At 48.1% G+C, this 230,198-nt stretch overlaps 11 protein-coding genes, 1 long non-coding RNA gene and 1 pseudogene across 26 annotated transcripts; 10 read left to right on the top strand and 3 right to left on the bottom strand.

Annotated features, from left to right (window-relative positions):
* Positions 1-16,136: 16,136 nt before the first annotated feature.
* Positions 16,137-30,272, bottom strand: Pym1 (PYM homolog 1, exon junction complex associated factor). 4 transcript variants are annotated; one of them, XM_041677628.1, is made up of 4 exons: positions 30,044-30,272; positions 27,409-27,465; positions 17,431-17,524; positions 16,137-17,055 (listed from the first exon to the last, which is right to left on the bottom strand). In XM_041677628.1, exons 1-4 carry the CDS (start codon positions 30,078-30,080, stop codon positions 16,578-16,580), a joined length of 666 nt encoding a protein of 221 aa, XP_041533562.1. In that variant the 5' UTR covers positions 30,081-30,272; the 3' UTR covers positions 16,137-16,577. The 4 variants fall into 4 exon arrangements, with proteins under 4 accessions (XP_041533562.1, XP_041533568.1, XP_041533569.1 ...); XM_041677634.1 differs by lacking the exon at positions 30,044-30,272 and adding an exon at positions 29,444-29,486; XM_041677635.1 differs by lacking the exon at positions 27,409-27,465 and having other exon boundaries at positions 30,044-30,269.
* Positions 30,273-33,883: 3,611 nt separating this feature from the next.
* On the top strand, positions 33,884-62,893 carry Dgka (diacylglycerol kinase alpha). 2 transcript variants are annotated; one of them, XM_041666088.1, is made up of 24 exons: positions 33,884-34,235; positions 43,686-43,819; positions 44,722-44,863; positions 45,194-45,267; positions 45,552-45,684; positions 45,911-45,988; positions 46,876-46,925; positions 47,388-47,462; positions 47,711-47,945; positions 49,338-49,426; positions 49,537-49,656; positions 49,883-49,981; positions 50,299-50,373; positions 50,617-50,690; positions 50,918-50,989; positions 52,559-52,644; positions 52,739-52,828; positions 59,101-59,258; positions 59,519-59,583; positions 60,135-60,225; positions 61,742-61,940; positions 62,036-62,156; positions 62,331-62,391; positions 62,593-62,893. In XM_041666088.1, the coding sequence occupies exons 3-24, from the start codon at positions 44,800-44,802 to the stop codon at positions 62,674-62,676; spliced, it is 2,193 nt and encodes a 730-aa protein (XP_041522022.1). In that variant the 5' UTR covers positions 33,884-34,235; positions 43,686-43,819; positions 44,722-44,799; the 3' UTR covers positions 62,677-62,893. The 2 variants fall into 2 exon arrangements, with proteins under 2 accessions (XP_041522022.1, XP_041522026.1); XM_041666092.1 differs by having other exon boundaries at positions 33,885-34,235; positions 50,299-50,367.
* Positions 62,894-63,097: 204 nt separating this feature from the next.
* Positions 63,098-75,246, bottom strand: Pmel (premelanosome protein). Of its 3 annotated transcripts, none has more exons than XM_041676935.1 (11): positions 75,177-75,246; positions 68,699-68,809; positions 68,383-68,529; positions 67,211-67,345; positions 66,893-67,054; positions 65,991-66,656; positions 64,886-65,002; positions 64,604-64,688; positions 64,302-64,507; positions 64,120-64,228; positions 63,098-63,239 (listed from the first exon to the last, which is right to left on the bottom strand). In XM_041676935.1, exons 1-11 carry the CDS (start codon positions 75,244-75,246, stop codon positions 63,098-63,100), a joined length of 1,950 nt encoding a protein of 649 aa, XP_041532869.1. The 3 variants fall into 3 exon arrangements, with proteins under 3 accessions (XP_041532869.1, XP_041532878.1, XP_041532887.1); XM_041676944.1 differs by having other exon boundaries at positions 64,120-64,207; XM_041676953.1 differs by lacking the exons at positions 68,383-68,529; positions 68,699-68,809 and having other exon boundaries at positions 64,120-64,207.
* Positions 75,247-76,312: 1,066 nt separating this feature from the next.
* Cdk2 (cyclin dependent kinase 2) lies at positions 76,313-82,989 on the top strand. Of its 2 annotated transcripts, XM_041676890.1 has the most exons (8): positions 76,313-76,626; positions 77,326-77,403; positions 77,482-77,602; positions 78,811-78,981; positions 79,718-79,819; positions 80,911-81,054; positions 81,355-81,558; positions 81,771-82,989. In XM_041676890.1, the coding sequence occupies exons 1-8, from the start codon at positions 76,511-76,513 to the stop codon at positions 81,873-81,875; spliced, it is 1,041 nt and encodes a 346-aa protein (XP_041532824.1). In that variant the 5' UTR covers positions 76,313-76,510; the 3' UTR covers positions 81,876-82,989. The 2 variants fall into 2 exon arrangements, with proteins under 2 accessions (XP_041532824.1, XP_041532833.1); XM_041676899.1 differs by lacking the exon at positions 80,911-81,054 and having other exon boundaries at positions 76,315-76,626.
* A 1,647-nt stretch (positions 82,990-84,636) lies between these two features.
* Positions 84,637-107,287, top strand: Rab5b (RAB5B, member RAS oncogene family). 2 transcript variants are annotated; one of them, XM_041668738.1, is made up of 6 exons: positions 84,637-84,755; positions 97,214-97,472; positions 101,289-101,440; positions 101,744-101,866; positions 103,024-103,117; positions 104,980-107,287. In XM_041668738.1, the coding sequence occupies exons 2-6, from the start codon at positions 97,310-97,312 to the stop codon at positions 105,093-105,095; spliced, it is 648 nt and encodes a 215-aa protein (XP_041524672.1). In that variant the 5' UTR covers positions 84,637-84,755; positions 97,214-97,309; the 3' UTR covers positions 105,096-107,287. The 2 variants fall into 2 exon arrangements, with proteins under 2 accessions (XP_041524672.1, XP_041524680.1); XM_041668746.1 differs by lacking the exon at positions 84,637-84,755 and adding an exon at positions 84,771-84,912.
* On the bottom strand, positions 93,283-93,576 carry LOC121459230 (annotated as a pseudogene).
* Positions 107,288-109,807: 2,520 nt separating the features above from the next.
* Positions 109,808-113,537, top strand: Suox (sulfite oxidase). 2 transcript variants are annotated; one of them, XM_041669519.1, is made up of 4 exons: positions 109,808-109,871; positions 111,080-111,142; positions 111,397-111,574; positions 111,722-113,537. In XM_041669519.1, exons 1-4 carry the CDS (start codon positions 109,831-109,833, stop codon positions 113,129-113,131), a joined length of 1,692 nt encoding a protein of 563 aa, XP_041525453.1. In that variant the 5' UTR covers positions 109,808-109,830; the 3' UTR covers positions 113,132-113,537. The 2 variants fall into 2 exon arrangements, with proteins under 2 accessions (XP_041525453.1, XP_041525458.1); XM_041669524.1 differs by lacking the exon at positions 109,808-109,871 and adding an exon at positions 109,910-109,929.
* A 386-nt stretch (positions 113,538-113,923) lies between these two features.
* Ikzf4 (IKAROS family zinc finger 4) lies at positions 113,924-148,135 on the top strand. Of its 4 annotated transcripts, none has more exons than XM_041671128.1 (8): positions 113,924-114,226; positions 129,451-129,502; positions 136,451-136,551; positions 138,025-138,285; positions 139,456-139,623; positions 143,563-143,712; positions 144,505-144,636; positions 145,549-148,135. In XM_041671128.1, exons 4-8 carry the CDS (start codon positions 138,045-138,047, stop codon positions 146,310-146,312), a joined length of 1,455 nt encoding a protein of 484 aa, XP_041527062.1. In that variant the 5' UTR covers positions 113,924-114,226; positions 129,451-129,502; positions 136,451-136,551; positions 138,025-138,044; the 3' UTR covers positions 146,313-148,135. The 4 variants fall into 4 exon arrangements, with proteins under 4 accessions (XP_041527062.1, XP_041527058.1, XP_041527067.1 ...); XM_041671124.1 differs by having other exon boundaries at positions 136,447-136,551; XM_041671117.1 differs by lacking the exons at positions 113,924-114,226; positions 129,451-129,502 and adding exons at positions 133,273-133,434; positions 135,184-135,277 and having other exon boundaries at positions 136,447-136,551.
* A 5,716-nt stretch (positions 148,136-153,851) lies between these two features.
* Rps26 (ribosomal protein S26) lies at positions 153,852-156,015 on the top strand. Its single transcript, XM_041671144.1, has 4 exons — positions 153,852-153,924; positions 154,169-154,346; positions 155,276-155,406; positions 155,921-156,015. Exons 1-4 carry the CDS (start codon positions 153,922-153,924, stop codon positions 155,954-155,956), a joined length of 348 nt encoding a protein of 115 aa, XP_041527078.1. The 5' UTR covers positions 153,852-153,921; the 3' UTR covers positions 155,957-156,015.
* A 31,853-nt stretch (positions 156,016-187,868) lies between these two features.
* Erbb3 (erb-b2 receptor tyrosine kinase 3) lies at positions 187,869-211,096 on the top strand. 2 transcript variants are annotated; one of them, XM_041668057.1, is made up of 29 exons: positions 187,869-188,026; positions 188,681-188,941; positions 192,097-192,248; positions 192,919-193,105; positions 193,761-193,886; positions 194,510-194,575; positions 194,724-194,842; positions 194,940-195,081; positions 197,206-197,319; positions 197,394-197,514; positions 199,202-199,275; positions 199,646-199,736; positions 200,053-200,258; positions 200,451-200,583; positions 201,247-201,337; positions 201,540-201,694; positions 202,279-202,332; positions 204,322-204,457; positions 205,113-205,232; positions 205,739-205,837; positions 206,037-206,222; positions 206,369-206,524; positions 206,771-206,846; positions 207,027-207,173; positions 207,281-207,378; positions 207,453-207,641; positions 207,770-207,841; positions 208,035-208,335; positions 208,494-211,096. In XM_041668057.1, the coding sequence occupies exons 2-29, from the start codon at positions 188,866-188,868 to the stop codon at positions 209,018-209,020; spliced, it is 4,014 nt and encodes a 1,337-aa protein (XP_041523991.1). In that variant the 5' UTR covers positions 187,869-188,026; positions 188,681-188,865; the 3' UTR covers positions 209,021-211,096. The 2 variants fall into 2 exon arrangements, with proteins under 2 accessions (XP_041523991.1, XP_041523983.1); XM_041668049.1 differs by lacking the exon at positions 187,869-188,026 and having other exon boundaries at positions 188,484-188,941.
* Positions 211,097-212,455: 1,359 nt separating this feature from the next.
* Positions 212,456-221,180, top strand: Pa2g4 (proliferation-associated 2G4). The gene is made up of 13 exons (XM_041676450.1): positions 212,456-212,706; positions 214,692-214,820; positions 215,051-215,156; positions 215,245-215,314; positions 215,516-215,608; positions 217,717-217,780; positions 217,960-218,038; positions 218,476-218,554; positions 218,636-218,769; positions 219,308-219,402; positions 219,503-219,630; positions 219,725-219,778; positions 219,897-221,180. The coding sequence occupies exons 1-13, from the start codon at positions 212,619-212,621 to the stop codon at positions 219,960-219,962; spliced, it is 1,185 nt and encodes a 394-aa protein (XP_041532384.1). The 5' UTR covers positions 212,456-212,618; the 3' UTR covers positions 219,963-221,180.
* A 3,136-nt stretch (positions 221,181-224,316) lies between these two features.
* Positions 224,317-225,368, top strand: LOC121462782. The gene is made up of 4 exons (XR_005976369.1): positions 224,317-224,399; positions 224,514-224,538; positions 224,818-224,840; positions 225,050-225,368. It is a non-coding gene; the product is annotated as an uncharacterized LOC121462782 (long non-coding RNA).
* Positions 225,369-225,392: 24 nt separating this feature from the next.
* Zc3h10 (zinc finger CCCH-type containing 10) lies at positions 225,393-229,825 on the top strand. Of its 2 annotated transcripts, none has more exons than XM_041674672.1 (3): positions 225,393-225,821; positions 226,597-226,660; positions 227,893-229,825. In XM_041674672.1, exon 3 carries the CDS (start codon positions 227,945-227,947, stop codon positions 229,250-229,252), a length of 1,308 nt encoding a protein of 435 aa, XP_041530606.1. In that variant the 5' UTR covers positions 225,393-225,821; positions 226,597-226,660; positions 227,893-227,944; the 3' UTR covers positions 229,253-229,825. The 2 variants fall into 2 exon arrangements, with proteins under 2 accessions (XP_041530606.1, XP_041530597.1); XM_041674663.1 differs by having other exon boundaries at positions 225,393-226,308.
* The last annotated feature ends 373 nt before the right edge of the window (positions 229,826-230,198 follow it).

Here is a 230,198-nt window from a genome sequence, read left to right as displayed (position 1 = left end):
GTAACTTATAACCATCTGTAATTCCAGTTCCAGGGGATTCAACTCCCTCTTCTGGTACCCGAATACACCACACCAGGCAGCCAAGCGGTGCTCAGACATACATGTAGGCAAAACACTCATACACATAAAATTAAAATATAAATGTGGGATATTCCTTTACACTGTGTGAATATATGTCACTGTGACAAGTTTAATAAAGAAGCTGATTGGTCGATAGCTAGGCAGGATTTCCAGGGCAGAGAGAATGCTGGGAAGAAGGGCCGAGGTCAGAGGAGTTGCCATTGTGGCACAGAGAGCAAATAGGAGGTTCGAGATGAGAGAGAGGTAATGCCACGTGACAGAATGTGGATAAATAGAAATGGGTTCATCTAAGTTATAAGAGCTAGTTAGTAATAAGCTTGAGCTATCAACCAAGCCTTTATAATGAATAAGCCCCTGTGTAGTTATTTGGGACAGATTGCCAGGACACAAAGAAACTCTGCCTACATATAAATGTTTTAATTTTAAAAAGGAGAGAGGTGGGGCTTGCTGTGTGGCTTAGGCTGGCCCTAGACTTCAGGGCTCAAATGATCTGCTGTCATTTCCAGAACTGAGGCTACCGGAACTGTCATCCTAGCTTTTTGTTTTGTTTACCTAGATATTAATTTTTTTTACTTGAAATTACATTGTTGTGTGTGTGTGTGTGTGTGTGTGTGTGTGTGTGTGCAGGAAAGTGGGTGGAGGTCAGAGGACAGCATTCAGGAGTCCATTCTCTCGTTCCACTGTGGATTCCGAGGGTGTAACTCAGGCTTCTGCCTCACACCCGACATCTCAGCAGTGCTGGTGAGTGTGTTACAGGAGGAAATGGAGTGCCTGAGAAGGAGGTGTGAGCGAGGGAAGCTCGAGCAAGGCCGTGGAGAACCTAACTGTCCCGTTATCAAATTCTGGCTCTCTAATGGGCTCTTCCACACACCACATGAACTCTTGAGTTTTGTTCCTGCCCTTTGGTTTTTTTGTTTTTTTGAGATGAGGTCTCATTGTGTAGTCCTGGATGGCCTGGAACTCTGGGACTACACGTTTGTACCACCATCCCTGGCCAACACTGCATCCTGAGTCTCCCGTTAGAGACGCAAGCCCTCATATCCTGGTGACATGTGGGGACACTCAGCCCCGTAACAGTGAGGCAGAGCAAGCACGGCCATCATTCTGGGTGCACAGGGGTGGGGGAAAGGTCGAATTCTTGTTCTTGGTAGTTCCTCATTTCTGAGCCATTCCTTTTCTCTGGGACGTCACAGGGGAACCCTCGTTCACCAGAATAGGGGTGGGGAATCCTCCTGACTAATTGTTGCTCATGACCCAGCACCCAGATGGGTAAGAATTGGGTGACTAAGTCCCAGTTGTGACAGAAAGGGCACACAGAGAGCCTCAGGTGGTCTCATCAGGCTCGGTACACCCAGGAAATGATGGCACATGGGGACCAGCTATAACCCCCTGGGGACTCCACATCCCTCTTCTCTCTCTTTCTGGTCCTCACCAAGTTACTCACTGTGGCTTTGGACGGCCTAAGAGGTACAACCACATTCCAGAAACCAAAGAGCCAGGCACGATTAGAACAGCAGTGGAAGCTGCCAACCGTTTTCCTTCTTTAAGTCTCAGTGTGTTACATCATCACCTCTTTACCGCAAAGGAGTACATCTCTAATGAGCTGTGCGGGCAGCACAGCGAGGAAACATCAGTGTCACAGCCTCTGGTGACATCTGCACATCGCTCCAGTTTCTGGAGAGTTCACGTAAACAAACACAAACCCTGGAACCAGGAGCTGTAGGCAGGGTCTGTGTGCAAGGGCAAGATGACTAATCCTGCTACCTCTTGGTGTCATGACCACCCCTCCCAAGAGCCCCCACTGCTGAGCCAGACTGACCCTGCTTTTGTCTTCCTCTGAATCTGTCATTTTTCACTGGGGGAGTTTCGGGAATGTGTGTGAAGGGTTATGACTTGTGGTAAGCCTGTTCTAAAAAGGGAAGCTGGTTTTGAGAAGGAACTCCATCGACTTGTTCATTCTCTTCCTGTAAACTGGTGCCTCTCGATATATCCACAGACTACGGTGGAAGATGGCTTTGTTTTGTTTTCTTAGTATAGATTTTTTTTTAACTAAACAGTATTAGAGGGCAATAAGAAGACTTCTAGGAGTATTTTCTATTGACCAAAGGTCATGGGCTATGGGCAAAAGGCAAAAGTATGGTCTCTAAGCCCATGAGAAAAGTTTCTCAGCCATTACCAACCCCTGCTGACAGCCACTTACCCTGTAGAGTTGCCAGGGGTTGGTTGGGCATCTTAGTAGATAAGGGCGAGCCCAGATAGGGTAGGGACACAGCTCAACAGCAGCCCATCTGCTTAACAGGAGTGGGGCCCGGGGTTCAAGCCCAGCGCTGCAGACATAAATGGCAAATCTCGTTCTGAAACGGAAAATTGTAGGGCTGGAAAAAAAGTGTATATGGGACTGGCAAGATGGCTTAGTAAGGAAAGGCGCTGGCCACCGCGCCTGACAACCAGAGTTGTATCCCAGGGCCCACGTGGTGAAAGGAGACCTATCGGTGTCCTCCGCTCTGCAGTGCAGGCTGCCTAGATAGATAGATTTGTGTGTGTTTTTATTTTGTTTTCGAGACAGGGTTTCTCTGTAGCTTTGGTGCCTGTCCTGGAACTAGCTCTTGTAGACCAGGCTGGCCTCGAACTCACAGAGATCTGCTTGCCTCTGCCTCCCGAGTGCTGGGATTAAAGGCGTGTGCCACCACCGCCCAGCCCAGCTAGATAATAGATCTTTAAAACCTGTTTGGAACAAGTTAAAACTGTCTAGACTCCAACCTTGAAGTGTGGAAAGTTGAGAGGGGGCTAGCCTATGGTCTATTTTCCTTCAGAGCCCTGAGGGAGTTAGGTTTTAAAAGGAATCTTCCAGGGCTAGGGAGGTTAAGTTTGCCAGACTGTTACCGTGGAAACCTGTATTTATTTGAGCATCCCTCCCCACTCCCAGCCCCTACAGAACACACTCCTTTAATTAGTCATAAGTTTCTCGAAACCATATGGAAGGTGATGACCAGGACTGCATACAGCTGGAATGGGTTAGTGTCCAAGGGAGTGGGAGGGGCTTCGGAGGGATGATTCAGGGGCTGGGCAGGCACATTCTATTCCCATGATGCCCCAGACTTCAACACTGCCAAATCCTGTATCTTCACTTCTTCTCAAAGCACGAAGAATCGAGATGTGCTCCCCTTCACCTACTCATAGACGCCTCCCTTGCTGGCGAACTGCTGGGAGCCAGGAGGTCCGAGGAGATACCGGCAGCTCCAGAACAGGGAGGAAGAGAGAGAAATAAGGACGCTCAGGGCTCTGTCGCTTTCTGGGACGGCAGGGAACTGATAGTACAACAGTATTCTGCTCCTTCTGGGAACCGTGGCCATTTCTTTCACAAAATGCTGATTAGCATTGATTTTATGTGGAAAGGCACTTTGGCCTTTCGTCCATTCTCTCTGTGACCCCAGGAAACAGTTCTGTCCTGACGTTGGAAAATGTTTGGCTCCCTTCTGTTGACCAAGGTTCACTAGGGAGCTGGCTAAGGAAAGAGTCCCGCTCGGGCCTTCCTCCTTTTCACAGAGAACTGTGGGGTTGGAGAGGACGGCCCAGTGTCTTCCAGGTCAGCAGCTACAGAGTCTGCGGCTGCGGGGCTCAGAGCGGTCTAGAAGCGGAGGCATACCCGGTCTTCTTTACCTCGGAGAGGTAAAAGCCTCCTTCACCTCGCTTTTGTCCTTAATTTACTTAAAGGGGGAGGGCAGTCACCAGTGGGCTGCCGTTGCTGCATTTTGATTCATTAATTTGGCATCCGGAGCAAGGTTGATATTCTCCCCACAGAAAAGGAAAAGAGAACTTAGAAGTACCACAAAGCCGGGCTTGGTGGTCCGCGCCCGTGATCTCAGCACTTGTGATTAGAAATTCGAAGTACCTCTCAGTTAACACAGTGAGCTAGTGACCCTGTCTTAGAAAAACAGAAAATGGAGTAGAGGGGTCAGTGGTTAAGAGGGTTCCCTTCCCAGCATCCACGCGGAAGCTCACCAGCGTCTGGAATTCCAGGTCCAGGGCATCTGATGCCCTCTTACGACCTCCACCTGCAGCAGGCATGCAAGTGGTGTATAGACATACAAGCTGGCAAAACACCCATACACTTAAAAAAAAATTGAGGGGGCTGGAGAGATGGCTCAGTGGTTAAGAGCACTGACTGCTCTTCCAGAGGTCCTGAGTTCAATTCCCAGCAACCACATGGTGGCTCACAACCATCTGTAATGAGATCTGGTGCCCTCTTCTGGCATGTGGGCATACACGGAGTCAGAATGTTGTATACATAATAAATAAATAAAATCTAAAAAAAAAAAAAAATTGAGCCAGGAGTGGTGGCGCACGCCTTTGATTCCAGCACTAGGGAGGCAGAGGCAGGTGGATCTCTGTGAGTTCGAGGCCAGCCTGGTCTATGTGGTGAGTTTCCGGACAGCCAGGGCTACACAGTAAGGCCCTGTCCAACTTGCGTTTAGAATCACACAACTTTGGCAAAATGAACACACACAGCCCCAGAGTTGGGGGGACTACCAGAGTTGGGGAGATGGCTACCAGGGTTGGGCAGATGGCTACCAGGTTGGGGACACGGCTACCAGGAGAGTACTTGCCTCGTGAGCACAAGGGCCCATGAACCCATGGGAAAACACAGGTGCAGGAGGCTGCAGTGATGGTTCACAGGTTAAATCAGTGGTCCTCCTTCACTAGGCGGGGGTGGCCTTTAATCCTAGGACTCCAAGGCAGAGGCAGAGGGATCTCTCTGAGCTTGAGGTCAGCCTGGTCTACAGAGTGAGTTCCAGGACAGGGCTACAGAGAACCTGTTTCGGGAAGAGTGGATAGTGCCTGATGGAGAAGGACCCCAAGGGTCTCAGGGTTTCTGCTGCTGCTGCGAAGCACCGAGAGCAAAACGCAAGGTAGGGATGAAAAGGCGCATCGGCTCCACTTCTACATTGCTGCTTATCACCAAGGAATGTCAAGACAGGAACTCAAGGAGGGCAGGAACCTGGAGGCAGGAGCTGAGGCAGAGGCCATGGACAGGTGCTGCATACTGGCTTGCTTCCGCAGGGGCGATGGTGGCGCACGCCTTTAATCCCAGCACTAGGAAGGCAGAGGCAGACCGATCTTTGTGAGTTTGAAGCCAGCCTGGTCTACAAGAGCTAGCTCCAGGACACGTTCCAAAGCTACAGAGAAACCCTGTCTTGAAAAAGAAAAAACAAGCAAACAAACATACTGGCTTGCTTCCCCTGGCTTGCTCAGCCTGCCTTCTTATCGAACCCAGGACCACCAGCCCAGGGATGGAACCATAGTGGGCTGAGCCCTTCCTTACCTCGCATTGCTCACTCATTGATAAAATACCTTGCAGCTGGGTCTCATGCAGGCGTTTTCTCAGTTGAGGCTCCTTCCTCTCTGATGACTCTAGCTTGTGTCAGGTTGACATTAAACCAGACAGCACAGCAAGTCTCAGGGCAGTCTGAGTTTCATAGTGAGTTCAAAGCCAGCTTGAGATGCATAGCAAGACCATAACACACATACACACACGCGCATGCACGCACACACACACATTGCACACTGCTTTGGAGAAGACTTAGTGTGTAAAATACTTGCAAAATAAGCATGGGGACTAGAGTTTGGGTACCCACACTTATAAATGCCGAGTGGGCATAGTGACCCATCTGTAGCCCCGTTGCTTGAAAGGCAGAGCAGAGCATCTCTGGAGTAAGGAGACTAGCTAGACCAGCCAATTGGTGGACATTCTGGGCTCAATGAGAGATCTCACTTCCACATATAAGGTGGAAAGTGATCAAGGAAGACAGGATACATCAAGACCTCCCATAAATGTGCACATGTGAATACACACTTGCACATACCTGTACACATGCAAAAATCCACTGTGGCGTATGTATGTATTTGTGCATGCGTTAAAATGGAGGCGTCACAGAGCTGTCTGCCTATTTTCTTTTTTAAAAGATTTATTGTACTTGATGTGTATAAGTGTTTGTGTGCCCGGTGCCCACAGAGGTCTGAAAAGGGTTTCAGATTCCCTGAAACTGAGGTAAGGATGGTCATTAACCACTCTATGGGTCCTGGGAATTGAACCTGGGTTCTCTGAAAGTGCTCAGAGAGATGGCTCAGTGATTAAGAACACTGACTGCTCTTCCAGAGGACCTGGGTTCATTTCCCAGCACCCACATGGCAGTTCACAACTGTCTGCAACTCTAGTTTCGGGGGATTTGAAACCCTTACACCAATGTCCATAAAATTAAAAAAATTATTTTATTTTATTTTTTAATATTTATTTATTCTGTCTGTGTGTATGCTTGCAGGCCAGAAGAGGGTACCAGACCTCATTACAGATGGCTGTGAGCCACCATGTGGTTGCTGGGAATTGAACTCAGGACCTTTGGAAGAGCAGGCAATGCTCTTAACCTCTGAGCCATCTCTCCAGCCCAATAAATTATTTTTTTAAAAAAGAGTATAAGTGCTCTTAACTACTGACCTCTCTCACTAACCCCCTATCTACTTTCAAAACAAAAGTCATGGATCATCAGGTAAGGTGTACACTGAGAGAGAAAAATCCAGAGAGCTTTGTTTCTTTTTTTTTTAATTTATTATGTATACAATATTCTGTCTGTGTGCATGTCTGCAGGCCGGAAGAGGGCACCAGACCTCTTTACAGATGGCTGTGAGCCACCATGTGGTTGCCAGAAATTGAACTCAGGACCTTTGGAAGAGCAGGCAATGCTCTTAACCACTGAGCCATCTCTCCAGCCCCTCCAGAGAGCTTTGTAAAGTAAACATCGGAATGGGTGGAGAACATTCATTCACTTGATCACTAGAACAAAACATGGCCATGGTGGTCAATAAGACTGAGAAGAACTGATCTGCAAGGGCCTTAACCTCTTGCTATGAGGCTGACAATGGAGGCCAGTGGCAAAAAGAAAGCCAAGCAGAAGGGACTGGTCAAGCCTGGGGGCATGGGCCGAGGCAGCAGGATATCAAACTCAGCGTCAGCTTGGGCTACGGAGTGAGGTTTTATCCAAGATGCTGAGAGATGGCCCCATGGGTAGAAGTGCTTGCCATGCAATCCTGAGGAGCAGCATCCTGATTCCCAGAATCTATGTAGCAAGTTTATAATCCCAGTGCTCCTATGTGTGGTGGTGTAAATGAGAATGGCCCCATAAGCTCAAATAGTTGAATGCTTGGTTTCTAGTGGGTGGAACTGTTTGGGAAGGACTAGGAGGTGTGTCCTTGTTGGAGGGGGTGTATCACTAGGGGTGGACTTGGAGGTTTCAGAAGCCAACATTGTTACCAATTAGATCTCTTCCCCCCACCACCACCATAGTTGTGTCTCAAGACATAAGTATTCAGCTACTGCTCCAGCACCATACCTGCCTATTCCCATGCTTCCAGCCATAATGGCCATGGACTCTAGCTCTCTGGAATCATGAGACCCCAAATTAAATGCTTTCTCTTAAGTTGCCTTGTCTTGGCATTTGTGATGACAGCAGAAAAGTAAGTAAGATACACGAGAAGAGGAGAAGTGGGAAAAGTGGGCCAGAATCCCTGGACTTCCACCCCTCAGGTAGCTCAAGTTGGCTTTTGACTCACGGTGTAGCTAAAGGTGTCCTGGAACTCCAAATCCTTTCTGTGTCAGTTCCCCAAGTGCTGGTACTACAGGCGTGTGACATCAAGCCCAATATTTTTGTTGTTGTTTTTTGGTTCTGGTTATAGTGCCTTGAGACAAGGCTTCACTATGAATGGCCTGGAATTCACTGTAGAAATCAATCTTCCAACCTGGGCCACGTGGATCACTGGGGTTGCAGACATACCCCATCACTCCCAATTCGAACCTTTCAAATTCATGCCTATATGAACAGTTCACAAAGAGTCCACAAAATATCTTTCAATCATTTTATGTGTATGAGTGTTTTATCTGCATGTATGTCTGTGCACCACATGTATGCCTAGTGCCCAAGAATGTGGTGAGCCTGCATGTGAGTACTGGGACTCAAACCTGAATCCTCTGTAGGAATAGCAAACGCTCTTAACCACTGACCCCAATTCTCCAGCCCAAATATATATATATATATATATATATATATATATATCATTTAATTTTTTTGAAGTAAATCTTTTTTCTTCGAGATAGGGTTTCTCTGTGTAACAGCCCTAGCTGTCCTGGAACTAGCTCTTGTAGACCAGGCTGGCCTTGAACTCACAGAGATCTACCTGCCTCTGCCTCCCAAGTGCTGGGATTAAAGGTTTGTTCCAGCACTGCCCGGCTAAATTCATTTTTATTTATGTGCATGGTGTGATGGTGTAAGAAGCTCTGGAGCTGGATTTACAGACAGGTGTGAGCTGCCATGTGGGTGCTGGGAATGGAACCTGGGTCCTCTGGAAGAGCAGACAGTGCTCTTAACCCTCTTAACCGCTGAGCCACCTCTCCAGCCCACATTGGTTTATTTTTATTGTGTATGTCATGGTGCCCGTGTGGAGGTCAGAAAAGGTGCAGCAATTGTTTCTCTCCTTCCACCAAGTGGGTTAATTTTGAAGGGAGAAGAGAGATGTAGCTACCATCTCCTCAGGTTCTTGGGAGACTAAATAGGGAAGACTGTCCAGCACATAAGGCTATTTATAATCAAAGCATGCAAGGAGATCAAGAGTTTAAGGTCATCCTCAGTGATACAGGGAGTTTTCTTATGGTAGCCTGTACTACATGAGAACTGAAAGAGGGGGCTATGGAGGTCTGTCAGCGGTCTCTATAGAGGAGAGAACAAACCTATTTGCTGCTTTGGAAATAGGCGGGGCAAAACGAAAAGAAAAGAAGAAGAAAAAGAAGAAAAGAAAGGAAGGAACAAGGGGGGGGGAGAGCAAGCAGGTGACGATAATTTCCAAACAATTGGCCTCTCAGTGCCACCTAGTGGACAGAAAAGACAGTGGCGTCTTGATCCCAAATGACCAGTCCTAAAAGAGCCCACTTCCAAATTCCTAGAGCCTTTGCTGGCTACACATAAGGGGAGACCGTAAGGAAGGAAAAGGGTCATGGAGCAGCACAGCCATGGGAACAGAAAAGAGAGCCAAGAGCTAACAACCTTTTTCATCAGCCACCACTGGGAACCGAGTGTGCAGGACCAGAGAAAATGAATTAACTCTTACCGTGTGACGGTACGATAAACTCAGGAGAAGTCACAAAGCAGTACCTAAAAGGGCAGCTCCATGCAAGGCAACATGAAAAACCTCTCGGGATTGAAATACTGGCTGTAATTTTCTCAATAGATTTTGTGGGGAAGTGAAGTTCCTCCTTTACACTATTCTTGCTTATTAACTTGACGCGTCTGGGAAGAGGGAACCTCAAGTGAGGAATTGCCTGCTTCAGATTAGTCTGTGGGCATGTCCGTGGCTAATTTCCTGAGGCTAATTGGAGGAGGCTAGGCCAGTGATTCTCAAGTTCTCAACCTGTGGTTCAAGACCCCCTAGGGGGACAAGTAACTCTTTCACGGGGGTCTCTTAAGACCATGGGGCCCGGTGGTGGTGGTTCATGTCTTTAATCCTAGCAGAGGCAGAGGGATCTCTGTGAGTTTGAGGCCAGTCTAGTCTACAAGAGCTAGTTCCAGGACAGGCTCCAAAGCTACAGAGAAACCCTGTATCTGAAAAAAAACAAAACAAAACACCATGGGAAAACACAGATTCAATTACATTACACACATTACAATTCATAACAGTAGCAAAATTACAGTAATGAAGTAGCAACAAAAATACTTTTATGAGCCAGGTGGTGGTGGCGCATGCCTTTAATCCCAGCACTCAGAAGGCAGAGGCAGGCGGATATCTGTGAGTTCGAGGCCAGCTTGGTCTAAAAGAGCTAGTTCCAGGGCAGGCTCCAAAAGCTACAGAGAAACCCTGTCTCAAAAAACCAAAAAAATTAATAATAATAATTTTATGATTGGTTGGGGGTCACCATGGCATGAGGAAATGTATTAAATTGTCGCAGCACTAGGAAGGTTCAGAATCACTGTCCTAGGTAGGGCTGGGTTGTATCAGAAAGCTAGCTGAGTTGAAAAGCAGGAACGAGTCAGGAAGCCACGTTCCTATCCCGGCATTGTGTTGTTGTTAGGGCTGCTTCTTGCTTGGTTGGCTGGTTGGCTCGCTGATTGGGTTTTGTTGTTGTTGTTGCTTTGAGACTGGGTCTCCTGGATGGTCTAAAATTTGTGTAGAATTTACTGTTGTAATAAGAGCAGCGGGCCGCTTCCTGCCACCCGGCTAGCTTATGCCCCGAAATAATTACATGGAAACTGTATTCTTTTAAACACTGCCTGGTTCCAGCCTCTTATTGGCTAACTCTTACATATTGACTTAACCCATTTCTAATAATCTGTGTAGCCCACGAGCTGGCTTACCAGGAATGATCTTAACCTGCGTCTGCCTGGAGTAGGAGAGTCATGGCGACTCCTTGACTCAGCATCTTTCTCCCAGCATTCTGTTCTTTTACTCCGCCTACCTAATTTTATGTCCTATTAAAGGGCCAAGGCAGTCTCTTTATTTAACCAATGAAACAACAGATAGAAAGATGACCCTCCTCCATCAATTTACTACACAAACAAAGCTGAATTTGAACTCAAAAACCATTCTTTCTCTGCCTCCCAAGTGCTGTGATAAAAGCGTGACCACCAAGCCCGGCTCCTCTATGGCCTTGAATTCCTCCCTTGGTTTCCCTCAATAGGCTATGGACTCTCTTCCCGCAGTGGGTTTGGGTCAGAAAGATCGAAGTGCTTTTCCACAGTCTGACTGAGTCTGAAATTCAGATCCGTGTTAGAACAGCAGATAAAAGCCTGTGTTCAGTTATGGTTACGTGTGCCTGGAGCCTGGAGCACCTCCACAAGGGCAGCGAAGGCACGAAGGGGCAGCTGGGCTGAAGCTTGCAATGAGCTGGGAGGAGACTGGGCAGCCGCTGGGAAATGTAAGCAAAGATAAGTCAGTTTAATAGACTTTACTCCTCGGGTGGGTTTCTGTTGTTATTTGTGTGGTTGGTGAGTCTCCTGGCCTCACACTCACCATCTGGCCAGCAATGACTTGAACTGCTGATGCCCTTGGAGTCATCTCCCAGGTGCTGGGGTACAGGCATAGCCCACCAAACCTAGCTAACAGGCTTTGTTGGTGGTGGAGTTCTCTCAGCCTTATTTTCCCATCTCTGCTGACAAGAATGTCTCTCCTTCCTCTGGGAAGGAGGTACCTTCACCTTGTGCCTTACCTTGGCTTTCAGGAAGAAAGGGGAAAGCACAGAGCACCAGTATTGTATTTTTTCTTTAACTTAAAATAACCAATATGCTCACCGGGCGGTGGTGGCGCACGCCTTTCATCCCAGCACTCGGGAGGCAGAGGTAGGCCCATAATCCTAACACTAGCAGATGCTGATGTAGGAAGATGCCCATAATCCTAATACTAGGGGATGCTGATGTAGAAAGATGCTTGAGGCCGTTTAGGTAATATAGTAAGACCCAATCTGGGGGACTTGGCATAATGGCTCAAGCCTTTAATCCCAGCATTAGGAGGCAGAGGCAGGCAGATTTCTGAGTTCTAGGCCAACTTGGTCTACAGAGTGAGTTCCTGGACAGCCAGGGCTACTCAGAGAGGCCTCGTCTCAAACAAGAAATAAAAACATTATGATTATATTAGTAAGTAGGTGAATAATCATGAAGCAGTGTCTTTGCCAAAGAAGTCCTGAAGAGCCAGGTGGTGGCACATGCCTTTAATCCCAGCACTCAGGAGGCAGAGGATCTCTGTGAGTTCGAGGCCAGCCTGGTGTACATAGAGCTAGTTCCAGGACAGGCTCCAAAGCAACGCAGAGAAACCGTCTCGAAAAAAACAAACAAAAAAGACCTGAAGAACTTCCTTGTCCCTTTTCCACCCTGGGAGGACACTGTGAGAAGGAACATTTTATGAATGGAGAAACAGGCCTTTCACAGACACCAAAACTCCAGAGCGCCGTCCTGGGGTTCCTAGACTCCCTAACTATTAGGGGTAAATCTCAGGCATCCAGAAAGTACCCAGTCTGTGGGGCACTAGTTGCTACATCAGCCCAAATAGACTAAAACAGCCATTGTTCTCCCACAGAAACTACTTCTGAGTCACTGAGACCAAAACACCTGGCAGCAACAACTTAAGCAAGGAAAGATTTATTGTGGGTTCATAGTTTCCGTGGACTGTGGTGGGGAAGGCACAGGAATGGGGGCGTGTGGTAGAGGCTGGCTGCTCACATCATAGCAGGCCAAGGAGCTGAAAGCACCGTCGGGGAGAACAGGCATCGCCTTCAGACACCCGTCGCCAGTCCCTTCTCCAGTTAGCTCTACCTCTCAGAGGCTACGGCCTCCCACACAGCTCCAGTAGTTGGGGTAGAAGGCATTCAAAACAAGAGCCTATCTTGAGAAAACCGTAACACAAGCACACCAGCATTAATTCTCTCAGCCATTCCTCGTGCGGGGGTTTGAATGAAACACCCCCATAGCCTCGTATACTCCATGCTTGGTCCCCAGTTGGTGGAACTGCTTCTGGAGGAGGTGTGTCGCTGGGGTTGGGTTTTGAGGTTTCAAAAGTGTGCATCATTCCCAGTTAGCTCTCTCCTGTGCCACCTGCTCCCAACTACTGCTTTGGCGCCATGCCTGCCAGCCTGCTACCATGCTCCCTACCATGGTGGTCATGGACTCTCTAACCAACATGCTGAGACCGTAAGCCCTAACTCTTGTATAAGTTGCCTCACTCATGCAGTCTCATCACAGAAACTGAAAAGTCCAAGTTGGGGCTGGAGAGATGGCTCAGTGGTCAAGAGCACTGACTGCTCTTCCAGAGGTCCTGAGTTCAATTCTCACAACCATCTATGAGATCTGGTGCCCTCTTCTGGTGTGCACGCATACATGCGGGGAGAATACCGTATACATGATAAATAAACCGTTAAAAAAGTAACTGAAACACATAGCAACAATGCTGCTACCTTTATTTTATTTTTTTTCCTTTGAGACAGGATCTTGCAACATAGCCCTGGCTGGCCTGAAACTCATAAAGATCTGTCTGCCTGAGTCCTGAGTTAAAGGCATGCACACCACCCCTGGCTTCTGTCTGGCTTTAGTAAAGGGTTTTTATCAGGCCTGGATAAAGGACTCAGAGGGTAAGAGGACAACGATCTTGCAGAGGTTGGTCCTGAATTCAGTTCCCAGCACCCACCTCAGGCATGACCACCTGCAACTCTGTCTCCAAGACCTCCTACACCCTCTTCTGGAATTCCCCAGGGACAAGTACTCAGATGTCACTCACCTATACAGACACACAAGTATAAAAATAAATCCTTAAAAATGATTCACTTTAATTTTGAGACAGCGTCTATGGTAGCTGAGGATGTCTTTTATTTTTTAATTTTTAAATCTTATAGTAGGCGGTTGAAGAGAAGGCTCCGGGTTAAGAGCTCTGGCTGCTCTTCCAGAGATCCTGAGATCAATTCCCGGAAACCATGTTGGCTCACAACTATCTGTAATGAGATCTGGTGCTCTCTTCTGGCCTACAGGCATACATGCAGACTGAATGCTACATACATAATAAATAAATAAATCATTTAAAAAAGGGTGTGTCCTAGAGTTTCTATTACTGTGATGAAACACCATGATCAAAGCAAGTTGGAGAGGACGGGGTTTGTTTGTTTGGCTCACACTTCCACATCACTGTTCATCACTGAAGGAAGTCAGGACAGGAACTCAAACAGGGCAGGAACCTGGAGGCAGGAGCTGATGCAGAGGCCACGGAGGGGAGCTGCTTACTGGCTTGCTCCTTGTGGCTTGCTTAGCCTGCTTTATTTTATTTTGGTTTTTCAAGACAAGGTTTCTCTCTGTAGCCCTGCCCATCCTGGAATTCACTCTGTAGATAGGGTGGCCTCGAACTCGGAGATCTGCCTGCCTCTGCCTCACAAGTGCTGAGATTAAAGCAGCGCCACCCTCACCTGGCTCTCAACCTTTCTTAAAGAAACCAGGACCAGCCCAGGGAAAGTACCACCCATTAAGAAAATGCCCAAAGGCCCAATTTTATGGAGGCATTTTCTTGAGATTCTGCCCCCTCAGATGAAGTCAGCTTGTGTCAAGGTGACGTAAAACTACCCACACGGGGTCAAGCAGATCACTACCCCCCCCCCCCCCCCCGGAATCCAGCAAAGTAGGTGTGTCTCCTTAGAAACAACCTTTACTCTTTTAGATTTCGCTGGCACTAGCAGTGAGGACTCAGGCGTCACCGGGAATGTCTTTAACTTCTGGTCCTGCTGCTGCTGCCGCCGGCATGCCAAGGCTGCAGGCTTGTGCCATCCTGTCTTATGTTGTTCTGGGAATTACGTCCAGGGCTTCATCTGCACTAAGTAAGCACTCGGCCGTCTAACTTCACCCCTGCCCTACCCTTCAGGAACTTAACCATGCATGATGTGTATGTTTGTCATACATGTACAATATCAGAAACTATGTAAACTATTCCTGGGTTTCTATGAAAGGGAACCCGGGCTTTTGGTCTCTTTTTGGTTCCAGTCAAGTATTTATTATCACCTGTGTTCTTTTCTATGCCTGGTTCAGAGCCTTATTTCATTGGATATTTGAGAATTGAACTGCTAGGTTCTGTAGTCTGTACCTGTAATCCCAGCACTGAGGAAGTAGCTGCAGGAGGATCACAGCCTCATCTGCACAGTGAATTCCAGTTCCAAGTTGGCATAGGTTGCACAGAGATTCTGTCTCAAACTAGCCAGCTAGTTTAGCAGCGGGTCTGAGGGGTGGCTGGAAACTAAACAAACACAATAGAGAGAGCACTGAGAGCTACACCTACAGGTAGGGAAGAGGAGCAGGAGGCTGAGGTCACCCCCCGGGGGGCTGGTCTAAGGAGGCTGAGGTCACCCGGGGGGGGGGGGGGGTCTAAGGAGGCTGAGGTCACCCCGGGGGGGGGGGGGGGTCTAAGGAGGCTGAGGTCACCCCCCGGGGGGGGGGGTCTAAGGAGGCAGGAACAGACGGGTCCCTGGGGCTTACTAGCCATCCAGCCGAGTAGTCAGTGGGCCCTAGTCTCAAAAAACAGGGTGCATGGCTCCTCCACATTTGTGGGCACACAGACACACACATGTGCATACACACCCAAGAGATGGGTGGCTTAATGTTTAGGATGAGGGGAACGGCAAGGGAGGGATTCCCAAAGATCTAGAAGCCAAGAAAAGATTGGAGAGGATTTAATAGGGTTGGTTTCTGTGGCTCCTGAATTCCCGAGAGCTAGGCATGGTTGAGGCCGCTCCCTTTCCTCCCCGCTAGTCTACAACCAAAGGCGCAGCACAGTGAAACACACACGCAACGGCAGATCTCCTGGATGTGTCTACACACATCATGACTCTGCCCCCAGTGTCATCGTAGGCAGCATCCAAGGTAAAATTTCAAGAGCTACTCTGGGCATTCGAAGTAAATCAAAATTATCTTCAGACGCAGCGAGAAAGGTACAACAGACTCCTTGCTACATGGCACAACACATACATTCATGTCAAGTTAATTTTGTTCTAAATTTCACAGATAACAGCACTATCTTCCATTTACTGAGGTCTAATTTTGTCATACATTACTCTTTGTTGAGATAGTCTTACCCTGCAGCGCACGCTGGTCTTGAAATGCTAGCAACCCTGCCTCTGCCTCCGGAGTACTATTACAGGTGCTCACTACCATGGCCAGCTGCACTCAGGGAGGAGGGACATAGACCAACGGTAGAGCTACCATGTGCAAGGCCCTGGATTCAATCCCTAGCACCATTAAAAAAGTTAAGCCTGAAGCTGGGCAGTGGTGGCACACGCCTTTAATCCTAGTACTTGGGAGGCAAAGGCAGGCAGATCTCTGAGTTCAAGGCCAGCCTGGTCTACAGAGGGAGTGCCAGGACAGTCAGCACTGTTACAGAAGAAACCTCTTGAAAAAACGAAAACAGAACCAAATGTAAACTTAATTTAAGTGTCTTCTTTCAGCAAACTGACAAGAGTTGAGAACAGAGCCATACCTGACCACATGCTGTCTACTTGAATTTATTCTTACTTTCTTAAAAAAAAAAAATAAAAAAAAAAGAGGAGGTGGTTTCGGGATGGCCAGGGGAATAACTCATAAACACTGTGAACAGGAACAAAGACTCTAAGACTTGGGGTACTCCTGTACCTCAACCTCAGATCTCTAACAAACTCCCACCCCCCCGGTTTTCTTTTCAACAAGACACCCAGATCAGCAGCAGAAGTACCTAGGGTCATCACTGAGAATTTGAACACTGGGAACGGGTGGGGGGAAAAGTCCAAAATTTGGAGCTGAGAAGGGGAAGGAACGAAGGAGAGCCTACGGCTCTGGAGGACGGAGTTGGCCACAGGTGGAAGTGAGCCAGTATGGGGGTGCCCCTCCTGACTGCTGCGGCCCACACTCCCTGGACCCCAGAGCACCCCATGGTTTATTCCGCAGTCACTCCCTGCTCTCGAAGCCTCACAGGCCCAGCTCCAAGTCCTCCAGCTCCTCCTCCAAAGCCCTCCTCCGGGCCAGCTTCTCCAGCTGCTCTCTGCTGGGCTGGCTGACCTGGCCGGCCTGGATGCGCTGCTGCAACTCCTCCACCTGCCGCAGCTTCTTCCGCAGGTTCTTCATCTTCTTGGCTTTCTCTGTGGTGGAGGCAGAGTCGGAGGCATCGGAGGCAGCTGGAGGGGCGTCCTGGGAGCCTTGGAGGACACTGGGCGTTTGGGCTGTGTCTCCCAGAGATACCTTTTCAAGAGTCCGGCTCAAGGCCTCTCCCTCCTTCTGCTGTTGCCTCCTTTTCTCCTTTCGCTTCAGGTTGCGTTTGGCTGTTTTGGAGAGGCCTACTTCGCCACCTTCAGGTCTGGATGGGGTGACGGGTGTCGTGGCCTCGGGGCTCAGGCCTGGAGGAAGTTCTGGTTTACTCTTGAAAAACTTCACGTACTTATTTTCGTAGCTGCAGGAAAGGAGAACTAAAGCTTTAAGGATGCCGTCGAGCTCCTCCCCTGGGCTTCCACCTCACTGCCTTCCCATTACACCCCATTTCCTTTGCCCTTCAGGTTCCCTGATCTTTAGGAAAGTTCTAGAACTCAAAGCTCTGGCTCTCAGATCGCTGTCTGGAGGTTCTGAAGAATAGGGGCCAAAGGAATAAGCCTAGTTGGGGAACCCTCACTCACCCCTTAATCCTAGCTCCTTCGTCTCCTTTCTGAGACCATTTCCCTCCTTCCATTTCCTTGGGGCTCAGGCAAGTCATCCCTGAACTCGAAGGCACGCTATGCTATACTTGTGCAGGGACCCCACTAAACACCCCTTGTTAAGCCTAACCACGCACACTGGGACCTCCTCTTGGGGCACGTATCCTTCTTTGACCCTCCGCTGCTTGCGCCAAGTCCCGTCGGGTCTCTGTGTTGAGGCAATGTACTTGCCTGAAATGACAGAAATTAAGTTGAAGTTAGTCTCTCTTATTTTCAAACATTTCCCAAGATTAGACAAGTGTTTATAAATGTGCACAGCCCCTCTCCCCAGCACCCGTCTACCCACCTAACGCAAGACAAGGGCTCACTAGTAGACCAAGTGGGCCTTGAACGTGAATTCTCCCACCTCCACCTCCTGAGTGCTAAGATTATAGGTAAGTAATGCCACTCGGCTAAGGCATCATTTCTCACGTCAACTTTTGATCTTCTGTCACTCACTAACACACTATCCTTGCCTTCAAGGAGCTGCGGCCTCTTTTTTAAATAATGCATGTAAGACAGAGCAGGTAGAGATGGCATTCTCCAAAGGTCCAAGGCAAAGGAAACATCAAAAGCAGTAAACGAACCAGATTATAAAGGGGCCGAAACAAGAAGTCCGTGGAGAAGAGTGGGGAAGATGAGACAAACTTCAGAACACAGACTTTGAAAAACAAACTGGTAGGAAACCACATCGTGAAGGCATTAGAACACGTGGATGGAAAGGACATTTGCTCATGCACTTTTTCCTTTTTATTATGTATGTGTACGTGTCTCTAGGTGAGTGTGTGCCTCTCTCTGTAGAGACTAGGAGGGTGTTGGATTATCTGGAGCTAGAGTTACAGGTGGTTGTGAGCTTCCTGGTGTGAATCTGAGAACTGAACTCAGATTCTTTGGAAAAGCAGCAAATGCTCTTAACCACTGAACCATCTCTCTAGCCCCGCACATTTAAACTAGCCAAAAGCTGAAAGCAATCTAAAGGCCCACAACATATGACCTTGGTTCATATATACAATGGAACACCATGCCGTTGGTAAAATAATACAGTTAGATATGAATTAATAAATATTCAGTAGTGGTACTAAAAGTGTTCATAATTTACTAACTGGAAAAGCATAATTTACTAAGTGGAAATGTTGCTTTTCAAAGAATTCGGTAGCTGCCTCTTAAGCAAGTGCTGTCCTAATCAGCAGCTGCAGCCATGTAGCTACCAGCGGCTGGTCAGCTGCAACCAGGCGGGAGTTCTCTTCCCCAGGCACCGGCTCTACCGGCTCTAGCTCAGCTGCTAAAGGCATCTTCATCTAGATCTCTACTCTCTACCAACTCAGGATTCAAAGGGTGAGGTGAAATTCTGCAGGCTCAGAGAAGCTGAATAGCAAGTAGCTAACCTCCTCTCCCACAAAACAGGCTTCCTTCTGCTCAGCCCCCACTTCAGAATCCTAGCTACACAGGGTTCCCTCTCTACCATTTCCTGCCAGCTAGCTGCTGACTCAGCCTGACCCAGGTTAATCTTATTTAATCAAACAAATGTAACATGTCTTTGCATCATTAAACAAATATTCCACGGCATAAACGAACGTTACACATCTTCAAGTAATATTCTACAATATGGAAGTTGGGGTTCACACCATAACTCCAGCACACATTAGGCTGAAGAAGGGAAAAGTTCAAGGTCAGCCCCAGCAACACAGCCAGTCTGAGGACAGCCCAGGATAGAAGAGATTATCTCAAAAACAAAAGCCAAGTGTAGGCTATGTGGAAGTTCTCAGAGTTAGTTTAGAGACCCATTGATACTCTTATTTTGTTACAGCATGCATTTCTTTCTTTATGCAACAGTAAGAAATCATATTTATTCAGAAAAATCTTATTTTTATTTTCTGTAATTGTGTATGTGGGCACACAAGTACAGGTGACTGTGGAAGCCAAAAGATGTCCGATCCCTGGGAGCTGAAGTTACAGGCAGTTAATGGTGAGCCACTAGATGTGGGTGCTAGGAACCAGCCCAGGTCCTCTGGAAGATCAATATGGCACCTGTTGAGACAAGCCATATCCCCAGCTCCTAGAAAAATACTAGGAAGTTGTCAGTCAGCTCACTGTGGAAGACAAAAGCTCTTCAAATGTTTAATTTTTACTTCAAGGTTTGAATTGTATGGAGCTGGAGAGATGGCTCAGTGGTTAAGAGCACTGGCTGCTCTTCCAGAGGACCTTGGTTCAAATCCCAGCACCCACATGGCAGCTCACAACTGCCATGAGCTTCCTGAGCGCTAGGAGTAAATGCATGTGGCACCAGCAGCTGGCAGAACAAGAGGTTTATTCTTTCCTTTTCAGGAAAATGACCATCAGACCTCTTGACTTCCATAATCTTTTTTTGGTTTGGTTTTTCGAGATAGGGTTTCTCTGTAGCTTTGGAACTCGCTCTGTAGACCAGGCTGGCCTCGAAATCACAGAGATCCGCCTGCATCACCACCGCACCCGGCTGACTTCCATAATCTTCAAGAGGTCCTGTCAAGGACCAGGGTGTCCACGGCTAGAGAGCCATCTCGCCTGCAGCTCACAGGGCTCCTCCTTATTTAGAGTGTGGCAGAGGCACGCCACTCCCGTCCCTTCCCTCTCAGCCACTGAACAGTTATGCACCGAAGACCAGGGTTTAATAAAACAGGTCACGTTCATCATGTAACCCGTGACCAGGCCCCCTTAAGTGAGGTATGTACAACAATGAAGATACTCTGGATACACACATATGATGGGGGAGAGTCTTCTGTTTTGTGTTAATTTCATTGGTTAAATAAAGAGACTGCCTTGGCCCTTTAATAGGACATAAAATTAGGTAGGCGGAGTAAACAGAACAGAATGCTGGGAGAAAGAAGCTGAGTCAAGGAGTCGCCATGATTCTCCTACCGGACACAGACGCAGGTTAAGATCTTCCCTGGTAAGACACCTCGTGGTGTTACAGGGATATTAGAAATGGGTTAGATAGATATGTAAGAGCTAGCCAATAAGAGGTTGGAACTAATGGGCCAGGCAGTGTTTAAAAGAATACAGTTTCCATGTAATTATTTCGGGTATAAAGCTAGCCATGCGGGCGGCTGGGTGGCGGGACACAGCCCCGCTGCTCCTATTTCAACACACATATAATATACATCTATTTATAAATTGTATACATACAAAATTTGCATATATTTATCCATACATGTATTTTTATTTTATATATAGATATATATTCATATATATTCATATATATATGTGTGTATATATATATATATATTAGCATGAAAGGGGGTTGGGGATCCCCCAAGGGTCTTGGATACTTAAGAACCACTGAGGTATTGTTTGGTCCCATTTTTGTTGAGACAAAGGTCCACACTGCCTGTGTTTAGGGACAAAGAAAAATGTAAAAGGGCCGAGTGGTGGTGGTGCATGCCTTTAATCCCAGCACTCGGGAGGGAGGCAGAGGTAGGCGGATCTCTGTGAGTTTGAGGCCAGCCTGGACTACAGAGTTAGCACCAGGACAGTCAAAGCTACACATAGAAATCCTGTCTTGAAAAACAGTAAAAAAAAAAAAATGTGAAGAACACACAGCAGCTGTGATGCTTGTTGTGGGAAGAGGAGTAACTGGTAGGAGAGATGGAAGAGATCATTAATTTATTAATTTCTCTCTATTTTTTAAGGCAGGGTTTCTCTGTATAGCCCTGGCTGTCCTGAGACCTGCTCTATAGTCCAGACTGGCCTCACAAAAGTCCACTGGCCTCTGCCTCCAGGGCCCACCACCACTAAACACTATCACTCTAATGAAAGTGAGCAGGGGCTCATCGCTCAGAGTGCTTGGTCGGCATCCTAACACCACATGAACTGTAACACCACATGGCTGTAACTAGAACTTCTATCTTTATTCGTGGATGTGTATGGGTGCCAGGGTGTGCTAGGGTTCCAGGCAGTTGTCAGATGCCCCACTTTGATTCCTCTCTCTCGAGCCCCTGCAATCCCAGAACTTAAAAAAAAAATGCACAAAAAGCTAATGAGTAATATTGTTTTAATAAAAAGTTATTACTGTGGGGTTCATCTGCACACACACAGACGTAACACAGTGCCCAGGCAGAAATCAAGAGGACAATATTCAGGAGTCAGTTCCTTCTTCCCACCTTTACATTGCAGGGATTAAACTGAGTCTCTCAGGTTTGTATATGCACTTTACCTACTGAGGCATCTCATGAGCCCAAGAATTATTCCTATTTAGAAAAAAATCAAGTACTGTATAAAAAATATATAGACACAAATAGATAGGTATATAGATAAATATTTGAGGCGGGGGCTTGTGTATCCCAGGCTGGCCTCAAACTTACATTAGCAACCCAGTCTATGCAGAGTTGGTGCATGTTACAAATGAGCTACCCCCAGCCCCATAAAAAGCTCTAAGGTCAGTGGGCGAAGGCACTGGGGACCTACATTTGAGCCTCAGGACCAACATGGTGAAAGAAGACCAACTCTGGCGTCCACACTTGCACCGTGGTACATATGCACACACATACACTAAATACATGGACTCAAAGTAATTCAAATAAATTTTTAGAGGGCTGGAGAGACGGCTCAGCAATTAAAAGCATTTGCTGCTATTTTAAGGGCCCAGGTTCAATTCTTAGCACCCACACAGAAGCTCGTATTCATATGTAACTCCAGCTCCATCAGGGATCCAATGTTTCTGTCTGCCATAGATCCCTGCACTCAAACACACATACCCACAGGAAGACACACACATACACACACATAATAGTGAGACCCTATCTGGAAAAGCAAAAATAAAAACAAAAAATAAAATTCAAGAGAGTCAAATCTGGGGACTCCTACATAGATTACATGTTCGTGCTCTTTTGTAAATTGTGGAGTTCTTCCTTGTCTGTTTGTTCAAAATGGGCAAGAGCTGGGAGAAGAGATGGCTCAGGGGTGAAGAAGCATAGTATCCCCAGGACCCACACGGTGACTGACGACGACAAGAACTGACTTTCTTGTGCATCATGGCACGAACACACAAACACACACTCCACTCACTAAGTAAAAATGTATTAATTTTTTGGTTTTTCTCCCTTCTCTTGAGACAGAGTTTATCTATGTAACAGTCCTGATTGTCCTGGAACTTGCTCTGTAGACCAGGTGGGTCTCCAACTCAGGGATCCACCTGCCTCTGCCTCCAAAATGCTGGGAGGAGTGCGCCACCACCACTCAGCAAACATGCAGTGAAGAATTTTAAAGAGGAAAATGGTTAAGATGTGACGTGACAGACAGAGGTGAGAGAGGAAAGCAAATAAAGACAAGGTAAAGGAAGGGTGTGAGAATTAGGGTACAGAAGAGTTCCTTGTTTGTTTTTTTCCGGGGCAGGGCCTTGCATAAATTAGGCAAGCACTCTACCACTAAGCCATGCTCATCAGTAAAACAGTTCTCCTGTAAGTCAGCTGATATCAGAGATAACAAGAGCCAAGTTGGAATCAAAACGGCAGCAATAGAGAGCGAGGCTGCTCTTCCAGAGGACCTAGAGGTAGAGGCAGAAGACTTCAGGGACACAGCAATTTACACAGGTAGCCTGGGCTACCTAGAAGCCACTCTCAAAAAACAACAAATTTAAAAAGTAAATGAAAAGTCAAAAATGGGTTTGAAAGAGAAGTTCACTGTGAAACAAAAATCAGAAACACGAATGTAGACAAGGGAAGGAGTGGGGAGCTAGCTCAGAGGTTAAGAGTACTTGTTCTTGCAGAGGACGCAGGTCTGATTCCTCACAACCATCTGTGACTCTGGTTCCAGATCTGTGACACCCTCTTTTGACCTCCACTGGTACCAGGTGCATGCACAGACATGACATACATGCAAACAAACGTTCACATACATAAAACAGACAGATCTGGGGAGGATGGGATGTAGACAGCAACCTCAGTCTGGCTGCGGTGACGAATGTGCTGGTGCAGTGGAGGATGTGCAGACTTGGGATGCAGTCCAGGACCTTACTATCGGACGCACGGCATGCAGACCTTACGATCGGGCCATAGCATGCAGACCTTACAATCGGGCCATAGCATGCAGACCTTACGATCGGGCCATAGCATGCAGATCTAACTATCAGGCGCATGGCATGCAGACCTTACTATCGGGTCACGGCATGCAGACCTTACTACCAGGTCACAGCATTCAGACCTTACTATCGGGCCATAGCATGCAGACCTTACGATTGGGCGCATGGCATGTGTCTAATCTGGACACTCTTTTTATACTTTCTCTCTTTTTACAGTTATTTATTTATGTATTTATTGGGAGAGGACTTGCACACTCTATTTATGAAGGTCAGAGAACATCTTGCAGGTGTCAGGGCTCTCCTTCTACATGGACTCAGGGACAAACAGGTGGTCAGGCCAACAGCAAGCAGCTTTTCCCACTCAGCATTCTCACTGGCACTAGAGTTTTCTTTTGTAGAAATTATACCCAGCATTATCATAGGTTTATATGTAAAGAAGAAAAGAGTATACAGGATAAGTGTGGTGGTGGCATATGCCTGTAACTCCACTGTTTGGAGACTGAGGGAAGAGAAGTGGATGGTAGAAAACCTGGGGCCAGTGTGGGGCACATGGTGAGCACAGGGTCAGTGCTCTCTTTATCGATAGCAAGTCGCCTTGTTTTTTATTTATTTTTTAAAACGGCCTCACTATGTAGTCTTGAGTGGCCTGAATCAAAGTTTAACCTTATAAAGTGTCTTTCATGTACTTGGCTTTAGTTGTGACCTACTAGACGAGGTTAGATTGCGTTAGACTCTCCACTCTAGCAGCTTGTCAACATCCAAAATTTTCAGGATGTGGGTATTTCAGCTTTAGATTTTTGGATTAAGGATGTTGAACCTGTGTGCCAAGTTCAGTGGTACTTGCTCTTCCTTTTTTCCTCCCTCCTTCCCTCCCTCCCTCCGTCCTTCCTCTTCCTTCCTTCCTTCTCTTTCTGTTTTTTATTTTTGTTTGTTTGTTTTGTTTTTTTCAAGACAAGAGCTTTTCTTTGTATCCCTGGTTGTCCTAGAACTCATTCTGTGGACCAGGCTAACCTCAAACTCAGAAATTCGCCTCCTAAGTGCTGGGATCAAAGGCATGCCCCACACCTGGGTATTGCAGTGCTGGGACAGCTTGGACTGTGTCTCCGTAGGTGAGGGTAGTACTGTAATGTCTGGTTTTTGCTCTGTCCCTGCGTCTCTATGATATTGCTTATCTAGTTGAATTCGCTCTTTTCTCAAAATTGTTTTCTTTGCATCAGTGGCTTTAATTCTCCCAGTTTTCAGCATTGAAATGTGATACTGTAATTGGTTTGTTTGTGTTTTCTTTTATCATCTCCTTGCTACAAGCAGGCAAGAATTCGCTTGCTTTAATTGTTATGCATCTCTAGCTCCTGTTCATAGTGACTGGCACAACCTAAGTGCTCAATAAACATTTAAAATCCATGCGTGCATAAATGTTATTAGCATGTCTTTCTAATAGATACATTATGAAAATTAATAGTATACATGTGAATACCACATTAAATCCTCTGTCATATTTTTGGTTATGTCTTCTCCAGTATAAATCTTGACTGGATCCTATTGATATATTCAAACTGAATCTATCATTTTTTTCTTTCTTTCTTTCTTTTTTTTTTTTTTTTGATTTTTTGAGACAGGGTTTCTCCGTAGCTTTTGGTTCCTGTCCTGGAACTAGCTCTTGTAGACCAGGCTGGCCTCGAATTCACAGAGATCCGCCTGCCTCTGCCTCCCGAGTGCTGGGATTAAAGGCATGCGCCACTACCGCGCGGCTTATCATTTTTTTCACTTTTATGAATTTTTTCTCTCAATACTATGTGAACCGTTTCAAGTCAAGTCTTCTCATGTCGCGGTAGCTGTTTACACTTTTCCTGCTCTTAGTTTATAACTCATCTGCTCCTTTGTACCTGTGGGTTTTGCCCATTTCAACTCAATCAGCCCTGGACTGAAAATAAACTGTAAGATGTGTGCCTACAGTCCTGGTTACTGGGGAGAATGAGAAGTTCTGGCAGCATAGCAAGAACCTCCTCCCCAGTTGTGTGTGTGTGTGTGTGTGTGTGTGTGTGTAGGTACCTACAACCTACAAAGTTCAGAAGAGGGTGTTGGATCCTGGAGCTGGAGTTGCTGGTATTTGGAAGCGGCCTGACCTGTGTGCTGGGAACTGAGCTTGGGTTCTCTGCAAGAGTGGTGTGTGCTTTTAACCATGACATAGCTCCCCAGCGCCTTTATTTTTGAAGATAGCATCTTGCTGTGCTCAGACTGGCCCCAGGTTTCCTGCCACCCACTTCTCTTGCCTCAGTCTTGGGTTATAGGCATATGCCACCACACTTAGTTTTCTACCTCTTAAAAGAAAAAAACCAAACATACTAAATCCATATGAAATATGTAAATTTTTTCATGTCATTATTCTCTAATGATACCGTATAAAAGTTATTCATGTCCTGTTTACATTGCATTAGGTATTTATTACAAGTAGGCAAAGACCCTGTCTCAAAAAACCAAAACCAAACTATTCTTTGTAGCATCTTTTTAACTGTTCTAAGAATCTACCACTGTTCTGAGAAAGGAAGTCTATACCATTTCACTTCACACAACAAATAAAGTCCAGTCAAGTCTTAGAAGAAAAGACTGTTCCTGAGTTAGTTAAGACAGGGTATCCATAACAGGAATAACAATGGAACGATCAGAAGAGCTGACATGAAATGTGACAGTGTATCTAAACATTGAGACACTCAGCATTAGAAAACAGAGCAGCTCTGGAGAGAGGCTGCTGCTAGGATAATAACTACAATTGAGCAGAAAATTAAGCAGTGAGCAACTAAAAAGAGCAGGTGAAACCTGATTTTTAACAGTGGCAACCCATGCTAAGCACAGTGGAGAACGCCTTTAATCCCAGCACTTAGGAGGCAGAGTCAGGCAGATCTCTGTGAGTTCCAGGATACCCAGGACTGTTTTACACACACACACACACACCTGTCTCAAAAAAAAAAAAAACAAGCCGGGCAGTGGTGGCACACCCTTTAATCCCAGCACTCGGGAGGCAGAGGCAGCCTGGTCTACGAGAGCTAGTTCCAGGACAGACAGGCAGCAAAGCTACAGAGAAACAGTGTTCACAAGGCTACAGCATGAGGACTGCCATAGATCCGAGGCAAACTGGACTTGCTACACAGTGAAACCTTGATGGAAGGCAGGAGAGAGAGTAGGAAGGAGAAAACAACAAATACCTGGCTGTGACTCAGAGAGAAACAGAAATGACAGACTTTAATTTTTCAATGAAATAGAAAGTGAAGGTTTTTGCCACAGAAGGAAGAATTAAAGACATAGTGACAGGGGTTTGGAAAAAAGTTGGTGAAATAGCCATGGGAGAATTTAGAAAGTAAGAGTTGGCAAAAGCTGTGATATTGACAGAAGTTAACACTTCACTAACTCTTAAATTTTTTCTTTTCTAGCAATGTGTTACAGTCTAAAATCAGAAACCGAGAACAGAGGTGATGGATCTCACTGAGATAAAAACAGTCAAGCACAGTAGTGAACTGAATGCCTGTAACGCAGGCATAGGTGGGAACAAAAAGAATAGGAGTTCAAGGCCAGCCTACACCGCAAGACTTTGCCTCAAAAAGCCAAAAATAAACAACAACAACAAAAATGATAAAAGAGGGGGCTAGGGATATGGCTCAGAGGGTAAAGCGTTTGCCACACTACATAAGGACCAGAATCCAGACCACCAGCATCCACATACATGCTGTGGGCTGGTGGCAGGCCTATAATCCCAGCACTTGGGAGATAGAGACGGGATCCCTATTGCAAACTGGCTCACTGGACTAGCTGAATCACCAGACTCTGGGTTACACTGAAAGATCCTGCCTGAGATAGGAAGACACCTGGCATCAACAGCTGGCCTCCACACGCATGTGGACCTGAACCCACACACGCACGTGCTCACAGGCAGCTATACACATTCACACACACATGGAACCAGAAAACCTGCCTCTGTGGACTTGAGACAGTCAAATGGTGACTGGTAAGGGAGCTAAGGTGAGGGGAATACCTGCAAGGAAAGTAGTGTCACAGATGAGGTCCAGGAAGGAGTGATCCTGAGGTGTAGCTGAAAATACAAAGGGATGTCAATGATCTCGTGCTCAGGAACTAGGGGTTCAGAGTATTCCCAAGGCGCTAGAGACAGAATAACAACATCAAAAATAAAAACAAAAGGGCTAGAGAGATGGCTTAGGGATTAAAAGTGGCTCATGGAGATGAACTGAGGACCTGGGTTTGAGTCCCAGCACCAATACGGTGGCTTACAGCTCTAACTCCAGTTCCAGGAGATGTGATACTTCTGATTTCTATGGGCACCAAACACACAAATGGTGCACAGACATACACACAGACAAAACACTCACACACATAAAATAAATCTAAAAACAAAACATAATTTATGGGAACACTGTGGCTTTCTGGGAATTTTATAGGAACCACTATAATCACAGGCAATACATTACACAGGGGTCACAGTAACAGTAGGAGGTAGGAAGAAAAGCAAAAGAGCAGCGTAGTCTCCACAGTCACAGAAGACAGACAACACCTCTGATGGCAGGGCAGAGGACAGGCAGGCTATGTGGATCAAAGGAATAATAGGGTACACACCCAAAGCTGCAAGCTGCCCGTCATTCCCACAATTTAGGAAGCAGAGGCAGGCGGATCTCTATGCCTTCAAGGCCAGCCAGGGCCACATAGTAAGACCATGTGTGTGTGGGGGTGATTTCTATTAAGGTTGGGCATGGTGGTACATGCCTCTGATCCCAGCACCTGAGAGGCTGAGGCAGGTGGATCTCTCTGCATTCAAGATAAGTTTGGTCTGCATAGGGAGTTCTAAGCCCATCAGGGATACAGAGTGAGATTCTGCCTTAAAACAAACAAACCAAAACCCAGTTGCTAGTTAAAGACCTACTGAGGAGAGAACATAGAGAAATGCTGCTATCACTCTTTGAAATGCAAGAATAGGGAACGGGAGCAGGAAACCAACTTGTCAGTAAGTACTATAATGTAGGAAGCCTACCTATAAGAAACATGGAAAGCAAACCAAGAGGCATACATGACACAGTTTAAACACGCCATGCATACACTGCACACTTAAAGGATCACTTCTATGAAACACTAGAGTCACTGACTACACACGAGGACTACAGTGAGGGACACAAAAATACTAACCAGGCGCGTGCACTGAGTTTTACATAAGTCTCTCATCTAACTATCTGATCATCTCCAGGTCAACACTGCTATTGTGCACTGTTCTAAAGACAAAGCAGTTAGAATAAGACAAAAAAAAGTAAGAGGAAAACTAATTCTAATTCTCAGTTTCACACACAAACACAGACTTCAACATTTCAGACCGCTGGGCTGAAAATTCTACTCAAGCTATAAGCAATAACGGGGGTCCTATTAACTGTCAAAGAGGTTGAGAGAAAGGCCTGTAGATGCTTTCCTGTTTGTTTTCTCTCACTTTAGATGGAAAACTCCACCAATGAGGAAAGCCAGGTTGAAAGTTAAATTCCTCTTCCCTTCGCACCTCTGGACTTCTGACCCCCCCCCCCCCAACAAATGAAGATGAGGCAGAGTGAGGAAAGCGGTATGTAGCAAGGAGCGCTTCAGCTAGCTGAGACACAGCTTGGAGAAACAGAATGGAAACGGGAGGGTGGAGAGCGGGTCTAACAGTAAGAAACGGGGGAGGGGGTGAGAGGGCAGGAATTGGAGGGAACCGACAGTGTGGGAGCCCGGAAGGCTGGAGAACCCTGGAAAGGGATGGGACTCCTACAGCTACAAACAGCTGAGGCTCCTAAGGGTCCCGGTGCAGGGGACATTGAAGGACCCCCAGGGTTTGGGAGACCGGAAACGGAGACCTCCCCCCACAAAACACGAGACCAGAAGGGGGCGCAGGTGATAACCCACAGGGATGAATGGGGAAGGCGGTCCGGGGGCGGGGCAAAGGAGGGGCCCCGGGATGGGCGTGGCACAAACCCCTCTCCAAGTCTGAACCCCTAACCCAAGAGTCCCGGGAGAAGCGGCTCCGCGATTCCCGCACTCACCGCCGGTCTCGTCAGTTACATAGGGAGTCGCCATCTTGAGAACCCGAACCACTTCCGGCGTGAGCGGGCTGGGGTCCCGCCCCCTCCCCACCGGAAGTGGAGTCCTCATCCATAGCAAGCCACCATTTTAATCTTAAAGAGAAAGTGCACCATTTCGTCGACCCGGGTAGAGGAAAAGGGAGGGTAGAAGCAACTCACAGCAGTTTATAAAGTCGTGGACTCTTTTACGACCACCGATACCATTATTTAACATCTGAAGCATATAAGACAGTCCTCTGGGCTCCAAGAGAAGTTCCGACATAAACCCTCTACTCCTACCGCGTGCCCAAGGCGCCCGGGCGCTGGTAAAACAAGAAAGGAATGCGCGAGGCCCCTGGCCTGCACCAAACACCAGGGCGACTGTTGACACGGGGCAGAGAAGTTCCGGGGTTGCAAGGGACGCACGAATGTGACTGGGAACGAATGTAAAAACCCCAGACAACACTTAAGGAGGAGGGCAGGGCGACCTGGCACGGCGACTTATCTCGGTAGCCCGGCTGAACTCTGGACAGAGACCTGGGAAAGGGGCGCGCAAAGAGGGGGGCACTGCGGGTCGGTCACCTGTCCCCGGAGCCTCAGGGGTGCCGGCGGTCTCCATGACGGAGTGGGGCAGGCAGCCCTCGTCAGTTCTGCTCCCCCCCCGAGATTCAGCGGCGAAGACTCGGCCGCCCAGCAGCGGATCCTCCCGGGTCGGGTCAGAGGCCACAGGGTGAAGGCATTTGGGCGGACCCAGCCAGTATTCTAATTAGCCGCGCCCAAGTGTCCGGATTAGCTTTGGCGACCGCGAGCCGGGCCACTCTTCCCACTCTAGGGACACGTGTTGCCACTCCCTTTGTTAGGCTGCGCCCCGTCGGGTGCCTCGTTCTTCAAACGAACCCCGAGTGTCGTGTCCACGTCCCCCGTGCCCCACAACTCCCCACTCCCGCCTTCAACAACTTAGTTCCTTTGGGGCTAAATCCTGTTAAACTTGTTTGCCCTGCAGCCCGGAAGGTGTAGGGCTCCTCTCCTCAGGTGTCCGATTCTAACCTAACCAACTTAGCTTTTTCCTTAACTCTTTCACCTTCCTCTATTGCCCTCCTCTGGCTTCGGTGAATGTACGACAGGGCCTCTCGAATTGAGAAGCGGAAAATAGAAAAAAAAAAGAAAAGAAAGAAAGGAAGCCAGACGCCTTTAATGCCAGCACTCCGGAGGTAGAGACAGGCGGATCTCTGTGAATTCGAGGTCAGCCTGGTCTACAGAGCGAGTTTCAGGACAGCCAGGGCTGAAATTAGAAATCCTACCTAAAAAAAAAAAAATCAAAAACAGGTTGACAAGGACCTTAATTAAATTCAGCCTTAGAAGGTTTTGCAAGTCTATACATTGTCTTCTTTACAATTCTCCGAGCTCTGGTTTCTCTCTCTGGGGTCCAACACAAGTCTCAAAGTCACTTTTAAACTATTTCCATGTACTCCATGTTATTTCAAATATTCTAATAATTTTTTTTTTTTTTTTTTTTTTTTTTTTTGCTGCGGGAGAATGTTGAGACAGGATTTCTCTGTGTAGCCCTGCTGTCCTGGAACTCGCTCTGTAGATCAGGCTGACCTTAAACTCACAGAGACCCTCTGCCTCCTGAGTGCCAGGATTAAGAACTGGCGCCACCACCGCCTGGCAATACTTCTCATCCCTCACTTTGTGAGTGTGTGGTGTGCGCAGGGGTGCTGGGCATGCAGCCTGGAGTCTAGCTAGCATGCGCTGGACAACCATTCTGGCGAGGGAACGACACCCCAGCTACCAACCCACACCTCTTCTTCAGCCCTGCCCATCTAGGACCCTTTCCTCAATGGGGAAAAGGGCGTGCGAATACGGAATGGTGCCTCTAAAACTTAGTGGGGTGTATGACTCTTGACTGAACTATTTCAAAAGTGGTTTCTACACGTTTTAGTGGACCTGCTCAAGGAGGGGAAACCCGAATGTGACCTGTTTACTCTCTAACCCTGGACACTCCCCATCACTGTACCCCTCAAACATCCTGCCCCCATCTCTGAAGGTTGGCAGGAAGTGAAACTCAATTGTCTGTTTAGCCGACTAGCCTTGGACCCAGCCCTGGGCCCCGGATGTGTACCCCCACCCAGAGAAGGAAGAAGAGGCTGGGAAAACAGGCTTGTTTTTTCCTTTCCCTTTGTTCTTTGTGGTCTCTTTCTTTCTGACTTTTATGATGTGGTTGATTAAAGACCTGAGCACCTGGAACTGTAGGCATTAGACATCTCCGTGGCGCTGTTCTGTGCCCACTCTCCAACCTCCAGCAAGAGCTGACTTGGGCTATGATGAAGCAAAGACCCTAAAGGTACAGGATGGTTGGAGTAAGGCTGATAGCCTCTGACTCTGCATTAGAGAAGCCATATTCCAACGGGTGTTTTTAAATATAGGAGTATTTTTATGTAAGGACTGACTGGGAGAGTAGTCTGGGACATTGTACCTTTTAAGCAGACTTTGTTTAGAGTGACCAAGAGTTGGAGAGTTTCACATATGTCTATCTGCTTGGTTCAATCTATGTTTTGTTTTGTTTTGTTTCCGAGACAGGGTTTCACTGTAGCTTTGGAACCTGCCCTGGCACTAGCTCTTGTAGACCAGGCTGGCCTCGCGCTCACAGGGATCCACTTGCCTCTGCCTCCCGAATGCTGGGATTAAAGGCGTGAGCCACCACCACCTGGCCAGTCTATGTTTTTGCTTATCCTACGGAACTAAGAATGAAAGTGTTTGTTGACGCCAAGAGGGGTGGCGTACCCCAGTAAACTTGAGAGGCTGATGCAGGATGGCAAATTCAAGGCTAGCCTAGGCTACATACACACTGAAATCTTGTCTCAGAGAAAAAAATAAAATAAAAGTTTATTGACTGTGAATGAGGGGACTGTAAAACACGGAAGATGAAGCTTTACCAACAGTGGAGAATTGGGGCATTGGTGGCACAGTCGGGAGACAGAGGCAGGGGGATCTCTGTGAGTTCAAGGCCAGCCTGGCCTACAGAGTGAGTTCCAGGACAGTCAGGGCTACACAGTGAAACCCTGTTTCAGAAAAGAACAAAACCAAACAATGAAGAATGTTAAAATGGAAGGATGTGGCATGGGGGTGAAGAGCACTGGGAGAGCATGTTCCAGACACTGAAGTTCATCTGCGGCGTGATGGTGACGATGATGGTTGAGGACAGAGAAAAGGAAAAGTAGACAATGAAGAATTAGGATGCAAAACAAAGCAAAACAAACAACAACAACAAAAAAGATCCGGAACAGAGACAGATCATTCTCCAACGCCTGATCTGAAGACCTGGCACAGAGACAGATCTGGTCTGGAGCTACAGTTAAAATTAATAATAGTCACAATAACACAAACCCCATTTACTCTAGAGAGAAGTTGCTTCAACAAGCTTGTCTCCAAATATTTGAGAGCTGCTTAGTTCTCTGTTTCCACTAGAGGGCCTAATGTATTCTTTTTTTTTCCCCTCTGACCCTCACTGGACCCAAATATTTATATATATGAGGTGTTGGTGTGTACACATGGTTCCAACTAGCAGAGTCTCCTCCCACAACTCTCTACTCCCAGATACAAGGAGGTAGTTCCAAGAACCCAAGGCTGTTGACTTCAGAGAAGGGTAGGAGGGAGTTAGTCAGGATGCCTGGGTCCCCAGTTGCTACCGGTAAATCCCTAGGCCTTGGTCTCTTCTCCCTTACTCTCCCAGCCTCACACCATCCAAGCTGCCCCAAGAATCCTGACAACTCCAGAGTACGGGTAGGAACTGAAAGGCTTCAGAGCCTTCCGTGCCATCTGCCAAGGCCAGAGAGTAATGTAAGTAGAGTAAGGCTTGGGTATGGAGAAAAGGTGAACACAGACAACCAATGTGCTCTAGACATCCAAACGCCCACCCTAGTCTTAAGGGAAGGATATGGATTTTGATAGAAAGAAGTGTGCATAGACAAGTCTGGAAAGGTGCTGAGGAACCTGGAGGAGAAACGGGTAATTGTCTCAGACAGAGTCAAACAATGTGGAGCTATGTAGAGAGGCAGATGTACCTAGGCCTTAAGTCATGAAGTGTGTAGCTCTGGCCTTTCCCCTCAGGGTTCTCCTGAGTGTAGAGTCACTGAGTTGGGCAGGTGCGTCCAGGATGACGTTGTGGACACTGGAGGGCGGACCAATTGCTGACCAGTTGCTGGGTAGCTCCAGTCAGCACCCTGACCCCTACCCTTGGCCGCCCAGGGGAGGGATAATGGGAGAGACTGTGAGTAATTAGAAAAAAAAAAAGAAGTAGAGCTGCCCCACGCGTGGGAAGACAGAAGCGTAGGAGTGGAGAAAGTGGCACAGACCTGAGAGCCCTGAGATACTCTGGAGCCCAGGAGAAGGTCGTGTGGGAAAGCTGGCAACAGCGGGTGGTCTAGGGAGCGGCCGGAGGGCAGGCTAGGTGGGGGGCGGGCAGTGTGTCGTCAGGAGCTGGGCGGCCCCGCGGCGGCCGGGCCGCGTCTGCCTAGCCCGTCCCCTCCAGCCAAGCTCGGGCTCCTTCGCCCCAGCTCCGACGGTGAGCTCTCCCGGGGCAAGGTAGAGCCCCGCGAGCCCCGCCCCACTCCGCACACTTTCGCACCCGGGCAGAAGGGCCGCGGAAGGGGCCGCTCCGCCGGCTGGGTGAGGGCTGCGGCGTCCGGAGGAGGAAGCGTTGACAGCTGGAATCGGCTGCTGCAAGGGTTTGCGCTAGTTCGCGGGAACTGCCGGAGGGCTGCACAAGACCCGGGTAAGCGGCGTTTCCCCCAGACCTTACCCCCCCATCCCGCTTGGTTACTCCGAGAGCTGGGGAAGCTCAACTCCTGGGTACTCGGAAGAAAGGTCCCTTATGAAAGCCACGGTGCCGCCACACGGGTGAAGAAGGGTTCTTCTGTGGCCTCCCATCCTTTCCACACCTGTCGCGGGGAAGTTTCTGAGAAGACTGGGTGGGAATCCTTCTTTTCAGCTTTAAATACGATAAATGAACCTAATTATCGAGGAAGAAAAACAAATATCATTGGCCATCTCTCCACCTTCAGAAAACACAAGCCCTCATCCCCCGGCTATGCCAACATCGTAACTTCCTCCTGTACTAGTAGCTACGACACCCTCCGCACAGGAACATAACGTGCCCCCCCCCCAATCCAGGCTAACAATCATCCCTGATGTTTGTGGTTGATTTAATGAATTCTGATGCTTCAGCAACAACAAAAATTCCCCTTGGCTAGCACAGGGGATAGGGAGGAGAGAATGGACCGTCAACCCTGTGCAACAGGGGGCACCATCCCTGATATGGTTAAGTCCAGCTCATCAGGCCTGGCGCTGAAACTGGGAGTGCCTGCGTGCTTGCTCTGTGAAGTGTCTTGTTGGGACATCCTGAAAGTCCTAGAGACACCTCTAGTTCTCGACTAATGGTGAACTTGGAAGGGAGCAATGAGGTGAAAAGGAAACTTTAAATGTCAGTGCCGGGTGGTGGAAACCTTAGCTCTTTGATCATAACTGCAATTTTAGTATTTGATGTTTAAAGTTAGATCGAGAGAATGAGAGGCACCGAGACTTGGGGGTACTGTCTTTCTGAACCCAGGATGTTATAGGATTCCTTCTCTCCCTCCAAGTCGATTTCTTCCGGTCTCACCCTAGGTTGGTAGAGGTAGTCGGGAAACCAGGGGAGGGAAGGGACCGGTGAGTCACAAACAGCTGAGGGTAGGGCTACGGTAGGGACCCCACCCTTCCAGCCTTGCGGTGTCTGGACTAGCCCAGGTTGTAGCCTCAGGGTCGTGTTGGAACTGAAAGACAACTTTGGACTTGTTCCGGGTCTTTAAGGCCCCAGGATCCAACACTTTGCTCCCTCCGCTTCAGGTCCAGAAGCAAACTGAATAGATTCCCCTAGAAGACCACATGTCCAATGTTCCAACCCACAGATGTCCCTGACGCAAACGTTTCTAGCCACCTCCTCATTTCTCAGAGGCAAATTCATGATCTTGATGCTACTACATGTCTGTACCTGACATAGGTATTTCTACTTTGGGTGGAAGGTACATAACTGGGCTTCACTACCCATGGAAATCACTAGAATTTGTGAGTTCTTGGCTTAAAAGTATAATTTTTCCTAACATCCAATGTATTTCTTTTTTCACTTTTTTTGGGGGGGGGGGTAGGTGGAGGACAGGGTCTCAACAAAATTTCCCGCGCTAGCCTTGAACTTACTCTGTAGTCCGAGTAGGGCTTTTAGCTTTTCATCCCGTCTCAGTCTCGTGAGTAGCTAGAACTGCCTATCCCACCCCGCCTCACCAGACATAAACTTAGTTTCTGCGTATTACTTTATATAATATGAGCTGATGTTTATGGAGTTCTTATTCTGTATCATGCAGTTTGCTATGTACACTCGCTTATATAAACTTACTTAAAATCCACTCTGTGATTAGGTACTTATTCATTGATGACATTGAGCTAGTGTATATAGCTCAGTAGAAGTCTTACCTGCCTTGCTTTGAGATTGTTTTGTTTTTGTTTTTCGAGACAGGGTTTCTCTGTAACTTTGGAGCCTGTCCTGGAACTCGCTCTGTAGATCAGGCTGGCCTCGAACTCACAGAGATCCGCCTGCCTCTGCCTCCCAAGTGCTGGGATTAAAGGCGTGCACCACCACCGCCTGACTCCTGCTTGAGATCTTAAGGCCCTGGGTTCGATCCCAGCTTTAAAAACACTCACGTGGTTCAGTGAATCAAACGACTCACCAGAGAGTTTGGATTCTAACCTGATTCATTCTTGAGCAGGGTGTGGTGGCAGACGCCTGGAATCCCAGCGCTCCAGAGGCTGTGATAACTGCTGTATAGTAAACCCTGGCTCAGAATCAAACAATAAAATAAAATAGGTATTAAGACCTGGGGAGCCAAGGAAAGGACTAGAGAGAAGGGTCGCGGCCTCTCCCCTTCTCATTGTCCCTAGTTTGCTCTCCCTATCCTTTCTCCCCCGTCAGTTCCATCTCCCATATTCCATCCTCAGCAGTAATCAGAGATGCTAATTAAGCTATTAGCTCTAATGATCATAAAACTCATATTCCTTAGCTCTGTTGGCAGCAGAGGATGGATTATAGTCCTTGATGAAAGCCAGAAGGGCAAAGTCCTTTCCTGGGATGGGTGTCACCGTCCTAAAAGATGCTTTTTCAAGTGTTCTCAGGAATCCTTGGAACACGGACGTTGTGCTGCACAGGTCATGGGACAAAGGTTTCAGAGGAGACCTGACCCTCAGAAAGGAAACGCCTGAGCTATTCTCATAGTCCCCAAGGGCTTCTCCGTGTCCAGACCAATGTTCCCTAAATCAGTGGACAGAGGTCACAGAGGTCAGAGTGTTTTGTTTCAGAGTTGAGGTCTCCTGTAGGCCTCTCTGGCCTGGAAATTCTGATCTTTCTGTCTCCACCACTTCCCAAATGCTGGAACTACGGGCATCGTCGTGACGTATCATCATGCCTGGTTTATGTTGTGTGGGGGATTGAATTTGTGCATGCTGAGCTCATATTCTAGCAGCTGAGCTACCCCTCCAGCAGGACCAGAGTGTCCAATGGAATACCTCAATGAGTGTCTTTTAGCCCCAGTCCCAAATTCCACAACTATTTATTTAGTACCTACTATCTACCCTCCAAATTATCTCAAACTTCTCCAGCTGCCAAGTGGACATTCTGTGGTATCCTATTTATCTAAAGTTGGATTATGGTCCCCCCCTCCCCCGCCAAAAAAATGACTACTCGGGTTTACACAACCAATATTGAAAGCCGAGTCCATGCTGAGTCCTGTTTTAGGTACTGAGGACAGGGTAGGAAAGAAGACTTACAAGTCCCTGCTTTTGTGAAACCAACATTTTGGTGGATGATAAACACTTAAAGAGGGAGCCACGGCCGAGATAGAACAAGAACATGAAGAGACTAAGGCAGGAGGGTTGGATGAGTTTCAGGCTGGCTTGGGCTAGCGAGACTGTCTCAGAAACTAAACTGGATTGAACATCTGAGAAGTTCTCATGAGCTGGTGTTTTAGGGTAATGGCTCTGCCAGGAGTAGGGAAAAGAATTCTAATCAGGCAGGAGAGTGGATATCATGGTGATAATGAGGCAAACGCTGGGGTCCCGTAGATCCAGAAAGCAGTGTGTGACAGGGAGAGCGGAGCAGAGTGAAGACTTACTGTGCTGTTGGGAGCGAGAGCCTCACTTGGCTTCTTCCAGTGGGCCTAGGTGATCCCAGCCCATGGCTTCTTTGAGCTTCAGGTGTATCTTCCTTCTCTCTTCCGTTTCTAAGTTCTCTTTTATAAAGTTTTGTTTATTTTTAGTGTGTGTGTACATGTGTGTGTGTTTGTGTGCCTGCCTGCCAGTGTGGTATCAGTGTATAGGTCAGAAAACAACTTTGTGGAGTTTCTTCATTTTTCTTTTACTTTTTTTGTTTTTCCAAAACAGGGTTTCTCTGTAGCTTTGAAGCCTGTCCTGAAACTCACTCTGTAGACCAGGCTGGCCTCGATCTCATAGAGATCCGCCTGCCTCTGCCTCCTGAGTGCTGGGATTAAAGGCTTGTGCCACCACCACCTGGCTCTTGTTTTACTTTTTTTTTTAAGATTTATTTATTTATGCATACATACAGTATCCTGCCTGTAGGCCAGAAGAGGGCACTGGATCTCATAATAGGTGGTTGTGAGCCACCATGTGGTTGCTGGGAACTGAACTCAGGACTCTGGAAGAGCAGTCAGTGCTCTTAACTGCTGAGCCATCTCTCCAGCTGTTGACTTTTTTATGGGTTTTGGGGATGCAGCTCAGGCCTCCAGACTTGTACAATGAGCTCCTTTATCTGCTGGACTTTCTCAGTTGCCCCTCTTGGTTCCTTGGGGCTTTTGTTTTTGTTTTTGAGACAAGGTATAATTGGACTTTTTTTGTTTGTTTGTTTGTTTTTGTTTTTGTTTTTTCAAGACAGGGTTTCTCTGTGGCTTTGGAGCCTGTCCTGGAACTTGCTCTGTAGACCAGGCTGGCCTCGATCTCATAGAGATCCGCCTGCCTCTGCCTTCCGAGTGCTGGGATTAAAGGCATGCGCCACCATTGCCCGGCTGGACTTTTTTGTTTGTTTGTTTTTTGTTTTTCGAGACAGGGTTTCTCTGTGGTTTTGGAGCCTGTCCTGGAACTAGCTCTTGTAGACCAGGCTGGTCTCGAACTCACAGAGATCCGCCTGCCTCTGCCTCCCGGGTGCTGGGATTAAAGGTGTGCACCACCGCCGCCTGGCTTAGACTTTTTTTTATCAGGAATCTCGGCTCCCTGATAATGACATAGAGATTTATTAATTATGAAAGCTCAGCTGATAGTTTAGGCTTGTTTCTAACTAGCTCTTATAAATTAATTCATTTCTATTAATTTACATGCTGCTATATGACTCTCGGCTTTTACCTGTCTTCCTGCATGCCTTGCTGCCTCTCTGCCTAGCTGTTGATGACTCCTTCTTCCCAGTGGTCCCTCTGCCCTGCAAATCTTACCTAGCTATTGGCCATTTGCTTTTTATTAAACCAATCACAGTGATGCATCTTCATACAGTGTAAAGGAATAGTCCACAACCTTTCCCCCTTTGTGTCTAAATAAAAAGCAAAGGTTTTAACTATAATAAAAATATACAATAAGAACAATTATCAAGTAAGAATAACAGTTACAATGTCCAGTCCATTTGTATTTGACATATTTGGAGAAAATGCTCTGTTATTTATTCTATCCTGATGAATCCAAAGCTCTATACTTAATTTACTTTCTATCATAACCAAGGAAAACTGTAACTGTCTAGTCTTGAACTCCATCGAGGACCCCAGAAGGATATCATATTACCTGAATAATAGGTAATAATAATAACCGGAAGTGCAGAGCAAACAACTTCCAAAACTGTAGACATGACAGAGACAGCCGCTGCCTGGACAGTCACCCAAGGTTCCTCTGATAGACATGTTTGAAGACCACCTATCTATCTACAATATATGTTTGACCTTAAAAATATAGTTAACATGACTCTGTTTGATTGTTATAGGTGACTAACTACTAGTATGAATTTCTTTATTATCCTAAATGATTTGTATTAATAGCTTTCAAGGACTAGAAATTTACATTATATTGCTAAATGAGCTGCATAGGTATAGTACCTTAAACAAGAGTAGAAACATGGGGCTGAAGAGATGGCTCAGCGGTTAAGAGCACTGACTGCTCTTCCAGAGGACCTGGGTTCGATTCCCAGCACCCACATGGCAGCTCTCAATTGTCTGTGACTCCAGTTCCACGGACATATATGAAGGCAAAAACACAAATGTGTATAAAATAAATAAATTAAAAAAAGAGTAGAAACATATGTATAGTATATTTTAGCAAAAATAACCTTAAATTTGTATCAATATACAAAAATACCTTAAACATGAGTAGAAACATTTATACAGTATAGCAAAAATAATCTTAAATTCATATCAACATACAAAATTCCATACCAATGTAAAATATTTGAGATTAGTGGTTGTTCATCCAAAAAAAAAATCCACCCTCTTATCTCATCATTTCTATATTATATTCCCCCTTTTTCTCTTCAGAAAAAGATCCTTGAATCAAATCTCCTCTGTTCAGCTTTTTTTTTTCTGACCATGACCAATACTTAACCCCCTAAAGAATGGTAAATATCCATAACCCACTGAATGACCAAAAACCATCCACCCCATCTCTTGGGAATGTGAGTGTTGTGTTCTCTAGACTGCTTCCTGTTTTCTGGGGGCACTGGTATCTTTTAGGGGACCCTGAGAAAATTGGGATAATGGTCAAGTCCTGGGAGAGCTGCTGTTGTCTAGTCTCAGTGTTGTGGGAAAATGAAGTTTATATAAAGTTTGACTGGCATAGTAGTCAGTGAGGTTGTACCACCTGGGCCACCCACTTTCCTGGGTGTCTGGTCCCCTTGCTCTGAAACATACAAACTTTCAAAGGGAACATACATATCTGGTGCATTAACAGATAAGTGTGGAGTGTGTGTTGTACACAAGCCAGCCAAAGATGATATTTGTCTTATGTTCAAACAGGTAAAATATACATCACCCGTCTTGTAGTTGTTTTAGATTTAGTTCTTTATGTCAGCAGCCAGGGTTTTCAGGGAGTCTTTCCTGATCAACTCTGATCTCCATCAACCTGGAATGAATCCGCAGCCTTTCATGTCCTTTGGAAGCAAAAGCATGACCTCTTCCCCAAGGTAACATACTTTTTACTTCCATTTTGAAGTTAAGACATTTTAAAAATATACAGGTTGGTTTAATTTAGTAGGTTATTTTTTTAAGATTTATTTATTTATTATGTCCACAGTGTTCTGTCTGTCTATATGCTTGCATGCTAGAAGAGGGCACCAGATCTCATTACAGATGGCTGTGAGCCACCATGTGGGTACTGGAAATTGAACTCAGGACCTCTGGAAGAGCAGTCAGTGCTCTTAACCTCTGAGCCATCTCTCCAGCCCTAATTTAGTAGTTTTTATATTACAATGTCTCTTAGCAGCTATTGTTTGCTCATCAACAATCAAAACATTTAAAGACAACATAGTAACAATCAATCAGGATCCAGACTCCCTGTGTATTTCCTGTCTCTATATGACTTATCCTTTTTGTTTGTTTGTTTGTTTGTTTTCGAGACAGGGTTTCTCTGTGGCTTTGGAGCCTGTCCTGGAACTAGCTCTGTAGACCAGGCTGGTCTCAAACTCACAGAGATCTGCCTGCCTCTGCCTCCCGAGTTATGGGATTAAAGGCATGCGCCACCATCGCCCGGCATGACTTATCCTTTTTATGTTATTTTATTTTCTCTTTAAGGACTTTGTCTTATGATTTACAAGACTGTTTTTTCTATGACCATCTATACCCATTCTTTTCTTTTTAAGCCTACAAATATTTTTAAAATATTTATTTATTATGTATACAATATTCTCAGTATTCTGTCTGTGTGTATGTCTACAGGCCAGAAGAGGGCACCAGATTTCGTTACAGATGGTTGTGAACCACCATGTAGTTGCTGGGAATTGAGCTCAGGACCTTTGGAAGAGCAGGCAATGCTCTTAACCGCTGAGCCATCTATCTCTCCAGCCCCTGAACCTGCTTTTCTGTGTACTGTATACTGTTATCTTTTCTGTCTGCATGAGCTAAATCTTAAACTGCTGTGGGCTTAGTTCATGGCACTGGCAGCTCAAACCTGCGAGTAGTGGCTGAGAGATGTCTTTGTACTGCAGCCTGCATGAGAGACTGCAGGACTAGGAAGCCACGTTTGTGTATTTGGAACCTTTTTTTAAGCTTTCTCAGGGCTTGTGTGGGAAATATGTGCCCCACGTTGGGTGCCATTTTCATGAGACCTGTCAGCTCCTCTGTAATGACAAGGAGACTTATTATTAATTATGAAAACTTGGCCGGGGGGCTGGAGAGATGTCTCAGAGGTTAAGAGCACTGACTACTCTTCCAAAGGTCCTGGCTTCAATTCCCAGCAACCACATGGTGGCTCACAACCATCTATGATGAGGTCTGGTGCCCTCTTCTGGCATGTGAACATACGTGGAAGGAATGTTGTATACATAAGAAATAAATCTTTAAAAAAAAAAGAAAAGAAAAAAGAAAACTTGGCCGGTAGCTTAGGTTTGTTTCTAATTAGCACTAATAACTGAAATAAGCCCATTTCTATCAATTTATGTGCTGCTATGTGACTCACTATGTAGCTCTGTCTTAAAGTGTATGTCCTGAGCAGGCTATTCTCACATTCAGAGATCCACCTGTCCCTTTCCCTGCCCATGCTAGGATTAAAGGCATAGGTCACCAAGATTGATGGATGTTTTTTAACTTATGTGTATATATTTGAGCATTCACTATGTGTGTGCAATGCCTATGGAGGCCAGAAGAGGGGCATCAAGTCCCTTAAAGGTAGAACTAATATTAGGCGATTGTAGGCCAACTGTTGTGTGTGTGTGCTGGAAATCAAGTCAAGTTCTCTGAAAGTGAAGCACGTAGGTTTTTGCTGTTGTGGTTGTTTGGTTGGTTGGTTTGAGACAGGATCTCTAAGTAGCCCCGGCTGTCCAGGAATTCACTATAGACTAGGTTGGCCTTGAACTTACAGAGATCCTCCTGTTTCTGCTCCAGAATGCTTCAATTAAAGACGCGTGCCACCATTTGAAGCTTAGTTGGAATTTTTGACACACGGTCTCACTACGTAGCCCAGACCATCTTCAAGCTGGCCATCCTCCTGCTTCAGCCTCCCCAGGCTTTAGGGATTACAAGCATGAACCACTACACCTGTCTGACACTGGAGTTTTTTTATTTTGTCTTTTGTTTCTCAAGACAGGGTTTCTTCGTGTAACAGCCCTGACTGTCCTGGAACTTGCTCTGTAGACTAGGCTGGCCTTGAACTCATAGAGCTCCAACTGCCTCTGCCTCCCAAGTGCTGGGATTAAAGGCGTGTGCCACCCCCCATGCAACACATTTTTTTAAAATGCTTTTTGTTTGTCATTTATAGTTTTTGTTTTGCTTGAGACAGGAGAGATGGCTCAGTGGTTAAGAGCATTGACTGCTCTTCCAGAGGTCCTGAGTTCAATTCCCAGCAACCATATGGTGGCTCACAACACTGGTAATAAGATCTGGTGCCAACTTCTGTCTGCAGGGACACATGCAGGCAGACCATTGTATACATAATAAATAAATAATTTTTTTTTTGTTTTTTTGGAGACAGGGTTTCTCTGTGGTTTGGAGCCTGTCCTGGAACTAGCACTTGTAGACCAGGCTGGTCTTGAACTCACAGAGATCTGCCTGCCTCTGCCTCCCGAGTGCTGGGATTAAAGGCGTGCGCCACCACCGCCCGGCTTAAATAAATTTTTTAAAAAATGTTTTCGCTGGGCAGTGGTGGCAAACACCTTTAGTCCGAACACTCGGAGGCAGAGGCAGGAGGATCTCTGTGAGTTAGAGGCCAATCCTGGTCTACAAGAGTTATTTCTAGGATAGGCTCCAAATCTACAGAGAAACCCTGTCTTGGGAAAAAAAAATGTTTTCATTTAAAATTTTAGCTGTATTAATACAGTATAGTTGCCATTTCTTGTAAGCTTCACTTATGCCTGTCATTATTTGTGCTATTTTTTGTGCTATTTTTAATATATTATTTTAGTTAACTTCTCACCTGTGAACCATAGATGCTGTTCTCTCTGTTACAGGTGTAATGATTTCAAGCCACAGGCCCGTCACAGCAAAGTGTGGAACCCAGTTAGACCTGACGCCTCAACGGCCCTGAACGACTTACTTCTGTAAAATATGTAATTACTGTTGTTGCTGATATTAAATAGTTAAGGTGAGTGTAGCTCGATTGTAAAACATTTGCCTCGGAGACTCAGGGCCCTGGATACAATAGCTTATCAGGACCAGTGACTCAGACAGGCCTATTGTTGAACCAGTTTGATGCAGCCTTGGTTATACAGCCAATTCTAAGACAGCCAGGGCCACATAGTACCGAGACCCTAGCAGACAAACAAAATAAAATCGTCTAGAAATGTCACCCTCTACTACTTAGTCCTTCAGCAGGAGTTAGGACTACGTGATCCCCGCTTGTATCCTGGGATCTGTACCAAAAGGTGCCAGTTCCATAAAAGCTGGTAACCCAGCAGGGTGGGGGATCTGGCGTCATAGCGGAACTTGCAGCTCCGCGTTCGGCACCCAGGAAACCCAGGAAGTCTCCTGTCCAACCTTCCCCAGTCCCACGAGCCAAGTTCCCTCCAGTCCCTAGTAGAGCCCCACGGGATGTGAACAGAGCTAAATCTCTTCCCCGCTAGTTCTGAGCCTCTTGTCAGATGCGCTGGAGTTCGTTGTGGGGCGGGGCGGGGCGGGGGTGTGTGGGGCTCGGGGAGTGGTAGCTGGAGGGAGAGCAAGATGGGGTCCTGCCACATGAGGTGCCCTAAGGTGAGACTCTCAGGAGGGTGGGAGGAGATGGGCAGAGGCCACAGAGCCTGAAGTGAGGGCAAGGGACTGAAAAAGGCCAGGCGCAGTGTGTGTGTGTGTGTGTGTGTGTGTGTGTTTTGAATCAAACAGATGGGAGAAGTCTGAGTGGAAGAAGGACCCAGAAATGTCAGAGATGAGTCAGAGAAAGGAAGACAGAGAACAGTCCTTGTCGGGGAGAGTTAGAGACAGGCACAGGGAAAGCCGGCACAAGATATAGACAGGTAGCCACTTTCCATGACCGCTCCCGTCTTCCCCTAGGTTTGCCCTCTGAAAAACAAACGCAAGAAGCTGTACTACCGGGCTCTGTTTGTGCTATACCTTAAGAAGAGACAAAGGATGGCCAAAGAGAAGGGGCTAATCAGCCCAGAAGACTTTGCTCAGCTGCAGCAATACATGGAATGTGAGTCTTTCTCCCCGCCCCTCAGTTCTGGAGGCTTCCTTCTCGGTACCCTCCACCCGAGTCCCAGCCACCAGGAGCTGATCTCCTTTTCACACAGCCCATGCTAAGGCCTCAGCTCTCTCCCCACGTTTCCCCTACCCGACTGCTTGCTCCAGGCCTCAGCGGAGAAAACAAGGGCATTGCTGTGGAGAAGCTGAACGGCTCTTCCCTTCTTGCAGTCTCTCCTCTCATCCAAACCTTTGTTCCTGTAGATGGCCAAGTGGAACTCTGGCGGAAGGCCAGGAGAACCAAGCTATGCTCTTAATCTTGTCTTGCTCTCTTCTTACGCAGACTCCACCAAAAAGGTCAGTGATGTTCTGAAGCTCTTTGAGGATGGTGACATGAACAGATTTTGCCAAGAAGATGTGAGTGTCATGGGGCGCCCTCTCCTTGATTCCCAACTTGCGGGGAATTTTCGTGGACCCACTTCTTGCTTTCCCACCTCCAAATACTCCATTGTTGAGTGTTACTGGAGCTGTTGCTTTAGAACAAGGTGAGGGATCCTAGTAACCCAGGAGATGGCCCAAGTAACCATTCTTCCGCCTCTGGTGCCTGGCAGCAGGGCCTCTATTGTATGGCTCCCCATTCCTCAGTCCTCAGCTTCTCTGTCCTGCAGACTTCCCAGTGTAATGCTCAACTCTTATCATAGGTCATTGGCTACGTGGGATTTGAGAATTTCCTGAAACTCTATCTGGAAGTGGATGAAGTCCCCCATCACCTCTGCTGGTCTCTGTTTTGGTCCTTTCACGCTAGTCAAAGCTTAGAAATGACTAAGTCAAGAGGTACATTTAAGCAGGTGGAGCTGGGCTGGGCCTCTGGAAAAACAGCCAAAGTAGTTTGCATTTGGGGATGAGGACTGAAGCAGTCGCTTATTGTGGGCAGGTCAAGAGAGAAGGCACTAGGAGCTAGTGTAAAGAAAGATAAAGGGGAGAGCTGAGGTAAGCGCAAGAGAAAGACCCAAAGTAGAAGGGGCCTGACCTTGGCTCTGCATGTGTTTTCATTTTATAGGCAATGTGATCTGCCTCAGTGATGTCTCCTGCTACTTCTCCCTCCTGGAGGGCGGCCGGCCAGAAGACAAGCTAGAATGTGAGTCTGCCTGCCGTTCTGAGCAGGGGAAGGGAAGTATTCCCCAGACCCCCTTTCCTCATTCTGTTGGAATTTCTAAAGGCTGACAAGGGTGCGCCAGAGAGCGGGCCTATTTCCTCCGTCCTCCTTGACTGCCTACACATGCTACCGCGTGTCACACCAGGTCCCACGCCTTAGACATCCCCATGTAGGTGGCCTTGGATGCTCATGGTGCACAGAAGTGTGTGCTGTCTTTATTATATTTACCAGGGCTGGCATTCGTTGCTGTTTTCCCTACCTTTTTGTTTTATATGTATATGACAGGGTCTCACAATGTGTAAGTCGTCCTGGTCTCAAACTCTCTATCTTCCTGCCTCAGCTTCCTGAGTCCTGGTGTGTATCTGGGCTTCCAGCTGCCCTTCCTGCTCATCTGTTCTATCAAACCTATTCTTTTTTTTTTCTTCTTCCCCAAGGCAGGGTTTCTCTGTAGCTTTGGAGCCTGTCCTGGAATTTACGCTATAGACCAGGCTGGCCTTGAACTCACAGAGATCCCCTTGTCTTTGCCTCCTGAGTACTGGGGTTAAAGGTGTGCACCATCACTGCCGGCCTCAATCCTCTTCTTGACTTCCGTATCTCTTTATTTTCCTCTGGTTTCTGAATACTTGGGGTTTTTGTTTTGTTTTGGTTTTTGTTGTGGGTTTGTTTGTCTGTTTGTTTTGTTTTGTTTTGTTTTTGAGACAGGGTCTCACTATGTATCCCAAGCTGGCCTGGAGCTCACTAAGTAGATCAGGGTTGAACTCATAGACATCTTCCAAGTGCTGGGATTACAAGCCCTTTCAAGCCTGGCCTTGGAGTGAATTCTTTAGATCTTTCTCACAAACTGACTGGGTTCCTCCAAAACTTCACAGTCACCTTCAAGCTGTACGACTCGGATAGAAACGGGATCCTGGACAGCTCGGTGAGTTGTGAGAACCCGTGTGCTGAGCAAGAGACTCTGTCCATCTGCCTGTGCTCTCCCACCTGGACTTTCCCAGGGTCTCCAGAAGCAGAGCAAAGGTGGGGGGGGGGGGGTGAAGCTCAGTGGTGTGGTGCTTGCCTAGCATGCACATGGCCTTAAATTCATCTCCAACACTACCCTCTCACCGCCACCACCACCACCAACAAACCCCCCCAAAAAGAGGAGACAATGGTGTCTAGAGGATTCTTAGTCTACTAGGACCAAATATGAAGAGGTTCCTGAGAGCTTGAACTCTGAAAGAGAAGGCTGGAGATGGGAAGCGGCCACATGTTTACTGACTTGTCAGAGGGTACCTGAGAACAAGGGGTGCATCTGGAAGGGGCATCCAGGAGCCCTGGTTTCTAGACTTGAGGAGTGGTGACAGGAGGTGACTAGCTCTGGCTTTTACCCTCTTTGCCCCAGGAAGTAGAAAGAATTATCCACCAGATGATTCGAGTGGCCGAATATCTAGACTGGGATGTGTCCGAGCTGAGGCCGGTAAGACAGTTTGTCCCTTGCCTTTTTATGCCCTTTACCCACGATCCTGCATCTGCCTTATCCCATCTCTAATGGGCACTTGGGTCCCTCTGATAGGATGACTGTGCTGCGTGTCCTGAGAGACACCTGAGAGAGCGGGGAGGTGTCTGGGGCCACTCTCAGCAAGGGCTTCCTCAGGGTGTCCTGAGAGACAGCGGGGAGGTGTCTGGGGCCGCTCTCGGCAAGGGCGTCCTCTCTTCTCCATTCAGATCCTCCAGGAGATGATGAAAGAGATCGACTATGATGGCAGTGGCTCTGTCTCCCTAGCTGAGTGGGTCCGGGCTGGCGCCACCACTGTACCACTGCTTGTGCTTCTGGGGGTAGATATGACGCTGAGGGATGATGGGGTACACATGTGGAGACCCAAGAGATTCCCCAGACCAGTCTACTGCAACCTATGCGAGCTGAGCATTGGCCTTGGCAAACAGGGCCTGAGCTGTAACCGTGAGTGATGATACCCGGGGTGTGGGAAGAGGGAAGCCCGGCAATTAGTGGGGACATGATGTTATGAACTCAGAGAAACAAGGATTAGAACTGTAGGCTCCGACACTCCCTCTATATGATCCTGCAAAAGCAACGTAACCTTTATTATTAATTATTATTTGTGTGTTGTGCTCGGATTCAAACCGAAGTCTGTACGTCTTTTTCTCTTTTTTCAAATAATCTTTATAATTTTTTTAAAAAAATTATAAGTAAAAAGACAGGCTCTTGCGCTGTAGCTCAGGTTGGCCTGGAACTCACAGAGACCCTCCCGCCTCTTCCTCCTGAGTGCTGGCACGAAAGTGCCAGACACCATATCTAGCTTGCCTCAGCTTCCTGAATGTTGGCATTAAAGGGGTGAGTCAGCATGCCCAGTTTCATGTATTTTCTTTAAGCTTTAGTTTCTTTGACTAGAAAGAGGAAGTAATTGTAAACAGTAGATATGTTCATACAACTAGCCTTTGTAACACATGGTAACACATGGTTACAGCACTCCTCAGCTGTAGGGAGGGGGATCAGGAGTTCAGGGCTAGCCCCAGTTACAGAGGAAGTTTAAGGTCGGCCTTCTGTACAGCCTGGACTACATAAGACCCTGTCATCTCAAAACAAGCAAACAGGGGTTGGGAAGATAATTCAGTGGGCGAAAGCACTTGTTGCCAGACCTGCTGTCCTGAGCTCAATCCCGAGAACCTGTGAAATGAGAAAATGGACTAGAAAGTTGTCTTATGACCTCTGCATGTACACTGTGGTACATGCTACCCACACACACACACACAAATAAATTCAATTAATTAATTAAAGGGAGACATTGCATCAAAGATTCAATTATTTTATTGATACAAGGTTTCGCTGTGTAGCTTTGGCTGACCAGAACTTGCTCTGTCAGTTCCAGCCAGCCATGGGGACAGTGTAGGGACCGATAGGAGGTGGCATAGTTCCAGCCAGCCATGGGGACAGTGTAGGGACCGATAGGAGGTGGCATAGTTCCAGCCAGCCATGGGGACAGTGTAGGGACCGATAGGAGGTGGCATAGTTCCAGCCAGCCATGGGGACAGTGTAGGGACCGATAGGAGGTGGCATAGTTCCAGCCAGCCATGGGGACAGTGTAGGGACCGATAGGAGGTGGCATAGTTCCAGCCAGCCATGGGGACAGTGTAGGGACCGATAGGAGGTGGCATCATTTGCCTTTTTAGGAGACTGAGACAAGGCTTGCCCTTGCAAACTTTAATTCTCTACCACAACCTGGCAGCAAGGGTTGCAGGTCTTGCTCCAGCGAGTGATTCTTCTTCACTCCCAAGAAAGAAGAAGAGGGGGAAAGGCCACAATTAAAGCTCTGCCCTTCTTCCCTCTCCCCAGTCTGTAAGTACACTGTTCATGACCACTGTGCCATGAAGGCCCAGCCTTGTGAAGTCAGCACCTATGCCAAGTCTCGGAAAGACATTGGTGTGAGTGACCCCACGCCCAGTTCGTTCCCACGCTGCCAACCCCTGGTCCCTGTCCTCATTCCCTCCCACACAAGACCCCTCCCAGACAAGGCCCTGCCTTCTCCCCCAAGGTCCAGTCACATGTGTGGGTTCGAGGAGGCTGTGATTCTGGACGATGTGACCGCTGCCAGAAAAAGATCCGCATCTACCACAGCCTCACAGGACTGCATTGTGTGTGGTGCCACCTGGAGGTCAGTGCAGGAGCTGTCTTCGCCCCGCCCCACCCCGCCCCACCCCGCCCGCCCCTCCCCGCCCTCCCCGCCCCGCCCCGCCCCGCCCGAGGCTGAGACCAGAGCACCCCACCTCTGTAACTACCACAGTCATTCTTGCTCCCAAGGGCTCTCTTTCCTGTCCAGACTCTCAGGTTGAGAACTGATAAAGCCTCCTGCATGATTTGTTCCCGTTTTGTGCTCCTAGATCCATGACGACTGTCTGCAGGCTGTGGGGACCGAGTGTGACTGTGGGCCGCTCCGTGATCATATCCTGCCTCCGTCTTCCATTTATCCCAGAGTTCTGGTGAGACCGTCCACAGCAGCTGGGAAGGGACAGCCTATCCCTGCTTTTCCGTGAACACACCTCTCCATAGATGTGGGGTTTTGTTATTGTTTCTCACTATGTAACCCTGGCCTGCCTGAAACTTGCTGTGTAGGCCAAACTAACCTTGAACTCAGATCTGCCTACCACTGCCTCCCAAGGGATGGGATTATAGGATAGGTGTGAGCCGCCTTACCCAGCCAGAGGGACATTGAGAACAGAGAGCCAGGACCTTCAGTGTTCCAGTGACACCCATGCTTTTGATTCCTGCATAACCTACCTTTTCTTTCCCTTCCCAGGCATCTGTACCAGATCGCAAGCTGAAGACCGCAGATGACGCAAGCCTGTCTACCATTGATGCTCTTCGGGTACAGGGATGAGGGGCTTGGGCCTAAAGGTCATGCCAGCTTTTGACTGGAGCCTTCTTGGGAGGAATAGAAACAGCAGCAGGGTATAGTTGCTGTCTAAATGGTTCACCTTGGTGGCGGAGGAGAGGGGAGACGAAACAGGAGAGGGGAAAAGCGGCTTAGGAAATGCCAGTCATGCCTCTGAAGGCCCCACCTTTAGCTTTGACAAAATCATGCTTTCTTTATCCTTATTTTCTGTGCCCACTGCAGATTGACCCTGTTCCTAACACCCATCCGCTTCTAGTCTTTGTCAATCTTAAGAGTGGAGGGAAGCAGGGGCAGAGGTGAGCAGACGTTCACCGTTCTTCCTAGTAGGGCAGGGAGCGCCGGAGTGTGGAAGGAGGAGGAAATGTGTGTGGAGGGGTCCTTTGGGGGCGCCGTGGAAACAGCACAGAGTGGGGAGGGAGGAGGGAATGTGTGTGGAGGGGTCCTTTGGGGGCGCCATGGAAACAGCACAGAGTGTCAGTGCTGTCAGCCCAGGCCACATTGCCTGTCTTCTCCTTTCACACAGGGTGCTTTGGAAGTTCCAGTATATGCTAAACCCTCGGCAGGTGTACAACCTGAAAAATGGTCCAGAGCAAGGGTGGGTATAGACAAGGGGCTGTGTCACAGGGCTTGAGGGGGGGGGGTGTGTGTGTGGAGAGAGAGAGAGAGAGAAAGTGTGTCTGTTAGAGGAGGCCCAAGAGCCAAGAGCTCGGATTCCCAAATGTTGTCTTCCCTTCAAGTCACTATGATCCCATTACTTCTGATTTTCTGACTCTTGGTTCTGCTCTCAAAGGACAGAGAGAATCCTCTCTAACCACTGAAGGATAGCAAGAACTTGTTCATTCTCCTTTCTCCACCCTTATTAAAATCTCAAATCTTTTTTTTTTTCCTCAATTTTTCCCGGTGGTAGGCTTCCAGGAGCCTATGGTCACCCTTGCTCTTTGTATTTTGTTTGTTTGTTTATTGTTTTAGCATGGGTTCTGGAGATCAAAACTCAGATCTTTGTGCTTGATGAGAAGAAATTTTACCTGGCCATCTGCCCAGCTCTTTACAGTTTCATTTAATTTATTATTATTATTATTATTATTATTATTATTATTATTATTATATCATCATCAATGTGTGTATATGCCACATGAATAGAGGTCACAGGACAACTTTTGAGAATCGAGTAGTGAGGCTTGAAGTCGGGTTGTTGAGCTTGCTCGACGAGCCTTTTTATGTACTTTAAAAATGGCGTGTGTGCCCACAGGTGTGCATGTGGGGGGGGGGGGGGGGTAGGAAGGAAGGGGAGTTGTTGGGGGGCGGGTGTTTGGGTGGATCAAGGCCGTGGAACAGTTTGAGGTGTCACCTTTAGGAATGCCGTCCTTCTTTTGAGACAAGGCTGGACTGGTTGACCAGCCCAGAGACCCTCTGGCTTGCTTCCCAGGTGGCACTGTAGTGACAACACACACCACCATGCCTGGCCTTTTTATGTTGGTTCTGGGGATCCAATTCAGGTCCTGGGGCTTGGAAAGTCAGTGCTTCCCCAGCTCAGTTAGCCTGTCGGCCCCAAGCTGAAGTCTTTTGGCAAGGGGGTAATTGTAACTGCTTCCTTTTGGGCCACTAACCAGCTCCCAAATCATGACATGGAGAACTTGTTATTAGCAATGAACGCTCGGTCTTATCTAACGCTTGTCCCACTAGCTCTCACAACTTAAATTAACCTGTTTCTCTTCATCTACATTTGGCCTTGAGGCTTTCTATCTTTCTTTCATTCTATACGTCCAACTTTCACAGCTTGCTCTGTGTCTGGTGGCTGACTTGGCCCTGGGTGTCTCCCTCCCTTTCTCCCTCATTCTCTCTTTTTTCTTATTGCTCAAGCCTAAATCCCTCCTACTTCTCTCCGCCTACCAGCCCCGCCTATCCCTCTACTGCCTAGCTTTTGACTGTTCAGCTTTTCAGTAGACCAATCAGGCGCCTTAGGCAGGCAAGGTGAAACAGCAACACATCTTTACATAATAAAACAAATGCAGCATAAACAAAAGCAACACACCTTTACACAGTTAGTCTGTTCCACAATGGGAAACAGGGTCTTAGGCATGAGAGATAAGAAGTGACCTATCTGCTCAGGACCTGGTAGGTTCCAGTTTTCCTTCTTCATTTTCTCTCTTTCCTCCTATCTCAGGCTCAAATTTTTCAGAGACGTTCCTCAATTCCGGGTATTGGTGTGTGGTGGAGACGGCACAGTAGGCTGGATTCTAGAAAGCATTGGTCAGTGCAGGGAGAGGTGCCTCTGGGCAGGGGATGGGGAAGCAGTGTTCCAGGGCCAGCCCCTTCCATCCCTTCTCCTCGCCTGCCTCCTCAGACAAAGCCAACTTTCCGGTTGTGCCTCCTGTTGCTGTGCTGCCCCTGGGCACTGGAAATGATCTGGCTCGTTGCCTAAGGTGGGGAAGAGGTGAGTGATAATGAAGGGTTTGGCTGGAGCATGGGGGGGGGGGGCGGGGGGGGGGGGGGCGGGGGACTGGAGAGATAGATGGCTCAGCGTTAGGAGCACTGACTGTTCTTCTAAAGGACTTGGGCATAGTTCCCAACACCCACGTGGTGGCTCACAACCTTCTGCAACCACAGTGCTCAAAGACCTGACATCGTCCTCTGTGGGCACTGCGTGTACGTGGTGCAAACACCCTAAGGGTCTGGTATAAAGAGAGAGCTGGGGAAGAACGAAGAAGAGTGGAGGGTGACAGTCTCCTTCCCTAATCACCCCAAGGTCCTAGGGCCCAAAGGATAAGGGAATACGATAGGGTAACAAGGCGCAGTGTGGGGTGCTGAAGGGTGTGTGACCGCTGAGTGAGCATCAGGCAGTCTCATAGTCGCTTGTTTCTCTTTCTAATTATTGAAAATTCCACACAATACACATATGCTTGTGTTACAGTGTGCTTGCAGATATCAGAGGACACCTTCTTTCTCCTTGTCCTCCCTCCCCCTTCCTTCCTCTTTCCTTTCCTCCCTCCCTCTGTCCCTCCTTCCTTCCCCCTCCCTTCCTCCTTCCTTCTCTCTCTCCCTCCCTTCTTTCCCTTTTTCTTCCCCCTTCCTTTCTTCCTCCCTTCCTCCTTCCTTCCTTCTTCCTTCCTTCCATCCCCCTCCCTCACTTTCCCCCCTCCCTCCCTTCTTCCTTCCTTCCTCTCTTTTTTGAGATGGGCTCTCTGAGTAATCCGGGCTGCCCCAAACTCTCTCTGTGGATCAGGCTGGCCTTGGCCTTGAACTCACCAGAGGACAATTTTCAAGTTTTGAGAGTCAGCTCTCTTCTACCACGTGGGTTCCTTAGATTGACGTCAGACTTGGCAACAAGTGCTTTTACCCACTGAGGCAGCTCACTGATTTTTTTTAATTTTTATTTTATTTTATTTTTTTCTGAGGCAGGGTTTCTCTGTAACTTTGGAACCTGTCCTGGAACTCACTCTGTAGACCAGGCTGGCCTTGACCTCACAGAGATCCACCTGCCTCTGCCTCCTGAGTACCGGGATTAAAGATGTGCGCCACCACCAGGCTCTTCATTGTATTTTTAAAACAATTATTACTCTGTGTTTTACCTACATATATGTCTGTGTACCATGTGCTTGCCTGGCGTCCATGGAGGTCAGATATTCTAATTGTATTCTCCAGCTCACCTCAGTCTGTCTGGCTTCCTGCTATGTTGGCAGAGGCTGCTTGTTCCTTCCCAGCAGCTCAGACCCGAAATAATCACACAGAAACTATATTATTTGCAATACTGCTTAGCCAATAGCTTAAGCATATTTTTAGCTAGTTCTTATATCCTAAACTAACCCATCTCCACTAATCTGTGTATTGCCATGTGGCTGTGGCTTGCTGGGTAAAGTTCTGTTGGGCATCTGTCCGGCGGGGTCAAAGGCTTCTCGCTCACTCCGCCTACTCTGTCCTCCTCTGTCTACTTGGAACTCCTGCCTTGTCCCATTCTGCTAAGCCACTGCCTGAATCAGCTTTATTCATTAACCAATAAAAGCAAAACATGGACAGAAGGACTTCCCATACCTCTGCTGGCTACTCACCACTTTTCCTTTGCAGCCACTGAAATATTTGAATGTGTAAACCTTGAACCACAGATAGTTCTCAAAGAAATTAAGGGAAAAAAAGGAAAACTTTCTGACTTTATTTTATAATGTAAGACTTTTTTAGTTTTATGGTGTGTGTGTGTGTGCGTGTGTGTGTGTGTGTGTGTGTGTGTGTGTGTATTTACATGGGTACATCAGCAAACTCTCTCCTATTGCCGTGTGAGTGCTGGGATCAGGTTGGCAGAGGCAGTGGGCACCTTCATGCACTAAGCATCTCTCCAGCCCTCACCCAAGCCTCGTGTGTGGGTGACCAGTTTTTATCTGACTTCTCCATTGTTATATCTGGCACTTCGAAATTATACATTTGAGTCCTCACTGTGTTCTGTCAGTGAGACACTCCCAGAGTTCTGTTTACTCAACCTGAATCATGACCACAAGAATATACAGAACTAATGTAAATTTATGTAGACACTAAAAGCTATCAAAAGGTTTGAAGACCAGGAGGTAAAAGGAATATCGCTATGGGAGCTCTGAGGAGGGTGAGTTGCCTGAGGGAGATAGGGACGGGTAAGGTAGAAGCCACAGTGCTTGGTAACTGGTGGAACAGAGATAAAGGAGGTGGCGACAGGTTTCCTGGTTTGTGTCTGACCCGATGGGGACGCCTGTTATGATGATGGGGATGTAGAAGGAAGTCCATTTCCAGAAACCGTGATTCAGTTTGGTGCATGTTAAGCTAAGGTAGCAGTGGAGCAGCCGGGTGAAGATGCCGTGGTCGGTGGTTAGAAATGCGTCAGGACCTAGGCATGGTGGCTCACACCAATTATCTCAGAGGCTGAAGCCAAAGGATTACCTTGAGGTCCAGGCCCACATAGAGAGTTTCAGGTCAGCCTGGACTATAGTGAGTTCCTATAACAACAATAACAAATGTTGCCAGGTATGTGTACGCATGCATGTGTGTGGGCACGAGTGTGCCACAATGGTGAAATGGAAGTGAGAGGAAATGTGCAAGAGTCCATTCTCCACACTGAGTGAGTCCTAAGGATTGAACTCAGGTCATCAGCCTTGATAGCGAGCCCCTTTATCTGCTAAACCAGCTCACTGGCCTGTCTGGGGTTTTGAGACAGGTCCTTGCTACATAGCCCAGGCTGTGTGACTCACTGTGTAGCTCAGACAGGCCTGAAAACTGAGGCAGTTCCCTCACATCAGCGTCAATGCTGGGATCACAGACTCGCCCTGCCACGCTTGGCGCTTGCACGTCTAATCACGACTGTGATTGTTTCAGGACCATCCAGATAAGCCAGGATAATGACCCAGTCAAGGTCCCTAATGTAAGCACATCTGCAAAATCTCTCACCATGTAAGTGAGGTTCTTTGATATTTTGCCTTATTAATATAATTGTTTTTATTTGAGGCAAAGTCTTACTATGTTGTCCAATTTGGTTGCAAACTTCTGAACTCATTTTCCTGTCTGGAATCGAACTGGGGCTACACAGGAAGGCCACCAGCCCTGGCTCCCCTGTGTGAGTGTTAAGATTCAAATGTGGATCTCTAAGAGAGAGAGACGCTATGAAGGAATGGCTTCTGTGAAGGGTCCTGTAACAAAAAGAGTGAGGTTTTAGAGGCTAAATGAAGAATTGTAAGAGTTAAATGGAGCCGGGTTGTGGTGGCACACACCTTTAATCCCAGCACTCGGGAGGCAGAGACAGGTGAATTTCTGAGTTCAAAACCAGCCTGGTCTACAGAGTAAGTTCCAGGATAGCCAAGGCTATTACACAGAGAAATCCTGTCACAAAACAACAACAACAGGGCTGGAGAGATGGCTCAGAGGTTAAGAGCACTGGCTGCTCTTCCAGAGGTCCTGAGTTCAGTTCCCAGCGACCACATGGTGTCTCACAGCCATCTGTATTGAGATCTGGTACCCTCTTCTGGCCTGCAGGCATACATGCAGGCAGAGCACTGGATACATAATAAATAAATAAATCTTAAAAAAAACCACCAACAACAACAACCAAACAGTTAAATGGAGAACTATATACAAAGTACTGAATTTGGCAAGAGTCCAAGATAATCTTAAACAAACAAGAACCCCCTCTGTGTAGGCAATAGCACAAGCGTGGAGGTCAGAGGACAACTCTCAGGAGTCTTGGGGATCGGCTCAGGTTGTCAGGCTTTGTGTCAAGTGCCTCCACCTGCTGGCCCAAGAAGCTTCGCTCAGTGGAGCTGGATGAGTGGGAGAAGAGCTGTAGGAAATACTCTTTCCTAATCATCCTCGTTAAAATAAGAAACAATAGAAACAAATTAATATGACTATTTCAAATACGCATGCCCAGGAAGTTAGAAGTTCCTTATACTCCCTGAAGTTTTGGGGTCTATCCCTCCGTGTTGTTCCGGATACACACCAATACGGAAACTTCTCATAATTTTCTTTTATTCCTTCCTTGTGAGACAGATTGTTGCAACGTAGCCTTGTGAGCCTCCTGCTTCAGCCTCCCAGGAGCTAAGATTACACGGGTGTGTCAACACGCTCAGCTTCTGTTTTGCTTTAATTTACATGTGTTTAATTAGTGGCGGGCAGGATGATGTCCTGCTGTACATGTGGCTGTCAGGGGGCAGCTTGCAGGAGTCGGTTCTCGCCTTCTAACATGGGGTCTCAGGGATTGAACTCAGGTCCTCAGGCTTGGCAGCACGTGTCATTACCCACTGAGCCATCTCGCTAGTGCCATGTGTGTATATATGTGCAGGCATGTTTGCCCACACATATTTATCTTGGCATAGTGTGTGTGTAGGATGCATGGGTGTGCCTTTGTGTGTGTAAGTACAGGCATGTGTGTGCCACAGTGTGTGTGTGGAGGTCAGAGGACAACCTCCACGGTTGATCCTCACCTCCCGTCCCCTTTGAGATTCCTGGCCTCTTGTCTTTATCCTGATGGATGTCCCAGGCTAGCAAGTATAAGCTTCCAGGTGTACGGTAGCCAACCCTCATCTCCCTAAAGAAGCCCTGGGGATATCTCCATGCTACTGTGCCTAGCTTTTCTAGGTTCTGTGTATTCAAACTCTGGTCGCCATCCTGTGGGCAAGCATTTTACCCTCTTGAGCCGCTTTACCCCAGCACACCTGACATTTTAACAAACACACAAGGTCATACTATGTCTAGATTGTTCTAGGACTTTCTTCATTAATTATGTGTCTTGACAGTCTTTCCATATTATTGTATTTCACGGTTTCTAATACCTATATCACATTTTTGTGGCATAGAATTTTTTTAATATTTATTTATTTATTATGTATGCAACATTCCTTCCATGCCTGCCTGCATGCCAGAAGAGGGCACTAGACCTCATTATAGATGGTTGGGAATTGAACTCAGGACCTTTGGAAGAGCAGGCAATGCTCTTAACCTCTGAGCCATCTCTCCAGCCCCCGGCATAGAATTTTTTTTGAGAGAGAAAGGATTTTGCTTTATAGACCAGGCTGGTCTTGAATTCACAGAGATCTGCCTTCCTCTTCCTCCCAAGTGCTAGAATTAAAGGTGTGTGCCACCTGGCAGTGGCATAGGTTTTTATACTGAGGGATACTTAATTTTTTCAATTCATTCCAAGAATACTTTCATATACATCTATTCATGTATGTGTGTGGACATTTTGTGTCAAAAAAAGTTTTAAAGGGCTAGAGAGATGACTTGGTAGTTAAGGATGCTGGCTGTTCTTACAGTGGACCCAAGTTCAATTTCCAGCACACACATGGCAACTTATGTAACCATATGTAACTCCGGTTCCAGATGATCCATTGCCCTCTTCTGGCCTCTGTAGGCATTAGGCATGCATGTGGTATACAGACATATATGCAGGCAAATAGCGTATACACATAAAATAAACATCAACAATAATAAAAAGAAATAGCTAACTAAATTTAATGGCACACGTTTAGCTTTTGGCGTTTGTTAGATTGGGGCCAGGAAGGATTAGCTAACTGTATTTACTATGACCGGTTCTGAGGTGAGGTGTCATTGTGCAGCTCAGGCTGACCTTGAACTCCCACGAAGCCTAGGATGGTCCTTTTTTTTTTTTTTTAAAGCTATTTCCAACTTTTCACTCTTAAGAGTCTCCTTTTTTTTTTAAATATTTATTTATTTATTTATTATGTATACAATATTTTGTCTGTATGCCCAAAGGCCAGAAGAGGGTACAAGACCTCATTACAGATGGTTGTGAGCCACCATGTGGTTGCTGGGAATTGAACTCAGGACCTTTGGAAGAGCAGACAATGCTCTTAACCTCTGAGCCATCTCTCCAGCCCCTAGGATGGTCTTTTGACCAGCCTCCCACGTGCTGGGGTTGCAGACTTGAACCACCACCACTTGCTGTCACTCGTCTCTTTCAGCATTTTCCTGGTCTATCTTGCACTATTCAAGACGTATGTGGAATAATGTCCATATGGACACACATTGGGAATGTTCATTTTTCATAGCAGGCAGAGACAGCCAGAAGCTGACTTGCTCACTGGTTCCTGGGGCTTGGGCATCTTGCCCTTTCACTGGCAAAGGCCTGGGGGCTCCTACATAGCCGAGGCAGAGGATCCCTGGGAATCCGTGCAGATGGGCTCAGAGTGGGCTCTCAGAGGCCAGGGATCCATGCAAGCCTGTCTTTTCTACCCCTAGGTTATGAAGGTGAGAATTTGGGAAAGATCCTCAAGGACATAGAGACGAGTAAGGTGGTATATCTCGACCGGTGGCTCCTGGAAGTAACACTCCAAGCAAACGAGAAGAGTGACCCCGTCCCCTCTCAGATCATCAATAACTACTTCTCCATTGGTGTGGTCAGTGCAGTAGGGTGGGGGAGAAGTGTGGGCAAAGCAGGCAGAAGCTGGAGGAGACCAGAAAGGAAGCGACACGGGGGGGGGGGGGGGGGGGGAGGGGTGGTGGTGGAAGGGAGTTAGGTACATAGGGATGTGTGCTGCAGAAAGAATGTGGGATGGGCCGTACTCCAAAGGGAGAGCAAAGGGAAAGAAAACGTAGCAAAGAAAGAGTTCTGAGCAGGGAGGAGTCTAGTCTCTAAAATATGCTTGTAATCCTCCAGGATGCTTCAATCGCCCACCAGTTCCATGTCATGCGAGAGAAATATCCTGAGAAGTTCAACAGCAGGTGAGGAAAGAAAGAGGGGAGAAGGGTGGCTCAGTGGGTGTCTCCCCCTAAGCCTGAAGACCGACCTGAGTTTTATCCTTGGAACCCACATGGTAGAAAGAGGGGATCTGACTCTTGCAGGTTATCACCTGGTCTCCATATGCATGAATGAGCACACACACAAAATGAATAAGATATTTTAAAAAAAGAAACAGGGAATGGACATTCAGTGTGGAGACTGGATTTGTGCCAGGCATGGTGAGCACACCTTTAATCCCAGCACTTGGGAGGCAGAGATAGGAGGGTCTCTGAGTTCAAGGCCAGCCTGGTCTCAAATGAGGCCTACACAGAGAAATCCTGTCTCTAAGGAAAAAAATAAATAAAAAGACTGGACTTGTGAGTAATTTGACGCCGAATGGTTAGGTGTAGGCAGAAGCACCTGCTAGCAGCCCCTCACCAAAGCTGCCACTGTTGCCCTGGAGTCGGAAGTTTGGCCCCCTTTGTTGTCGCTGTCAGCACTGTGTGTGTAACTTGTCTCTTCCCTTTTGGGCCTTCTGTTCGGGTTGATGAAGAATGAAAAACAAGTTGTGGTACTTGGAATTTGCCACATCTGAAACTATCTTCTCAACATGCAAAAAGCTGGAAGAGTCTTTAACAGTTGAGGTGCGTATGATAAAACCAAGTGAGCCGCGTCTTTTTAACTTTTTTTTTTTTTTTTTTTTGAGATAGGGTCTCACGCTGTATCCCAGACTGGCCTGGAACTTGCAGCAATTCTCCTACATCAAATCCCTAAATTCTGCGATTGCAAGTTTTTCGTTTTCTTTTCTTTTTTTTTTAAAGATTTATTTATTTATTAAACATACAATGTACTGCTGGCAAGGAAGGCACAAGGTCTCATTACAGATGGTTGTGAGCCACCATGTGGTTGCTGGGAATTGAACTCGGGACTTCTGGAAGAGCAGCCAGTGCTCTTACCCTCTGAGCCATCTCTCCAGCCCCCAAGTTTTTCATTTTCTTGTATTCAGGTTTGTCCTACACAGAAGTCCCTGGGAATGTCACACACGTGTGGACCTATTACTCCAATTTACTAAGTCCTTAAGATATACTAGTCTCGGGGCCGGTAAGATGGTTCAGCAGGTAAAGGGTTTGCTGCCAAGCCGAATAACCAGAGTTCAATCCCCATAACTCACATGGCATAAGGAGAGAACTAACTCCTATAAACTCTCCTCTTTACTATATGAATGCTCATATAATGCCCCCATCCCCTCATATACAGACAAATAATAAATACATTTTTTTATTTTTTTTAATACAAGGTCTCTATTATGTAGATCTGACTGTCCTGGAGCTCTGTGTTGACCAGGATGGCCTCAAACTCATAGATCTATCTGCCTCTACCTCCCAAGTACTGGGATTAAAGGTGTGGGCCCATGCTTGGCTACTAAATACATTTCTTAGGCAACACAAGGCTTTAATCCCAGTACTCAGGAGGCAGAGGCAGGTAGATCTCTGATTCTCAGGCCAGTCTGGCTTACAGAGTGAGTTCCAGAACAGCCAGTGCTATACAGAGAGAAAAAAAAAAACCTACTATCTCAAAAAGCAATTACATATATATTAGGTCTTCTTCCTCCCTTCCTCCCTCCCTCCTTCCCTCCCTCCCTTCTCTCCCTCCCTCCCTTCCTTTCCTCCCTTCTCTCCTTCCCTCCCTCCCTCCCTCCCTTCCTTTCCTCCCTTCTCTCCTTCCCTCCCTCCCTCCCTCCCTCCCTCCCTCTTTCCCTCCCTTCCTCTCTCCCTCCCTCCCTTCCTTCCTTCCCTCCCTTCTCTCCCTCCCTCCCTCCTTCCCTCCCTTCCTCCCTCCCTCCCTCCTTCCCTCCCTTCCTTCTCTTCCTCCCTCCCTCCTTCCCTCCCTTCCTTCTCTCCTTCCCTCCCCCCTTTCCTTCTCTCCCTCCCTCCTTTCCTCCCTCCCCCCTTCCCTTCTCTTTGTCCCTCCTTCCCTCCCCCCTTTCCTTCTCTCCCTCCCTTCCCTTCCTCCCTCCCTCCCTCCCTTCCTCCCTTCCCTTCCTCCCTCCCTTCTCTAGCACACCTCTCAATCCCAGCAGGAGCAGCCACATTCCATGACAGTGCTATCAGGTGAGACTCCACACCCTCTCCAGCTATGGTTCTGTCCCTCTCCCCTCAGATCTGTGGGAAGCCGCTGGATCTCAGTGACCTTTCCCTAGAAGGCATTGCAGTACTGAATATCCCAAGCACACACGGTGGCTCCAACCTCTGGGGTGATATCAGGAGACCTCAGGGGGATACTTCTACTATCAACCAGGCATTAGGCAGTACGGCCAAAATAATTACAGACCCCGATATCCTGAAAACCTCGGTGCCAGGTGAGACAAGTCTCCTTGGAGCTAACGTCGTCAGATCTGAGGAGGTGGTGTGACTTGTTTATGAGAACCTGATCCTGTCAACTTTTAACCCCCAGACATGAGTGACAAGCGGCTAGAAGTAGTAGGAATAGAGGGTGCAATTGAGATGGGCCAGATCTATACCAAGCTCAAGAATGCTGGACATCGGCTGGCCAAGTGCTCCGAGATTACATTCCGGTAAGGAGGACTTGGGCCAGGGCTCCTGTGGAAAGGGAGTTGGTGGCTCACGGGAAGGGTAGGAATCTCTTTCTTAGGTCTTTCTCCAGGACAGACTGTCTCAAAGCCAACCTGGGAGTGTTAATGTTTTGGTTGGTAAGAAAACCTCAACCAGTCTTTCCTCACCTCCCACAGGACCACAAAAACCCTCCCCATGCAAATTGATGGGGAACCGTGGATGCAAGCGCCCTGTACAGTGAGTATTCTATGCCTGCAGAAGCTGGGCCTAAGTCTCCATTCTACAGCTGCTGCTTCCTGGCGCCCTAGGTTCCCCTGTGCACCATTATCCCCAAACTCTGGATTCTCAGGACCCCAACAACTTACCCCAGAACCCTAATGTATGTCTCAGTCCTAGGGCACCAGGACAGGCTTTCAAATATGTTTCCTTCCCTTTCAGATCAAGATCACCTATAAGAACCAGATGCCTATGCTTATGGGCCCAGCCCCCAACTCCAACAATTTCTTTGGCTTTTGGAGCTGAGGATACCCTCTGCCTTGAGCCCATCTTGTTGTTTCTGGAGATTTCCCTCTATGCTCTGTACATTGCTGCCACACCCTCCTGTCAGCCCAGAAGGATGTTTCTTCATTTCCACAGTATTTATTACCCTGTACCACCTCACTGTTCCCACATGCTCACTCACACAGAACCAAAAACGCGTAACACTGAAAGTGCCTCATCTAATAAAGTACTTTTTCCACCACTGGGATATGTGTTAAATGAGTAATACATCTCTTTATATCTTCACCCCTTTAGAGACAGATTTAAGAGCAGACAAAACAAACAAAAACCCTAGTGCAAGGTTCTGAGAATTTATTTCAGGTATTGGTAGTCTCCTGAAGACTGCAGGAGTGCATCAGGCATCGCTGTCAACCCCAGGAAACTCACAACATGGTGAGGGCGCTCAGACCTGCTGCCCACTGAGGAGCGGACTGTTTTCACCAAGGCGGGAGGTGCGGAAGACTGGGGGCAGGCGCAGCCAGTGGGTGCTACCATGTGGCATTTGGGAAACAGGACGAACCGAGCCCCGCTTCCTAAATCTGTGCCTAGTATGGAGAGAAGAAAGGAGAGTGGTCAGCAGTGGCAGCCGGTCTGTCCAGGTTTACCTGGCCACGACCGCAGCTCTCTCCCCTCTTCCTTACCCTACCTAGCGTTCATCTTCACTTGTCTCTATAACCACTGCCATCCACTCCCCCTTACCCCTATGTTTCTCCACCTTGAGGTCCTTGGCACTGCTAGCTAACTGGGGAATCTGCCATCTGCCCCACCCCACTTCTGAGATAGCGTCTACTATGTAGCTCTGGCTGTTCTGGAGCTCACTCTACACCAGGCTCACAGAGCTCCATCTCCCTCTGCCTCCCAAATGCTGAAACCAAGGCATGTGCCACCACATCCTGCTGACTGTACCTTTCTCACAGGCGAATAACTTGCTTCACCCTACTGCCCTGGTTTTTTGTTTTGTTTTGTTTTGTTTTTTTACACTTTTAAATTTACTTATGGGGAGTGGGGCAGCATGTGTCATGGTTCACATGTGAAGGCCAGAGGGAAATTTTGGGGAATTTGTTCTCTCCTAGCCTGTGGGCACTGGGGATTGATTTCAAGTGGTCAGCCTTTGGCAGCGAGGGCTTCCTCACTGAGCCCAATCACTGACCTCTGACCCACTCCTAATATGTACAACAGCTCCACGTCATTGGTTGTTTCTGCCCCCAGGAGGCTTGCCCACGTAGCTTCTAATACCAATAATCCTCAGAAGCTTCAAACCCTCCCCAAAGGTACCACAAGACGATAGCCCAGGCCTGTCTGACGTCCCCACGGGGGCTCGCCTGGACACCATGGTTCCTCGAAGGGAGTGATGGTTCCTTCACCCCTGAAGGAAGAGTGGTTGGTGGTAATAACGGATGGGGATCAGGATGGCAGGGCTCTTACCGGTATATCAGAGATGCAAGGACCACAGCCATCAACACCAGTAAGACACCTACAAGCAACGGAGCTTGCCCAAGGCCACCTTCTTGACCTGTAAGCAGAATCCCAGGTACTGTTTCAGCATCTTTTCCCTCCCAGCAACCCTCTGTCCATTCCCTTCCTCCTAGTTCTTGTCAAGTACCTACCAGGAACAACAATTTGGGTGCTGGCCACTGCCAGGCTATTGGCATCAGTCAAAGACACGTTAAGGCAGTAAGTCCCTGAGCCTCCTTTCAGTACTTGGTGTAGGACCAGCTGGCAGTCTGGGCTTGGTGGCACAGGTTGGCACAGCCTCTGGGCAGGGAGCTGGCACCCTGGCGATGAGATGTCCACGCAGGCTTCTTTGGGGAGCCTGCAAGAGTATGAGTTTGCATCAAGAGATACGCGAAGGGGCAGGACAACAGAAAGGATGACAGTCACTCCAGAGAGTGACCAGCAGGACACTCACCCGCCTTGGCAGGACACAGTCAGCTCAAATGCATCACCTCTACTGGATGGCACAGCCTGCAGGATCTCAGCATTTTCGATACCCTCTGTGAGGTTGCAACGTTTTAAGTTAGTGTTCCTCTACCAAGACAGTACACAAGAAAGTCCAAGGGATGCTCTTCCAATACTATCTCTGCCATTAGAGTATTCTCAATTATTTTCTCCCAAGATATGCTACTACTTGCCAGCCCTGGCAGCTAGCTTATACCTCCCTTCCTTGGTCCCCAACAAAGGCAAGACTCACGGACAATGTCCAGGGTGAGAGAAAAAGAACCATATCGGTAGAGAACACAATCCAAGGGAACTTGTCTCTTCACAAGCATTAAGGTGTCTGTGCCATCCAGGAGAGGGGTGACAGGCCCTGGCAGGAAAAGATTTGAGGGGGCAAAGTCAAGAGATGTAACGCTCTTGGAGACAGACCAAGCAGGCATTGCCCCAAGTACAGCCAAGGCTACAGGCTCCTGGAGCTTTGAATTAGTGAAGAGGTGGTAGGTCTCACTTTATATATAAGAAAGCTGTGTGAGAATGGGGAAAAAATGCTGCTTTTACCCCCACACAGTCAAGGAAAGAGAAAACACACACACATACACAAATCCAGGGCTGAAAAGATGTTTTCATGGTTTAAAGCACTTGTTACTCTTGTAGACACACACAACCCAGGGCTGGGGAGATGCCCTAGTGGTTTAAAGTACTGGTTACTCTTATAGAGAAACTGGGTTTGATTCCCAGCACCTACATAGTGGCTTACAACCACCTGTAACTCCATATCCAGGGAAGGGGATCCGATGCCCTCTTCTGATCTCCATGAGCACCAGGCACACAAGTGGTATATATCAATGTAGGCAAAACATCACACACATTAATTTTTTTTTATAAAGAAAGTCTCCAAATATTGGTCATGTCCCACACTGGTCAGGTCCTGGACTAGACGGCTGGCCTGTGTTGATCCATTCAGCGTCACATCTCACTCCTTTGTTTTGCTTTGGGGTAGGAATCCCAGAGAGGGAAATGGAGAACCAGGCTATCGGAACCTGGCGCATCTCTGCATTTACTCTTCAGCAGAACGCGAGTTTTGTAAATGACCACAGGCTGTTCAGCTCCCCTGGCTTCCTAGCTGTTATCCTTGGAAGAAGAACCAGCTCATTCCTTTCCTTGTGGCTAGGGGAAAACTCATTTCCTGAACTCCACGTCTCTTGCATGTGGTTGAGACACTCTGGCTTTTGAGCTAGTGAGAATTCCAAGGCAGCCGCAGTGCTACAGAAAGGACCCATTAGCATCTAGATCTTGGGGCAAGACCAGAGTAGGGAATTGACAACCCACCTCCAAGAACCTCATTTATGCGTTCTTACCTGTAGAACTTTCTGTAGGCAGAAATGGGCTGGCACCTGGACCCTCAGGTTCAGGAGTGGGTAAGTCTTCAGTGGTAGTTTCTACCAGCACCGTGGTCGTTACTTGTGCAACCGTGGCTGCAGAGGGCCTTGTGGCTGTGGTACCGATACCCCCTGTAGTTGACATCCCTGCCAGTGTGGTATCTAGGACCTCTGAGGTCAGTGGCTGCTCAGAGGTAGTAGCTGTACCCTCTGTGGTTGGCATTTGTACAACTGTGGTTCCAGAGGGTTCTGTAGTGGGCATCTGGCCAGCTGTCGTACCAACTTCTGAAGTGGTCCCTTGCCTAGATGTGGTTCCGGGTAACTCTGCAGTTGGCATGTTGCCATCTGTGGTACCTGGGACGGGGGAGGAACCACAGGAAACAAGGGGAATGGCAGCCTGCACTACAACCTGGGCAGTGACTGAGCCGGACTCCAGGTAAGTGTGAGTGACCTCAACTGCCCGAGAGATCAGGGTCCCAGTGTTGTCTCCAAAGTCCCAGGTGTAGGAGAGGTCAGCCTCAACCAAATAGCCGCTGGGATCGTGGAGCTGGACGGCAAAGACGAGAGGCTGATTTCTCAGGAAGCGCTTGTTTCCTCCATCCAAGGCCTGCAGCTGGGACACACTCACGGAGAAGGGGACCTGGTCTGGGGTCAGAGCCAGAGAAGTCAGGAACCAGGCCTGGGTCACATCTCCTTCACAGCCACGTTCTCCACACACAGCTAGCCAGGCCTTTATCGTCTCTAAACCCCACACTTCTCTGCCCAAGTCTTTCTACCCCTCCCCTTTGTAGGTTTCTGACCACTTCCTCTTTCTAGACCAAACCAGCCTCCCCACATCACGCCCCCTGCCAGCCTGGCTGTGTTCCTTTCTGATATCTTACCAGTAATAGTGAAGGTGGAACTGGCGTGAGCAAGGGGCACGTAGCTCTGGGCCCCCCGTCGGTGGTACACAGTCACTTCCATGGTGTGTGTGCCCAGCCTCGCGTGGCCTGTTGCAATGCTCAGCCTGGACACTGGGCCCCCCAGAACTTGCCAGTATCGTCCTGAGAGTTTTCGAGACAAAAGCAGAGGAGAGGAGGCAACAGGTTAAAGAAAACTGGGAAACAGTTTGAAAAAGGCTGGAGAGACAGGAGGTTGAGGATTTCCTCCTGGGCTCCCTGGGTTGGACTACATTGTGAGGGGCTACTAGGAGACCTTACCCCAGGTCTTCCAAACATAGACAAAGCTTCTTCTTGGATGCTGAGGACCAGACGGGCAGGGTCCGCCATCAGGGAAGATGCAGGCATCATCAGCTTCTTGTGGATACACCGGCTGTCCTCCCCACACCTGGCTCCCTGGAAAGTAGACAGTCAATCTCAAGCCCTGGCATTCTTTCACGGCGCTAAAATACTTCCTTGAGGGTGGGGCGGGAGGAGTACTCCTTAGCCGGAACTACACTCTGCCGTACTAGAACCCATATGGGACGGCAGTTAGAGAGTGGGGGATGTACGGAAACTACAACTTGAGATACAGATGCATATAGGACATAAGTAAAAGATTGGCTTTCCACAGAATAGAATGTTTACGATGACCCTCGTGAGATTAAGAGCAGCAGCAGCAGCAGCTCACATTAAATATTTACTGTAGGTCCGGGCAACTCTACGGAGTACTTTATATAGACGAGACTGTTTTCATCTTTGTAGTAATCTGTCGAGGTACCACACCCACTTCATAGGCAGAAGAACAAACACAAAGACACTTGCCCATCCACGGTCATATCTAGTTATGGATTTTTATCTCAGCCCATGCAACTTGAGGAATCTGCTGTTCTCCAACTTGGAAACTACAATTTTATCTGCATTTTCTAATTTTACCGCAATAAGTATATATTACCTTTTATATATTTACAGGATGTATTGACTGTAATGAGTATAAACATAATTTTTTAGAGTCTGTGAGGGATAAAGGCCAAGGGAATAGCACTTGACAAGAGTGTTTGAGGCCCTAGGTTTGAACCCAGCACTGTTAAAAAAATAGAAGAGGAGCTGGGTGGTGATGGCACACACCTTTAATCCCAGCACTTGGGAGGCAGAGGCAAGGGGATCTCTGAATCTGAGGCCACTGCGGTCTACAGAAGAAGTTCCAGGACAGCCAGGACTACACAGAGAAACCCTGCCTTGCAAAACCAAAAAGAAGAGGAGGAGGAGAAGGAAGGGGGTTTCCTCTGGGTTTGCTGGAGATACCTGGGAATCTGAGCCCCGGGAATAAGGTTCAGGAGGTACCAAGAGAGGAACTTACCATTGAGGACGGTGTTGTTGGCCCAGATAACCTGCCCATCTGGGAATCTGAGCCCCGGGAATAAGGTTCAGGAGGTACCGAGAGAGGAACTTACCATTGAGGACAGTGTTGTTGGCCCAGATAACCTGTCCATCTGGCAGGACCTTTTGACTCTCAGGGAACTGCAGGGCAATGGAAAAGGAGGCGTTTGCACCAACCAGCGTAGGCCCATCATTTCTGACCTCCAGAGACACCTGGCCCCCTGGGAAGGAAAGCTGAATTAGCTGGGACTCTGGCTTCTCCTCTCCAAGTCTCTCTGCCAACCTGCTTAAATTTAGCCCAGTCTTCATTCTCCTCCTATCCCATTCCCACAAGGCCTTTCCAAGGAAATCTAAATCCTACCTCTCCATCCAAGGAAATCTAAATCCTACCTCTCCAGCAATCGGGCCGCTGCACCTCCGTCCACTCAGGGTACAGCTGCCTGTTCCAGGCGTTAGTTCCAAGTTGCCGTGGAACACCAATCCAGTCCTGGTTCCTGGATCCTGAAAGTGAAGTGTCGTAAAGATGCTAGGATCCTTAGTCTCTTCTCAGAAGACAGCGCGTGCCCCGTGTGATCTCACTGCTACATTCGAAGCGCAATGGGTTAATTTTGGTGGGATGGAGGGCGACACTGAGACAGGGCCTAACACCTGTAAGCAGTCTACCATTGAGATGTATTCTCAGCTCTCTTCTTTTCCCTAAATGCTTTGATTAAAAATTTTTAGCTAGGCATAGTGGTGCACACCTTTAATCCCAGCACTCAGGAGACTGAGGCAGGTGGATCTCTGTGAGTTTGGGGCTGGCCCAGTCTACAGAGCAAGTTCTAGTACAGCTAAGGATACAAAGAGACCCTGTCTTAAAAAAAACACAGAAACAAATTTTTTTGTGTGTATTTGGTTTTTTTTGAGATAGGGTTTTTCTGTGTAGCTCTGGCTGTCCTGGAACTCGCTCTGTAAGACGGGGTTGAACTCGAACTCATAGAGATAGATCCTCCTGTCTCTTCTTCCTGAGTGCTGGGATCAAAGGTGTGCATCATCATATCCAAAAGGTTTTTTTCTATTAAAAAAAACCCAAGTTTTATTTATTTATTCATTTCTTTATTTAAATGATTTATTTCTATGTGTGTGCTCACGTACATACAATCACACACACACACACACACACACTAAGCCTTGGGATATGTGTGGCGGTTACATAAATTTAATTAAAATTTGAAAAGCTTACAGTACTATAGATTGAGCCCAGGGTTATAAGCACACTAGGGAAGCACTTAGTTTTTGTTGTTTCTTTTTAAAAATAAGTTATCGTGTAACCCAGGTTGACCTCAAACTCACTGTGAAGCCAGGATGGCACTTCCAAGTGCTAGGATTACAAGCCTATACCACCATGCCCGGATTCTGTGGTGCTGGGACTGAACCTAGGGCCTAGGACATGTTTAAGAGCACTCTACTGACTAAACTACAGACCCTAGGACAGTACTTTCCAGTTCCTAACTATGTTTTTCTTTTTTTTTTTTTTTTGGTTTTTCGAGACAGGGTTTCTCTGTGGTTTTGGAGCCTGTCCTGGAACTAGCTCTTGTAGACCAGGCTGGTCTCGAACTCACAGAGATCCGCCTGCCTCTGCCTCCCGAGTGCAGGGATTAAAGGCGTGCGCCACCACCGCCCGACCTAACTATGTTTTTCTAGACTGTAGAACTCTAGGCTGGCCCACAGCTCAGGGAATTCTGTCTCAGTCTCCCAAGTGCTGGGAATACAGGTAAACCACCATGAACCTCTTTATTTCTTTAAATTTATTTGTGTGTGTTCGTGAGTGCCACAGTATCTGTAACAGGTAAGACACCACGTGTAGACAGAGACTGCTCTTTCGTTTCCCAGATGCCCAGACCCGAATAGTAACACAGAAACTATATTAATTACAACACTGTTTGGCCAATAGTTTAAGCATATTTCTAGCTAACTCTTACATCTTAAATTAACCCATTTCTTTTTTTTTTGTTTTTTTTTTTTTTTTTTTTTTTTGTTTTTCGAGACAGGGTTTCTCTGTGGTTTTGGAGCCTGTCCTGGAACTAGCTCTTGTAGACCAGGCTGGTCTCGAACTCACAGAGATCCGCCTGCCTCTGCCTCCCGAGTGCTGGGATTAAAGGCGTGCGCCACCACCACCCGGCTAAATTAACCCATTTCTATTCATCTGTGCATTGCCACTAGGCTATGGCCCACTGGTGCCAGCATGTAACTCCTAGGCAGCTGCTTGGTGTCTCCCCAACTCTGCCTATTTTCTCTCTGTATCCCTGTTTGGATTTCCTGCCTGACTTTTCCTTACTAAGCCATTGCCCAAAACAGCTTCTTCAATAACAATAACCAATGGTAATAAAACATATTGATAGTATACAGAGGGGAATCCCACGTCAACCGCGAACCTCTTTATGTATTTAAAACATATATGTGTGTGTTTGGAGTGCCGCAGAGTACATGCAAGGGACAAAGCACTGTCCATGGATTCAGTTCTCTCCTTCCTCCATGTGGGTCTCGAGGATCGAACTCAGGTCAGGCTTAGCAGCAAGCACCTCTATCTGATGAGTTATCTCACGGGCCCAGCTTACACCTGTCCTAGCACTAGCTCTTGTAGCCCAGGCTGGCCTCGAACTCTCAGAGATCCACCTGCCTCTGCCTCCCGAGTGCTGGGATTAAAGACGTGCACCACCACTGCCTGGCTGTTTTTTAAAAAATGTATTACACTGTTGGGGGGGGGCAGTGTATGTGTCCCGGGGGTCGAACTCAGGTCATCAGGCTTAGCAGCAAGCACCTTTCCCTGCAGAGCCATTTCTCCAGCCCTATGTATCTACTTTTAAAAAAAATTTATCTAATTATTATTTACTCAGTGTACTCTCTGTATGTTTGCCTGCAGGTCAGAAGAGGGCACCAGGTCTCATTACAGATGGTTGTGACTCACCACGTGGTTGCTGGGAATTGAACTCAAGACCTCAGGAATAACAGCCGGTGTTCTTAACCTCTGACTCTCCAGCCCCAACTATCTACTTCTGAGAAAGAGGGTTTCACTATACAGCTCAGGCTGTCTTCAAACTTGTAATCCTCCTATGTCAGTGTCCCAAGTACTCAGATTTCAAGTTGTAGCACCACGCCTGACTTTCAAAGTACATTTCCCTCCCTCTCTCCCTCCTTCCCTTCCTCCCTCCCTCCCTCCCTTTCTTCCTTCTCTCCCTCTCCCTCTTTCCCTCCCTCCCTCCCTCCCTCCCTCCCTCCTTCTCTTCTTTCCTTCCTTTCTTTCTCTAATCAGACTCCCTGGAGTTGGAATTACAGGCAGTTTTGAGCTACCAGATGTAGTTGTTAGAAACTGAACTTGGGTTCTCTGGAAGAACAGTGAGAGTTCTTTACCAACCCTTCAAAGGACATTTTAATTTACTGCACTCATTCTATATTATGCATTATTCTACGCACACAGGACTTTGGAAGTGAATAAGATAAGGCTCTGAAGAGATTTAAAATGAAACACAAGAAATGAACACACACACAAATTGTCACCATACCACCGCTTAACACGTGTCATAAAGGACCATAACATGGTGCAACCAAATGGGAGATGGCCAGCCTAATTCCACTCTAGCGGAGTGGGGGGACTTCAGTGAGGAGAGCTAATGGAGGCGGGCAGTCACGTGGCAAGTTAGGGTTGCTAGCCAGTGACTGATACACACTGAGAAAAGGCAGAGAAGATGAGTTTAGGGCAGCGGCTCTCAACCTTCCTGATGCTGAGATGCTTTAACACAGTTTCTTGGGTTGTGCTGACTCCCGGTTAAAAGATTATTTTTGTCACTACTTCATAACTATAATTTTGCTACTGCTATGAGTCATAATGTAAATATCTGTCTTCCAATGGTCTTAGGTGACCTCTGTGAAAGGGTCATTTGACCCCCCCCCCAAAGGTGTTGAGATCCACAGACTGAGAACTGTTGAGTTAGGGGCTTCAGTTCCAGGCTGAGGAGAATGACCGTTCTTTGAAGGTAGTTGGTCTTTAGTTAGTAGTGATGGGTTTGTTTTTTGTTTTTCTAGACAACCTGGAATTTGTCATTCTCCTGCCTCTGCCTTTTTTTTTTTTTTTTTTTGGTTTTTCGAGACAGGGTTTCTCTGTGGCTTTGGAGCCTGTCCTGGAACTTGCTCTGTAGACCAGGCTCCTCTCGAACTCACAGAGATCCGCCTGCCTCTGCCTCCCGAGTGCTGGGATTAAAGGCGTGTGCCACCATTGCCTGGCTCTGCCTCTGCCTCTTGAGTGCGACCACAGATACCACACCTGGTGCTTTTTTGTTCAGAATTTTTTGTTTCTTCTTCCTTCCTTCTTTTCTTTCTTTCTTTCTTGTCTTTTTTAGATAGGATTTCTCTGTGTAGCACTGGCTGTCCTGGAACTTGCTTTGTAGACCTGGCTGGCCTCGAACTCACAGAGATCCACCTGCCTCTGCCTTGTGCCACCACCCAGCTTCAGATTTTTTTAAAAAGAATATTTGTTTTTGCCAGGCAGTGGTGGCATGTGCCTTTAATCCGAACACTTAGGAGGTAGAAGGAGGCAGATCTCTGTGAATTCAAGGCCAGCGTGATCTACAAGGCTAGTTTCAAGACAGTCAAGGCCACACAGAGAAACCCTGTCTCAAAAAACCAAATTATATATATAATGTGTGTGTGTGTGTATAATTGTTTTCTTGTGTGAGTGACTTGCCTGCATGTACGTCTGTCCACCAAATGCATGCCTGGTGACCCTTGAAGTCAGAGAGGGCATCTGTTTCCCTGGGTCTAGAGTTACAAACAGTTATGAGCTGCCATGTGGATGCTGGGGATTGAACCCGAGTTAGAACATCCACTGAGCTAACTCTCTAGCCCTTCAGAGAATTTTTTAACATGGTGGTATTTGTATTTTAGAAAGGCCACTGTGGCATTAGGATGTGGTGGTTCACAAACGTAATTTCAGTCAGGACTCAGGAGTCTTTGGCCAAAGGCTTGCCATGAGGTTGAGATCAGCTAATAGATAGTAAGTTCCAAACTAGCTGGTCTACACAACCTTGTCTCAAAAGAAAAAGAAGGAAGAAAAGAAGAAGAGGAAGAGGAATGAGTAGACCCAGGCACAGGTTGGAGGGGACAAAGTAGACATAATTATTATAATTGAATTGGGTATAGCATCTCACGTTTGTAATCTCAACACTCAGAAGACAGAGGCAGGAAGATCACTGCAAAGTAGGAGGCTAGCCTGGTCTACATAGCAAGTACCAGGCCAGTTAGGGTTACACTGGGAGACCAGAGCTAAAACATACATATCTGACAAGAGGAGAAAGAAATATAATGGGCTGGGAGACCAGAGCTAAAACATACATATCTGACAAGAGGAGAAAGAAATATAATGGGCTTCCACATCCCTTCATCCAAACTCAATGACTAGCAACATTTTGATAAATTTGCTTTATGCTCATTAATTGTTCTTGTCTAAAATATGTGTTCAGAAGAAAATCTCAGGCAAGTGAGATGGCTTATTTGGCAATGTTACTTTCTGCCTAGCCCGACAACCTGAGTTTGATCTCCAGACTTACGTGGTAGAAAAAAATAATAACTAAAGTCAGTCTTCAAAATGTAAGCACAGTATCGTAAGAGGCTCAGATGTGTGGGTATGAACAGAACATTTCAAAAAATACATTAAGAAACTTAGAAAAAGAAAAAAAAGCCTGGTAGCACACGCCTCTCTGTGATTCCGTCCCCCAGAAAGTAGAAGCAAAAAGATCTACTACATAGTAAGTCTAAGGCCAGTCTGGGATACAAGAGACTCCCCATCTTAGAAAAGAATGAAAAGATGAAAAGAACAACAAACAAATTAATAAAAAGCCTGGGAATTGCAGGACATATGAAGACGCCAGAGTGAGGAAATTTCTAGAAGCTGGTGAGGCCAAGGATCCAGAGAGAGAAAGGCGCTGTGATATGATGGGAATCCTGTAACAGAGCAGAAACTGTCCTTATCCTGATTCTTTTTTTTTTTTTTTCTGAAGCTGAGGACGCAACCCAGGGCTTTGTGCTTGCTAGGCAAGCGCTCTACCACTGAGCTAAATCCCCAACCCCCCTTATCCTGATTCTAATGCCCATGGCGAAGCCAGAGATTCTGCTGGAGGTTGGTCTGTGGTCATCTCAGAGAGTGTTCGAGCACTGAAGCAAGAGCAATCATAAGATGCGCCATTCTTTTCTGACTGCCCACCCTCCCTCCTCAGCAGCACGTGACATTCCAGACCCTCTCACCACCCTTCACTCCCTCCCCTTGCTCCTATCACGAGGCCTCAATCCCCCAGAGTCCTTTCATGTGATGCTCAGCTGAGACCCTTCTGCTCATCCCTCCCAGAACATAAGGCCTGGCCTGTATTCAGCCATACCCAGCCCAAAGCGCAGAAGGTGGTATCAGCTCGGTCTTATTGAATACCATATTCTTTCTGTCCACTTTAAATCTCCTATCACAAGCTCTTAAGGTATTACCCACAGGATCGCCCACGCAGTTTTACTCCTTGGAGGCTCTGTTTCAGCTGAGTGTCCTCCAAGGCCTCAGAATCACTGCGGTGCCTTCTGCCCCTTGCGTCAGATAGGAATACTTTCGTGCCCAATCCTAAACTTCATAAATAAAACTGATTACGTTCGGAATCCTAGTACTTAGGAGGTAGAAGCCTGAGGGTCAGGAGTTCAAGGCCATCCTTGAAAACAAATGAAAGCAAACAAAACTACATCCTCACTAAATCGAATAGGACAAGCCTGAAATATTTTGATGTCTCGTGAGAAGGGGAACCCGGAGCAGGTGTCCAACTGCTAATGGCACTTGCTCTTGCTCACACTTCACACTCACCTTCTATGGCCCCCACAGCCAGCACAGCACTCAGCACCAACAGAGGGAGGCAGCACCTTGGCACATCCATCCTGTTCTTCCCTTCAGCAGCCAAAGGTGCCAGGGTGGTGGGGAGGAGCCCTTTATAGGAAGGGATGCTCATTTGCATAGCCCTTCCTCCTGATTTCAGCCCCCGGAGGTCCAGGGCAGGTTTTCTGCAGTTTTACTGGGGTCACATTTGTCAAGACACACTATCACTCTGGAAACAGTTCATTGGTGGGCAGCCACACTCCACAGACATCAGTCACAATTCAGCAAGAGAGAGTGAAGCCATGAATTGAGTCAAATCCCTTAAGACAGAAACTGCTTTATCCAAAATCAGTCCAAAGGGGCTGGGAGTGTAGATTTCAACAAAACCAACCAACGAAGCACGAATCACTAAAATAGTGAGCCGGGATTAAGCTACAACGACTTTGTTACCTAGCCTAAAAATCCTTTACAATAAGAGCCCTGACTTTCTGAACTGCATGATGCAGGAGGCCAAGCCAGAGGGATCTCTGAGAGTTCGAAGTCAACCTGAATTTTTTTTTTTTTAAATGCATTCCTGCTGGTCAGGGTTGCATTAAGAGGTACTGTTCAAAAAAGGGATGGGAGAGCAGGAAAGACTGCTCAGCAGTTAAAAGCATATGCTGCTCTTGCAGATCAGAGTTTGCCCCAACTCCCAAGCCTGACACTTCATAACAGCCTCCATCTTCAGCTCCGGACGATCTGCTGCTTCTGTGAAAGCCTACACACAGACACGCACACATACACATAATTGAAAAAAATATAATATAAACATATTAACATAATATATAAATTATTTATATATATTTTTTAAAAGATTCCCAAGTTTCTGCTTTTCAAAGGAGGTTCTCTTGACCAGGTGGAATGTGAAAATTGTGAAATCCGAAGACCACACCAGTTCCGGCCGGCGGAACCCGAACCAGGAACTGGAGAAAGTTGCGCGGCCCGCCCTCAGCTCGCCCGCCCACGGCGGGGAACGCTCGGCGGGAGCGAGGGGTCCCGCCCACTCTCATGACGTTGGCCAATCCGAAGGCTGGAAGGCGGAGCCAGGGAAACGCGGGAAGGAGGGGCGGGGCCTCGGTTGGCCGTCTGGAGCGGTGGGGGAGGCGGCAACATTGTTTCAAGTTGGACAAATTGTCAAGGGCTGAGCTTTCCTTGCGTTCCATCCCGAGCTGGGGTTGCAGTGCTCACCTTGGCCCCCCAGGTCCTCCGCCCCGAGTGTCGGGCCCGCTTTCTTCAGGGTTCCCGGGCCCCGCTCCCGGGGGCCTGAGCCGCCTCGCTAGCGCTCCATGGAGAACTTCCAAAAGGTGGAGAAGATCGGAGAGGGCACGTACGGAGTGGTGTACAAAGCCAAGAACAAGTTGACGGGAGAAGTGGTGGCCCTTAAGAAAATCCGGCTCGACACGTGAGTGGCCTCCGGAGCCGGAACTCCTTTCCCGCGACCTCTCGACTGTCCGCCCCCCCCAACCCCCTACCCCAACAGGCGGAGAGCCGTCGTGACCGGAAGGTAGCGGGGAGGCACTCAAGTGAGGGGTGGGTCAGCGGACGGTAGGCGCTCTCTCGGAGGAGACTGTCGGGGGCTGGAATCCAGAGAAAACTTTCTTCTCGGGTGCGCTTCACCCGGTGTGCTCCCAAATCTGTAAGCGGAGAGACTTGGGAAGAGAAAGTGGGGGGCTGGGGGCCGAGGCAACGTCCAGGAGTGTTCATAGAGTTGGGGGTAGATGGGAACGAGAGACTAGTTCCTTTCTGAATGGAGAGCTCGCCTCACTGCTCCAGCCCCATACGTAGAACCCTGCCCCTCTTTCAAAAGAATGGCAGTTGAGACTCGCTGGCCTCTAGGGAGGCTGGGAGCTACTCTCACCCCCCTCCTCCATAACCTTTCCCCTGCTTCACATTCACCTGGAGGCTCTCCTTACCTTCCACTGGAAAAAGAGGAAACTATGACTTTAAATATGTCTAAAAGCCACACCCTGACTACCCAGGAATTAACTCCTGATAGTACCTTTCCTTTCTGACTTCCTAAGGGGTTTGGGGGAATGGTGTCTCCCCGAGAGAGCAATGTTTGTAACCAAATTCTCATCTCTGTTTTCCCAACCTCTCCAAGTGAGACTGAAGGTGTACCCAGTACTGCCATCCGAGAGATCTCTCTACTCAAGGAACTTAACCACCCTAATATTGTCAAGTAAGTGTAGTCTGGGAGATGAACACCAAGATGGGTTCTGTTTGTTTACTCTCTCAACTCCTGGACCTTCTCTTACAGGCTGCTGGATGTCATCCACACAGAGAATAAGCTTTACCTGGTTTTTGAGTTTCTGCACCAGGACCTCAAGAAGTTTATGGATGCCTCTGCTCTTACTGGCATCCCTCTCCCCCTCATCAAGGTAAGCCTCTCCCACCCCAGCTCACATATTCTAGGGGAAGCTAAAGGCAGGTGATTCCGACTGGTGATGATTTGTGTTGCTTTTCCTGTTCGTTTTAGTCATCAACCGTAGGACGGACAGAAGAGTCAAAATTGAGCTCCTTGGAGCCAACCTAGGTAGCTCAGGCAGATCTGATAGCACTCAGATAAATGGGATTGAGGGTGGTTGGTGGGTTCCCCCAAAAATATTTCCCAGCAGGACGGAGATGGCACACATCTTTTTTAATCCCAGCACCCTAGAGGCAGAGGCAGATGGATCTCTGTGAGTTCCAGGACAGTCAGGGATACACAGTAAAAGCCTGTCTCAAAAAAAAAAAAAAAAAATCTACCTGTGATGTGGGAGAAATAACCAGAGCTGATTGGCTGCTGGAACTAACTGATGTATCAGCAGGTACATATTCAGCACATAGTTATTTAACACCTTCAATGTGCTAGGCACAGAGTTGAAAGGGATACAAAAAGTGAGTAATCTGGTTTTTATCCTTGACAGACTGAAAATCTAATGAAAGAAATAGCTAATTTTTTTTTTTGTTTTTTTGTTTTGTTTTTTTGTTTTTTCGAGACAGGGTTTCTCTGTGGCTTTGGTTCCTGTCCTGGAACTAGCTCTGTAGACCAGGCTGGTCTCGAACTCACAGAGATCCGCCTGCCTCTGCCTCCCGATTGCTGGGATTAAAGGCGTGCGCCACCATCGCCCGGCTAAGAAATAGCTATTAATAGTGTGGTTATGTTGTAGTTATATGTGTTGGCTCCTGCTTATAATTCTGGCACTCAGGAGGCTGGGGCAGGAGGATGTCTGTAAGTACAAGGACAGCTTAGGCTACACAGTTCCAGGCAAGGAAGACACTTAAAAAACAAACAGAGTCGACAAGATAACTCAGCAGGTAAAGGCTCCTGCCTCCAAGTCTGACGACCTGAACTCCATTCCCAGGTCCCACACGGTGCAAGAAAACCAACTCTTGCAAGTTGTTCTTTGACTTCCTCGTATGCACGATGGCGTGTTCCCCCCATAAATAAATCAGTAAAAATGTAATCTAGAGAATTAAATAAACTCCCCCAAATACGTAGTGGCGTTATCATCAAAGTTAAGGCTTTGTTGCATCTTGAGGGCAAAGAGCAAGTTGTATCTGTTCACCGTGGTGACTGAACAAACCTCCCTCTCTCCTTTGTCAGAGCTATCTGTTCCAGCTGCTCCAGGGCTTAGCATTCTGCCATTCTCACCGGGTCCTGCACCGAGACCTCAAGCCCCAGAACCTGCTTATCAATGCAGAGGGGTCCATCAAGTTGGCCGACTTTGGACTAGCAAGAGCCTTTGGAGTCCCTGTTCGTACTTACACTCATGAGGTGAGTCCTTCCATGGTTTTCTTCTTAAGGATCTTGGGAGATGCTTATAACAGCATTCACAGATTAGCAAAACCCAGGACAGGAGTTCCTGGGTAATGGAATCTCTAACAACGCAAAGAGTTTCACTTATATATTTAAAGTGTATGAGTTTTGCTTGCATGTGTGTCTGTACTGCATGCCTGCCCGGTGCTCACAGAGACCAGAAGAAAGTGTCTGGTTCCCGGGAACTGTTATAGATTGTTGTGAGCTGCCATATGGGTGCTGGAATTGAACCTGGGTCCTCTGCACAAAGAAGTACTCTTAACTGCTGAACCAGCTTTCTAGCCCTTAACCAAAGGGTCTTAGGATATGTGCTAAATTCATACTATGAGGTTACCTGGACTTAGATACTAAGCCAGGAAAGCAGGTTGGCATACCATTTAAATGTCTCAGAGAGATCCGCCTGCCTTTGCCTCCTGAGTACTGGGATTAGAGGCATGTGCCACCACCGCCTGGTTATATACACATTACTAAAGTTTAAAAAAAATTCCTTTTTATTTTTTTATTTTATTTTTTTTTTTTTTTTGGTTTTTCAAGACAGGGTTTCTCTGTGGCTTTGGAGCCAGTCCTGCAACTAGCTTTTTTTTTTTTTTTTTTTGGTTTTTCGAGAAAAAATTCCTTTTAAAAAAGAGCGGCTGGAAGGTAGCAGGGTTTTGTGGAGCGAGGTCTGTGACCATATTGTTCCCTTGCTCCCCAGGTGGTGACCCTGTGGTACCGAGCACCTGAAATCCTTCTAGGCTGCAAGTACTACTCCACAGCCGTGGACATCTGGAGCCTGGGCTGCATCTTCGCTGAGATGGTATGGAGGCTTGCCAGGTTCTATCCAGCCCACCCTTGCCCACCACCAGGAGCAAAACTCTTTTCTTGGCCTAACTATGGCCCTTTATCACAGTGTTCTTTCAAGTGCCAGCACCAGAGAGGGAGCTGCCATGATACCAACCACAGTTTTAGAATATCCCTAAATAGATTTAGCTATCTAGTATATCTCTTATCCCCAAAAGGAGCTCAGTCCATTCTGTACCCAGCAGCTGTTTCATTTTATTTTTTTGTTTTGAGATTGTCTCACTGTGTAGTCACGACGGGCTTTACATTTTGATCTGCTTCAGCTCCGCTTCCCGCCATTACCAGCTAGCCCCTGGGACTGAGCTGACAGGCATGAGCCACCATGCTGGCCCCACTCCTTCAGCTGTTTCAGCTTTAATCCTCAAATATTTGGAAGAATGGATTCCATTTAGTGCAACAGGTGGCCCACAGGCCACATGCTTCCAATGATAGTTACGAATGTGGCCTCAGCACGCAATCATACACTTATTTAAAGCAGAGTGTGGTTTTGTTTCCGCGGTGATGGGGTATTTTTGTTGTTTTGTTTTGTGTTTTGATTTGTTTATTTATTTATTTATTTTTGCATCCCGACCAAAGTTTCTCCTCCCTCCCCTCCTCCCAGTTCCACCCCTTGTTTGTTTGTTTGTTTTTTAAAAAAAAACTTGGTTTTATGGTATTTGAGCTTGAGCTTTGTCGCAATGTCAAAAGTTTGGACAAGTCTGGTTTTTGTCATTTAATTTATACACCTGTCCTTGGAAACAAGGAACGTAGTAAAGCTGAGTGCATCTATCATTTTTGTGGACTTGGTCATGCCCTGCCCCCTCGACCTCTGGCTTTCCAGATTGAAGGCCCTTGAAGGCTAGCTTCCTATGGGAGCTCCCATCCCATTTAATGCAACAGTGGATCAGCAGATTATTTTTTTGGTCTTTTACCTGGGTTGAAACTGGGGCCTTGGAGACCATTAGCCTAGATATAGATAATACATATAGAATAGAATGTGAATTTATCCACCAGTACCTTACAATTGCCCATATTCCTCTCTCAATTCATCAAAAAATATTTGTTAAGCACCTAGTGTGTACCCAGCACCATGCTAAGTGCTGTGGGGAGCACAGAAGAAATGGAAGACACAGTCTCTGCCCGCTGTGCTCCTATCTAGAAGTGGCTGCATCACAAGGAGGGGGGATGACCGCAGTGTCTACCCCATACCCCGTGAGTGGCTTGGGATCCCTTTGCTACATATCAGTGGCACCCCAGACATTCACCCCCTCCCAACCCCACCCAGCCTTGGGGATCTACAAAGCCATGGTTGGGGGAAGGAAGGAGGGGGCGAGGAGACCGATGAAGGGACTTCATTGTCTCAAGCTCTGTGTGACCGACCCCATACAAAGCCCCGGGGAGGGGAGTCATGGGGCCCTGATGACCTTCCAGTGCCTGTGGGAACCTCTGTACAAGGAGCAGTGTTGACTGACGTCAAGTGGGTCTTGGCCTTTCCTCTTTCCCCATTTTCAGGTGACCCGACGGGCCCTGTTTCCTGGAGATTCTGAGATTGATCAACTCTTCCGGATCTTTCGGACTCTGGGGACCCCAGATGAGGTGGTTTGGCCAGGAGTTACTTCTATGCCTGATTATAAGCCGAGTTTCCCCAAGTGGGCTCGGCAAGATTTTAGCAAAGTTGTGCCTCCCCTAGATGAAGATGGACGGAGTTTGTTATCGGTAAGAGACCAGAGTTGCCTGTATAACCCCCGTCCCATTCCCCGGAGAAGAGAAGCTGAGCTCCTGAACTCCGTTAGAATTCCCCCAGTCCTTGATTCCTCTCCTCAGTAGGCTGGCTCAGACGTGGGAGGAGGGAAATGAGAGCTGGGTAAAGGATGCCGGTTTCCAGGCCTCTGAGTCCCCCTGAAGTCAGACTGTCTTTCTCCCTCCAGCAAATGCTGCACTATGACCCCAACAAGAGGATTTCCGCCAAAGCAGCCCTGGCTCACCCCTTCTTCCAAGATGTGACTAAGCCAGTACCCCACCTGCGACTGTGATGTCCTTCCCAAAGCCCTCTTCACCCTTGGTCTGATTTGACTCTGGGCCTTTTGGACACAGGTCAGCCTTCTTCTCTTCTCTGGCTGTCTTAGCACTCACACTTTCTCTTGACCAGCCAGTTCTGGGGATTCAGAAGTGCAGGGAAAGATGATGAGGTGGAAGGAAAAAGTTTTGGTATTAGATGCACTTAACCCAGCTTCCACTACCTTCTCCTTCTTCATTCCTGAGGAGGATTGGTATTCAAAACAAAACAAAACTGACCATTCCCTGCCCTCCCCCAATGTCAAGTTTTGTCATCCCAATCTTAGACTATCTCATAATTATTATGTCCCATATTTAGGAAAACAGCCCAGACCTCCTGTTTTGTAAAGGCCAACTGATAAGCAGAAATCTAAGTTTGGGACATTTCAAAACCAAGCAAAAGGGGTCTGTTGTGATGAATTAGATTTAAAAAATAGATCCAAACAGTTTATACCTTAGCTTTAGTGTTTGGCCTCACCTGACAAGGAGGCCCAGCTGGAGAAGCAGAAATGTTTCCCTTGAGTGCTTCGCCTACCTTCTGCAGGGATCGGTGTGTCACAGGGCAAGGTGAAAGACGCTGGGATCTTTCCTGTTAGCAATTTTCTTGTTTTCTGGTGCTGACGACTGAGCCCAAGATCTTTTCCTCACTAAGCAAATGCACCACCAATGAGCCAGATTTCTAGCCCTCCTTTTGGAATTTGAGTTCTTCAGTTGTCAGAGGTCCCTGTTGCCATCGTGTTCCGAGAGTCACCCCTCACTCCATAGTGGAAGAGAGGCTTTAGATGTCATTTTGAATTGCTAGTACTTCTTAAAGGCTGTGACCTGGTCAGGTCATTGGGAAATTTTCTATAAAAAGAGTTAACAATTATATTTATATTTCAAGTTATAGTAGTTTGAATATTTTAGTGTTTTGTTTTTTCTTTTTGTCAGTGTGGATGGATTTGTTACCATGTGCACTTTGGAATTTTGTAATTCAATTGTTCAAAGAAAATATTTCTTTTATGATCTCCCTCCGCCTACCCCTTGTCCTCCAGTGTTCTGTTAATATTATTTGTAATTTAGTTTGTAATTCATTAAAAGAGAATATTCTCAGTTGTATAGTGAATCTCTTTCATATTTTGTCATTTGTTTATTTCCTGGAAGAATGGTGTGGGGACAACCTGGATATGAGTGGTGATTTCAGGGCCCTCTTCCTGATGGCTGTGTACGTAGAACATTCTCCCATGCCTTTGCAGTGGGATAGTTGTAAGGGTGAGCAAACTGGGTGTTGTCCCCATTTGACGGGTAAGGACACCGAAGCTTCCTTCCTACTCTTTCCTACCAACCAGCCAGCCTGTGCTTTTCCCTGCTCACGCATGCATGTGAATAGTTGCTAACTCTGGGCAGCACCCTGACTGAGTGGCCTTCAGGAGGACTCACCTCAACACCCCGTTTCTCTGTAAGCTTTTACTATTTGTGTAGGGTTTGTTGGTTTTGAAATTACGTGGGCATGTGTAGGTATGTAGACGGGAGTGTCAAGTGCTTGCAGAGGCCAGGAGAGGACACTGGATCTCCTAGAGCTAGCGACAGGCAGTTGTGAGCCTTGTGGAGTGAGTACTGGGAGCAGCCCTTGGTTTTCTGCAAGAGTGGCATTTGCGGAGCCATCCCTGTAGCCTAGCCTGTCTGAGGCCCGAGTTTCAATCCTCTGTACCACAAAATATCCTCAGCCAAGTTGTCCAGCTATTTTATTCACGTTTACATACAATTCAGAAATATCAATTCTATGAAAATTTAGGTTTTAAGTGTCTTCAGACTACCACTTTTTTTAATCGTAGTTTTACACACCATAAAAAAAAAAAAAAAAAAAGGCAGTCCACCCAAAAACTCCTGTTCTTTAATGCTTCACTAGAACGAATTGAGGAGAGAAGCTTCCCTGGTTTCAGGCCTGGGGGAGGTAGGCTGGCTTTACTTTCTCAATTGACTTAGAAGGCGGGACACTGGGATAAGCCCCGCCCAAGTCCAGGCCAAGGGAGGGAGAGGTTAATACCGGTCTCTTGTTTGTTTTGATATTTAGACACAGTCTCACTACGTAGTTTTGAACTCACTGTGTAGACCAGGCTAGCCTGGAACTCATGAAAACTGCTAGGGTTAAAGGTATGGGCCACTAAGGCCAGTTTTTTGGCTTTTTTCGGGTTTTTTTCCCTCTTTCTCTTAAACCGAGACCTTGTCTCAAGGAGCCCAGGCTAGCCTTGGACTCCCTAGGTGAAGTAGGATGAGCTAGAACTCCTCATCCTGCCTCCACCTCCCAAAACTGGGATTCGACTGCGTGCGAAACCACACCCGGCCGAAAGCCTTCCTAGGGCTTCTTTCGCGCTCGCTTCGCCTGTCACTCAAATTCGGAAGTTCCCTGGCACTGGTTAAGATTTCCTTCTGACCCGCCTCCTTCACTCACCTGATTAGATGTTTACGAGTCAAAAGGCGGGGGAGGGGGGGGTGTCACGGGTGTCGAGGTCTTATTGGCTGGCACAGATGTCTGTCAATGCTGCACCGCCCTCTTTCTCAGGATCCCTCTCTTTAATGGTTCCTCATCCCGTCCATCTTCAGGGCTTCTCGCCTAGGTATTGGCCTGCGGCCCCGCCAGTCAAGTCTCTCACTGTACTGGTTGGTGACAGCCCCCAAAGCCCGCCTTTCTCCAGAAGATTGGCGGATGGGCGCGCATATAGCCCACCTTCCCCAGGAGGCGGGCGGTGTTGTGATTGGCTGGAGCCCTCGCCCTGCGAGGAAGAGGCGGAGGAGAAGGGGGCAGGAGGTTTGGTTGAGCAGCCGCTGTTTGTCTGTTCCGCACAGGCTCGGGCCCGACGGGGGAGACGGAGCCCCAGGTACCGAGCTGATGGAGCCCACAAGGGCAGAGGAGGTCCAGAGAGGAGCGCAGCCTGGCCGGCGGCAGAGGCGACTCGGGCCTGGGCCAGGGCTAGCCAGGCCCCTGGACAGGGCAGCAGGGGCCGCCCCGGCAGGCCTAGGGGGGGCGCTGAGGAGGTGATCGGCGGGGCTGGAGCCGAGCCTCCGCTCGGGGAGGCGGCTGGCTTCTGGCTGCGGCCACTCGTGGGGACGGGCGTGGGGACCGGAGCCGGGGAGGACCAGGGCCGGCCTTGGTGCTCTGAGCTCCGCGGTGTGGAGGAAGGAACTGGGTCGGGGACCCGGCAGCCAGGGAGGGGAAGCCCATTTGGCAGGAGGTATGGAGGGGTCAGTGCTACGCCCAGCCCCGAGGGGAGCTGAGGCTGGGTCCCCAGAGGCGGCCGGTGTCGGGGCTTCTTAACTGAGCGAGAGGCGATCTTTTCAGGAAAAGTGGCATTTGAAAAGGGAACTGAGCGGCTCCGGTGTTGCCGAGAGGGATCCGGTCGCAGTGAAGGAAGATTGTCAGTAAATGAAGAATACATTACTGAGCTAGAACGGCTAAGTAAGGAAGTAGAAGCAGGGCCTGGTATCAGTTATGGGAACTTCTGGAATGATGGTGAGGAGAGACCCTGAATCTTGGAGTTCCTTATTCCTTACTCTTTTGTTCTTTTAGCGTTTGGATGTGATGATTTGAAGTTTGGGGATACTTCAGGAGTAGGGATGAAGACAGGTAATATCCTGTTCTCCTTGGCTCCTAGTAGCTCCAGGTTCACCTCCCCCCAACTTTGGTTTGCCCTGGCCTCATAGCTGGTCTTTACTGCATCTGCTGTCTTTTTGGTTTGTTAGGTTGGTTTTTCCTTTCGCATGTACTGTGAAAGAACTAAGAATCTGGGGGTGCTTTGCCCAGTCTTTCCCACTTCAGAATGTGGTCTGTGATGACTACTCTCAACTTTGACCTAGAATCGGGGACTCTGTCATCTGCGTGGAAAGGGGTTTAGGGATCTCCAGGCACTAGAAAAATGGACCATGTTTGTTGAAACTTCTTTGAAGTTTCTGTGAAATGCTTGGGCATTTTCTAGACAGTTAATGGAGGTCTCCAGGCCTGGAACTGTGAGGTGATATCCCTAAGGGGATTTGGGGGAAGAGTTGAGAAGCTCCCTCCCAGAAAGTTGGCATCGGAGCTTTTCCTTTGTCCACCTCTTCAGGGGGAACTGTTGTGTGATTAACTAGTGAGGTCAAACCCTGAGGTAGTTAGGAAAGGATTATAGAGAATGAAGATGACTTTAAAATTTAGTGTGTGTGTGTGTGTGTGTGTGTGTGTGTGTGTGTGTAGAGAGAGGGAAGGAAGGAGGGGTCTACCAACCTGTCAGTTTTCCATATCTCATCGGACCCTGTTGGATTGGGGTGTGTGTGTGTGTAGAGAGAGAGAGAGAGAGAGAGAGAAGGAGAGAAGGAGGGAGAGGTCTACCAACCTGTCAGTTTTCCATATCTCATCGGACCCTGTTGGATTGGGGTGTGTGTGTGTGTGGAGAGAAGGAGAGAAGGAGGGAGAGGTCTACCAACCTGTCAGTTTTCTATATATCATCGGACCCTGTTGGTTTCTCCTTAGGGTCCTACCTCCTCTTTCCTTCCTATACTAATGCTATTTATCACTGCACATCTTTTTATTTTTATGTGTGTGTGCGCGCGCATATATGCACATACATATATATGCATATACACACATATATACACCTGCATATATGTGTGTGTGTGTGTGTGTGTGTGTGTATGTGTATGAACACCACATGTGTGCAGGAGCCCTCAAAGGTCAGAAAAGGTATTGGATCCTGGAACTGAGTTATGGACAACTGTGAGCTGCCATGTGAGTGCTGGGAACTGAGGTCGCAGGTTCTCTGCAAGAGCAGCCAGTGCCCTTAACCACTGAGCCATCTCTCTAGCTTGTATCACTACATTTCTTAATTACCAAAGTAATATATATTTCAAAATGTTTAAGCTCTACAGAAATATGCGAAATCTGAATCTTTGCACACGTAGCTTATTTCATTGAGGGCAGTTAGAGATATTAAATAAGACTGATCTTCCTATTGAGCGATGTACCACCAAAGACAGGGTTCTTCATGTTCTCCCTAAATTCTCTTCTCTCATTCTTTCCACAGTATTCTCCTTTTGGATGATAACTCTGTTATTTATTGTGTTTCTTCTGCAGCTCATCTTGTCTTCTATCAAATTCAGAACAACGTAAAGTTGTCCTCTGGGTTATCATTTGCCTTCTTCAGTGCATGCACAGTTGTTCACTGGCTGGCCTGAAAACTGCCCAGATACATGAGCAACACTTTTTTATGGGCAGGAAAGCAACATTCGTGGAAAGAGTTTTGTTGGGGACGGTTATTAGCATCTCTGCTTGTGTGAGAACCGAACCCCTCACATGGTCACAGCACTGGGCTGTCTCTCCCTTGTCTCAGAGGGATGGTGATGGTTTAAGTCAAGGGTCCAAACAGTATGTTTGGAGAAGAGGGCTTTTTCTTGTTGCTCTTGAAATCATGTCCTGTATCTTCTCTTACTTTGCTTTAGCACAGAGATTACTCCTTTGTGGTTTCCTTGTCAGTGTGTGTTGATAGAAATTTGCTTGCTTCCAAATCCTAAGGCATTTCGGGTGGGAAGGGGTCAGTGGTGTAGATGCCTCGTATGCGTGAAGCCAAATGTAACTGCAGTGTGGAGCAGTGGACAGTAAGGAAGTGCCGTGGCTGTCTGGGAGGGAGGGTGCTCTGAAGCCACACATGATATCCTACCTCCCAAGAATATCTCAGGAGAGATTCAGCCATTCACTGAACAGTAACTGAAGTGAGAAAGGAGTCTCCCAGACAGGAAAGGTTGATTTCTGGGCTAGAATGTAGTTTTTGTTTAAGGGTTGTGGGTACATGGCTGTATGGTGGTATGACTTTTGTTCCTAAATTTGTTTCTCAGAGCCACGGATAAACACAGGTATACTGACTCAAAACTTAAAAAAAAAAAAAAAAAGGAGAGAGCTTTGTTTTTGGGCACTTAGGAGTTGCTTCAGTGTTATAAAGACACACTGGGTGCGATTAGGCCTGTGAGACAGGAAAAGCAGTTAGCCCATGAGAATTACAACAGTACACCTTGCAGGTGGGGTTCCTCTATCCTAAGAAGAGCACTGTTTCTGAAGCCTGCCCGTAGTCCCTAAGCTGAGCTGCGGTCTCTTCGGGTGGCACTGAGGGTTGGGAAGGATCACTTTGCCCTTGATTTCAGGAGTACTTATGAACAACTACTACTGCTCTGAAGATTTATGGTGACATAAATTTTTTTAAATCCGACTTTTTGAGAAGTTAGTGGCTTAGCAGAGCAAATGGATTGTAAGTCGATGTGATGGAAATGCAGTATTGCTGGCTGCAAGATAGCTCCGCAAGAAAGGGCATTTGTCCCAGGACCCACGCTATGGAAGGGGAACACGCAACTCCCAGAAGTCGTCCTCTGACCTCCACAAATGTCCTGTGACATTCAAGCACACACACACACACACACACACACACACATGTGCACACATATACAACAAATGTTTAAAAGATTTTTAATGAAATACAATTGTATCTTCCTTTTAAAAATATGTGTAAATATATTATTAGATACATATTTATAATGTGTACATGCTATATTACCATATGCACACATGTGTGTATGTGTTTGAACAGTAAAGAGTTAGTATAGTAAAATACAGCATGTTAACCATGCTGTACCACTGAGCTATATTTCCAGCTCTTGGCTTTACTTATTTAAAATTTTTTAAACTTTTTGCTTTGAGATAAGTTGCCCACACTGGTTTTGAATTTACTGCCTAGGGAAGCCTAACTTTTAGAAATTCACCTATTTTTATTTTATGTGTATGGGTCTTTTACCTACGTGTACGTATGTTTACTACAAGCCTACCTGGTGCCTCTGAAGGACAAAACAGCTTATATCTCTTATAATTGTTATAGTTGTAATAACCAAGTTCTGCAAAAGGCAGTGGTGCTACTAATGCTTAGCCATCTCTTCAGCCCCTCAGTCTTGGTCTAAATTAGCCTTTCTTCTTTCTTTTTTGGTTTTTTAAGACAGGGTTTTTCTGTGTAACAGAGAAACAGCCCTAGCTCCCCTGGAACTCACTTTGTGGACCAGGCTGGCCTCAAACTCACAGAGATCTACCGCCTCTGCCTTCTGAGTGCTGGGATTAAAGGTGTGCGCCACCACTGCCCAGCTCTTAGCTTTTCCTTTGGACTCTAGAGCAATGAAGAATTTTGCTGTAGTCAGAAGATAATTTTACACAGGGCTGGAGAGATGGCTCAGAGGTTAAGAGCATTGCCTGCTCTTCCAAAGGTCCTGAGTTTAGTTCCCAGAAACCACATGGTGGCACACAACCATCTGTAGAGGGGTCTGGTGCCCTCTTCTGGCCTGCAGGCATACACACAGACAGAATATTGTATACATAATAAATAAATAAATATTTTTAAAAAAAAGATAATTACACAGTGTCACCGGTGACATTTATACTCAACCCTGTAAGTTAGGTGTTTGCTAGGCAGACAAATTAAGGAATGGCATTCCAATCTTTCCCAGGTCAATAATAGGGAGTTAGTACTACCATGCTGATAAGCGATAAGCATGCTTTTTGCCTTTTGAACAAGTACAAGGGGGAGGCTGGAGGAGGTAGAACTCTTGAGCAGTGACTCACTGGATAATGTTGACCCAGCAGAATTAAAGAGCTCAGCTAAGTAGTGCAAATCTCAGCTCAAGATTTTGGTGATTTGGGTCTGAACCAAGTTGGAAGAGAAATGAGGGTATCTGTTGGCTTCTGTTCCATCATCCTTTAGAAAAGCTCACACTGACCCCAGAGATCGCCAGCTCCTACAGATTGCCACAGTTTCCCCTCTGCCAACTATCCAGGAAGGGCTTGGTCAAAATCCGGTAACACAGGAGTAGTTCTCGTCCTATAGGAACAGTGTGAGACCAGATCCTAGGGAAAGCCTGTTTTCCTAACTTGTTTTGAGTTTCATCGAGGCAGAAGCTTTATCCAGTGTACACTAATATTTGTATTTTGGTACCCTCTCCAAAGTTAAGCATTTCCTGATTCCTTGAGAAGTACAGTGGAGGCATTGGGGAGATAGCTCAGTGGGAAGCATGCTTTTGAAGACTTGATTTTGGTCCCTAACACCCATGTAAAAACAAAAACAAAACTGGTATACAGTTGTAATCCCAGCACTAGAGAGGTATAGAGATAGGCAGGTTCCTGAGGCTCACTGGCTATCCATCCAGCCTAGCCTAATTGGTAAGCCAGTGAGAAACCCTGTTTCAAAAAGCCAATTGACAGTGCTGGAGAGACATCTCAGATTGTCCTCTGTCACCATATGCATGCATGTGTACAGGTACAGTAGAGGCTGGCGTGGAGGTGACTTTAATCCCAGCACTTGGAAGGCAGAGACAAGCAAGTCTAAGTTTGAAGCCAGCTGGTTCTACAAAGTGATTTCCAGGTCAGCCAAAGCCAAAGAGAAACCCTGTCTTCAACAACAACAACAGAAAGTTCAGTAGAGCTGGGTAGGTGATTTGCATCTATAATCCCAGGATCTGGGCAGCTGGGACAGGATGATAACAAGAATAAGACTGTCTTGTCTCCACAAATGTTTAAAACAAAATACAGTGGAGGAGGCTGAGTGTGGCGGCACATCTCTGTATCCCGGCACATAGAAGGTAGAGATCCATGCGTGTTTTGCTGGTGTTCTTCCAGACAGGGTTTCTCTATAGCCCTGGCTGTCCTACTCTGTAGACCATACTCAGACTCAGAGATGAGTTCTGCCTGCCTCTGCCTCCTGAGTGCTGGAGTTAAAGGCAGGTGCCACCGCTGCTGGGCTATGAACTGAAGACCAGCCTAGGATACACAGCCACAGGCAAACGTTATCTCAGAAAAAAAAGAAAAAGTAAGAAAGAAAAAAAAGGAAGGAAAAAATGCAGTGGTATAAAGGAAACAAGAATACTGTATAGCTGCTATACTTATTTAGAGTTTAGAGATGGTCTCTCTCTGTTTTTTTTTTTACATATTTATTTATTATATATACAATATTCTGTCTGTGTGTCTGCCGGCAGGCCAGAAGAGGGCATCAGATCTCATTACAGATGGTTGTGAGCCACCGTGTGATTGCTGGGAATTGAACTCAGGACCTTTGGAAGAGCAGACAATGCTCTTAACTGCTGAGCCATCTCTCCAGCCCTAGTTTTGTTTTTCAAGACAAGTTTTCTGTATTTGGAGACTATCCTAGAACTAACTCTTGTAGACTGACCAGGTTGGCCTCAAACTCACAGAGATCTGCCTGCTGTCATTGAAGGCATCTGCCACCACTGCCTGTCTTGAGATGGTTTCTCTTTATAACAGTTCTGGCTGCACTGGAACTCAGTTTGTAGATCCGGCTGGCCACAGACTCACAGAGTTCTGTCTGCTTCTGCTTCCTGAATGCTATGATTAAAGACGTGAACCACTGCTCCTCAGCCTGGCTGACTATACATTTTTTTTTTTTAAATTTTTGAGACAGGGTTTCTCCATAGATTTTTGGTTCCTGTCCTGGAACTAGCTCTTGTGGACCAGGCTGGCCTCGAACTCAGAGATCCGCCTGCCTCTGCCTCCCCAGTGCTGTGATTAAAGGCGTGCGCCACCACCGCCCGGCCTGGCTGACTATACTTAATACCTGATAAATTGACTAATTTTATGAGCCTCAATCTCCTAACTTGCCAAGTGGAGATGGACTGTCTGATGTATGGATTGGCTCTGACCTGCGTGACTGACTGACAGGGCTGATATTTTGGACTGAGCAGAGTATGGCGGCCATGTACCAGGAACTCTTGTTTCCTGGTGGTCTTGTCCCTGAGTGCTGGGATTAACTGCTTCACCCAGGAGGCCCTGCTCAACTGCACTGAAAGTGAAAGGGAGGAATGGCCTCAGGCTTGAAGGTGATAGAGATAACACCTGCTGCTGTGCTTTGATTTATTTTTTGCCTTGAGACCTTGAGACCTTGTTTGGAGGTCCAAGCAGGCAGCGCCTGACACCTTGACTGAACAGTCCTTTCCAGGACTTGTTCTTTATATATATATATATATATATATATATATATATATATATATATATATATATATATTTATTATGTATACAATATTCTGTCTGTGTGTATGACTGCACACCAGAAGAGGGCACCAGACCTCATTACAGATGGTTGTGAGCCACCATGAGGTTGCTGGGAATTTAACTCAGGACCTTTGGAAGAGCAGGCAATGCCCCCAGGACTTGTTCTTTAAGAGGGACTCCTCACTTTTAACTGTGTAGGAGGAGGATGGAGATTGGTGGATGATGGATGACTTGTTACAGCCAAAGCACTCACTTTTTTTCTTTGCCTTTAATTGGATCATTTTCCCATTGTCAACTCTAGAAAAAACAAAAAACTGGGAATGGTGGTGCAGCGTGAGGCAGGGCAATTTGGGCTACATAATAAGATCCCCACTCAAAATAAATAGGGAAGACAGCTCAGCAGTTCCTAGCAGAGGACCCAGGTTCAGTTCCAAGCTCACAGCTCTATAATTCCAGTTCTGAGGCACTAGGAATACATACGGTATACATACATGCAGGCAAAACACTGAAACACACAAAAAAAAGCCAGGTGTGGAGGTGCATGTGGTGCACACCTTTAACTCCATGCTGGAGTGCAGGGGAGGGGCTCACACCTGTGGTGCACACCTTTAACTCCATGCTGGAGTGCAGGGGAGGGGCTCACACATGTGGGATGGGACACAAAGATACTGGGATCTGAGTTTGAGGCTAGCATGGTGTACAAAGCAAGTTTCAGCCCATCTGAGGCTATAATGAGACCTTTTTAAAAAAACAAAACTTAGCAGAATAAGCAATCAGTTGAATTGATGATGGGGCCTGGTGCCCCATCTAGAGTCCTTGCACTTGAGAAAATAGAGGATTATGAATTCCAGCCTGGGCTACATTAGGCCCTTACTTAAAAAAACAAACAACTAAAGAAAGAAAAGGAAATCAATTGAATTTTTAAAATTTTTTTTAGTTTATATATATATAACTAAAACTAAACAACTAAAGAAAGAAAAGAAAATTGAATTTTTTAAAATATATTTTTTAGTATATATATATATATATATATATATATATAGTGTGTGTGTGTGTGTGTGTGTGTGTGTGTGTGTGTGTGTGTGTTTAGTTCAATGCAGGTTCCCATGGAGGATAGGGGCATTGGATCACCTGAAATTGGACAATTGGACTTACAGGTAGTTATGAACCACTCAACATGGGTGCTAAGAACTGAACTTGAATCCTCTTGAAGATCAGCTGAGCCACTTCTCGGGCCCCAAATGTTTGGTTGTTTTAGGTTTCGGTTTTTTTGGGTTTTTTTGGTTTTTTTGTTTTGTTTTGTTTTGTTTTGGAAACCAGAACATTTATTTTATGACAGATTGAAATCCTCAAGATGAACTGGATGCTGCAACAGCTGCCCTCTTGGGTTTAGGAGTTGTCCCTTCACGGAATCCATGCCTGAATCTTCAGTAGACAATTTTTAGGTGCCTCATCCGCCCAGTCCCGGTAGTGTTTCGTCTCTTAGCCTTGGCACTCCAGTTATACTTTCTCTTGCGCTTGGCAGGGTAGCCGCATTTGCCACAGGTAGACTTCTGAAGGTGGTAGGCCTTAGAGCTACAGCGGCCGCACAATGTGTGCGTCTTGTTGCGACGCTTTCCGAAGGATGACGTTCCTTTCGGCATCTTGCTTCTGCCGCCGAGGCCAAAGAGCTAGGTTTCGGTTTTTATTGTTGTTATTTGTTGTTTTGTTTCTGACTTTTTGAGACAGGGTTTCTCTGTGTAGCTTTGGAACCTGTCCTGGCACTTGCCTTGTAGACCAGGCTGGTTTCAAACTCACAGAGATCCACCTGCTTCTGCCTTCTAAGGGCTGGGATTAAAGGCATGTACCACTCTGCCCAGCTGTTTTTATTTTTTTGTTTTTTTGTTGTTTTTTTTTTTTGGTTTTTCGAGACAGGGTTTCTCTGTGGCTTTGGAACCTGTCCTGGAACTAGCTCTTGTAGACCAGGCTGGTTTCGAACTCACAGAGATCCGCCTGCCTCTGCCTCCCAAGTGCTGGGATTAAAGGCGTGCGCCACCACCGCCCGGCCCGGCTGTTTGTTTTTTTAATTTAAAAAATTTAACCTTTATTTTTGGCTATATTTCTTGGGTATTCTGTCTGCATGTCTTTGTGTCCCGTGTGTACAGTGCCCTCAGAGGCAGGAGGGTGTTGATTTCCCTAGGATTGGAGTTACAGAGCCACAGTGTAGATGCTGGGGATTAAACCTGGGTCCTCTGGAAGAGCAACCAGTGTTAGCTGCTTAGCCATCTCCCCATTACACAGGGTCTCATTGTGTAGTCTAGGCGAGCTTCAGTCTCATTCTCTTGCCTCAGACTCCCAAATCCTAGGATTGTAGGCATGTGTGACCATGCTGAACTTGAATCCTACATATCCATTTCAGTTCTACACCTCTGATCTTTGAGTCTAGTTATTGCATTTAAGAATGGTGTTTTTTATAATCACGATGAGATTAATGATGGTTTATAGTTTGGGTTGCCCGTCAGTTACAGTGAAGAGCAAAAATGAACAGATGGCTGAGGTCACCTATTGAAGTGAGGGGTGGTCTTTTCTAACTCCATAGTTATTAATTTCCAACAACCCAAGGTTGCTTAGGAGCAAGAAAGTTTGCTGACCTGTTTCTAAGTGAGCTATTGCTTGACTTCAGTCTCTGGGATAATAAGGCTCTGCAACCCAAGCGTTCTTATGACTCTTCTCCCCGCTCTCCCCCATGCTCCAGCTGTTTCCCAGGGCCAGAGTGATGCATCTGTCTGTGGCTATAAGAATTCACCTGTTTTAGTGCTTGTGTTTTCATATTTAAAAAGGTAACATTGAGGCTTAATGTTCTTCCCCTTGGATCATATACTTTTAAATAGATAAGTATGAGGGAATAACTGGGAACTTTTCCCTGGTGTGTGTGTGTGTGTTGGGGGATATGTCACCTAGACATTGCTGTGGGGATATATCTGTTGATGTACAGCCCCCAGTTTGAGAAAGACTGCACAGTTGTTTAAGAAGCAGACTAATTCTGATTTACAGTGATCATTTTCAGATTTCTTGGGACAGTTACTTGTGTGTGCTGTGTGTGTTTTAAGTGTGTACATGTGTATAGGTGTGCACACACACACATGTGAAAGCCAGACTAATTTGGAACTTGCTGTGTAGACCAGGCTGGCCCCAGACTCAGAGCCACCCGCCTCTGCTCCCAAATGTGCAGCACTGCATCCACCAGAGTGTGAGGAGGGTGACGAGGCTTAGCAGGTAAAGACACTGTTCAGAGCCAGGCAGCCTGAGTTCAGTCCCTGAACCTATGTGGTAGAAGGAGAGAGATAATCATGTAAATTGTCTCCTGACCGCCACACAGCACACACACAAAATAAGTGATTTGAAAGCTTTCTTTGGCATTTCGAGACAGGGCTTCTGTGTGTAACAGCTCTGGTTGTACTGGAACTCTTATTTGTAGATCAGGCTGGCCTCAAACTCACAGATCCTCCTGCCTCTGTCTCCTGGGCACTGGGATTAAAGGTGTGTGTCACCATGCCTGTCGATTTAAAAAACGTTAATAATACTGTGTATCAGGATTAGTAATTGTCATTTCCGTAGATTACTCTCTCAACCCTCTGTATAATTTCATTTTTACCTTTTCCCCTTGATTTTTATGTGTTGTAATAGGAGCGGCGGGCTACGTTCCTGGCACCCAGCCACCTGAAATCCCATAGATGGAGGCCAGCCTAGGCTACATAATAAGCACCACACTAACTATATAGTGAGATCCTATCTAAAACAACTAAAGTGGGGATATACCCCAATAGTGAAATACTTGTCCAGCTTGTGAAAATCCCCAGAACCAGATGGGGGTGGTGCATGCCTTTAATCCCAGCACTTGGGGAGGCAGAGGCAAGCATACCTCTGTGAGTTCAAGACTAGCCTGGTCTACAGAGTGAGTTCCAGGACAGCTTCGGGCTGTTGCACAGAGAAACCCTGTCTTGGGACGGGGGGACCCATGGCATATTGGGTGTCTGGTGTACCTGTGGTCGAACAGGCGAAAACCCGTGGCATACTGCGTGTCTGGTGTGCCTGTGGTCGAACAGGCGAAAACCCGTGGCATACTGCGTGTCTTGTGTGCCTGTGGTCGAACAGGCGAAAGCCCGTGGCATACTGCGTGTCTGGTGTGCCTGTGGTCGAACAGGCGAAAACCCGTGGCATACTGCGTGTCTGGTGTGCCTGTGGTCGAACAGGCGAAAACCCGTGGCATACTGCGTGTCTGTGCCTGTGGTCGGACAGGCGAAAACCCGTGGCATACTGCGTGTCTGGTGTGCCTGTGGTCGGACAGGCGAAAACCCGTGGCATACTGCGTGTCTGGTGTGCCTGTGGTTGGACAAGCCAACTAAAGTTTGATGGATTTACTGTGACTCAGAAAAATATCTGAAGACATGGTTAGGGAATTAAAAACTCTTCCGTGGCCATTCCGGCTCCCTTGCCAGTTACACTCTGGTAGAGCAGTCTTGATTGCAGATGCAGTTCTTTATATGATGATGATAGTGGAGTGTGGGGCTGGCCTGGCCTCAGTAATGCTGATTCTCCTGCCTCAGCGCCCTGAATGCCTGGATTCCAGGTCTCCGTCTCCCACACCTACTACTGAATGTCAGCTGTGGAGGACCTTATCAACCTTATGCAACCAGAGCTAAGCTGTAGGAACAGGGAAATGAAGTGACTTCACATACCTGTGATTACAACACTCAGAGGCAGGGGCAGGGAGGTCACAGTAATGTCAGGGCCAGCCTGGTCTACATAGTGAGTTCCAGGCCAGCCAAGGCTATGCAGTGGATCCTATATCAGAAAACCAAAGTAAGCTGGACATGGGGAGCATGTGGGCCTGCAATTCTCGCACTTAAGGGAGGTAAAGGCAGAAGGATTAGAAAGTCGCCCTGAGCTGTCTAGATACTGTCAGAGAAACCCTGTTGAGTGTGGTGGCTCCTGCCTCTATCCCCGGTTCAAACCCACCTGGGCTATAGGCCAAAGTTTTTAGACCATTTCATAAAACAAAACAAAAAAGCTGGGCAGTGCTGGTGCACACCTTTAATCCCAGCACTCAGGAGGCAGAGGCAGGTGGATCTATCTCTGTGAGTTCGAGGCCAACATGGTCTACAAGAGTGAATTCTAGGACAGCTAGGGCTACACAGAGAAACCCTGTCTCAACAAAAACAAACAAACAATGCTAAGGGGAACAGAAGTGACTGCAGTTTAAATGATCCTGTGTCATTTTATTTACTTTTTTCCTTACAGGACTGTTGAAGCCTGAAGTCCCTCCCCTTCCCCTCCCCCTTTGCCGCTCTGTGGCATCCCCTTCCCTCTACCCTTTCCTGCTTGGACAACTTGGATATGACTAGCAGAAGTACAGCCAGGCCCAATGGGCAGCCCCAGGCCAGCAAAATATGCCAGTTCAAACTGGTCCTGCTGGGAGAGTCTGCAGTGGGGAAATCTAGCCTGGTGTTACGCTTTGTCAAAGGGCAGTTCCATGAGTACCAGGAAAGTACCATTGGAGGTGAGTGCCTAATGAAGGTTCAGTACTTAGTGGGGCTTGAAAGGACCGTTAGGTCTTGATTGTGGAATTGGCTCTTGGTACCATTTGGGAATCTCAGAAATGAAAACCTTGTAGAAAGATTAGGTATTCAAGATGATCCTTAGCAGTCTAGAGTTTGAGGCCAGCCTGGCTTACATGAGGCCCTGTGACAACTTAAAAAAAAAAAAAAAATTAGGCCAAGCATGGTGGCAGATGCCTTTAATCCCAGCACTCAGGAGGCAGAAGTAAGCAGATCTCTGTGTGTTTCAGGCCAGTTTGGACTACATAGTGAGTTCCACGATAGTCGGAGCTATGTAAAGAGACCCTGTCTCAAAATAAATAAATAAATTGCAAATAAAAGCTGGGCCTGGCCGGGCGATGGTAGCGCACGCCTTTAGTCCCAGCACTCGGGAGGCAGAGGCAGGCGGATATCCGTGAGTTCGAGACCAGCCTGGTCTACAGAGCTAGTTCCAGGACAGGCTCCAAAGACACAGAGAAACCCTGTCTTGAAAAAAACCAAAAAATTAAAAAAAAATTAAAAACTGGGCCTGTAGCTAATGCCTCTAATCATAGTTCTCAAGAGACCCAAGGGGGGCTGGAGAGATGGCTCGGTGGTTAAGAGCATTGCCTGCTCTTCCAAAGGTCCTGAGTTCAATTCCCAGCAACCACATGGTGGCTCACAACCATCTGTAATGGGGTCTGGTGCCCTCTTCTGGCCTGCAGGCATACACAGAGACAGAATATTGTATACATAATAAATAAATAAATAAATAAATATTAAAAAAAAAGAGAGAGAGAGAGACCCAAGCCAGGAAGGTTGCTGCCAGATGACAAAGGCCAGTGACATTCCTGCCGTCTTACCCTTTCTCCCGCTCTCTTTTATTTATTTAGTTGGTTGGTTTTTCTAGATTTCTAGACAAGGTTTCCCTGTGTAGTCCTGTCCTATAACTCTCTTTGTGGACCAGGCTGGCCTCGAACTCACAGAGATCCTCCTCCCTCTGCCTCCCAAATGCTGGGATTAAAGGTGTGCACCACCACTGCCCAGCTCAGTGAAGCTCCACTGAGTGACGTCACAAGATAGAGCAGGCTGACATGGGAACACTTTGGAAGCTAAGGTGGGGTACTGCTTCAAGTTCCAGATTAGCCTGAGACTACCTAACAAGACCCTATGTCAAAAAAAACACCAGGGGCCGGGCGGTGTTGGCGCACACCTTTAACGCCTTTAATCCCAGCACTCGGGAGGCAGAGGCAGGCGGATCTCTGTGAGTTCGAGGCCAGCCTGGTCTACAAGAGCTAGTTCCAGGACAGGAACCAAAAGCTACGGAGAAACCCTGTCTCGAAAAAAAAAAACAAAAAAAAAAAAAAAAACAAAAAAACACCAGGGACTTGAGAGGTGACTGAGAAGTTAAAAGTACACACTTTTCTTGGCCGGGGGGGGGGGGGGGGGGGGGGGGGGGGGGGGGTGCGCGTAATGGGCAGAGGCACACTGGGAACAGACCAGGTTCGGTTCTGAACAAGCCTTCCTCAGGTGGCTCACAACCACCTGTCACTCCAGGTCTCCTCAGAAACCAGCACTGCCCACACAATACATGTCATTTATAAAAACAGGTATTTTAGAAACATATACATAATTTGAAATAAAACCCTTATTTTGTTTGTTTTTTGATTTTCGAGGCAGAATTTCTCTATGTAACTTTGGAGCCTGTCCTGGAACTAGCTCTTGTAGCCCAGGCTGGTCTCCAACTCACAGAGATCCGCCTGCCTCTGCCTCCCAAGTGCTGGGATTAAAGACCACTGCCTGCTTAAAATAAAACCTTTAAGAGCAAAAGACTTAGGCCTGTAATCTTAGCTCCCTGGTAGGCTAAAGAGGGAGAATCCAAGTTCAACACTTGTAATAGAGTGAGTTCCAGATCAATCTGCATTACAAACAAGACCCTGACTGCAAAGAAGAAGGACTAAGATTGCAGCATGCACAGCCTCAGCACCATCCCATCAAAATTGATTTTTCTGTTTTGGAACAGTAATTCGTGATCAAATATGTAATCAGATGAATCTTTTGATAAACCCAACATGTTCTTAAACAACACCACTCTTACTTAGTAACCTTGCAAAAATCTGTATTAGAACCCCTTCTAAAAAATATTCTTGGGAAGCCAGAGATGTCTCAGTGATTAGGTGAGCTTGTGGTTCTTTCAGAGGACTTGAATCCCCAGTGTCCATATCAGGTGGGCAGCTCGCACCCACCTGTAATTCCAGCCCGGGGTCTCCCACGCTTCTGATTCATGTAGGTGTCTGCATTCAAATGCACACACCTGTCATAGACACACAAATAAGTGGTAAACTATTTTAGAAAAGAAAAATTTCCAGCCGGGCAGTGGTGGTGCATGCCTTTAATCCCAGCAGTTGGGAGGCAGAGGCAGGCAGATCTTTCTGAGTTTGAGGCCAGCCTGGTCTACAAGAGCAAGTTCTAGGAGAGGCTCCAAAGCTACAGAGAAACCCTGTCTCAAAAAAGAAAAATTGCCATTTTTACTGGGGGGAGGGGAGGAGAATATGGGCCAGTGAGATGGCTTAGAAGCTAAAGGTACTTACTGTGCTAAGCTGGGGACAGTTCAGTCCCTAGAACCCCCGTAAAGGTGAAGGAGAGGACTGTCCTAGCACCTGCCCTCAAGCTTTAAAGTGTTGTGGGCTTTGTTTGTTTGGGACAGGGACTCATGTAGCCTAGACTGGTGTAGCCCAAATGCTATTGTTTTCCTGGTCCTCCTCCCTCCACCTCCCTAGTGCTAGAACAGGTGTGTCATGCCCTGAAAATATTCTCACTCTTCTTAAGTTATTACTTTTATTACAGGGTTTCTTTATAGCCCTGACTGTCCTGGAACTCAGAGATCTGCCTGTCTCTGCCTCCTGAGTGCTGGACCACCCTCCGCCTAGCACTTCATTATTTCTCAGCCCCTTAAGGCTAGAACAACTGGGTGCCGGTGGTGCACACCTTAATCCCAGCACTCAGGAGGCAGAGGCAGGCGGATCTCTGTGAGTTTGAGACCAGCCTGGTCTGCAGAGTTCCAAGACTGCCAGAGCTACAGAAAAACCCTGTCTTAAAAAACAAATAAACAACAAAAGGGTAGAATATGGATGACTATGCAAGTGCCAAACGTATTCTCTATCCCTCACAGCTTGCCATATTCTCCATTTCTTAGCTAGAAAACTTTTTTTAGGATTTTTTTTTTTTTTTTTTTTTTGGTTTTTCGAGACAGGGTTTCTATTTTTTTTTTTTTTTTTTTATGTGTATGAGTGCTTCACCTGTATACCACGTGCATGCAGTGTCTGTGGAGACAGAAGAGAATCAGATCCCTTGGACTAGAGCCATGTGGTTGCTGGGATTGAACCTCAGGTCCTCTGGAAGAATAGCGGTGTTCTCTGCTGCTAAGCCCTTTTGTGTTTGTATTTAATCCCAACATTCAGGAAGCAGAAGCAGGCAAATCCCTTTGACTTCAAGGCCAGCCTTAATCAGTTCCAAGAGCTACACACTGAGACCCTTGCTTAAATGAATAAACAAACACAAGGTCTCACTTGGCCCAGACTGACCTCACACTTGTTAAATACCCCAGTATAACCTGAACTCCTGACACTCCTGCCTTTGCCAACAAATGTTGAGAGGCCATCTTAGTTCTGTTCCAATACACACACACACACACACACACACAGAGAACACTAGGCCTGTAATTGACGAACCTGGGTGGGAACTGTAGGATCTTCCCATCCATCCTCCCACTTACAGCTTCTTTATTTTCTTCTTCATAGCGGCCTTCCTTACCCAGTCTGTGTGTCTAGATGACACAACAGTCAAGTTTGAGATCTGGGACACGGCTGGGCAGGAGCGATACCACAGCCTAGCCCCTATGTACTACAGGGGTGCCCAGGCTGCAATTGTGGTTTATGATATTACTAATCAGGTAAGTGGACTGAGAAGATTGTTTATCGAGAAGACTTACTTATAAAAATTAAATTAGGTGGGGGAGAAGAAACAGGTTCTTGAAATAGCACAACAAAAGTACTGAGTATGTTTCCAAGTAGTCAACCAGAGGAAGTGAGCGAGAGCGGGAAGGAAGAGACTGTGAGCAGGAAGGGCACTGAGTGGCAGTGATGTGAGCGAGAGAGGGAAGGGCACCTGGGGAGAGTTGTGAGACTGGGTTTTGAAGGTGGCAATTGTGGATTAGCACTCATTCCAGCTCATTCTCTCTCTCATGTTTTCCTAGGAAACTTTTGCCCGGGCAAAGACATGGGTAAAGGAACTGCAGCGGCAAGCCAGCCCTAGCATTGTTATTGCCTTGGCAGGGAACAAAGCTGACCTTGCCAACAAGCGCATGGTGGAGTATGAAGTAAGATGGTCCACAGAGCCCCTCCCTAACACATACCATATTCTTGAAAAGTCACGTGAGGCACTCATTGTTCCGCTTCCTAGTTGTGCACCACATTAAATACAGCAACACTGTGGCCATAACGGCAGCCAGAAGATTTTAGAAGAGTTAGAAGATTGCAGATCAGAGGGGTAAGGAAATTTCACTTGTAGTGACCAGGGTAAAAACAGGAAGAAGGGAGCAGTTAAATTTGCGGTAAGGAGGTATTGACATGCCATAACCCACAGATTCCTATCAGTTCACCCTTCTCCATAACGAGAACTCCTTACACTGGGGCGGTGGTTCCAGTTGTACAGTGCTTGTGTGGCCCAGCTGAGGACTTGGGGATCCCAGAACCCACATGAAAAAGGCTTGGTAAGGTAGCACATGCCTGCAGTCTCAGTGCTGGGGATATGGATAGTGGAATATCGCAGGGGCTTGCTGGCAGCTACTCGAGCCAAAACAGTCAGTTTCTAGTTCAGTGAGAGATATCGTCTTAAACACTAATAAAGTGCTTGGCGGTGGTGGCTCACACCTTTAATCCCAGCTCTGGGGAGGCAGAGGCAGGCGGATATCTGAGTCTGAGGCCAGCCTGTTCTACAGAGTAAGTTCCAGGACAGCCAAGGCTGTTACACAGAGAAACCCTGTATCAAAAACCAAAAACAATATAATAAGGTGGGAACTGGTAAGAAGTCTATCGGGTAAAGTTGCAAGCCTGGAGGCCTCAATTCGATCCCTGGAACCCGCATGAAGGTGGAAGGAGAGAACCAACTCCATCGTTGACTCTGACCTCCACCAGTACAGCATAGGAATCAGGCCTGTATGTACAAACACATGCACACATGTACTACATGCATAGAAACAGTAAACTGAAAAAACAAGATGAAAAGCAATTGAGGAACATGTCCAAAGTTAACCTCTGACCTATACATGTGGACACATCTGAACGTTATCTACACACACAGGTTCCTGACATCTCTTTGTTGAACTTAGTGGGTTTATGTTGAGGGAAATCATTATGATATTATGGGCTGGGGCCAACTGATAGAAAAAGGCTTTAAGTGGAGAAATGAAAAGTATTCCCTCACTCTAGAATACTGCATGAGAATGAGAAAGCAATACTACTTTTGTCCTTTTAGGAGGCTCAGGCATATGCAGATGACAACAGCTTATTATTTATGGAGACTTCAGCTAAGACTGCTATGAACGTGAATGATCTCTTCCTGGCAATAGGTAAGGGCAGAGTGACCTGAAGTCTTCCGTCTCTCCTTGTCTATTATGTAAAGCTGCCCTTAATCAGACCAAGGCTAGGGGGTTGTATAGATCACTGTAGGTGCGGGGCTGGAGATTAGCACGGTGGTAGGGTCCGTCATAGGAGGTTGTATATATCACTGTAGGTGCCGGGCTGGAGATTAGCGTGGTGGTGTGTACCTGAGTTCAAGGCCATCTTGGCCTATGTAATTAATTCCAGGACAGCCAGAGAGACCATATCTCAGGAAATAAAAAGAAAAAAAATACTAGGCCAGCCAGAGCTAGCTATGTGTTTAAACTTTTATCAAAAGAAAAAAAGAAAATCCGGGCAGTGGTGGTACATGCCTATCCCAGCACTCAGGAGGCAGAGGCAGGCAGATCTCTATGAGTTTAAAGCCAGCCTGGTCTACAGAGCAAGTTCTAAGAAAGCCAGGGCAACACAGAAAAACCCTGACTCAAAAAAACAAAAGAAGGCCGGGCGGTGGTGGCGCACGCCTTTAATCCCAGCACTCGGGAGGCAGAGGCAGGCGGATCTCTGTGAGTTCGAGGCCAGCCTGGTCTACAAGAGCTAGTTCCAGGACAGGAACCAAAAGCTACGGAGAAACCCTGTCTCGAAAAATAAAAAAAAAAAAAGAAAAGAAAAGAAAAAGAAAAGAGGGGGAAAAGGTAAATCAACACCCTTCAAGCTGGCATGGTAATGCATGCACGCAGTCTCATTTGGGGCAGCGGGCTGGAGCAGAAAGATTGCAGCCTAAGCTGTTTGTGAAGACGGGTGAAGCACACCCATAATCATAATTCTTGGAAATGGAGACAAGGGATCAAGGGCATCCTTGGATGTTTAGCAATTTTGAGGCCAACCTGGCTACATGAGACCTTGCTTAAAAAACAGAAAGTGGGTCAGAGAGATGGCTCAGTGGTTAAGAATACATTCTCTGTTTTTTGTTTGTTTGCTTGTTTTTGTTTTTTTGAGACTGGGTTTCTCTCTGTAGCTTTGGAGCCTCTCCTGGAACTTGTTCTGTAGACCAGGCTGGCCTCAAACTCAGCATGTATCCTGCAGGCCAGGTCTCATTATAGATGGTTGTGAGCCATCATGTGGTTGCTGGGAATTGAACTCAGGACCTCTGGAAGAACAGCCAGTGCTCTTAACCTCTGAGCCATCTCTCCAGCCTTTGCTCTTGTATTCTTAATGATGTGGGTTTGCAAGCACCAAAACCAGGTGGCCAAAACCACCTGTAATTCAAACTTCAGGGGGTACAACAGCTCTGGCTTCTGAGGGCACCTGCTCATACACATAGTTTAAAACATAATAAAAAGAAACCAAAGCCAGCGGTGGTGGTGCATGCCTTTAATCCCAGCCCTTGGGTGGCAGAGGTAGGTGGATCTCTGAGTTCAAGGCCAGTCTGGTCTGTAAGAGCTAGTTCCAGGGCAGGCTCCAAAGCTACGGGAAACCCTGTCTTGGGGGGGGGGGGAAGGAAATCAAAAATTAAAAGTGGTGTGGTGGTGTACACCTGTAATCCTGCCATCTGGGAGGCTAAAACAGGATCAAAAGTTTGAAGCTAGTCTGGACTACAGAGTGAGAGAAGCCAAGGTCAGAGACAGCAGTGGGTTTGCACCCCAGCACCATCAAGCAAGAAAATCTCCAGCTGTAGAAACAGCTTCGTTTCCTCTAATAACTTCCATCCTCTGCAGCCTTAGCTCCCTGTTAGTAAGGTCTGCAAGTACTTGCGTTCTCTTCGGGTGATTATTTAATCTTACTTTGCCCCTACTCAGTAGTCTTTTTGTTTAGAGCAGGAAGTAGCTGAGAGTAAAATCTACCATGCTTTGTTCCATTCTCTTATTTTTAGCAAAGAAGTTGCCAAAGAGTGAACCCCAGAATCTAGGGGGTGCAGCAGGCCGGAGTCGAGGCGTGGATCTTCATGAGCAGTCCCAGCAGAACAAGAGCCAGTGTTGTAGCAACTGAGGGTGGCTAGCAGCAGACAAGTGTGGAGTTGGCGCGAGAGCTAAGACATAACCTCCATCCCCACCCCTCAGCACACAGCCCCACGGTAACAGCACAGAGCCCTGGCTCCCAAGGCTGCACCTGACAGCTCTGTCATGGCACTTTTTAATGCTTCAGCAACCAACACCAGGCAGCTGTTGCCACCACTATGCCCTACTCTGGGGTTTGGGGGTCAGATCTCCCCAGGACCTTCCTTCCAAAACAAACTTTCTTCACTTTGTATTCTAGGTGCAAGACAGTGGCCTCCTCATTGTTACTCCCCTACTGTGTTCTTCCCGTGTTTCAGGGAAGACTTTTGTCTCCTGCCTCTTCCCTGTCCCACCTCTCATCACTCCCTGTCCTTGATCCTGTTTCCTCCTCTTCCCAAGATGATGAAAGGTAAACCAGGGACTGAGAAGGGAGACAGTGTAATTTTAGTTACATTAAGGGCCCTGCAGGGACGGTAAGGCTCAGAGCAGGAAGGAGTAAGGAAATACTTGTTTGTTTTATTTATCTGGTAGGAGTTTGTCTGTGAGACACTGCAGCACCCATCAGTTGGACTGGTGGACGGTGTTCCTAGGTAGGAGTGAGATAGGGAGGGAAGCCTGCAGGCCCCGTCTGGGAGTTGAATTAGCTGATTGGATAAAGGTTGAGATGCAGTGTCATCTGTGGCTCTGGAACTCATCCCAAAGCTGTTTTCCCTCACCCACTCACCCCCACTCCAGTGTGGGGATTGGACCTCCGAGTGCTCCAAAGAATCTTCACTGGTTGCCTGCACCCTTAGCTCTGCTGTGAGTAATTGGGGGAGGTACCAGTTTCTGGTACCCATCCTCTGGTTATACATAGGCATTTCCCTACCCTGGCCTTGACATGGCCTTCGCCCCAGACGCCATGCCCCTGCAGTTTGCACTTTAATTGATGGTAGTTCAGTGAGCATACATGTTTTACGGGGGTTTTGATTGATTTACCTATCCTTCAACCTTTTTAATTAAATGGAATGTACAATGTATGAGGTTTGGGGGGCACTATAGAAAACAGTAACAGTAGCAGCTACTCGAGCCCAGTCTCCACTGCTAGCCTCCTCTGACCGATTCATGCCTCTGTCTGAGCAACTGCTGAGTGGCCTCAGACAGCATGGGCCATGGTAGTGGAGTGAAGGAGGGTCAGGCAAAGGGAGTGTCTTATCTTCCCAGGGTTCACATTCACCTTGCTACATCTCACCGTGTCTTTTCTACTTCCCTGTAAATACTTAGTCTTTATTCCCACTGTACAGGCCGGTCTGTCCCCTGCTGCCCCTTTTTTCTTAGTATCTTGAGTTAGTTCCTCCTTCACCCACCCCCAACTCTTACTTAATCCATGCACCACTAGAGGCTCCTGCCACAGAGGCCACTTGTCCTATGACAGGCGCAGCTAGAACCGAAGGTGCCTCACAGCTGCCCTGTGTCATCAGAGGGTGTGGTCCTTCCCAAGTCTCTGGCTTCTACATCCTTCCTTAGGTGTTTTAGAGTGTCTGTGGGAAGCCATCAAGGCAAGAGGGAATTCAGTTGTTTTGTGTGTTAGCCAGAATTTTTGGGAAATTTGCGGAAGAAAGGAAAGACCACAGTAACTTAGAGTTAGAGCCTTTCTGTCCCTTGGCTGACAGACTACCTTTTGTTCCAGAGAGCTGAGGAATCCATGAAGCCAAGATTCTCAAGGACCCTGCTCAGGGTCTTCCACTTAGGCTTCAATTCTCTTTCTTTTCCAAGGGCAGCCTTAGTTCTCACAGCCCTGAAACACACTTAAGTCTCCAACTTTTCCTAGAACCCGTGAATCCTCCAAAGCACCAGGTGCGTCTGGAGACTCTGGGGAGGCTAAATCTTCTCTGCAGTTTCGGCAGGGGAGGGGGGGGACAAGAGTGAAGGTGTTTCATTGCCTAGGGGCTGGGAGAACAATTCTCTGGGCTTTCCTCCTCCCTCCCTCCCTCCCTCCCTTAGGAACAGTGTTGGCCTTAGCTCCCGGGCCTGGCTGCTGCCTCCCCTCTATCTACTCCTACCAGCTCTTCTGCCTTCATTTGAGCTCTGTTGGGCTTGAGGGTTCTTGTTGTTCTCTACCCGTCCTCCTGTTATCTTTTTTCTTTTGATCAATTTTTGGGGGGGAGGAGTCATCCTTTTTTTTTTTTTTTGCCTTCATTTTTTTCCTAAGAAAGCATTTGCGTTTCTTTCCCTCTCCTAACATAACAATCGTGGTAACAGAATGCAACTGCTGATTTATCGATGTATTTAATGTAAGTAAAAAAGGAAGAAAAGAAAGTGCACTGGACTCTTGCTTTGTTTTTACCATTTGTCTCCTGAAACAAATCAGGAAGGAAGCCGGGCGGTGGCGGGCACGGGCACGTTTAATCCCAGCACTCAGGAGGCAGGCGGATCTCTTGAGTTCGAGGATAACCTGGTCTGCAGAGCAAGTTCCAGGACAGCCAGGGCTACACAGAGGTACCCTCTCTTGCAAACAAACAAACAAAAACTGGGAAGAAAGAACCCAGTGAGATACTATGGAACCTCTGACATACCTTCCTCCCCATCTTATTAATGGCACCTCATTATTTTCTCTAACCTTTTCTTGGACACTTGAAGAACCAATTTGGAAAATAACCTTTGTTTTGTGAACTGTTCCCGCTCAAAGACATGATAACCTATCACATATGACTTCTATCGTTCTTGTGTGCACTGGTGTGGTCTGAAGATCTCTCTCGGAGTTTCTTGAGACTGGAACAGGAAAAGTAAAGGTAGTGGGGAGATGGCTCAGCAGTGTAAAGCACTTGTTGCTGTTGCAGAGGACCTGGTTCAATAACCAGCACACACAGGGTGGCTCACAGCCGTCCACAACTCCAGTTCCAGGGGATCACACATGGTACACATCTGTAAGACAAGACAGCTGTGTATGGTGACCTGTACCTGCTGTAAGAGTGAGTTTGAGGGGATCCTCAGTTTAGCAAGTTCATATCTCCAAAAAGGAAGAAAAAATGATGACTTAATTAACTTACCTTCAGCCCTAACACCCCCCCCCCCAAGAGAAAAAATTCTTGCCTGGATCTGTTTCTTATTTCTGCTTGAAGTTCTATCATTCGTCACAGTCCAAAGGAAGCTGAAACACAAGAAGCAAGTGAAACGGGAGAATGGGTATAGTTCCAAGAATCTCAGGTTAGAATGTTCAGAGCACTGGGGTCAGGCAGCCCTTTCTTTCCAAGCCGACTCTCCTGATTCACCAGTCTCTCCATCTGTGAGATGAGTGTGAAGGTTGAGCCAGGTTGTGGATCCTCAGGCACATCCCGAGTCTGAGACAGCTGAGCTACAGGAGATGCTAGCTTGATCAAGTAAAACTGGGTGGTGTTTGTAGATGGGGGGAGAAACCATACCAAGTAGCATTTACTTGTTTGACAGGGTCTTGGTATGTATATCGTCCAGGATGGCCTTAGCCTCCCTAAACTTACAACACCAGCTGAAACTTGAGCAGCCATTAGGATGACCTTCACAAAGGCTGGAACCTTTCCGTTCTAGAAACTTTAGAGCCAATATCACCTTTTCACCATCATGTTTCCTCTTGAGTATACTCCCTGCTCGGGGTCCCTGATTCTGCTCAAAAGTCCTGTTTGGAAAACTAAAGGAAAAAAAAATCTTCTGGAATGTTTTGCTTTAAATTGATGTTTGTAGCTCAATCTCTGATCTCTAGAGGGCAGTCTAAGAATGTTTGTACCGGGCACACGAGCAAGTCTCTAGTAACTGGTTAAGAGTGAAGGAATTTATTCTATTAGTGTCCTTTACTTTGATATACAAGACCATAATGTTCATACTTTCGTTAAACTGCCATTTTTTTGTTAAAGTGCGTATTTGTTTTTTGTTTGGTTTTGGTTTTTCAAGATAGGGTTTCTCTGTGTAACAGCCTTGACTGTCCCTGAACTCACTCTGTAGACTAGGCTGGCCTCAAACTCACAGAGATCCTCCTGCCTCTGCCTCCCGAGTGATGGGATTTAAAGGCATGCGCCACCACGCCTGCACCCACCCCCCCAATACACACAGAAAAATTTAAAAGATGGTTTTAAGGATTGGGAATGGTGGTGCACACTTTTAAGCCCATCACTCAAAAATTCTGGGCCAGCCTGGTCTACAAAATCAGTTCCACGCTAGCAAAGACCACAGAAAGACCTTGTCTCAAATAAAAGACGGATTTTCAGTGCTGTTGGTTTCGCACTTCAGAAATTCACTATGGGAGCCTTCGAGTCACCATTTTAAGGCGCGTCATTTCTTCTGTTATTTTTGGCCCTAAAACAAGCAGGCCTCAACAGTTGCAACGCCCTAAACAACTGCAGAGGCGCGGGACATACCCACAGACCTCCCGGGGAAACTAGCTTTGGTCCCCATCGTCGCGGTCGCCTCGGGACCCTCGTCACCTTCATCAGTGAGGCCTCTCATTGCCCTGCGTAGCTGCGGTCGGCTCTGGTCATCAGTGTGTGTCCACTGCCCGAGGAGGGAGAGGTCTACAGCAGCCAGGAGCTGGCGGCGCCCCGCCCCCCGCCCCGTATCCGGCGACCCCGTGACAGCTGCCAATCCTCAGGAGCAGCCGCGAAGCTAGGGGCCAATGGCTGCGGCGCGGGCGAGGGGCGTGAGGACGCCTGCACAACCGTGCACGTCACGGCCAGGCCCCGCCCCGCCCCGCCCAGCCGCGCGGGGAGCTCTTGCCCCGCATGGGGCGGGTGAAATTGTTCCGCTGCGGACACCGAGCCGGGTAAGGGGACCCTGCCACCGGGAGAGACAGGAGGGAGAGCAAGAGTGGGACCAAGACGGTCAGTGAAGTTCCAAATCTTAGGAATAGCAAAAGGACCAGTACCTCCTTTTACGATGTCTGGGTGCTCCTGGGGTCGCAGGGCTACCTTCCAGGTCGAATTCTGGACAGACACACCCACCCACTTAAAGTGTCCCGGAAAGTAAGGAGCTCACACCAAAGAGTGGCATTTCGGTATTTAGCAGGCCACCGCTCCCAAGCCTCGGACCGAGCTGGTAAAATCGGGTTGCTGAAATTAAGAGTACATGGCAGAAAGAGTACAGGTCCCCAGGACCCAGACATGAAGAGCAGTAGAATTCTCATCTATTTCCATCTTCCTGGCTCCCCCATCCGTAACAACCCCACCCCTAGCATCCCAGCAACCCGCAGCTTCATACCCCTCTCCTCTTTGACCCTCCTGGGTCAGAGAGGCACTGGGCTGTGAGGAAGACACCGTTGCGGGACAGAGAGCAGAAAAATTAACTTCCTCCTCTAGCCCATCCCCTCACACCCTGGCCATTGACTTCTCTCAGTTCGTTGAGGACACTACCAGGTTAGGGTGGAGACGCTGCCTTGGGGGTTCAGTTCCTAGACGGGGTATTTATTTTAGAGGGGGTGGAGGGAGAGACCTGCGAATGAATGTTATTACTTGTTTACTCTTCATATCAGGTCCTCTGGGTAGAGATGATACAAGTTCAGAGAGGCCTGCTGTGTTGCCCGGGGAGCCGGTTAACTACAAGGCCTGGTTGTATAACCCCAAGGCAGTTTGCTTCAAAGATTTGGACTCCTTCACCCCGTTAGGTTCCTGCTGCTTCTTGTCTCTATTTTCATCACCCACACTTTAGAATAATCACTACCTGGGGGCTGGAGGTACAGAAGCTCAGTGGTAGGGCATATGTCTAACTAACATTCTCAAGGCCTTGGGGTCAATACCCAGTATCATTTCCTTTTTTTTTTTTTTTAATAATTGGTAAACCATCTGTCCTTAGGAGCGTTGACCTGGGGCATTGTTCTAGAAGCCGGTGTACTTTCCCACCCCACTCCTCCCCCACTCGCGCTGAAGTGCTCCAAGTTTACTCCCAGAACCCACTGGGACCCCGGATTCTCGGGTCTCCCAAATGTCCCCTCACAGGTATTTTCTTGTTTTGAAACGCAGAATCTTCTTCCTATAGGTCTGCCACGATGCTGCTGCGGCTGTGCAGAACGCTGGTGGTGGGATTTCCGCGGGCGGACAGGTAGGCTGTCCCAGCCCACACTATCACCCAACCAATCTCGTAGTTACTTACGTGGTAGATATTTATCTTATCTGGAAGATAAGGCAGCACAGAGATGACCCTGAAGGAATGAGAAAGCTGCAATTCACTGGTCCTACCCATCCGGAAGAAACTAAACCCCAACTGAAAACCAGTGACTAAGTAGGGAGAGGCAGCCGCAGACTTTCCCTGGTTTTCACTGATCTTTCCTGAGGCTAAAGATCTTTTTCTTCCAGAGTCAAGCCAACCCCCTCGAGGCTCTGCATCCCAGCGTGCTCCACGAATGATTCATTTAAACCCCTGCACCCCAGCCTCACCTGTCCTGATGAGAACTCGCGATCTCGGGGATGGAAAGTGGTGGGGGCCCTGCTAGGTCTGGGTGCAGCGCTGGCCTACCATGACCATCGTTGCAGGGTAAGCAGGAAAGGGGCTCTGACTCCGTACACTGGAGAGATATTATCTGCTCCCTCCATTTCCCAGGCTCAGTCTGTGGATGGGGTCAGAATGGCCTAGAGTGATTTCACGTCTCTTCCTTTTGCCTTCTCCCTTCCCTGTCTGTAGGCTGCTCAGGAATCACCCCGGGTGTATACCAGAGAGGAAGTGAGGTCCCACAACAGCCTTGAAACTGGAGTCTGGGTCACTCTAGGCTCTGAGGTCTTTGATGTCACAAAATTTGTGGACCTGCATCCGGGAGGCCCGTCCAAACTGATGTTAGCAGCTGGGGGTCCCATAGAACCCTTCTGGGCCCTCTATGCGTTTCACAACCAGCCCCATGTACGGGAGTTACTGGCTGAGTATAAGATTGGGGAACTGAACCCTGAAGATAATGTCTCCCCCACCTTGGAGGCCTCTGACCCTTATGCCGATGATCCTAGCCGTCATCCAGCCCTGAGGATTAATAGCCAGCGCCCCTTTAATGCAGAGCCTCCTCCTGAACTGCTAACAGAAAACTACATCACACCAAACCCTATTTTCTTCACGCGGAACCACCTGCCTGTACCTAATGTGGACCCAGACACCTATCGCTTGCATATAGTAGGGGCTCCTGGAGGTCAGTCACTGTCCCTGTCCTTGGATGATTTGTATAAGTTTCCCAAACATGAGGTCACTGTCACTCTGCAATGTGCTGGCAACCGGCGCGCCGAGATGAATAAGGTTAAGGCGGTGAAGGGTCTGGAGTGGCGGACAGGAGCCATCAGCACTGCACGCTGGGCTGGGGCACGACTCTGCGATGTGTTAGCCCAGGCTGGCCACCGACCCCGCGAGACTGAGGCCCACGTCTGTTTTGAGGGACTGGACTCAGACCCCACTGGGACTGCCTATGGAGCATCTATCCCTCTGGCTCGGGCCTTGGATCCTGAAGCCGAGGTCCTCCTGGCGTATGAAATGAACGGTCAGCCTCTGCCTCGTGACCATGGTTTCCCTGTGCGGGTGGTGGTTCCCGGTGTTGTAGGTGCCCGCCAGGTCAAATGGCTCGGCAGGGTAAGCGTGGAGTCGGAGGAGAGCTACAGCCACTGGCAGCGGCGGGATTACAAAGGCTTCTCCCCATCCGTGGACTGGGACACGGTAGACTTCGATCAAGCCCCAGCGATTCAGGAGCTGCCTGTCCAGTCAGCTATCACAGAACCTCAAGATGGGGCAACTGTAGAATCGGGAGAGATGACTATCAAGGGTTATGCGTGGAGCGGCGGCGGCAGGGCCGTGATTCGGGTGGATGTGTCTATAGATGGTGGACTAACCTGGCAGGAAGCTCAGCTAGAGGGAGAGGAACAGTGTCCCCGGAAGGCCTGGGCTTGGCGAATATGGCATTTGACAGCTCAGGTGCCGGCAGAGCAGAAGGAATTGGAGGTCGTTTGTAAAGCTGTGGATGACAGTTACAACGTGCAGCCAGACACTGTGGCCCCCATCTGGAACCTGAGAGGCGTCCTCAGCAATGCCTGGCACCGTGTCCGTGTCCGTGTCGTCCCATGAAAGCATCGAGCAGAGCCACCTGTACCCAGAGAACCACCTAAACTCCCTTCTAACCCATCTTTAATCGTCGTCATAGAAAAACATTTCCTTCTGCCTCTTGGGTCACAACCCTGTGTTTACTGTGTCTTAAGCTGTGCCCAGGCACACGTGCTCCTGGCCTCTGACCCTGTGCCAGGAAAGAGAGCTGTTGGAGACTCTGGCGGTGACAGCAGTTCCGAAGACGTGTTCCTCACCCAACCGCACCTCGGCTTCTAAGGCCTCCCCAGCCAGGCCTTCTTCAGCCAAGTGTGCCGGAATGTGTAACAAGCGTACTTTCCTATCTTCTGCTGCCTATGGGATGCCAGGGGTTCCCCCTTAGGGCTCTACTTTTGAGAAAATACACCAATAAAGTGCCTGTTTAAGATTATGCCTGGGACCTCTTGGGTGCAGTCTCTGGAAATGAAGGAGCGGGTCTCAACCTAGTTGGTTGACCTGGCGATACCTCCGAAGAGAGGGGCGATTGTTTTCAAATGTTTGGTACCCTCAAACCGTTTCCACGATTCCTGCTCTCCCGGCAGGATTGACAAATAATGCCAAGAGGTTGAAATCAATATTATCTTGGGGAGGGCAGGGGCCAACCTTGGAACGCGGAGCAAATTTAGATGCAGATGAAGAGATAGCTTTGGCTTAACCTCTGCACGGCAGGGCCTTTTGGACTTAAATCTTTCGGCGCTCGGCTATTCTCCCCTAGCTCCTCTCCCTTTTTTTTCCCTCAGCAGTCTCCCCGGCTTGGGGGCGCTCGGTGTTTGGCCCAGTCGCCTGTCGCCTGGTAGTGGGACCGGAAGTTATTCCGGAGGGGGGGAATGGCCGTAATAAGGGGGTCTCTGTGGGGGGGCCGGTCCCTCCTCAGGTGAAGCCCCTGACGGAGATGGAGCCGCCACCCCTGAGCGCCCGGATCCCGGCTTCGGCCTGGCTGCCGCCGCCTCAGTAACCCCATCCCCCCCCCCGCGCTGGGCCACCTGGGCCAGAGTGGGGGACTCGCCACCCCTCTTCCCACCCGACACCGCCCTTCTCCCCCAACCCCCAACAGCCTGCGCGCGCGCGGAGACGCCTCAGGTGAGTGAGGGGCGGGGCCCGCGAGGGGCGGGGGCGGGGCCTGGCCTTCGGGGCGGGGCTTTAGCTTGGAGTCGAGCTGGGGAGTCGCAGCCTGGGGGAGGGGCGGGCTGGGTCTGAGGAGCAGGAGCTTGTCTGCAGCACCTTGGCCAGAGACCTCAGAATTGGGGATTGGTCGGAAGACAGGAACTGACCTGTGGGAGGCTCCTGTGTGGGGAAGGGCTAGGATGGAACAGAGGGACAGAGGGACAAACAAAGCGACCGAGTACCAGAAAAAGCAAGGTGCCCGCGGGCTTCATTGAGAATGTTGGAGGAAAAGGCTAAGGCCTGCCTAGGACTGTCTCCAGGAGGCCGTGACAGAGAGGGAGAAACAACAGAATGGAGCCTGTCTGCCCTACTATTTGGGTGAGAAGCATAGGGAACCTGAGAAGCAAGGCTGGGAAGGAAAAAAATAATCCACAGACGAAGCCCTATGGTAAACCTCTGGATGGGAGCTACATAAACGGGTGGCAAAATGCCTCTTTCTAAATATTAAAACCATCCTCATACAGATCCATCTCGGCTTTTTACCCTTTATCTGCTAGAGTTGTTTAGTGGTTTGCTAGGTTGGTTGGTTGGTGAAGTAGCGTGTGTGTGTGTGTGTGTGTGTGTGTGTGTGTACAACTGCGTGCCAGCACCAGGACAACTTTGAAGCTAGTACTCTCTTTCCATCTTTATGTGAGTTCCAGGGATTGAAGTGATGTCTCCAGGCTCTCAAGGCAAATGAACCGTGGTTGATTTTTTGAGACAGGGTCTCGTGTAATCCGGGCTGGGCCTGAACCATGAAACTCATGATGGCCTCTAACCCCTGAACTTGTGGTGATTCCCCTACCTTGGCTTCTGAATGCTGCAGCTGCAACTGTGATGTTTTTCTGTGGGGTTTTGCTTGTTTGGTTGGTTGATTGGCTAGTTGGGGCTTTGGCTGGTTGATTTGTTTGAGACAGTCTCACTATACAGCCCTCATTGGCAGGAAACTCACGCTGTAGACCAGGCGGGCTTTAAACTCACAGAGATCCATTCATCTGCCTCTGCCTCCTGATTGCAGGAATTAAAGGCAAGTGCCACCATGCTCAGCTGTTGGTTTTAGGCCAGGATCTCATGTTTTCTAAGAAGGCTTCATTTTTGCTATAGCTAAGGATCGTTTTGAACTTCTGAGCCTTATGCCTCCATTTCCCAAGTGTTGGGATTACAGGCCCTCATCATGTGAGTCTTGCTATTTGTCTTATTTAAATCATGACTAGTAGCCCTTTCGTGGGATAAGTGGAATGCTCAATGGAATGTGGACTTTTTTTTTACGGGGGAGGGGGCTCGAGACAGGGTTTCTCTGTTGCTTTGGAGCCTGTCCTGGAACTCGCTCTGTAGACCAGGCTGGCCTCGAACTCACGGAGATCTGCCTGCCGTGGGGCGGTGGTGGCGCATGCCTTTAATCCCAACACTCGGGAGGCAGAGGCAGGCGGATCTCTGGGAGTTCAAGGCCAGCCTGGTCTACAAGTGCTAGTTCCAGGACAGGCTCCAAAGCTACACAAAGAAACCCTGTCTGGAAAAAAGCAAACAAAAAGAAATCTCAAAGCCTACCCCCAGTGACACACCTTCTCTAACAAGTCCACACCTAGTCTTTCTAATCCTTCCAAATAGTGCCGCCCCCTAGTGACTAAGTATTCAAATACATGATGAGCCTTTGGGGACCATGCTTATTCATAAAAAATAATATTAAGGGCTGAAGAGATGGCTCAGAGGTTAAGAGCACTGACTACTCTTGCAGAGGACCTGAGTTCAGTTCCCAGCAACCACATGGTGGTTCACAACCATCTATAAGGAATCTCCTGTACAAAAATAAAATCTCCTTGTATTCAAGTTTAAAAAAAACAAAACAAAACCTGCCTTGTTTGGTGGGTGTCTATATAACGCCCAGCTAGTGATTCCTCACCTCTTTGTGGGTAGTAGTAGGTCACAGTCTTCCTTGGTGGTGTACACTTTAGCCTTCCAGGCAGCTCCTTAGTTTGTAAGAATACAAGAGGACCAGACTGTGGTGGCACACGCCTTTAATCCCAGCACACACGAAGCAGAGGCAGGTGGATCTCTGTGAGTTCAAGGCCTGGTTTACAAAGTAAGTTCCAGGACTGTTTCACAGACAAACCGTGTCTCAAACCAACAAACAAAGAATAGGAAGAGGAATGGGCGCCTCAAACCAAAATTGTCTTAGGAGAAACTGAGTTTTCCAGAAGAAGCAGGGGAGGCTTCTCTGGAGCTTCTTCAGTGAACTCGCAGGGTGATCAGAGCTGACTTTGTGCGAGCAGCTTCAGAACTTCATGTTGCCCCAGCCGATAGAAATTGGTGCCACAAACACGCTGATGTCTAAGGGCAGTGAGTTCAAGCCCAGCTTCTAAAAAATCCCCTTCACCTCAGAAAATTAAGAGTAACACATATTCCAAGACGTGACCTTTTTTCCAAACTCGTCACTTTTGAAGCCAAAGATTATCTCTTTCAGGTATCTTGACTTGGGGAGGGTGGCAGAAAGTTGGGGGATACAGAAAATACTGTCTTCGGTGGCAATGCCAGACAGAAATCCCTGATACATGCTGGTCCAAAGAGTCCACTGTTGTTTTTGCAACTGAATTTTTCTTCTTATTTCCTCTTAGTTTGAAATCTGTGAACTTATACTTTCTTTTCAGCATGGGAGAAACTTACCCCATGTTTCCCCGCCCCCCATGTCCCACCCACAATCCACAAAAGAATTCTTTTTGTTGTTGTTGTTGTTTTTTCGAGACGGGGTTTCTCTGTGGCTTTCGAGCCCGTCCTGGAACTAGCTCTGTAGACCAGGCTGGTCTCGAACTCACAGAAATCCGCCTGCCTCTGCCTCCCGAGTGCTGGGATTAAAGGCGTGCGCCACCACCGCCCGGCTAAGAATTCTTTTCTCTCTAAGTGTCGTACACTTTATCCGCCTTACTTCCACTCCCTGTTTACATACAATGTGTGGGTGCGCACATCCACGCTGCTCGCTAAGGACGCTAACGAAGGATAAGCCTTGTTGGCAGGTGCATCTAGCCTCGATTCATTCATTTTGCCTGTAAAACAATACGGTGTCAGAGGCGGGGGAGCCTCCCTTTCCCTATGGGTCTCATGCTTCTGCCAGCTGGAGACTCGGCTGGATTTGACTGCCAAGCTGTTGATTTGCCCCTTCTTCTCAGAAGCATCGTAGACTTTGTCCTGGAAACGGAGAGACAGGGTCAAAGTTTGCCAGACGAAAACATCTAAGAACGTGGTTCCTAGGTAAGACGGACCTTGTCGGTACTTGTCAGCACCAACCTTACGCTGGCTGGTGCTGCTGTTAGCATAAGAAGATCCAGTGTGTACCGGTTTGTCATTGTTCTCGAGTCCACAGTTTCTGAAAAGACACAAGAAGACTAAGGGGGATTATTCTTTATAAATCTTGTGTTTCCAGTTCAAGGATTTAAGTCCCTGATCAGAGACCTAAAAACCGTCCACCGGCTAAGTGTGAGACTGAAGTTCCGCTCTCCAGTTTCCACAGAAACGCCAGCAGAGGTGGCTCACGCCGTAGTCCAGCACACGACACAGACGTGGGAACCCCGGGACAAATTGGCTCACACATTGGCTAAATTAGGGAGCTCTGAGTTTGACTGAGAGACCCTGACCCAGTACACATATGGGGGAGAAAGAATGACACCCAACAACACTCTGGGCTCCATGTGCACGGTACTCACACGCATGCACCCGTAGGAATGTGAACGCGCATACATTCACACATACTGAGAAACAAAACAGAGCTTCCCAAGCTTTCCAACTGGGACAAGATTAAACGCCACGGTAGAAACCTCTACTCCATTTCTGATACTTGTTAACCAGATAAGTGGCTTTGGGCTTGGTTTGGTCTCCAAAAGATTAGGGATCAACTTTCAGCTCCGTTCCATCTCTAAGCTCTGGAGGCCTCTGCCTTGGGCCTGGTTCAGGAAGTAAAGAGGCTTACCAAAGTAGCTTACCACAAGCAAGAATCTTCGTTACCCAAGGAGCCTGGAACCGTCTTTTCTGGCCCAAGCTACAGTGAGCTCTTCAGAGCAGCACGCACCGGGGAACTTCTGGCCAGGTTCATACCAAAGGCAACATTTGCCACCTTTTCAAAGCTCTACCACCCTGCTCCAATCAAGGCACTTATGTGATTCCAGCCACCTACTTGTGAAATCTTTGTAGCACAAATCAATGCCAGCATGCTTACACACAACTACAACCCGTCCGAATACGCAGGAGGCTGATGCAGGAGAATTGCTGTGATTATAGGCCAGTGTAGGCTGTAAATCCCAGACTAGGTTGGACTCCATATCAAGACTCTGTTGGTCAGGTGAGACGGCTCCGCAGGTCAAGGCACATGCTGCCAAGCCTGACGACTTGCATTCTGTCCTGGAGCCGCACGGTGGAATGAGAAAACCAACTCCGCCGGTTGTCTTCCGGCCTCCACACGTGCTCATACACAGTCACAAAAGTAAAAATAAGAAAAATGTAATTTAGGAGCTAAGAGAGATGACTCTGTGCTTAACAGCACAGGCTGCTCCTCCAAAGGACCAGGGTTCAATTCCCAGCCCTGATGTGGTGTGGCTCATCTTCTGTAACTTCAGTTCCAGGAGATCTGACACCATCTTCTGCCCTCCTTGGACACCAGGCACACGTGTGGTGCACAGACATACATGTATTCAAAAAATACATACACATAAAATAATAATTGAAAAAAATCTTACTGTAATTAAAAAAAAGAGAATTCTGTCAGAGGGCACCTGCAAGCTGGCTCAGCAGGTAGAAGTGTTTGCCACTAAGCCTGACACCCTGAGTTCAAGCCCTGGAGCCTACATGGTAGGAGGAGAAAACTGACTCTTAGGAGGAAACTTAGAGCATCCCCTCTTGTGCTGTAGCGTAAACGCCCACACACATATACACACAAAGCAAAATTTTAAAATAAAGAGATGAAAAACTGTAAAGATAGTCTCAGGGCTGGAGAGATGACTTAGCTGTTCAGAGCTCTGTCAGCTCTTCCCGATGACCTAAGTTTAGGTCCCAGCACCCACGGAGAGAATTAACAGCCACCTGTCACTCCAGCTGCAGGGGGATATAACACCTCTGGTTTCAGGCACTGACACATAAGTAGACACAGACACATACATGTATTTTTTCTGAATTGTGTGATGGGTGCGGTATATGCACGTGAGTGCAGGCATGTGTGAAGGCCAGACGAGTCGGGTTTCCTGGAACCGTGGTTGCAGGTGCCTGGGATCTGATATGGGTGCTAGGAACTCAGGTTTCTGCTTACCCACCTCTCCAGCCCCTCATACATATAATTTAAAATAACAAATGGTCTTTTTAAACATGAACTTATTCTATTTTACCGGTGTTTTGCCTGTGTGTCTGTGTGGTGTGTGCATGCAGTGCCTGAATAATCCAGAAGAGGGCAGCAGGTCCCCTGAAAGCGGAGTCACCTGGGTGCTGGGAATCAAACCCAGGTCCTGTAGCAGAGCAGCCTGTGCTCTTGATCACTGAGCCATCTCTCCAGCCCCTAGAACATAACATATTCTTAAGAGGCTTACTTGGGGCCGGAGTGAGAGTCCAGTTGGTAAAGAGCTTGCTTTGTGCTCAAACCCCTGGGATCTATGTTTAAAAAAATGAGAATAAACAAATCAATCACCAGGTGAGATGGCTCAGTCCTATCCCCAACACTGGGAGACAGGGACAAGAGGATCCCCGAGGCTCGTTGGCCAGCTACTCTAACTTCTTGCCCAGCTCCAGATCAATGAGAGGCCCTGTCTCAAAAGTCAGGGTACAGCTGAATCAAGGGGTGAAGGCACTTGCTGTCAAACCAGCATCAGTTCACTTCCAGGGGCCCTGCATAGTAGAGGGAATGGGCCAACTCCTTCAAGTTGCCCTCTGACCTCTACATGTGCCCCCACAACACACACACATGCACAGATTAATAGGAATGACAGCCAGGGTTGTCCTCTGCCTACCCAAGCGAGCACACATGCCCATGCCCAAGCGAGCACACATGCACATTCACCACACACATAAATAAGAATTAAAAAGGAGCCGGGCGATGGTGGCGCACGTCTTTAATCCCAGCACTCGGGAGGCAGAGGCTGGCAGATCTCTGTGAGTTCGAGACCAGCCTGGTCTACAGAGCTAGTTCCAGGACAGGCTCCAAAGCCACAGAGAAACCCTGTCTCGAAAAACCAAAAAAAAAAAAAAAAAAAAAGAATTAAAAAGGACTCTGCCGTTGGGCGGTGGTGGCACACACGTTTAATCCCAGCACTTGGGAGGCAGAGGCAGACAGATCGCTCTAAGTTTGAGGCCAGCCTGGTTGACAAGAGTAGGTTCCAGGACAACCAGGGCTGCTTCACAGAGAAACCCTGTCTTGAAAAACCAAAAGAAACAAACAAGCAAACAAAGGACTCTGCCTTAAAAACAAAAAATGAATAAAAAATAAGAACTAATCAAGCTCACGTTGAGTTCCCTGCTCTACTTTCTCTACCCCTCCAGGCATACAGCTGACCGGTAGTGACCCTAAAGGGTCATTCCATAAACACAGGGCTTGGATGCTCAGAGGCATAGCCACAAGACTCAGAAAGCGTCATCTTTTGTACCCTTTACCCTGTGATTTAAAGTAACTAGTTTGGCCTTTTTTCTTCGTTTCTTAAATTCCGAAATGAGATATGGATTGGGGGGAGTTACAGTGGGGAGATTCCGGTCGTTCCAGTAAACCTGAGCTCTCTTCTGCAGTCCCCATGGCGAGGATAGGGAAGCAGAAGGAATAAGGGGAAAGATGCAACCATCTGAGATCTAAAAGGAGATAATGCGTGACAAGTCCCCCTGCCCTAGTGTTGTTTTTACACCCTCTGCTTCTTATTTTAAAGACTGGATATTCCTAGCATGACCTGGGACTTTGCTCCTGCTGGCCTGCTCCTAAGGCACTTGGATCCCGACTCAGAACTTCTTTACTGGTTTATACATAAACACACGGGAAGAGCCTGTTGAAGCTGGCTTTGCTCAGCCTGGAAAGGGGTGTGTGTAGTGATATTTCCTGTGTGCAGCCAACAACACAATACATTTGTCTATGTTTATCTCTAGTCCTGTTCCCGCTCCAGCCCGGTTCTGTGGAGCCCCCGTGGGAAGCAGAGCTAGCTTCAGCCTATCTTGGCTCACAGTTCATTCTGTTTGGGGAGGCACACACAGGGGAGGATAATGCTATAGGTCTGGTCTACTCAAGACTCTGGAAACTTGGTTTGAACTTGTTGAGAGCTACCGAACTCCACCGCAAACTCAGGTCCCAAGGGGAACCACAGAAATGTCTCCACATCTCCCTGCTGTCCTTTGGAAGAAATAGCCCAAAGTATAGCGTGTGGCTATACGCTATACCACCTGTCTGCCTTCATGGTCCTCCCAGCTGCTTTTCTGCCCGTTAGACCACAAGGAGTGTGATTCAAATCCCCAAATTTTGATATCATTCCTTTAAACTGGATTCTCTAGCAGATTTGAACAGTTTTGCTTACTGAAGATAACCTTACTATTTCAGCCTATTAAAACTAGTCCATTGCAGGACAAGGTGGTTCATGCCTGTAAAATCCCAGAATTTGGATATAAATTTGAGGCCAGCCTAGTCTTCATAGTCAGTTCTGGGATAGCCTTGGCTATAGAGTGAAACCTCATCTGTAAACAAATAAACAAATACGACCTGGTGACTCGCAGCCTGTAATACCAGCATTTAGGGGGTGAGGGGGATTAAGACTTCAAGGTCGCTTTAGGTCACATAGCAAATCCCCAGGCCAGCCTAGGGTACACAAAACCCCATTTCAAAAGTTTAACAAAAGACCACCAAAACCCAGCCAGGTGGTTGCATTTAATCCTAACTCAGAAGCAGAAGGATCCCTGGGTTCAAGGCCAGCCTGGTCTACAGAGCGAGTTCCAGGACAGCCAGGGCTACACAGAGAAACCCTGTCTCGAAAACCAAATAAGAACAACAATGTCAGTTTGTTATTCCATGGAGAAAATTTTGTTTTCTCATATTGTTTTTCCTAAATAGTTAGAGCCATCAAGTGTTGGGAAAACAGGACTGATAGACCTGCCCTAGAGAGTCAGACCTGGACTGACCTCAGTGCCCCTTATTAGGAGTCAGTGGGGAGTTCTCTCTCGAAAGGATGCCACTGTCACCCATTCCTGCTCACAGGTGGGAGGAAGTCAGTGCCATGGAGGACTTTGGTTACGTTGGCAAGTAATTCAGAACACAGTGAGAGGGCCCGTGAGATGCCTCCGTTGGTAAAAACGCTTACTGCCGAAGTTTGATGCCTGAGACCCACATGGTGGAAAGGGAATCAGCTCCTACTGGTTATCCCTCTGACCCACATAGGCTTACCGTGGCCTCTGTCTCTCTCTCTTTCTCTCTCTCTCTGTCTCTACCATGGCCTCTCTCTCTCTCTGACACAAGCAAACACACTCACCATACACAACACACACCATACACAGCACATATAGCACACACAAACACATAACATACACAGAAATAACTTTAAATAAATAATAAAAAACATGGGAGGCCAGGGAGGCTTGCCTGTCACGTCCGAAAACCAGGCTTTAGTCCTTAGCATGGGGGGAGGGCTCCTCTCTTTCACCCTGAGATCACCAGGGCTGATATTCATCCTTTACAGAGGTGCTTCCTTCTTAGCGGGGAGGAGGGGGAGAGACCGGCTCTTTCTAGTACTTCCTTCTTAGCGGGGAGGAGGGGGAGAGACCGGCTCTTTCTAGTTGCTCTGTGTTCTAGCTGCACTGCAATTCACTGAGCTGAACAATACACTACGTGCGTCTCTCTCCATTGTAGCAATGAATTCTAATTGGTCTTTGAAAGACCCTCAGAGAGGACCTTTCCTCTCTGATGAAGACCCCAGAACCAGGACACTCTGAGACCAGGCCACAGGATGCAATTAGCAAGAGGTTTATTGAGTAAACACAGGTACCTGTGGGCAGCAAGTCTTTCGGAGGACTTGCGCGCCTGCAGACTGGGGGGAGGTCTTTTTATAGGGAAGAGCAAAAAGCAAGTTTACAGAAGCAAAAGCGTGGTTATCGGTTGACCGAAATGAGGCGGGGGCATGAATGGTTTCCTCTCTCAGCATGGATGCCTGGCAACAGTCATCCTGTTCCTATCTTATAGCTAACCTGCTTTGTTGATATCCTATCTTATTGACATCTTGCCTTGCAGTCTTCCTATCTCTATCTCCTGCTCTGTCAGGCACTTGGGATGTTCTTACCGGAGAGTTTTTTTAAAGCAAACAGGTCATTCCCCTGGGAGCATGCTAGCTGCGGGTTTTGAGGAGGGGGTCTGTAGGGTCTTTCAGTCTTAATAAAAACTCGGAGTCAGCTATCAGGGGTGAAAGAGAAGGATCAGAGAGGCAGAGTGGCAGCCACTAGAGCACTCATCTCTACCAAGCCTGTCCTCAGGCTGATGGCCTAGACTGCAGCCTCAGACTGTTGCTCAGACTGCACTGAGCTCCTGTCTCTTCCCAATTTATATTCCTCTCTCTGCCCAGCCTTACCAATCCTGTCTCCACCTCCCTAGTGCTGGGATTAAAGGCGTGTCCAAGTGCTGGGATCTCCTTTGTGTGAACTTTGTTTATCTTTTAGACAGGTTCAGTCACTGAAGGTCCAGGGTGGCCTTGAACTCCCTGGCCCCTAGTGGCTTAGCTCTGCACTCTGATCTTCAGACAAACTTTATCTGTTAAAACACAAACAGAAGGTCACTAGACTCCATCACTGTGTGGCATTGTGATTTTGCTTTTGTTTGGAATCAAGGTCTTGCTACGTAGCTCAGGCTGGCCCCCAGACTCATAGCACTTCTCTTGTCTCAGCCTTTCAAGTGTTGGTAACTCAGGGATGTGATGATGTGTGTGTGTGTGCACACGTGTGTGCGTGTGCATGTTTGTGCACGTGCGTGTGTGTGTATCCGCGCGCATGTACGTGTGTGCGTGCTCGGTCATGTTTGTGCGCGTGCGTGTTTGTGCACGTGAGCGTGTGCGCGCGCGCGTGGACAAGGCTTGCTTTGTAGTCCTAGTAATCACTGTATCGCCCAGGCTGACCTAGACTCATGGCAATACTCTTGCCTCAGTCTCCCCCAAATGATGGGATTACAGGTGTGTACCAGCAGGCCCAATGTATTCATGTTGCTTTAAACCATTTTCCTTCCCATTTGAGCCAAGTTTCTATTGGATTGTTAGCTTCTTTCTCCATATACTACCTAGTAGCAGTACCTGCCTGGCAGGGTGTTTCAGGCAGGCTCTGCCTAAATTCACCCAGTTTCTCTAAGGAGACAGTTGCTTACCTGCTGGTGTAGGGAGGAGGAGCTTTGAGGGGTGGCGAGTGGGAAAGCAGAGAGTCATGTGCTGTGGGAGCTTTGGGCAAAGAGTAAAGTCCATCTACTGTTTGGCTCCTAGCTTTCGGAAAACAAATACTGAGTGCTGGGTGGTCGTGGAGCACGCCTTTAATCCCAACACTGAGGAGGCAGAGGCAGGCGGATCTCTGTGAGTTTGAGGGCAGCCTGCCTGATCTACAAAGCAAACTCCGGAACAGGTTCCAAAGCTATAGAGAAACCCTGTCTCAAACAACCAAAAACTAACAAAAAAAAAAAGAGAGAGAGAGAGAGAAAGGAAGGAAGGAAGAAAGAAAGAAAGAAAGAAAGGAAAGAAAAGAAAAACCCTCTCCTACAAGGGTCACTCAAAAGAAAAAAAATTTTTTTTAATTTTTTTTTTGTTTTTTGTTTCTTTTGGTTTTTTTGAGACAGGGTTTCTCTGTAGCTTTGGGGCCTGTCCTGGAACTAGCTCTTGTAGACCAGGTTGGCCTCAAACTCACAGAGATCCACCTGCCTCTGCCTCCTGAGTGCTGGGATTATAGGCGTGCGATACCACTGCCTGGCAAGAAAAAAATTTTTTTTAAGCATTTAATTATTTATTTGCTTACTTATTTATTTTGCTTTGCTTTGTGTTTTGTGTGTGTGTGTGTGTGTGTGTGTGTGTGTGTATGTGTGTGTGTTTTTGTTTTTCTTTGTTTGTTTGTTTTTTGGTTTTCGAGACAAGGTTTCTCGGCAGCTTTTGGTTCCTGTCCTGGAACTAGCTCTTGTAGACCAGGCTGGCCTTGAACTCACAGAGATCCGCTTGCCTCTGCCTCCCGAGTGCTGGGATTAAAGGCGTGTGCCACCACCGCCCGGCACTTTGCTTTGTTTTATATTGTTTGAGACAAGGTCTTCTGGAGCCCAGGGTGGCCTTAAACTTAGTTTTGTATCTGAGAATGACTTTAAACTTCCATCCTCCTGCCTCCATCTCCTGAGCGCTAGCTAAAATCACAGGTGAGCCACTGTGTCAGAAATTCAGCTCACAGCTTTGTGCAGGCTAGGCAAGCACTTCATCAACTGAGCTGTAGCCCCAGCCCTGGCCTAGCTTCTCAAAGGAAGCCATCCAGTGTAAAGAGCACACCTCAGGGACGCGGAGTGGTAGGTGTCTCCGTGGCTGCACTTGCAGAGGACCCAGCTCCTGCATTGGGTAGCACGCAATTGTAACACCAGCTCCAGGAGAATCCAGTGCTTCTGCCCTCCCAGGACACCTGCACTCAGGTGCACGCGTGTGCACACACACTTTAAAAATAATAAAAAAAAATACATCTTTAAAGGAAGAGCGTGCCCAGAGAGCAAGAGAGTTGTGTTCTAGTTTCAGTGTTGACAGACAAGCCTTGGGGCATCGGCTTTACTGCTTTAAGGCTCAGTTTTTCCAGACAGAAAACGGGAACAGCCTCTCCCTTCTGCACCAGGGAGGGGACATTTGAGGACAGTCACGCGTAACACTTTGATCTTTGTAGTTGTTTTTGAAAGAGGTCCCAAAGGCCATTGGTGGAGCTGATGGTTTCTGAACAGAGCCTGGTTTCCTGTGCCTTGGGATCTCTGGCCACCTCGAGATTTGTGGTAGTTCCAAAGGGTGTGAGTTGTCTGACCGCGCACACTCTGATTCTTCTCATCATTGCCCCCTGGGGAAGTTTAAGGAACCACTTAGACTCGTGGCTTGTTGGAACTGGAAACACAGCTCAGGACTGTGGCTTGTTTTAAAATTCTGGTTCCAAAGTTCAGACCATCCCAGGAGGTCAAGACAAGAGGAGTTGAAAATAATCTTAGAATTGTTCCCACACCACCAGGATCCCTAAGGTTGATGCTAGGAACCTCTGGTGAGATGAAAGGGAGAATTGCTTTGCAAGAGTGAACACAGCCTGCATTTCAGGCTTTCGCAGAAGGTCAGGGCAGGAAAGCAGACGCTTCTCCCTGTGAGCCAATCCACGCTCCTTTAAGATAGCACAACGAACAACCCACGCCGTCATCTACCTGCACTAGTGAAACCTTTCCCCGACCCTGGTGCAGCGCAGGTTTCCCAGCTTCGGTTCACTTTCATTTCTTCAGAGCTAGGAGAGTGGCAAAGCAATTTGGGATGCATATAAATTTCCTGGGGCTGGAGAGGTGGCTCAGAGGTCAGAGTACTGAACTGACTGCTCTTCCCCAAGATCTGGGTTCAATTCCCGGCACCCACATAACAGCTCACAACTGTCTGTGACTCCAAGATCTGACACCCTCACACAGACATACATAGGGAAAAGAACAATACACATAAAATAAAAATAAATTATATTTAAAAATAAATAAATTGCCGGGCAGTGGTGGCGCACGCCTTTAATCCCAGCACTCGGGAGGCAGAGGCAGGCGGATCTCTGTGAGTTCGAGACCAGCCTGGTCTACAAGAGCTAGTTCCAGGACAGGCTCCAAAACCACAGAGAAACCCTGTCTCGAAAAACCAAAAAAAAAAAAAAAATAAATAAATTTCCACCACATAGATTTTTTTAAAGATGCATTTATTTCATTATGCGTATGTGTGCTTACCTGTATGTAAAGTACACTGTGTGTGTGCAGTGCCCCTGGAGTTCCAAGGGGACATCTGGTTTTTCTTTTGGGATTTTATTTTTATTTTATTTGTAAGAGTGTTTACCTAGATGAATGTCTGTGCTCCGTGTGTGCAGTGCCCACAGAGGCTGGAGGAGAGCATGGAATCCATGGGATTCATGGGACTAGAGTCACAGACAGCTTTGAGCAGCTATGCAAACACTGGGAATTAAGCCCAGGTCCTCTGGAAAAGCAACCAGGGCTCTTAACCACAGAGCCATCTCTCCAGCCCCAAGATTTTTTTCTATAGCATTTCTCTGTGTAGCACTGGCTGTTCTGGAACTCCAATTGTAGACCAGGCTGGCCTCAAACTCACAGAGATCTGCCTGCCTCAGTCTCTGGAGTGCTGGGATTAAAGGTGTGTACCACCACCTCCCAGTTCGTTCTCTCTCTCTCTCTCTCTCTCTCTCTCACACACACACACACACACACACACACACACACACACACACACAGGGTCTTACTATATAGCCTAGAACTAGATTTCATAGACCAGGCAATCTTGAAATAAGAGACCCATTTATCTTTGCCTTCTAAGTGCTGGGATCACAGACAAAAACCACCATGCCTAGCTCTAAATATATTTTTTCTTGTCCTCCTCCCAAGGACTCCACTGCAATAAATTATCACTTTAATTGTTTAATACTCTGCTATTTGATTTCCCATAAATAGACTAGCATGCATTTTAAAATTCTCTCTCACCAGGCGGTGGTGGCCCACACCTTTAATCCCAGCACCCAAAAGACAAAGGCAGGAAGATCTCTGAGTTCAAAGCCAGCCTGGTCTACATCTTGAGTTTAGGACAGCCAGGGCTACACAGAAAAAAAAAAAAAAAAACAAAAAACAAAAAAAAAAAAACCAACTCTTTCTTTCTTAATTATTTATTTTTTGAGACAGGATTTCATGTATCCCAGTCTGGCCTCATACTCATTATGTAGCTGGTTTTTCGAGACAGGGTTTCTCTGTGGCTGTGGAGCCTGTCCTGGAACTAGCTCTGTAGACCAGGCTGGCCTCGAACTCACAGAGATCCGCCTGCCTCTGCCTCCCGAGTGCTGGGATTAAAGGCGTGCGCCACCATCGCCCGGCAGTCTTTTTTTTTTAAACTATTTTTTTAAAGATTTATTTATTTATTGTGTATACAGTATTCTGCCTACATTCATGCTTGCAGGCCAGAAGAGAGGGCACCAGATCTCATTATAGATGGTTGTGAGCCACCATGTGGTTGCTGGGAATTCAACTCAGGACCTTTAGACAAGCAGGCAATGCTCTTAACCACTGAGCCATCTCCCCAGCCCCTGAGGTTAGTCTTGAACCCCTGATCCTCCTCCTTTTTCTTCCTAAGTGTTAACAGGTGTATGCACTCTTTTTTTTTTTTTAAATAAACATGGTGGGGCTGGAGAAATGGTTCAGAGGTTAAGAGCAATTATTGTGTTGCAAAAGACCCATGTTCAGTCCCAAAGCCCACATGTTGGCTCCTAAACATCTGTAACTCCTGTTTTGGGTGATTCACTGCCCTCTTCTGGCCTTCTCAAACACTGCACCCATGTGGTGCAAATACATACATACTGGCATAACACTCATACAACAAATCAAATTTAAACATATTTTTAAAAATTAAAAAGAAGCCAGGAGGTGGTGATATATGCTTTTAATCCCAGCGCTTGGGAGGAAGAGACAGGGTGGGTGGGGGTTCTCTGTGAGTTCAAGCCAACCTGATCTACAGCTCAAGTTCCAGGATAGCTAGGGTTACACAAAGAAATTTTGCCTTGAAAAACAAAATAAAAATAAAAACTTTAAAAATAAAATAAATTGGGTGATGGTGGTGCACGCCTTTAATCCCAGCACTTGGGAGGCAGGGACAGGTGGATCTCTGTGAGTTTGAGACCAGCCTGGTCTACAAGAGCTAGTTCCAGGACAGGCTCCAAAGCTACGGAGAAACCCTGTCTCAAAAAAATCAAAAAAAAAAAAAATGTGGACTGAAGGAAATCTCTGCGTTTAAAAGTCAGGACGCATTATCTACTTCCCAGGACCAAAAACAAAAGCAAAAAAAAAAAAAAATCCAGTTTTTGTTCTGACCCTTTAGATTTATTTATTTCAGAATGTAAAAAAAACAAACAAACAAAGCACCTCATCCTTCCCCATCTGTGGCTCTAACAGCCAGTCTCTCCTCTTTCAACAGGATCTTTTTAGGATGGACATAGAAGACTGCAATGGCCGCTCCTATATGTCTGGTATGCCTACTGTGTGTTCCGTTCGGATGGGCGTGGGAGCAGACACTGTCCTGTGGATGAAGGCAGAGAGCCTTCAGCCCTGGCACATGACTTCTACTTGACTAAATGTCAGTGGCAGCTGTCCCTCAGGGCGGCCGTGCTTGGAGGTAGTGTGCAATCCCCTGTGGTGTTATATTCCTGATGGTGGTTCTTTTCTGTACCATGGAGAGGGAACGGAATAAAGATGGGACTATGAAACGGACGACCCGGAGCAAGTGGGTGGGAGGAAAATGTGGTTCTTTCTCCTGTGTTATAAGGTCACCAGAACAGAATTCTGTCCCATCCAAGTAGAATGGACCGTCTTCAAAAGCCTTAAAGTGGGCTGGGCGGTGGTGGCACTTGCCTTTAATCCCAGCACTCAGGAGGCAGAGGTAGATGTAACTCTCTCTGTGAGTTCAGTGCCAGCCTGGCCTACAGAGCAAGTTCCAGGACAGGCTCCAAAGCTATACAGAGAAACCCTGTCTCAAAAAAACCAAAGAAAAAAAAGAAAGAAAAGAAAAAAGAAAAAAATTGGCCAGGCGGTGATGGCACCACACTCCTTTAATCCCAGCATTTGGGAGGCGGAAGCTGGCAAATCTCTGTGAGTTCAAGCCAGCTTGGTCTACAAAGTGAGTTCCAGGACAGTCAAGGCTACACTGAGAAACCCTGTTTCGAAAAACCACCATAATATTTGTATGTGTGTGTGTGTGTGTGTATACATATACATATATATATATATGTGTGTGTCTTATATACATATATATTAACTTTTAGAATGTCAGGATCAAAGAAACAGGTATGGTATGATATGGTATCATGCAGCTATAATCCTATACTTGGGAGGTTAACACAAGATCATGAGTTCTGAATTATCCATAATTGTGAGCCAAGATCCTAACTAAAGTTAAAAATAAAATGGCTGAGCCTAGCAAGGTGGAGCAGAAGTGGGCAGATCTCTGTAAGTTCAAGGCCAGCCTGGTCTGCATAAACATCACCTTACCTGAAAGCATCAGCAACAGAACATGGCAGCGACTGTGGTAGCCATGATCTCAGCACCCAGGAGCTAGACGCGGGAGGTTCATGAACTCAAGGCTTACACTGCATATTAAGGCCCTGTCTCAGCCGGGCAGTGGTGGTGCACGCCTTTAATCCCAGCACTCAGGACACAAGAGTCAGGCGGATCACTGTGAGTTCGAGGCCAGCCTGGTCTACAGAATGAGTTCCAGGATAGGCTCCAAAACTTCACAGAGAAACCTTGTCTCAAAAAACCAAATCAAACCAAACAAACAAAAAAATCTGTCTCAATAAAAGAAGTCCAAGTACTATTGTAGAAATGTATTACTAATTTTGTTTGTAGTGGAACCAATGGAGGGATTGTTGACCTGCGCTGATGGAAATAGCAAAGTCAGTCAGACACACCTAAGACCCATGGTCCTCATCTGGGCAATCACAGAGTCAGTCAGACACACCTAAGACCCATGGTCCTCATCTGGGCAATCACAGAAAGATGCTGATTCCTGGATGTAAAATGGATTAGGTACAGGCATGCAGTGCTTGCCGCATGCTGGGCAGAATGACACAGTTCAGATGGGCTGATTCAATTGAAAGAGGCCCTTCAGACCTGGTGGTGTTAGCTTATGCCTTTAATCACAGCACTCGGGAGGCAGAGGCAGGCGGATCTCTGTGAGTTTGAGGCCATCCTGGTCTACAGAGCTAGTTCCTGGACAAGTAGGGCTACAGAGAAACCTGTCTCAAAACCAAAAAAAAAAAAAAAGAGGAAGGAAGGAAGGAAGGAAGGAAAAAAGGAAGGAAAAAGGGAAGAAAAAAGGAAGGAAAAAAGGAAGGAAGGAAAGAAGAAAGGCCCTTCTGAGGAACTAGCCAATTCTCTCACCTCTGGTTTGGTCAAGTCTATACTACTGAGCAAAAAGAGCATGGAGCATTTAGCGATGAATGGTTACCATCAGATGGATAAAACCCAATTCCTGCCGTATGGTAGGCAATGAGAAGCTGGGGAGCATGCAGGGGACATGCCCCATGGGCTCTGCCCAGTGAGCAGTGTCTCTGGAGAATGGTGGACACCAGCAGGGAATTGTGGGGCCCTTTGCTTCGCTACACCAAGAAACCCAGCTTTCCTTGCTCAAGGTGGTTGACATTGCTTAGCTGAGAAGTGGCCTCTGCACAGAAGTTTGTGAGTAAGAAGCCCAAACCATGCCGCCTGTGCGTTTTGAGAACTCTAGATGTCAGTAGCTACCCTCTGAAAAGTCAGGGCAGGAATGACATTAAGTCTAAAGAGTGCCCCCTTCAGGGCTAGACAGGGCCAAGATGGAGCAACTGAGGTATCTAAGAATCCGTTACTGATCCCCACCCCTCCCAGGCTGATCCAGAAACAGAGGGCTGCCCCTCCCCAGGTGTCTAGCCTTTAACCAACCCCTTCTTGGGTCATCATAGCTCTGTCTGCGGGTAGATGGATTTCCTTACTGGCCACCCTGATAAGCGGGGAGTTCTCCTGTTCTTCAGGGATTGATTTTACCACCTCACAGAACCTGCTGAAAGCCTCTGCCCCCTTCCTTTCTAAAGGTACAGATAATTCCCATGGGGAGGAGGGGAGGAAAGCAAGATTTACTGCACAGATTCCCACCCTACCCCCACAACCCCCAAACCTGAAACTGAGTTGCTGAACTCAAGCAAGCAGCTGAGGTCTGAGGGAGCAGTACTTGCCCTGAGAATCTTGGTACTGGACAACATTTCAGGAGAACCTGAGGAGGGAAGGATGCAGGGACTGGCAACCCAAAGTTTCATGGCCCCTCCCACCCCCAAATTCTTGGAATCAGAAAATCCAGTCTTCCAAAGTAGGTCAGTTCAGTAGTGAGCAGTTTCTCTGGAAGGGAAGGGAGCAAGGACTTTATCCTGATAGAGGACAGATTCATCCAGGACTCCTGCGGCTGGAGCCCCAGGGGCACAGGAGGGAGGGGAAGCAGGGAGATGGAACCAGGGAACCAGCGATCAGAAAGAGCTCAGGGTCACAGATCTCCACTAGCCAGGCTAGACTGTGATGCTGAAGGCGGAGGGGGGCCGGGGTGGGATTGTCAGGAGGAGGAGGAGATGGACAGGAGACTGAGTTTGCTGTTGGGGGTGGGAGGGGTGGAGTTTTCTGCCACTTCTAGAGCCTGGAGGCTGCCCCTGTGTCCTGGGCCCCATGACCTCTGGGGCCTTGGCTTCCCTAGCTGGCAGAGGATTGGGCCTTCCCTGGGACACCCCCCCCTTCCTCATCCCCACAAGCCTGCCTCTCTTTCTCTCTCTCTCTCTCTCTCTCTCTCTCTCTCTCTCTCTCTCTCTCTCTCACGCGCACACACACACACACACACACACACACACACACTTGCCTCCCTCTCAAGCATTTGTTGTGCAGTTCCTCTTTGTCTCCTGGGCAGGAGGGCAAACACATCTGCCTCCCCTCCTTGTGTGCCTCCACTCCCACCCCTCCACTGTCTTAGAAAAGAAATGTTGTAGCCTAGCATCCCCCCCACACACACCACACACACTTGTACATTTTCTCCTGCCCCCTCCCCAAGCACATCCACGCCTCTCTCTCTCTCTCCAATACACACACACACACACACACACACACACACACACACACACACGCCGGGCTCTTAGCACATACACCCTGGGCTGAGCGGTTCTTGCCGGCTGCAGCCGTGGGCCCCTGCTCACCGTGCGGCTGCCACTGCCTGCGAAATGACGGCGGTTCCCCTCACTTCCAGGAATCCACGCTTCCTGGAAGGTGAGTGGCTGGGCTCACCCCTGCCTGCCACCGAGACGCAGACATGCACACACCACCCGCACTCCCTCGCCGTTTCCAAGGCGGCGGCCGCGTTCGCACCCCAGGGTCTCACCGGCAAGGGAAGGATAATGTAAGTTCAGGCAGAAGGCGGCTAGCAGAGGGGGGAGGGGGGGTGATGGGGCTAGGGAGCCAATTCAGTAACAACTCCCAAGCCTGAGGAGAGGGATAGGATGGGGGCTGTGTGTGTAGCGGGGGAGGGGGCGTTCCTCCTTGCACTTGGGGAGGATGGGAAAGGGTGTTTGATGTTGCTAAGCGAAGACGGTGACTTGGACAGTGGGAGCTTGTGGTGACATCTTGGCTAGGCCTTGGGGACAGAGGTAGAGCAGTCAGGGGTGGAATGCCGAAACAGGCCTGGGTGGGAATGGAGAGCAGAAAGACCTGAAGTGAGGAAGAGGAGCTTTGACAGCAGATGCTTCATCCTGGAACAGAGGTGTGAGGGGCCTCAGCCTCCTGCCCACAATAGAGCCGAGGATGGCTGTCTTTCTTTGCTCATGCCCTCACTGGTCCCTGAGAGCAGGCTAGCATCCTGCCACCTGGAGCCCATGGTCAAGAAGAGAAAGCAGGAAGATGAGGTTCCTTACAGAGAGGTGCTGAGGCTTGCTGGGCTCCAGGCTATTCCCCAGGGGCAACCACTCAAGGGATGCAGAAGAGGGCTGGTCTCCTTCAGTGTGTGAGATGCATTTAGCTGGTAGACCACTTCCCGATCCCTTCCCTCCCGCTTTTCTGCCCTTTCTCCACCTCCTAGCTGCTCTGATGTGAACCTCACAATTTAGCTTTGCTCCCTGGGGGTTCAGCCAATCCATGATGGCTTTGACCAAGAAAATGTCTCTGATACCTGAGAGCAGCCTTAATTCTTGGCTTTGACAGTCTGAGATTTCTTGGAAGTCCCAGGCATTTGAAATTCCCTCACTGGGGTTTCTGGGGCTGAGAGGTTTGGGAACTGATGAGTTTCCCAAATCTGACTTTTGTCTCTGTCAACCCTCAGGCTAAAAATCTAAATCCCTGGAGCCCCACAAAGACCTTCTGGCCTTTGACACAGATTCCATCTTAGATTTTAGTGCCGTGAAAGTAGACTTGAGTCTCTCTCCCCTCTCACCTTTATCCTAGGGATGACACCAGCCTCAAAGAGCCTCTGTGATTGCTGGTGCGCCTCGAGGCTCCTGCATTCCCTCCTGTTTCCAGCCCTTCATTGGGAGAGCCACAAAGAATGCTTTCCTCTCAGTCCCCAAGTATCCCCCAGCTAGCTAGCCCCTAGGCTCAGAGGCAACCTCAGCTCCAGGAGGAGGCGGGGACCAATATGGATCTCCAAGAGGCTCCCTCATCATTTAGGACCAAGGCTTTAACAGGTCCCTCCTTACCCATGTTCAGTGAACTGGAGCGAGCCAGCCCTAGCCTTTGGAAAGGAGTGAGAGGCCGGGTGTGGTGCATGCCTGTCATCCCAGCGCTTCAGGGGAGGCCGAGGCAGGAGGAGTGTAACTTACTTAGCCATTTCCAGCCTGTCTAGCCTTCCAACAGCAGTAAACTCAGTTGAAAGGGCACGTGTTAAAACCGGGCCTGAATCGACAATGGTTCGGGGCTGCTCACATCATGGTTTATGTCTGGTGCTGACTTCAGGCAACTTTTAAAGAAAACCATTATTCGCCTAAGGAGCCTCAGCTGGGGAAAGTCGGACTCAAGCCATACGGCTTTTTCTGTGGCTGGTGAACAGGGTTCCTCGGGCTTCCATGGGCTAGAATGGGGAAGGGGACTTTAGGAAAAGATGTGAACAGAGAAATGGTCCCAAAGTCCTGAGTGGTTGTTTTCTTCCCACTAACCAAAGCTGGAGAGGGATCCCTCAGGAGGGTGTGTTCCGGATTTCTTGCCTCAGGCCCAGGACTCCAACCATTTTATAATGGAATCTTTATTTTGTGAAAGTAAGTATGGGCATAGTCGGGAAGCGGGGTAAAGCGCTAACCTAGGTGGATTTTAGGGATGAATTTTAGGGTCTCTCTCTCTCTCTCTTTCTCTCTCTCTTCCATGTTTAGGCCTTTGCACATATACCCATGCATGTTCATGTTAGCAGATAATATAGACGGCTGTGATGTTTGCCCCAGTAGGTATGTTCTCTTTATGTGTATCTACCTATGTGATCTGTGTTTGTGTGTTTCTCTACATGTGTTTTTATTTCACGCACATATTTCTGCAGAGAATTGTGGGGAGGGTGTAGTTTTGAAGACAGTCATGTTTTCCAGGTATGTTATCAGATGTTTAAAAGACGTAATTGCAAAAAGCATTTTTACAAAGTATTTGGTCAACAAGTTGAAATGGATGCATTTAGGATAATCAATATTTAGTTGTCAAGAGAACATGAAATGGTAAAGATGGGATCAGTCTCTGACCAGCTAGAAAACTTTCTAGATTCTTCAAAGTTGATCCTGACTCACCCCCAGTGGGTAGGAGCTGGCCAAGCCTTGACCAAGGACTCAGCACTCTTGTCAGTGGCCCCACCCCAGCTTAGGCAGGTAGTGAACTTCTTCTGCATCTCCTAATCCAAAGAATTAAAGCAATACTATGGCCCCTGTTTCATCAGGTGGTCACAAAGCATGAAGGAGAACGTGCGTTCTGAGCTCACAGACTAAGCCTGGCATAAGGATACACTCACTAGGTTAACGAGCATTATCCTCAGGTTCTAGACAGTCCTAGATGCCTCCTGCAGATTCCAAAGCTGCTACTGGGAGCCTCAGAGAGAGCAATAGGAAAGAATGTCCCATGCCACCTTCTTGTCGGGTTCCTGTTCTCTGTTCTGCCCTGGCCCGCCCTGCCCTGGCCCCGCTTCCTGCAGAGTTAGGGCAGCGGGTGATGCTCTTCCCCCTCAGGCACAGATAAAGGTAGGGTAGGCCAGACTGCTGAGTTCACGGAAGTCACGGGCACCACTGGGCACCAGGCCTTTGGGGCACAAGGTAGGGTACTCCTGTTCGGCCTACCTTGTACGTGGCTATATGATAAATGCTTGTGATATTTAACTGGAGCTTTTTAAAGATTAGTTCATAGACTGTAGAGGCTCCAGCCCAAACTTTACCTGAGATCTGTTCTCTCCTCCAAGGTAGCGGGGACTCATCTCTGGAGAAGGAGTTCCTCGGGGCCCCAGTGGGGCCCTCGGTGAGCACCCCAAACAGCCAGCACTCTTCGCCCAGCCGCTCACTCAGTGGTAAGTGTGACCCTCTCTCAACTCCTGGCACTGGGTGGCTGCAGTTTTGTTTGGCCCTCAATTTGCCTTCTCCTGGCCACCGTTTCTCCACCATCTCCTGCTTCCATGCTCAGGGACTCGAGTGGGAAGGAACCCGGTGCCTACTGTTCTCCTAGCTTCTGAAAAGAGTAAACAGTTAATGTCAGACTGGGGTGAAACTAAAAGGTGTATGGGTAACATTAAGATAAAGGTTTCAGCAGGGCACGGCGGTGCAAGCCTTTGGTCCCAGCACTCGGCAGGCAGAGGCAGGTGGCTCTCTGAGTTCAAGGCCAGCCTTGTCTACAGAGCGATTTCAAGGACAGCCAAGGATACACAGAGAAACACTGTGGGGGAGGGGCAGGGGTGTGGAGGGGGAAATAATGGTTCCAAAGAAAATTCTGGAACTGGAGACAGAAGTGTCCATTGGGCAGGGAGAGGTAGAAAATGAACCGTACCAAGATTTCCCCCCCTCCTGTCCCACTCCTGCCAGGCAAGGTCCCCCCGAATGCCCCTCCCCAGCTGGCCCTAGATCTGTGACATTCTCTAGATGGTTGAAATAGCCAAGAATGTAGGTCAGAGCGAGTGCCAAAGCTCTTCCCGCGTCCCCTCAGGTTCCTAGGAAGAGGCATGGGGTTCGGTCTCATAGGGGACGATACACCACAGCCGTCTTCAGTTCTGCTCAGGTGGCCTGCTGTCCCCTCAGCCTCCCCAGGGCCACTTTCCCGCCACTGTCACTCGCTGGCTTCCTGCCCGAGGCCAACCCAGGCATCTATCTTTCTTTCTCTTTTCTTTTTTCTTTTTTTTTCCTCCTTTTTCTTTTTTCAGACAGGGTCTTGCCATGTAGCCCTGGCTGACCTGGAACTCACTATGTAGACCAGGCTGGCCTTAAATTTACACAGATCCACCCGGCTCTGCCTCCCGAGTGCTGGGACTAAAGGCGTGCGCCACCACGGCCCAACCAAATATCTTTTTTTGTTTGTTTGTTTGTTTTGTTTTTTGAGACAGGGTTTCTCTGTAGCTTTGGTGCCTGTCCTGGAACTAGCTCTTGTAGACCAGGCTGGCCTCGAACTCACAGAGATCCGCCTGCCTCTGCCTCCCGAGTGCTGGGATTAAAGGCATGCGCCACCACCGCCCGGCCAATTTGATGACAAGGGAGGGCAGGCAGAGTTCCTCTAAGTCATCTCTTCTGCCCGCTGACAGAGATACCCTGTGTATTCCTCTCTTTTTTTTTTTTTCCTTTTAAACTCTAGTTGCCTGGTGGGTGGCAGGTGGGGAAGACTGTTTCCAGTTCGGGTGAGTTCTGGAACGACACCTGACATAATAAACAGGCAATTGCCCTTCCTAACACTGTAAGCCTCTGAGTCTCCCTGCTGAACGGTCAGAGTGCCATCCTGCCCTGGAAGTGGCTGTCCCTCTGTCCGTCCCTATTCTAAACGTCAGTCCCCTGACCCCCAGCCAACTCCATCAAGGTGGAGATGTACAGCGATGAGGAGTCGAGCCGACTGCTGGGGCCCGACGAGCGGCTCCTGGATAAGGATGACAGCGTGATTGTGGAGGACTCGTTGTCGGAGCCCCTGGGCTACTGCGATGGAAGTGGACCAGAGCCTCACTCCCCTGGTGGCATCCGGCTGCCCAACGGCAAGCTCAAGTGTGATGTCTGTGGCATGGTCTGTATCGGCCCCAACGTGCTCATGGTTCACAAGCGCAGCCACACGGGTGAGTGAGCGGGAGGGTGAGGCCGGGGCTGCGAGGTAGAGGGGCCTTTGCAAAGGGGCGCTAGGACATTGGTAGGGAGGAGTTGAAGAGACCAGACCGGCTGCAGGGGTGGGGGTGACTCAGGAGCATGTTTTCTAGATGGCAAAGGAGAGAAAGGGATGGGAACCCTTCGGAACATCTGTACCTTCCTGGCCCTTACCTTCAGCCTTTGTGACAAAGAAGCTACTCCTCTGCCCAGGGTGGAGAGACAGTGGGCATTGGGCCTCTAGAAGGATTCCTGATGCTTCAGTATAGATCAGGGGTGGGGGGCGCATGTTTAAGGCCTTGTGATGGACCAAAAAATGTCTGTAGACGTCGGGGAGAACTGCCCACAGTCAGTCCAAGAAGGACAGAGTCCCAGGGCCTTCTCATCTCATGATTTAAAAGGCGGTGTCGCAGGGAGCCTCTGCTTAGCCTCCTCAGACTGTGAACTCCCTGGACGACTGGACTCTGAACTGATGAGCTTAAATAATTGTTTTTATCAGTAAAAGATCAGGAGTCGGATATTGGGGTAACAACCTGAACGATCAGAGAAGCTGTGGAAAAGCCACCAGTCCCTAGTCACCTCCTAGCAATGTCTGACTCCCCATTTTTTTTCTTCCTTCTTTTTTTTTTAAATTGATTTTTATTGAGCTCTACATTTTTCTCTGGACTCCCGATCTTTTACTGATAAAGAATCATTAGTTGGCCAGGCGGTGATGGTCAGGAGGCAAAGGCAGGCAGATCTCTGGGAGTTCAAGGCCAGTCTGGTCTGCAGAGCGAGTTCCAGGACAGCTAGGGCTATTACACAGAGAAACCCTGTCTTGAAAAACCAAAAGAGAAAGAGAGAGTGAGAGCGAAAGAGAGAGAGAGAGAGAGAGAGAGAGAGAGAGAGAATAATTACTTAAATGCTTCGCTGAGCTATTTGGGTACCAGTCTTTCGGCAGGTCTTCTAGGCTCTGCTCTGCTTTCACACCACACACCTGTAATCCACACCTTTCCAGGGTAAGAGGGCCCCAGGTACCTGACCTCTGTACAGTAGGCCTGGTTTGTGTGGCACTCACTGCCCTCCAGAGTGTGCTCAGAGAACTTTCCCTTCTCCCTTGGACACCCCTCAAGCCAGTCCCCTGGCCCCTGTTCTTCCCCCTGCAGGGGAAAGGCCTTTCCACTGTAACCAGTGCGGGGCCTCCTTCACACAGAAGGGGAATCTGCTACGCCACATCAAGCTGCACTCCGGCGAGAAGCCTTTCAAATGTCCCTTCTGCAACTACGCCTGCCGCCGGCGTGATGCGCTCACTGGCCACCTCCGCACACACTCAGGTCAGTGGCTTTCCAGCCGGAGCATGCTCAGAAAAGAGCTTCAAGACCGCTCTGCCCTGGAGAAGGACAATGTCTTTCACTGAGGGCTGGGAGCACTCACGGGAGCACTGACAGCGCAGATAGCTGACGCAGGAGGAATTTGTGAGGCTCTTCACTGGGTTTTTTGTTTGTTTGTTTGTTTGTTTATTTGTTTTGTTTTGTTTTTCCAGACAGGGTTTCTCTGTGTAGCCCTAGCTGAGCTGCCATCCTGTAGTAATAAGAGCGGCGGGGCTGCGTCCCCGGCACCCCGGCCGCCTGGCTAGCTTATGCCCCGAAATAACAACACACAAACTGTATTCTTTTAAACACTGCCTGGCCCATTAGTTTCAACCTCTTAACCCATTTCTAATAATCTATGTAGCACCACGAGGTGCGCTTACCAGGGAGGATTCTAGCCTACGTCCGTCCATCCTGGGTCGGAGCTGAATCACGTCTGCCTCAGAGAGCAGCGCTCTCGCGTCCGCCCCGGAGAGGGGAGCACTGAGACCCTCCTGCCTCTGCGGTTCTGAGTGCTAGGTTTAAAGGCGCACGCCCCACACAGCCCGGCATTCACTGGGGTATTTTACTGCCACATTCTGTGATGTGCAGCAAAAAAGAGCATGGCTAATGTCCCTGGCTTGTCCCTGACCTTTGGTTTCTAAACATTTCAGTGTTGCTAACACCGTACATGTCCCCTCGCCCTAACTCTGAGCCCCTGGGCGGCTCCTTCCCACTCTCATTTGTCCAGGACCCACTATGGGACCTTCTTCCTCCCCTGTTACTTCCAGGAAACCGGAGGCCCTCCCCTCTACTTCCTAGTGCTCCCCATGAATATCCACGGGCCCCCAAACTGGAAGGAAAGGAGCTGCGACCTCCAAATAGCAAAGGGCTGTCCCTTTTCTGCTCTGCATCCCAAGAAGTGGTGATTTTCTCATAGACAAATGCAAATCCAGAGGGAACCCAGGGGCCAGTACTGGAGAGGCAGAGGTAGGAAGGTCAGGCATTCAATCAGTTTGGGCTCTGTGAGACCCTTTCTCAAAATAATGAAATAAATGGAAGATTTTGAATTGGAATATTTTGGAAGGAACTGGAGAAACAGGGCTTTCTGGGTGTTTTTTAAAGAACTTATTTATTTTTACTTTTATGTAAAAATATGTACATATATATCTTGTGAGAGTGTCAATCTTGGAGCTACAGACAGTTGTGAGGTGCCATGTGGGTGCTAGGAATTGAACTCAGATCCTCTAGGAGAACAACCAGTTCTCTTAACCACTGAGCCATCATCTCTCCAGACCCTCTCTCTGGGTGTTTTACTAAGTTTTGGACTCCTTGTTGGATTGAACTGGCAAGGAGATGGGAGTTGAGGGTTGAGGAGGAGAAAGAGGGTAAAGAATTAATTGTTGAGCCGGGCGGTGGTGGCGCACGCCTTAAATCCCAGCACTCGGGAGGCAGAGGCAGGCGAATCTCTGTGAATTCGAGCCCAGCCTGGTCTACAAGAACAAGTTTCAGGACAGGATCCAAAGCTACACAGAGCAAACCTTCTCGGAAAAAAAATAATTAATTGTCTGGCCTCAGAATCTTCCACAGGCTTTTCTCTTTTCCTAAGCCCTCTTGAGTAGGACTTAAAGGGCCAGAGAGGCACTGAAGCAACTTCTCCTTCCTCCATCCTGCCTCGCTTCCGATTCTCCCACATAACGGGGACCTCTCTGTCTCTGCATGTGGAAGAAGAAATCTGGCGACATCATAACTTATGCTCATCGTAACAGTTTCAGACACAGGCAGGGGAGTGAGAAAAGAATTCCAGGTGAAATGCCCCACCCCCGGCACTCTGCTTGGTGAACCGGGGTCTCATGTATCCCAAGCTGACCTCAACCCCCTGTTTAGCCAAGGACCTTCACTTTTGACCCCGGTCTTCCTGCCTCTGCCTCTTGAGTACTGGAATTGCAGGGCACACCACTATTCCTGTGATTCACTGGAGATGGAACCTAAGGTTTCCCACACGCTAGGCAAGTGCACTATCAACTGAGCTTCAGCCTCAGCCCTAAAGCTCCCCCCTCTGCCCTGCCCATTTGTTTAACAAGGAAACCGTTGCTATGGAGAAGAAAATCAGTGTTGTGGACTATAGCCTCGTCTGTTTCCATCAAGACCCCATGGCCAAACATGTGCTTCTTTTTCTCGGGGTCTCACTGTGTAGCTCTGGCTAGCCTAGAACTTGCCATGTAGACCAGACTGGCTTCAAACCACAGAGATCCAACTACATCTGCCTCCCACGTGCTGGGATTAAAGATATGTACCTTTAATACACCATGTCCTACAGTCCCCCAAACTCTTTTTTTTTTTGTTTGTTTGTTTGTTTTTTGGTTTTTTGAGACAGGGTTTCTCTGTGGTTTTGGAGCCTGTCCTGGAACTAGCTCTTGTAGACCAGGCTGGTCTCGAACTCACAGAGATCCGCCTGCCTCTGCCTCCCGAGTGCTGGGATTAAAGGCGTGCGCCACCACCGCCCGGCTCCCCCAAACTCTTGACAAGGTCAACTGACCGGATGTCAAATGTTGTTCCGTAGAAGACTAGGGGGCGAGCAGACGTATGTGAATGTCCCATCTCTGTGAGATGCTTCCTGTTACAAATCACAGGGTAAGGAAGGAGGGTTAGAGGGCCGGTCCCCTCCTGACGTGTCAAACCATTTCCCCCAGGGTCTCAGAGGAGAGGCCCTGGTGCTCATTTCATCCCTTAAGCATGCACTCCGCACTCCGACTAGAGATGAAGAGCAGCCGACCAAGGCTGATCGAGTCGTAGCTGTAGACGTCTGTGGGCGAGTGATAGTCACCAGCTTCCTAGAGATGTCTCTGCCTCCCTCATCAATGATAGCAATAAACACAGATACACAGTACCTTGTTCCTCTTCGAGTTTTTCCTCTCCTCTCTCTCTCTCTCACACACACACACACACACAAAAATGCCTCCTAAGAGTTGTGTTTAGCCGGGCGGTGGTGGCATACGCCTTTAATCCCAGCACTCGAGAGGCAGAGAGGCAGGAGGATCTCTGTGAGTTCGAGGCCAGCCTGGTCTACAAGAAGTAGTTCCAGTACAGCTAGGGCTGTTACACAGAGAAACCCTGTCGGGGGGGGGGGGGGGGGTTAAACAAAGCTATAGCCTCAGTTTTCCCATTTTTCCTTTAGAGCTTTATAACGCATTCTTCTTAAAGCAGAAAATATAACACGGTCGTTCTCCTTGTACTCTTCCATCACCTCTGCTCTTTTCCTCTCGTCTCTTTCTCTCATCAGCGCTAGACTCTGGGGGCTCTCTCGGTGTCTCAGTGTAGGGCCAGGAAGAGAAAACGAGGGTAAAAAAGCCCAAGTCAAGGCCAGCAACCGCTGCCCCTCCCGCGCGGGCAGCTCGAAGGGCTCTCATTTCTGCGTCGCCTCAGCCCACCAATTTTCCTCCAGCCAAAGCGGAGCGCTTGCTTGCGAGCAGAAAGTCCCCTTGTCTGATAAACAGCTATTACACCCGCCTGCCGCATGGAAAGGTTAAACCGCAGTCTGAGCCCCAGACTCTGAGATCCTGGGGTGGGGCCTGCTGTGCTTACTTACAGGGAAGATCCCCTGCTAAGTCCCCAGGTCGTCACTTCCTTTCAGAAGCAGCCAGAGCATCTAGAGTCCCACCACCAGTGTGAAGCTGTGTGCCATGGGTCCCCTCCTTCAGCTGTACCTTGTCACCCTTCCTCACATTTGGTTCACCTGTTCTTCGCTGTAGGAAGAGTTGGGGAAGGGATCACAACCCCACTCCCCCATCCCCCCCCCGAAAAAAAGCTAACAAGGTTCTTTCCTCTGCATGCCAGCATGCAGCTGCTCCTGCATGCTGCAAACTTTCGAGCCAGGTGCAGGCAGCAGTTACTCTCACGTGGCCTGTGCTCTCTCCTCCACAGTCTCTTCTCCCACAGTGGGCAAACCCTACAAGTGCAACTACTGCGGCCGGAGCTACAAACAGCAGAGCACCTTGGAGGAGCACAAGGAGCGGTGCCACAACTACCTGCAGAGTCTCAGCACTGAAGCCCAGGCTTTGGCCGGCCAGCCAGGTGGGGCTGTGGAGAGGACCTCACAGCAGCGGAGGGCGGGGCCAGGGGCGCAGCGGAGGGCGGGGCCAGGGGCGCAGGCGAGGGTGACTCTGGCCCCTCAGCCAACACAAGTTGCACTCATTAGACCTTCCAGGCACCCATTCCTAAGCACCCCCATGAATGCCCAGCTCTGGGGCAGTCTATAAGGGAGATCCAGACATAGAGGAAATCTGGATTCATATCTTCAGTCTAATGGGAAAGAAAGCACAAAGAACAAGGGGTAGGTGTGCATAAGTCCTCAAATGGTCTGAAGGGTTATCAGAGTGAGCTTTAGGTAGGGCAAAGAGCCCACAGTGGCCGGCGCCTTTAATTCCAGCACTTAGGCCGGGCGGTGGTGGCGCACGCCTTTAATCCCAGCACTCGGGAGGCAGAGGCAGGTGGATCTCTGTGAGTTCGAGGCCAGCCTGGTCTACAAGAGCTAGTTCCAGGACAGGAACCAAAAGCTACGGAGAAACCCTGTCTCGAAAAATCAAAAAAAAAAAAAAAATCCAGCACTTAGAACACAGAGGCAGGTGGATCCTTGTGGGTTCAATGCCAGCCTGGTCTACAGAGTGAGTTCAAGGCCAGTCAGGGCTACAGCTACGTAGTGAGATCCTATCTCAAAATAGAGAGAGAGAGAGAGAGAGAGAGAGAGAGAGAGAGAGAGCCCAGTTTCGCAGGTGTGGCCTTCCTTGAGTGGCCGGCTTTCTCCAGGCAAGGCCGCTGGGCTGGTGCCCCTCGTGCTCAGGGCTACCACCTGCCCCTCCCCTCCAGGTGACGAAATGCGGGACCTGGAGATGGTGCCTGACTCGATGCTGCACTCAACGTCTGAGCGGCCAACTTTCATCGATCGCCTGGCCAACAGCCTCACCAAACGCAAACGCTCCACGCCACAGAAGTTTGTAGGTGAGAAGAGCCCTGTTGGAAAGGAGACCCCAGCTTTAAGTCACGGCTCCAGTCAGTCAAGGCGTTGATTGCTATCAGACCAGAGGCTTGGGTCTGGTGATTGGATTTAGCGGGGAGAAGCAGCCTAGTGGTCTCTGCGGTGCTCAAGAGGGATGGCACGCTTTTCAGACGCCCCCTCAGATGGGAGATCACTCAGTCTGTGACGTGTGTACCTTGCAAGTATGAGCACTGGGGTTTTCAATCCCCAGAACCTACATAAGCATGCAGACATGGTGGCATGTGCTTGTAATCCTAGCCCTGGGGAGCCAGAGCCAGAAGGATGCCCTGGGGTCGCTGGCCAGGCCAGCTAGCCTAATTGGTGAGCTCCAAGTCAATGACAGATCCTGTTTCAAAGGAGGTGGATAGCCGTGCTCCTGAGGCTGACACCCAAGCTTGTCCTCTGAGCCCACATTCATGCACACATAAATACACGTCTTCCAGCACAGAGATGAATATGCACACACACATAAAAGACAGAGTAGAGAGTGGTCGGTATTGAGGACTCACGGGGAAGGCGAGCTTTTCCATCTTTTGAAAACGACGAGGATCAGTCTGTGTGGGCTGGCCTTAGAGCCAGTGTGAGGAAGCGAACATGTGGTTCTCTGACCTGCAAATGGCAAGCTCTCGCTGAAGATCTGAAACTTCATAGAGACGCCTTGCCCTAGACGCCAGGTTGCCTCGGACCTGACCCTCTGGGAAGTAAATGAGGTGTGGTAAACCATGTTACCTAGGACTACGGGTATAAGCTCCCTGGTAGAATGTGTGCTTAGCATCTGTGATGTCGGTCCCATGATTAGAAAACAAAGAAGGAATTCTGGGCATAACTTGGGGGCTTAGTCAAACCCAGTCCTGAAGAGATCTTACTCTCCCCAGGCGAAAAGCAGATGCGCTTCAGCCTCTCGGACCTCCCCTATGATGTGAACCCCGGCGGTGGCTATGAAAAGGATGTGGAGTTGGTGGCGCACCATGGCCTAGAGCCTGGTTTTGGAGGTTCTCTAGCCTTCGTGGGTACAGAGCATCTGCGTCCCCTCCGCCTCCCACCCACCAACTGCATCTCGGAACTCACGCCGGTCATCAGCTCTGTGTACACCCAGATGCAGCCCCTCCCCAGCCGACTGGAGCTTCCAGGGTCCCGAGAAGCAGGTGAGGGACCCGAGGACCTGGGAGACGGAGGTCCCCTTCTCTATCGGGCCCGAGGCTCTCTGACTGACCCTGGGGCATCCCCCAGCAATGGCTGCCAGGACTCCACAGACACAGAGAGCAACCACGAAGATCGGATTGGCGGGGTGGTGTCCCTCCCTCAGGGTCCCCCACCTCAACCTCCTCCCACCATAGTGGTGGGCCGGCACAGTCCCGCCTATGCCAAAGAGGACCCCAAACCACAGGAGGGGTTATTGCGGGGCACCCCATGCCCCTCCAAGGAAGTGCTTCGGGTGGTGGGTGAGAGCGGCGAGCCTGTGAAGGCGTTTAAGTGTGAACACTGCCGCATCCTCTTCCTGGACCACGTCATGTTCACCATCCACATGGGCTGCCATGGCTTCAGAGACCCTTTCGAGTGTAACATCTGTGGTTACCACAGCCAGGACCGGTATGAGTTCTCTTCCCACATTGTCCGGGGGGAACATAAGGTGGGCTAGCGAGCTCTTTCCCCTCGCCTGTCCGCAGCCTGCCATCCACTGCCCCACCTCCAGGTGTCTAGCCCGATTCCTATTACACCCCGAGGAGTTTCGCGTTGTAGCCCCGCCCACTGGCCACCTCACTTCACACCTGACTCTGACCCTTTTCGCCGGTTCCCTTCTACCCTGACTGATTTAAGCATTGCGACGAGACCAGTCTTTTGCTTGTATTTCTCCTTCTGAACCCCTCTCTTCCCGGCATATTTGCTGTTTGTTAATGACTTTCCCATGGCCTCTGAAGACTTACTGCGATCTCTGGCCACTCCTTCACTCCCCCTTCTGCTCTAAGCCTTGTTGTTTTCTAGCCGATCCCACACCCTCTGACAGCCCCAGGGCCTGGAAGCTCCTCTTAGTACTAAGGGACTCTGAGCTTCTTGCTTTAATCCGCACCCTTACTTCTCCGACTCTTTGGATGTTGATACCTCCCAGCGGCCCCACCTGAGCTCTGTGGCATTATTATCTCCTCTCTGGGACCCTCCGACCTGGTACTTCATACCTCTTGTGCCCTCTCACTTTAGGCAGCTTGCACTATTCTTACACGAACGAAGAATTTCCTCATTGGAAGTAGGAGGGCTGTAGAAACTCTCCAGGAACTGTGGACTGAGGGTCCTCTTGACCTCACCTGGGAATGCGAGCTCCCTAAAGCCTCCATTCAGGATCTCCCTCTCTCTAGCTCACCCCTCCACACCACTCTGGTCTCAACCTGCCAGGTCCCTCACTGGTGGCTTTTCCCTTCTTGGAACGCCCCCATTTTATACTCTCAGGGGCTAAAGCTAGGTCCGCAACCCTGCCCGACATGGGGAGCCTAGCTGAGAACCAGGGCACGGGAAAGGGGGTGGGTAGAAGTCTCTCCTCCACCCTTCAAACTTGTTCACTCCAGTGACCTTCCTGGGCTCTCAGGGACCCCTGCTGTCCCCGCTGTATGAGAAACTGGTGGGTTGCTGCCCAGTGACCAGGGGCTCAGCCCCATCTGTCATGCTGCCTTTTCCTCTCCCTTCCAGCAGGATCCACCGTCTCATTCCCAGGCTCCTGGGCCCTCTTATTACCAGTGGCAGGGAGAAAGGAATGTGTCTCTTCTCCCTGCTAATTTTCAGTGTAACCAAAAATTGTCCCAGGATGAATGACATGTATGTGCCCGTCGACCAATCCGCCCTTGTTCTAGCAAGAATGGGATGGACTCAGCTAACTGGGAGCCACCCTTCACTGCCCCTCTCTGGTGGTTGCAGAGCCCCTGGTTCTGGATAATCGAGGATTCATGAGACTGTGCAGGAGAAGTCATAGCCCCACTGCACGGCTCTCTCTATAAAGAGTTCCCTGCCAAGGCCACAGCCATCCCACTCTCTGCTTCTTTGAGATTCAAACCAAAGGCTGTTTTTTTCTATGTTTAAAGAAAATAAGAAAAAAAAAGTAGAAACCAAACACAGCACCTCATAAGTTATAAGTCTTGGTCTTCTCTTCTCTCTCTCCTTTTCCCTCCATCTTTCTTTCCACATGCCCTTCCTTGGTTGGCTCTTTTGCCTCTCTCTCCTTTTCTCATTCCCTATTAGGGACATGGAGAGGCATGAGAGGGTTGGCTAGATCAGATCCTGGGACTGGGGCTCTTAGCCTTCTGGAGACGCTACTCCCTCCATCATGAGAAGGGTGGGGTGGAAAAGCTTTCTTTTTCTTCCCTTCTTCTCCTGTGTTACCATGGCTTCCCAGAAGGGCCAGACTGGCAGGGAGGAGCTTTGTGGGTTGGTTCTTCCTCCTTGACAAAGTAGCAATAAACAGGTGCTGCCAAAGGTGGAGCCTGGGGTGCGAGCTCCCAAGGGAGTGATCCCGAGAGAAGGGAAGGGTCTTCGCAACCAACCTTGGGACGGCAGCAGAGCTGAGGTTAGTATCTGTGCTGCTCCTGTGCTATTCTGGCTACTGAGCCTCTTCCCACTAGACCTGCTCCCACCACTCCTGTGTCTGCCATGTACCTGGGGATACCTCAAAAGAACTAGTTCCTCTGGGGCATCAGAGCCTTTCAGTGCCCCATTTCCTCCCTTCCTCAGTCAGCCTTAGCACCTGTAACCCCCAGAAACCTGAAGGACTATGTTCCGAGGCTATACTCTGTGCCCCCAAGAGCAGAGATGGGAGGACAAGACCAGGTGCTAGGGAGGAAAGGGACACCCCGTCTCTCTCCAGCCCATCACTGCACTTTAACCAGGGTCTTAGGTACAAAATCCTACTTTCCAGAGCCTTCCAGCTCTGGAACCTCAAACATCCTCATGCTCTCTCCCAGCTCCTTTTGCATAAAAAAAAGTAAAGAAAAAGAAGAAAAATCAACAACAAAACACCAAAACCCACACAGAGAAAAGAGGTGTTTTCTTTTTTATTACTATACAAAAAAAAAAACAACACCACAAAAAAGTAGGGGGGAGGGAGAGAATTTCTAATCAGACACTTTTCCAGACCTTTGTGTATGTGTGTGTCAGTGTCTAAGCTGCAGGTGGAATTTTGTAATACTTCTGGCAGCTTCTTTCCTTGTGTAAATAACATATATATATTTTTAATCAGAAATTATGAAGATCAAAAATAGAATAAACACAGAAGCAAGTGCAATACCACCTCTCCTCCTCCCCCAGGTTCCTTTGCAGCCTGTTTGGTGTCCCTTTTGACCCTCGCCCCTTCACCTCTTCTCTCTTCGTCCGGTTCCTTACTTACCCTCCCCCTTCCCTCTTTTTAAAGAGTTTTCTCCTTCCTCAAAGGGAGTTAAACCAGCTTTTGAGACTTCCTGCAAAGCATTTTATATATGTAATATACTGTAAGTAAATATTTGTGTAATGGAGAAATACTACTGTAAGTTTTGTACTGTACTGGCTGAAGGTCTGTTATAAATAAACACGAGTAATTTAACAGCTCTGTTTCTTCCTGGAGACTCCCTTTGACTTGTTTTCCTTCTGGGACAGGCTTCATATCGCTATTTCTCTGTTCAAGGTACAGACAAATCTAAGATGGAGGGGGAGCCAGACAATACCACTTAAGTTGCTGGTCTAGCAAAGCAGAAGTTTATTTTTGAGACAGAGTCTATGTAGCCTGGCTGAGCTGGAACTCACTGAGATCTGCCTGCCTCTGCTTCCCAAATTAAAGGTGTGGGCCACAATGGGAGGCCTGGATTATTAATTTTTTGTGTGTGGTTTTTCAAAACAGGGTTCCTCTATAGCTTTAGAGCCTGTCCTGGAACTTGCTTTGTAGACCAGGCTGACCTTGAACTCACAGAGATTTGCCTGTCTCTGCCTCCCGAGTGCGGGAATTAAAGGTGTGCACCACCACCGCCCAGCAATTATTATTTTTTAAGATTATAATTTGATTACCACATTTCTCCTTCCCCTTTCTTTTTTTTAAATATTTATTTATTTATTATGTATACAGTATTCAGTATGTGGATGCCTACAGTCAGGAAGAGGGCACCAGATCCCATTACAGATGGTTGTGGAGCCACCATGTGGTTGCTGGGAACCAAACTCAGGACCTTTGGAAGAGCAGGCAATGCTCTTAACCTCTGAGCCATCTCTCCAGACCTCCCCCTTTCTTTTTTTTAAAGATGTTTTTATTAATAATGTATACAGTGTTCTGCCTGCATGTATGCTTACAGGCCAGAAGAGGGTACCAGACCTCATTACAGATGTTTGTGAACTACCATGTGGTTGCTGGGAATTGAACTCAGGACCTCTGTAAGAATAGTCAGTGCTCTTGACCTCTGAACCATCTCTCCAGCCCTCTCTTTTCTCTTTCTTTCCTCCAAGTCCTCCCTGATTTCTTCCAAATTCAGAGTCTCCCTTTTTTCTTATCATTTTCGTATGCACATATGTATTTCTGGATAATATATATGTATAGATACATATCCATATTTCTAGATATAGCCTGGTCAGTCTGTATAATGTTACACGTATGTATGGTTCAGGGCTGACCATTTGGCACTGGACAGCCCATTGGTGTGCTCGTCCCTGGGGAGGACCACCTCTCTTCCCTGGGGAGGACCACCTCTCTTGCTCCCAGTTTCTGATGTGGTTCATAGGCATCACAGCTTGTAAGGACTCTTAGTTGACTTCCTCCTTCAGAAGCATGCCTAGTGCCTTCTTGTCCCATGAGAGCTGGTCCTCAGGGAGGAGCTTTCAGGGCAGCTCCAGCGCAGGGGTCTCTGGGCCCTTTCCGAAGTGCAAGCCGTCTTCAGCAATAATGAGGACTTACCCTCCAATGGGAATAAGCTGCATGTTTGGGGCGTCTCTTGGACAGCTCTGTCCAACAATTCAAAAGAGGGGTTCTCAACCGGGCGGTGGTGGTGCACGCCTTTAATCCCAGCTCTTGGGAGGCAGAGGCAGGTGGATCTATGTGAGTTCAAGGCCAGCCTGGTCTACAAGAGCTAGTTCCAGGACAGGCTCCAAAGCTACAGAGAAACCCTGTCTTGAAAAAAAAGAAAAAGAAAAACCATACACATGCAAAAGAGGGGTTCTCTTCTTGTCATTGTTTAGTATTGGGGTTTTTGCTAGGTGGTCTTCGAGGGAGCGGCATCTCTGATGAGAGACTCCATGTCCTGGCAAGGGTTCTGTTGCACCCTCCTGATTTCTGCACTTGCTCTACGCTATGCGCTCACACCTGAGATTAGAGCTAGGAGCTTTCGACGTGGGTGAACTTTCAGGGTCTGTGTTATCTCATTCAACAGGGCCTTTTCTAGTTTCATCCCTTTACCTGCGAAGTTCATGGTTTCCATTTGTTTGCTTGCTTGCTTGTTTTTTTTTTAACAACCGAATAGTATTCCATAGTGTATATGGACCACATTTTTGTTATCCATCCGTTGTAGGACATCTAGGATATTTCCATTTTCTGTCTATTATGACTAGAGCAGCAAGGAGCAAGGCTGAGCAAGCATCAGAGTAGGATGTTGAGTCTTTTGGTATATGCCAGGGAGTGGTAGCTGAGTCGTATGATTTCCATGGTGGCTGCACCAGTTTGCAGGCCCACCAACCGTGAATGAGAGCTCCCATCTCCTCAACATTTATTGTCCCTTGGTCTTTGCCATTCTGACTGGGGTAAGATAAAAATCTCAAAGGTATTTTGATTTGTATTTCCCTGATTGCTAGGAATGATGAACTTTTTTGTTTGTTTATTTTGATTTTTGGGGTGTTGGGGTTTTTTGTTTTTCGAGGAAGGTTTTTCTGGAGCTTTGGAGCCTGTCCTGGAACTAGCTCTTGAAGACCAGGCTGGCCTTGAACTCACAAAGATCTCCCTGACTCTTGTCATCTGAGTGCTGAGATTAAAGGCGTGTGCCACCACTGCACAGCTATGATGAACTTTTTTTAAAAAAAGATGGATAGCTCAGAGGTTTTGAGTACTTGTTAGTATTTTTTTTTTTTTTTAATTTTCGAGACGGGGTTTCTCTGTGTAGCTTTGGAGCCTGTTCTGGCACTAACTCTTATAGACCAGGCTGGCCTCGAACTCGCAGAGATCCGCCTGTCTCTGCCTCCTGAGTGCTGGGACTAAAGGAGGGCACCAGAGCACTTGTTAGTCTTGCATAGGACCCAGGTTCCATTCCCAACACGCACAGGGTCGTTCACAACCATCTGTAACTCTAATCCCATGGGGTTGGATTAGCTTTTCTGATCTTTCTGGGCACCAGGCATGCATGTGGCATACATACACATATTTGGGGAAAACACCTATACATGCAAAATAAAATTAACATTAAAAAAATTGTGTATGCCACAGCAAGTGTGTGGAAGTCAGATGACAACTTTCAAAAGCCAGTTCCAGCTGTCTGCCTTGGTGAAATGCTGCAACCACACACTGCTCTAGGTGCGCTATCCTGTGAGCTTCCTGTCTCAGCTCCCCTCCCCCCCATCCCCCCTCCACCTGCCCTCACCGAGCAGTCCTGGGATTCCAGATGTGTGCTACCTCACCAGCCTTTTCCATGACTTCTGAAGATTGAAATCCAGTCCTCAGGCTTATAAGACAACGCTTGCCGGGCGGTGGTGGCACACGCCTTTAATCCCAGCACTCGGGAGACAGAGGCAGGCGGATCTCTGAGTTCGAGACCAGCCTGGTCTACAGAGCTAGTTCCAGGACAGGCTCCAAAGCTACAGAGAAACCCTGTCTCGAAAAACCAAAAAAAAAAAAAAAAAAAAAAAAAAAAAAAAAGAGTAACGCTTTTACCCTGAGTTTCATGATTACTCTGGGTTGCCTGTAATTCCAGCACTTGGGAGATAGACTCAAGACATTCAAGGACACACTTGGCTACAAACAGAGTTCTAGGCCAGCCTGGACTAAATGACTATGTTTCAAAATAAAGTGATAATAACTACCTATCTGATAGACATGTTCGGTTAAATCGAGTTGGTTCATACAAACTACTAACTACAGAGCTTCCCCTGTGCTAATAGGACCTAGAAATAAAAAGGGGGGTTAAACAAACTGGAGTGTGGTGTTATACATTTTTGATCTCAGCACTCCGGGCATTTCAACCTCAGCATTTTAATCCTAAGGGCAGAGGCAGGCAATCTCTGAGTTCCTGGCCAGCCTGAATTACAGCAGTTCCAGGGCAGGCAGGGTTGTACTTTTTTTTTGTTTGTTTGTTTGTTTTTTCGAGACAGGGTTTCTCTGTGGTTTTGGAGCCTGTCCTGGAACTAGCTCTTGTAGACCAGGCTGGTCTCGAACTCACAGAGATCCGCCTGCTTCTGCCTCCCGAGTGCTGGGATTAAAGGCGTGTGCCACCACCGCCCGGCGCAGGGTTACACTTAAAACACACTGTCTGGAGGGGAAAAAAAAGTGGTTCAAAACAAAACAAAGTAATAGTCCCACCAACAAAACATTTGTCTCATTTGAAACTTTTATTTGGCTTGTTTGTTTTGTTTTTTTCGAGACAGGGTCTCACTGTGTAGCTCTGACTAACCTGGAATTCTAAACTCACAGAAATGTATTTGCCTCTCCCTCTCGAGTGTTGGGATTAAAGGCCTGTGCTACCATGTCCGGCTGAAACTTTTATTTGGAAGGATAAATTTACAAAATGGTTTATTTCCTCACAGGTCTTCTATTTCTTATTTTTATGACTAGAACACACATTTAAAAGAAATGAAGTCATGGCGTCTTACGGTGGTGTAGCGCCGCCTTTAGTCTGTGTCCTCCCCAGAGCCTCTTCAACTCATACTACAACTCCCACAATGCATCTCTCTCGGCCTCTCGTAATAGGGAGTGAGCATCCTGAGACCGAATTCTAGATATCTTCCGCTCTGGAGACAACGTGAACCGGATGTTATAGTAGTGAGAATTACTTCCTGGTTCGTACACTTATAGTTTTTAGTCTTCCGCCAGCAGGTAAAATAGTCCCATTGGTACTTTGCTCCACAGGTAATTCGTAGGGACTTATTTTAAATCTACATTTTATCGGAAACGCTAATTAATTATGTAACCTTGAGTATTGCAGTTGTTAAGATTAAGTAGAATTACACATCTCTAAATTTTTTTCTTTCTCCCCTGCGCAAGCGTAGGAATCTCGTACTATATAAGAGTGGCCGGCGAGGCGCCGGATCCTCTTTCGGGACTTGGCTGCAAGATGGTGAGTGTCGCCGCGTGGAGAGAGCGCGAGCCTGAGCAATGAGTGGAAAGTAGGCTCTCGGGTGGCGGGGACTCGGGAGTCGGAGCCTTGGAGGAGGAAGGGGAGCGTGTGCTTCTGAGCCCGGGGTTAAGATGCCTGGGATTTGTGTGGCTCGCTTTGCCGGGGCTGCGGGCGGTGAATGGCCGGAAATTGCTGAAGCTGTTAGTCGCACCCCATTTTTAATAAGATATTTTTTCATATTCAGACCAAAAAAAGGAGAAACAACGGTCGTGCCAAAAAGGGCCGCGGCCATGTGCAGCCAATTCGCTGCACTAACTGCGCCCGCTGTGTGCCCAAGGACAAGGCCATTAAGAAGTTCGTTATTCGGAACATCGTAGAGGCGGCTGCCGTCAGGGATATATCCGAAGCAAGTGTCTTCGACGGTGAGTGTATAGGGATGAGGAACCAACGCGGGCCCATGGCTACCTTTGGTTCAGATTTAGCTTTGGGCAGAAGCTGTCTTTTATGGCACAGTAGACAGGCTTAACGCTGAGGTTTGAACTTGGTGTTTTTTTTCTTTTTGGGTGGATTACATGCTAGGCAAACCCAGCCTGCATCCCATCCCTTTGACTGCCGGTTTAGGAAACGGCAATCTGTAAGAAACTGTAAGAGGTGGACGTTTGACAGACATAGTTCATTCAACTACTTTTAATCAAACATGCTCAGACTGAGTTGTAAATACGGCAGCGTGCAGGCAGTAAGTTGTGGAACTTAGAACATAAATCCTAGTTTATGCCTCCCTAGTGCTGGATTTAAAAACATGGGCCACAACAGCTAACTGGGTTTCTTAAGAGAGAATTGCTAGACATTCGACCTGCAGACAGTGTTGGACTCCCCTACTTGAGCTATTCTTACTGCTACTGTGTGGTCTGGCTTTAAGGATAGTCCTTAGCCTTTTTTTTTTTTTTTTAAATATTTTTATTTATTATGTATACAGTGTTCTGTCTTCATATATGCTTACTCGCCAGAGAGGGCACCAGATCTCATTACAGATGGTTGTGAGCCACCATGTGGTTGCTGGGAATTGAACTCAGGACCTCAGGAAGAGCAGTCAGTGCCCTTAACCTCTGAGCCATCTCTCCAGCCCCCAGTCCTTAGCCTTTTGAATGGCAACATTTCACCCAAAAGTTAGACTTTTATCTTAGCATATGTAAGCTTGGTTTCCATGGTGGCAAGGTGGGCTTGCTTCTCAGGAGGTGTTTATTCAGGTTGAGACTGCTTACTGTTGTCTTTTGCGCAGGTTTTGTGGGTGTGCCTAAGTGAGGGGATAAAGTGAGTGGGCATATATCTGAACTGCTTCTCTGTTCTTCAGCCTATGTGCTCCCCAAACTCTATGTCAAGCTGCATTACTGTGTGAGCTGTGCTATTCATAGCAAGGTAGTCAGGAATCGATCCCGGGAAGCTCGGAAGGACCGAACACCCCCACCACGATTTAGACCTGCTGTAAGTCAATTTTGCTTGTTTTTCTTTGAGACGTGGGGTCTTTACCATAAAAATATCCACTTAATGTTTTAGCCTGGTATGACAGGTGTAACCTTCATTTAAAATGTTTGATTTTTCAAGAGTGGGTAGGCTGTTTGCAATGGAATGGTATGGTGTCTTGCCTGAACCATATTACTCCATATGGTTTATGGCCCAAAACCATTGTTAGTGGTGATGGAGGTTCTGGGTGGGTTCTTTGGTTTTGTGATGTCAGAAGCCATGTCTGGGTGGCCCTCCGCTTGTCACTGGTAAGTGCTCTCTCACTGAACTCCACGATTCATCATGAGTGGGTTTGGGGTTTTCTAGAGACCGTGTCTCTTGGTAGTGGTGGGTGTTTTTATTTTTTCACCACAGTTTTACTGTGGCGCCTTAGCTGGCCCAGGGTTTTTCTGTCTCTGGGGTACTGGGTTAGGTGGAGTATTGCACCAATGTTAGATACTTAGTTTTAATTCACTTCATCTCTTATTTTTTTCAGGGTGCTGCCCCACGACCTCCACCAAAGCCCATGTAAAGTGCTTCATAAAGACGGAAGAAAACACCTTGGGAAATTAAAGTGGAACTTAAACTCTATGTAGTATTTGAGTGTGTTTTTGCCAGGTGTGAATTGTGTGCTATTTCATTTTCTCTGTGCTTTTGGAGGCCGTAAGGCAGAACATATTGGTATTGTTTGGGCTCTGTACTTTGTACACCTAATTTTTTGCAGGCCGGTCAACCTGTGAACTCCAGGGATCTTGTTTATGAACCAGACTCAACTTAATTTTATGTGAGTTCTGGCGATAAATTGGGTCAACCAAGATTTTATATTCTTGAAAACCCTACCATGTTTTTGCTTTCTTTTCATTTGTTTTTCTTGTGTAAGGCACTCACTGATTTTCCCATCTTACAGACCATGTCTTTTTCGCTGTTTTCCCTTTGGCTTTTTGGGGTACGTGGTCAGATGACTTGCTAGCTTTAAATTTAGGTCTCTGTCTCTAGCTGGTATGTCGGCCACACCCAGCTAAGTGGCCAGTTGGTGCCTTGGGCTAAAGATTTGTGTATGTGTGACCCAGGGGATTCAGTCAACAGCGTGTAACGGTCATGGAGGTGATCCTGTTTGCAAACGCTTTCATCAAAAACTAAAGCCAAAGCTGTCAGCAGCTTGATAGAAAATCCAAGCCAAGAGGTTTTTCTGGGCTGGAGTTGGCCCCCGTTTATCATTGTCCTCTTATATTTGTGGGTTTGAAGTAAGGTCTGGCCCAGGCTTTTTTGGTGTGTTTGGTGCTGAAATTGAATACAGGTGTGATCACCTTCGAGATCATTGCCTCTTAAACTTGTATAATAGGTGGCCCACACCTTTAATCCCAGCACTTGGGAGGCAGAGGCAGGTGGATCTCCGTGAGTTTAAGGCCAACCTGGTCTACAAAAGCTAGTTAAAAGAAAACATGAAACTTGCTCATGGGGGCTGGAGAAAATGGTTCAGCAGTTGAGAGCACTGGCTGTTCTTCCAGAGCACCCACAACTGTTGACTCCAGTTCCTGGGGATGACACCACACCAATGCACATTAAGTTATAAAAAAATATGTAAAAAAAGAAACTTGTTCATCCTCACTGAGAGCTCTTTATACTGAGGTTCTGGAATCGATCCTCGGGTTTGTTTAGAAACAAGTACCTGCCAGGCGGTGGTGGCACACACCTTTAATGCTAGCAGTCCCAGAGGCGGAACTCTTGAGTTCAAGGCCAACCTGGTCTACAAGAGCTAGTTCCTGGATAGGCTCCAAAACTAAAAGAAACCCTGTCTCGAAAAGCCAAAAAAAGAAGCATCTATAATCCTCAGTCTGTTCCAAATAATTAACTCAGTGCGAAGTAGTTATTTTCTGATTAAAGATTTAGCATTAAGAATTAATAGGGCTGGAGAGATGGCTCAGTGGTTAAGAGCATTGCCTGCTCTTCCAAAGGTCCTGAGTTCAATTCCCGGCAACCACATGGTGGCTCACAGCCATCTGTGATGAGGTCTGGTGCCCTCTTCCGGCCTGGCCTGCAGACACGCACACAAACAGAATATTGTATACATAATAAATACTTAAAAAAAAAGAATAGTGATTTACACAGATCTAATGTACATGGGAAGTAGAAAAACTAAGTTGGGAGCATGAGGACCCTGGGGGAGGGGCATAGTTAAAACATACATAACAAACTTTTTAAAAATGTGGTAGACTATAGAGACAGCTTTACTAAAATACTGGCTACGCTTTCAGAGGACCTGGTTTTGGTTCCTGGCACATTTACATACGTGGCAGCTCACGACTATTAACTCTAGTTCAAAATATTTAGTGATTATTTTTTCCCCCTTGATAATCCGAAATTGTCCTGCCTTGTTGTGTGAGCATTTGGGAGTTCAAGGTCAGCTAGATTCTGACCAGCATCAGGCTCTGGAGTTAGCCTATCCCATTTCTTCAGCCTACCAATTGCCATTTCTGGGAAAGTCACCTAGGATACAGATACCCATCACCTACTTGAAAAGGGAAAGTCGCTGGGCTGGTCAGTGGTGACCTATACCTTTAATCCCAGCACTCAGAAGGCAAAGGCAAGCGAATCTCTTGAGTTTGAGGCCAGCCTGGTGTACAAGTGCTAGTTCAGGACATCCAGGGCTGTTACACAGAGAAACTCTTGTCTTGAGAAATCAAAAGAAAAAAAAAAAAAAACAGGAAAGTCATGTACTATCAGAAGTGGCCCACGGTTGAGTTCTGAGGATCTCCAGATGTGTAGATGGGTATGGATAGGGGTGCCTGAGAGGCCTTTGATCTTAGGCAGACGGGTTTGTGATAACTTACAGAGGTGCTGGGAGTTGAACTAGGGTCCTTTGTAAGCAGTATGCATCAAGCGATCTCCAGCCCCTCTTCAGATATTAGAGCCAGTAGCCCTCTGCTTAACCTGTTGAGAACTGACTTTCAAGTGGATGACAATGAAGACACAACATTAACCTTCCCCCTAGGTTTGGTTTGTAACTGGTGTAATGAACATTGTTAGAAGAAGAGCTTGCTGCGGCCTAGAATCAACCTAAATTCTTCTGAAGTGTTCGTGCTCAAGAGTGGTAAAGGCAGATGGGGTCTTTGGCTCTACCAACTGTAGGTTGGTGTTCAGCTGTGAGGTGGACCTGTGGTGGCCATTTAATGGAAAATGGACTATTGAGGTCCTGGACTGTCTTTGCACACACCCCCTAATGCTTGGAGTTCCCCTTTTGCGTACCCCAGAACTGGTTAGTGTGTATGAGGAAGATAGTCTCATCCCCTATCACTGTGTAATTTTTTTCTTCAGTTTCTTTTTTTTTAATACGTAAACAAGTATTAAAATATTAGTCGGGCAGTGGTGGCACACGCCTTTAATCCCAGCACTTAGGAGGCAGAGGCAGGCAGATCCCTGTGAGTTCGAGGCCAATCTGGTCTACAGAACTAGTTCCAGGACAACTTGAGTTGTTGCACAGAGATATCTGTCTCAAAAAACAAAACAAAACAAAAAGTTTATTTGTTAATTTAATTATGTATACCATATCCTGTCAGCAGGTAAGCCTGAAAGCCAAAAGAGGGTGCTAGATCTTGTAAGACTTTAGGACAATCCTGAAGCCATTTTTTGACAATTCTGAATCCTCTCAGCCTCTGTGCCATAGTGCTTCCCCTCCTCCCCTGGGAACCAAGGACCTAACAGCTACATATGCACGTACTCAGTTCCTGAACAATTACCCATATATGTATGCTTTGGTTCGGTCCCCTGGGAAACGGGGTCAAAATGACCTCTTACCTCATCTGATCTGGCAACAGCTCTCCAGTCAATTATTGGTAATAGCCCTTTCGAATAAGCCAATCAGAATAGTCAAAGAACAACCCCCCTTGCTTCTGTGGCCCATTTATTTATTTATTTATTTATTTATTTATTTATTTTGGTTTTTTCGAGACAGGGTTTCTCTGTGGTTTTGGAGCCTGTCCTGGAACTAGCTCTTGTAGACCAGGCTGGTCTCGAACTCACAGAGATCCGCCTGCCTCTGCCTCCCAAGTGCTGGGATTAAAGGCGTGTGCCACCACCGCCTGGCTTATTTTTTTTTTTATTTATTTATTTATTGGATTTCTGCCTCCGCCACTGCCACCCATCTCCCTCCCCCTCCCCCTCCCCCGATCAAGTTCCCCTCGCTCATTTGCTCGAAGAGCAATCAGGGTTCCCTGACCTGTGGGAAGCCCAAGGACCTCTATCCAGGTCTAGTAAGGTGAGCATCCAAACTGCCTAGGCTCCCCCAAAGCCAGTACGTGCAGTAGGATCAAAAACCCACTGCTATTGTTCTTGAGTTCTCAGTATTCCTCATTGTCCGCTATGTTCAGCTAGTAGACTGTACCAGCTATTTGAGGTCCCTCAGCTTCCCGAATGCTGGGGGACCCTGTCATGACAGAATTAATAAAATTCTCATGCTTTTGCATCGGCTGTGGTGTGTGAGATGGTCTCTGGGGGTGACTCCTTCTCGGTGTTTGGACACTAGAGTCCAACAATCTCACTACAGATGAGCTGGGGGTTGTGAGCTATAAAGTGGTTGCTGGGAACTGAACTCAGGACTTCTGAAAGAGCTGCCAGTGTAGCCTGGCTGTCCTGGAACTCACTCTGTGGACCAGGATGACTTGAAACTCACAGAGATCCACCTGTCTGCTTCTCAGGTGCTGGGATGAAAAGCCTGCACCACCACTGCCCAGCTAATATCATTCTTTCTTGTTTGTTTCTATTGGTTTTTGAGACAATGTTTCTCTTGTGTAGCTTTGGAGCCTGTCCTGGAACTTGCTCTGTAGACCAGGCTGGCCTGCAACTCACAGAGATCCACCTGCCTCTGCCTCCCGAGTGCTGGGATTAAAGGCATGAGCCAGACCACCAACTGCCTCCAAAACTTTTTTTTAATATTAATTTTTTTAGTTTTTTGTGTATGGGTATCTTGCCTGCAAGTATTTTTGTGCACCACATGTGTGCCTAGCAACCTTAGAAGTCAGAAGAGAGATTCAGATCTGGAACTGGAGTCATGGATAATGGTGGGGCCCCACGTGAGCGCTTGATAGTGGTGGACCTCTGTAGAAATAAGAGCAGCGGGGCCGGCCGGGTGGTGGTGGCGCACGCCTTTAATCCCAGCACTTGGGAGGCAGAGGCAGGCGGATCTCTGTGAGTTCGAGACCAGCCTGGTCTACAAGAGCTAGTTCCAGGACAGGCTCCAAAACCACAGAGAAACCCTGTCTCGAAAAACCAAAAAAAAAAAAAAAAAAAAAAAAAAAAAAAAAAAAAGCAGCGGGGCTGCTTCCCGCCACCCGGCTAGCTTTACCCGAAATAATTACATGGAAACTGTATTCTTTTGAACACTGCCTGGCCCATTAGTTCCAGCCTTTTATTGGCTAGCTTTTACATATTGATCTAACCCATTTCTAATAATCTGTATAGCCCACGAGGTGGCTTACCAGGGAAGATCTTAACCTGCGGCTGTGTCGGGTGGGAGAATCATGGCGACTGCCTTGAATATGCTTCTTTCTCCCAGCATTCTGTTCTGTTTATTCTGCCTATCTAAATTCTACCCTATTAGAGGGCCAAGCAGTTTCTTTATTACTTAACCAATGAAACAACCGATAGAAAGATGACCCTCCTCCATCAGACCTCCACGTGGGCGCTGGATAGTGGTGGGCTGTCACGTGGCCATGTGGGTGCTGGGAGCTGAACCCAGATCCTCTGCAAGGACAAGAAGTCTGAGTCATCTCTCTGCCCTTCCCTTTCAATTTTTCTATTATATTTATTGTGTGTGTATTTGTGGTCATCAGGTCTGATGGCATGAACCCTTGTCTTTTTTTTTTTTTTTTTTTTTTTTTGGTTTTTGGAGGCAGGGTTTCTCTGTGGCTTTGGAGCCTGTCCTGGAACTAGCTCTGTAGACCAGGCTCGTCTCGAACTCACAGAGATCCGCCTGCCTCTGCCTCCTGAGTGCTGGGATTAAAGGCGTGCGCCACCACCGCCCAGCTCTATTGAGCTATCTTGCCAGTTCCCAAAGTCAATTCTTGCAGTTGCCATGAGGGATATGGATACATCCACTTAATGTGTTAGGGAGTTTGTGACCACTGAGAAAAGACCGTAGATTCAATGAATTATACTTTAAAGATTTACTCATTAGCTGCTAGCAGAAAAATAGCCTTGAAGCTCAGTCTCAGGTTTCAAGGAGTATGGGAAAGGGTTTTTTTTTTTAATTTATTTATTATGTATACAGTGTTCTGCCTGCATGGTGCCAGAAGAGGGCACCAGATCTCATTACAGATGGTTGTGAGCCACCACGTGGTTGCTGGGAATTGAACTCAGGACCTATGGAAGAACAGTCATTGCTCTTAACCTCTGAGCCTTTTCTCTCCAGTCCAGGAAAGAGCTTTTAAAAGGGGGAAACCAGGGGCTGGAGAGATGGCTCAGTGGTTAAGAGCATCGCCTGCTCTTCCAAAGGTTCTGAGTTCAATTCCCAGCAACCACATGGTGGCTCACAACCATCTGTAATGAGGTCTGGTGCCCTCTTCTGGCCTGGAGACATACACGCAAACAGAATATTGTATACATAATAAATAAATATTTTTAAAAAAAAAGGGGGAAACCAGCCGGGCGGTGGTGCTGCACGCCTTTAATCCCAGCACTCGGGAGGCAGAGGCAGGCGGATCTCTGTGAGTTCTAGGCCAACCTGGTCTACAAGAGCTAGTTCCAGGACAGGCTCCAAAGCTACAGAAAAACCCTGTCAGAAAAAAACAAAACAAAACAAAAAAAAAACCCAACAAAATAAAAAGGGAAAACCATAAGAAGACCTTCAGTATCTAGGCAGGCAAGTAACAACTTGTCTTCTACCAAGTTAAGTGGTTAAAGCAACTTAAAACAATTTTGGGGTTTCTGCATAAGCAAGTTACAGAAACCAAAGTAAGCAATTAATCATAACAAGTTAGATAGTCACTGTTGTACATTTGGGGGAGTCACTGAATCAGGGTTACTGAGAGCTTACCTTCCAGGGACTGGAGTCAGAGACAACCGCTAATGGGTACCAAGATGGAGCCTGGCATAAAATGGAATTTCTTTAGCCATCACAAATGAGTTTGTTGGACTCTAGCGTCCAAACACCGAGGAGGAGTCGCCCCCAGAAACCATCTCACACACCACAGCCGATGCAAAAGCATGAGGATTTTATTAATTCTGTCATGACAGGGTCCCCCAGCATTCAGAAAGCTGAGAGACCTCGAATAGCTGGTACAGTCTACTTTTAAAGGGGCCACAGAAACAAGGGGGGTTGTTCTTTGACTATTCTGATTGGCTTATTCGAAAGGGCTATTACCAATAATTGACTGGAGAGCTGTTGCCAGATCAGATGAGGTAAGAGGTCATTTTGACCCCGTTTCCCAGGGGACCGAACCAAAACATACGTATATGGGTAATTGTTCAGGAACTGAGTACGTGCATGTGTAGCTGTTAGGTCCTTGGTTCCCAGGGGAGGAGGGGAAGCACTATGGCACAGAGGCTGAGAGGATTCAGAATTGTCAAAAATGGCTTCAGGATTGTCTTAAAATCTTACAAGTTAAGCTAATGAGTCTTATCACCATAGATGAAAAATATTGGCATTAGAATATAAATGTATGTGTTCAATAATTTTTAAATTTTATTTTTTGTTTTTTTTGTTTTTTTCCAAGTTCCCACCAATTCTTTTTTTTGTTTTTTTTTATTTTTATTTATTTATTTTTTATTTTTATTTATTTATTTATTTAGGATTTCTGTCTCCTCCCCGCACCCGCTTCCCATTTCCCTCCCCCTTCCCCAATCAAGTCCCCCTCCCTCATCTGCTAGAAGAGCAATCAGGGTTCCCTGACCTGTGGGAAGCCCAAGGACTGCCCACCTCTATCCAGGTCTCGTAAGGTGAGCATCCAAACTGCCTAGGCTCCCACAAAGCCAGTACGTGCAGTAGGACCAAGAACCCCACTGCGATTGTTCTTGAGCTCTCATTATTCCTCATTGTCCGCTATGTTCATGCCTGATCGTTATGTCTGTGCACGGCACCATGCAGTGCCAATGAAAGCCAGAAGAGGGCACTAGATCCTCTGAAACTGGGTTTATTCCCGTTTTTTGAGACTGGTTACTCAGATGTGGTTACTAGACATGGAACCTGGGTCCTCCGGAAGAGCAGCCAGTGCTCTTAACTGCTGAGCTAGCCCTCCAGCCTTGTTCAGTAAATATTCATTTCCTATGTTCTTGGGAACTTCCTTCAGAGTCCAAGTCCTAAATTACACAGAGTCAACGGATTAAGACTCTAAAAGAACCACATGCCTTTAATCCCCGTATTTAGAAGGATGGATCTCTATGAATTCAAGGCCAGCCTGATATAGAGTAAGTTCCCAGATATCTAGGGCTACACAGAGAAACCCTGTCTAGAAAAAAACAAAATAACAACAAGAAAGATTTTATTTTTATTCGTGTTCATGAATAAGTGTATGTATGCCATGTCCCCGAAGAGTCCAGAAGTGGGTGCCAGGTCCCTTGGAATTGTGCTGGAAACCAAACTCATGTCCTCTAGAGAGCAGTGCCAGTTCTTATCAGATGAGCCATCTCTCCCGCCCGTTTGTTTCTGAGGCATGGTCTCTCGTGGCCTAGACTGGCCTCAGACTCACTGGGGGACCTTGAATTTCTTTCTTTTTTTTTAAATATTTTTATTTATTTATTATGTATACAATATTCTGTCTCTGTGTATGCCTGCAGGTCAGAAGAGGGCACCAGACCCCATTACAGATGGTTGTGAGCCACCACGTGGTTGCTGGGAATTGAACTCAGGACCTTTGGAAGAGCAGGCAATGCTCTTAACCTCTGAGCCATCTCTCCAGCCCCTGGGACCTTGAATTTCCTGTGGCCCTGCTGTCACCTTTAACGCTGGGATTGCAGGCACAATTACCACGCCTGAGTATGTGGTGCTGGGGACGGAAGCCAGGGCTCACGCTTGTCCATCGTACACTCCACCAGCTGAACCACATCTACAGCTCACTCGAGTAGCATCCCCTGCCCCTCTCAGAGTTGTTCACTCTGTAGACCAGCCTGGCCTGCATTTCAGAGGTCCTTCTCCTCCTTCCGTGTCGTCAGTGCTGGGATCAAAGGTCTGTGCCCCCATACCCATTCCCAGGGTAGCCATTGCTTCTAAAAATTGTTACTTATTTTTATGTGTATGAGTGTTTTGCTTGCATGTATGTATGTGTACCCCATAGTGATTGTGGAGGTCAGAAGAGGGCCTTGAATCTCCTGGAACTGGAGTTACCGATGGTTGTTGGCCACCATGTAGGTAAACGGAAATTAAACCCATGGCCTACAGAAGAGTAGTCAGTGCTTGTAACCAGTGAGTCATCTCTACTTCTTGATAGACTTAACTACTGATGATGTTTAACAATAAACCTAAAAAATACGAAGGAAAGTCAGGGGTAGTGGTGCATACCAGAATCTAGGAAGGGGAAGCATAGGATCCGGGAGCTCAAGGTCATCCTTAGGTACACAGGGAGTTCAAGGCTTTATGAGACCACCACTCCCCCCAAAAAGAGAAGGGGGATTGGAAAGGCAAAGAAGTCAATTGGATACATGACAAAAGACCTTTGCAGCATTGGAAGTGACAAGACAAAGTGTCTGAGGCAGGAGCATGCCTACCATGCTGGTATGTTACAGAGAGCGAGGCAGGCAGTGTCTGGTGGAACAGTTCAGGTTTATAAGCCTTTATCTTTGGGCCCTTACTTTTTTTGCCATGAGTTTCAAGATTATAGTAGTAACATAGTGCATATCTGCTTCATATATAATAACATCCTAAAAGGGATTTAGAACAGTAACGAGGATCAAGCTTACTATTTCATCAAGCTTACTATTTCTGCAGCAAAATAGAAGAAAATAGGTAGAAATAAAGTATATAAACCAGATGTGGGGGTGCCCTTCTGTGATCCGGGCACTGAGAGATGAGATGATCGCTACAAGTCAGAAACCGGACTGGTTTATATAGTGAGTTTCAGGCTAAGAGCTTCACAGGGAGCCCTGCTCGTCCTAGGCGAAGCCAAGGTCAGCAAGGGCTGCCTAATGAGTCACTGAGGACCAGGAGCCAAGGCTACAGAGTAAGATAAAAAGCTGTAAAAGAAAGGAGAAAGTGGGGCTGGAGAGATGGCTCAGAGGTTGGGAGCATTGCCTGCTCTTCCAAAGGTCCTGAGTTCAATTCCCAGCAGCCACATGGTGGCTCACAGCCATCTGTAATGAGTTCTGTGCCCTCTTCTGGCCTGTGGGCATATACACTGACAGAGTATTGTATACATAATAAATAAATAAATATTAAAAAAAAAGAAAGGAGAAAGTGAGAGTGTGTGAAGGAAAGAAGAATGGATCGGACTTTTCTTGGGTTTTTTGGGATAGGGTTTCTCTGTGTAGCCCTGGCTGTCCAGGAATTCTCTCTGTAGACCAGGCTGGCCTCAAACTCAGAGATCTGCCAGCTTCTCTCACTTTCTCCCAAGAGCTGGGATTAAATGTGTGCTACCACACCCAAAGCTTTTTTTTTTTTTTTGAGTTAGCAGCACGTGTAGCCCAGGCTGGCCCAAACTCTCCTTGCAGCTGAGAATGACTCTTGACCCTCCTGCCTCTACCACCCAAGTATGGAATTTTAGGTATGCAACACCTAGTCTAACTCTAAAGTTGATCTTTAGAGATTACAGCCCAGGCTCAACAGTTAAGAGTACTGGTTCTTCTTCCAGAAGTCCTGAGTGCGATTCCAAGCAACCGCATGGTGTCTCGCAACCATCTGTAATGAGATCTTGTATCCTCTTCTGGCCTGCAGGCATACATGCAGGTAGAACACTGTATATAAAATAAATAAAGTCTTTGGACAAAAAAAAAAAAAGATGTGCAGCCCAGTTTGCTAGCGCTAGCCCTCAGGGTGGAGGGCGCGGAGGAGGAAATAGCTTCAGGAGGCCAGTCATTCTCCATCTTTAGATACACAGTAAGTTCAAAACCAGCTTGTGGTGCTGGAGGGATGGCTGAGGGGTTAAGAGCATTGCCTGCTCTTCCAAAGGTCCTGAGTTCAATTCCCAGCAACTACATGGTGACTCACAACCATCTCTAATGGGGTCTGGTGCCCTCTTCTGGCCTGCAGGCATACACACAGACCGACTATTGTACACATAATAAATAAATAAATATTAAAAAAAAAAACCAGCTTGTGCTGCATAAGACCCTGTCTACAAACAAAACCAACACCAAGGTGGCGATTGCATACTTACTGTGCAGGAGGCCCTGGGTTTGCTCTCCAGTACCCTTATAGAGGAAAACAAACCCCAACCATTCAGTGCACTGAGACTACCTCAGTGGCAAAGCCCAACCTTAGCATGCATGAGGCCCTGGGTTTAGCCCTTCGCTTTCCACTACCCCCAGATTAATGTTTTTTTTGTTTTTTGTTTTTTTTAAAGATTTATTTATTATGTATACAACTTTCTGCCTCATACCCACACGCCAGAGGAGGGTGCCAGATCTCTTTTCAAATGGTTTGGAGCCACCATGTGGTTGCTGGGAATTGAACTCAGGACCTCTGGAAGAGCAGGCAGTGCTCTTAACCTCTGAGCCATCTCTCCAGCCCCCAGATTAACGTTTTAACAGCTTTACTGAGGATTGTCTCTCGTGCGGGGGTTGGTGTTGCACACCTGTAATCCCAGAATGAGAGAGAAATAGAGTGTACAGGGGAGTGGGGATCCTGAGGTGACTCTCCTGTCCCTCAGCAGACGAACCCCAAACAATACAATAGGATCTACTGATCAATTAAAGGAGCCAGCGGTTACTATATGCAGCATGCCGGGTAAAAAGAATCTAAGATTAAAAACATAACCTGTAGAATTCCATTTACCTTAGAAAATGCAAAGTGCTCTATAACAACAGAAACCTGTGGTGTCTAGGAACAGGTAGGAGAGACAGCGTGGGGCTATTATAAGAGCCAGTTTTGGGGAGATCTACATGTTCATCTTGAATACAGTGGTGGTTTCATGGGTATATACATCAATTATTTTTGCTGAGTACCTATAGTCCCAATACGTTTAATGCTGAGACAGGAGGATTTGAGAGGTCAGTCTGAGCTACATAAGGAGTCCAGGCCAACTCCGGTTACAAAATATAAACCCTGTCTAAAAACACAACAAAAGAAAAGCAAACAGGGCTGTCTAAATGTAAAGGGTAAAGGTACCTGTCCCCTAGGACTGCCTGGGTACTGGGTATGACCCTGGGACTCCAGCCATCATGGCACATGCAGGGAAGTCATGTGACAGCTTGCAGGATTTACTTCTCTCCTTCCACCCTGTGGGTTCCTAAACTCGGGTTGCCAGGCTTCGTGGCCAGCACCTTACCCACTGGGTCATTTTGCTGACCCTATTTTTATTTTTTTATTTTTTTTTCTTTATTAAAATATTTATTTATTATGTATACAATATTCTGTCTCTGTGTATGTCTGCAGGCCAGAAGAGGGCACCAGACCCCATTCCAGATGGTTGTGAGCCACCATGTGGTTGCCGGGAATTGAACTCAGGACCTTTGGAAGAGCAGGCAATGCTCTTAACCACTGAGCCATCTCTCCAGCCCCCCCCCCCCCCATTTTTATTTTTGAAGCAGTGTCTGATGTAGCCTAGGCTGGCTTTGAACTCAAGACGTAGCTCGGGGTGGCCTTGAACTCCTGATCTCCCTGCCTTCACTTCCTACTTCTGTGTTTGAGCCGCGTTGAAGTCTTTCCTTAACAAACCTCCCATTTGGAACTAGGGCAGAGCTCCAGTGGCAGAACGCTTGCCTAGCATGCACAGAGTCCTAGGTTCAATCCCACTGGGTAAAACCAGACATGGCTGTGCACTTCTGTAATCTTGGCTCTCAGAACGTGGAGGCAGGAGGGTCCGAAATTCAGGGACATCTCTCCCTACGTGCAAATTCAAAGCCAGCCTTGGCTGCATTAGGCCTTCTTTAAAACAACAAAACAAGCCAGGCGGTGGTGGTGCATGCCTTTAATTCCAGCACGTGGGAGGCAAAGGCAGGCAGATTGTGTGAGTTCCAGGACAGCCTGGTCTACAGAAGGACTTCCAGGACTGCCAGGGCTACACAGAGAAACTCTGTCTCAAAAAACAACATAATAACATACACACAAAGCCCCTGTCACAAAACCCTGTAACAGTGCTTCATACTGAAAAACAAGAGAAAACAAAACAATAATGACAAACAAAAACCCTATTATTCCTCCATTGAAATGTCTTTACGTCTTTGTAGAAAGTAATATGGTGGCTAGGGTGATGGTTCAGTTTGCAAAGGGCTTGCCTTGAACATGAGGATCTACGTTCAAGCCCCAGAATCCATGTAAAAATGCCAGGCACAGTGATGCAAACCTGTAGTCCTAGCAATAGGAGGATGGCCCCGCAGTTAAATGCACTAGCATCTGAACTGCAGTTCCGGAATTCCACAACCTCTTCTGGCCTCCTGAACTCCTACACAAGTGGTGCACGTTAATCCATACACACACACATACTCAAATAGTAAGGTAGATAAATACATCTCAGAGGTTTAATTCTTTATATTTAATTCTTATTGTGTATGCCTGCATGTTGTGTTGGGACAGTGAGGCAGACTGTGAGGGGTCAAAGAACAATTTGGGGGAGTCTGTTCTCTCCTTTCATCTTCGTGTGGATTCCATTTTTGTTTTGTTTTAGTTTGTCTTTTTTTTTTGAAACAGTTTCTCTGGGCAGCCCTGGCTGTCCTAGAACTCACTCTGTAGATCAGACTGGCCTCTAATTCAGAGATCTACCTGCCTCTGCCTCTTGAGTGCTAAGATTAAAGGCGTGCACCACCACCAACCAGCTCTGTCTTTGCATAGATTCCAACCCTTGAGTTCAGGTAGTGAGAATTAGAAGACAGGATGGAGGTTTGATATTTAGCTGATTAAAATTTGCTTTTGTTGAAGCAAGGTGTGCACTTGGGGGTAGGATGTAAGAAATAAGTATTCTGTTTTTCCCACTGTTCATAACTTACCTTCCCAAGGCAAGACACAGAAGCTAAAATTGCTCTCTAGACCAGGCTGGTCTCAAACTCACAGAGATCCGCCCGCCTCTGCCTCCCGAGTTCTGGGATTAAAGGCGTGTGCCACCATCGCCCGGCTGCATAGGACATTTCTGAAAGTTGCCTACCTTTGTTTTGCAGGGTGGAAGGCTGGCTGACCAGAGAAGCCAGGGAGAATGCAAACAAACAGGCCTTGTGGGCTTCCCTCTCAGGCCACTGACATCCTGGTCCCACTGTGCTGTCATTTCTGCATAGCTGTCAATGCTTAGCCATTCCCGTAGGGCAAGGCTGCATCTCCTAGACCCTCCTCCAACAGCACCGCTAGCTGGGCACCAGCTGTTCAGATGCCAGAGCCTCTGGGGTGCATTCCTTCCATCACACTAACAGATATAAAACCGTAATTCCAAAACAAAGCAAAACACAAAAAAAGGCAGTACATGTCTGGGACTCTAAAAAGCCAAACAAACAAAAAAGGGAAGGCTTCCCAAAACACATATAAGATCTCTCTCAGTCCCAGCAGTGGAAGGTGGAAGGGACCGTACGTATTCCAACTTTAACAAAAGTTCATGACTCTCCCTGATCTCTTCCTATGCATGTCTTCAATTGCCTGCATCCTTTTTTTTTTTTTTTTTTTTTTTTTTTTTTTTGGTTTTTCGAGACAGGGTTTCTCTGTGGTTTTGGAGCCTGTCCTGGAACTAGCTCTTGTAGACCAGGCTGGTCTCGAACTCACAGAGATCCGCCTGCCTCTGCCTCCCGAGTGCTGGGATTAAAGGCGTGCGCCACCACCGCCCGGCTTGCATCCTTTAAAAGTAGTAGTACCTGCAACAGTGTGTGTGTGTGTGTGTGTGTGTGTGTGTGTGTGTGTGTGAAGAGAGAGAGAGAGAGAGGGGCACAAACGTGCATCATGTGTGGAGATTAGGGAACAATTTTCTTTTTTTGCTTTTCTTGGGTTTTTCTTTTTTTTTTTTAAACATTTATTTACTTTTTTTTTTTTTTTTTTTTTTTTTTTTTTTTTTTTTTTTGGTTTTTCGAGACAGGGTTTCTCTGTGGCTTTGGAGCCTGTCCTGGAACTAGCTCTGTAGACCAGGCTGGTCTCGAACTCACAGAGATCCGCCTACCTCTGCCTCCCGAGTGCTGGGATTAAAGGCGTGCGCCACCACCGCCCGGCTTGCATCCTTTAAAAGTAGTAGTACCTGCAACAGTGTGTGTGTGTGTGTGTGTGTGTGTGTGTGTGTGTGTGAAGAGAGAGAGAGAGAGAGGGGCACAAACGTGCATCATGTGTGGAGATTAGGGAACAATTTTCTTTTTTTGCTTTTCTTGGGTTTTTCTTTTTTTTTTTTTAAACATTTATTTACTTTATTATATATACAATATTCTGTCTGTGTGTATACCTGTAGGCCAGAAGAGGGCACCAGACCGCATTACAGATGGTTGTGAGCCACCATGTGGTTGCTGGGAATTGAACTCAGGACCTTTGGAAGAGCAGTAAGTGCTCTTAACCGCTGAGCCATCTCTCCAGCCCTCTTGGGTTTTTCTTTTTTTTTCTTTTTTTTTTAATATTTTTTATTTATTTATTATGTATACAATATTCTGTCTCTGTGTATGCCTGCAGGCCATAAGAGGGCACCAGACCCCATTACAGATGGTTGTGAGCCACCACGTGGTTGCTGGGAATTGAACTCAGGACCTTTGGAAGAGCAGGCAATGCTCTTAACCTCTGAGCCATCTCTCCAGCCCCATTGGGGTTTTTCTTAAAACAGGGTGTGTGTGTGTGTGTGTGTGTGTGTGTGTGTGTGTGTGTGTAGCTCTGGCTGTCCTGGAACTCACTCTGTAGATTACCTTGGCTTCAAATTTTAGAGATCTGCCGCCCGAGTGCTGGGTGTTAGGAAAAAAATCCTAAAACGGGAGGCTCCATCAGTGCAAAGAAATCCAATTAGGTCAGACTAAACCAAATTAAAAAGCTGGGCAGTGGTGGCGCACACCTTTAATCCTCGGGAGGCAGAGGCAGGCGGGTCTTGGTGAGTTCAAGGCCAGCCTGGTCTACAAGAGCTAGTTCCAGGACAGGCTCCAAAGCTACAGAGAAACCCTGTCTCGAGAAAACCAAAAAATAAATAAATAAATAAACAAATAAATAAATGAATGAATGAATGAATAAATAAATAAATATAAATTAAAATGCAATTGTTTTATTTGGGTCGCCAAGCGCATGGTGAGGAAACAGGAAAGCAGGGAGCACATGCAAACCAGGAACCACATGTTTTGCCTCTGGGAGCCCAAAATACCCTGTGGAAGTGGGCGGCTCAGGACCTGGCATGCTGGGATTTGGAGTCCAGAACAATGCAACTCCCAGACCAGGAGGCTAGGATGGATGCAGGGATGCAGGCTGGGGTTATGCTCTCGATTTAACACTGGGGTTAAAGGTTGGAGAGCCACCACAACCAGCTAGAAAGGTAATTTTTTGTTTTGTTTGTTTGTTTTTGTTTTTCAAGACAAGAGTTTCTTTGTGTAATAGCCCTGGCTGTCCTGGAACTCGCTCTGTAGACCAAGCTGGTCTCAGACACAGGGACATTTGCTTGTCTCTGCCTGCCTAGTGCTGGGATTAAATGTTTAGAAAGGTAATTAAAAAAAAAATAGAGAGCCAGGTGGTGGTGGCGCACGCCTTTAATCCCAGCACTCGGGAGGCAGAGACAGGCGGATCTCTGTAAGTTCGAGGCCAGCCTGGTCTACAAGAGCTAGTCCAGTACAGGAACCAAAAGCTACGGAGAAACCTTGTCTCGAAAAATCCAAAAAATAAAAAAAATTAGGGGCTGGAGAAATGGCTCAGCGGTTAAGAGCATTGCCTGCTCTTCCAAAGGTCCTGAGTTCAATTCCCAGCAACCACATGGTGGCTCACAACCATCTGTAGTGAGGTCTGGTGCCCTCTTCTGACCTTCAGGCATACACGCAGAAAAAATATTGTATACATAATAAATAAATATTTTTAAAAAATTAAAGACTGATTCCAGGACAGGCTCCAAAACCAGAGAAACCCTGTCTCGAAAAACCAAAAAAAAAAAAAAAAAAAAAATTAAAGACTGAAACAAGGTCTTTGTGATTTCAAGGCTACTCTGGGTTACAGCTGGATCAAAGTAACAACAACACCACAGCTGCCTGACTTTTCCCTTATAGCTCACAGCTACGCTTTGATGACAGTTACTAAAGTCCAGTGTTTTCAGGTATCTGTGTTGGGAAATCCACGGTAAAATAACCCACAGGCAGGTGTTGAGAGAAGACAGACAGATTCAGTATGCCAGAGTAAAATTACTGAGGACTCACGGACAGTGACGGAATTGTGACTCAGGGTAGCAGCTGGGACTTGGAGCCCAAGCCTTGGGTAAGCAGGAAGAGGCTCTCAGAAGAAAGATGGCTTTTGTCCAGCCTGCTTTATCTCAACCTAAAACTCAGGCAAAGGCGTCAGGCAAGGTCGGTGCCTATGCTAGCTCCTGCTGCAGTCTCAGCCGCCCAGAGAACAGGACGGCTTGAGCCCAGGAGTGCGGGACAGCTGTGGCTGCCTCTGAAAAGAAAAGCAGGTACTTTCCTACCACAGATTGCTTTAATGGTTTTGTTTCCCTGTAGCAATGCTGGAGAAGTAGGAGGATGGGGAGCAAACAGGGTGCTTACCCTACAGACTCAAGCTGGGTCCTTACCAGAACCTTTCATTCTTTCTGTGTGTGTGTGTGTGTGTGTGTGTGTGTGTGTGTGTGTGTATGTGCATGTGTGTGGTATGTATGCGCATGTGTATGGTGTGTGTGCATGTGTGTGGTATGTACGTGTGCGTGTGTGTACATGTGTGTGGTATGTATGCGCATGTGTACGGTGTGTGTGTGTGCATGTGTAAGAATGTCAGACCAGAATGTGAGGAAGTCTTCTTCAATCACAATTATGTGCACGAGTGTTTGCCTGTATGTACGTCTGTCTGTGTATCACTGGCAGGCTTGGTGTTCGAGGAGGTCAGATGAGGGCATTGTGGTGTATGAGTGTGTGTGTGTGTGTGTGTGCAGATCAGAGTTGGTTCTTCTTTCCACATGGCTCCCTGTGCTCTGGGAATCAAACTCAGATCCTGAACGGCAAACACTCTCACCAGCTACGACATTTCAACAGCCCCTCCATTCTTTTATAGCCGGACAGTAGCCACTGTTTCAATACACTACATTTTATAAAGTCATCCTTTCACTGATGGGCATTGACTACTTCCATCTCGTGGCTATTATGAACAATCCATGTTGAGGGTGGAGCTCGATGGGTCAGTGCTTGCCTGGCATACACAAAGCCCACATTACATCTTCCATGCTACCAAGAGGACAGAGCTTTGATGAGGATTTGTTTCTTTTCTCTATGAACTCAGGACTTGACTGGACGGGCCATTTTCTCTTTTGCTCCATTAATAAGATATAGCGTTCGGGCAGAGCTAAATGATATCCCCACCAGATTAACAGTAATCTGTTACTCTCTCTAGACAACACACAGTGACATGCTGGACCAGGGACAGCTGAAAGAGGCTGAGGGGACAGTAGGGATTGTCAGCTAAGCCACTTGAAGAATGTGAGAAGATCTACAAGCATTTAGCTGGAGGTAAGAAAACCAATGAGAAACAGAAGATACCTTCAAGACTCTAAAGGGTCCTTACACAGAGGAGACAAGGAAGCCTTGCATGGAGGCTCAGGCCTATGGTCCCAGCACTGAGGACGGTGAGGTGGGAGGAGCCAGCAGCGCTGAGAGGCAAGGCCAGCCTTGGCTACCAGGTGAGCCCTGTCTCCAAAATAAAGTAACTGTTGGGGGCTGTGGATCCAGACTTTGAATTTCCTGTAAACAACTGGTTCTGCTTGCAGCTACGCTGAGCAAAACAACCTGTTTTTCTGTTTGCAGCTACTCTGAGCACCATACCTTCAGGAGTTCCTGACGGCAGGGGAGTGGTTTCTGGCTGGTTTGGCTGGGGCGTGGCTATCAGTTAAGGGTCCACTTATAAGCAGCTCTGGTCTACAATAAAGCTGACATTCTTGTTTCAAGGATGACCCTTGTCTCTGTCTGTGTGTCTTGGGGTGTTTAAATCTCCGGGCCCTTGCGGGGCTCACGAATGGTCCTGTAGTGCAGGAATGCAGTAACGTAGTACACGTAGTACGGATGGTACAAATAACCACAGACTGTATTTTAGCTTAGGACTAGGACAGAATTTCCAACAATTCCTGAAATGGTCCTTAGCATACTGTGGCCATTTTGTATTATGCATTACACAAAGTGTTGTTATCGGCATTGGCAATTACAAAATCAAAATATCAATCGGCTGTGGGAAACAAGAAGAGACTCTAGGCCCTGAAGTATGAAACATTCATACTAATAAATGGCTTAGTTGGTAGAGCATTTGCCTAGCATCTAGGAAGCCCACGTTCTGCTTCCATTAACATGAAAACTCTGTGTAGCAAAACATGCCAGTAATCCCAGAAGCAGGGATGCAGAGACAAGATCTAAATTCACGGTCACTCTCAGTTGCCTAACTAGTTCAAGGCCAGCCAGACTAAGCTACTTGAGACCCTGTCTCAAGAAAAATAAATAGGGGCTGGTTAAGAGCACTGGCTGTTCTTCCAGAGGACCTGAGTTCAATTCCCAGTGACCACATGGTACTCACAGCCATCTACAGAGGGATCTGATACCCTAAAGTTGTATGTTCAAAAAGAACACTCTAGGGGGCTGGAGAGATGGCTCAGTGGTTAAGAGCACTGGCTGCTCTTCCAGAGGTCCTGAGTTCAATTCCCAGCAACCACATGGTGGCTCACAACCATCTGTAATGAGGTCTGGTGTCCTCTTCTGGCCTGCAGGCATACATGAACACAGAATATTATATATATAAAATAAGTGAATAAATATTTTTAAAAAAGAATACTCTATACATAGAATACATAAATAAATCTTAAAAAAAAGAAAAATAGGAAATGGTCAAATATTTCCTTCACAAATGTCCTTTTGTTTGTTTATTTTGAGACAGGATCTTTCTGTGTTGTCCTGACTTGTCCTGGAACTTGCCATATAAACTGGGTTGGCCTCAAAATAACAGAGATCCTCCTGTCTCTGCCTCGGGAGTGCTGTGGTTAAAGGCCCGTGTAAATGGACGTTTCCTGTTCCAACTGCCTGGTCCCAAATGACCAACACAGAGGGTTAATTTTGCTTATAAACACTCGGCTGATAGCTCAGGTTTATTACTAGTTAACTCTTAGCCGGGCGGTGGTGGCGCACGCCTTTAATCCCAGCACTTGGGAGGCAGAGGCAGGCGGATCTCTGTGAGTTCGAGGCCAGCCTGGTCTACAAGAGCTAGTTCCAGGACAGGCTCCAAAACCACAGTGAAACCCTGTCTCGAAAAACTAAAATAAATAAATAAATAAATAAACTAGTTAACTCTTACACTTAAATAAACCTATAGGTCAGAGGTTAACAGCACTGACTGTTCTTCCAGACTCCAATTCCCAGCATCCACATGGTGACTCACAAACATCTGTAATGAGACCTGGTTCAGATTCTCGTGTGCAGGTATTCATGCAGACAGAATAGTGCATACATAATAAATAAATAGATCTTTTAAAAATTTAACCCATATTTCTTACTTATGCCTCGCTATGTAGCTCTTGGCTTGTTACCCCATTTTCTCTGTCCTGCTTCCTCAGTGGCTGACTGGTGTCTCCTCTGACTCTCCTGACTCTGCCCTTCTTTCTCCCAGCATTCTCCTGGTCTGGCTCTCCTGCCTAACCTTATTCTGTTCAGTTATTGGCCTGCCAGCTTCATTATTAAACCAATCACAGCAACATATACTCATGTAGTGTGAGGGAATATTCCACAGCAGGTGTGTGCCACAACGCCCTCATCCTTTGTTTATTTGGGGGAAACTGTCTTGGTCACTTTTCTATTGCTATGATAAAACACCATGCCCAAGGCAACTTGTAAAAGAAAGTGTCTAAGGAGAAAAGTGGGGGGAGGGGGAGAGGGGCAGGAGGAGGGGGAGGGAAATGGGAGGCTGGGAGGAGGCAGAAATTTTTTTTTTCTTTTCAATAAAAAAAAAAAAAGAAAGTGTCTAATTTCAGTTATACTCTCAGAGGGCCAGAGTCCATGATGGAGGACCAATGAGACAGATGAAAGCTCACGTCTAGAACAAGAAGGCAGAGAGAGCACACTGGGAATGGTGGAGGCTCTTAAAGCCCAAAGACCAACCCCCCAGTGACACACCTCCTCCAATAAGGCCACGCCTCCTAATCCTTCCCAAACAGTTTTGCCAGCTGGGGACCAAGTGTTGAAATATAGGAGCCAGTGGGGGCTGTTCTCATTCAAACCATACAAAAATGCCATGACTTGGATCTGAAATGTCACCTGAAGAGCCCCGTGTCACAGCTTGGCTGCTGATGGGGGTTTAGAAAGTGATCATAAGAGCTCTGACTTCCTTAAAAGGTTAATGCATTGGTTAATCTAATTAAAGTCATTTCAAATTAACGGTATTCTTGGGACATGGAAGAAAGTAGGATATGTACACCCCATCTGAGGGAGGGAGACTGGAACGTACATCTTTCCTCCATCTTCTGCTGGGGCTGTGGCCTTCCTTCCAGCATGAAGGGATACGCTTTGCTCTGCCACACTGTCCCCATCGTGATGTTCTGCCTCGGGATGAGTGGGCACAGCAACAACAGAGCCAAGTGACCATGGACGGACCGACACCTCTGCAGCCTTCCCCACAGTCTGTGCTCACGGGTACTTTGTCAGGGCGTGGGAAGGACTGTGACTTAAGGAAAGATCTTTGCTAGCCTGCCTCCTGGAGCTGCACGCGGGCCTGGACTTAGTTTCTAGGGTGGTGAAGAAGAAAGACAATGGGAAGGACAGGAGATTTTTTTTCTTTCTTTTTTTAAAATATTTATTTATTTATTATGTATACAATATTCTGTCCATGTGTATGCCTGCACGCCAGAAGAGGGCACCAAACCCCATTACAGACGGATGTGAGCCACCATGTGGTTGCTGGGAATTGAACTCAGGACCTTTGGAAGAGCAGGCAATGCTCTTAACCTCTGAGCCATCTCTCCAGCCCTCTTTTCTTTTTTCTTTTCTTTTTCCAGGCAGGATTTCTTTATGTAGTCCTGGCTGTCCTAAAACTCTAGTGTAGACCAGGCTAGCTTTGACGTCAAAGATCAGCCTGGTTTTGCCTTGCCTCCCAAATGCTGGGATTAAAGGCATGCACCACATGCTAGGACAGGCGTTTTTTTTTTTTTTTTTTTTTTTTTTTTTTGTCTTCATGTATAGAAGAGAATTTTATTTCATTTTATTTTATTTATTTATTTATTTATTTTGGTTTTTTGAGACAGGGTTTCTCTGTGGCTTTGGAGCCTGTGCTGGAACTAGCTCTGTAGACCAGGCTGGTCTCGAACTCACAGAGACCCACCTGCCTCTGCCTCCCGAGTGCTGGGATTAAAGGCGTGGGCCACCACCGCCCGGCTGAGAATTTTAGATTCTAGCCACCGCAGGCGGATCTCTGTGAGTTCGAGACCAGCCTGGTCTACAGAGCAAGTTCCAGGACAGCCAAGACTACTACAGAGAAACCCAGTCTCAAACAAACAAAAAAAGAAAAAAAGAAAGAAAAGAAAAAGAGATTTCAGCCAGGGTTCTACACATTCTTTTCTTGTAAAGTACCTGTGTTGTGCACAAAATTCATTCTTTGTTTGGCATTATCTGAGCTTTAAGATTTCTCGAAGTGTAGTTCCAGGACAGGCTCCAAAGCTACAGAGAAACCCTGTCCCCTGTCTCAAAAACAAACAAAGAAAAAAGATTTCTCGAGGTGATTATGTGTGATAAAAAGTAGAGATAGAAGGTTGGAATGCAGTTCAGGTGGAAAAGTAATTACTTGGCTAGCACGCACAGAGCCCTAGGCTAGATCCTGGCACGGAATAAAACCAGACATGGTGACCCGTTGCTTGTAAACCTAGCACTCATGTGCTGGAGTCAGCAAGACCAGAAGTTCAAAATCAAAACTCAAAGTATGAAGCATGAGTGTGAGTGTAAGCATGTGTGTGTTACAGCGTATCAGGTGCATGGAGGTCAGAGGACAACTTTTGGGAGTATGTTCTCTCCTTCCGAAGGGGTTTGGGCATTTGAACTCAGATCATCAGGCTACGTGGAAAGCACCTTCACCTGCTGAGCCATCTCTCTGGCCCTGGATGTGTGCTATAAGTCCTCTTCCTCCACAAAATATTACTCATATATTAATATATTATATCTCTCTTTTTTTTTCTTACCTTTTTTTTTTTTTTTTTTTGGTTTTTCGAGACAGGGTTTCTCTGCAGCTTTGGACCCTGTCCTAGAACTAGCTCTTGTAGACGAGGCTGGCCTCGAACTCACAGAGATCCATCTGCCTCTGCCTCCCGAGTGCTGGGATTAAAGGTGTGTGCCACCATCCATCGCCTGGCTAATATATTATATCTCAATAAAAAAAGAGTTTGGTTGCCTGGCATTGTGCATGGCTGTAGTCCCCGCAGGTGGGAAGTAGAAGCAGGATAATCAGGCATTCAAGGCTAGCCTCTGCTACAGTAGAGGGTTCCAAGCCTGCCTGGGCTACACGAGACCCTGCAAACAAACAAATGCAAAACAATAAAAGCTTTTTGTTTTTGTTTTGTTTTGTTTTAAGATAGACTTTCTCTGTGTAGTCCTTGCTGTCCTGGAACTTGTTCTGTAGACCAGGCTTGCTTTGAACTCACAGTGATTCACCCGCCTCTGCCTCTGCTTTCTGAGTGCTAGGATTAAAGGTATGAGCCACCACCACTCAGCATAAAAGGTTTTTATTGATATACTTTTGTACAAAAAAGCCGGGTGGTGGTGGCGCACACCTTTAATCCCAGCACTTGGGAGGCAGAGGCAGGTGGATCTCTGTGAGTTCGAGACCAGCCTGGTCTATAAGAACTAGTTCCAGGACAGGCTCCAAAACCACAGAGAAACCCTGTCTCGAAAAAACCAAAAAGGGGGCTGGAGAGATGGCTCAGTGGTTAAGAGCTTCCAAAGGTCCTGAGTTCAATTCCCGGCAACCACATGGTGGCTCACAACCATCTGGAATGAGGTCTGGTGCCCTCTTCTGGCCTACAGACATACACACAGACAGAATATTGTATACATAATAAATAAATAAATAAATAAATAAATAAATAAATAAATATTAAAAAAAAGAAAAAAACCAAAAAAAATTTTGTACAAAAAAAAAACATGTATACATATAATATTTACCCTTTTATATCTTCTAGTATAAGACTACATTAAATATTTTCTGGATTGGCTTTTTGTTTTGTTTTGGTTTGGCTTTTTGAGACAGGGTTTCTCTGTAGCTTTGGAACCTGTCCTGGAACTAGCTCTTGTAGATCAGGCTGTCCTTGAATTCACAGAGATTTGCCTGCCTCTGCCTCCCAAGCGCTGAAATTAAAGGCATATGCCACCACTGCCTGTTTTAATCTTTGTTTTCTGGTTTGGGTTTTTATCATTATCGTTCAGACAGAAGACAACCATGCCTACCCCTATACCAGCAACACCGTACCTAGTCTACACCTGAACATAAACTGGGCCTGATAGCATAGGTCTGTAATCCAATCCCAGCACTATAGGAATCGAAGGAAGAGAATCAAGGTCATTATTGGTTACATAGCCAGTTTGAAGCCAACCTGAGCTACAAGACCTGCTGTCTCAAAATTAACTAACTAAGTTTTAAAAATAAACAAGCAGCTGGGCAGTGGTAGCACACACCCACACGCTTTTAATCCCAGGACTCAGGAGGCAGGCAGATCTCTGTGAGTTCGAGGTCAGCCAGGTCTACAGCGTGAGTTCCAGAACAGCCAGGATTACACTGAGAAAAACCTACTCGAAAAACCTAAATAAATAAATAAATAAACAAGCAAAAAGGGGCAGAATTCTAGGCTGATCTAGTTTACACAGCGGGCCGGGCGATGGTGGCGCACGCCTTTAATCCCAGCACTCGGGAGGCAGAGGCAGGCGGATCTCTGTGAGTTCGAGACCAGCCTGGTCTACAGAGCTAGTTCCAGGATAGGCTCCAAAGCCACAGAGAAACCCTGTCTCGAAAAACCAAAAAAAAAAAAAAAAATAGTTTACACAGCGGGTTCCATGCCAGCAAGGCTACAGAGAGAAACCCTGTCCCGAACAAGCAAACAAACAAGTAAAAATTTAAAAGTATTACACTTATTTACTTTCTGTTTTTGTGTGTGTATACACTCAGGACACGGCTTGTGTGTCAGAGAACAGCTTGCAGGAACTGGTTCTCTCCTTCTGCCACGTAGGTTCAGGGAGTAGAACTCAGGTTTCGGGCTTGGTCCACAAAAGCCTGCTCCTTATCAGGTGTGATGTCACACACCTGTGATGGGGCACTCTGGCCAACCATAAATTCCAGAGCATCCTCTGCAATGCAGGAAACCCCACCCCCACACCATTCATGTTTGCGTACCTGGTGACTTCTTTCTTCTTTTGATTTTAAGACCAAAAATTTTCTCTGTGTGGCCACGGCTGCTCTAGAACTCACCCTGTAGATCAGGCTGGCTTTGAACTCTGCCTCTTTTGAGATCTGCCTGCCTCTGCCTCTCAAGTGCTGGGACTAAAGGCTCATATATGACTTCTTTGGGGGACACTGGAGATTAACGTTAGGGCCTCACACATGCTAAACAACAGTTCTACTATTGAGCCATATCTTTCTCTCTCTTTGATAAATTCTCACTAAATTGACTGGTCAGGCTTTGTACTTGTGATCCTCCTGCCTCAGCCTCCCAAACAGTTAGGATTACAGGCCTGACCTTTTTTTTTTTTCTTTTTCTTTTTGGTACTTTTGAGACAGGGTTCCTCTATGGCTTTGGAGCCTGCCCTGGAACTAGTTCTTGTAGACCAGGCTGGCCTCGAACTCACAGAGATCCGCCTGCCTCTGCCTCCTGAGTGCAGGCCTGACTTTTTAAAAATCTTTTATGTCAGAACCAACAGCTTTGTCCATCTTCAGTATTATACAATTATTTTGTATTTCTTTAGTTTCTTCCTCTTCTCCTCCTTCTGACAAAATGTCTTACTATGTAGCCATGGCCAGTCTGGATGTCTATAAAGACCAGTCCTGCTGCTGCCTGTTAACTGCTGGGGTTGTAGACGTGGGCTTGCCACGTGAGCTGTGCGCAGAGGTGGGCTTGCCATGCCAGCTCTTTACTAGTTCCTGCTCTTTGTTCCTTACTTTCTTTCTTCCAGGCTAGGCAGGAATTTACCACGTAGCCCAGGATGGCCTAGAAACTGTTTACAATTACCCTTTGACTCTCCAGTTTTATGCCAATTTAATTTTTAGCTCACTCAAATAACAGGAAGCTGATGGGAAGCCACACTCTCCCCTGTTCTGCAGAGAGAAGCAACAGTTCACATTTCCCTGGAAGAGACAACAACATACCTTGCCCCAGGGCTCTGTGAGTTCTCCAGCCCTCTACCATAAAATAACCAGAGTGCAACTGACCACAGGATCGTCTCCCAGATCCTCAGGATAGTCATAACATCATGCCAAGGACTGGTCCACCCAGGAATATCAGGCTCCTCACAAACCTCCGTAAGGCACGCTACCAAAACCTCCTTAAGGCACGCTACCATTATCTTAAAGGTGTTTTCAGAACTAACCGAAGAACAGCCTGCAGCTGAACGGCCTTCTGTCCTGTTTTCTTCCCTTCTTTACTGTAAGAGCTGATTGCAAGAGCTCTTGCCCGTGAATGCCCTGTACGACTTTCCCCTGGGGCTGGCCTCCAGGAAACTCCTGCCATGAACAGAAGAGAACAGCAATGAGGAAAAAGAATCCAAAAGAAAATTGGGACTTTAACATATGACAAAATTAAGGTAAAAAAAATTATGGGCTGGACAGTGGTGGCCCATGGCTTTAATCTTAGAACTCAGGAGGCAGAGGCAGAGGCAGAGGCAGGCTGATCTCTGTGAGTTCAAGACCAGTCAGGTCTACAGAGCAAATTCTAGGACAGCCAGGTGCCACACAGAGAAACCTTGTCTGAAAAAACAAAACAAACAAACAAAAATGATGGGCTAGTGGCAGGAGCTGGGTCCCTGGTAAAGAGGTTTGCCATCAAAAGACCTGCGTTTGGCCGGAGACCTGAATGATAGAAGAAAAGAGCCAACTCCTCATGTGTGTGTGTGCGCTCACACACACACACACACACGCACCCACACACACTCACACACACGCTATAAAAATTTGTTCCTTTGTTTTTTAGTCTTTGTTTTTCAAGACAGGGTTTCTTTCCATAGCCCTGGCTGTTCTGGAACTCAGAGATTCACCTGCCTCTACTTCCCTAGTACTGGGATTAAAAGTGTTCACCACCACAAAAAAACAAAAAAGAGAGAGGAGAGAGAAAGGATATAACAATATATTTGTAGCTTAATGGAGACAGGAAAGTGCTAGAAATTCAGTTTCTGTTCAAACATATTCAGAACATATCTGCACATGGAAGGTATACAGAATCAGTGAACCTTTAGAGAAAACTCGGGTTTACCGTCTTATGCCTACAAATAATGGGGTGTGCAAATGCTTCAGCTCAGACACGTACAGGAAGGGACATGTGCGATGGAGTAAAACTGTAAATTGTCAATTAAAACAGAAAACCTCTTAAATTACACCCTTGCCATCCACCTCCTCTTTTCTTCGGATCCCATAAAGAAGCTCAGGCAATAACCTGGGTCCTTTGACGACTTTTCCCCCAGAGAATCTCTCTGGCAGCCTTTCCGATCTGAGCCGTCACCTTGCCTCTGACTAAAGCTTCCTCTCTATTATGATTATAATGCCTTTTATTTTTGAAATTATAATATCGTTACATCATCCCCCAGTTCCCTTTTCTCCAAGCCTCCCACATACTACTCCTTGCTCTCTTTTCATTCCTGGCCTCTTTTCATTAGCGGTTGGTTGTTACCTGCATATCCATGTTCCTAAATGTGACCTGCTCAGTGGTATGCTCTTGGTTGCATGTATGTTTTCAGGACTGACCACTTGATATTCGGAGTCCAATTGTAAATGGCTTCCCTCAGCTTTCCTAGTGTGGGGTCGAGGCCCCCTATCTTTCCCCATCCACTTCTGTCTGTCTGTCTGTCTGTCTGTCTGTCTGTCGTCCTTGTTCAGCTCATGTTTGGGCAGCCGAGCAGCTGAGCCTACAATTCCAGCTCTAGGGGCCCTGACGTCCTCTTCCGGACTCCTCGGGTGCCAGGCACAGATGTGGTACACATACCTACACACAGGCATTATGTATACACATAAAATAGGAGGCTGGAGAGGTAGCTCAATGGTTAGGACTTGTTGCTCTTCCGAAAGACCTGAGTTGGATTCCCAGCACCCACACAGGGATATTTGATGCCTCTGCCTTCAAGAGCACCTGTGCGTGCACAGACACATAATTAAACATAACAAAAATGAATCTTAAAAATACATAATTAAGGGGCTGGAGAGATGGCTCAGTGGTTAAGAGCATTGCCTGCTCTTTCAAAGGTCCTGAGTTCGCCGGGCGATGGTGGCGCACGCCTTTAATCCCAGCACTCGGGAGGCAGAGGCAGGCGGATCTCTGTGAGTTCGAGACCAGCCTGGTCTACAGAGCGAGTTCCAGGACAGGCTCCAAAGCCACAGAGAAACCCTGTCTCAAAAAAAAAAAAAAAAAAAAAAAAACAAAGGTCCTGAGTTCAATTCCCAGCAACCACATGGTGGCTCACAACCATCTGTATTGAGGTCTGGTGCCCTCTTCTGGCCTGCAGGCATACACACAGAAAGAATATTGTATAAATAGTAAATAAATAAATATTTAAAAAAAAAAACTATACAGAGAAACCCTGTCTCAAAAAACCAAGGGGGAAAAATAAAAGCACCCACTACTAAACCTGAGAACCTGAGTTTGGTCCCCAGGACCCACTGGTGGACAGAGGGCACTGACTCTCCCCCACCTACCCATTGGTCCCAGGACCCACTGGTGGACAGAGGGCACTGACTCTCCCCCACCCACCCACTGGTCCCAGGACCCACTGGTGGACAGAGGGGACTGACTCCCACCCACCCAAGTTATCTTCTGATCTTGACACACGTATGTGGACTTGTGCATACACGTGCACACACACACCAGACCACAAAGTCAGGAGCACGAATGGAGAAAGATAATGGATGCAGGAAAACAGAAAGTGCTCGCTCACAAAGCCTCCCTTCTTCCCGTTAATTTATTCATGGAAGCCCTGGCAGAGCCTGGCAGCAGTATGGCGGTTTGTGCACTGTTTATATCCCAGATGCTTAGGGTGCCATCTCACTTAGCGGGAAAGAAGGAACTGAAGTGCCCGGATCTAGCTGGCAGCGGTGGGGTTGGAGATAACACAGCTAAGCATTCACTAAATGCTTCATAAAGGTCGAGAACAGCACAGTTACCGAGGATTCTCGGCCCGCCTCCTCCTTGTTTATTTATTCATTTACTTATTTTGAGTTAGGATTTCCCTGTGTGTAGGAACTCGCTGTGTAACCCAGGCTGGCCGCAAATTCCTGGCAATCGTCCTGCCCCGGCCTCTCCAGTGCTGAGGTTACAAGTGTGAGCCATGATGCCCACGCCTGGCTCTTCCTCTCAAGTCCAAACCATTGTATGAACAGCCAACGGCGTTCTCTTTCTCTCTGGCTGGGCAATGAACACGCCAGGCAATCACGCTACCTCTGCTCTACACCCCAGCCTTACAACGGCTTTTGAACAATGAAACTTCTTTGCGAGAACAGGGTCTTGAACAATGTCTTAGGGTTTCTGTTGCTGCATTGAAACCCTATGACCAAAGGCGAGTTGGAAGGACAGGTTCACAAGGTCACAAGGTCACATCATAGTCCATCCTTGAAGGAAGTCAGGGCAGGAAGTTGGAGAAGCTGATACAGAGGCCATGGAGGGGTGCTGCTTACTGATTTGTTCCTCATGGCTTGCCCAACCTGTTTTCCTATAGAACCCAGGACCACCAGCCCAGGGGTGGCACCACCCTCTACGGTTTGGGCCTTCCCCCATCAATCACTAATTAAGAAAATGCTTAACAGCTGAATATTATGGAGGCATTTTCTTTTCTTTCTTTCTTTTTCTTTTCTTTCTTTCTTTTTTTCTTTTTCTTTTCTTTTCTTTTTTTGAGACAGAGTTTCTCTGTGTCCTGTAACTCACTCTGTAGACCAGGTTGGTCTTGAACTCACAGGGATCCGCCTGCCTCTGCCTCCCAAGTGCTGGGATTAAAGGTGTGCACTGGCACTTTCTTAATTGAGATTCACTCCTCTCAGATGACTTTAGTTTGTGTCAAATTGAAAACTATCCCTCACACTCACCAAATGGAGATGAACGTGTGATGATGTGAAAGGCTCTTTGGTTGGGGGTATATAGGTGGAAGAGGAGGCTCTTAATAACCTTACCCTTGGCACCTGATGGGAGGCACTCCTCCCCCCCCCCATTGTAGGGGTTATCAAACAGTCCAGGCCTGTGGCTAAGCAACATTTGAATACTAACTAAGCTACATCTAGCACTGAAAAGAGTTTGAATCTGACCACATGAAGTCTTGGTATACTATCATGAGAAATCCTGGGCCAGCCGGGCAGTGGTGGTGCATGCCTTTAATCACAGGCAGATCCCTGTGAGTTCGAGGTCAGCCTGGGCTACAGAGCAAGTTCCAGGACAGGCTCCAAAGCTACACAGATGAAACCCTGACTAGAAATAAGAAAGAAAGAAAGAAAGAAAGAAAGAAAGAAAGCCGGGCGATGGTGGCGCACGCCTTTAATCCCAGCACTCGGGAGGCAGAGGCTGGCGGATCTCTGTGAGTTCGAGACCAGCCTGGTCTACAGAGCTAGTTCCAGGACAGGCTCCAAAACCACAGAGAAACCCTGTCTCGAAAAACCAAAAAAAAAAAAAAAAAAAAAAAGGAAGGAAGAAAGGAAGGAATCAAGAAATCCTAGGTCAAATTCTGAGCCCCTCTCCTTCTGTCACTAATAGATAGATCTGGAGAAAATTCACAAGTTTCCAGTTCTGAAAAGCTGAGGTGACATCCCTAGCTCATATGCTTTTTGTAGGTTTGGGTCTGGGTACTGGAAATCAAAGCTATAGCCTCAAGAATACTAGGCAAACACCAGCCTCCCCCATCTTCTATTTTGAGACAATGTTTCCCTAAGTTGCTCAGGCTGGCCTTAAATTTGCTGGCATCCTGCTTCAACCCATCTCCATTAACGGTTGTGTTCTTCCTGCTTTTCCTAGCGTGACCGTTATGTAGCTGGTCCCGGGAAAGGCCGAGAGCAGAGAAGCCCTTAGGTGGCACATCTGTGCAGCAGTAAGTTTAAAGAATTGTTCCAAGAGGGCGAGGGATAGGGGCAACTGGAGAGACGGCTCAGTGGATAAGAACACTTGCTCTTCCAAAGAGCCAGGGTTCGATCCCTAGACCCACATGGCAGCAGTAATTTCAGGTCCAGGGGATTCGACAACTTCTCTTCCAGCCTTCACAGGTTTGCAGAGAAGCCTTGTTGACCTGAGTTCCATCCCCAACCCACGTAAAAGCAGAAAGAGATAACTGACTCCATCAAGTTGTCTCCCGGCTTCCACACTCACACGGTAGCACGCACGCGCCCCTGAAACATACACACGGTAATAATAACAAACTAAAATATTTATTTATAATTTAATTTTATTATTTCTTAAGATTATTTATTTATTTATTTATTTTTTATTATGTATTCAGTGTTCTGCCTGCATGTATGCCTGCAGGCCATTACAGATGGTTGTGAGCCACCATGTGGCTGCTGGGAATTGAACTCAGGACCTTTGGAAGAGCAGGCAAAGCTCTTAACCACTGAGCCATCTCTCCAGCCCCCTAAAATATTTTTTAAAAGTGTAGGGGGAGCGCTGGACACGGCACTCATCTGTACTTGGAAGGTGGAAGAGGAAAGATCTCCAATCAACACCGGTCTCAGCCTCATAATATATTCGAGGCCAGCCTGAACTATGTGAGACCCTGTCTGTCTCAAAAAAAAAAAAAAAACCAGAAAAGAAAGGATTTTAGCTAGTAGTCTTCCCCGAGGGGAAGGGGACAATAAGTTCTCTAGGCAAGATCTGGAATGCCAACTTAAGGGGTGTGAAATGCAACGTTTTGGGCACCAGGGGGCACTAGTCGGACCCGTCCCGGACCTAGCAACCCACGGTAGCCACACCACCTCCTTGCAAGGCGGGAGGGCCCGGGAGCCGTGCGGTTCGTGTTCGTGCGCGCCGTCTGTAGTGACCTCTCCGCGGTCCTCTCCACTGTCCCCTCCGGGTGTGAGCGCCGCGGTGGCGACGGTGTGCTCCTCTGGGTCCGCGGAAGAGAGGCGGGAACCGCGGGCACCCGGACGGCGCGGTCGGTCACTCGTCCCTGCGAGGACTTGGAGACAGCTGTTCTCTCCGGCGGCCGTGGGGGGCAGCAGAGGGGACCGCGACAGGTGCGGGAGCCCCTCCCAGGGCAGAAGTGGGAAGGCAGGCTCCGGGGTCTGTTCCCAGGCTGGAAACCACCCCCGCCCACCCCCCAAGTAAATCCCCGCGAGAGGCCGGGCCGGCGCCGGGTCTGCGGGAGGAAGCGGCCGGAGACAGAGCGATTTCACGCGGCCTCCGGGGCTCGGGTTCCCGGGCCGGATACATGAGTTATGAGGCTTGCGTCTCGGGGAAACTGAGGTGGCGTGAACGCAAGGCTAAAAAACAACCTCCCACTCAAAAAATGGAAATATTCATACTCCAAAAGAAAAAAAAAATCCCTCAAGTGATCCAACCGGCTAGGGGAGTTGAGTGATTTGGTTAATGGGCGAGGCCAGCTTTCAGGGGGCTGGGCTTTGGCGCGCTCCCCACCCTCATTCACTACCTTTCCCCGGCCTGGGGACTTTTGAATTCTTGATCTCCTCTTAACCATCTCCGGGGGAAATTGCTAGAGGGAGACCCCTCCTTGACCCTCTTGGCCAAGCTGCGGGCTGGCGGGGCGCGCTCTGGGCGGTTGTCCCAGGCTGCCAGCAACCATCGCGACGCCAGCCTCGCACAGGAGGGGGCGCGGCCTTGACTCACACCCCCTTCCCCCTTCACTCCCTTCCTCCCTCCCTCCTTCCCAGACAGAGCCTCCCCTGCAGTCCCGCTCCGGACTCGGACTCCGGCTCCTCTTGCCGTCCGCAACCTCCGCTGCCGCCGCTGCACTACCTATTCGCTGGCTGCTCAGGTGGCTGGCTGTCGCTTCGATGTCCTAATCCAGGGCCCCCCGGGCCAGACTCGGCTGGGCTCCCTTCACCCTCCCTTCACCATGAAGGCGACTCTGCAGGTGCTGGGCTTCCTTCTCAGCCTGGCCCGGGGTTCCGAGATGGGCAACTCTCAGGCAGGTAAGCCGCGCGGGGAGCACCAGCAGGCTGGAAGCGGAGAGCGCGACCTGAGGGCGCGCAGACCCTGGGCAAGGGGGTTCGGGTTCTGCCCCGCTGAACTGGGGGGTGCGACCCCGAGCCTACTGGAACAAGCAAAGAGGGGACCGTGTGGCTCGGTTCTCGGAGTGGGCTGGGCAGGGACCGCATTCCTGGATGCCTACTCTGTTCCCCAGGGCGTCGGGGACCCTCTGATTGCTCTTTTTCTGATCAGGTTGTTGTAAACAGTAGTTCTGAGAGCCTGCAGAGAGGGAGGGTAGGGACCCTTCTGTAAACCTGAGAAGCCTTGACTTGAGGGTCTCCGTTTGCTCTGCGGTTCCGTGGCCCCCACCCCACCCCAGGTTTCAGCAACCCCCAGTTTCGTTGTTTTGCCGACAGGGCGGAGCTATGCAAGGGTTTGAAGTTGTTGTTGTCTGATGTTGGAAAAACAAGAGCGGCACCTCCTCTTCCGTGAGTGGGGCTGCCCTGAGAAGGCCGAGATTAACCTGAGGGCCAAGTCCAGGTGACATCAGAGGGAGAGGCCTCACGGAGGCTGGCTGCCTGCCTTCCTACAAGATAAGCTGGTCCCCAATTTAACCACCTTCTCTCTACCAAGACCCAGGTCAATTCGGTTAACATGTTGCGCATCTACTATACAGTATACGTTTCCAGGGTCTATGCCTGAGCCTGCAGGTGTGGGAGAAAGGACAATTAGACCTATTTTCGAGGTCACCTCTCCCACCTTCTGAATGGTGTGGTCCGTGATCTCGCTGCTAGACGCCCCCTCTTCCATTCAGTTTATTGTCTAACTTCAGACACAGCCCAGACTGTACCTCCCGTTCCGCCATGGAATGGGTGTCTCCAGAACTGTGGACACCTGAAGAGTTCTGGGGTTGGTGTAATTCTCACTTCACCCCCAGAGCTCAGCTTGGGGTACAGCCAGGGCCCCTTTCCCAGGATGGGAGTGGGAGAAACCACCTGTGCTTCCCCCACAGTTGCTGGGCCTAAATTTAGCCCCTGGGATCTTGAGATGTGAACACTCCCAGCTGGTGGAGGGGGTGGTCTGGAGACTGGAGTGGGAGGGGCCAGGGGAGTGACCTTATCACTCTTCCATCTGACTGTGTCCCCCCCTTAACCAGGAACCCAAGAGTCCAGGATTCTCACCACCCTCCCCAAGAGGCAGGGAGCAGCCGTGGTTGGGTCTCTCTCTACCCTTTATCTCTGTCCTGCAGCCTCTGGGCATCCGGCCCTGTCTCAAACCTTGTATAGCCGCTTTGTCCCCTTGTGTGTGTGTGGCTAGGGCAACGGAGGGGAGGCTTCTCAGGGGCTGGATGTTCTTGTTGTGTCCAACCCCAGTCAGTGCTCTCTCTCCCTACCTAAGAAGGGCTCTGCCATTGCTCTGGGAGCGTAGGTTCTGTGCACGGACAGTTCTCACTCTTCCTTGCTGATTTCCCCAAGTTGCCGGGTTCCTCCTGGATAGTTGTTTATACTCCTGGCCTGCCCAGGCCCTTTGCCCCTGTTTATGAAATATGGACTTTACCCTCAGGGTGGCAGGTAACCGAGACCTGTAAAGCCTTGCAAAGCATAAGACACAAAGTGTACAAGATACTGTAGGCAAGTGGGATGGATTGGCCCCTTGTAATACTTCCCAGTACAGATCCCAGGGGCAAACCAATCTCTATGTGTGAGCCAGGGGAACTGTGTATGTGTTTGTGTACCAGTACACGGTGTGTGCACGCATCACTTCCCTATCCAGAGATCCTAGCTCCTCCCTTATCGGGGAGAAGGGGTTGGCGCCTTGACTTGGAAGAGGGGTGTCCTGCCAGGAAGGGGACAGGGGCGGGGCCGTTTCAGAAATGACTAACCTGCCTAGTCTTTTACTTCAGTCCAAGGACCCTGGGGTTCCTGGATGCCTCTGGGAGCTTCTAACCTGTTTATACCTCCTTGCTGGGACTGGCTGGCCCACTCCTTCCTTCATGGAGGATCTTAAAGAAGGGGTCAGACCAGAGCTAGCAGAAGCTGGGGCCTCTGTCTCTCTTTCCCACTGTTCCGCTCCTGCCCCGCCTCAGGGAAGGGTGGTTAGAACAGGTGGTTCACCCCCTTGCCCCCACCCTCCACAAGTGCTGTGTTAGAGGAAAGATCCTTAGCACTTCCAGGGCCAAGTCTTCCTAAACCCCATTACCCTCCCTTCTTACGAAGGAAAGTGAAAGAAGTGAAAGCCAAGACTGGACTCCCTGGCCATTCTTCTGGGCTCCCCTGGGAGCACTGGCACAGTTACATACAGGTCTTTTTACTGACCACTGCCGACGGTGAAGTTGGAAGAAGGTTCGGGAGTGGAGGCTCTGTGCTGTTTCTCTCCAGGGCTGCCCTGTGATGCTGGGGGAAGCTGGAACACATTGGCTCAGGGGAAGGGACTAGAAGGGAAACCAGAGTTCAGGAAGGGGGAGGCCGCAGTTCCTTATCCAGCTTTAGAGACAAAGCTCCCATTGACCCCCCCCTACCCTACTACCAGGGTTGCTCCCTCCAGTGAGGTCACTTGTCTGAGCCCAAAGCTCCAGGATAAGAGGGGGGGTGCTGCTAAGGATGGGGTGTCTGGGATAGGGTGGGGCAGCCCCCTCCTCCTGGATAGAATCGCCTCATTGTGGGCTGAACTGTGGCCCCAGGCACTGCCCCCACCCTCTGCCCCCATCCCACCCTCTGTAGACACAATAGGGGCTGTGTGCTAGCCCCAAAGAGATGTTTATTCCAGGGTCTAGAAAGAGGCAGGATGGGGGCAGAGAAGTAAGTGCCTTAGTTGAGAAGAGGGTAATCAAAGTTTGATCCCTGCCTTATGTGTCCTATCAAGGGAGGAGAAAAGTCTCCTGATGTCTTCCTTCTGCGTTAACCCCTCAGTGACCAAATGAGTGCCTGACTGAGTGCCTGACAGAGGCATGGTGGGGACTCTGGTGTGGCAAAGCACACAACACACTTCATCTTTCTGTTTGTAATGATGAGGGAAGCACGGGAAGTGGGGCGACCCCAGCCTTGGAGGGCTAGAAGGCAGGGTTAGTTAGAGGCAGTGAATGCAACCATAGACACCCGAGGGGCTTTCGTGGAGGGGACATCTAGCTTACCTGTCTGTCTTCTCTCCCCTTTCGCAGTGTGTCCTGGGACGCTGAACGGGCTGAGCGTGACGGGTGACGCAGAGAATCAGTACCAGACGTTGTACAAGCTCTACGACCGGTGTGAGGTGGTGATGGGCAACCTGGAGATTGTGCTCACAGGGCACAATGCTGACCTCTCCTTCCTGCAGGTGAGTGTGCACAGCCCCCCAACCCCAGCCCACCTCTCCTGGTTCCTCTTCCTTTTCCTAATGGGGAGGGGGCGGGGAGTCTGGTACTATGACCAGGTAGGTGTAGAAGCCACAGAAAGGGACAGAACAGCTGGTGTTCTGGTAGGCAGAACTGAACAGTAAGCCACGCAAGGACCCAGAAGCAGCTGGGGAGATGACAGAGGGACCCAGCCGGAACCTTCCCGTTATAAGTGGTTCCGAGAAGAAATGGGTTGCAGACGTAGGTCCTTGGTTATTTCTGGGTGTGTTTGCTCACAAAAGCGGCAACAGCAGTGTGATAGCAATACTTCCTACGAATGAGGAACTGGAAAGAATTCAGAGCTGGGGTGCTGGCTCGGTGGTGGGGTGCTTGTAGAACATGCATGAGGTCCTGGAATCGGTCCACAGGGAGGCTGGTCCAGGAACGGGCCTGTAAGCTTGTCTATTGGGGAAACTGAGGTGGGGTAATGCTCGCTGGAGCCCAGAGTTCAAGACCAGAGAGTTCAGGACGGGAGTCAGGGGGCCATGGGAGTCAAGGGGCCGCTGTGGCTCAGTGAGTTAAGGGTTCCTTCCTCCATGCCTTAAAGGAAAGGGGGATCCCTGAGACTTTGCCTTGTTCTGCCTTTCACTGACACGACCTGCTCTATGCTAGTGGATCCGAGAAGTGACAGGCTATGTCCTCGTGGCAATGAATGAATTCTCTACGCTACCCTTGCCTAACCTCCGAGTGGTCCGGGGAACCCAGGTGTACGACGGGAAGTTTGCCATCTTTGTCATGTTGAATTACAACACCAACTCCAGCCATGCCCTGCGCCAGCTCCGCTTCACTCAGCTAACTGGTTAGTGTCCATGACTCGTGGTCTCCCTCCCAGCCTCCCTGCTGACAGGCAGGGCCTTGGTGAGGACCCAAGATGGCTAACTCTCAGCTCGTCTTAGCCACCCACTACCTTGCTGGTTTAGAAGCCCACCGTTCTTTAAGCAGTAGAGGGGCCCAGGAGAGAACTGGGGGTGTCTGCTCCGGGAAGGAGGGACCCTATGTGACCATGGGGCTGGACTGGGAATTGGATCAATTGCCTATGCCTCCAACTTTGAAGTCCAAGAGTCGCTCCATCTCTCCGCTTCCCTGGAATCTTACCTTTGCCTCAACCAGGGAAGACTGCAGTGGGTTAAAACACAATCTGAGCACCCTCTGCTTGGTTCCAGTTGCTTGGAAAACACTCAGCTAAACCTAGAGGATTGAATCAGGGTGTCCTGTCCTGCTTTCCCCACCCCTCCCCCACTGGCTAAACCGGATCTAGACAGGTGTCTGAAGAGGCAGGCGCTCCTGACTCCTCCTCTTCCAGGGCCGGCTTTTCCAGAAGCCTGTGTTTGGCTGGACCACCTGTGGGCCAGGCCTGTGGCCCCCCCACCAGCCTGAGTCTTTGGGTAGGTAGGAAGGTATAATAGAGGAGTCACGCTGAGGACTTCAGCCTGTGGCTTTTCTCCCCACCACAGAGATTCTGTCAGGGGGTGTTTATATTGAGAAGAATGACAAACTTTGCCATATGGATACAATTGATTGGAGCGACATCGTGAGGGTCCGAGGGGCCGACATCGTGGTGAAGAACAACGGGAAAAATTGTAAGAGGCGGCGGTGGCGGCAATCAAGATGGCTCCCCTTGTCCCTGCAAACCAGAGTGACTCCTTTCTCATCCCTACTGGACCCCTTATCTGAACTCACCTTCCCCAAACAGTTACCTCAGGCCCTTGACCCAAGAGTCTGCCTGCCAGGAGGGACCAGGTCATTCTCCTGGAGCCCAAACCAGTGTATCCAGAAAAGAGGCCAAAGTTGTCTAGATGCTGAGTGGGGAGATCAGATCTGGACCAACCCCAATTGCTCTTTGCCAATATGACATCTCCCTGCCACCCTGACCTAATAGTCTCCCTCTCCTATCCACTCAAGTACACACTCTGCTTGTCTGGGAGGAACCAAGTTCCTGGGATGGCACTGGGGCTGAAGTTGGCATCTGTCCCAGTCCCTCCCCTTCAGCTGCCCAGTGGGTAGTGTGGGGGAGTGGCTCCACCCTTGTTGACAGGTTCACTTGTGCCCAGCCCTGCTCTCCAAGGGCAGGGAGAGACACAGCCCAGGGCTTTCGCTTGCTCCCAGGGCTGAGGTGTTTCTGTGCTGACATCATACCCTGTTGATTCAAGCAAGTCTTTCTCAGCCCCACGGTCCTGTGTGTGCTGTCTTGTTTCCCATCCAGGTCCACCCTGTCATGAGGCCTGCAAGGGGCGATGTTGGGGGCCTGGACCAGAAGACTGCCAGATATGTGGGTTTGAATTTCCTTCTAAAACATTAAAGCTCATATCCTCTCATACTGTCCCTAGGCCATCCTCACCCTGCCTGGGTCGATCCTAATGGTCAAAATGAGCAATGGCCTCGGAATTTAGCCCTGACCGCTATACTTCTTTCCACAGTGACCAAGACCATCTGTGCCCCTCAGTGTAACGGTCATTGCTTTGGGCCCAACCCCAACCAGTGCTGCCATGACGAGTGTGCAGGGGGCTGCTCTGGACCCCAGGACACGGATTGCTTTGTATGTAGTGTCTGTGTTCTGAAACCGGGGTACAGGCTTTGGAGAGGAGTAGGGGTATATGGAAAATATAAATGCTAGGAATCTTCTTCATCCCCAGGCCTGCCGACACTTCAATGACAGTGGGGCCTGTGTGCCTCGCTGTCCACAACCTCTTGTGTATAACAAGCTAACGTTCCAGCTTGAGCCCAACCCCCACACCAAGTATCAGTACGGAGGGGTCTGCGTTGCCAACTGTCCCCGTAAGTATCTGAGGGGAAGGGACAACATAGTGGACCCAAGATCCGAGACAAAAATTTGGAATGCAAACCAGGTGGTGGTGGTGCACGCCTTTAATCCAAGCACTTGGGAGGCAAAGGCAGGCGGATCTCTGTGAGTTCGAGGCCAGCCTGGTCTACAAGGGCTAGTCCCAGGACAGGCTCCAAAGCTACAGAGAAACCCTGTCTCGAAAAACCAAGAAAAATTTGGAATGCAAAAGGGATTAAATTGCTGGGCAATGGTGGCACACACCTTTAATTCCAGCACTTGGGAGGCAAATGCAGACTGATCTCAGTTTGAGTTCAGGCCAGCCTGGTCTACAGAGTGAGTTCCAGAATAGCCAGGACTTTAAAAAACAAAGAAAAGGGATTAAGATAGATGTTAACTCTGGAACCTATGTGTGATCATGTGACCTCAACTAGTGAGTGACATTGCTTCTGGCCATGGCCACTTGGAACAACAAAGAGCAAAGGAGGTTGGGAATGTTGAGGGAGTGCTTGCCTAGTGTGCACAGAGCCCTGGCTTCGAAAACTCCAGTACCATGAACTGGGCAAAACAGTGTACTGTACTCCCAGCACTCGGAAGTAGAGGCGGGAGGATCAGAGGCTCGTGGTCTTCCTCAGCTACGTGAAGCGTTTGATGCCAGCATGGCTCAGCAGTTGAGGAGACCAATCGCTGCCCTTCCAACGGACTCAGTTCCTAGTACCCATATCAGGCAGCCCGTAGTAGCCTACAATTCCAGCTCTAGGGGCCCTGACGTCCTCTTCCGGACTCCTCGGGTGCCAGGCACAAATGTGGTACACATACCTACACACAGGCATTATGTATACACATAAAATAGGAGGCTGGAGAGGTAGCTCAATGGTTAGGACTTGTTGCTCTTCCGAAAGACCTGAGTTGGATTCCCAGCACCCACACAGGGATATTTGATGCCTCTGCCTTCAAGAGCACCTGTGCGTGCACAGACACATAATTAAACATAACAAAAATGAATCTTAAAAATACATAATTAAGGGGCTGGAGAGATGGCTCAGTGGTTAAGAGCATTGCCTGCTCTTCCAAAGGTCCTTTTTTTTTCTTTTTTTTTAAATTTATTTATTTATTAAGGATTTCTGCCTCGTCCCCACAACCGCTTCCCATTCCCTCCCCCTCCCCCGATCAAGTCCCCCTCCCTCATCTGCTCGAAGAGCAATCAGGGTTCCCTGACCTGTGGGAAGCCCAAGGACTGCCCACCTCTATCAGGTCTCGTAAGGTGTGCATTCAAACTGCCTAGGCTCCCACAAAGCCAGTACGTGCAGTAGGGTCAAAAACCCACTGCAATTGTTCTTGAATTCTCAGTATTCCTCATTGTCTTCCAAAGGTCCTGAGTTCAATCCCCAGAAACCACATGGTGGCTCACAACAATCTGTATTGAGATCTGGTGCCCTCTTCTGGCCTGCAGGCAGAGCACTGAGAATACTGTATACGTAATAAATAAATAAATCTTTAAAAAAATACATAATTAAATCTTTTTCTCATAAAGGGCTTGAGGCCATCTTTTTAAAAAGGGATTTATTTATTCATGTACTTTATGTACATGGGTGTTTTGTCTGTATGTATATTTTCACACCATAAGAGGGCATTGGATCTCATGGGACTGAGTTAAAGACAGTTGTGAGCCACCCTGTGGGGTCTGGGAATTGAACTCAGGACTCTTGGAAGAGCAGCCAGTGCTGTTAACCTGCTGAGCCTTCCTTCCAGCCCCTTGAGGCTCTCTTAAGAACAAAGGGATGTCTCATTTATAGGACAAACCTGAGGAACTCTAGGTTGCAGGTGTGTAAGGGGAGCAGGGGTAAAGAGGAGGGGTCTTGGGGGCTGGAGAGATGGCTCAGAAGTTAAGAGCACTGGCTGCTCTTCCAGAGGTCCTGAGTTCAATTCCCAGCAACCACATGGTGGCTCACAACCATCTGTAATGAGATCTGGCGCCCTCCTCTGGCGTGCGAGCATATATCGAGGCAGAATGTTGTATACATAATAAATAAATAAATCTTTTTTTTAAAAAAAGAGGAGAGGTCTTAGTAGTTGGCAGCATTTTTCATATCTAATGACGATCGATCTCTCCTTCCTAGATAACTTTGTGGTTGATCAGACATCTTGTGTCAGGGCCTGCCCTCCTGACAAGATGGAAGTAGATAAAAATGGACTCAAGATATGTGAGCCTTGCGGAGGATTGTGCCCAAAAGGTGAGCAGTCTTATATCCAGCCTTCTCTCTGAGATGAGCCAGAACCCAGCGCTGAGACTGTTTTGTGTTGGCAGCCTGTGAGGGGACAGGCTCTGGAAGCCGCTACCAGACTGTGGACTCTAGCAACATCGATGGGTTTGTGAACTGCACCAAGATCCTGGGCAACCTGGACTTCCTTATCACTGGCCTCAACGGGTAAGAGACTCTGTCTTCCCACCCTAACCTCCCGGCCCCATCCACCACACAGTCTGCTTCAGTGGCTTAAATCCCTCCAGTGCAGCTGGCTAGCAATGTTAGGCATGAAGTCGTAAGAGCTACAAAGAACCTGAGAGGATGCATAGCTCCACCTTCCTTCCACCTGGAGCTTGCTGTCCCTCAGTGTCCCTCAAGGCCATCATCCCTAGGCAGCGCAGTTTACCCTGAGGAACGATGTGGTACATGGGCAGTATGGGCAGCATGGACCAGCTAAAGTTTTCAGAAGCTCTTCCTTAAATTTAAATAAGAGGAAGCTGGAGAGACAACACGGGTTAAGATTGCATACTGCTCTCCCACAGGTCCACAGCTGTCTATGCCTCTGGTCTCAGTGGGCGTGCGTGCACACACACACACACGTGCACACACATACACAAGACTAAAAATAATGAAAATGGTTGTCTATTTCTCATTTCTTTACATTTATTTATTTTATATGTGTTACATGTGTGAGTATTTTGCCTACACATGTGTCTATGAGCCACGCGTGTACCTGGTATCCTCAGAGCTCTGAAGAGGGTGTTGAGGTTGAGTCAGTCACCTGGAATGGGAGTTACAGACAGCTGTGAGCCATTATGTGGTTGCTAAGAATCAAACCCAGGCCCTCTGCAAGAGCAGCTAGTGTTGTTTGCTTGTTTGTTTGTTTGTTTGAAACAGGGTTTCTATGTAGCTCTGGCTGTCCTAGAACTTGATCTGTAGACCAGGTTGGCCTCGAACTCACAGAGATCTTCCTGCGGCTGCCTCCTGAGTGCTGGGATTAAAGGCAAGTGCCATTATGCCCAACTATACATTTTTTTTTTGATCATTTTTTTTTTTTTTTTGATTTTTCGAGACAGGGTTTCTCCGTAGCTTTTGGTTCCTGTCCTGGAACTAGCTCTTGTAGACCAGGCTGGCCTCGAACTTTTTGATCATTTTTTAAAAATTTCTCTCAGCGGAGCGATGGTAATGCTCACCTGTTGAGTTCAAGGCCAGCCTGGTCTACAAGAGTTAGTTCCAGGACAGGCCCCCCAAAAACAAAAACAAACCATTTCTCTCTTTTTGTGCATACACAGGTATGCACACCTTTGACCTCAGTTTTATTTTGTTTTTGTTTTTGTTCCCAATGAGATAAGGTCTCCACAGTAGCCCAGTTTGACCTCGATCTTGCCATCCTTGTTCAGCTCCTCAAGTATTAGTGCTGAGATTATAGGTGGGTGCTTTCATCTCTGCCCTAGTTTATTTATCTTTTTATGTATATGGATGCTTTGCCTCCATGTTTGTTTGTGCACCATGTGCATGCAGTGCCTGAAGAGGCCAGAAGAGGGCGTCTGAGGCTATGGAGCTGGAGTTATAGCCTGCTGTGGGCAGCCCTGGAGCATCAATTCCTTTCTTTCCGGCATGGGATGCACCGGGCACATGTATTTATGTTTCTCCGAGGAGCTCTGTTTCCTTAGTTTGAAGACTTGATGTAGGAGCCAAGAGGCTGGGTTGGTTCTAGGAGAACAGCTTGCTTATCATATTTGAAGCCCTGGGTTTGATCCCCAGCACTGAGGGGAGAAGGACATCTAGAAACCATGTTCCGAGGTGTGGTGTGTTTATTACCACTGAGACATACCTCTGCTGTACTGAGAGGTTTTTACTGTTCCCCCAGAGACCCCTGGCACAAGATCCCTGCTCTGGATCCGGAGAAGCTCAATGTTTTCAGGACAGTACGGGAGATCACAGGTGAGGAAGAGAGGCTTCTCCTCCTGGGAGGAGCAGATGACTTTCTGGCGTGTATTAAGTTAAGCCACTTAAGAAAGGTCACTCTCGGGCTGGAGAGATGGCTCAGAGGTTAAGAGCATTGCCTGCTCTTCCAAAGGTCCTGAGTTCAATTCCCAGCAACCACATGGTGGCTCACAACCATCTGTAATGGGGTCTGATGCCCTCTTCTGGCCTGCAGGCATACACACAGACAGAATATTGTATACATAACAAGGAAAGAAAGAAAGAAAGAAAGAAAGAAAGAAAGAAAGAAAGGCCACTCTCCAATCACAGCAGAGTATGGCGGGTGATGGAGAACTCCCTGCTTATCTGCCCCTCTCCAACCCTCTAGGGTACCTGAACATCCAGTCCTGGCCCCCACACATGCAGAACTTCAGTGTTTTCTCCAACCTGACAACCATCGGGGGCAGAAGCCTCTACAAGTGAGTAAGGCTGCGGAGGTGGTGGTGTCTCCAGACAGCGAGTGGGGTAATCGTGTGCTAACGTGGCAGGGGAAAGGCAGAAAGGAAGGGGAAAGCCAACTGCAATGTTGTCGTCTTACCAATGGGGAGGCTGACCCGGGAGGATCACAGCAAGTTCAAGACCAGTGAGTTCCAGACCTGCCTCAGAAAATGCATCTGCCAAAGAGGGCATCCCCTTTCCATGGTTCTAATGTAACCATGGTTGAATGGACATAAATCTCCTGTAGGTCTAATTTCCTTCTGTCGTCTGCCTTCTAACCCTACCTCCTTCTTCCAGCCGGGGCTTCTCCTTGCTGATCATGAAGAACTTGAACGTCACCTCGCTGGGCCTCCGGTCCCTGAAGGAAATCAGTGCTGGGCGCGTCTACATCAGTGCCAACCAGCAGCTCTGCTACCACCACTCTCTGAACTGGACGAGGCTGCTTCGGGGCCCTCCAGAAGACAGACTCGACATCAAGTATAACCGGCCTCAAAGAGACTGTGGTGAGAGAGAGGGCCTAGGAGGGATGAGGACGGGTGGTCTTGGGGAGAGGGCAGGGAGAGGAATAGGGAGAGTTTGACCCTGAGGGATGGGACCGATGAGGAAGAGGGTATGAGGGCGGAGGCAGCCGTGAAGGGTTTTGAAGGCTTCCTGGGAGTCCAGAGTCTTTTCCTAACGTGTCTGTTCTTTTCCAGTGGCAGAGGGTAAAGTGTGTGACCCGCTCTGCTCCTCTGGGGGATGCTGGGGCCCAGGCCCTGCTCAGTGCCTGTCTTGTCGAAACTACAGCCGAGAAGGCGTCTGTGTGACTCACTGCCACTTTCTGGAAGGGTACAGTGGGGAGAAGGCCAAGGTGGTGGGAGTAAGGCCCGGGAGGGTCGGAGTAGTGCAGGTGCATGGCCTTCAGGCTGTGTTTCTTTCTCCTTCCCTCTCCTCCCACCCCCACTCCCCCTCTAACCCACTCAGTCTATAGGCCAGGCAGGCCTTCAGTTCTTCTGCCTAAACCTTCCAAATGCTGGGATCACAGCTATGAGCCACCATGTCTGGCTTGAGCATGTGAACGAGTGTGTGAGTGAGGGGGGCCGGGAGAGACAGACAGACCGGACCTCATAGTCCTGGCCTAGAATTTGCTATGCAGACCAGACAGGACTCAGGGAGAGCCTCCTGCTTCTGCTCCCTGAGCACTGAGGTTAAAAGTGTGTGCTGCTGCCCGTGGCCCTCCCCTCCGTTGCTTTCTTCTTCTCTTGCTTTCCTGCTTGCTTTTGTTTTCAGACTAGGGTTTTCTCTGTAATCCAGGCAGGCCTTGAAATTGTGGAGATCTCCCTGACTTAGCCTCCAGAGGGCTGGGATTACAGATGTGAGCCACTACACCTGGTTTTGTAGCCAGTCTTCTGCTTGTGTTTTGGTGGGCATGAAGTCAGGGGTCCTCATTACAGAATAAGAACATGAAGGTTGGAACTTGGCAGTGACCTCTCTCTGTGTTCCCCATGGCAGGGAACCTCGTGAGTTTGCCCAGGAGGGCGAATGTTTCTCCTGCCACCCCGAATGCCTACCCATGGAGGGCATCAGCACGTGCAATGGCTCGGTACAGTAACAGCCCTGGGATCTGTATGGGAGGCGGGGAATGTCTAGGGAATGAGGTGGCCAGATTTCCAGGTGCGCCCAGGGAGGTCAGAGAAGCCTGGAATTTGTCCGTGGAAGACCCTGAGGGTTGGACTGGGCCTTATGGGGAAGGCTGGAATTAGCACTGAGATCTCAATGGCGACATCCCCTTCTCTTCTACTCAGGGCTCTGACGCCTGTGCTCGCTGTGCCCATTTCCGTGACGGCCCCCACTGTGTGAACAGCTGCCCCAATGGAATCCTAGGTGCCAAGGGTCCAATCTACAAGTATCCAGACACTCAGAATGAATGTCGGCCCTGCCACGAGAACTGCACCCAGGGGTCAGTGACGGGATGAAAGGAAGGAGGGGCCCAGCAGGAGTAGGAACACAGAATTAGGGTGTGGGGAGAAGCAAGAAGAAAGGGTTGGCTGCTTAAGGCCTCACTTCCAGCTGTGGAGGACTGGAGGACATGAAACTCACGACACGAAAATATCGCACGGATAGGGCAGCTGGAAGAAGCTCAGGAGTATCGTTCAGGAAAGGCTCACTGGGTGGAGATGGAGGATAGGACCATGGAGATGGGGGGAGTGGAGTCCTCTCTGTTCAGGGGCTGGGTTTCCAGTTCCAGGATGAGAGGTCCCAGTAGCTTTGTTCTGAAACAAGCTTTTATAAGTGGAGGCTCTTGGACTTGAGCCTCCATTTACTTTATAATCGTGTTTATTTGTTGTGGATAGGGGTGTGTGCGTGTGTGCTGTGGTGTGTGTATGGAGAGCAAATGACAACATAAGGAGTTAATTCTCTCCTTCCTGTAGATGGTTCGCAGGAATCAAACTCGGGTCCTCGGGCTTGGCAGTAAATCCTTCACTGCTGAGCCAGCTAAGCCTCTATTGTCTACTTAACTAAGAAGGCCATTTTCTTTTCTAGGTGTAAGGGACCAGAACTACAAGACTGTTTAGGCCAAACAGAGGTATTAATGAGGTAAGGAGGAATTAATTGTGGAACCAGGAATGTTTGGGAGAAAGGTTGCGGGGAGACCCATGCTATTTCATGTTATTCACTTTGCCTTTTTTTTGTTGTTGTTTTTGTTTTTTATTTTATTTTATTTTGTGACAGGGTTTCTCCATGTAGTTTGGAGTCTGTCCTGGAACTCCCTTTGTATACCAGGCTGGCCTTGAACTCACAGAGATCCGCCTGTCTCTGCCTCCCAAGTGCTGGGATTAAAAGCATGTGCCACCACTGCCTGGCCCCATTCTCCCTTTTAAAAAAGTGTTATGTGTACGGTTGTTTTGTCTGAATGTATATCTTTGCATGACTTGCTTGCCTGGTCTCCTTGGAGACCAAAAGAGGGTATGGGATATCTTGGAACTGGAGTTAAGGATGCTTGTGAGCCATCATGTAGGTGCTGGGCCTCAAACTCAGGACCTCCACAACAGCAACGAGTGCTCCAACACTCCAGTGTCCCATTCTGCCCTTCTTCTAAGATTTATTATCTATATATTTAAATATTTATTATGTATATAGTATTCTGCTGGCATGTATGCCTACAGGCCAGAAGGGGGCACTAGATCTCATTAAAGATGACTGTGAGCCACCATGTGGGTACTGGGAACTCAGGATCTTTGGAAGAACAGGCAATGCTCTTAACCTCTGAGCTCTCTCCAGCCCCCGACCATGTGTGTGTGTGTGTGTGTGTGTGTGTGTATATATATATATATATATATATATATATATATATACATATACACATACATATATATATGTATATATATACATATATATATGTATGTATATATATATATATATATAGTTTTGTTTGTTTTGTTTTTGTGACAGACAGGGTATCATTATATAGCCCTGGCTGACATGAAACTTGTTATGTAGACCAGACTGAACAAACTCACAGAGATCTGTCTGCCTCTGCTTCCCAAGTACTGAAATTAAAGGTGTGCACCACTTTTAGGTTTTTTGTTTGTTTGTTTGTTTGTTTTTTTGGTTTTCCTGGACAAGGTTTCTCTGTAGCTTTGGAGCCCGTCCTGGAGCTAGCTGTTGTAGACCAGGCTGGCCTCAAACTCACAGAGATCCACCTGCTTCTGCCTCCTGAGTGCTGGGATTAAAGGCATTCACCACCACTGCCCAGTTTATTTCTCCCTTTTAAAAAATTATTTTTTCTATGTATGAGTAAAGCTGAATGTGTGTGTGCACCATGTGTGCCTGGTTCTTGAGGAGGCCAGCAGAGGGCCCTGGATTCCCCTGGATCTGGAGTTATGGATGTTGTGAGCCATGTCGTGGGTTCTGGGAGCCAAACCTGGGTCCTCTGTAAGAGTTTTTAATTACGTGTAGTGGTGTGGGTATGTGCATTGGGTACAGATGCACTCAAAAGAGGGCATCAGATCTCCTGGAGCTGGAGTTACAGGTGGTTGTGAGCCACCATCTAGGTGATGGGAACCGAACCTAGGTCCTCTGCAAGATCAGTCAGTGCTTTTAACCATGGAGCCATCTTTTCAACCCCACCTCACCCTTTTAAATAATGTTACTTATTCTTTGGAAATTTAGTACATTTATATAATGTATTTCTATCACACCAACCCACCATTATCTCCCTCCAGATTCCCTCGTTCCCTTAGCCTGTCCTCTTCCTGGTTTCCTGTCCTCCTTTTCATTATTGCTATTAATAACCCCGAGTCCTCTTAGTGCCACCGTATGCATGTGGGTGTGGAAGCGTCCACTAGGGTTATTCTTTCCTCTTCTATAAATAGTCCGCCATCCCTGGGCTCAAGAATTGTGGCTTCCGGCATTCCCTTCCTAAAATTAACTTACGCGAGCTTAGAAGAGGGAAGTCTCATATTTAGAGCTCCTTCGGTGCTCATGGATATGAGTAGAGATGAATACTAATCACATCCACACCATAGAGATGACCTCTGTGAAGCTGCTGTAAACCTAGGATGCTGGCCTTTCTTTATCCCATAGCAAAACCCATCTGGCCATGGCTGGGATGGTCGGACTGCCCGTGGCTCTTCTGATTCTGGGAGGCTCTTTTCTCTATTGGCGTGGACGCAGGATTCAGAATAAGAGGGCCATGAGGCGCTACCTGGAACGGGGTGAGGTGAGTATGTTTAACTTTGGGGGACACTTATAATCTGCTCCTAGGGTGAGTGGTTGGATGGTCCCTACTCCTCTGTCCCTGGAATTTAGTCCCTGTCTTTTTTTTTTAAATATTTATTTATTATGTTTACAATATTCTGTCTGTGTGTATGTCTGCAGGCCAGAAGAGGGCACCAGACCTCATTACAGATGGTTGTGAGCCACCATGTGGTTGCTGGGAATTGAACTCAGGACCTTTGGAAGAACAGGCAATGCTCTTTACCACTGAGCCATCTCTCCAGCCCCCTAGTCCCTGTCTTTTAGAGGACAATGTAGAGCAATGGATATAGCTCAGACTGCTTGCTTAACATGTGCAAGGACCTTAGTTCAATCCCAGAAACACGCGTGTACACATGTACATATATGTGCGCACCAGTCCACATCGGAAGTGGGAACACGCGTTCTCATCTTGCCTTTGCCATTTGCCATGACTCTGAAGAAACTGCTTTCCCTTGGACAGAAAACCTAGTGTGAACTGTTGTTCCTGAAGGGAGGTGTCCCTCTCTTTCCGCCGTCAGCTCCGGGCCCTGCTGCCCTTGGCAACTCCTATGGGCAGTAGGTAGGATGGGTTTGTGGGAGTAGGCTTTTCTGAACACCTTCTTCCGTGTGCTCCTCAGAGCATCGAGCCTCTGGACCCCAGCGAGAAGGCAAACAAAGTCTTGGCCAGAATCTTCAAAGAGCCAGAGCTGAGGAAGCTTAAAGTGCTGGGCTCTGGTGTCTTTGGAACCGTACACAAGGTGAGTGGCTCACGGGAAGTCTGCAGAGCTGGGGAAGAGATGGAGAGAAGATGGGAGAAGGATTTTGGCAAAAGAGTGACATAAGGGGGCTGGAGAGATGGCTCAGTGGTTAAGAGCATTGCCTGCTCTTCCAAAGGTCCTGAGTTCAATTCCCAGCAACCACATGGTGGTTTATAACCATCTGTAACGAGGTCTGGTGCCCTCTTCTGGCCTGCAGGCATACATGCAGACAGACTACTGTATACATAATAAATAAATATAAAAAAAAAAGAGTGACATAAAAGAATGATTTTTGGCCAGGCAGTGGTGGTACAGGCCTTTAATCCCAGCAGAGGCAGGCGGATCTCTGAGTTCAAAGCCAGCCTGGTCTACAAGAGCTAGTTCCAGGACAAGCTCCAAAGCTACAGAGAAACCCTGTCTCAAAAAACCAAAAAAAGAAAAAGGAAAAAAAAAAAAGAAAACGAAAAGAATGATTTTTGACATCATGTCCACCCCAAACTTTCCAGGGTATTTGGATCCCTGAGGGTGAATCCATCAAGATTCCAGTCTGCATCAAAGTCATCGAGGATAAGAGTGGGCGGCAAAGTTTCCAGTCTGTGACTGACGTAAGTGAAGGGAGGCAGTCTCTGCCGCGCCAGAGGAGAGGCAGTGTTGGATCCAGGCGTGCTGGCATATGACTTTGCATGTTAGCTCTGTGTTAGGCATGCTGTTTTTGAGCGTTAGTGGGACCTCTGGACTCGGCATGCTTTTGTGGAGCATATGTGAACCTGTTCCTTCCTGGCTGACACCTCCTTTGTTTCACAGCATATGCTGGCCATCGGTAGCCTAGACCACGCCCACATCGTGCGGCTCCTGGGGCTGTGCCCAGGATCATCGCTGCAGCTTGTCACTCAGTACTTGCCTCTGGGCTCCCTCCTTGACTACGTGAGACAGCACCGCGCAGCCCTGGGACCACAGCTGCTGCTCAACTGGGGAGTACAAATTGCCAAGGTGAGGGGCATCTGGAGAAGCCTACGATAGCCAGGGCAGGGGCAGGGAGACCCAGGGTTTGAAGTCTGGGGACCGTCTTCAGGGTTTGGGCAGCTCCTGCTGCTCAGTGCCTGGTACCCCCACCCTGAGACTGCCTCCTCCTCTAGGGTATGTATTACCTCGAGGAACACAGCATGGTGCACAGGGACCTGGCGCTCCGCAACGTGCTGCTCAAGTCACCTAGTCAGGTGCAGGTGGCCGACTTCGGTGTAGCTGACCTGCTGCCACCAGAAGACAAGCAGTTACTACACAGTGAGGCCAAGGTGAGGTGACCAGGGTGGAGTGTGCATGGGATACAGAGTGGTCAGGGGCTCCTTCTGAGATGAGCAGGGGAGTCACGGTCAGTTCCGGGAGAGGGAGCTGAAAATGACTAAAAACTTCAGTTCAGACAACAGAATGGTAGAGAACCTGGGTGTTTTGTTCGTTTGTTTGTTTGAGAGCTTGGGATTTTAAGACAGTAAGAAAATTTGTGAAAATTAACCAGTAGCACCTTTATCTTTCATCCTCAGACTCCTATTAAGTGGATGGCCCTCGAGTGTATCCACTTCGGGAAATACACACACCAGAGTGATGTCTGGAGTTACGGTGAGCATACCCTCCCGTGTCATTACCAGCCCAAGCCCCCGATCTTTTGTGTCTTCTCTTCTTAGGAACTACCAGCCTAACTTCCAACCCTGTCTTAAAGCAAAGTTGATCTTCCTTTACTACTTTTAAATGGCCTGTGTCTATTTTTCATGCCTACTAGTTAACTTCTCTCTCTGTCAGGTGTCACCGTCTGGGAGTTGATGACTTTTGGGGCAGAGCCCTATGCGGGGCTGAGACTGGCTGAGATACCAGACCTGCTGGAGAAGGGCGAGCGGCTGGCACAGCCCCAAATCTGCACCATTGACGTCTACATGGTCATGGTCAAGTGTGAGTTGTTTGCTGACCGTGCCTTCTCCGACTTCCCTCCTTTCTCCTCCGGCTCTCTTCTCTGCTGACCCTGCCCCCTGTTACATCACACCCCCCTCCATCCCCAGGTTGGATGATTGATGAGAATATTCGCCCGACCTTTAAAGAGCTAGCCAATGAGTTCACCAGGATGGCCCGTGACCCACCGCGATATCTGGTGATAAAGGTGAGTGGGGGCCAGAGGATGTCAAGTTCTTTCAGAGAACTAGAATCCACCCTAACGCTTGTCTGCTCCTGTAGAGAGAGAGTGGGCCTGGAATACCTCCTGGGGCAGAGCCCTCTGCTCTCACAAACAAAGAGCTGGAGGAAGTAGAGCTGGAGCCTGAACTGGATCTCGACCTAGACCTGGAGGCAGAGGAGGACAGCCTGGCGACCACACTGGGTTCTGCCCTCAGCTTACCAGTGGGAACACTTACCCGGCCACGTGGGGTAGGAGACCTTCTAACTGCACGAGATTCCGCCCCATGAACCCCCATGAGCCATCCCCACTCATTAGCTTCAGTGCTAATAAGAGTTCTTCCTTCATTTTAACCCTTTCCTTTCCCTTCTCACCCTAGAGCCAGAGTCTTTTAAGCCCCTCATCTGGATACATGCCCATGAACCAGAATAATCTCGGAGAGGCTTGTCTGGTAAGATCTGTCGCTGGGAGCTGGGGTGGCGGAGTCTTATGGGCTTGGAAGTGTTGATAGAAATATGGAGGGAAACACCTCAAATCTTGAAGATTTCATCAGTGTCCTGCAACTGAGAAGGTCTTAAACGGCCACACCTCCTTCTGAATCTGTTTGCCTCTCCTTGTATGTTTCCTGTTATTTTCCTTCTTAGGATTCTGCAGTTTTTGGGGGTAGTGAACAGTGCCCTCGTCCCATCTCTCTGCACCCAATCCCACGGGGACGTCTGACGTCAGAGTCATCAGAGGGCCATGTGACAGGCTCTGAGGCTGAACTCCAGGAGAAAGTATTGATGTGTAGAAGCCGGAGCCGAAGTCGGAGCCCTCGGCCGCGTGGAGACAGTGCCTACCATTCCCAGCGACACAGCCTGCTGACTCCTGTCACCCCGCTGTCCCCACCAGGGTTAGAGGAAGAGGATGTCAATGGCTATGTCATGCCAGATACACACCTCAAAGGTACCTGGTTCTTCCTCCAGCTTTTCCCTTAAATCTAATCTCTTTCTCCAAACTCCCTTTAATTCTTTCATCTTCTCTGATATCTCCTAGTCACATCCCCATTCCTTCTGGTTATTTCTCTGAAGTACTATACACACTTAGAATTTTCTCACCCACAGGTACATCCTCCTCCCGGGAAGGTACGCTTTCTTCAGTAGGTCTCAGTTCTGTGCTGGGTACTGAAGAGGAAGACGAAGATGAGGAGTATGAGTACATGAACCGGAAGAGAAGGAACAGTCCACCACGGCCCCCTAGGCCCGGTTCTCTTGAGGAGCTGGGTTACGAGTACATGGATGTGGGCTCAGAGCTCAGTGCCTCTCTGGGCAGTACACAGAGCTGCCCACTGCATCCTATGGCCATCGTACCGTCTGCTGGTACAACTCCAGATGAGGACTATGAGTATATGAACCGCAGGCGTGGTGTAGGTGGTGCCGGGGGTGATTACGCTGCCATGGGGGCCTGCCCAGCAGCGGAACAAGGGTATGAAGAGATGCGAGCCTTCCAGGGGCCTGGACATCATGCCCCCCATGTTCGTTATGCCCGCCTCAAAACTCTGCGCAGTTTAGAAGCCACTGACTCTGCCTTTGACAACCCTGACTACTGGCACAGCAGGCTTTTCCCTAAGGCTAATGCCCAGAGAACTTAACCTCTGCTCCTTGAGACTCTCAGGGAGCATCTGATGGCAGCTAGTGCCTCTTGAGGGTACCCCTCCCTCACCCTCTCCCTCAGGTCCCACCCCCATTTCTCCAGCCCTAGACAATGCCGTCCAGTCTTCGGAGACTTGTATACATATCCTTACGCAATTTTTGTGGTACGTAGCCAGCGGTGCACTTTCTCCTCTTCCCCAGCCCCAGGAGAAGAGAAGGTTTTCCTGTTTGCCCACTTTCCCAATCCCGTTCCTCATCTTCCTCAGGGAGACTCCTGGAGATATGAAGGGTTACTCTCTAAGCCCCTTTCTCTCCGCTCTTACTTGGTAGGGTTAGACAGCCTTGTTTCTCATCAGACTGTCCTAAGGAAGAGAAGAGGACATAGAGCTGGAAGAGGAAAGGAAATTTTTGGCTCGTGAGACCAAATCCCATGGAAAGATTGAGAAACTTAAAGCTTTATGGACTAAAGTTAGGAGTAGATAGCAGTGACTATGAATGAGCGCTCACTGTGAGCCAGGCGCCATCAAGGTGAACTCAGCCACATCTCTACAATCTTGTGAGGTAGAGTTGATCCCATTTTACCAATACAGGAGTCCCCCGAGTGTTCCAATATAGCCAGCAGGTTCCTCAGTCTGTGGATAGTACTGAATTCTGTAGTTTGGTTTGGTTTGGTTTTTGGTTTTTCAAGACAGTTTCTCTGTTCTCCTTGCTGTCCTGGAACTCAATCTGTGGACCAGGCTGGCCTCAAACTTGGCTCAGAGATCCACCTGCCTCTGCCTCCTGAGTGCTGAGGTTAAAGGCGTGCGCCACCACTGCCCGGCCTATAGTGTTTTTAAACAATGTTTTAGCTGTTGTACAAAACTGAATGCTATAGTTTAGCGCCTTTTCCATCTTACCTAAGACGTCATCATGCGTTATGGCCGCAGTGTTTTTAGTTTGAGGTACCACAGCAAAAGTAGTACTACTTTGTCTATTTTCATAATTTCATGGATTTAGTATAGAGAATACCACATGATTCTCCCCCCATATGAAGTCAAGAGCTTTCACCTTTTCTCAAACAAAAACCACTTCCCTTTGGCATGTCTGAATGCCAGCATCACTACTCTTGCATTCTGAACCCGTTTGTAGGTAAAATAAGGATATTTGAACACAAGTACTATGATATCACTGCCAGTCAGTCTGATAGCAGGTGGGTTATGAAGTGACTTATGGGCTATTAGCCAATAACTAAGGTTATTGGTATGGATGCGTTAGGTAAAGATGACTCAGAATTGTGTGCAATCTAAACTTTAGGGACTATTTATTTCAGGAATTTGTCATCCGACATTTTCAGATTGTAGTTGATCATAGGCTACTAAAACTATGGACAGCCAAACCTCAGATAATGGGGGACTGAGCCTTGAAGAAATTAAGCAGCCGGTCCAGGATTCAAACTCTTACCAATTCCAATACCTGTACTTTTATTATAAGGTGTCAAGGAGTACCTATGTCAAGTCCTTGTAAGGGGCATGCGCGTGCTTTGTGTGTGTGTGTGTTGTGTGTGTGTGTGTGTGTGTGTGAGAGAGAGAGAGAGAGAGAGAGAGAGAGAGAGAGAGGATCTCACTCTGTAGACTGTAGACTGGCTTGGAACTACGTAGGCCAGGACGGCTTTGAACTCAGCTCTCAGCAATCCTGTCTCAGCCTTCCAAAGGCCGTGACTGCATGTGTGAACCAGACTCCTTTTCTTGTTTATGCACTGAATCAAGCAAATGCCAACGGCTACATTTTCCTCCAGTACCCAGGCTTCTCATCTCAGGAAGAAGTGAAGACAACGCAGAAGGGCAACTAACTGGACATTTTTTGTGCAAGCCATAGCCCACATATGTTGTAGATGATATACACTCCTTACAAGACAATTCACAAAGGTTCTGAGACTCATATTTAACCAGTAATGAGAAACTTCTGGTGGGATAGAAAGAGGATCCATCTTCAGACCTCAGTCTTCCTGGATGGGAACTGGGGAAAAATGTCTTCCTGTACCATTAAAGTTTTTTGTTTTGTTTTTATACGTGTCTGAATAAAAAATTGCCAAAGTTTTTTTTTCTTTTTGGATTCTTGCCAACTAAAAAGTGCATGAGACCATTCTTATCTGCTTCTTCCTTTTTTTTTTTTTTTTTATTTTCAAGACAGGGTTTCTCTGTAGCTTTTAGTTCCTGTCCTGGCTGGCCTCAAACTCACAGAAATCCGCCTACCTCTGCCTCCTGAGTGGTGGGGGGATCAAAGGCGTGCACCACCACCATTGGGCTCTTATTTGCTTCTTAGCTTTCTCTCTTGACATTATTATTCTGTCTCATCTAAACTTTTATTTAAATGCTTTTAAGATTTTACTCTTAATTACGTGTATGTGAGGGAGTGTGAGGTTTGGCAATGGGGAGAGTGCAGTGCCCCAGGAGCTCCAAATAGTGTTCAGGTTACAGATGGTTCGTGAACTTGGCGTGGGTGCTGGGAGCTCCCTTCCTCTGCAGGAATACCAGGTTATAACCGCGGAGCCATTTCTCCAGACCCTGCTTCTAATCCCTTTTATCAACCGGTTTTACTGGGAATTGCTACAAAGTAGCAAGTGTAAACAAAAAAAGTCAAAGCGCTTGCTTGGGAAAATGGAAAAAGCCCAAAAGTCATAAGTGTTTTTTGTTTTTGTGGATTTTCCTTCACAGATGGAATATTGAAAGCATTCTCTTGAGAGTGACCACATACTTCCTAAACATTTCTTTTAGAGGCCCCCATCAGAACCTATCGTCGGGACAAAAGTGCCATTTTACTCTAGTACAGTAGGAAGTCTGGTCTTGTTATGTTAACAAGTCATGGTAAATGAATAATCTCTCAAACTGTCCAGTTAGTGCTCGCTCACCCTAAATCTTCCACCTCCGCTCTGCCCCTTCCCGTTCTGCCAGCAGAGTAGGAGGAGGAAGAGAAGGAGGACTGGACTGGCCAGGCCGGTCACGCTAGCCTACCCGGGATTCCAAGGCTACGCGCACACTACAGCCGCCCTAGGTGTACAAACAGTGACCCAGGTACCCTGGCTCCACCCGGCCCCACCCGGCTCCGCCCTGCCCAGCGGCCTCTGAACCCTTTTCTCCGCGTAGCTCCGCCCCGCCCCGCCTAGCCCGCCCCCCTCTGTTACGAGTTCTGGCTCCCAGCTCTGGTGAATGAGGTTTTTCCCGGAGAGACCACGCTTTCCCTCAAGCTCCCCAACGGCTCCGCCTTCCCGCCGGAGCCAGACCCTTCCCAGCGTGCCCGGCGATTCCGGCGTGCGCAGACTTGGAAGGGCAAGGCCCCAGGGCTTGGCAAAGGAGGCCGGGGAGCAGGCTGGGAATTGTAGTTCCAGAGGCCACGAGGGCGGCTGGAGGCTGGGCGCCGGCGGGACTCATTCTCCCAAGGTGCCCTGCGCCTCAGACCGCGCGCTCGCAGCTTCTCGCTCTCTCCGCCCGCCCTCCCGCTCCCTTGCTTGCTCGCGCTTTCCTCGCGGATCGTAGAGACTCTGGCTACAGCTTGTGGCTGGGAAGGGAGACGGAGGCCGCAGCTCAGGGAAAGTGAAGCTGCAGTAGTGGTGGTAGGAAGATGTCGGGCGAAGACGAGCAGCAGGAGCAAACTATCGCCGAGGACCTGGTCGTGACCAAGTATAAGATGGGGGGCGACATCGCCAACCGTGAGTGCGGCCTCGGGGGTCTTGGAATCGAGGCTGAGAGGGAGAGGTTTGGGGCTGTCTCCGGAGGGGCTGGAGCGGCTGGGTCTTGCGGAGTGAGCCACCGAGGGGCGCGTGCCGACGGCCGGGGGCGACGTGGTGGGGAGATCTGGTGTCGCCTCGGGGACTGAGCAGCCATGCCTGGGCTGGAGAGTGGAGGTGCGGGCCGGCGACCGCGAGGAGCGCAGAGGGGCCCAGACCTGCTCCGACCCTAGGCGGTTGGTAAGGAGGCAAGGCGCGTCGTCTTCTGCCCCATCACCCTTCGGTCTGTCCGGATCTCTGCTTCCTCTGACTGGCAGCAGTGAGGCCACCTCGAAAAAGAAGCTCCCAGCTGTTGGCGACAGAAGCGCCCCTCTGGCAGTCGCGGGTCTTGACCCGTGGGAGCCAGGCCGGCACGTGTTGCCAGGTCCCTGTGCGGACCGCTGGCTCCCCACTTCCTCTACTACCGTGCTTCCCCACCACGTGCTTTGCAAAGTCTTTACTTCAGGTCTTCCTGGTGGGGGCCCCCTGCTCCCCTAGCCTAGCTCGAGGGACCGTTGGAGGGCTCGTCTGGAGCTTCTCACACAACTCTGAAAGATATCTGGTTTTCTGCTGCCCCCGTCTGTGAGATGGCCTTTAATATTTGTTCTTAGGCTTGACAGTGTTCGGAGGTCCTGCTCAGACCACGGCTAGGCGAGCCTGTCAATAATGCTGGAGCGGGGCGGAGAGGGGCTGATTTTAGGGCTATCATAAGCAATTCTTACTGGAGCCTTGCTTGCTCTGTCTCAACAGTTGTCTGCCACTTGGGCAGATAACTTTGTTTTCTCTTTCCAGTTAGTGCTTGACGCGCCACCCCCGCCCCCCGGGTTTCTGTATAGCCTTGGCTGCCCTGGTACTCCTGTAGACCAGGCAAGCCTCAGAGATCCCTGTATCTCTGCTTCCCAAGTGCTGGGATTAAAGGCGTGTGCCACCACTCCCGGCTCCTCTTTCCATTTTTAAAAGCCACTTAGGATTTTAAAATGGTCTTTACAAAATAGAAGGTATTTAGGATGCCTTTGGTTTAAACCCGAGTTTTTTCTGGATTCCAAAGAATAACCAAAATAAGATGGAAGAAGTCAAACCTAGAATTCCCATGGATCATAAAGAGGACATATACAAAATAATAGCCCTATTTGGGATGATGTGTTAGTAGTTTATTATTGGTTTAAATCGGACAATTTCTGTCCATACAACTTAGAGCTTTAGACCGTTGTGACTTGCTATAATAGTTTTGAAACTCATCTACTGAAAGTAAGCCTTGAGTCCCCTGAACCTTTGAGACCTTAGATTAATTCCCCTGGGTTTATATACGTGTATGGGGAAATGCATCTACATAAATTGTGATTGCTAACACCTAATTAGAGTGTCTAGGGGAGGGAAGAAGGCAGCATTTAACACTGCTTCAACTTTGACTCAGCAGTTCTGGGCGTACTTTCCCGATGTCCCCGACGCCTATAAATTTCTTGAGCTCTGCCTGTGCATCTGGGGTATCTGGGCACAGTTCCCTAATGTCCATGATTCTGAATACCATAACATCTTTGGAAGGTGCGAGGCCTCCATCTGCCCTGGTGTCAGATAATTGAAAGAACTGTGAGCGCTAACCTTTATTTTAGGAAGGAAAGGTAGAAAGTAAGGTGGGGTGTGGTGGTGCTTTTTTTGTGCCAGCACTTGTTTTGGGGGAGACAAAGGCAGGCTCACCTTTGAGTTCCAGGCTAACCTGGTATACATAGTGAGTTCTGGAACAGCCAGGGGTATCTCAAAATAAGCAAACAAAAAAGGTGGGCATTAAAGGAGGATAGATTGTATACAAAGTTTGTTTCCTTTCCTCTTTTCAACAACGGCACTAGGGAGTATTGGAAACATGAATTCCACTTTAGGTTTAATTAAATTATGAATGCATGCAGGACTGACCTGTGGGATTCTGTTCCCAGGGGTACTTCGGTCTTTGGTGGACGCTGCCAGCTCAGGTGTGTCAGTACTGAGCCTGTGTGAGAAAGGAGATGCCATGATCATGGAAGAGACAGGGAAAATCTTCAAGAAAGAGAAGGAAATGAAGAAAGGTAAAGAGAAAGAACCCCTTTTAACTTCCCCCATTTGACCCCATCCAGCCCCGTCTCCCAGTGGAACTTCTATCCATCTCTGGAAGTCTGGAGTAGCAGTGGGATGGGTACAGTTTCTTCCCAGCTGAGGAAACAAGTCCCTAGAATAAAAACCCCTTCGGTTTCCTAAAGGGCAACAGGTGCTCCCAAGACAGCAAGGCAGTAAGTAAGGTTGATGGTTCTTTTTACAGGTATTGCCTTTCCTACCAGCATTTCGGTAAATAACTGTGTATGTCACTTCTCCCCTCTGAAGAGTGACCAGGACTATATACTCAAGGAAGGTGACTTGGTAAAAATGTAAGGTTAAGCCATTCTGGAGAATTTGTCGTTTCCCACATGTCCACAGTGCTGGCTCCTAATGCAGTGTTCTGTCCCTGCCTTTCAGTGACCTTGGAGTCCATGTGGACGGCTTCATTGCTAACGTGGCTCACACTTTTGTGATTGGTGTAGCTCAGGTGGGTAGCATGCTTTTCAGCTTTGTTGTCTTGGGGAGGGGCGTGCTGCCATTTGGGTTTTCATCTCCACTCTAGTACCACGTGGAGTATCTAGAGAAACGAAAGGAAGGCCTTTCTGGCTCTCCTGTATGATTGACTGGCCTTGTGTATGAAGCACACTAGTGGAGCTTTCCAGAATGACCGTGGTTCTGTTCTCCACAGGGGACCCAGGTCACAGGGCGGAAAGCAGACGTCATTAAGGCAGCTCATCTTTGTGCTGAAGCTGCCTTACGACTGGTCAAACCTGGAAACCAGGTAAGGTGCTTCCTGCACTTACATAGTTTGGCAGAAGCAAAGAGGAATCAGGTACCTACAAACAGCATTTATTTTAACTCTTGAGTATCTACCCCAGTCCATGCAAGGGATGGGGGGGGTCTAACTGTCCACTGCGGAGCCTTTAAAGGCCATTTTTAGATTCTGTATGTGCACTTTGACCCCAAAATAATTTGAGGTGGGTAACTAACAATGGAACAAGTTTTTTAAAACTCTTTAAAAGGTAGAAAAAGTGCAGGCAAATTCATGTCTAAGAGATCAAATTCTTCTGTTTGAAAAAAAAAGTATCAGGAAACCTGGAGCAGGTTTTTTTTTTTTTTTTTTTTTTTTTTGTGGTTTTTCAAGACAGGGTTTCTCTGTGGTTTTGGAGCCTGTCCTGGAACTAGCTCTTGTAGACCAGGCTGGTCTCGAACTCAAAGAGATCCGCCTGTCTCTGCCGGGATTAAAGGCGTGCTGGGATTAAAGGCATGCGCCACCACCGCCCGGCGAGCAGGTAGTTCTTGTGAGCGAACAGTAGCATCTTAGATTCTCTGGACATTCTCTGAAGCTTAACTTCAGAGAAGCACTCAGAAGTTTGTTTTCCGTTTCTGCGCTCGTTGCTCATGCTGTACTCGCTGGTGTGTCGTCCTCATGATTACCTGCATACTTTCTGTTTAAAATCCTGCCTTTGTCCCTTGTGGCACACTGACTTCCGAGTGTTCCCAAGCCCTTTGAGCAGTGCCTGCCTGCAGCAATTCTTAAAGCAGTTGTCACTTGCTTATCTGCACAGTCGCTAGTCAATAGCTGTGGAATCATGCGATCTGTGCACTTAGCTTTCTAAAAGCCATCTTCCCCATCCCGGTGTCGCTGACTCCGTCTTCCTCCACCATAGCTGGCCAGTAGTAAGTAGTCTTGAGCTCAAATTCTGTCGTCTGTAAAATAGGAAAAGTGGGATTGACCTGGGGCTCTTGGGTCAGAGGGACTAAATGAGTGTTTTGGGTAAACATCAGAGTTAGGATCAGAAAGGACCCTCGCAACCAAACCTGCTGATCTGTTGATCCTAGGACCTACCTGATGGAAAGTGAGAACCGAATCCTAGATGTTACATTATTTAGTAATGTTTGTTTTCTTTTGTTAGTTTATTTTCGGTTTTCCGAGACAAGGTTTCTCTGTATCTTTGGCTGTCCTAGAACTCACTCTGTTCTAGGCTGACCTTAAACTCAACAGAGACCCTCCTGCCTCCCGAGTGCTGGGATTGAAGGCTTACCTGTGCCACCACTGCCCGGCTAGCACAGAAGTTTTTGAAAAATTAAAAATAAGCTTTATTGTTTCTCTTCTCCATCGGGTAGAATGCCAAGGATAAACCCTAGATTTGACACTGGAAAGCACGGTTGGCGAGGCTTCTCCGCTGAATACTGGTTTAGCCGAAGAAAAATCAGTTAGCCATTTTGAACCTGTTTCCTCATCTTGATCTGCTCTGGTCTTTAAGAACTGTTGTCACCTTTATGAAAGCAATTGTTTTTGTTTTTGGAGACAGAATTTATAGCTCTGGCTGACCTAGAACTCACCAAGCTGGCCTCCAACCATAGCATGGCTGCATTTTTAAAACCTGTTTTTTGGGGCTGGAGAGATGGCTCAGAGGTTAAGAGCACTGCCTGCTCTGCCAAAGGTCCTGAGTTCAATTCCCAGCAACCACATGGTGGCTCACAACCATCTGTAATGAGGTCTGGTGCCCTCTTCTGGCCTGCAGGCACACATAGACAGAATATTGTATACATAATAAATAAATAAATAAATAATTTAAAAAAATGAATAAATATTTAAAAAAATTAAAATCTGTGTTTTAGTTTATAGGATTAAGATTGTGAATGAGAGCCGGGCGGTGGTGGCGCATGCCTTTAATCCCAGCACTCGGGAGGCAGAGGCAGGCGGATCTCTGTGAGTTGAGCCCAGCCTGGTCTACAGAGCTAGTTCCAGGACAGGCTCCAAAGCCACAGAGAAACCCGGTCTCGAAAAACCAAAAAAAAAAAAAAGAAAAAAGATTGTGAATGAGAATCACTGGCATTTGGTGATTCAGCTATATCACTTTTCCTTTGCTCTTGTACTTCTAGAACACGCAAGTGACAGAAGCCTGGAACAAAGTTGCTCACTCATTTAATTGCACGCCAATAGAAGGTGAGACCTCAGATAATGGGGTTAAAGGTCTAACAGTGAGAGGTGTGGTAGAATTGGAATCTAGCCTTGTCTTATGCAGATAGATACCTGTCTGTGCCCCATCAAACTGCTTACATGCATGGATCTGGGAGCTGTTGGGGGCGGTATAGCTGGTACCATAGGCTTTATCCTGTCTACAGGTATGTTGTCACACCAGCTGAAGCAACACGTGATCGATGGGGAGAAAACCATCATCCAGAACCCTACAGACCAGCAGAAGTAGGTGCCAGCCCCATTCTTTGCCTTTCAAGTGTCTGAACATGTGAGTGAACATGTGAGTGCCAGGGCATCAGCCCCCTTGGAGCTGAGAACCGAACTCAGTCCCTTTAAGGAGCAATGCATGCTCTTTGCTTTTTTGAGACAGGGTTTCTCTGTAGCTTTGGAGCCTGTCCTGGAACTAGCTCCTGTAGACCAGGCTGGCCTTGAACTCACAAAGACCTGCCTGCCTCTGTGTCCCAAAGGCTGGGATTAAAGGCATGCGCCACCACCGCCTGGCTTGGAGCAATACGTTCTCTTAATTACTGAGCCATCTTTCTTCTGGGGAGTTGTCACTGTGTAGTCCTGACCGGCCTAGAACTTGCACTGCTCCCCTCTGCCTCCTGATGCTGAGATCACAGGCTTGCATCCTTATGTCTGGTTTATGTTCCCTCTTTTAGGAAGGACCATGAAAAGGCTGAATTTGAGGTACATGAAGTTTATGCTGTGGATGTCCTCGTCAGCTCAGGAGAAGGCAAGGTAGGAATTCCATGACTAACAAAGGGGGTAACTTGAAGGTGTGTTCACCAGACCACATTTGACCTGATTTAACTCTTTTAGGCCAAAGATGCAGGACAGAGAACCACCATTTACAAACGTGACCCCTCTAAACAGTACGGCTTGAAGATGAAGACTTCACGTGCCTTTTTCAGCGAGGTGGAAAGGCGTTTTGATGCCATGCCATTTACTTTAAGGTACTGCATGTAGCAAGAACAGGGCTGGGAACCAGTCTGACTCAGTTTGTACCTCAGAAACATCCTCCCTTCCCTTGACCCCTCCCTCCTCTCTCTCCTGCCCAGACTTGTAGCTCCTGCCTGAATGCACGTCCTCTGTCCTGCCCATCTCCTGGTTGAATATAATACAGAAGAGCAACCCCAAACATAATTTCTTTACAAGGATAGAAATGATTCAGTGTTTGTGACGCCCACACTCTGAAGGCTGAGGCAGGAAGAAGAGTTCTAAGTTAGCCTCACCTACATTAAATAAGAACCTGTCGTAAAAAATAGGGCCAGCTGCTTGTACAGTTGCAGGTCAGGAGCTTGCTAGACTGCCAGCCTGAGTTCAACCCTGAAACCCATGTAACAGTAGGGGGTGAACCAACTCAGAAAGTCCTGGTCTGCACACCCATGCCCTGCCCCCAGCCCCCATCATGGCTGTAGTCACACTAATGAGAATAAGGGGTAATGACTTGGTCGGTTGTTAAGGAGACCTGAGTGCTGTCTCTCTTCCCAGAGCATTTGAAGATGAGAAGAAGGCTCGGATGGGTGTGGTAGAATGTGCCAAGCATGAATTACTGCAGCCATTTAATGTTCTCTATGAGAAGGAGGGTGAGTCCTAAGGAGGCCTTCACTTTAGACCCCAGTTACGTGCTTCCCTCCCTTAACTTCAGAAAGCTAAGTGGGACTGGAACTTGCTGTTTCCCCACAGGTGAATATGTTGCCCAGTTTAAATTTACAGTCCTCCTCATGCCCAATGGTCCCATGCGGATAACCAGTGGTCCCTTCGAGCCTGACCTCTACAAGTCGGAGATGGAAGTCCAGGATGCAGAGCTAAAGGTCAGTGTGGGATGGAAAATGGTGACCATGGGGCACTTACCTGTGAAGTTGCTTAGCCCACATTTCTCAGAGTTGTCTTCTTCCTGTCTTCCAGGCTCTCCTCCAGAGTTCTGCAAGTAGAAAAACACAGAAAAAGAAGAAAAAGAAGGTGTGTGTGATCTTCTGGTGGGAAGTCTTCTGATAATGGTGGGGTGGAGCTCACCCTTCTCTGCTTGGAGTTGGTGCCAAAGGAGTTAGGGATTGATGTCTTTTGTTTTGGAATGTAGGCCTCCAAGACTGCAGAGAATGCAACCAGTGGAGAGACATTAGAAGAGAATGAAGCTGGGGACTGAGGTGGGTCCCGTATCCCCAGCTTGTCATTCCTGCCTCACCCCTTCCCACCGCACCCCAGGCTCTGAAGTGCAGTTCGTCTTTGCCACCCAAGACCGCCAGCAGAGCGGGGTCTTCTGCCCTCATCCCAGACCCCCGCCATTCACCCACCCACTCTTTCCAACAAAAAACCAGCTCCAACTGACTCTGGTCTTGGGAGGCCAGGCTTCCCAGCCACTGAAGACTACTTTCAGTAGAAAAAGAAATTGATAATAAAATCAGGAGTCAAAATGCACCGTCTTCAAGCCCCTCTTTCTGGCCTTTTCTACTCTGCTTGGTCAAGGTTTGAGAGCCTACATCAGAACAAAGGAGGCTAAATTGCCACCACCACTAGAACCTCTGCCGAAATTTTTACGTCACCAATGTCATTTTCTCGTTCCTTTGGGGGCTTATCTGTTTCCCACTGTCACCGAGAATTTAATCTGCCATCAAGGAGGAGGACCAGTTGTATTTTTTATTCACCTGTGGCAGATTCCTCGTGATGTAGGGTATCTGGTTAGGGCCTTCCGATGGTAGATGCTGATGTCTCCATTAAGAAGATAACTACCATCTATCAAATGGATTCTCGTTTGTAAACTTTTGTAGACATTTTTGTTCTGCAGAGTCCTACATCCATCCATCTTCACAGTTGAGCAGCAGCAATCATCCCCACCCATGTCTTTTGTTGTTGCTGGTTTTGCCCCCCTCTCTGGGACCAGTGGGTTTTTCCTCATGCTCCATCGTTGAACCTACATTGAAAATCCCACTGGGTTTTTTTGTTGTTGCCTATTTGATCTTTTTTTTTTTTTTCTTTTGTCTTTTTGGTTTGAGACAGGTTCTCACCATGTAGCTCTGGTTGTCCTGGAACTCAACTATGTAGACCAGGCTGGCCTCAAACTCAAAGAGATCCGCCTGCCTTTGCTTCATGAGTGCTGGAACCAAAGGTGTGCGCCACCACGCCCAGCTTCCTGTCTGAAATATTTTGAGTTCCCTCCCATGAAAGAAAAGCCAGGAACCAGAGGAGTAGACTGAAGAGAACTGACTTTCAGAAGCTGTGGACTTGGATGACTCGCTGGGGGTTGTAGAGAAAGGTTACAGTTTGTACCTCTGGCATGCTGTCCCAGGGAACCAAGGCTCCCACTAACTTAAGAGGTTTTTGAAATGACACGGCATTTAAAATAAATTTGGATTTGCTCATAATATGCATTTGTTCTTTTTGTCTTTGTGGTGGAGATGGGGTAATTTCTCTGTGTAGCCCTGGCTGTTCCTGGAAAACTGCAGATCAGGCTGGCTTGAACTCAGACCTCCCTGCTTCTATATCCTGGTGGGACTAACTGAGGGCAGCACCACTGTCCAGCTGAGCTACTTTTTGTTTGAGACAGGGTTTCTCAGTAGCTCTGGAGCCAGTCCTGGAACCTTGAGCTCACAGATCCACCTGCCTCTGCCTTAGGAGTGCTGGGTTTAAAGGTGTGTATACCTGGTTTTGGAATCTCAACTACTTAGTGTAGAATTTTGGTAATTTATGCAAGAATTGTTATATTAGAACTGGGGCACTTACTATGTACTAACAAGGGCAACATGGCAAGTTTGCCTTAGTTCCTTAGTGCTGAGGTTTTCAGTGCCAAGCTGTGATGGTCTTGAGTAAGGTTACTATAAGGTTACTATATTCACTGCTGAACTGTGAGTAGTTGGGTGAGCAGAAGCTGCAGGATGGAGGTACACACTGTTACATACACAGTAGGCTATCTTTGCTTTTCCTGAGTTATGTTTTTCTCACCCTATTGGCTGTTGATGGGCATGCTGAGAGACCATATGGGAACCGAGAATAGTGTGCAGAGGTCTTCCTTAATTCTGCAAACCTAAAACCACCAAACATGAGCCGGGTTCCCTCCGAGTTCATATAAACTGGTAATTCAGATTTGTAAAATGCTCTTTTATTTTGAGACACCAGCTCAGGCTATAAAGTCATTCTATTAGGTTTTTATTTGGATTTTTGAGCTTTAGCTCAAGCTGCAGTTGTAGCTCAGTTGGTAGCATTTGTTTAACAAGAATCCAACTCAAAATTTGAAGGGTTAAACTGGGTTGTGGTGCCTACCATTAACCCAGCACACTGGATACAGGTGGATCTCTTGATTCCAGGACAGTGAAGGCCTGGCCTATCTGTCAAATGGTGTCTGAAAAAGGAAAATTGTAGGGCTAAAAATGGGAATGGCTCAGCCCCAGCAGTTTGCTCCTGACTTGTTTTGTTTGGGTCTCTATGAAGTCCTCAAACTCTCAGAGACCCACCAAGTGCCAGTTCATACACCACCTTACGTGGCTACGACAAGGAAGTGTTAAGGAAGCCACTGGAAAGGAAGGATTATAATCAACATACAAATAAGTCTCTTAAATATTGAGCCAGAGATGTTTTACACACCATTTAATCCCAGTTCTTGAGATTTAATCCCATTCTCTGAGTGGGCTATTGTCATCTATGGATCCTGGCTGGCCAAGACACATAGTGAGACCCTGTCTCAAAACAAAAATCTAAATTATTTTACCAAGACGAAGTTTCTATACCTACGTTTATGAGTTTTTAATGTAGACGGGCCTTGAACTCCTTATGTATCACAAGCTACCAAGTTTATGATCCTGCTTCAGCCTTCTAAGTGCTAAGATTACAGACAGATGTGTGCTATTATCTATTATGCCTGCTTTTCCGTAGTTTCTTTTTTTTTTTTTGGTTCCTTCAGACAGCATTTCTCAATGTAGCGCTGGTTGTCTTGAAACTCTTTGTAGACCAGGCTGGCCTTGAACTCATGAGATCTGCCTGCCTCTGCACCCTTCTGTGAGCCTGGAACTCATTGGGCAGAGTAGGCTAGCTTAGACTAGCTTCAAACTCATATCCTTGTCATTGTCTCCTGGAATTAAGTTGTGTGCCACCATATCCTGGTAGCCAAATAAAATAGGGACTACTAGTCAGGCAGTGGTGGCCCACGCCTTTAATCCCAGCACTCAGCAGGTAGAGGTAGGAGGATCTCTGTGAATTCAAGGCCAGCCAGGTCTACAGAGTGAGTTCCAGAACAACAGGCTCCAAAGCTACACAGAGAAACCTTGTCTTAAAAAAACCAACCAAGCCGGGCGGTGGTGGCGCAAGCCTTTAATCCCAGCACTTGGGAGGCAGAGGCAGGCGGATCTCTGGGAGTTCGAGGCCAGCCTGGTCTACAAGAGCTAGTTCCAGGACAGACACCAAAGCTACAGAGAAACCTTGTCTCGAAAATCCAAAAAACAAACAAACAAACAAACAAAAAACCCCAACCAAACAACAACAAAACAAAACAAAAAACCCAACCCTACTTTCAGTATAGACTGGAAAAATTCTTAGGTCTAATGCTTATAAGTGCAGCACTATGGCTGTGCCTTCAGTTGACAGCTTTCTCAGCTTGCCAGGTTCTGTTCTCCCATGTCTAAGTTGTTTGTTTTGGTTTTCCGTATAGGATTTCTCTGTGTAACAGTCGTGGACGTCCTGGAGCTCACTGTAGAAACAGGCTGGCCTTGAACTCAGAGATCAGTCTTTCTCAGCCTCCAGAGTGCTGGGATTAAAGGTTTGTGCTACCTCTGCTCAGATGATTCTAAAATCTTAAATCTTTAGAAACTCAGAGATCAACTATTTCCAAAGTAGTTTAACTAGGGGAGGGGGAGGGGATCTGTGGGCGTCAAACCAAAACGAAACTAGAAATTATTTATTTATGCATTTGTTTGCTTTAGGCAAGACCTCATTATATAGACCAGGCTTGTCTTTAACACACAGAAATCTGCTTGCCTCTTGTCTCCCAAGGGTCCCAAGAGTTGGTAATAAAGGTGTGCACTAACTTGCCAGGCCAAAACCAGTAATTCTTTGTTTTTCCGAGACAGGGTTTCTCTGTGTAAGAGTTCTGGCTGTCCTGAAACTGTGTAGATCAGTTTGTCCGCTAACTCACTGAAATCCGCCTGCCTCTGCCTCCCAAGAGCTGGGATTAAAGGTGTGCATCACCACCGCCGTGCTCAAAGCCAGTAATTCTTTTTACAAGCCACACCTATTCATAATAAAATGGAGGTATTTACCAAGAAACTGCAACTCCCAAGAAGCAACGAGGGAGAAGACGGAAGTTATTTTTTTTCCCCATGTAATTTTTTTTTCTGTCCCATACTCGAAACAGACGCTCGTGCTGAAATAATACAATGTCCTTAAAATAAATCTTAGAGAAGGTGGGGCTTGATAACTCGCAGTCAAAATATTTGTTTCCCTCGGTGAGGCAGCCGGAAGTCACTGTTACACGTCTGAGCAGCACCGCCCCTCGGGGATCAGGAGGCGTGGCACCGGAAGTGACGACACGGAACACGCCATTAAAAAGCAGTAGCCCGGCTTCCCCGCTCTCTCGGCCTTAGCGCCATCTTCCTTGGTGAGTCTCGTTGTAGCCGGTCTTCGGGTTTCGAGTACAATCCGTTAGCATCTGACTTCAGCACGTACCATCATCGCAGCAAATTAACCGTAACTTTTTTCTCTTTTGCCGTAGACACCCCTGCGCCATGAGAGCGAAGGTGAGCGTTCCTGAAGTGTTAAGCTTGGGGGCAGGCGGATCCAGGCAGTGAGTCCGCCCGCCATCGGCCCTCTCCGGGCTTTCAAAGGTGCTCCGGAGACTGTTGGGGAGGCCGACTAGAGCCGCCCTAGCCCTTGGCGGAGGGAAGTGGGCTGGGGAACCGCGGGGTTCGGGTCCCAAATTGATCTGCAACCGGTATTGCTACTAATTCTTTAGCCTGTTTTTCTGAGTACTATTGCTAACGTCCTTTTTTCTCCCCCTCACGTGATCGGGTTTCTAGTGGAGGAAGAAGAGAATGCGCAGGTATGTTGATGGACCGCGGAGAAGGGCGGTGGGGCTAAGCTTCGGGGTTTCGTTAAACCTACAAGTTTAAACTGAAAGTGTCAGTGTCGGCGTGAGGGATCCACGCGTTTCTGAGCCCAGTACAATCGGAACGATTGCTCGTGTGTTCTGTCAGCCCTGATATGCAGTGCAGACGGGTTTACGGCTGTTTGGTGTGCTTTGCATTGCAGACTGAAGCGCAAGAGAAGAAAGATGAGGCAGAGGTCCAAGTAAACTCGCCTGCGTACCCGCGAAGGCCGCATGAGCAGCAGTAAGGGACGCTGGAGGCCGGGACGCAGGGACAAGCTGGACTGAGCTGCAGCCGGAGGACTTCTCCGGACCCGCGACCTCGCCACCCGCTCGCGGAGACCACCGAGAGACCGACGCCCTGCCGTCATGACAACAGCCCCGCTGGCCCTTTGCCCTGGACCTGTGGCGTTCTGGACTAGTTCTGTCTTCACTTGTGGCCAATTGTAACCCGTGTACAATAAACCATCTTTGTCGCTGTCAGCTGAAGAACGCAATTGCTGTTACGTGTTTTTTGCGGCTCCATTGGGTGGGAAGTTTTCAGTGTAGCTTGGTCTGTACTGTGGCGTGTCCAGAACCTGCGCAGGCGACAGCCTGGGTGTTTGTGACCGGGCTGGAAGCAGAGGTTGGCTCTAGCGTGTGCGCCTGAGGCCATGCAAGGCAGCGCGAGCGTTCGCCACCGTGTCCTGCGTTTTATGGGCAGGTACGGCTGCTACTTATCTTCCGGCGGGGCTGTGTTGCCATGGTGACACGCAAGGCTTGCTGGGAGCTTCCTGCGGCTCGTAGCGCGCAAAAGAGACCATAGAGTGTGGTTCCGGGTCTGGTGGCTAGAGCGCCCCTGCTTCCGCAGGAAGCGGAAGAACCGTAGGGTGGGCGGCTCTTTGTCGAAGCTAGAGGACCGGCAGGCGGCAGCAGCAACTACGGCGGCGGCGGCAGGTGAGGGAGGCGGGAGACTTAGGTGGAGGCCGCGCCCGGAGGGGAGGAGTCGGGGCCGGCCCAGCGGCCGGGCTCTGCCGGGCCACACGAGCCCCCCTCCCCCCGAACCGAGCTGGCTCGTCCCGGCTACCCAGAGCAGAACCCCTTTTCTGACTGACCCCGCTTCCCGAGCAAACGCCAGCTCCGTGACGTCACAGCCCTGCCCATCCCCTCAGCCTGATGTCACCCCCTCCCCGCTCACTGTGCGCTTCCTCAGTGTCCTAGTCACCTGGTCCACGCTGAGTGCTGGCGCCACTTGACGGGGCCTGCCGAGCCCGAAGACTTCCCGGGAACTCTAGGGTGCTGGGGACCGTTTTAATCACCGCCCCCGAGGCTAATCTCGCTTTCCCAATACTGTCAGTTGTTGCCCTTGTCCAGCCTTCAGGTTCGGCGCCCCGAACTCCAACCCTAGACCGGACTCTGACCCCCATATCCTTCTCATCATGAGGTAAAGCTCCCTTCATCCTTCACCGAGAACTGTTTTTTTTTTTTCAGCCGAGCCTCCCAGACTTTATTGGTAGGCTCTAACCTTTATCCTTTTCCCTTCGGAGGTGACGTTCAGTTTGAACTTGTAAGAGTATCCTGAAAAGCCGCAAAGCTCTTAACGTTTTGTCAAAATTCATTCCAGTTTATGAAAACCACTCCATAGCCCTTCACGCTTTTCCCCTCTTCCACTCAAATCTCTCTCTCTCTCTCTTTTTTTTTTGCTTTTGTTTTTGTTTATTTTCTTGTTCAGAACCCAGCAGTGATGTGGGAGTGGAGACTCGCAGGAGCCCCGGACTTCACCTGAGCTACCTCAGGTATTGATTCTGGGATAATTGGGTGAGGAAAAGTATCGTCCTTTTCTATTATCTGCTTCTGGTGCGACCTGAAACGCAGGTCAGGCTTTGAGGACATTTATTCCTCACCTGGTCGTTTAGGGTTTGTCTCTCTTTAGAACTTCTTTGTTTTCTTCTGGGGTAACTCTCCTTCACTGTGCAGATTCTTGGGTATTTCTGGCCTCTGGTCTGGTTAGTCATTTTAGGGAAATCTAAAGGCTGTGTGAATGGGGAAATCGAGAAACGTATCCTTATGCTCAACGCAAAATGTATGGACTCCTATTTGGTCAGCAGGGGGAGCCTGAATACTGCTTAGGAAACCTTTAGGCGATCAGACACGTGGTTGCAGGGACTCCAGTCTTCTGAGGGGGATAGAGAGAAGGGGGGCTAGAATTAGGGCAGTGGACTGACATTCCAAAGCTCTCCTGGGAAACAGGAGACTTAAAAAGATTTTATAGAGTCTATAAATAAAGAGGATTTTTATGGGGTAGGGAGTGCTGTGGTTTGATAGTGGCATCTTTTCATGGAGGCGGGGTGGAGAATGGGGAAAGGTCACCATTCCCATGAAATTAACCCCTTCCCACCTTGACCGTACTCCAGTTTTGTCCTGGGGTCCTCGAGGTAGAGATCTGAACTGAGGTCTTCTTTCCCTGAAGTGGAGGGGTCTGTGTGTGAGCAGGCTGGACATTAACAAGCTTCGAGGACTGCCCTGCAGCCGGTGACACCAGTCACCTGAAGGGTCACCCCAGATGTCTAAAACACATAGAGACATCAGCTGACGTCCCATTGAAGAGGGGATCAGGGATGTGTTGTCACTGGTGCCCCTTCACCCACAACTTCTTAAGCGAAATAGCCTGTCTTAGAGCGGTGTCTCCAGTCTGTCTGTTCACATTTCTCTCTCACAGTAAGAAGGGAAGGTAAAATATGACGCTAGGCTCTCCCTGCCCCCTTCTTGGCTCATCATCAATTGTCAGAGCGGTTTCACTCAGCTCTCTTCCCTCCTCCGTTAGCCAGGCAAGTGTGAATCACTCCAACCAAGACCAGGTGCACAAGGGCCTGGGCGGGGCTTCTGGCAAGGCAGCCTGGCCAGCTAGAGTTCTCCCTTAGATTCTCCTCTGCGGAGCCACTGCCCCAGAGGACTGCCCACTGTAGAGTCAGGGAGAGTGGCAGCTCGCTGGAGGGCCCCTGTTTGACACGGTTCTCTTTCTTAACAGTCCCCAAGAGTGGCAAGAAAAGGAAGAAAATCCTGAGTTGGGGGGGACCAGGATGCCTGACCGGGACAACTATGCCAACGGCACTGGGAACAGCGGTGGAGTCCCTGGAGGTGGTGGCAATGAGGAGGCCAGCGGGGCAGGGACAGGCAGTGGGGGGGCCACCTCAGATGCCATCTGTAGAGACTTCCTGAGGAATGTGTGCAAGCGGGGCAAGCGCTGTCGGTACCGCCACCCAGACATGAGCGAGGTGTCCAACTTGGGGGTGAGCAAGAATGAATTTATTTTCTGCCATGACTTTCAAAACAAGGAGTGCAGCCGCCCAAACTGCCGCTTCATCCACGGCTCCAAGGAGGATGAGGACGGCTACAAGAAGACAGGAGAGCTACCTCCTCGGCTGAGGCAGAAAGTGGCGGCTGGGCTGGGTCTCTCCCCTGCTGACCTGCCCAATGGGAAGGAGGAGGTCCCTATCTGCCGTGACTTCCTCAAAGGTGACTGTCAGAGAGGCACCAAGTGCAAGTTCCGTCACCTGCAAAGGGATTTTGAATTTGATGCTCGAGGTGGAGGGGGTACTGGAGGTGGAGGCTCAACAGGCTCCATTCCCTCGGGGCGACGCCATGATCTCTATGATATCTACGACCTTCCTGAAAGGGGCTTTGAGGACCACGAGCCAGGCCCTAAGCGCCGGAGAGGTGGATGCTGCCCTCCTGATGGCCCCCATTTTGAGTCCTATGAATATAATTTGACTCCGTCCCGTGGAGTAGAATGCAGACTACTAGAGGAGGAGAATGCCATGCTCAGGAAACGAGTGGAGGAGCTGAAGAAACAGGTCAGCAACCTGCTGGCCACCAATGAGGTACTTCTGGAACAAAATGCCCAGTTCCGAAATCAGGCCAAGGTCATGACCCTGAGCTCCACTGCACCGGCGACTGAGCAGACGCTGGCCCCCACGGTGGGCACCGTGGCCACTTTTAACCACGGCATCGCCCAGACCCACACTACGCTGAGCAGCCAGGCTCTGCAGCCTCGCCCTGTGTCCCAGCAAGAACTTGTGGCCCCTGCTGGAGCTCCAGCTGCTCCCCCAACTAATGCTGCACCTCCTGCTGCTCCACCACCCCCACCTCCACACTTGAACCCAGAGATCACGCCACTGTCAGCCGCTTTGGCTCAAACCATCGCCCAGGGGATGGCACCCCCGCCTGTTTCCATGGCCCCTGTAGCTGTGTCTGTGGCACCTGTGGCTCCTGTGGCTGTGTCCATGGCGCAGCCCTTGGCAGGAATCACCATGAGCCACACTACTACTCCGATGGTGACTTACCCCATTGCTTCCCAGAGCATGCGCATCACAGCCATGCCGCACTGACAGGACTAATGGACACTGCTCCCTGTCACAGCGTCTGGGGCTAGGGTCATGGCCCCTCCCCACTTGCCCAGCCCTTTTGTCTGCAGGGCACTCAAAAACGAGGACCAGAGACCACAAGGGAAGTTCTGCAGGAGCAGCTCCTGAGACAGGGCTGTGCTTGAGGTTCTCTTGTCCTGCAGGTCTCCTAGACAGAGGCTTGCATAGGAGGCGAGACTGAAGCCAGCAGAAAGAAGGGACTGAGGGACTGTGTTCACTCATGGGAAGCTGGAGATGTCCCTGGTCTTGTCCTCACTCGTGAACATCACAGGTTCCAGCACTGGTGTGGGAGAGGAAAATTCCCCACTCAGAGGGAAAGCCAGGAAAGATCGGGAGAGTGAGTGTTCAGGAGAGAAGGCCTCACACTCGCCTTCAGATGATTTGGGGCCCAGAATGCTCCTGGGTCCCTGGGAAGGCTGGGACCATAATACTCCAACCCAAAGACTGGGGAACATTCATTTACCAAGCTTGGCCTGGAAATCTGTAGGGCAGTGCCCACTACTTTCCAAAGAAATAAAAGAACATTATTTTTTAACAAAGAAAGAGAAAATTGCTTAGATGATTGTTGGGGAAGATGGGTGCATAAAGTAGATTTAATGCCAAAACTAAGGTAAAGACCTGCCCTCATGTGGCTTGTGTAAGTTGGGTGGATGCCAGCGACAAAGGGCAGGGATGTGAGATGTCCAGATGGGACTTTGGTCTGGGAAGGCACTTTGTGGGATAAAAGAAATGGAGCCACCTAGTCTAGTTTAAAAATAGCCCCATCTGTTTCTAGTCTCTGTCTTCATGTGCTGTTCCCAGGTTGCCTTAGTAACCAGGGCTCTTAGGGTCATTTAGGGGGGCAGGTAATGAGGAGGGTGTATGTACTGAGAAATGGGGCTATGGGGTGTTATGTTGACAGATACTTCCC

This window comes from Microtus oregoni, unplaced genomic scaffold (assembly GCF_018167655.1).
Source record: "Microtus oregoni isolate MIOR12 unplaced genomic scaffold, Mior012 000001F_ref0000356, whole genome shotgun sequence".
In the NCBI taxonomy this organism is placed as follows: Eukaryota; Metazoa; Chordata; class Mammalia; order Rodentia; family Cricetidae; genus Microtus; species Microtus oregoni.
This window is presented reverse-complemented; position numbering and strand designations above follow the sequence as displayed.

What these genes read in the sequence shown, in the direction of transcription:
- Pym1 (XM_041677628.1), bottom strand. Translation starts at nt 30,080, where the DNA reads ATGGAGACCGCCGGCACCCCTGAGGCTCCGGGGACAG. An exon ending in CCCTGAGGCTCCGGGGACAG is followed by an intron (nt 27,466 to 30,043) that starts GTGACCGACCCG and finishes TTGTATTTTCAG; the next exon opens with CTACACCTCAGGATCACTCC. An exon ending in CCCCAAGAGGAGGTCCCAGT is followed by an intron (nt 17,056 to 17,430) that starts GTGCGTGGTTAG and finishes CCTTTCCTGCAG; the next exon opens with CTACGAAAATAAGTACGTGA.
- Dgka (XM_041666088.1), top strand. Translation starts at nt 44,800, where the DNA reads ATGGCCAAAGAGAAGGGGCTAATCAGCCCAGAAGACTTTGCTCAGCTG. An exon ending in GTGTGTGGTGCCACCTGGAG is followed by an intron (nt 49,657 to 49,882) that starts GTCAGTGCAGGA and finishes TTGTGCTCCTAG; the next exon opens with ATCCATGACGACTGTCTGCA. An exon ending in GGATGCAAGCGCCCTGTACA is followed by an intron (nt 62,392 to 62,592) that starts GTGAGTATTCTA and finishes CTTCCCTTTCAG; the next exon opens with ATCAAGATCACCTATAAGAA.
- Pmel (XM_041676935.1), bottom strand. Translation starts at nt 75,246, where the DNA reads ATGGATGTGCCAAGGTGCTGCCTCCCTCTGTTGGTGCTGAGTGCTGTG. An exon ending in GGCTGTGGGGGCCATAGAAG is followed by an intron (nt 68,810 to 75,176) that starts GTGAGTGTGAAG and finishes CTTCACTTTCAG; the next exon opens with GATCCAGGAACCAGGACTGG. An exon ending in CTATGTTTGGAAGACCTGGG is followed by an intron (nt 67,055 to 67,210) that starts GTAAGGTCTCCT and finishes GAAAACTCTCAG; the next exon opens with GACGATACTGGCAAGTTCTG.
- Cdk2 (XM_041676890.1), top strand. Translation starts at nt 76,511, where the DNA reads ATGGAGAACTTCCAAAAGGTGGAGAAGATCGGAGAGGGCACGTACGGA. An exon ending in AACCACCCTAATATTGTCAA is followed by an intron (nt 77,404 to 77,481) that starts GTAAGTGTAGTC and finishes CTTCTCTTACAG; the next exon opens with GCTGCTGGATGTCATCCACA. An exon ending in TTCGTACTTACACTCATGAG is followed by an intron (nt 78,982 to 79,717) that starts GTGAGTCCTTCC and finishes CTTGCTCCCCAG; the next exon opens with GTGGTGACCCTGTGGTACCG.
- Rab5b (XM_041668738.1), top strand. Translation starts at nt 97,310, where the DNA reads ATGACTAGCAGAAGTACAGCCAGGCCCAATGGGCAGCCCCAGGCCAGC. An exon ending in CCAGGAAAGTACCATTGGAG is followed by an intron (nt 97,473 to 101,288) that starts GTGAGTGCCTAA and finishes TCTTCTTCATAG; the next exon opens with CGGCCTTCCTTACCCAGTCT. An exon ending in TTTATGATATTACTAATCAG is followed by an intron (nt 101,441 to 101,743) that starts GTAAGTGGACTG and finishes ATGTTTTCCTAG; the next exon opens with GAAACTTTTGCCCGGGCAAA.
- Suox (XM_041669519.1), top strand. Translation starts at nt 109,831, where the DNA reads ATGGGGCGGGTGAAATTGTTCCGCTGCGGACACCGAGCCGG. An exon ending in CGCTGCGGACACCGAGCCGG is followed by an intron (nt 109,872 to 111,079) that starts GTAAGGGGACCC and finishes TTCTTCCTATAG; the next exon opens with GTCTGCCACGATGCTGCTGC. An exon ending in GGATTTCCGCGGGCGGACAG is followed by an intron (nt 111,143 to 111,396) that starts GTAGGCTGTCCC and finishes TTTTTCTTCCAG; the next exon opens with AGTCAAGCCAACCCCCTCGA.
- Ikzf4 (XM_041671117.1), top strand. Translation starts at nt 133,348, where the DNA reads ATGCACACACCACCCGCACTCCCTCGCCGTTTCCAAGGCGGCGGCCGC. An exon ending in ACCGGCAAGGGAAGGATAAT is followed by an intron (nt 133,435 to 135,183) that starts GTAAGTTCAGGC and finishes CACTAACCAAAG; the next exon opens with CTGGAGAGGGATCCCTCAGG. An exon ending in CACGCCACAGAAGTTTGTAG is followed by an intron (nt 144,637 to 145,548) that starts GTGAGAAGAGCC and finishes TACTCTCCCCAG; the next exon opens with GCGAAAAGCAGATGCGCTTC.
- Rps26 (XM_041671144.1), top strand. An exon ending in CGAAGCAAGTGTCTTCGACG is followed by an intron (nt 154,347 to 155,275) that starts GTGAGTGTATAG and finishes TCTGTTCTTCAG; the next exon opens with CCTATGTGCTCCCCAAACTC. An exon ending in CACCACGATTTAGACCTGCT is followed by an intron (nt 155,407 to 155,920) that starts GTAAGTCAATTT and finishes TATTTTTTTCAG; the next exon opens with GGTGCTGCCCCACGACCTCC.
- Erbb3 (XM_041668057.1), top strand. Translation starts at nt 188,866, where the DNA reads ATGAAGGCGACTCTGCAGGTGCTGGGCTTCCTTCTCAGCCTGGCCCGG. An exon ending in GAAGAACAACGGGAAAAATT is followed by an intron (nt 193,887 to 194,509) that starts GTAAGAGGCGGC and finishes TTTCCCATCCAG; the next exon opens with GTCCACCCTGTCATGAGGCC. An exon ending in CTGCGTTGCCAACTGTCCCC is followed by an intron (nt 195,082 to 197,205) that starts GTAAGTATCTGA and finishes TCTCCTTCCTAG; the next exon opens with ATAACTTTGTGGTTGATCAG.
- Pa2g4 (XM_041676450.1), top strand. Translation starts at nt 212,619, where the DNA reads ATGTCGGGCGAAGACGAGCAGCAGGAGCAAACTATCGCCGAGGACCTG. An exon ending in TGGTCAAACCTGGAAACCAG is followed by an intron (nt 215,609 to 217,716) that starts GTAAGGTGCTTC and finishes TTGTACTTCTAG; the next exon opens with AACACGCAAGTGACAGAAGC. An exon ending in TCAGCTCAGGAGAAGGCAAG is followed by an intron (nt 218,555 to 218,635) that starts GTAGGAATTCCA and finishes TAACTCTTTTAG; the next exon opens with GCCAAAGATGCAGGACAGAG.
- Zc3h10 (XM_041674672.1), top strand. Translation starts at nt 227,945, where the DNA reads ATGCCTGACCGGGACAACTATGCCAACGGCACTGGGAACAGCGGTGGA.